The sequence below is a fragment of the Anguilla rostrata genome, chromosome 13 (assembly GCF_018555375.3).
Source record: "Anguilla rostrata isolate EN2019 chromosome 13, ASM1855537v3, whole genome shotgun sequence".
NCBI lineage: Eukaryota > Metazoa > Chordata > Actinopteri > Anguilliformes > Anguillidae > Anguilla > Anguilla rostrata.
In genome coordinates this window covers 20537847-20782239 of record NC_057945.1, presented here as the reverse complement: position 1 = coordinate 20782239, position 244393 = coordinate 20537847, and the positions used below count along the sequence as shown (strand labels likewise).

General features: G+C 42.6%; 9 protein-coding genes across 43 annotated transcripts in view; 6 read left to right on the top strand and 3 right to left on the bottom strand.

Annotated features, from left to right (window-relative positions):
* The first annotated feature begins 14029 nt into the window (after positions 1-14029).
* LOC135237655 (voltage-dependent L-type calcium channel subunit alpha-1D-like) lies at positions 14030-65422 on the top strand. Of its 3 annotated transcripts, XM_064304979.1 has the most exons (47): positions 14030-14250; positions 23243-23382; positions 23562-23731; positions 23977-24129; positions 24593-24789; positions 25638-25741; positions 27247-27413; positions 28691-28765; positions 29900-29981; positions 30573-30599; positions 31055-31215; positions 31376-31601; positions 32013-32220; positions 32793-32913; positions 33211-33325; positions 34019-34070; positions 34367-34415; positions 34517-34646; positions 35213-35342; positions 36953-37012; positions 38419-38525; positions 38810-38897; positions 39348-39455; positions 39718-39770; positions 40584-40730; positions 41019-41220; positions 41511-41669; positions 41959-42069; positions 45786-45869; positions 50775-50807; positions 51796-51924; positions 52228-52293; positions 52514-52605; positions 52769-52928; positions 53360-53487; positions 53657-53753; positions 53992-54094; positions 54436-54537; positions 56940-57073; positions 59570-59686; positions 60239-60603; positions 61764-61790; positions 62555-62686; positions 62961-63127; positions 63441-63562; positions 64015-64332; positions 64736-65422. In XM_064304979.1, the coding sequence occupies exons 1-47, from the start codon at positions 14188-14190 to the stop codon at positions 65021-65023; spliced, it is 6069 nt and encodes a 2022-aa protein (XP_064161049.1). In that variant the 5' UTR covers positions 14030-14187; the 3' UTR covers positions 65024-65422. The 3 variants fall into 3 exon arrangements, with proteins under 3 accessions (XP_064161049.1, XP_064161050.1, XP_064161051.1); XM_064304980.1 differs by lacking the exons at positions 28691-28765; positions 36953-37012 and adding an exon at positions 36811-36870 and having other exon boundaries at positions 14031-14250; XM_064304981.1 differs by lacking the exons at positions 36953-37012; positions 45786-45869; positions 50775-50807 and adding an exon at positions 36811-36870 and having other exon boundaries at positions 14031-14250.
* Positions 65423-70042: 4620 nt separating this feature from the next.
* LOC135238567 (voltage-dependent calcium channel subunit alpha-2/delta-3-like) lies at positions 70043-123372 on the top strand. Of its 7 annotated transcripts, none has more exons than XM_064306607.1 (38): positions 70045-70190; positions 79625-79706; positions 85058-85174; positions 88619-88678; positions 97310-97472; positions 98993-99124; positions 99576-99636; positions 99802-99952; positions 101710-101784; positions 102640-102729; positions 103795-103908; positions 105499-105577; positions 105940-106073; positions 108098-108115; positions 109881-109952; positions 110586-110666; positions 110883-110957; positions 111450-111533; positions 111924-111995; positions 113992-114053; positions 114727-114794; positions 115004-115049; positions 115204-115301; positions 115731-115824; positions 116359-116454; positions 117071-117192; positions 117482-117559; positions 117899-117960; positions 118207-118251; positions 118437-118499; positions 118616-118686; positions 119104-119179; positions 119564-119616; positions 120045-120100; positions 120421-120538; positions 121084-121194; positions 121848-121935; positions 122329-123372. In XM_064306607.1, exons 3-38 carry the CDS (start codon positions 85136-85138, stop codon positions 122419-122421), a joined length of 3000 nt encoding a protein of 999 aa, XP_064162677.1. In that variant the 5' UTR covers positions 70045-70190; positions 79625-79706; positions 85058-85135; the 3' UTR covers positions 122422-123372. The 7 variants fall into 7 exon arrangements, with proteins under 7 accessions (XP_064162680.1, XP_064162677.1, XP_064162678.1 ...); XM_064306608.1 differs by having other exon boundaries at positions 70132-70448; XM_064306606.1 differs by having other exon boundaries at positions 70132-70452.
* An 880-nt stretch (positions 123373-124252) lies between these two features.
* On the bottom strand, positions 124253-161527 carry LOC135238565 (ERC protein 2-like). Of its 8 annotated transcripts, none has more exons than XM_064306595.1 (20): positions 161402-161526; positions 156199-156989; positions 149709-149732; positions 147905-148324; positions 146884-146958; positions 144058-144213; positions 142535-142702; positions 141951-142118; positions 141291-141428; positions 140995-141135; positions 140112-140252; positions 139190-139225; positions 137583-137776; positions 136789-136899; positions 134059-134176; positions 132548-132708; positions 131861-132008; positions 130969-131676; positions 128517-128667; positions 124253-128362 (listed from the first exon to the last, which is right to left on the bottom strand). In XM_064306595.1, the coding sequence occupies exons 2-19, from the start codon at positions 156862-156864 to the stop codon at positions 128530-128532; spliced, it is 3711 nt and encodes a 1236-aa protein (XP_064162665.1). In that variant the 5' UTR covers positions 156865-156989; positions 161402-161526; the 3' UTR covers positions 124253-128362; positions 128517-128529. The 8 variants fall into 8 exon arrangements, with proteins under 8 accessions (XP_064162665.1, XP_064162667.1, XP_064162666.1 ...); XM_064306600.1 differs by lacking the exon at positions 124253-128362 and adding an exon at positions 128969-129036 and having other exon boundaries at positions 128528-128667; XM_064306597.1 differs by lacking the exon at positions 139190-139225 and having other exon boundaries at positions 161402-161527.
* On the top strand, positions 129597-172728 carry LOC135238568 (caspase recruitment domain-containing protein 19-like). 3 transcript variants are annotated; one of them, XM_064306612.1, is made up of 9 exons: positions 129598-129890; positions 164022-164041; positions 164396-164590; positions 167457-167534; positions 169355-169494; positions 169965-170124; positions 170376-170435; positions 170619-170684; positions 170883-172728. In XM_064306612.1, exons 3-9 carry the CDS (start codon positions 164566-164568, stop codon positions 170996-170998), a joined length of 645 nt encoding a protein of 214 aa, XP_064162682.1. In that variant the 5' UTR covers positions 129598-129890; positions 164022-164041; positions 164396-164565; the 3' UTR covers positions 170999-172728. The 3 variants fall into 3 exon arrangements, with proteins under 3 accessions (XP_064162681.1, XP_064162682.1, XP_064162683.1); XM_064306611.1 differs by lacking the exons at positions 164022-164041; positions 164396-164590 and having other exon boundaries at positions 129597-129890; XM_064306613.1 differs by lacking the exons at positions 164022-164041; positions 164396-164590 and having other exon boundaries at positions 129601-129890; positions 167426-167534.
* A 674-nt stretch (positions 172729-173402) lies between these two features.
* Positions 173403-181259, bottom strand: LOC135238569 (ninjurin-1-like). Of its 3 annotated transcripts, none has more exons than XR_010325148.1 (4): positions 181070-181259; positions 175754-175991; positions 174937-175123; positions 173403-173999 (listed from the first exon to the last, which is right to left on the bottom strand). XR_010325148.1 is itself a non-coding variant. In XM_064306614.1 (3 exons), exons 1-3 carry the CDS (start codon positions 178919-178921, stop codon positions 174990-174992), a joined length of 426 nt encoding a protein of 141 aa, XP_064162684.1. In that variant the 5' UTR covers positions 178922-179060; the 3' UTR covers positions 174771-174989. The 3 variants fall into 3 exon arrangements, 1 of the variants encoding a protein (XP_064162684.1); XR_010325147.1 differs by lacking the exon at positions 181070-181259 and adding an exon at positions 178868-179058; XM_064306614.1 differs by lacking the exons at positions 173403-173999; positions 181070-181259 and adding an exon at positions 178868-179060 and having other exon boundaries at positions 174771-175123.
* A 1639-nt stretch (positions 181260-182898) lies between these two features.
* LOC135237689 (serine/threonine-protein kinase WNK2-like) lies at positions 182899-212854 on the top strand. 12 transcript variants are annotated; one of them, XM_064305038.1, is made up of 29 exons: positions 183360-185786; positions 191253-191425; positions 191547-191767; positions 192215-192372; positions 192703-192791; positions 193038-193257; positions 195116-195443; positions 195742-196490; positions 196999-197130; positions 197349-197519; positions 197754-197861; positions 198099-198218; positions 198513-198647; positions 199034-199083; positions 199900-200062; positions 200675-200791; positions 201012-201167; positions 201550-201601; positions 201769-201867; positions 202036-202718; positions 203043-203100; positions 203594-203670; positions 203985-204577; positions 205088-205302; positions 205701-205883; positions 206226-206327; positions 206681-206725; positions 207839-208164; positions 208264-212854. In XM_064305038.1, the coding sequence occupies exons 1-29, from the start codon at positions 185118-185120 to the stop codon at positions 208555-208557; spliced, it is 6486 nt and encodes a 2161-aa protein (XP_064161108.1). In that variant the 5' UTR covers positions 183360-185117; the 3' UTR covers positions 208558-212854. The 12 variants fall into 12 exon arrangements, 11 of the variants coding, with proteins under 11 accessions (XP_064161113.1, XP_064161115.1, XP_064161114.1 ...); XM_064305043.1 differs by lacking the exon at positions 208264-212854 and adding an exon at positions 206999-207068 and having other exon boundaries at positions 182899-185786; positions 197754-198218; positions 207839-207980; XM_064305035.1 differs by having other exon boundaries at positions 182904-185786; positions 197754-198218.
* Positions 212855-220541: 7687 nt separating this feature from the next.
* Positions 220542-231832, top strand: hyal2b (hyaluronidase 2b). 4 transcript variants are annotated; one of them, XM_064305950.1, is made up of 4 exons: positions 220542-220700; positions 225443-226381; positions 228873-228962; positions 229461-231832. In XM_064305950.1, exons 2-4 carry the CDS (start codon positions 225449-225451, stop codon positions 229845-229847), a joined length of 1410 nt encoding a protein of 469 aa, XP_064162020.1. In that variant the 5' UTR covers positions 220542-220700; positions 225443-225448; the 3' UTR covers positions 229848-231832. The 4 variants fall into 4 exon arrangements, with proteins under 4 accessions (XP_064162020.1, XP_064162021.1, XP_064162019.1 ...); XM_064305951.1 differs by lacking the exon at positions 220542-220700 and adding an exon at positions 224266-224648; XM_064305949.1 differs by lacking the exon at positions 220542-220700 and adding an exon at positions 224268-224847.
* Positions 231833-232470: 638 nt separating this feature from the next.
* On the bottom strand, positions 232471-242726 carry LOC135238208 (zinc finger protein 721-like). Its single transcript, XM_064305947.1, has 3 exons — positions 242466-242726; positions 241113-241502; positions 232471-240398 (listed from the first exon to the last, which is right to left on the bottom strand). Exons 2-3 carry the CDS (start codon positions 241471-241473, stop codon positions 237586-237588), a joined length of 3174 nt encoding a protein of 1057 aa, XP_064162017.1. The 5' UTR covers positions 241474-241502; positions 242466-242726; the 3' UTR covers positions 232471-237585.
* Positions 242133-244393, top strand: part of abhd14a (abhydrolase domain containing 14A) — a 5680-nt gene continuing 3419 nt past the window's right edge. Inside the window, exons 1-3 of one of the 2 annotated variants that reach the window (XM_064305955.1) lie at positions 242133-242285; positions 243538-243818; positions 244267-244382. In XM_064305955.1, coding sequence (XP_064162025.1) covers positions 242283-242285; positions 243538-243818; positions 244267-244382 — 400 coding nt within the window. In that variant the 5' untranslated portion in view covers positions 242133-242282. Of the gene's footprint in view, positions 242286-242873; positions 243019-243537; positions 243819-244266; positions 244383-244393 lie in introns of those variants that run through there. The other variant, XM_064305956.1, reaches the window with a different exon arrangement.

The window sequence follows — 244393 nt, the reverse complement described above, 5'->3', positions numbered from 1 at the left end:
CGCGTCCATAAGACATAAGTGAAAACAAATACATCATTCTTGCTCAGGTGCAACTACATAAAATTCCAATGTGTATACATGTCTTGTGTTAGTTTGTGCCCCGATCTCCCATACACTACAACTTCATGCTGAGCTTCACGCCATGCTACATCTCCCTGATGCTGTGATAGTCAAACCCAGATAAGTATCATTTAGAGTCTGGTCTAAGGCAGTCCTGACTAGAAAGTACTGGAACCTGTTTCCCAGACATTTGGCCTTTTCTCTGAAGATTATTTTTGTCTTTTTTCTTTTCTTTATTTTCATAAAAATTTAAGAAAGATGTAACACTATTCACCAATTATATTCCATTGAGAAAACAAAGTAGCTAAAAGAAGCCTGAAGAAGGTCAAACAACGAAACATTGCTGCTACATCATTTGCTCGATAAAACATAATTTTGAAGTAGTGTTATGCCCTTTGTCTTTGATTTACATGTTATGCTGAGAGTTTTTGGAATTATCTCTCTTGAGCACCACATATAATTGTGTGGTGTGTAACAAGGATTGACAAACTATTTTCTATATTTTTACTGATTTTTCTTTCACCTCCTTACCCATGCCGGCACGCACATACACACTCACACCCAGAAACACACACACACACAAACACACACACACACACACACACACAGACCCACACAAGCTCACATGCGCACTGATAGCTTGAGCACAGTCTAGCAGTGATCTGAGCTTGGGTGAGTATGAATCACATAATTGCTGTTAAATATAAAGCTCTGTGTGTGTGGAGAGCTCAGCTACGCTCAAATCTGTGAACAGTCAAATCTGGGACATCGCTTACACACACTGCCCTCTAGATGGCACTGCGGGGATAACGAGAACTAACTGAACAAAAATGATTTGATCATAATCATAATAATAATCATAATAATAATAATTATTATTATTATAGCTGCTTTGCAACAATGGTTTTACAAATCATTATTCATTTCTATCTTGTTATTATTATTATGTTTTTATTATTAGTATTGTTGTTTTTGTTGTTGTAGTTAATAACAATGGTGATAATTCATTTTTATTAATAATTTTAAAACTACATAATTATTGTTATTACATGATTATTCTTAATGTTGTTATTATTATTATTATTATTATTATAATAATCCGTTAGAATCTTGGTGCCATGGGTCGCTCTGTGCTGATTCTCCCAGTGTTCTCTTGATTTTTAATGTATCTAAAATGACGAAGATGGTCATTGTATTAATGACATTTTCACTTTTGCCTGAAGTTGCAGCAGGAGATGCAGTCCTGCTTTATGATGAGCACATTCATCTTTAATCCCTGTACTACCCTGTACTAGACTTGGAGTGAGCCAAAGGAGTATAGCCATGTTGTACCAAATCTGTCTTATGATTGTGATCTCAATAAATGAATGCCTTCCATCTTAGTCATGTGCAGTCTGTGTCTGTAAGCAGGAGTGTTCCTTCTTCTCTCCCTCACTATACTACAGTGTCTTTTCATAGGGGGTAAAAAATAGCCTGTGCTTTTAAATAGATTTCATAATCTTCTGACACTTTGTTGCATAAAATATTGCCCATACACACACAGACACAGACACAAGCACACAAAAAATAATCATGCATGGTAACTTAGAGGCCTACATTTCATCTATGAAGCTGTCTGTCATATTTTGTCCCAGGCAAAAGACTCATTAAAAGATCAATTTTGAAAAGGATGAGATTGGTCCATCAGAGCTTTGACCTAAGACTAGAAAACTGCCATGTGTGAGGTTGCCTTCTCCTTAAAAATGTTAATGCACCCAGAGAGAGTCAGAAATGCTTGTGATCTGTAAGAGTCAGAATTTAAAAAAAGCTAAAACAGAACATAGACACATTGCTTCACTCCTCCTGGGAACTCTGTCAAACACTTCAGATATGTCTGCCATGCACTGCTTGTGATACATGTCCTCATGTTCTATACTCTAATCATTGTGATCCTACACTCCGACTGTGTTATCTTCCTGGTCCTACACTCTAACTGTTATCTTCCTAGTCCTACACTCTGACTGTGTTATCTTCCTGGTCCTACACTCTGACTGTGTTATCTTCCTAGTCCTACACTCCTACAGTGTTATCTTCCTGGTCCTACACTGTGACTGTGTTATCTTCGTAGTTTTACACTTTGACTGTGTTATCGTCCTGGTCCTACACTCTGACTGTGTTATCTTCCTGGTCCTACACTCTGCTAGTGTTTTTTCCCTGGTTCCTGACTCTGATTGAGTTGTTGTCCTGGTCCTAGACACTGCCATCCTCCAGAGTGATATGTCCTTGTGTTCCTATACTCTGACCAGAACAGCTTTGCCAAAGAGAGATGGTTTTTATTACTCTAATCAGTATGAATTTTATTACACTTTCATTCTTGATATATGATAGATACGCATTAATAGTAGCATAATAGAATTAGTATCTGTGAAAGTAATGCAATTTATTACATAAACCATAAACAATGGCATGTCATGTGATTCTTAAAAATCAAAAAATTATTCTGTGTGGTCACCATGACCATGTTTTTGGTTAAACCATGCTGACCACAAGCTCTATGTTCTGGCTATGACATCTTGACATCACAAAGTCTCCATCTTGAATGCTCCTTAACATACCCATTATGATGTCATTGCCACCCATTTCCAGAAAGTCCTCCAGCTCCTGAATGCTGTCAAAATGCTTATTCTTTATGATGACTGCCTGTGTGCCAGCCAATCACAGGCAGAGATGGGCACACCATCTGATATTTCAGAGCGAATCAAAGCAGTACACAGCCAATCCTCCCACTGGAGGGGGGGGGGGGGGTGGGTGATACACTGGAAGAGGAGCACAAACCCATGGACCCCAACAGCTTCAAGAGCAGAACAATTTCCTATAGAATAAACAAAACTAAAATTTGCTCTTTTATTAAAATTATTTGATTCTGAAAGCAGAGCATTCAAACATCATCAGCAGCAATGTGACCTACAATAAAACATTAATGTCAAACATTGATTTGCCACTAATAACATGGTTTTGTTATACATATTTTAATTTGAGGGGCAGATAAAGGGGCTGCTGTGTGGCAAGTGTTTACAGAAGTGTTGCAGAGTACATGCCTTACTATTGCAGTGCTGTTTCCTTCTTTCTCTCTCTCTCCTCTTACTTCCTCTCTTCCTCACTCCCTCTCTTCTTCTGTCTCCCCTTCTCGTTGTCACTCCTTCTGTTCCTTGATTCATTGCTTAATTGCTCCCTCTCCCCCTGGCTCCATCTTTCTCGATCTCTCCGTCTTTCACTCCCTCTCTCTCTCCCTCTCCCCCTCTACTTCACTGCCTCAATCCCTCCTTTCCCTGCTACTTCTGCCTCTCACTGTATGTGTGTGTCTGTGTGTGTGTGCGTGTCTGTCTTGTGTGTATGTAGCGTGTCTGTGTTATGTGTATGTAGCATGTTTGTGTGTGTGTGTGTGAGCATGTTTGTATGTGGGTATGTATCGTGTGTATGTGTATATGTGTGTGTGTGTGTGTGTATGTGGTGCCAAGTAAGGTTGCAGCAGGCCTGAGGTGCCCTGCCCCTCTCCAACCCCCCACCTTCCCAAACCTCCACACCCCCCTCCATACCGTCAACCAAAATCTCCAGTGACAGTCCTCCATTGGGACTGTGTGACACACAAAGGTCCTGAGCATCTGCTGGCACTGCAGCGGCTGGCAGGGAACAGATGCTAAGATGGCTGTGCTGTTTGGATCAGCAACACTTTCACACTTCAATGTAGAGATCTTCAGCTACTTCCACCTGGGGGCCAGATTCTTAGAATATGGTGCACACAAGATAGATATTTCCTAAGTACCATTCAGAAAAATGTATGAGAAAGATATTTTAATTTTCACAAAATATTAATTATCATTCTGGTACAGGTATACTGGTACAGTTGATGAAAACCTGGGCATTGTGACAGTTCTGTTGGTTTATCTCAATAATACATGTTTATTTCTTCTCAGCGATTATAAGGTCAAAAGTTTGGAGGACCATGCTTGGTCCCTGGGTCATCAGTTGAATAGCCCTGCATTCATGTAAGGATCAGCAATCTGTAAGGTATGTATAAACAACACTTACACCCTTTTGAATTTATTGGCAACCTGTTATATTTACTGCAGATCAGCAACACTCAAACTTTAATATTTGGATCAGCCATACTTGCAGCCTCTTTAATATATGAGCACCGCTAAATTTTTGATGTGTTTGTGTGTGTGTGTGTGTGTTCAATATCATTTCTCACTCTTTAAGCCTACATTACACTGCAACAAGAGCTAGATTCACCAAGAAATCCCTTGTCAGCAGGCTGAGGGAAAAGCAGGTCAGACATTTGAAGAGAAGATGAGAGAGAGAGGGAGAGAGAGAGAGAGAGCAGTACATTGCAGAAGAGGAATTGGGATATTAGGGAAAGTATGGGTTCGGTCCTATGCATGTTGACACCTGAACTTAAAACCAAACATCACTAAATCAAATGACACACAAGATTACCCCCCTGTGCCTGGAGCCTTGGAAGTATTGCTTTGGACTGAATTTTACTTGGTAAATGAATCACAAAAAAATTAAACATTTTTTTGAGTTTTAGTAAGAGATGACATTTGTCCCAAACATTATGATGCCCTGAAATGGGGGCACTATTTATAAAAAGTGATATAATTTTTACAATACAAGATGAAACCAAAATGTCTAAAAATTCCCTAGAATAAAAGCTGAGAATGTGCACCTTAACAACATGTAAATTGGTTGATTACAAATCTAATCTAGGGAGTAAGAGATGTGTCTCTGTTCAGTGATAGGAGTCAAAACAGCAGGACACTCAAAACCAAGGGACAGCAAGGGAAAAAAGCATGCTTCTCCCTACTCGGTTGTTATTGGACAAATCATGCACCATTCACCCTGTAGTAATTGGGTGAAATTTGTTCTTTTCTCTATTGTGATTGGCTGGAGCCCACAGCATCCTCTGTGTCCATTGGCTGAAATGGGGGAACCTGCTGCACCCCTGCTCAGCCTGTGAAACATTAGGACTATTAATAATTCAGGGACTGTCAGATGCAGACAGGTAACCCAATAACTCTGTACAGCTACAGCCTCAACCTGTAGTGCTGGTTTGCAGGCCAATATGTGAGCCAAATTCTCACCAGACTTTCAAATATCAAAACCTTTTATTTTAGTAAAGAAAATGAATATATACTTTCACATATTATGAGACAAACCTGGCCGGAACAGTTGCATAGTGTAGATACAGGTTCAGTTTGAAATGGCTGGACAGTGAAGCTAACATGTGTAAGCTTGAGCGCTACAGCCCCTGCTTCCTCTAAGCAGACTTAGAAAACTGTATAAATAAACAGCTTTTCATAACAAGCTTTTTAACCATGCGTGCATCTTTCTCACCTAGCATTCAGCACAAAGTTTCTCTGAAAAACTTTGCTGACTATGGAGCCTATTCTTATTTTAAAAAACAGGCTCTGGAAACAAACCTCAGGAAAAACAGGGTCATGAAATCATTTCTTTTTCCTTCAAGACTTCAGCCAATTTCAATTAACTTGTTACCATGCAGTAAGTAGGCCGTGTGACGTCAGTAAAGGTAATAACTGCGATCAACTTTATATATACAGAACCTAATGGGCATGGCTGCCTCTGACTGGATCACAGCAGGATCATGAATACTCTTGTGTGAAGTAGATTGTGATTGGAACAGAGGAGTAGATTCACTGAATAAAATTTTCTCTTTAACACAGAATAAGTTTTCAAATTCTGACAGAAAAGACAAATTGCTACAGCCATTGTCCATTTTTTAAAGAAAATAAGTTAGGTGCATGAGGGCAAAACCCATCTGCGTTAATGGAAATCTGCTGCTGAGTTTCACTTTTCAGGTTATAAAGCTATATTATTCAGTTAAAATACACAAAGTACTTAAACAAACAATACTTATTGTGTTGTTGCTTACAGAGTGGTTACAGGTTTAGCCGGCCAAGCGCAAATGTTAAAGCGGCAGAAGAAGATTCTAGTAGACAGCAGTAATGCGAGAGATGTCATCTGCGTGATACAAGATACCACTGATGGTGTTATATTACCCTGTGAACACCCTACACACGAACACACACACACACACACACACACACACACACGTGCACACGCACACACATTAAAAGCATTGGGCCTCTTATTCACTGTAACAATACTAAAAATATGAAAAATGTTCTGTCACAAGGAAGTGCAGCAGGTGGGCCACCCCTCAACTTCATCCACCAAGAAGGGTTCTGTGAGCGACATTTCTGAAGGAATGGTTCTATAAAAGGGCCGCAAAATTCATAAAGAGTGGAACAATAGCATAGAACATTTTTATTACCTTACTGAATAACGGAACCAAGTAAGATAGGAAAATCTGAAGCCTTGTAACATAAAATGTGAAATTATTGCCAATGTTGTCTTTTGCGGGTTGATTGTAAAATGAAGTACAAATACATGGACTAATTTATTGGTTTGCAATAATTCAAAGATGCTAATAATAATAATAATAATAATAATAATAATAATAATGTTATTATTGTTATTATTATTATTATCATAAGTAGATGTAATAAAATGTTATTTGAATGAATCTGGATTCTATTTTAGTCCCCATGAAATCTACACAGTAAAATGGCCTGTGTTGTCCACTCAGGAATGTGGGACCATTGTTAAGAGTTGAATTAACTCTATTAGAGTTGAATTAACACTGAATTTTTTAATTCGTATCCTCTGAAACACATCTGTGTGCTTAATGAAAGTCTCCGGCATAACAGTAGGACGTGTAAAGATATGTGGGGAAACACAACAACTAGATAATACGAAACAATGTGCGTTATTTTTATTTAAGCCATGTAATTTTAATGAGAACGTGGGATGCAGGGTGCATAGGTTGAGCCGGAAGGTAAATCGCAGTGATGTAGCAGCTGATCTCACTCTTCACTGGTCTCGTGATGCTGCCTGCGAACGAGGATGCTCCTGCGCGCGCTCTGCCTTTATGCGTTCAACATGGAAGGGTTTAATTAATGCATATGTGTCCCTCTCGCCCGCAAGCTAATGCATTTTAATTCGCAATTTGGGACTGAACGTGCGTTTTTTCGGTTGCAAAAGCAGCGGAATTTTCTCATTGAAATTTTGTTGATTAATTCGAGTCGTCTGCTGGACACTGAGTTTTCAGAAAAGGTATGCTTTATTTTATTTATTTATGTATTTTATTATTGGGGGGGGGGGGGGTTCGAAAGTACACGGCACGTGCTGTGTTTGCACCTAAACGAAACGTGATGAACGCCTAAATAAGGATGTAACTTCTGAATGGTATTATTGTGTTAACAGGATTCTGTCGATTACGTCCTACATATGTAAATGTATTAACCTTGTAGGATAATCAGTTGAATTCTAATTGTCATATTGAGGGTACGAGCGCTGTTTTTGAGGGTAGGAAGGGTCGTTTTTATTTAGGTGTTTTTGAGATGTCCTAACAAATTGGACAATGCGGGCACCAAAAACAGGACTCCTAAGATGAAGCCGGTGAGAATCCCTGTTGTAACCTAGCAAGAGCGCCTGCTGATTCTAAAGAGCGTCGGAAGGACAGCCTGACACGCTCCACACTGTTTCAACAATGGTCCCTGTATTCGAGTATCACCTTAAACATGTATTTGAAGTCTTTGTGAAACACAACACGTTCATTCGCGCAGCGGGACTGGTACATTAAACCAAGGACATTGTTCGTGGTGTACCGTAGCCTATGTGGAATCGTATGTGTGCTTCGTAGCATTGCGATGTGGTCGATTGATTTGGATGTTACTGCTGAAAAAAGAACAACAGTGACAGTGCGATAATTAAATGTATGGGCTATGATTTTTTTAAATCGTATGGACTAAACACTGCAGTAACTGTGTCATTCTAAAAATCACAACGAATGGTTCGGCTGTATTTTGACAAATGAATGTAGCCTAGATTCAACCATGCCATCGGTATTTTTTTTTCAGGAAACAGGAGATCTGTTGGAACAGGCGATATGACGCTCATTTTAGTTCCGTGTTTTCTCTGCGGGCCTAGCAGTTCAAGGACTTACACAACTGATTTGACCAAGTGATGGATGAGAATGACAGCCTTGAATTCGCGCAGCTTATCCGGGTGTGTTTGGCATGGGTCGCGTGTCATCTGCGACGATATTTGTATGTCTGTATGACAGGGTTATCGGTTATAACGAATTCAATAATGTTGATGAATAATGTCCTTGAGTGGCATGCATTATGTTTATAAAGGCTAGCCACTACGCTGCCTGATTGTTTTTCTGTCTTTTTTACCAAGTCTATTTGGAGGTAAGCGAGTTACATTTAATAATTTTCCCAAAGGCTTTAGCTTTGTCCCACTGTCTGATCTTCAGCCCAACAAAGCGTCCCTGCTCTGTTTAACGCTAAATAACTCAAAACCTTCTCTTCGGCGTTTTACCACACACACAACATCCGAGTAAAGCTTTGAAACGCCACTTTCAAGCTCATAGGACTTTTTACCCATGACACTAATACAAGAGGACACGCCCCCTCTGCTCTTTTATACTGAATGGATGTGAACGTGCTTTCTTAAGATGACTGGCATTGTCCATACACTTGGTTTTTGTCATTACAAATGTAGCGCTGTGTAATATGTTTATTTTATGTCAGCAAAGACCTTTGTAGCTAATTTGGTTGGTCTAAGTGTCTGCATTTTGTGTTGAACAATTGAACTGTGATCACCTCTATCCACTCTGAGTGAATGAGCCCATTTCCCAGACTAGACAAGTATTATTCTTGTGTTAGCTGTGCTGGTAGTAAAAGGGTGGTGTTGTTAATGCTGAAGGTAACAAGGTGGTGTTGGTAATGCTGAAGGTAACAGAGTGGTGTTGGTAATGTTGAAGGTAACAGGGTGGTGTTGGTAATTCTGACAGTAACAGGGTGGTGTTGGTAATCTTGACAGTAACAAGGTGGTGTTGGTAATGCTGACAGAAACAGGGTGGTGTTGGTAATGTTGAAGGTAACCGGGTGGTGTTGGTCATGCAGATGGAAACAGGGTGGTGTTGGTAATGTTGAAGGTAACAGGGTGGTGTTGGTAATTCTGACAGTAACGGGGTGGTGTTTTTTCCACTTGCAATATCTGGTTGGTCCCTTGTGGTCTGAAATTGTATGCATGCTATGTATGTCTTGTGTAAATGCTGTAGGTAAATGCTGTATAAAAGCTATAAATGATCTAAACAGGCCTTGTTTGGCTGTTGTCTTTTCCTGATGGTGTCATTTATACCACAGTGTTCTTCTGTTATGGGGTCACGATTTGAGTACTTCAGTGCTGCTTTATTTATGGGGCAAATATTCAATGGATTTTACTCATTTACAGTTCTCAGTGGTATCCAGTGAATTCTTCCATTTTTATATACATGCAGTCTGATTTCAGATGATCTGGCACTTCCCTTTCAAGCTCTATCAAAACAAATTCTCTTCTCAGTTTTGCCAGTGGAGTATATTGTTCATGACTTAAACTATTATTAATTAGCTCTGTGGAACTAGAATTTAAACTGGCAAGGTGCTCAATTTTGGAATTTAAACTGCCAAGGTGCTCAGTTTTGGGCTTAAGTTGACTTTGCGCAGTCATATCTTGAGTCTGAATAGACCCCATTGTCTGTAACGTTTACATTTATTCCAATATTTTATGCAAAAAAACAAAAAAAATATTGCGAATGTAAAGTGAAAATTGTGCACTGTAATACTAAAATTTATATATGCATACTTGTATGAAAGCAAAGCATTTTACACTCACCAGCACAGATATTCAGAGAACCACCCCCCCTCCAAACCGATATAGGGTATATAATCAATATAACCAACTTTATAGGGCATCTGAGCACTCTCAAATTACTGCCCTTAAAGTGAGTCTTTACATGATGGCAGCTGTGTGGTTCTCCGAGGCTCTTGTCCCTGTCTGCACAGTGAAACGTTCCGGCCCATATTAATGAAGCATTTTAGAGTTGGATGCTGATCTGGGATCAGTTTAGCGTTTCAGATCATAATGGACAAGGTTAGGTTGTGGATCAGGGAAAACTGATCTCATATCAACACTCCTACTCTGACAGGTTTAATGAATGTGGGCCTCAGTGTTAAATGAACTCTGGCAGAATTTATTTTACTCTGATAGGGTGCCTCTGATGGTAAGTGTTCTCATCTAAACAATCATACTTGGATTAACACTGTGTGTGATTTGTATTCCTATGGTAAGCATCCTGTGTGGCCTAAGTGTGGCTTAAGGATAAATGTTTTATTTGGATGTAGTATTTATTTAGATTTATTTCAACATTGCCTTACATTGCCTGACACTGGAATTTGGCAGACATACTTATCTAAAGTGGCTTGAAAAAACACAAGTGCCTAGATCAGAGATCAAAGTGGTTGCCCCATTTCAAATTGAATAAGGTGAGGTGTAAGGTGAACTTGGAGTCAATTAGACATTCATAAATGTGACAAAAGTAGTCACCAAGGTTCAGAAATGCATAGCTTTTACCAGTGGTTTAGTCTTACCTGTGTTTTTTTACAATAAGTGCCATTCATGTATTGTTGCAATCAGGCATCCACTCTACTTGTCCTCATCTCCACCTGACCCCACCCACCTGGCCCACTCCGCCTGGTCGCTCTCCTGGCTACACTCACCCAGCTCCATTCACCTGGCTCCATTCACCTGGCCTCATCCACCTGTTAGCTCACCTAGCCCCACCTAGTAAGATGAGAGCCTTCATAGTGATCCAGTTACATTGTCATGTGTTTATTCTGCTTGCCATTAGCAAAAAGCATAACGAAATGAAACCAAACAGAGAGGATTTATAAATCCTCTTTTAATGACACCGTTCTCAATTTGTCACTGTCCTGTGTCCCCAGTGTAGTTGCTCACACACTCACTCACTTACTTACAGAGAGTAGTCACTGACACATCCACACCAGTGCTCTCTTTCTTATTCCTGATGGTCCAAACAGTTGATTTTGGTAAACCTAAAGTTTGGCTTACTGTATGTATACGACTGTATTTTTTTCTCAGCCTCATAATGGCTTCCTTGACTTTCACTGGCACTTTCACTTTGGTCCTCATGTTGACAAAAGGCAACATAGCTCAGGAGGTAAGGGCGTTTGTCTGGCAGTCGGAGGGTTGCCGGTTCGATCCCCTGCCCTGGAAGTGTCCCTGAGCAAGACACCTAACTCCTAATTGCTCCCAACGAGCTGATTGGTACCTTGCATGGCAGCCTTTCACCGTTGGTGTGTGAATGTGTGCGTGAATAGGTGAATGAGAGGCATCAATTGTAAAGCGCTTTGGATAAAAGTGCTATATAAATGCAGTCCATTTATAATTTCAAGTGCAACACATCAGTCAGCCAAAAAGCAACACAGCTAATGCAACAAACATAAGAACATAAGAATACATAATGACAAGAAAGGGCTATTTACCCCACATAGGCTCACTAGAGCTTTCAGCATCTAGTCTTGATTCTAGACTTTCGATTGCATTTGGAGTCTGTTATTGGCTTTTGTAAATGGTAATGTAATTGGGACTTTATTTACTGTAAGACTCATCCATAATTTAATTGATCTTTTTTTGCATACTTATTACCAATGGAATCTGACCTAAATCTGGCCTGCATGCATTATTAGGTGTTATTCTTTCCTGTTGGTAAGTTTCTGAAAAATTCAGTTTCTAGTTTCGTTTGGATGCTTGTCTCATGTAGTGTTGTTTTTCTGACTAAGTGGAACCTCATTTCCTCATGTAGTGTTGTTTTTCTGACTAAGTGGAACCTCATTTCCATTGGGTGTACTGGGCCAGATTATGCTGTTGAGTGGCTTGGATTAGATTGTACTGTTGGAATACTCAATTTCTATTTTTTCATTCATATAGTGGTCTTTGAGATTTTTCTTTTAATGCATTTGCTGCCATGTGAAAGTTCAATGATCCAGACAGCTATTGTTAGGCCAAAGTAAATACAGCTCAGAGAGTGCTCCAGGGCAGTGCAGCCTGTAGGTAATTTGTATGTTTTCCCAAAACTGGGCTTCCTCTGGAAAATATTTTGTCTTTTTATATGTACTGCCAAGGCTGAGTTCTGACAGTATTTTTGTATCTCCCTCTCTGTCAAAATGATTGTTTCTAACACAATATGTTTATTATGCTATTTTTTCTAAAATAAAATAAGTATTTTAAAGGGCAATGCTCCGGTTATATTTAAAGAGATTTATAATTTGGAGGATGATTTTAAAAATAATAATTAAAAATGTTTTTTAGAGGAACTGAAGTCTTAAGCCAGCCTTTAGACTTAGACGTTACATTCAAATTAAGAAAGTACGTGCTGGTCGATCGAGCACTTGTAGTTTGCCTACTGAGCTGTATGATTCTCATGTCTGTACAAGCGTGACTTGTCTACTGCAGTGTGAAAAGAAGTAGTTGTGACATCACACACACACGCTCATGCAGTGCATGAGTATTTGGACAGTGACACAAATTGTTGTTTTGGGTCTATACTCCAGCACACTGGATTTTAAATAAAATAAGGAATATGAGGTTAAAGTTCAGGCTGTCAGCTTTGAGGGTATTCACATCCATATTGGGTGGTCTGTGTTGGAATTACAGCTCTTTTATTCATCATTCCCCCATTTCCAGGGAGTAATTGGACAATTGGCTGCTCAGCTGTTTCTTGGCCAGCTGTGTGTATGTTCATCATTGATTCATGCTAAAGAAAGCTAACAAGTCACCTTGCAGCAGGACAATGACCCCAACCATATTGGTAAAGCGACCAAGGAGTTTTTCGGCACCAGAAAGTGGACTGATCTTGGCTGGTTAAGTCAATCGCCCATCCTGAATCCATTTGAACATAAGTTTCTCTTGCTGAAGGACAAAACAGAAGGCAAAAAGCCCCAGAAACAAACAGAAACTAAAGACGGCTGCAGTAAAGGCCTGGCAGAGCATCAACAGGAGAAAATACCCAGCATCTGGTGATGTCTATGGGTCACAAACTTCAACACTCATTTGAATGCAAAGGATTTGCTACCAAGTACTTTATTTCATATTATGTTAATTTGTCCAATTATTTTTGCTCCCCTAACATGGGGTGACTATTTATAAAAAGCGCTGTAATTCCTGCATGGATCACCCAATATATGGATGTAATCACCCTCAAATTAAAACTGACAGTCTGCACTTTGACCTCATTTTATTGTTTCATTTCAAATTCAATGTGTTGGTGTATGGACCCATCAAAAATACAGAGCCAGAAGTAATAAAAAATCACTTTCTAAATAATAACATATAAAATAAATGATATTTTTAACATATGAAAATAAAGCACATCTCTCTCTCTTTCAGGGGCAAATTATGCCATCAGCAGCGGAGCCGCAGATCGCCGCTCAGACAGCTCAGCTCCGCCCCCTCCTCTCCCTCGGGTGGCTGCTCCGACCATGAGCACCAGCGGGCCCGCCCCTGCGGCCACGTCCACGCCCGCCCCCGTCGGATCGCTCGCCCAGAGGAAGCGGCAACAGTATGCCAAAAGCAAGAAGCAGGGCAGCAGTGCCAACAGTAGGCCGCCCCGCGCCCTCTTCTGTCTCAATCTCAACAACCCCCTCCGCAGAGCCTGCATCAGCCTGGTGGAGTGGAAATATCCTTCTGTGTGTGTGCGTGTACGTGTGTGTATGCGTATGTGTGTGTTTATACAGTATATATGGTATCGTGGTGTTTTCTCCTTTTACTGTTTGTATTCCTAGTGCGCTTTAAAAGAAAGGATGTTTTCTACTGAATGTATGGGCATTTTTATCAGACTCACCTGGTACGGCCATTTTTATTTGAAATGAGGGAAAAGGGATTCTCTCCAGCAAGCCCCAGAGATACACAAGTTCAAATTAATATTCAAATTCAATCTCTCTGTGAGGGCTATGTGAGGAGACTGTGTGAGAGACTGTTGTCGGGTGAATATGTCGATTCTCAGGTGAGGCTGGAAACATTTACTTTTTTGTGGCCTGATGGCATGTTTTGGCAATATATGAGTGTGAATTTTAAGTGAATGTGATTTTATTTTCCTTGACTGTGCGCTTCAGGCCATTTGATATCTTTATATTAATCGCTATTTTTGCCAACTGCATGGCCTTAGCAGTCTACATTCCCTTCCCTGAAGATGACTCCAACTCAACCAATCATGACCTGGTGAGTACAGGAGGGGGCGCTGCTGAGTGTAGGGTGCACTGTGCTGTGGCTGCGTCCGAATCACCGTACTTGCCTGCTATTAAGTATAGAAGTTGAGTTCCAGGATCAATGCCTCTAATGCGGCCATTATGTAAATGTGGTCAGTGTGTATCCCAGTGGACAGAAGCAACGATTAACACTTGAACCTTCGTTCAACAGCGTTGAATGTTGAAAATCTCATCTCTGGTTTTCTATGTGTAATTTTTTTATGTGCATATGCAGTATAGCTGTGAAGGAAACGTCACAGTGTGACAGAAACATGACATGTTAAGTAATTCAAAATTTCAAATCATGGCACCAATTGGCGTGGCACTTGGCGGTTCTAGTGTTGATGGTAATGTTGTTCCAGGAACAACAAGGGATGTTGATCCAGGAACATTTTCTACTTGGGTAAATCATGTTATCCTGCGCAAGACACAGGACGCAGTAGATAGGGGTCTGATTCAGACACAGCCAAGGTTTCAAGAAATCAGTAACTCATGGATTTTAATCAATCATGGCTTGTGGTGGATAGAAAAACTATTTTTAATTGTTTGGTATTATTCAGTGATTGACAGATCATGGTAGCTCCTTGCATTTTGGGGTTCATGAAATCTAAACTGTGGAGGTTGTGTTGAGCCTGTGGAGTTGTGCTGCACTCTGCATCTGTGAGATCATGTTTATCTCTCTTCTGTCATACTGTTTCAACCTGGGGGGAGGTGAGGTCATTCTGCTTCTGCCCCATCCCCAGTCTGAATGTGTCACTCCATACGCACACATGCACCCAAGCACGTGTGCATCTCACACTAATCAACATTCACTTTGCTCATGTCTCACATTTTCACTGAAATAGAATACCATAATGAATACGTTGAAGGCATGATGATGATTATGATGATGATCTTTTAAAATTTACCTTTTGAATGAGTTCAATGGATAGTAGCTACTTTTTATATTACTGTATTAGTTTTCGATCTGCCCATACAGTTTTTGTGTGCGATGAAGGAAATGTTTGTTCTTGTTCTCATAATCTGTCAGCTTCACAGTGGCAGGTATAGGTTTGTGGTTTAAAGCAGGAAAATATACTTCAACTATAAAGCAGCTTTGCACAGGGACATTATGCCTCCAGAGGTTGTATGTATGTATGTTAGATGCACAGTTCCTATCCTTACATCACAAACAGATGTAACTCTGACTGAAAGACGGCACTCAGAATGAGGTAATGCCTTTCTCATGAATTGTTCAGTATCACAAAGCAAAGATTCATTTCATGGTACTGGGGCAGCAATATAATCCACATTGAACATTGTAGTTTGTCTGAGCACATTTGTAAGGGCACGGATATGAAGCAGGGTGGTAATATCTTTTTTGTTATTTATTTTTGGAAGGAAGGATATCTTCATTCCAAACTGCAGCAATATTTAAAATATTTGCTTTTCTCTGTTGCTGCTATGGATTTGGTTGTATGTTTCTAATGCTGTTTGCATTCTGAAAGGTCACCAAATCAAGAGAATGCAAAAGAGGGGAAAATATCCCTACCTATATCCAAACAGGCAGAAGTGGTCCTGTTCTGCGGCCATGTTGTTACTGTTTTGTGTTTCTCCTGTTCCGGTTACTGTAGGGTGGCCCAGTTGTTACTGTAATGTAGTCTGGACCAAGACTATAGTGGATCTTACATTTCTTTCTCAGTTTATTTATAGAGAGAGAGAGAGAGAAAGAGGGGGGGGGTGTTGAGAGTGTGTAGAAGCTGGTTACCTGGGTCAGAGAACAGGCCTGCGGTTGGTACAGTGAAGTGCAAGAGAGTCTCACAGTGGAGAGCTGTGTTCTAGCAGGGAGGTTGCTGTTCGTGACATTTAAAAAGCAGAGCCATGCTGTGGAACAAACACAATATGGAGGCTGATACAAGTAGGCCTCACGGCCTCCTTTACTGAAGCTTCATTAAACTCTGCAGCTCATTATAAATTAAAAAACACTGTGGCTCTGGGCAGGAACGGGCCACTGGAGCATGTGACCTCAACCCTAAACAGCCATTGGCTACAGTGCATATTAAACCATCTGCAACAGTAATCACAAGCAACAGGTGGCCCAGGATGTCTGCATGAACATGCGCGCATCTGACAGCAGCTAGGCAGAGTATCTGCAGGAATGTCCATGCGTTAAATAGCAACTGTGTAGTGCCACTTCTGGAATTTGGCACCGGCGTGGTATTTACAGGAAAGTGCACGTATCTACAGCACCTTCTGTGTGTGAGAGATATTTCAGGTCTTCTGTTACGGACTGGTATAAGTGGCTAACCCCCTCACCCCCTTTTCTCCCATTGTTTGGAATTACCCATTGTGCATTGCTCTCAATTAAGGATTGTCCCACATGTCCTCATAGGGTCTGGGGTGGATTGCTCAGATGCAAACACTCATGAGCCCGTGGCCCTACAGTGCATTATAGAATGGGTACCAACCAAAGGAGAGGCTTATCCAAAGAATATCTGTCAGGAGAAGGACTTTTCCTTCACAATGTTTTGGCTTTTGCTTTAAAAAAAATGGTCGATTTGTATTATTTTCATGGTACTATTGCTATTGCTTAAATGATGGTGTATGACCATCCTGTTTCTGTGTCAGCTGTGACATAGACAGCGTCACCTTCTGGTGCATCATTGCCCCTGCAACCAAATTAGTCCTGACGCGGAGGAGTCCTTAAATATGATTATTTACTCGTACATAATGGTACTAAAAATATCAGCGTGTGAGAAAAGCAGAGATGACTGAATCCCCACAGCCTTCTCCCCAGCCCCCCTGCCCCCCCGCCCCTGCGACACACACCCCTGTCCCACAACTACACATAAAAATGTACCCTTCATTTGGTTCATTTTCAAAAACAATAAGTTGATATTAATTTGATAAAATTAAATTTAATTGTGCTCGAGGCTGGATTTTGAAGTGTCTTGCACTACTGCGCATGTGCGATAGGGTTTTATTTGCAGTGTAGGGCCATAGGGTTTACAATGTATATATGGTATATATTGGGCTATAGGGCTTATATGAACCCAGTGTGTGGGCAATGGGGTTTATATGAGCATTGTGTGGATCTTAGGGTTTATAATAATTTATACAACAGCTTGGCTGAATGCTCGATTCTGATTGGTTATTACTCATTCCAATGGTGTGTATTAATTTTCAGTAATGGGACACCTGGGCCTAATAGGAAGAATAGTTAAATTGCAGCTGATTAAGTCAATAAAAAAGCAGTAATGATAAAAGCAACTGTTATAAATAATAATTGTTGGTAACCGTTGTATAAGCAGAATAAATCACGACGGGATGCCCTGTTACTGGAAAATAATGTACTTCGGGAGTGATAAGCGACCTCAGCTTTGCATCAGCTGCATCACCACCCCCGTTGTACATTATTTTCCAATAACAGGACAGCTCATTGTGGTTTATTCCTTACATAGGGTTCTATTAGCACAGTATGTGGGCCATAGGGTTGCATTATCACAGTGAGTGTGCTATTACATTTAAATTTGAACAGTTATATTTTTTAAACAGTTTTTTCCATTACAAGGTAGGGATGCAGATATTTAAATCCCTGGAAAATTCCGTTTGTCCGGAATGATTCTGAAAATATATTTGAGTGTCATATGCTTAATATGTGCTGTGAATGATTGGTGCAGTAGCAAGTGTCAGTGCATTCTATCCTTGTTGTATAATAAGAGGAATAATGAAAACAGCACCAGGTGAACATAAAAGCACAAAGCAAGGGTACCGAGAGCAGCAATTGGATCACTAATGAGACAGACTAAAACGAAAAGACAGACAGTACACACAAAGCAAGTCTAAAACAAAGGAAATTTTTCAAAAGGCACTTAAAAATGGTGCCATTGTACTTTCTATACTTAGTAGGGATTGTGAGGAAACCCTTTTTGATAAACTGAGAATATTACTGGATTTGCAAGGCATCGGTAGGTCCATTGTGTGATCTGGGGCTATAACTGCATAGTGCCATGAAGGTGATCAGCAGTAAAATGTTAACATCTGTTCTGAAAGGCACTGATAGCTAACATAAGCAGGCCAGGACTGGGGCAATATGGGAATTCTTGTTCATGGAGCTGTGATAAGACCTGGCTATGTGCAGTTTAATACTGGGCATTACAGTAATGCAATATTGGGGAAATTAAAGTATGGATGGCTTTCCCTGAACCTCTGACATTTTCAAAATTAAATGATTGTAGATATCTATATTTTAGCTGCAAGTAGCACGCCTAGGAAGTCTTCATAATGTTACATTACATTACATTACAGGCATTTAGCAGACGCTCTTATCCAGAGCGACATACAACAAGTGCATCAGTTCAAGGTGCAGAGGTGCAAAAGAAACACACTAGAGTGAAGTAAAGATTGTAGTGCCAGAAGTGACCACATAGATCAAGACTCCAACCCTGTGGGATTTGAGATGCATTTCTCAAATCCCAAAGATCCATACCACGTTTTTTGTGTCCTGTTTTGCATTTTGGATTGGGGTACTCATGTTTAGAACCCTGGATCATGACTTGTGTTTCAGCCGTAATCAGTTACAAAGTCCTGGTTGTCCAGCATTTAATATCATTCAATTATGTTTTACTAGTGTCTGCATTACTGACTGACAAATACGTCTGTGTATCATCATTAAAAGGAGATGTTATTGTGAATGTAGTAGCAAACAACACATAAATGGAAAATGGTCCTAAGATAGACTCCTGAGGAACTCTACAGGTGATTGGAGCAGCAGAGAACACATGACCACCAAAACCAAAATCTTATGACTGCGAGATGCAACCTACAAGAAACTCATTTCCAATTCAGAGGGCTAGTTACATGGTTGTTTATAGGCTTTATTCTAAAGGTAGCAGTTGGTGTCTTATGTAATGGCACTCTGGAACACTCTTTCCTACAAGAAGTGTGTGCTCTCTTAGGTCCTTTAGGACAAGCTCCTTTCCTGATCAAGGAAGTCAATTGAGATCGAGCTACACACAAAAGCGCAGACAAAAATGCCCCCAACTGCATATTTGCATGTGCATTGTGCGCGCGCGCACACACACACACACGCGCACACACGCACACCCGTGTGGAGCCCAGGAGGTTTGTCCCCCAGCTGTTCACTGCACAGTTGGCAGGTGGAGCTGACCGTAATCCGAGCAGGTTCACCTGTCTGTTCAACTCTGAATGCCAGTCTGACTCAGGAAAAACAGCACCAGTGCAGAACATGTGTGTGTACGTGTGCATGCATGTGGATCATTGTCATTGTGTATGTGGGACATTATCAGTAGAACATTGTCATTTTTGTGTGGAACCTTATCACGAGAACATTGTCATTGTGTGGGATGTTAGAGGAACGTTGTCATCGTGGGTGTAGTGTGCTATCAGTGGAATGTTGTCGTTGTGTGTGGGGGATGTTGTGAGAGGAACATTTCCATTGTGTATAGGCTAACAGTGGTACGCCTATTGCATGTCTGTATAAACCATCTCTTGCAGAGGATGGTTGCTACTGCATGCAGATTGCACAAGACCAGTCCTACATTCTGCTGCTGAATGCTGAGTTGGTGGTGATTTCATGCCCATATGATGAAAAGACCAAATGACAACGCTGTTTGTTACAGTGTATGTTTCCAACACAGTTTATCACAGACTGTGTTTACTACAGTGATTATCGCAAATAGTATTTATCCCATGGAATGCTTAACACAGACAGTGATTAATCACAGTGTTTATCACATAGAATGTTCATCACAGTCAGTGCTTAATCACAGTTATGGTTAAAGGTTTATTTTGGGTTCCAGTTCTGGTTCTGGTTTCTGTTTCCTCTATCTGGACCAGTTATGTTCCTTGGCACTGCATTTCTTTCAACAACAGCAGTATTGGGTTTGGAGCAGTAGAAGTACTTGCTGTGTGGGTATTGGAGCTTGTGAAATCTGTGCAGGAGCAATTGGTAATGTTGAATATGCATGAGAGAACAGAACAGAACTCTGCTTCTCATTACACACGAACACGCACACATTCACATGTGTACATATATATACATCCAGATATACACACATGACTTTCTATGGGATAAGAAATGCAAAATCCATAAAGCCATTACTTTAATCTGGTGGTAAGGGAACACAGACTGACAGCACATTTCTCTGCCATCTCTTTTGTTTATATTTGTAGATAATTATGGGTTTACATTTGTTCTCTCTGCCTGTGTCTATGTGGCAGTACTGTCAACCTATTTGTCAGTGAGTAAGTTGAGAGAGTGTGTACATAGATATTTATGGGCTTGCAGTTGACGAGTTAGTGCATGTTTTTGTGTGTAGATAGATATGGATGCATTTGGCTAGTTTATGCTGTGTGTGTATGTATTTACAATTGAATGGCCATTTGTCGTGTGTGTATTTCATCTGTGTTTGGGGCTTTGGGACAGCAAAGAAGAAAGTGGGTGAGGGTGGGTGGGCCATTCATGGAGGTGAGCAGTGGGGGGAGGGGCAGATCCTCCAGAATGATGGCTCAGAGGATTCTGCAGAGCTATGTTTGAGTTTTGCTGCAGCAGAAACACTAGAACATTCCTGATGTGCGGTAAATGCTGTATAACTGAGTGGGGATGAACAGGCTTTATGTTCAGAATTGCATTGCAGGGTTGTGCTTAAATAAGAATAACGGCAGCTCTTTTATCAATTAACATCTGAGGACATGCCAAGATGTAAGTTAATCCTCTTGAGTGTTTCTCCTATTGGCCATGGCAGACTCTGGAATTTCTTTCCTATTGGCAGAGGACTGTAGAGCAAAACGTTCATGTGCTCACCCCACCCCCTCCTTACAGTTTAAGTGACAGCACGAATTACACTCAGTTACGCTAAACTTGTTCCCTTCCGTATTGATGGTCTGCCTCAGTGAGCAGTGGACACACATGAAGTCTGTACTGCATCTGCATTTTGCATGTGTGTGCCTGTAATGTGGGTTGCTGCATATGTTATTACATTTTATTTGGCAGATGCTTTTGTCCAAAGCGACGTACAATAAGTGGATACCGAAGGTCATTGGAACAACTACAGAACACTGGTCCGATAAAATACGCTCGTCATTAAGTATCTGTTATCCATAGTCATGAACATCAAGAATAGAAAAATGCTATAAAATCAAGGTACAAGGATACAAGGTATATAAGAGTGATTCAAGATTGGGAGTACCCCTGCAGAAGAGTAGTGTTAGAGTTTGAAGATTACAGACCAGGGCGGAAAATGGGCAGTGAACACATATTTGCTTTTTCAGGTGGGGCATCAATTTTTATTTTCATTGTTTTTGGAGGGGGCTAGTATTTACAGTGTATTTTTGGGGCATACTTTCTTTGTTTTTCAATGGTGCTGACTTTTGACACACCATCATAATAGAATAAAATGGGAAAAATCAGCTGTAGTAAATAGCCGGTCAGCAGGTGTGTAGTGTTCATTTCCAGATGTTAAGTCTCTAACTGAGCATCTGGTCAACTTAGTTAACTTTTTATGACATAGGCTTTCTGTAAGTGGTGGTGGTATCTGCCGCTTAATTTGGTTGCCTGAGGAGGCCCATCCCAGAAACTTAGTGGCCACCCCTCACCCTGGTTGTTCTTTTGAAAGTCCATAACATAAGCAGTTTATGAAGCGCTCATTTGACTCAGATCGAACTCAGGTCGACCAATTGCATCGTTTGTCAGCTTTATCACTCCTATTCACTCTGTCTGCTAAAATTGCACTTACAATTTAAGACATTCGTAAAGTGCAAGTTTTATGAAGGAATTATCCCTCTACAACACCTCCCTGAATGCTTCTAATCTCATTTATCCTAAACTCGTCCCGTGCCCCCCACCTCTCCTAAACTCCTCCCCCTCCCCCCACCCTCTCCTAAACTCCTCCCCCTCCCCCCACCCTCTCCTAAAATCCTCCCCCTCCCCCTCCCTCCTCCCTTCTCTAAACCCTTCGCCTCTGTGAGGCTTAGGCTCATGGCTTTAGTGGCTCAGCAGGTGTGATTTGTGAAAATGAAACAGCAGAAAGACTCTCTCATGTGGGTATAACTGTGCCATTGAATTTCTGGGAAAACTTGGCCTACGGCCCATGACCTCCACATTGTCTGCTACTGATGGAGCATAAAAGGACTGTGTCTGTCAGTCTGAATGAGGAAAGTGCTTGTATTCACAGAGTTAAAGGATGTGTGTCTAATGCTATCTGCATTGCACACACACACATGCATACAAACACACACACACATCTGAATAATGTTGGTGTGGCAGTGATTCACAAGAAACACAACAACAGTTCCTCAGGTGCTGTAGCCTTTGTGGAAAAAAGCTAGGGATGCGCAATTTGGGAATTTATGGGAAGATATCAATAACCAGTATTTGTCTGGCCATGTTGGCCAATGCCAATGCTGGCACCTCCCTCTTGTACATTACAGCAAAGATTCTAATTCTCAACCAAGATTCCACATTCTTGGAAGAAGTATATATATAAAGGAAGCATTAATACATTGAATTAAACATATGCGGAGACACGGAGTTCACTTGTTTTCTATTGGACCTGGAAGTAATATTACTTGCACTGTGAAGCTAGTGACAGTAAGGACTTTCGTGAGGGTCTGAAATTTTCCAAATAAAAGTCCCAATGATAAAACCACTATTGCGTTCAACATAATGGAATTAATTAAACTGTAGTCAAATCTGCCAAATTGAATCTTCTTCCATAAATGGACGGTCATATCATGATACTAACGTTACTGCTAGCTATCCAGCTTGCTACGTTATGTGGGGTAATCAGGGTAAGTGGACGGGGTTGAAGATGGAGAGGAGAGTTCTTAGGTCAAAGACCAACTCCTTACCCATTATACTACACCACACCACTGTTCTTGTGTGTGGACGGCGTTTTATAAATATGCTGGACAGAAGTGTCAGTCAGCAAATTATTTAAAAGATTTATATTCTCTCTCTCTTTCAGGAAACAGTTGAATATGCCTTCCTCATCATTTTTACAATTGAAACCTTTTTGAAGATTATAGCTTATGGATTAGTGATGCATCAGAACGCATATGTGAGAAATGGTTGGAACATGCTGGATTTTGTAATTGTAGTCATAGGGTAAGTAGACACTTCTGTTTTCTCTGTGTCCTTTATCTGTTATGTTCTCTCTCTTCTCTCTCTCCCTCTCTCCCTTTGAGTGTAACGGTATTGAATGTTTTGGAGGTTATTTAGCAGAACTGTTTTGTTTTTTGTTTTGTTGGAGGTTGAGCGTAGCTGTCTGGGACATTTTGTTGCAGGTTATTTAGTGTTGTCTTGGAATTTTTAACCAAAGACAAAGAACCAGAAACTACAGGGACCCACGCGGCGCAAGCGCACGGACACGGCGGGAAGTCGGGCGGTTTCGACGTGAAAGCGCTCAGAGCTTTCCGCGTGCTCCGTCCCCTCCGGCTGGTCTCAGGAGTGCCCAGTGAGTACCCCTCCACCTCTACTATACCCCTCCACCTCTAGTGTACCATTACACCTCTACTGTACTCTGGCCTGCTACATCCTTCTGCCTCTCTACTATTCCCCTCTAATCTTCCCCATCCCCTCTCTGCTTTGCCACTGCGGGTGGTTGTAGCTGCAGTTAACTGTAGCTATAAGTTGGTGTAGCTGCATGTTCTTGTAGCTGCGTGTGGTCATAGCTGTGCTGTGCTTTTTCTCATGTCCCAGGTCTACAGGTGGTGTTGAATTCCATTATAAAAGCCATGGTTCCCCTCCTGCACATTGCCCTCCTGGTTCTGTTTGTGATCATCATCTACGCCATCATAGGACTGGAACTTTTCATTGGGAAAATGCATGCTACCTGCTTTATTCCTGGTACAGGTAAGGCAAAATAGCGGTAAAAACGTGAACCAAATTAGACAGAATAATTGTTAGATTGTATTCAGATGAGGTTCAGGTAACATTGTGATTATTCTACATTACATCCGCTTAGCAAACACTCTTATCCACTGTTTTGCAGCTTACAAATGTCTCAGGATTGAAACACACCTAGCTAATTAGCAATTGAATACACTTTGCTACATCACTAATCGTGCCAGAAAAAATGCTAGCCAAAAGACTACTAGCCAAAAAACTGTGTTGAAAACCAAAATACTGACACTGATTAAAACAGACACATAGCCTTTTCAATGATGACAAATACAGCTCACACACAGCCTGCAATAATACACTGTTGGAGGTGGTTTGATGTGGGAGAACGGTGTGCATGCTTCGTTCATCATGGCGGTGTGTAAAATGGTGAAGCGGAGGCATGTGCCTCATAAACTCTGTGTTTCTGCTGCAGATATAATAGCAGAAGACGAACCTGCACCATGTGCAATCTCAGGTCACGGGCGCCAGTGCGCCATCAATGGCACCGTATGCAGAGAAGGCTGGCACGGCCCCAACGGGGGCATCACCAACTTCGATAACTTTGCCTTTGCCATGCTGACTGTGTTCCAGTGCATCACCATGGAGGGCTGGACTGACGTGCTGTACTGGGTGAGTCCCCACCCACCTAGCCTGACCCTACACGGTGATTAGTGGACATTCATGCCATACTGAGCGAGTCTCTGTTTCGGTCCCTACGTGCTGATTGGTGGATGCATATAATATACTGGATGAGTTACAGCTCACAGGCCCCAACCTTACATGCTGATTGGTGAATGCACATGATGGGCTGTTCCCCATCCCACCCTTGAATTCTGATGGGTGGACATGTATGCTGCACCTCAGCATTCTTATTGGAAGACACGCATGTTGTGTTAGGTGACTCCCAGGCCCCCTGCCACACATTTCTATTCCTATTCTGCTCACTCTTTCCTAGTTTTCATGGCAAATGCATACAAATGAACCTGTACTGAAGATTCTTTTTTTTGCATTTTAGATGAGCAGACATACATTGATATTGATGTGTAGACATTACTAGACAGGGACATGCAGACATACGTACAACAAATAAATATAATAGATTTGAGAGGAGAGAAACAGTTAATTATAAATCATGTCTCTCCTCTCATTATTCTAGACTTAAGTCCAATAGGCTGTTTATGTCTAATGTGATGCTTACAAACAGTGATATTTATTAGCAGCTCTGTGTGCTATCTCTCTGCAAGTTCCCATTGAACTCTGACTTCCCTGTAAGCTGATCAAAGAACTCATAAACTTGAGTGAGGTAGCACATCCATTGGAGTTTATGGGTTGTTTGATCAGTTAATGTATATTTGGGCTCAGCACTCCTCTTCATTGTGCTGGTTGATGCACACTTTTCTTCAAATTCCCTGTAAGCTCTCTCTGTGTTTAGCACTTGATGTTTTCTCACTGTCTCTCCACACCGGTTGTGCTTTCAGATGAACGACGCAATGGGCCTAGAGCTTCCTTGGGTTTACTTTGTCAGTCTTGTCATCTTTGGATCCTTCTTTGTTCTAAACCTTGTTCTTGGTGTGTTGAGCGGGTAAGCACTTCTTCTCTTCTTCCAGGCTCAGCCCCTCCCCCCTGTCTCTGGTAATGTCTCTCACACCAGCCCATCCCCTCAATGGGTGGGACCTGTCTGTGACATGGCTCCAGAATGAGAGAAGTGAGGTCTGTCAGGTAACCGGGTGGCCATACTAAGCACACTTCTTAGTATGGCCAACAGGGGGAGCCATGCACAGGACTGGGCTGGCGTGATAGTGGCTGATGCTGTGGTGGCAGGGTAGTGCCCTGTGCTCATGTGGTTAACCAGCTGATTTGAGTTCCTGCAGGTTAACAAGGTTAAGAAGCTGATCTGGCATCCCACAGGTTAAAGAGATTGATGAGCTGAATTGGGGTTCTGCAGGTTAACATGACTAACAGGCTGATCTGGGGTCCCACAGGTTAATGACTCCATTGGATGGGAAACGCCTTGGATTTACTTCGTTAGTCTGATCATTCTGGGATCCTTTTTCGTTCTCAACCTGGTTTTGGGTGTACTGAGTGGGTAAGGGCAGTGTGGAGTGCTGTGGGTTTGGGTGTAATGAGTGGGTAAGGGTAGTGTGGGGTGCTGTGGTTTTGGTTGTGCAGAGTAAGGGCAGTGTGGGGTGCTGTGGTTTTTGGTGTACAAGGTGAGTAAGGGCAGTGTGGGGTTCTGTAGTTTTTGCTGTACAAGGTAAGTAAAGGCAGTGTGCGGTCCTGTGGTTTTGGGTGTACTGAGTGGGTAAGGGTAGTGTGGGGTGCTATGGTTTTGGGTGTACTGAGTGGGTAAGGGTAGTGTGGGGTGCTATGGTTTTGGGTGTACTGAACGGGTAAGGGTAGTGTGGGGTGTTGTGGTTTTGGTTGTATAGAGTGAGTAAAGGCAGTGTGGAGTGCTGTGGTTTTGGGGGCATGGAGAGTATGAGGTAACCTTTCACTAACCCTTGCATGTCCCTACAAATATGACTTTTGTGTTCCTGATTGGGATAAAACGGAAACAGTAATATGGGATGAAATGTAATTCAAATAAAAATATGGTTTACTCACAGACTTAAAAATATTTGCATGCAGGTGCACTTTTTAAAACAGGTTAATTTAATGGTAGTTTCATATCTGGATATCCAGCCTTCTGTCTTCCTGTGTGGATTGGAGTGCAGTTTTAAAATGTACCTTTTCTTTTTGTCTCATTTTGGGAAGCTATTTTGTTATATTAGTGCACTCTTTTGAAAATAATTGTATGTTTATGACTGTGTAGGCTGTGTGAACGTGTGCACCCTGTGTTTTTGGTGTGTGTGTATGCATATGAGAGAGAGAGTGTGAGTGATTGTGTAGCTTTGTGCTTAGACTATATGCGCTGGGCATCATTAACCGTGTGACTATATCGTGTGCTGACTGTGTTCAGAGTGTGTGACTGTGTAGCTGAGTGTGTTAATACTGTGCTTAGACTGTGTTTCCGCGATGTTTAGACAGTGTGTGACAGTGTTTGTGCTGTTTAGATGGTGTGTGACTGTGTGTGACTCCTGCTCACAGAGAGTTCTCTAAAGAGCGAGAGAAGGCCAAAGCCCGTGGAGATTTCCAGAAGCTCAGAGAGAAGCAGCAGCTGGAGGAAGACCTGAAAGGATACTTAGACTGGATCACGCAGGCCGAGGACATCGACCCCGAAAATGAGGACGAGGCAGACGGAGAAAAGCGCAACCGTAAGTAGCCCCAAGCCCTTTGTAGTTCCACACCGTAAGTACCCCCAAACCCAGCTTACTTCCCTACTGTACTCTAAATACCCTCAAACCCTACTTAGCCTCCAACCATAAGTACCCAAAACCGTATGTACATTTGCAGCCTAATTGCCCAAAGGCCAAAGTACCACCCACGCTAAGTACCTTCAAAACCTACGTATTCCCAACTCTTAGTACACTGTCCTAAGTGCCCCAAAGGCAAATAACCCCCCTTCCCCAAGTACCCCTCACCCACTGTACATAGTCCCAGCCCTAATAGGGAAGTGAATCATTTGTTTCTGCAGACTTCAGTGAATGGGGATGGTGGTTTCATGCTTTGAGTTTACTGTGTAAAAGGCCCATTGGACAGTGTGAGGAAATAGAGGTGTGTTTGGGGAGCAGGTTTGGGGGGGCGGGGTGGAGGATGTGCCCCTCTTGAATGCCACTGGTCTGAAGAACCAAAAAGATAGATTATATTATTTCATCAGAAGTCTAACCCAAATCATCTTTATGTTAGCATCACATGACCCAGAGCCAACTGTGAGGAGTCAAGCAAAGGGGTTTGGAGGCACAGCCAGTCCCAAACACACATTCCGCATGTGTCCATAGTTTAAATACATCATGCCTGGGGGTGTGCACACATCACAGGGGGGAGACTGTAGGCATGGGCTTATAACCTCACAACTTAACTTTTAAAAATAAAGAGCCAAAGAGCGTTATCTGCCGAGGTGGTTGCTAAAAACTGACTAGAAATAGTGTAGTCCCTGTGTGCTCTGGACAGGCAGATATAGAGAGATGTGTCTGAATCACTGGCCTCAGGTCTAACCTGTACCATTCACCAACAAATTATTTTTTCTGAATGGAATACGTCACTGAGCCATGTGTGTAGGTGTGTGTTATAAGCATGTGTGTACGCATATGTATGTTATGTGTGTTTACATGAGTTTACATTGTGGTTTGTGTACAAGTGCACATTAATCATACTGCGTACTCACCCCTATATTGTAAATCATTTGTTCTACATGCTAATGTGCATACATCAGTTTTTCTTGTTGTGATTAATACTGTTCCATGATACTTGCTGTTTTTGTGTTGCGTTGCTGTCGATGCTTGCTTTGTTGTGCTGACAGTTGCATTGTTGCTGTTGTTGTGTGTTGGTTGCATTGTTGTGGTCCTCCTAACCCATCCTTATAGCCTCTCATTGTGTCCCATGTCCACTGTTGCACACCTCCTCCCATCCGCTGCATGCTTCTGTCACCCAGGGGTCACCCTGGCTGACCTAATGGAGAAGAAGAAAGGGAGGTTTAGGTTTTTCAGCCAGTCTTCTGACACACATGGTAAATTTTGGAACCTCCACTGTGTTTGTGTGTGTGTGTGTGTGTGTGTGTGCGTACGTGTATGCCTGTGTGTGTGTGTGTGTGTGTGTGTGTGCGTGCGTGCATGCATCCATACCCAATTATGGTGCTTGTAGCTTCACTGTCTGCTCCTCTGTTCATGTTAAGTTTTAGTTTTCACTCTTTCTTCGTGTTTCTATGGAAGCCACATATCAATAGCATCACTGAAATGCAGCTGTGTGAATGGCAGAAATGGCAAGGAATGGCTCTGGCAAAACAAAGTTCAGTTTCACTGTGGAATCACAGCACTAATAGTCTGACTCACAGGATATAGACTGTGGGTATAAGCCTGCCATTGACCGACTATTTCAGTTGGAATTCTCCTCCCCTTCCGCTATCTGCATGTTAATGTTTTTGCTAGGGCACCGTCGCTGCATCTTGGGCTTAGCGCCGCCCAAGACGATTGTGATTTAAAGAAATACAGACAAGCCAGATAGTCTTTTCCCCCTATACCGGAATGCTAATGAATTGAGCCAGGCCTTTCAACAGCGCTGGCACAGCACTGAAACGAAGTATGGAGATAGGTCTGGCTATGTGAGACTACAGCACTAATGACCTTGCTGACTACACAGCCTTAACCACACTGGGCTGGCAGCACAGACCTGAACACACAGCCTTAACCAAACTGTGCTGACAGCACAGACCAGACGACACAGTTGTGACCTCATGGTTATTCAATAACTGCAGACCAAAAAGAAATCATGACGGTAGACTCCTCTTGCTGTGAGAGACCCTGAACTGCCATCCTTTTCCTGCAGCAGGGAGTGTTTTCAGTTTCTTTTAATGAGAAAGAGAGGTCATTTAGGACACTTCATGGTTTCATTTGAAATGTAATTATGAATTTAAAAAAACTTTACAAAAACACCTGTTTTTCCTTTGATCTACCCAAGTGAATTTTAATGCATAATGTGAGTACGTTTGGAGGCCTTTCTGTGTTTCTCAGTGACACTGCTTACTTTGTTCAGTTTCTCACAGGTTCACTGTGTATTTTTATACCACGTTCTGAGTAGTCCTCTCATCGGTGTGTTTGGTATGTCTTTGGTGTGTGCGTGCCTGGTTTTTGGCTTGTCCGCACAGCGAGCATGCCTGCCAGTGAGACGGAGTCGGTGAACACGGAGAACGAGAAAGAAGAGAAGACGCCTTGCTGCGGGCCTCTCTGGTGAGTCTTACATGTCATGACATCCACCTCACGCCTCTACAGTACAGCTTAACTGCTCCTTTGTGCCACATCAGCCTTACGCAACAATGTCACGATATTAGCCTTGTCCTACAACATAGGCCTTACACAAAACAGTATTGCGATATCTCTGTCTCGCCATGTCATCATCATGTCTTTTCTTGCACTGCAATGCTGCAGTATATCTCGAGCACCACAACAGCACGCTTATGCTTATATGTTGCGATATCTCTTGCACCACAATGTCACACCTTCAACAGTCCAGTGTCATGATAGCTGCATTACCTCAACACATCTAGTTACATCAGCGTCACTTGACTTTCAGTCTTATGCGACTGTGTCTTGACACGCGCTTTACACTGCACATTTCTCCTCAAAATCACACTCTGTCCTCTCGTCATGGTGAACACATCCTGCTGATTCTGTGGAGGCGGACGTGGTCATGCTGGTGTGTGTTCACAGTTTGGCCTTCAAGTTTGGCAGCTCCATGCTAGTGCTTCTGTACCTGTTTGTCACTTGTGCACACCTGTCAGTGATTTTAACTGTTCTTTCATCACTCTCTCATCCTTACAGTCAAAAAATTTCAAAGTCAAAGTTCAGGTCAGTAAATGTGTTTTATTTTGTCATCAATGCCTATATCAATCATTTTTTAAGCTGTCGCATGGACCATCTCTTTTTTCTTCTAGAAGTAATTTGTTACCAGTTTCTGCTTTTTACTTAATAAGTTCCCTTCTCCTCCAACAGAGTGCTGATCTGACCAGTGCAGCTCTATGTGTGTGTGTGTGTGTGTTAGAGAGAGAGAGTACGTTCAGTGTGAGTGCAGTCAGTGCTGGTTGTTAGTATGTGAGTGCAGGTATAGCTGACAGTGTGCCAGAGCTGTGGTGTTGGAGAGAAGGGCTTTAAACAGGATCAGTCCTGCATGCCTCTCCACTATTGTTCACTTCTTGTCTCTCCCCAGTACAGGCATGTTTATAATAGAGGCTCCCATGCACTGCTCTCCCTGCTGACATCACAGCCAGTTCCAGAGACAATGTCAGGTTCCTTCTCTCTTGCAGTCGGCGCTGGCGTCGCTGGAACAGGTTCTGCCGCAGGAAGTGCAGGCTCGCCGTGAAATCGGTCACGTTCTACTGGCTGGTGATCGTCTTGGTGTTCCTCAACACTCTCACCATCTCCTCAGAGCACTACAACCAGCCCAACTGGCTCACTCAAGTGCAGGGTAAGGGACAGGGCCCAGGTGGTTGGGATGAGGTCAGTGTGTAGTGGTTTAATGGCTGTGATATTGTGGTGTATTGTGGTTTTATTGTTGTGGTAACTGTTTTGTGGTTGTGAAGATCTCTCTCTGTCTCCCTCCCTCCCTCCCTCTGTCTCCCCTTCAGATGTGGCCAATAAAGTGCTGTTGGCCCTATTCACGTGTGAGATGCTGGTGAAGATGTACAGCCTGGGGCTGCAGGCCTACTTTGTCTCGCTCTTCAACCGTTTTGACTGCTTTGTGGTGTGCGGGGGCATCACGGAGACCATCCTGGTGGAGCTGGAGATCATGTCTCCGCTGGGGATCTCCGTGTTCCGCTGCGTGCGTCTGCTGCGCATATTCAAAGTCACGCGGTGAGTCTGACGCCAGGAAAGTGCAGTCAGCATATCAGTGATTTTAACAGTTGCAGGAGAGACCTCGGTACAGATTTCTTGGCCAGATTTTTGGGTTAACCCTGGGTTAACCACCATAAGCATGTGTGGAAAAACTTCATACTGTATATTAATTGTAATTAAATTGTAGAATTATTATATTTTATTTTTTTATAATTCTTCTTTGTCATTAGTTAAATCAAATAATGAGTAAATACAAATACAGAATAAATACAAGCCCAGGCAGTCTGTGTGGTTGAGTGGTCTATGATTACATTTTAAAAATATGTATATACTGTTGCTTTAGCACTACAGTAAGAACTAAAGACAGCATTTGTGTGGTTGTGTTGCAAGCACTGTGGTTGAGCGTTTGTGTTTGTGGTTGTGTTGCAGGCACTGGGCATCTCTCAGTAACCTGGTGGCCTCTCTGCTTAACTCCATGAAGTCCATCGCCTCCCTGCTGCTGCTGCTGTTCCTCTTCATCATCATCTTCTCGCTACTGGGCATGCAGGTATTTGGCGGGAAGTTCAACTTTGACGAGACGCAGACCAAGAGGAGCACCTTCGACAACTTCCCCCAGGCCCTGCTCACTGTGTTCCAGGTGTGTCCAGCAGGGGCAGCATATAGCAGCAGTGCTCATGTTTTGCGCTGATACAGTTTCTTTATACAGTATATACACAATCAGGGTTCCCTCAGTCCCTGAAAATCCATAAAGGAAAGCCATGGTAAGTGTACAAATATCACGCCTCCATGAGAAATCTGGGGAAAATTGGAGGGGAAAAAACCCTTGCGGTAATAAAAACTATTTCTTAGCTTGATTTCATTTCCTAGAAAGTCCTACTGTCAAATTATGGGTTCATATTGGTGACAAATAGGAGTTCACTGGTTTGTATATTAATTCCACTACCAAAAGTCATTTGTCACTGTAGACTGAAAAAATATATTTAAGAAGAATGTCAAAATGTTTGTCCATCTCGCAAAAGAATCCATGATCATTGCATGTGTTGTGTAAGTCGCTCTGAATAAGAGCATCTGTTCAATGCCTTTAATATAATGTAATGAATGAAAACATCCCAGAGAATCATAAAAAAACTCATTTCCATATAAATCTGAAATATTTTTTGGGAACTGTGTGTAATACTGTGATTTTACATGCTGTGTGCTTGTGCTCAGATTCTGACAGGAGAGGACTGGAACGCGGTCATGTATGATGGGATCATGGCTTACGGTGGCCCGTCTTCTTCAGGAATGATTGTCTGCATTTACTTCATCATCCTCTTCATCTGTGGAAACTGTACCCTTCTCACTACCTCGCTCACTGTAACACTGTAATAGTATGCTCTACCTCACTGTAGCAGTACACCCTGCCTCAACAGTAATACTGTAACAATCCAATGTACTGCTTTGTAACACTGTAACAGTATACTGAATATCATAGTAACACTTTATTCCTGCACTCTGTCCTACAGTGAGACAGTGACAGTGCACTCTGCTACTCTGTACACCGCTCTGTACTGCCACTCTAACACTGTATCACTGTGTGAGGCTGTAGAAATGCTTGTGCTTCTCCTTAAGCTGCTGATGTAATCAGACATCCTACTGAATGTGTTCTTGGCCATTGCTGTGGACAACCTGGCTGATGCTGAGAGTCTGAACACTGCTCAACAGGAAGAGGCAGAAGAGAAGGAGAAGAAAAAGATTGCTAGGTGATCAAAAACTCATACTAGCATACTAATCCGAAGTCAATATACGTATCTGATCCGCGCTATTCTAGCTCACAATACACAATCAGTAATCAATAAAACTCATTAAAACCAGCAAGGTAGACCATACACAATTAGTGATCAATATCTCTGATCAACACCAACTGTGGACCATACATGATCATGTATCAATAACTGGAATAAATCATTTGCAACCCCTGTCCCTCTAGCCATTTTTCTTTATTTTTCTGAAATTACCTTTGGGATGGTAATATTATCGGTATTGTTGCATAAAGATAGGCTTGCTGTGTAGTGGTAATAATTTTTTTTTTACAACACAAATAATTGGTCTGTTTGGCTAGCTTTACTCATTGTGATTATAAATGGGCTTTCTGTGTGTTCTTGGTAATACCACACTTCTGTATTCCTGCGACTTATACTGATGTTTTACACTTTTGCTAAGTCGACCTGGATAATTATTGGATTGTAATGTAATGTATATAATTTAATGAACACTAATCAGGTGCACAGAATGGTCCTGATTAGTAACCAGGCCATTCAACAAGGCATTCATCCTGTTATGCTGTATGGGCTATTATGGAGTGATTGAACCATCACTGTGATAGATGTGATTTGATATATAATTTTAAATTTCATTTGAGATTTAAATGTGCCTGTTCTTCCTGGTCACGGCAGGACTGGGGGTGGAGATGGAAAGGAGGATGAGAAAGCAGAGGGGGACAGCAAGGTGAGTTTCTGCATCCTGTCCTCTCAGTGTCTGTCCATCCGTCAGTCTTAAAGTCAGAACATTTCATGAAAATTACCATTTCCAAACACACAGGCAGATGAAAGAATTGTATAGTAACATGATTTGTTGAAAATACTCACAGATCTGCAGGATTGTTTTCAGAGTTTACCAGCTTTTAAAGAGTTGAAGCACTTTGTAAACCTGCTTGAGCTTGGGCTTTGTCTTCATTGCCTGACGTGATTGTACAGGGAGAGTACAAGGTGTCGTGTGACTAATGCCACGTTCTCTGGATGCAGGTTCCTGTGGAAGAAGAAGAGGAGAAAGATCCCTACGCTGACACTGCAGGTAAAGAGGAGGGGAAACTCACCCACAGTGCAGGCAGGAGGGCGTCACCGCCGTCCTGCTGGAGATTGATTACCTGTATTATTGCTGTATTGTCTCTGTAGGGGATGAGGATGAAGAAGAACCAGAGGTCCCTGCCGGGCCCCGGCCAAAGGTATCTGAGCTGGTGAAGAAGGACAAGATTACACCTATTCCAGAAGGCAGTTCCTTCTTCATCTTCAGCAGCACCAATCCGTAAGTGTTGCCAAAGGCCTTCCCCGAAGCCATGACCACACCTGATAGAAATACCAAACATCTCCATCTCCAATTATAGCCAGCACCGAGCAATAGCCAACGGCTCCACCAACCATGTCCATAAACCTTTCATCATCTCCCAAAACATACCCAACATCCCCTGAAACAGTACTCTCCACATCTACCAATTATTTCCCTGAAACATTTTGAACACTTATATCATCATCTGCCCAAACCTTGTCCAACGCGCTTACCATAATCTCACCAAACTACTGTATGCCAAACATATCTATCAGTCCCCAAAACGTCACCAATACACATTACCTAACATATTTGCAAACCTCCTACAAAATTTCCTTCATCCCTGTTTTTGTATGATTTCCCCACACTTATCCAATATCTCCCAGTCTCCACCATGCTGTGATTTTTGCAGTTGATATCAAAGTAGTGGATATATCGTAAATACGTGCAGTAGATGATGTGAACAGTTTTTAGAATGTGCTCAAAGTTTTTTACATTTTTTTATTAATCTGTGTGTGTGGTGTGTATGTGCATTTCTGTTTCAGAATTCGGGTGGGATGTCACAAGCTGATCAACCATCACATCTTCACCAACCTCATCCTTGTCTTCATCATGCTGAGCAGTGTTTCCCTGGCCGCTGAAGATCCCATTCGTAACGTCTCTGCCCGCAACATTGTGAGTACAGAGCCTTCTGGATGTGGTCATGACATGGGGCTCTATTCAGACTTGATTACCAGATTTTACACCTTTGTCTTTGCATGAACTGTGCGTGGAGGAAAGGCGCTTAACTCCGAATGCACTTGGTTACACACCTTCAAAAACTGTATGTGCATGCACATATGTTGGGTCTGCATAGGCTCAGGCTACGTCTGTAAAACCTAAACATATATACAGTACGTACACACTTTTACTAGGGTTTGTTATATCTACATAATACACAGGCACCATATTATTTATTCGTGTGACATAATTTTGATGTTTGATTTGTAAAATAAGCCTCAACCTTAAATATTTTGACACACTCACATGCATGCATTCTCACCCATACTCATATGCGCACACATACACTACTGCCCCCAGGGATTTTTTTAGGATGTATAAGGTGTACTCTAAACACACATTGGGCTTTATTTTCTGGCTGGCGCGTGGCGTGTTGTGAGCTGTCACACCTGCAAACTGGTATTTTCGTGATGGATTTTGACGGGCCTGAGCCATTTGGTAATTTTGTTGCTTGCTTAGCTACTGGTTTAATGGGAAATTAGTAAATGTTTAGGTTGTGTTTTATTTGAATTCTGACGGAAGAAAATTTGAACAAATTAGAACAAATTTCTCTTATTTATGAGATTCGTTCACACTCAATTTTTGAAATCAGGGACAACCTAATTGCTCCTCCCACAAAAGAACGTCTCGTGAGAACCATCTGATTAGTATATCCTTATCCTCGCCTTCCATTGCAGTCATAGACTTTGGAAATACGCTCTGCCAGTATGCCCTACGCAATGCGCACAGCTCTTAAAGGGAATGAAAGGAGATCATTTGATTGCTATGAATAAATACAGCTACAACACACTAGCTGATTGTATATTCTAGCCCATTTTCTACATGGTCTGCACGCTTTGAGCTGTATGCTCCACACCTCTGGCCACAAAGTAAACCAACATTCACAAGCCACGCCCAGTGCACCCACATGCAGCGCCACTGACTGCGCCCATGCGCCGTGCCACATTGATTCCAGAAAATAAAGTCCATAGTGTTATTTGTAACCTTAGAAGGATCATTTGAACTGGAATGTGAAAATGAATGAGGAAAGATGATTGCTGTGTTTGCATATGTACTGTACTAACCAGCTTTCCTTTTTCTTTCTCAAAGCCAGTAATGTCTATTGTTCTTTCAGAGTAGAGCAAGAGGGAGTGTGTTCTGTCTGGACACTAGCTTATGTCACTATAGCTCCATGATACAGTACATTTGAATTGATGATGTGACTGAAAGTTGATCAAAACAACACTAGTATATGATGTTTCCATAAAAATGAGTACTGGGCTCTCCTTGTTTTTTCTTATTGTAAAAGCATTACATGAGCTGCTTTATTCCCTTTGGCTATGTGCTGTTGTGTTTTTGTTAAACATGTATGTTGCTTTTGCAGATACTTGGTTACTTTGACTATGCGTTCACGACAATCTTTACAGTTGAGATCCTGTTGAAGGTAAATGCTGAGCTCCGTGTCACTGTGCCGTAGCTGTTGGTGTGGTGCAGTAACACTGTGACCCGTCTTGTCACCTTTTCAGGTCCTAGGCTATGCAGATTATGTCTTCACTAGCATGTTCACATTTGAGATCGTGCTGAAGGTAACCTCTCTCTGGCTATCAGAGACTTGCTGCATCTCACTTCCTTTGTCACCTGCCACTTAATGGCAGCTGGCCTGTGTGTTTCCATGGCACCTCTTTTAAACCCAAACACTGGGCAGGGACTGTCTCTAGGTCCAGCATGCCCCCCTATCTGTATCTTTATTAGCAGAATAGAGAAGCAGCATGTCACGCATGGGGGTTGCTTATAAGAGAGCACTCCCTGTTGGGCTCGACCTAGACACAGCCATGCGGTAGTGTGACGCACAGCACAATACGGTTTTAGGACCCCCCCTTCCAAAAAATGTGCAAAATATGGCATTGGAACCTAGCCAAATCCACAAAACACCTTTTTTCTGGTTCAAACCAAACTTGATTGACAGTTGATGGCACATCCTAACTCCACCCCATTATGAAAGGGGGGGGCGGATTTTGTGAAGCCTCTCAGTGTGGCTGCTGCTGTGTGGCTGTCTTTACAGAGCTTAGCGATTATGAAGCGATTAAAAAAGAATAGTAATGAAGATTAAAAACACAGTTTGGGGATGCAAATCCTTTGTTAAAGTGCACATAGCTTTGTAACTGCAGCTGGGTCTCCATTGACATTCATATTTGGAAGGGAGCCCAGAACTGCAGCTGAATTTGCTTCGTTGCCACGTCAGTACTGGCTGGGTATTCAGATACAAAGTAAAAGAGGGGGCAAAAAGACCATGTCCTTTTTTCAGAGTGACATGGTTACTCTGCTTTCCCCTAACCAACTGGTAAGTGCATATAAATAAAGTCCTGCTGTTCAAGGTGTGGTGTCAGTAGAGTCTCTTTGATGCACTTGGCCCCACAATTCCCAGACTTAAAGAGCCTCTATCTGCCCACACCATTTACATGCACTTGGTACTGAATTCCTCTCTCATATTGCTATTTAAAGTACTTTTTTGCCTGTTTTTCTCATTTCTTCTCTGCCTGAGTTGGGGGGGGGGCTGTTGGGGAGTGTGCGTGTGTAGGGTTGGGGGTGGGTTGAGAGAGAAGGGTGTGATGTGGGGGGAGGGGACTATGATGGTTTGGCAGACATGAATGTTACTGTAAGACATTTGTTTTTTTCTTTTTTTTCTTGATTGCTATCGCTCCAGTGTTAACACTCAAGCTCGGCAACTAACTGCATGTTTTATTGCCGCAAGCTTGGCTTTCTAGCAGCATATTAAAATAAATATCTTACTCTGGCATTCATGCAAATCAGCCATGGTAGAGGGGTGGCTGAGTCCCACTCAGTGGTGACTTTCCCAGGACAAGGTACAGGTAATTGTGGGGGAGGTGTATTGAGCCAGAGTGTGTGTGTGGGGGGGGGGGGGGGGTAGGGTACAGATACTGTAACTGATGGGAGGGGCTTGTTGTAATGCCCCCTGTCCCCCTCCTCACAGATGACCACATATGGAGCGTTCCTGCACAAGGGTGCGTTCTGCAGAAACTATTTCAACCTGCTGGACCTGCTGGTGGTGGGTGTGTCCCTGGTGTCCTTTGGAATTCAGTGAGTATATGAGGGCCACACCCCCTTTCACATGCCCCGCCTCCCAGCAGATTGAATCAGCAGACGCAGTCCTTTCAGCTGAATCAATATAGAGACTGATGTGCTCCTCTGTGCCAATACAATACAGACAAATACGGACTGATGCACTAAGCACTAGCATTGTTTTCATAGCATTAGCTTGTAGTATGTAGTTCTGAGAATGTGTCGAGGAAGTTTCTCTGTCGATGTGTGTGTGTTTGTAATTTGTGCATGTGTGTGTTACTGACCTGGTGTTTGGTGTGCAGGTCTTCAGCGATCTCGGTGGTGAAGATTCTGAGAGTGTTGCGGGTGCTTCGGCCCCTGAGGGCCATCAACCGAGCCAAGGGCCTCAAGGTACCTTCTCTTCCCCACCCTTATTTTCCTCTACACTCGTCTTCCTCAACCCTCTTCATCTCCCTCCACTATCATTTTCCTGCACCCTTATCTTCCTGTTCCTCTTACTCATGTTCTTAATCAACTCCTACCCTCATATCCCTCTTCAACTCTCATCTTCCTGTTCAGCTTCTCCCCCAGACTGATCTTTTTGCAGCTCAGCGATTGAGGGCACTGTGTGAAACATGATCAAGTCCTACAAATCTAAAATAAACTGAATATGTGTAAATATCTGAATATTTCCACATATACAGTAGTGAATTATATGAAGTTATTTGTGCAACTATGCATCTAATAGAAATACAGATGCTGTTCAGAAAGTACAAGGCACAAGGGACCTTTTTTAAGTGAATATTCTGTTGAGATATCTATTTCCTCCTGAAGCCTGACCTTTGACCCCTGTCTCCACAGCACGTGGTTCAGTGCGTGTTTGTGGCCATCAGGACCATCGGAAATATCATGATTGTCACCACACTGCTGCAGTTCATGTTTGCCTGCATCGGAGTGCAACTCTTCAAGGTGTGTAACACATTTAAGCATTTAACAGATGTTCCTGTCCACTTGCTTACAGCTTACTTCCATAAAACTACAATGAAAGCTACAATAACTGAACCTGCAACCTTTGAGCTACTGGTCCAATTCCTTGACCAGTGTACCGCTGCCCCACACTACTGAGATAGTACATTACCACAATGAGGACAGCTGTGTATCAACTGACTTTGCATATTACAGTGTACTACGCTTTTGGTGATCTCAGTTTTTTTTTAATATTATATCCCAGGGGAAGTTCTACCGGTGCACAGATGAGGCCAAATCCAGTCCTGAGGAATGCAAGTGAGTTCATTTCTGTCCCTTTACACTAGGAGCCCTTACTGTAGTGACGATGTAAGAGATGTTACAATAGAGATCATGTAAGAATCATTACCGAAGTGATCATATGAGACTCGTTACTGTAGTGACGATGTAAGATTCTGTACTGTAGTGCCTATGTAGCTGTGATTGTGTAATAATCATTGCATTTGCAATTACGTAACTTGGCAGATGTTCTTATCCAGCGTGATTTACAAAGCTTTTTTCATTACAAGATAACTTTGCTTCCACATATTTAGCAAGTAGAAACTCTTGAGAAAAATAGCTACCGTCCACACAATTTGCACGGTACTTACCGGTTAGTGAAGGGAGAATTAGAGATGTTTTCATTTTACTGACGTTAAGTGAAGTGGGTGCTTAGTCCAGGTGTTCTCTGAAGAGATGGGTTTTGAGTGGTAGTAGATAATAATAATAATAATAACAATAATAATAATAATAATAGATTTATTTATATAGCACCTTTTTTACATTAACATTGCATTATTCTTTTATACATTACATCATTCAGTCGTGTACTTCCGTTTATCGTAGAGTGATACAAATTCCCTATCGAAAACTCTAGTGTAGTTCATGGCCACATGGACGATGGCGGTTTTTGCTGGATGTTTTGAGATTACAGTAGAAGCTCGTTGCGCAGCATCCAACACTTGTGTTCCAGGGAAGCAGACATCCACTGAAGCAGAACATGTAAGAGTCATTACTGTAGTGACTGTGTTGTTACTGTGGTGACTCTATGTGTGTAACCGTCATAGTGTCCGTGTGCGCTCCATCTCTCAGGGGGACCTACATCATGTATAAAGACGGAGACGTCAACCAGCCCGTTGTGCGGCAGAGATTCTGGCACAACAGCGACTTCAACTTCGACAACGTCCTCATGGCGATGATGGCCCTGTTCACTGTGTCCACCTTCGAGGGCTGGCCAGCGTAAGACCACCTCACTGACCACTCCCTGACCACACTGTCTTCTCACTGTCTACACTGACCTCACTCTACTCACTTCACTTATCATACTGACCACTCACCGACCATTCACTGACAACAAGGACCACTCCCTGACCATTACATTACATAAAGGTGTTACATGCATTATTGTTGTATAACAGAATGTTTACTGAAATGGACATTTCAAATAGAGAGAGAGTGTTAATATGGTACATTGGCCACACCCTGTTGCAGTTGTGTCATTGGCTCTGTCCCCTGCCCTTTTCTTAGGTTGCTCTACAAGGCAATCGACTCCAACCGTGAGAACCTGGGCCCCATCTATAACTACCGTGTGGAGATCTCCATCTTCTTCATCATCTACATCATCATCATTGCCTTCTTCATGATGAACATCTTTGTGGGTTTCGTCATCGTCACCTTTCAGGAGCAGGGCGAAAAGGAGTATAAGAACTGTGAACTAGACAAGAACCAGGTCAGAACCACACCACTGTGATTGCTTTCTACTCAACCAGTGGGTCTGTTTTTATCCCCGCGCTACTGCATCACCTACTGTGTGTGTGTGCATGTGTGTATGTGTGCATGAGTCCTGACTTGTGCACTTATTTCTTAGTACAAATGTGTGTGTGTGTGTGTTTGTGTGTGTTAGTCCTAACCTGTATGTTTTCTTGTGTGCCTGTGTTCGTGTGTGTGTGCGTGTGTGTTTTCATGCATGTGTCCTAACTGTTGTGTGAGCTAACCAACGTGTATGTGTGTGTTTTTTAGCGTCAGTGTGTGGAGTATGCTCTGAAGGCAAGGCCACAGCGTAGATACATCCCTAAGAACCCGTATCAGTACAAGTTCTGGTACGTGGTCAACTCCACAGGATTCGAATACATCATGTTTGTGCTCATCATGCTCAACACCGTCTGCCTGGCTGTGCAGGTAAGCTCTGCCTCTGCTACACAATCACAGCCCTCTATTAAAGAACCCCTAACAACAGTCTTTGCAACTTCACCCTGAACAGCACCGTGTAGCTCACTGAACTTACTAACATTGTGACTGTTAGTTCCGCCACTAATAACACTAAGCTTCAGCCTGTTTTTCCCCTGCCTGCTCTTTTACAAGCCCTACATTGCTGCATAATCTTTTAACAGGTAAAATTGTGTTTAAGAGCTTTATATTGTAGTAAATCTGTTGTGCTAATTCCTTCCCACTCCCTCTGCCTCTCCAGCATTATGGCCAGTCTCCTCTCTTTAACTATGTTATGGACATTCTCAACATGGTTTTCACCGCAGTCTTCACCGTGGAGATGGTCCTCAAGCTCATCGCCTTCAAACCCAGGGTATGTCTTCACCTGACCCAGGATCAGCTCACTGACTCCTGTCGTATACACACACACACGCCCACAGTGTATCCTCTCTTCCAGGATCCGCGCACTGAGGGCTACCCTTTAGTAATGCTCTCACCCTTGAGGTGCCTCCTGTGATCTCTGTGCATGACCACTCTATCACTTCAACTGTAGGGGTACAAAACCACCTTGAAAGCTTCTGTTTGCTCAGAGAGGTGACATTTTAGACAGATTTGACATTTTACCCCATTCCAGTCACATAAGAGTTGTTTGTAATATGAAGGAAAAGGTCGCACAGCCTCTTTCTGGTCTGTTTCCTACTGAGTACGAATCCTACAGCTCTATTTATCTCTGTATACTGCTTTCAGAATGATCTTATGAGAGAATGGTGTGTACAATCCCTGCTATCAGTTAGGGATACTGCAGACAAGCATGTGCTCCCCTCTGAAGCACGTCAGTCGCCATCCCTTTATAACATTGCAGTTCACAAGTCAGGTTAGCACAGACATGAGTCAGAGAGAGATGCTGCGTGTGTAGCTTAACAGATTTTTGGGCCCCTGATGGACCAGCAGGGGTGAATTGTCCACATTTTTTTTTTTTGTACTTTTTTTTTCCACACATGGAATAACAGTGATAATCTTGTTTTTATGGAATTGATCTCAGCTCATGGCTGCACTGTTGTTTTTTGACCAACTTCTTAACAAAGCAAACTATATACCACTAACACTAATGCCGCAATGGTCCAAAACAACCCATACATGTGATTACAGACTGATTTGTCCTTTGACTGATCCTCTGACCAATTCAATTCAATTCAAGATCTAGCCTTTTGATATCCCCAAACCAATACCATTACTTACACTGCCTAGCCAAAAAAAAAGTCGCACACTCTAATATTTCGTTGGACCGCCTTTAGCTTTGATTACGGCGCGCATTCGCCGTGGCATTGTTTCGACAACCTCATGCAACGTCACAACAGTTATTTCCATCCAGAATTGCATTCATTTTTGGCGAGATCTTGTATTGAGGACGGGAGAGTCGAACCACTCTGTAAAGTCTTCTCCAGCACATCCCAAAGACTTTCAATGGGGTTAAGGTCAGGACTCAGGTCAGGTGGTCAATTCATTTTCAAATGACGACTGAAGACCCACCTCTTCAGGCTGCACCTCTCCCCATCCCTCCCTTCCCCCCTGTTAATGACTAAAACTTAGGGTTGTAACTAGGCAGCTGTTTCATAGGTGACTTAGTTGATGCGCCTGTCTTAACGACTACTTGTATTTTTATTTATTTTTATTTTTCCATAGATTGCGTTGTTGCCGTTCTCGTTGTTAGTGTTAATCAGTTTAACCATCAGGGTCCAAGTTGAACTATGCGGTTGTTCCCTGTACTTGGACCGGTACTTCTCTCTAGGGGTTTCGTCATACTTGTTCCTGGTTATGGTTATACACTTTGTTGTACGTCGCTCTGGATAAGAGCGTCTGCCAAATGCCTGTAATGTAATGTAATGTGTGAAAATGATTCCTCATGCTCCCAGAACCACTCTTTCACAATTTGAGTCCGATGAATCTTAGCATTGTCGTCCTGGAATATGCACATTCCGTCAGGGAAGAAAAAATCAATTTATGGGATAACCTGGTCATTCATTACATTCTGGTACTCAGCTGACTTCATTTTATTTCCGCATAACATTGCTGAGCCTAGACCTGACCAATTGAAGCAACCCCAGATCATAACACTGCCTCCAGAGGCTTGTACAGTGGGCACTGTCCAAAAAAATCCAAACGGCGACTTTTTTTTGGCCAGGCAGTGTATATTCCTTTAGGAAGGTTTATGTAATATAATATATTATGGATTTAGGTTACATGAGTTGAGTTTCACTTTCATATTATGCTCTGGGAAGAGGATCTGCTTGAGCCCTAAATGTAATGTCAATGTAATATAAACGTAATGAGTTGGAATCTGTACCCTTATGGTGCATGGCTCCAGTAACTGAATGATGAGGTGTTGATGAGGCCCAGTGTATAACCAACCCATGTTATCTCAGCTCTGTGTGCAGAAGAAGGACCGGATGTTGGTAAGACCCTGTGTGGTGTGGAGTGATTTTCTGTGTGATATGTCCCCCTCATTCAAATCCGCAGTCCCCCTCCCCCCCCGGTAGATACTATATTTACATTTCTTTTCACATTCATACGCACATAGTGATCAAGCACACATGCATTGCATTAATTAAGCATCGCGTTTGGTGCACATAATGCATGAACAAATACATTTTCTATGATTGCGTAATTCTATGATTTTGTACACAAAAGAACTAAAAATGATAACCGAGGTGTCATAATACAGTTGCAAATCCAAAGTCAGTGTGACCAACTGCCAGTTCAGTCAGTTGCATAATAGGATGGTAAAACATTGATGTTTTCAGTAGTTTGGTAAAAGAAACCATGGCTCTTGACCTGGCATGCATACATCAGGGTCAGATCTATGACATTCTGGGCTCTACAGTGTGCTATTGGGTAGCCATGATCCCCTACACCAGTGGTGGCTAACGAGGGGCATATCAGTTTCTGAGTTTCTTGCCAACCTTTGCTCTTAATTATTTAATTAGCCCAAATCGTACTCATGATCTGACTGTTTAGTCAGTTGGTTACTTTACCACACATCCCTCTAAGGTAAGCATGTCTAGTGCTTTCAGCTTAGTAAGCCAAACCTTAACCTCTGGAACATAATATTTAATATTAAATTAAAATTTAATATTAAATTCACATTCTTATCAGTTTTTAAGAGGATCTTTTAAACAATTTATTTGCCCGTTTCACAGGCAAAGCTATGGTCCTTGGCAGGACAAATTCTTCCCTCGGGCTATGGGTTTGGCATCCCTGCTGTACTACAATGGGTGTTTACAGTGCAATACTGCACATTATTGCATTAAAAAGCCAATGACAGTGGGAAAGGGCTAAAGGGCTACCTTTGCAATTGAGTGCAGTGGAGAGTTTTTCAGTGTGTAGATGCCTCATTGGGTACAGGTCATTTGACCTGTGATTAGGTCACATGACCTGAATGTCATGTGACTGATGGACAGTCACATGACCTATATGTTGGAAATACAACCTGTGTCAAGGTCACATGGCATATCATGTGCCTGTATGTAAGTCACAACCAATATGTGGGCCATGTGTTGGTCATGTGGCCTCTTGTATGGGTCACATGACCAGATCATATACACATGCGTTTTTATTGTCATGCGCTGAGTTTGGCGTGCTAACAGCCCTCCCCTCACTGGGCCCTTGGCCCTTATGTAGGGATATTTTGGAGATGCCTGGAATGTTTTTGATGCGCTGGTGGTTATTGGCAGCATAGTAGACATCGTCCTCAGTGAGATAGACGTGAGTATGCCCCGTTCTTCCCCCAGCATTCGGACTCCTGGGTTTTCTGGAACTGCCATCACTATGCTCTCTTTAACTGAGTCCCTCTCTACTTCCTACAGACAGCCTGTGCTTTTCTCCCGCTGTGAGGCTGTACTATAAATCAGATCTTAATCTCTTTACCTCTCTTTCTCTTTGCTTTCCTTTCCCTCCTTCCCTGTCTTACCCTGTCTTTTTCCTTTTCCCACGCCCCCTCTTTCTGTTTCTCTCTCTCTGGTCCTCTGCCTCTCTTTCTGGCCTTCTCTTTTTTATTCCTCACTCCTGTTCCTGGCTGCTTGCATTAAAAAGCACTACTTCACTGATGCATGGAACACGTTTGATGCGTTAATAGTGGTTGGTAGCGTGGTGGACATTGCGATCACGGAAGTCAATGTAAGTACCAGCTATTCTACCACCTTTTTTCGGGTCTGAAATGGAAGTCTTGCAGTAAAGTTGTGCCTCAAACTCGAACCTCCTGACAGTTAGACTCCACCCCTATACTGAAATAGACACCCCTCATATCAAACATATCATCAAGACAACATCACATACTACTTACTACAGTATATAAATGCAATTTGGCCACTTGTTAAATCATTTTTGATATGTCTAATTTCTGAAATGGCACAGCTTTTACTGCAAGGCTAAGTTTTGACCATTATGTTTGTTTTATGTTCTGTGGAAAAGAATGATTGCGCACTGTAACAACAAATGTCTAATGCAATGTCAAGGATGTTTTTGTCTCACACGCAGACATGCACGCACACACACCTGGATGAGCAGATGGTCTGCCTAGTTTACTGTATAAGCCTCGTTATTTGCAATCTCTGGGGATAAGATACTCACATCTGAAACACATCATTTTATGTATATGTGACATATCATGTCTGTTAAATGTACAGGTTTTATTTGTAGTGGTAACACGTGATCTGGTGCATTGTGTGTGTGTAACTCACGCTTCTGTTCACTTTGTTTCCTAGAAACTTGTAGAGGCAAGTATAACAAACACCTCTTGAATTGCTTGGAACCTTCTTTACTATGTTTTCAACTCTTGATGAAAAATTTTTTCAGATAGTTTGGTCATCTGGAACTTAAAAATAATTATTTTTTAAATAATTATTTTTAATTAGTCAACACCAGTAAATAATTCAATACCAGTCTACTAAGAACAATGCACTTTCTTATAGATAAATTGTAAATTAGGTCCAAAACAAGTAATAGTTTTTTCCTTTGGGTTTCAGTTGTTTAATGTAGGCTACAGCTGAGATGCAGGCAGTTTGTAAAGATTGAGTAAAATGATGACTAATCTGACTCTAGCCACTGGCGTGCTAATGTCCTTTCAATATCTGCTCTGCACACTGTCTACACAACACACCCACCACACAACAGTACACACACACTGTTCACATATTGTGCGCACAGAAATTGCTAGCCACACAGTCGCTGTCACTTACTCACAGACGGTATTGTACACATGGATAAAGTGTACTATATGCACATACAGGGATTTTACACACATCTTAATGGTACTTTGACCAGACTCCAGTTCTGGGTTGAGGTAAAACAAACACAGTCATTACTGCATACTATGATGTTCTTTCAGGGTTTGCATCACAATGTTATGGAAACCGTGAGAGAACATTGTGTGACCGCTTAAAGGACGCTGATCCATCCATTGCTTTCTGAGCTGCACCACTGCTTCTGCTGCCGTTTCCTGTGTGTGTGTGTGTGTGTGTGTGTGTGTGCATGTTAGTGAGTGTGTGTGCATGTTTGTGAGTGTGTGTGTGTGTGTCTTTGTGAGTGTATGTGCATGTTTGTGAGTGTGTGAGTATGTGTGCATGTTTGTGAGTGTGTGCATGTTTGTGAGTGCGTGAGTGTTTGTGCATGTCTGTGAGCGTTTGAGTGTGCGTACATGTTTGTGAGTGTGTGAGTGTGTGTGCATGTTTCTGAGTGTGTGAGTGTGCGTGCATGTTTCTGAGTGTGTGTGCATGTTTGTGAGTGTGTGAGTGTGTGTGCATGTTTGTGAGTGTGTGAGTGTGTGTGCATGTTTGTGAGTGTGTGAGTGTGCGTGCATGTTTGTGAGTGTGTGAGTGTGCGTGCATGTTTGTGAGTGTGTGAGTGTAACTCTTACCACATGCCCTGCCCTGCATGCTGTATGTCTGCTGGTTTTAGCATAGATGTAGAATTACTATAGAAAACTGTCTTCTGTGATTGTTAATTCTTGCCCAATACTGCTGCTTTCTTTAGTGGATATGTCCAAGCAGGTCATCCTACATCTATGATTAAAGCAGCCCCAGTGGTTTGTCTCCTCTTTGTCACTCTTCTGTGTGCCCTGTACCGCCACATGCATGTATGTGTCTGTATGTGCATACAGTGCCTTCAGAAAGTATTCACCACCCCAGCAAGCTGGTTGATATTTTTCCTGTTATTATTTCCTGTTATATTAATGCATTTAAATATTTTTCCCCAGCATAATAAATCCAGGCAGGAATTTAACAGGAATTTTAGCACAATCTCCATCAATATGTTTGTGTGAGCTTTGTACATCTAGATTTTCAAAAATTACAATTCAATCAAAATCCAAGTTAAATGGACAACAATTTTTAGTTCATACCACTGATTTTCAATGAGATTCACGCCTGGGCTTTGCCTGGGTCATTCCAGAATTCTGACCTCATTCATTACCCTTCCTGTTGGACATTAATATTTGCTTGAATGCAGATTTTTTGCAGACAGAAGTAGGTCCTTTTCAAGACTTTGCCTGTATTTGGTTCCATCCACCTTGCCCTTGATGGCAACAATCTTTTCAGTCCCTTTGGCTGAAAAGCAACCCCACCACTATTTGCAATACTGCCACCACTATGTTTGACAGTATGGATAGTGTTACCTGGGTGATGAGCTGTATTTTGTTTTAAATAAAACATAGTACTTTGCTGTCTGGCCAACTTTAGTCCCGTCAGACCACACTCACACACTGGTTATGTGGCTTCTGACAAATTCTAGACAGGACGTAATGTGTACCTTCCACAGTGGTGGCTTTCATCTCGCCACTCTCCCTATGAGGCCAAATCTGTGAAGTGCTGAAGAGATTATTGATCTTTTGACAGTTTCTCCCTTCAGCAGTGAGCTCTGCCAACTTCCATTTAAAATATTCCATTTGATGAGAGCAAAATACTCAATAGTGAAAACCTTCTGAAGGCACTGTACCCGTGTGTCTGTGTGTGTGTGTGTGTGTGTGTGCATATGCACACCTCCTAACATCACCCCTCCTCCTAACATCACCCCTACCCTTCCCCTCCCCTCCTGCAGATGGCACTGGGGCACCCGCTCCACACTCCTCCGGTCAGTCCATACCCATCATCCTCACGTCTCCTCTGCCTCATTCTCTCTCCATAATCTGTTTTATATGACTGTCTGTCTTGCGCTTACTGAATGTTTAATTACATGCAGGGCAGTGGGCTGAAAATCCAGTCACACTCAGACTTGAATATTAAATCATGTAGAGGGCTGCTAGCTGAATATTTAATCACGTACTGGCTGAGTATCCAGTCACACACAAGGTTTAATATTAAATTTCACACAGCGCTGAATATCTAGTCATAAACTCAGCACAACAGGCTGAATATCCAATCACATGCACGGCTGGGTATCCAATCACACGCAGAGCAGCAGGGTGAATATTCAATCACACGCAGAGCAGCAAAACTAGTTGAGCTCATTTGTCTGGAGCAGAGAGCGTAACTGAGGCTGTGCACGGAGTCTCAGTCTCTCTCTCTTTCTCTGTCTCTCTCTCTCTCTCTCTCTCTCTCTCTGTCTCTCTCTGTCTTTTTCTCTCTCTCACTTTCTGTATCTGTATCTCTGTCTCTCTCTCTCTCTCTCGCTCTCTCTCTCTGAAGTCCCTCTGGTCTGTAACGCAGTTGCTTTTCCTGCTCTCATTTGAATGACTGTGTGCTCTCTGTCCTGTCTCCTGTAGTAAGCTCCTTTAGCAGAGAGGAGCTGGTGTGTAGGGAGCAGGTGTGTAAACTAAAGGCAGGTGCATGGCCCTCACTGGCTGCTTGCTCTCTCTCTCTCTGTCTATCTCTCTCTTTGTCTCTCCTTTGCGTGCTACCTCTCCTTTCTCTCTCCTCCTCTCTCAGTTCTGCATGGGTTGCTATAGTACAGAGTGAAAGAAGCTGGCTTATGGCTCAGGGTCTTGCGTGGAGCTCTTGTCTGAAGCATGTGTCATTATCGCTATGGCTAGACTCCCACAAAACAGGAACTTCTACATCCTTTTTCATTTCTGCTCATTTACACACAGTTGGGTTCTCAGGGGTGTTTGTATGTGTTGGTAAAGGTGACACTGCTGCACTGACCTGCAGCACTGAGGTCTGCTTGCTGTTCCAAACGCTCTGATTGGTTAGCCTCTTTTTCTGTTCTAAAGCTTTTTTTGTGGTATTGTGGGTAGTCCTGTGCTGGGCCCTACTGCCGTGAAGGGTCTGAGTGCACAGTTCCATGCTTTTAAGCTGGCTCCTATGCTGAGGGGTGGAGTAGGCCACTCCTGCTCTGTTTGGCAGATGAGTAGATCTGCATACGCGCAGGAACGCAGTGCTAGACTGCCCTATGGGGCGTGTCTCGCTAAGCTCGTTATGTCTCCAGTCTGTTGTGTGTCCTGTCCTCACATCACTGCAATGCTGTGCCCCTGCTTGGATGTGTTCTGTCATTCACGTTACAGAAACCTGATTAACAGCATTTTAGCAAGGCTCCCAGTGCATTACCCTTACAGAAATGCTGTGACAACACTGTTACTGATTTATCGCCGTGAATTGTGGAGGATTATTAATGGGGCATTTTGTTCACACTGAGGGCTGGGATGTACAGCTGGGATGTGGTTAAACTTACAAGTTCACTTTGCTGGCATTGTTTGTTGTTGCTAAATCAGAATCGTTGTAATAAGGTTTGTATGTTACCCTTAAATTTTATAGAGCCTTTCTGATAACGTGTGCTAGTCACTGAGCTCTATGATAAAGTTTGTGTGCCAGTCATGTATGACAGAGAAATGTTGTGATAAGGTTGTGTGTGAAGTATTAACATTAGAGAAACGTTGTGATAAGGTTGTGTGTGAAGTATTAACATTAGAGAAACGTTGTGATAAGGTTGTGTGTGAAGTATTTGCATTAGAGAATCGTTGCGATAAGGTTGTGTGTGAAGTATTAACATTAGAGAAACGTTGTGATAAGGTTGTGTGTAAAGTATTAATATTAGAGAAACGTTGTGATAAAGTTGTGTGTTAATTATTAACACAGCTCTTCAATTTTAAAGCCCACAGAGGCTCCCCAGGTGGATGAGTCTGGGGTAAGATGCTCCACCCACTGTTGGGCTCCACTCTGGCCCCACTCTGGCCCCACCCTGGCCCCGGCCCCAGCCCTGCCTTGACTTTGCTTTGGTTTATTTTCTTTTACTTGTTTGTTTGTTTCCATCTGGAACATGTGACCTGTTATATCCTGGCCTGTCTGGAGTTGAGTTTGATGTTTTGTTTGTTTTTGAGGTTTTCTTTTCTGTAGTGTGCTCTTGGGTTTTGGGAGGACAGTCGCGGAATCGTTGGTCTGTCCGGTGGCAGGGGGGTGGGGGCGTGTCTGACCCTCCGGTGCAGCTGCATGGCCATGAGCTGTGGAGGGTGGGCCACACCTGTACCTGCACCGCATGCAGACCCTCTCTGTCTCGGGACACGAACGGGAGCCATGCTTGTGCTGGCCCACGCAGTCAAGTATGGCCAGTCTTTCCAGCATGCCCCACCTCCCACTCCGCTGCCCCACCCACACCCCACGCCCCACAGCAGTGCTTTAAATCTCCTTCAAGTTTACTTGCACATGAACTAAAATCATTCTCTGCATGAGGGAGCACGAATGTTTGAATCATGCTAAAGATTCCCCAAGACTCTCACTGCCTTCTTACAGTGATACAGGGGGTTTAAGGTAACCCTGTAGTCACTGCTTAAATCACCATTCACCTGGTCCACATGGCACATTTCGGGTCTGTAAGTGGAGCTTATGGCAGAAGGGGTCTGTGAGATGCCCACTAAGGCTCAAACCCTAGCCAGTCAAAGCCAGGCAGTGTGAGAAATTTTGGGCGACATCAAAACTCCCTTTGATTCGTAGTTCATTTGTTTGATCATCAGAGAGCCCCCTTCCGTCCTGGGGGGTAAACTGAATGAGCATGTGAGAGCCCAGCTGGGGAGTGAGCTTACAAGCTCCCCCTGCTGGCCACTTACCATTAAAGCACTGCCACAGCTCTGAGCATGCTCTGTGGAGCCCTGCCCTTACCCTGCCTTCTCTTCATATAGAACACGGAGGACAGTGCCAGGATCTCCATCACCTTCTTCCGCCTGTTCAGAGTCATGCGATTGGTCAAGCTCCTGAGCAGAGGGGAGGGCATTCGCACCCTGCTGTGGACATTCATCAAATCTTTCCAGGTCACACATGCTTCCTTGTGACATCATAGAACACGAGAGCATTACACTGAGCACGATACAGTATATGTAAGACTGTTTTATGTCTAATGTGGTCTAGTGAATCCATAGTGATCACCGTAGACAGTAGCCTATATTGAGGCTAAAACAAGTTCTCAGGAGTAATCACCATTGAGAGTATGCTGAGGTTAAAAACAGTCTGTGGTGATTGCCAGAGTGTATGTTGACTGACCATGTTGAAACCGTGTTTTTGGGCTTGTTTGGGAGCATTATTTCTGATATATGTTTATTATTTTTGTCCCTTAGGCCTTGCCATATGTAGCTCTCCTGATAGCCATGCTGTTCTTCATCTATGCTGTTATTGGAATGCAGGTAAATTCACTATTGTTACAGGTGCTAACAACACTCTGTAGTGTAATAAAGGTGACATAGATATAATGTTGTGTATTACAGGTGTTAGGAAGCCTGAAGTAGTAAAACAAAGGTCTCATGAATTCTATGTGACAGGGGTTTTGGGACACTCTAGGGTAGTACAGTTCTATAGAGCAGTCTGGAGTATAACAGCGGTGTTATAGAGTGTTTGGTGTTACAGATGTTTGGGAAGGTGGCCATGGTAGATGGGTCTCAGATCAACAGAAACAACAACTTCCAGACCTTTCCACAGGCCGTCCTGCTGCTCTTCAGGTGAGTCATTGTCCCCCCTCCTCTCTGGCCAGTCCTCCCCTTCCTGCTGCACAGGGATTCACTGCACGTGTGCGACGGTGTGTGTGTGTGTGTGTGTGTGTGAGGTGTGTCGATTATCCAGCTCCCCAGTGTGTGTGAGGGTATGCTATGCTCCTTCTCTCAGGTGTGCCACAGGAGAGGCGTGGCAGGACATCATGCTGGCTTGTATGCCAGGTAAACTCTGCGATCCGGAGTCTGACTACAACCCTGGAGAGGAGTACACCTGCGGGAGCAGCTTTGCCATCATCTACTTCATCAGCTTCTACATGCTCTGTGCCTTCCTGGTACGCCATACGCAGACATACATACACAAACACACACACACACACACACACACACGCATACTTATACACATGCACACACACAAACGCACACACATACACACACACTTACGGACTCACGCTGACACACACGCATGCAAAAACACATACACACTCCCACAGAGGACTTACTCTCCTTTAGAGGGGAAAAGTGAGTGAGAAGGTTCCTGCTTTCTCACTTAAATTAACATTGCTACATTTTAACATTAATATATTAACAGAACACTTCATCACCTTGACAAATTAAACATTAACATTGACATTAACATACTGAACCATTATGGCATTAACATATTAACCTCAACACTAATATGAACACATTAACACATTAACATCATCAAAACATTAGCATTAACATTAACACATTAACATGACCTAATTTCTCTTCCCTTTAGATCATAAATTTGTTTGTTGCTGTCATTATGGACAACTTTGACTATCTGACACGTGATTGGTCAATTCTTGGCCCTCACCACTTGGATGAGTTCAAGCGGATCTGGTCTGAGTACGACCCAGAAGCCAAGTGAGTGTGGGTGTGTGTGTGTGTGGGTGTGGGTGCGTGTGTGTGTGTGTGTGTGTGTACGCACAGTGGTGTGTATGTGTGAGTATTTGTATTTGCTGTGTTCTGTATCACAGGAATGATCTATATCACCTTTATTACACTGTCTGTTGTTGTCTGTGTGTCCTCACAGGGGCAGAATTAAGCATCTGGATGTGGTCACCCTGCTCCGCCGGATCCAGCCCCCCCTGGGCTTTGGCAAGCTCTGTCCCCACAGAGTAGCCTGCAAGGTAACAAACACACACACACACACACACACACACACACACGCAAACACTTGCACGCATACACACATGCATGCACACGCATGCACACGCACACACACGCATTCACATACACATGTACACATGCACACAAGCACGTACACACACACACACACACACACACACACACGTACACACACACACACACACACACACACACACAAGCTGAGGTGAATGTAGATTTAATTGTGTTTTGCGGTTTCAGAGGCTGGTGGCCATGAACATGCCTCTGAACAGTGATGGCACGGTCATGTTCAATGCCACACTGTTTGCTCTGGTCAGGACCGCACTGAAGATCAAAACTGAAGGTGAGAGAAGATCACCGACCAGACTGACCCCCATGCCACTGACCAGCATCACTGACCAGCACTCCTGATCCGGCACCACAGAGATTCATGTCTCTGCATACCTCATATACGCTGCTACAGATGTCGCTGTAGTTATATTCATAGAGCAGAAGGGACAGTGAGTGCTTATGGGCTTTATCACCTACAGTAGGTGCACCAGGAGCAGTGCGCTCTCCTGTATGGCTGTACTGTTGCAGGGTGGCTCTTCACCAGTAGCTGACCTGTGTTGCACTGCAGCCAGAGGAATGGCGTAATGAGTCGTGCTGGATTGTTCAGGCCGTGTGTGTTTAACTGTTTCACAGGAAATCTGGAGCAGTCCAATGAGGAACTGAGGGCCGTTATAAAGAAGATCTGGAAACGAACCAGCATGAAGCTGCTGGACCAAGTGGTGCCCCCTGCTGGTGGTTAGTCACACCGCACCATCGGATGCGACAGCAGCTTCTCCCTATGCAGTACCTGTACACAGACACACACACATACATGCATGCAGACATACACATAAACACATCTCTTTCTCTCGCACACACACCCTCACACACACACTACTGATTTTTCCACCCGTCGTTGGGGTATTTCTCTGGTTTTATCCGCCTGTTTCTGCCTCTGTTGTTAAGCTTCGTTCGCGGTGTCCACAGTCGTTGGCTAACCTCTGTGTGCGTCTCTGCCTGCTGCAGATGCCAAAGCTTGCATGGCCTCTAGATGGCACTCGCAGGGCATGCTCTGTTTCCTACTAAACTCTCATCTGTGCTCAAGCTGGTCTGCAGCGTCTGCCCCTTCCAGAATGTTCTGAAGCAGTTCTGTTTCAGGCCGGTGGCATGGAACAAGGGTCACCTCTGACTGGCCTCTGTCCCCTACGCTGTTGCTATAGTGACACAGACCCCCTGCTGTGCTCATCCCCTTTAGCTGTGCCTGCTTGCTCTGTAGTTCTGTGATTCTATAAGCCTGTCACTGAGACCTTAACACTCCAACCTTAACCCTGTACATACAACACTTATACTGGACTGGGTCAGGGCCAAATATGACAATATTTGGGGAAAACTTAAGTCAGGAGTGGAGCATTTTATGCTCTCTATGGGTGATGGTTTTCAGAATTCACATGGAATAAGTTCATTCTTATATTCACTAAGTATTGTGAAACTAGAGTTTTAAGTGTACAATGTGTTCGTTTAATATTTGGTAGTTTGAGAGTGTGTATGAATTTAAGGGTATGCATGAATTCAGGGGAACATAGTTTGCAGAATATGAGAGTGAGGGAATATTTTGTTTCATGCGTTACCCTCCTCGCCCCTTGTGCCCCTCCCCTCCTGGATTTCACTGACATCTTCCTGCACAACAGTCCAACATAGCCACCAGTCAGTGAAACACTGCTCTACTTTAAGAACACAGCATTCTAAAGTTATACTACATTCTAATATAACATTCATCCATGCCAGGAATTTTAAAGCTCTAACGCTGCCTAGCATTCAAATATAACTTAACGTTCTAAAAAAAAGTATTACTACTTAACATTATTGCATAACAAAACATTGTGGCATAACAAAGTGGTCGAACATAACATTCTAAAAAAATTAGCAGCCTAACATATTGTAACATTTTAGCATAACAAAGCAGAATAACAAAACATTCTAGCATACCGATACATTACAACATAACTTATAACCTTGCTTTTATAAACTTTATAGTTTAACAAAGTAATCTAGCATTACATTAAATTCTAAGATTGAAATATGACCTTGAACATTCAACATATCCTAATATTTAAGTTAATGAATCATTGTGACGAAACATAATATTCTAATATCATGTTTAATTCTAATAACAGGATTCTAACATAATATAACAGGCCAATATAATATAATATAGTGTTCTAACATAATATGCAATGTGCAATATAACATGACCCAACATTATAACATACAGTAACCTAACATTTTAACATAAGTACAGATTTTTATATAACACTCCACTGTTATATATTATAAAGTTTCATTTAATTTATAGCTTCAAAATCTACATATCTTTAACTTTAACTTTAAAATATGTTTAAAAAATACATTCTAACAAAACTGAACAGCTTAGCTTAATGTTGCCATTTAACATTGAAATATAGGCTAATATTCTTACCTAATGTAGCATTGTAACAGAATCAAGCACTGTAACATAAGTAAAAGACCAAATGAAATAGCTTCTGCCCGTCATGGAGTATAAACTGCAGAGTTCCTACAGCTTCTCCGCTCAAGCAGTTCACCCAGTAATTTGTCCCTAAAACCCATCCAATCTAGCTGTATTTAACTATTTTGATGTAGAAAGGCTGTGTGTGTGAGAGAGAGAGATAGAGAGAGAGAGAGAGAGAGAGAGAGGGAGAGAGCGAGAGAGAGAGAGAGAGTCCTATGTTCGCAGAGAACGGTCATGTGTGTATATGACTGTACTAATGCAGAAAGACTGTGTGTGTGTGTGAGAGAGAGAGAGAGGGAGAGAGAGAGAGAGAGAGGAAAACTGTTGATGCAGGATGGCTGTGTGAGTAAGTGAGTGTGTGTATATGTGTGTGTTTGCGTGTGTATATGTATGTGTGCTTGCTTGTGTAGAGTATGTGTTGGTGCATGCATGTGTGCATGTGTATGTATGCGTGATTTCATGCTTGAGTGTGTATGTGTGTGTGTGTGCGTGCGTATGTGTGTTTGTATGAGTGTGTATGTGTGTGTGTGTGTGTGTGTGTGTATGTGTGTGTGTTTGTGTGAGTGTGTGTGTGGGAGAGAGTGTGTGAATGTGCTGACGCAGGAGGGTTATCTGTGGTCTGTTCACTCAGATGATGAGGTGACCGTGGGGAAGTTCTATGCCACCTTCCTGATACAGGACTACTTTAGGAAATTCAAGAAACGAAAAGAAGAAGGTCTAGTGGGAGTGCACTCATCGCAAAACAACACAACCATTGCCCTACAGGTGAGTGTACCCCAAAAAACAAGAAAACCATCGTCCAGCAGGTGAGAATACCAAATAAAAACAAACACCGACTGCCTTTCAGGTGAGTGTACCCCAAACAACACAGACATCGCCACTGTCTCAGTCTTTTCATATACAAACGTTTGCAGAAAAAACCTATTATTCTGAAGCGTCTTCATGGATTCCACATAAGCAAGAGTCTTGAGTCATATACAAATCCAGAGTATCTGAATTTATTTAAAATGAAATGGGGTTTGTGGGAAGGAAATGGGTCACATGACTGTGGACAGTAGTCACAAGAGTTTAATGTAAGGGCTATCAGACCAGTAGGCTGCTTATTACAGCCATTGTTATTACAGCCCAGACTGTTGGTTCCAAAGGATGTTTGGACCATAATTTATCTCTCCAGCCAAGATTTGGGTAAATAAATCAGTAAACCAACTGTGAAAGCACTTTCAAAGTTCTCTTGTGTGCTTTCATCTAAGTTCACTTTTTTAAGATCTTACCATTTAAATTGAACTTGAATTAATTAACACAAAACTTCAAGTTCTTTTGTTTAGCCCACTAGCCGCTATCAGCAGACCTCAGATCAGTTGGTGTCACAGTTCAGCTTCTCAAATGCACTCAGTCCCCATGCTTCGTACCTGTAGCAGAAGACCTCAGATTCTCTCAGGGAGTCCTATATACAGCTGTATATACAGATATACAGGTGTGAATGAGATCAACCTTGATGCTGCTGTTGCTCCTGAATGTTATTTGGTGCTTCAAAAATGTCCTTTTAAGTCACATTCCATCTGCCCAACATAAGCTCTCAAAACAGGGATAAAAATGGCTGCTTAAGTCCAAACATGTGCTTGTTATTCTCTAAAGTACCAATCTTTGTGTGAACCAAATGCGCTTGCATTCTGTATTGGCTCTTTACATTATCAAAATCGGGCCCATAGTCCTTTTGGAAACAGAAGATGAACCAATCACTCCAGGAGATTAACCTTCCCAATTGGTGTCTTTTTGTTCAAGCTAATTTCCAGTTGACCTTGAATGTATTCACTTTCATACCATACATATGTTTGGTGCACCAACATCACAAAGAATTAAGTATAGTTCCAAGCAGTCTGAGGCCACTCTTCAATAGTGATGTCTATTCAGTTACTTTATTACATTACATTGACATTAGAATTTTCACATAAAGCTCCACAGGGAAGGAAGCACACTTGCATTCAAATAAAATTCAAAGTAGCTGTGAAAGTGCCCTAGAACTCAGCTGTGTAGTTTAGCATGCTCTTGAGTAAACCCTATTGTGGTATTTTAATGATTGCATTTAACATTTCAGTTGCTTAATTTTTCATTGTTTTTACTGTAATCTCTGTACTGTATGTGTCCATTCACATTCGTCAGCCTTATATTTGCAAGGTTATGTATGTAAAATATGTTTCTCATGTTTTCTCTAAGTGTTTTTTTATTTTTCCTTATGTTTCATCATCATCATTCCTGTCACTATTTGTTCATCCCAGTGTCTCTCAGCCTCTCTCTTTGTGTCTGTCAGAGTTCCTTTGAATTGCCACTAGAAAGTTTGAGTATTCAGCTAATACACTGCACAAGCTCATACTGATTTACCCCAAAAGAGTCAGGCACACAAGTTAACAAATCTCAGGGGGCTTCTGTGAGTGCTACACGCATTACGCCTATGACTCCACGCATTACCAAATGTGCTACCATTAGGACAAATTAGGACTATGTGCTCTACCTGCATGCCTACATGCATTGCCAAGCTCATTACCAAATGCATTACCATTATTCCTATGTGCATTCCAGGCTCATTACTAAGTGCATTACCATGACTATGTGCATTACTAAGCAATTATTATTTTAATTAGGTACATTATAAAACTTTACATTATAAAACTGTGCCGTAGTCATATGCATTATTATTTATGCATATGACTATGGCACAGTACAAACATTGCCATGATGATTACATGCATTTCCAAAGGCCTTACTATTTTAACTAGCCACATTGCTTTACAAGCTAGATTTTTCTGGTCAGTCAAATGTTTGTGTTCACATGGTGACAGGGCAAATCAGTCCCATGACTGCTTGTTAACACTTTCCTCATTCAAGCTGTTTAGGGTAATATTTTTTATTTATATTATAGCTATCCTATATAGGGTTTGCATGAATTTTAAGTTTTTTAACAAAGATTTACAGAGAACAGAATCACTGCTTTAGGTTTGCATTTGACAGTAAAAAATAGTGATAAGACTGTACTGTATTTATACAGTTAAATCGAAACTGCTGTCTGAGCTGTGTCTCTGTGTTCAGTGTGGAACATGTTTTGTCTTTTTAAATGTTAAGTGTAATTTCTTCCATCGTCCACAGTCCTGTCTGTCCAGTCTGTTGTAGTGGATGAAGCAGGGTGTCTGTCGTTAAGGCCAGCGTAGCTCGTCTGTGATTGGGTGCGTGTGCCAGCTCTCAGCTGCTCTTCTGTCACTGTTTCAGGCCGGTCTCCGCACGCTGCATGACATCGGGCCTGAAATTCGCCGGGCGATATCATGTGACCTGCAGGACGAGGAGCTAGTAGACTTTATTCCTGAGGAGGACGAGGATATTTATAGGGTAATCAGTCGCAATCAGTCAATCACATCTGCAATTCTCTGTTGAGATAAGGAGTGACTCCTTGGGAGGTTTTCTAGATCAGCCTTGAAAATGATGCTGGATTCTCTCTAGACAGCAGGCAAAATGACGAGGCTAGGTGGAGCTGAATGCTTTTTACATTCTTCTGTTATTGTACCCTGTAGGACTAACCATCATCACAGGATCTGTAGAGTCAATGCAGGATACTTATCTTATGGATGCTTATATTATGGAATTTATAATGAAGTTAAAGGAAGGTGTAGGAGCAGAAGGGTGCCTCCCAGAGGAAGTGCAAGTCAGTGCAAGTGTGTCCTGCTGGACAGCCTGTGGCTTTTTTACCTCACTGAGTTTCAGGTTTATGCTGAGCTCAGGTAATGTTACTGTATCACATGATCAGGATCATTTGACATGCATCTACCATGGCCTTCATTGAACGTGCCTCAACCCATCTTTGACTTGTTTTTTATGGAGAATGTGGCTGCTCAGCATTGGAATGTCTAAGAGTTCTGACTGGGGTCATTTGGGTTTTTGCAGCGAAATGGTGGACTCTTCGGCAATCACGTCAACCACATGAATGGGGACAGCAGGGGCTCGGGCCACCGCACTAATGCCACACAGCGCCCCCTGCAGGTCCACGCTCCGCCTCACTATGTCCTCATGGAGCACCACGTGGGGCGGTTCGGACGGATGGCCAATGCCCTGCCCTACAACAACCACCACCACCACAACTCCTACTCCAAATCCACCAACGCCAACCTCAACAACGCCAACGTCTCCAGCCTGCCCAATGGGAGGCACAACCGCTTCTATGAGCACATCCCCGCCAATGGCTACCCCGGCCACCAGGGGCCCTACTACGCTGGAGACTACAACAGGTCCCGTTCCTCCCATATACAGAGGTGAGACACCACCCTCTGTGAACACTGTGATATTTCAGCCATTAGAGATGATCTATCTGATTTAAGTAGTGAAATTGGTTATCTCTTACTTCAGCCATTCAGTGAGGTAGCTTAAGTTTTAACTTATAATTTAATTAAATTACTTTAGTTATTAAATTAAGTTATTTATTTAACTTTGAGGCACATGGTTACATTACTCTGATTTAAATTACTCTATGAATTAATACTGGGACCAGTGATTGAATAATTTAACTCTTTAAGGTATAAGGTCACAAATACATGATTATAATATTCTTACATGAACATTCTAATGCTGATGTAACAACCACTACTGGTAATTGAAAGAAATGGAGTACTAGAACACTTAGAATTTTGGGAAAACATTCCAAAATACGTATTTCAAAGGGGTAACTCTGATTTCAGTAATTAAATGATTTCACTCTGGTTTAAGTGATTAACTGATTTAACAGATTTAACAGATTTAAATGGTTGAATGATTTAACTTGGTGATAAAATGAAGAGTAGCAGTCTGCAATGGTGAGGAGTGTGTGAGTATCCTCAGGTTCAGTCTGATACTGAAATCTAAACCGTCACCATTGAGACATACTGTAAATTGGTGCGACTCTCTTAGTCACCTGTTATAAGTATTGTAGAATTGGTTATATTTAAATTATAGGCGTATTTTAAACCTATATTCTAAATGTGGATATATTGTTAGCCATGTACAGACTTGGAATATATGTAAACATTTCTTCCCAATAACCTTGTGAATCAGTTTGCAGCTAGCCTCTTGGCATGCATGGCTGAACTGGTAAAAATAGGTATAATCTAATTCTGCAGTTGAACAGGAATTTACAGCTTTGCCTAAATGTATTAAGGTTATCCTCCCTCCCTCCAGCCTCCATTCACGTATATGATCTCTCTCCACCCAGACCTCCGACTTAATTTCCGACTGTACATCATCTCTCTCTTCCTTGGACCTGTCCTAAACATACATATATAAGAATGCCGTATATGTGTCATATACAGTGTGATATATGTGCAGTATATGCCTCATATGCAGTGTCATATATATGGTGCATTTTGCCTCTTCTTTCCCATTGTTTCCTGTTCCTAACAAAACTGCTCTTTCTTGACCATCTCTCTGCTGTCTGGGCCAGGACTCGCTACTATGAGACCTATATTAGGTAGGTCTGTCACAGCACCCCTTCATTTCTAATGATAAATCTTGTTTGTACACTCTCTGGCAAGCCAATACAAGCTCATGGTATAGCACAGGCTCTCAGACTGCATTCTGGGACCCTCTATGTGTGTGCTGGTTATTTATGACATAAACTGATCATCCTTTACTAGACCATAGAATTGTCCATTTGTGGACAATTAACAAATTACTAACAATTCAGCAGTTGGAAGAAATGCCAGCATACACATTGGGCCCTGAAGACCAAGTTTGAGAACCCCTGGCATAGTTACAGGGGTCTGTGTTTGGCTTCAGTCTGAAATGCAGATTGGGACAGGAGGTGCTGTTGAACTTTGGCGATTGGAACAGGGGGTGCTGTTGGGGTTCAGATGGGGGTGCTGTTGTGGTTGGGACAAATTGTGTTGTTGGGGGTTGGGACAGGGGGTGCTGTTAGGGGTTGGGACCGGGGCCCTGTTGGGGGTTGGGACAGATGACCCTTTTGGGGTTTGGGACAGGGGGTGCTGTTCGGTGTTGGGAGAGGGGCGCTGCTTGTTGGATGCACGTTTCTGTATGGCAGTGTTTACCCTGCAGCAGTAGCGCTTGCTCTCTCTGTGTCTGTTGGCGCTGTGTTTTGTTGCCTTGACGCCGCTGCCTGCAGACGGAAGGCTGCTTGTGCAACCCCTGGTGGTGTCCATGTGCATGCCGCTGCATGGCCTGCATTCCTCTGTTCCCGGCTGCAACTGTAACCGCCGACTCCGCCCCCCACTGCAGGTCCCACGCGGGGGACGACTCCCACCCCACCATCCGAAGAGAGGATGAGTATGGCGAGGAAGATCGCTACTCTGGGGAGTACTACAGCGGGGAGGAGTGCTACGAGGACGACAGCATGCTGTCTGGAGACAGGTAACCTAGCAGCAACCCTCCCACAGCTTAACAGAAAGGTTTCCATGACATTACACCAGAGAAAGGTATCTTCACAGCCGTGGTCCTGTGAAGTTCCCCTGATACGTCCTATGAGCCTTCACAAACCTCCATGGACCTCCCTGTATAAGTCCTGAGCGAGTGACCTCACTGCTGATGAGGCAGGGTTTCCCTGGAGATAAGCGGACTAGTCGCACAGTCCTGTTCTGATGGAGACTGGAATGTCTGTCTGAGCAGTGCTTTGTTTTACCTGCAGGAGGTCATATAAAGAGTACCTGGACAGGTATCCTAACAGTAATCCTGACTATGAAACTCAAAGGGGATACCATCACCCCGACAGCTACTATGACGATGACGAGCAGCCCCTCTACAACGACTCGCGGCGGTCGCCGAAGAGGAGGCTGCTCCCACCCACACCACAAGGTCAGGCCTTCCCAGCATGCATTGCTGTGGTCTAAGCACAGAGACCTGAAACTGAGCCTGTTGTTTTTCAGGCCATGTTACCTGACACCTCCTGGATCAATCTTGAAAACTGAAAAAGTGAAATATGCATTCTATTGAATGTCTAATTTATGATTTTGTTGAGGTTTTTCAGTCATAGTTGTACCTGTACAACAGTAAAGACAGTTCAATTTTAATTTTCATCCCAGTGTGTCATTACTGTGCTCTATATGAGTTTAAATACACATGTATATAGCCCAATTGTGCCGGAAACTGAAAGGCTCTTCTCTCTCAGCCAATAGACAGCCGTCTTTCAGTTTTGAGTGTCTGCGCAGACAGAGCAGTCAGGACGACCTGCCCCTCTCCCCTGGACTGCACCAGCGCACTGCGCTTCCTCTGCATCTGATGCAACACCAGGTACTCTGCTGTGCAGAGACCACACTATCTACATCTGCAGCTGTTCAACTAACAAGATTATCTGCATATAGTGTCTGTGTTTATAATGAAAAGCAGAAGTCGGTGTGGTTTTCACTGGAAGTTGTGTAAATGGGAGAAAATGCCTGTGTTCATAAGTTTGATGTCCAAACATCAAACTTATGATTTAGTACTGGCATGTCATTAAGCATGAAGTATAATAATAGATTATTTATTTTAAAAGCTGTATTATATATGAAAAACTAAACCTAGATGTTCTAAATGATTAGCCATTATATACAACCAATTTCTTTTTTGGTAGTAATCAAACAGTCACTGGAATCTGTGGAATTAAGCTGATGGATTTGTATGGTATTTCTGTCCTTCGAGTTGTATGTGTGTGTGTGCGTGTGTGTAATACTTGTGTGTGTAACATGCATGTGTTTGTGCTGCAGGTGATGGCTGTGGCTGGTCTGGACTCCAGCCGGGCGCAGAGACTTTCACCGACGCGCTCCACAAGATCCTGGGCCACGCCCCCCGCCACGCCAACCAATAAAGACTGGTCCCCCTATTACACCCCCATGATCCGAGTGGACCGGCCCAGCCACGACAGTATGAGCAGCAGTCAGTCATCTGTCAGGAAGAGCTCCTGGTACACAGAGGAGTCTGACCACGTCCATCGGACCTATACACCTGTGCACTTGCAGGTTCCTGCGGAGTTCAGGCAGCAGTATCTTCACAAGAGAGGCAGTGCCACCAGTTTAGTGGAGGCGGTGAGTCAGAGTCAAATCAGCTACACCCAAAATCCAATCAGCTACACTCAGAGTACAATCAGCTACACTCAAAGTACAATCAGCTACACTCAGAGTCAAATCAGCTACACTCAGAGTACAATCAGCTACACATAGTCTAAACAACTACCCCCAGAGTCTAATCAGCTACACACAGAGCCTAACCAACTACAACCCGTCTAATCAACCATACCCAGTCTAATTATCTGCACCCAGAGTCTGATCAGCTATACCCAGATTCAAGTCAGCAAAAAGTCAGTAGAGACTGCTGCTCTCCAGGACTGGAGTTTAACACCTGTGGTCTAGACTATGCAAAATTAAAGAAAGCCCATCCAAATGCCTGAGTTCTCTGTTTCCATCTCCCATCATGCTGTGTCTGGTGCAGGTGCTGATATCCGAAGGCCTAGGCAGGTATGCCAAGGACCCCAAGTTTGTGGCTGCCACCAAGCACGAGATCGCTGATGCGTGTGAGATGACGATTGATGAGATGGAGAGCGCGGCCAGTCACCTGCTGAACGGCGGCGTGCCGCCGGTCCTCCCCATCCTCAGCCAGCGCAGTTACGAGCTGCAGGACTTCCCCACGGGCTACAGCGACGAGGAGGCGGAGCCCGAGCCTCGCCCCAAATACGAGGAGGACCTCGCTGACGAGATGATATGCATTACCACTTTATAGCAAAACGCACTGACTTAAAAAATAAATAAATGAAGGCATCTATTGGCTCGTTCACAAGAGAAGTGCCTTTCTGCTGTGGAACATTAAAGGCACCAGCAGCAGGATCCCCAGCACCAGGAACCACAAGCCCCACCCAGAACCGCGTTGTCCTCCCAAACCCTGAGTGCAGGAGCCAACCTGCTGCTGGATGCTGCAGGACCTGGACACTGTTGGGTTGAATGGGCCAGTGTTTTGTTGATTGGTACAGTATAGTGATGGATTTGGGCAGTATAGTGTTGAATGGGGCAGTGTAGGGTTGGATGGGGCAGTATAGTGTTGGATAGGGTTGTGTAGGGTTGGATGGGGCAGTGTAGTGTTGGATAGGGTGGTGTAGGGTTGGATGGGGCAGTGTAGTATTGATAGGTGGGTAGGGTTGATAGGGTGGTAGTTGGATGGGGCAGTGTAGTATTGGATAGGGTGGTGTAGGGTTGGATGGGGCAGTGTAGTGTTAAATAGGGTGGTGTAGGGTTGGATGGGGCAGTGTAGTGTTGGATAGGGTGGTGTAGGGTTGGATGGGGCAGTGTAGTATTGGATAGGGTGGTGTAGGGTTGGATGGGGCAGTGTAGTGTTAAATAGGGTGGTGTAGGGTTGGATGGGGCAGTGTAGTATTGGATAGGATGGTGTAGGGTTGGATGGGGCAGTGTAGGGTTGAATGGTGCAGGCAGTCCTCTGCAGGGTTTGACAGGTTATGACAATCAGACTAAAGATGTCATTTTCCTGAGTCACTTTATGTTGTATCAGCATATCCAGATAGGCATATCCCCCATTAGGTTTCAAGTATGGATCGAACCTTCCTGTTGTTATTCAAGTCAGTTTACAAAAATATATCATGTCTGCTTTGTTGTATTATCAGACTAGAGATGATATGTTTCTGTGGTTGTCTCCACGGAAGATTTTGCCCATCCGTGAGCTGACACCAAGCTTATTTTTCAATAATAGCCGATTTAATATTTCGTAGTACATCTACTGTAAATGACTTGTAATATATTACAAAAGTAAACTTTGTAAAGAGATGTTCTATATTTTGTAATTATGTACCGTATAGAAAAACAGCAATATGGTTCCTAATTATGGTTCCTGTTATGATACTATAAAATAGATTGATGTTATTTTATTAGGAATATATACAAATGAAGTTTATTTACCTTTTTTTGCTCCAATGTATTTTTGATTTTTTTTCTGTGAAGTGGCAGTTTTTATGGGGTTAGGACAGTATGGATATACATTTGCACAAGATAGCACAGAGCAGTTGCTTTCTGCGGAGCATCTGAAGGCTGCAGAGAGCACGCCCTGGGGAGAGGGGCGTGCCAGTGCCCTGCTCGAGACGGGGGGGTGCGGGGTGGGAGAGTGCTGACTGGATGAGGTGGAGAAGGCTGTGGTTGCTCGTTAATGATGCTGCTTTAATTAGTTAATGAAATTGTAAGTGCTCCTTTGGGCTTGATTTGTTCCAGGTGAAATGCCCTCTGTCTTGAGCCAGTTACTGAAACTGAGCTGAATTCTGTGGGATTGAAAATGACAGTGGTAGATTCACTAGGGGATAATAGAGTACACCCACAGGTGAGTGAACATGGGAAGCAATATGTTCATCTGTAAAGGGAAGGAAGCTCTAAAAAGGTATATTCACATGCGGGAGTGACTTTCTGAAAGGGTATATGCACCTGTGGGAGTGATGTTCTGAAAGGGTATATTCACCTGTGAGAGGGATGTTCTGAAAGGGTATATTTATCTGTGGGAGTGAAGTTTTGAAAGAGTATATTCACCTGTGGGATTGAAGTTCTGAAAGGGTATATTCATCTGTGGAAGTGAAGGTCTGGAAGTTTAAATGTACATGGATACAAACCATGTCCATAGGAACTAAGAAGAACTGGAGAGTGGTTAAGCAATATTTTCCCCCATTCTTACCAAACCATCATCCTCTACATATACCTCCTATGGAACAACATATCAGTGTTTGAAAGGTTCCTGTGCTCATGCGTTTTTAACGTGAGTGTTCCTGTTTGTGTCACCATGGAGACAATTTGGCACAATCATTCTGTCACTTTAATCATACTCAATGCTATTAAAACAATGAATACTTAAAAAAACAAGTAATAATACTTTGAGCTTCAGGCCATTGTCTGAAAAAGGGTCTGTTTGGGGAAACATAAGATGCATAACTACTGGGATATTTGATTTGTCATCGTTTTGAGTGTTTACTGTGCTTTCAGCAAATCCAAACACCCCAGGGGGAAATCGTTCGGTTTTCCTCATGGCGTGTGTGCTATGAAAGGGCTCTTCCAATAGTTTGTGAGAGAAATGTGTTCTGGTCTCTTTTTTTTCTTCTTCTTTCTTTTTCTTTTTGGTAAAACTTCCAAGTCTAAACTCTTTACTGTGTGAGGGACCTTAAACACCCCAGCACATTGTACTGTACGTAGCAAATACTGATAATATACTTATAAATATGCATTCTTTTTAAAAACAAAAAAACTTGTGTAAAATGTGTTCAAATGAAGACTAAAACCAAGATACCTTTTACCTCAAATCAGGGATTCCTGAGTAAAAATTAAATAAATAAAAAATGAATTGGTTCCTTCTATGCCAATAGTATTTAATATTAGCACATAGCTGTCTGTCTTTACACACGTACATGTATAAGTGCTAGTGTTTATTTTTCAGTTCTCTAAATCTCAGATCTGTGTGTAAGGTGAGCTGATTTTGTATTTTTCTTGTGGTTGTGTGTATGGTTTAGTGAAATCTATCTTCCTCATTTATGTCACCTTCAAAATGCTGGGATTATGTACAATCTTTATTTATGAGGGTTATATGATATCTCAAAAGTAATAAACAATGGTTTACAAAAAGCCTGTTAACTGAATAATGTTAATCTTTCATCATCATTATTATTATTATTATTATTATAAGTGTATTCATATACTAAACTGTAAAATATGTACAATGATATGAGAAGATCTGTGGTAAGTGGTTAGTTTCCTTGGCATTTTTATTCATTTAAGATGATTCTCCTTCAGTAGCAAATTATTTATTACCCTTTAGGTTTTGTATCAATGACATTTTTTTTCAGATTTCTTTTTGGCCTTGGAATGATTTGAATCAGTGCTGATATTTTATTTTCTAATGATAATTACTGAATAAACTCACATTAAAAATCAACTGAAGGTGATTAAATGTAGTTTTATCAGCAAACATTGTGTGATTGGTACATTCATTACATCAGTCATCATCAAAAGCTCTTATTCTTACAAATAAAGTGAAAGCAAATCATTAGGCAAAAAAAGATTCAATGTTATGAATGTCACAGAGGGAGAGTTTAAATTGAAAGTTTGTGTTTCTTTCATAGTGGGTAGGGTGACGTAAAGAAGCTGAAACACTCCCACGGACATTCCAGTTCCAGTTCCCTGCGTAGTGGGGTCCCAGCATAGTCATACAGAGAGCTCAACGGTGTGGAACGGACGGGTAAAACATCTTGCTCACACAGATAATATCAAGGAAGCTATTACAGTAAGTATTACATTCAGAAGTAGAAAGTCCAGGGGTCAGAAAGTAAAAGTCTTGCCATGTGTTTCTTCTACCCATGAACTCAGCCAGCTTATTTCCACCTCCTGGCTGAAGAATTGTGCTCATTAGCCAATCCAGGTGGTTGTAACAAAAATAGTGGGGACAGGGGAGTACTCTGATTAAAGTGCTAGTTTACTGTCTGTTTTTTTTAAATGTATACTTTTTTATGTTTTAGTGCAGGGTATCGATTGGCCCAGGCAGCTTTAGTGTACACTGAAGGAAGTTATAGATATTCGCAAAACTGTCTGACAACATGTCAGCTTTACAAGATTGGGTATTGGAGTATGCACAGTTCCTGGTCTAAAAACACTTGAAGTAACTCAAATGCAGCTTGCACTGTCGCGTTATGTAATGCCCCAGAAATTGTATGCATGTAGGCTACTTGATATCTCAAAAAGTGATGTTTAATTTACTACACAGGTCATGTAGGAAGTAAATAACTTGTTCCAATCCTAACACTGTTTTTGAGCAAGAAATAAGATATGTCCATAATTGTGCATACATGTGACAATATCAGTTTCTTTACATGTACAGCCTCTGGAAACATAGCATTGCTGCACATAATGTTGTTGCAGTTACATGGATGTGTATTTACTTGCTTTAAATCACTGTGCCTGAATGCTTCTGCATCTGCTATTGCAGGGGTGCACAACTCCAGTCCTGCAGGGCTGATCTATGTGCTGAGTATTGTTCCAACGAATTATATTAGTTTTTTGTTTTTATCAGACCTCTATAAATTAGGCTGGTTCACTCCTGTACTGGAACACAATTAAATATTTAGGGTATATGTGCACTTTGTGGCTGTAGCTCATGCTTATACAAATGTCAGCCCAAGATATGATTGAGCTAATTAAATCATTCAGAGCAGAAGCTGGCACAAAATTTTGAAGATGAGTGGCCCATGTTGTGGACCCCTATAAAGCCAACCTGGTCATTAGACAGTTTTGTCAGTATCAAAAATATTTTTTGTTACACATAAAAACCATTGGGCCAATCAAAACAATTACTTCAGAACTAAAATAGTATCTAGAACTGAAATATTTGAAAAAGAAACAAACCTTTGAAGAAAATTTGGAAAAGAAATTTAGACATTTTTGAAATCATGCCTGTATATCCCTGAAAAAAACAGGGAAAATAACTGTGTTTGAAAAGCTATGATTGTGATGTTTTTATTAAAATGTATGTCATTCTAGTTTGATTTTGAATTCAAGTTTGATTTGTTCATAATACCAAGACCTATTATCAGGTGGCAGTGTTTCCCATAATTTTTCTATCAGTCGATGTATGAGTAATATGCACTACCGCTGGGTGACCACTAGATGCAGAAGTTGCCCACAGTACAAGTGAACACAGTAGCATTCATTCAGTTATGTATTTATTTTGGACAGTTGCATAAAATGTAATTGTAATATAAGCCTAATTATTTTGTAAATAGAAAATGGAAGCCGGACTCATTTAATTATCTATAGAAACTACCGTTGATCCTTTGCTTAAAACCTCACGTGATAAAGCAGGAATCAGCAAGCATTTTCAGAAAGGGAAACCTGGAGACTCACAGAGCTGAGTCGTAAAGGTTTGTGTGCTTTCTTAAAGCGCAGTGCCCGTGTGGTTTGTTCAATAAGCTTAATTTAAATATTCGTTTGGTTCTATGTTATTTAAACTTGCGAGATTGTTTACGTGCCAATTATTTTAAAAAATATGGGCACAAAATAGCACTTGACCCGAACGGAGTTCGCCTTAAAATTGTGACTGCTGAGCTCTGACGGCCAATAGAAGTTACCAAGGGCCCTCCAATTCCGGGATTGCAGCGAGAGAGAGAAAGAGAGATAGAGTGGGTGAGAGAAGAAGCTTATGTGCATTTGTTTGTTTCCTCAAAATGTTCATTCGTCTTTTATCATCTGCTTCACGACGTTATAGGAAACACACTGACAGTTTAGTCTGTTATGTTACGTTATTTAATCAGTTCTTTTATTTCCGTGTTTAATGTATTTACTATTCTACGCATAGGTCCAATTCATTATCTTCAGGCCGGTATGGACTTTGCAAAAAAAAAAAAATAACCCATGTCGATGCTGCAGGTTGCAGAACGTAAACCGAAAACAGCCTCAGCTTCACCGCATGGAAGTATCTACTGCAGGCTTTATCACAATATTTGTTCCAAGGACTTCTCTTGTGCTGCTCTCTGATTAATATGAACTGATAAGGCCTGTAATGGCGTAGGGGCGTGTGCTTTTGTATATTTTCTTTATAGTTCTGTGAATTGATGTGTAGTTTTAAAAGAACTTGTGATTTCATTTATTTCATTCGATACTTGATTTCTAATCACTTCGGGGGTAACATTTTGCTTAGGCACACATAATTGAATAATTGCTAACCGACCGCTGCAAGTTAACGCTCGAGTTCTGATTCTTCCATTGCTTATTGGTGTTCTTTTATTGCTTGCAGGTGGCATATATAAAACTCAGTGCTTTTCCCCTAACGATTAGTTGGACCTGGGCACAGCACTGGGGAGACGCAGATCGTGAATCTGAGTTACGTGTTTGTTTTGTGCATCGCAACAAAGTTTCAATTTAAATGCAAGCCCTCTGCTTAGCGTGTAGATCAGGGATGTCAAACGGTATAGGAGGGCCGTGGTGTCAACTAATTTTCGGGTGTTTCAGCACGCGTGATTTCATTGTAAGTCATTTTTTGGCTGAAGAGTCCACACACCTCGTTATCAAGACCTTAATTGGCTGCTGATTGAAAGGAAATCACAAATACCTACAGATATTGCGACGTTTTATTTCATTATTATTATTATTATTATTATTATTATTATTTGGAATACTGCCGTTAGCCCTAAAGAGAAATGCGTACATTTTATTAGGTTTTCAAGTAGCCTACCCGTGCTAAACGTAAATGTAATGCACCGCTATGTTTATTTGGCTTTCACTGGTTTGTATTTTACTGGGATTAACCTCAATTCCATAGTGTATTTGCTATTATATACCAATATTTAAGGATATAAAGAATACTGATAGCCATTGAATGGTGTCTCTATTGTCGGTGTTTATCCCATGTTGAGTTTTCTTGCTGCTTCTCATCCTTTTCATTGTGTCTTGTCATGGGTAGGCAATACAAACTCATTGGGTCAATTGTAGCGCGCTTAGCTGCAGTTTAAGATACAAAACCACATAACTGCATTACAACAACTAATCCTTATTTCACAGATTAGGAGGATCTAAACCCCAGGTTTCAACTCCAGCGAAAGACGCTGCAATTTTCCCAGTCAGTTTAATTCATTCTGAAACCTGCTATGCGTAAAACATCATTATTTATTTGGAGGATTCCCGCCTCGGTGTAGAACTCTAAATTACGTATTTAAAATTACTAAATGGCTTGTAAGGTGTTCAGACTTCGTTAAGATTTTCAGTAAATTGGTAAATCGTTAGCCGAGACTAATTTTCGTGCAAAAAAAAAAAACATAATGACCGCTTTGTGGTTGTTTATTTCTGAAAACGAGGCTGTCGAGTGTGAAATCCAGTACCTCGGACAGCATCCGAGCACCTGGGTTCAGGGTCGCCTCTAACGTTTCCCTTTCAAAAGTAGAGGCTAAACGACGTAAGGTTATTTGAGTATTTCAGACCAATTTTGAAGTGCGTTTACGCTGTAGCCTACTTCTCATGAAATGGGCTATAATTAGTTTAATTGTATCGTGCCTAACGGAACACCAGTTTTGTTTACTTCACGCCTTTATTGCCATTCATTTCCCATTTTGTAATTCCCAGCAGCACTATAGGCCCGCAATTTCGTAAATTAAATTCCCTATCGACCACAAACGTACACAGGTGCCCTCCGCAACGTATGTGGCCTGTAGGCTATGTCTGTTCCTGTACTCCGGTTGTTTAGCTGTATGTGCCATCTGGAAGCAAAAATTGTTTAAAGCATAAGTAGAGACATTGCCGTTTTGTGTTAGATGGATATCTTAACTGCTTCCCCAGTTACATGTATACAGTATTTTTACTCAAATTCGCAAAGACATTCTTGCCCGTTTCCCGGTGAAATGTATTTTTACTTAATATCTCTGTGAAAATATGTTTCCCTGTTAAGTTATTTTACCTCCTTGATAAACATTTGACCCAGTCAGTCGTCAAGCTGATTTAAATCCATCCGGATTCTATGCATTTCATTTGCTGAAGTGGAGACAGAAGACAGAAACTTCCAAAACAAAGGTCAGCTGAAAGCAGCTGCAGTGAATGCCTAGAAAAGCATTTCCAAAGAAAATGCCAAACTTTTATGATGGCAATGTTTTGTTGAATTGATACAGTTAGGCTATTGCTTTTAAGGGCTATACAACCAAACATTATTTAATTGCATTGATTAATCTTTAAGTTCATATGTAAACTTAATTTTGCACCGCTGAAAATGGGGAACTCAAAAAAACCGCTGTTTCTGTGGAAATACATATATGCATGCAAATACCATATAATATAAGCTGATTGTCTTTATTTTTGTCTCATTCATATTTTGATTTCGAATTCAAATGCCTTTATAGCAAAAATAACCGATTTTACCCTACAGTATCCTACTTTTGGAGGGCACTGTATATCCTTCATTGACCTTGTAATGCGGACGCCTGAAGTGACTGTCGCACGAGAGCGGAATAAAATAACTTGCAATAAAGCCGATGACGGACTTTCCCTTTAATATATTATTTGCCAATTGGAGACCTCTGGCCAGACATGGGTGTACATATTCACCTTTAACATGTAACCAAAAGCGTCAGGAATGCTGAAATTAAGCATTTAGCTCACTCGAATAGTAACTCTGTAAACACTGCTTTGGCATTAAGTACGTGATTGAATTCTCTAAGACCTAAATTTCTTGCCTTTTTAATAGGCCCTATCTCTTAATTTGGAGCAATTGCTTTAGTAGGTCATTCGAGCAAATAGCTTGTCTTTGATGGATGACATTAAAAATAAATTTTAATAAGATGCACTGAACCGCTGCATCGTAGTAAAGACAATGTCATCTAGTCCGTAAAAGAGATTGCACACCTATTAATTGATGGAATGGATCATTAAAGGAAAGGTCTCTTTCTGTAGAGGAGATTTCACTCCATGACAATTCAATCAAACCGTATTTAGTAGAGCGCTTTTAGTCTTTCAGTGCGTCGATTCAATTTCAATTGAAAAGCGAAAAATAAGAAGGTGTGATTGTAAGTGCGGTCTCACGTTGTCCGCACCATATTTCTTATAAAATCAATAAAAGGAAGATGCACAGAAGAGATAGCACTAAAGGAAACTCAGTGTAGAAGTTATTGACACAACTAGAGTCTAAGTGCCTTCAAGCGAGATGAAAATATTCTTGAATGAAACCGAGTGCTGGTTTTTTTTTTTTTGGGTGCAGCTAATAATTATTTTTATACAGTACAGTTAATGACGTGTCAGTTGTGCTTAATGAGTGATTCGTGTAGTATCTGTTGATTCGTGTAGCTGGCTATCCGCTGATTGTTTATGGTTGAAATATAACAATCAGCCAGTGCGAAATCTGACTGCTACTTCTTTCATGAACAGCACACACTCCATACTGTTTGTCTTGTCCTACGTTTCCCATAATATTTTGCTGTGTGGTCTGTTGTGTCTAAAGCAATTCACCGCCCTGTCGCTGAAATACGTCCGCTTCTTCGGACCCTAATCTGACCAGAATAAAATTGCCTACCACCAGAAAATGAATCAAGATGCATTTTGTTGTTAACGTGCTGCCACCCTGACCATTGTTGAACTACAGATAATGTCTTGGGATGTCCTTGTACTGGCCTGTCACTTGCAGTCAATAGATAATCAAGGGAAAGTCAGATCTCGGGGTTGTGTAGGAAAGTGCTGTGTGGAGTTTCATTTAATGAGTTTCCCCACTGCGCTTCTCATCAGAACATAACGGGTCTGCCTTGATATATGATGTCATTAGTGAGATAATCATTGAGTCCTACAGACATACGGAGGCTACAAGAGGAAATCTATCAAATCTATCAATCTTCTCACCCTGATGATATCATCATCTTCCACCAATCATAAGCTTGCACATTATGACATCACAACGTACTCCTAAATCCCCACAATTCACTGTTGCCTCCTGTAGGGAACTCTCTGGTCTTAATCTCATCAAGAACTATACTGTGCTGTACTTTTGTCATCCAAGACTATACTGTAGGCCTACTATGACAATCTTTTGTCATCCAAGACACTTGTAGTATGTATAAAAATGTAAATACTATAACTTTCTTTTCTGCCAGGTCTTAGGGGGATATTTCTTGGCTACAGGATTTGCAGGATGTTCAAGGTGAACAAGAGCAGGCTGTTCTGTGTGAATGGGGAGCGCCAGTAGAATATCATAGAATCTGTTCAGACTGAGGGTATTTGCAGTTTCATACGTTCCATTATATTAAATTTTTAACTAAATGAGGAAGAAGTTATTCGTCTTAAACTACAGTAAAGCTCAATAATATGCATTATAGGTTTTACATATCCCATTAATCTTAATACCCCCTGGGCCATGTGAGAGCAATCTACTGTCACCTGCTGAATTTGCTCTTTTCTCCTTTGTTGCGCACCGAAGGGATCCGACGGCCTTGCGGCTCTGTGCTGCATGCAGACATAGCCTACAGTGTCGGGCACTCTGAAAGCGCAACTTCGAGGCGCTTTCCAACTCATGATTCTTTTTCCCCCGATTGAATGTACTTCAGATTGCCCGAGGTCAAACTGCACACACAAACCGCAGGAGGTGGTCTTAAAGGCGGGCATGACTTAAAACACCCGCTGTGCACCTCCCGGATTGGAAACAAACTAGCCTATTTCCTGTAGATGTAGTCATAATGCTGCCACACACTGAATTAAATGTTACATTGTTGAATCCGATACGATTGTGAATTGACATGTAACAGCAATTATCTACACAGTATGTAACATTGGTATGAAGATTGGGGGGACACTATCCTACACTTTTCGGGCAGTTAAAAAAGAACTTTTATGACAAGGATTCATTCATTTTCGAGGGGACAACTGTGATTTCCTGGTTTTGCGTGGGAATTGCCCCTGCAAAATATGCTCCGTAACGTCGATGTACAATTAACTAAGCATACCTGCAAATAACTGTTTTTGAAAACCCTTTTGAAATGTCCATTTCAGGACATTCACTCGAGAAAACACTCTACTGTATTTTTGTAAGAGCAAAGGAAAACTTTTCGCCCGTAGGCCAGTCACCGGCTTTCAATAACTGCCTCGTTTGCAGATTAACGTAATCGCGTAGCTACTCCCAGTATGTATCAAATTGTGGCCGCCGCTTTTGGAGGTCAGAATACAAAACATACGGAAACATCTTTTAAAAATTCGATTCCCACAGATAAACTAATCAATTTAACTGGACAAAATCGGGAATACATTATGCGTCACAACAGCCCCATATGATCTTATATTGTAGGCCTATTATATTTTTAATTGCAGTATATTTACAAATAATAAAACAGGTTACTATGTAGAGAGTTGTAACCAAAGTTTGTTTCGCGCGTGGTCAAACATGTAGCCTAACATGCAGAAATTTGGTGTGATTTCAATAATGGTGATGATATTTACAAAAATGCACTAGAAATGAATTTAAGTAATGTTAAGTACCTTCGCGCTCTTCAACAGACACTAGGTTTCTTTTTAGCTGGAGACTGAAGAACAAGGGCCACTTACTCTGAGAGCCGTGTGTGTTGTTATCTGTATATTTATTTACCGCGTGTAACGTTTTGGTCAGTGTGAATGAAATATCTAGGCTTAATATTTCAATTTAGTTGTTTTAATTTAAACTGCAATTACGACGCATATAGGCTATGTCTCTTTGCTTCCATAAGGCAATTGTTCTGTCCACCGTTCTTCTTTTCATTTCAAGGACATCTTTCAATGAATCCAGTATACACACACACACACACAATAAATTCATGTTTTTAGTGTTATCTTGTGATCTCAATCCTGATTTCCACTGCCGCTCTCGCGCTGGTGAAGCTTGTATTCCAGATATAAAATCTCCTTACAAGATTTTCTCATTTTCTCTTGTTTTCCACTTAAGCGATACAGTAAATAACTTACCATCACATTTTTATAATGATTAATTGCCGCCAATATTTATTCATAACTTATTTATTTTTGCATATGTTATTCTTGGCAATGCTTTGCACGTATACCTTCTACCGTTATACTTGTACCTTTATATTACTGCAACTAGCCTCTGGAAATTATTATTATTATTATTATGAGTAGTAGTAGTAGTAGTAGTAGCAGCAGCAGTACTAAATGTTTGGGAAATATGATAAACTATGCATTTCTTAATGCCATTCTCTTATCCTAGTTTATGTAATAGAGATTAAAAAAAATATGTAATGGAGATAAAAGATAGCATTAGTCCCCCGTTTTTTGTGTAGACTACAAAATACAAGAATTCTAGGATGATAATAATAATAATAATAATAATAATAAATGAATACATACATTTCACGTTAATATGATATTATACGTTGGCTGTTGGAATTACTTTATTCATTCAATTTACGGCACCACGACATCTCTTTAGCAAAAAAAAAAAAAAAAAAGCCAAGGCATTCATCTTCATAAAAGGAGTAATGGATAATGTGATGGATTTTATATGCTTGGAAGACCTCTACAATGGGTGCGCAAGAAAGGAGGGCTGGGGGCCGTAAACTCGGCACGTGTACACGGTCTCTCTGATTTGGTCACCATTCCCGTCGCTACTCTCACGCTCCAGATGGCACGCTGAACATGTGACTTTTGCTGAGAAAACATTGCTAATCTTTAGACTTTAAAACATACATTCATTTTGTATCTTTTGAAGGACGGACTGAACACGCGTCATGTTATAAGTCGATAAGACAAAATTAAAGTGCTACGAAGTATTTTCATGGTGCGCTCTAACTAAATGGAACTGAAAGATAATTTCTTTAAAACACGACCAACCATTTGCACGTAGTCTTCACTTTCAAATTCCATAATTTAATTCCATATTTAGTGACAGTGTTTTTCATGTTAAAAGAACACGCACACACGCACGCACGCACACACACACACACACACACACACACACACACACATGTATTGTGTGTGTGTGTGTGTGTATATATATACAAATCAGCTACCTGTCGGCCTGTTTAGCCTTAGTCATCTCATTACTGATATATATGCCCGTCTACGTTTATGCGGAATTCTGCCGTGAAAATCACGTAGGCTACGAACCTGACGTTACCTGTTCTGTTACTTCATTACAACAATGTTTATTTTTTATTTCCTAAAGCTGGATTTCAATTATTTAAAACGAAAAAAGGCGTAACACGAAGTCGAACGAGGAGGACGATTTTGTTATTTATTTTTATATTGCTAGCGAATTTTTCGGGCATATACATACATTTCGAAGGAATGGCATTTGACCAGTCCCGATGAATTCCAATGCGCCAGTACTGCATCCATACCGTGGTTTCCCGTGTAGTAAGAAACGGACTCCGTAATTCCCTCCAGCGCCCGCATGACCCTGTCAGGCAATGAACCTTGCCTCTGGTGCGCTCTCGTCTTAGTGCGTTAAGATCTCTTCACTTAACCTTCTTATAGCTAAACGCTGCGTATTGCGTACATACTAGAGGCGGGTAATCTTTCATTTCTCACCATGCTCTTTTCCACGCGTTGTTTAGCTACTGTCTTTATCTGCGCCGTTTATCAGTATTTACAGAGCAATGGACAAATCACTTTTTTGTCACGATAGTTGAAAGTTGCTTATGAGAGAACAAAGAAGTAAATTGGCACAAACCGACACCCGCCCCCCCTCTCTCTCTCACACACACACACGCACACGCACGCACCCCCCCCCCCCCCCTCCTCCACACACACACACTTATCCCACCACTCAAATTCCCCCGCTTGTCTTTAGATCTTCAGTAGGTCGCTTTTATTCAAGACTTCGCTCACAGCAGGAGGTGCTGCCGGCTTAAACGCGCGCGGAAGCAGCTCTCAGAGGTGCAGCCGATGAAGTTCCATCGCGGACCCGCAGAATATGACCGGGGAATAGGAATAACCCTTAAATTAGTTAATTTTTCCCACAAGACGAAGCTTGTATCTACCCTTTAAACACGCTATTCGCGACAGGAACAAATATTTAACAATGCGATGGAACATGATACTCAGCCTTCCGTGCGCGTGTGGCGTTGGATTCTTTTTTCTTTGGATAACATTTGGCATGGCGGTCGTTGAAGGTGTTGCATCCCAACAGGAGCTACCTTTATCCGTGTAAGTGCTGCCGTCTTCACTGAGAAATTTCGAATGTTTTCTACACTAACGCTGTCTGGACCAGCCCCACTATTAACATTTTTATATTTTAATTTTAATTTTTTCCTATGAAAGCCATATTTACAACTGTCTCACTAAGTACCGTTCCGTATGCGTTGCAGAATTACTCTGCCATATTTTCATAATTCACACATTTTCTCATTTCCAGGGTGGCCTTGTACGTTCTTCATTGAACCAGATTTCCAAATTAATATTTATTCAATTCATTCATTGGGTAGCTCCAGCAGGCCACCCCACCCCAGAAGACAGAACCCAGATCAGCAGTGTTCAGACCTACGATCACTGCTCAACACAGCCACTCTGACCACTGTCCCACACTAATGATGTGACCGCAGCACCAAACCTCTGCTCTCACCATTACTCCATGCTGCCGTTCGAATCATCCAGCTCCTGCTTTGGCCACTGATCCATACTAATGCCCTAACCACTGTTCCATGCTGCTGCTCACACTCACGCTTCTGCTCTAACCACTACTTTACACTGCTGTCCATGATGAGAGTTTTAAACCTAGAATGAATAAACGCACTTGAGAACAGTGTGTAATATACAAGAGGGCAGTTGGTATAAGAGATCACTGTTGCAGTGTAAGCGATGGCGGTAGGGATCTCTGTCTCTAACCCCTCTCTGATCTCCCTTTTTTCAGAGTCAAGCTGTGGGCCTCTGCTTTTGGTGGAGAAATTAAATCAATTTCAGCCAAGTACTCAGGATCACAGCTGCTGCAGAAGGTATCACATGTTTCTGTACACTACCTACTGCTAAACACACAACTGTGATTCTATGGGCTATTGTGCTACTACTGTACTAATCCTGAAAGTAGCTGGCTCTTCAGCCCGGTCAGGCCTTCACTTTGCCTGAGACAAGCTGGCACTTGGACCCTGATAATCCAGTTCTTGGCCATAGCGTTCTCTAATGGAAAATTGCTTTTGGATTGACTTGCATCTGTGGCCTGAAATTTTGTTGCTACTTTTAAATTTTATTTCTGAATTTCTTTTGCTGTTGTTGTTTGTTTTCCTGAAGTGCTAATCTTAGTACAAATCCATAAAGATTAGAGTTCAGTGAGACAAGTAGGTTTAAACCCACAAAGCTCCTAAAATAAATTAAAATTAAGTAACAGAACAAGCGAGACAATGGCAGTTTCAAATATGATTGATGAATGTACAGTAGAAGCACAGCGGAGTTGTGGGTCCTGATGGGCTTGTGGTGAACCAGCACAGTGACGGTTGTGTGATAACCGCATTCCCATAATACCTTTATCCTCTCGCTGCCCCACCCCTACGCTGCAGTGCATTACATCACTCAGATAAAAGAAATGAGGGTGTGAAGGTGCTGGTTATCTCCCCTTCTCAGCAGCTGCAGAGCCTCTTGTAACTCTCCCCCCCCCCCCCCAAACATCATTACCCCCTCCCCTGCGGTTCTTGACTGTGTGAGTATCAGTCCTCTCCAAACTCACGTGTGAAATAAAATCACGTAATTTTGGTAAACAGGCCAACCAATCCTTTACAGGAGGGAATGTGGATTCAGAACATTGACTTAGTTATGGGATGTGTGGCCCATTACCTATTACACACACATTTTCGCTCACGCACTTGCTCCAGCGCACACAGGCTGTAAATGACCTGTGTGCTCCCAGGCTGCAGCTTCCCTGGCTTGGCATTAGGTGGCAGTAGCGATTTCTGCATTTCAGGCAGAGGTCAATGAAGCAGCACTACTTCAGTGCCACCATGTAGAACCAGCCATCTGTACTTTCAGCACCACAGCCATCCATTTAATATACCCCACCATGTAAAATTAAAGGTGATGGTAATGTCTTGTACATAACCTACTGAAGAAACTTCCCCCGGAAAATGAAGACTCTTTGATTGGTGGAAAGTGTAGTGCAGTGGTCAGAGTTAGGGCAGCCCCTTAGCTTTTGGTGGTCAAAGAATAGTTTTTCTTTCCATGATATTGTGATTGTGTAATAGGTGTGAGGAGATGAGGTGGGGGGGGAAGGTATTTTAGACAGTGGCTACAAGCTAAGAAGGGGCTATTGTTCGTAAGATTAACTGTGGCTTTTGTGAAATGGTAAATGTGGTGTAATGGTGCACAGCTGTGTTGACACACACAAATGTGTCTAAGAGATAAGCTTCAGCTGTGCTGTCTCCTGGCATCAGGTTCTCTTCTAAACCTTGCATGATGAATGACTCCACTTGACATCACTCCACTGCCGTTTATCATCACACAGCCTGGCATTACAGATAAGACACTGTGTTCCATACTCTCCCCTTCCACATTCTTATTGTTGTTATTATCTATATGTGTGTGTGGGAAGGGGGGAGAGCAGTGGAACAGCGCAGCAAATATCCTGGTAAGACTATTACTGTTGTTACAATCCTCATCTGAGATTTCAGAAAATATGTAAACCGAGATAACAAAGAGTAGGGGTTTCTTTAATGTTCTGACAAAATTGAGGCACAGAGAAACAAGTTCTGCTGCAGAAGTGCTCCTTCTGCACTTACGATATGTGTTGAGTGTTCTGACACAAAATGGCTGGTATTCATCACCCAGGTGGGTGCTATAAGTTGGTGGTGGTGGATATGTAATGGTCTTTGAGGCTGTGAAAGGCACAATATAAACGTAATCCATTATTAGGATATTATTGTCCCACTGAGACAGAGATGCAAACCAGATGTGGGTCAAACATTTATTTTAAATACTTATTTACTAAATATTTAATATTTACTTAAATAAATATGAACTGCACTTTTGTATGTCGCTTTGGATAAAAGCGTCTGCCAAATAAATGTAATGTAATGTAACATATTTTTCAGAAAAAAATCTTTGACTCAGTTCTGCTGCAGAAACGACTGATTTAGGCCTGTCTGTAGGGGGCGCTCCAGAGACAGGGCCTTCCTCCATAGGACCATGTCACTACAGAAGGTCTGATGTTTCTCTCATCACCATCAAGATCTCATGGCATGGGCCTCTGACCCCTCACAATACTACCTGAAAGTGTAATCAGATTGGCTGATTAGACAGAGAAAATACAATTATTTGTAGGGCCCCTAGCACTTTGCACTAGCATTTTGGCTTCTCTCATGTCAGCACTTTTTGGCCTGGGCCACAGAGCCTGCACTGCACCGAACTGGAAACTGTGGGTCAATGAGTCATTATTAAGAGGCTTATGTCTCGTAACACAGTGCGTACTGATGCAGCTCCACACGCATTGCGAAGCCTTGGCCGTATGGGCCACAACACAACACTGCAGGAGTCCGCGTTCTTGTCACCTGGCAGCCTCTTGGAAGACTGAGACCAGATCGTAATCAATACTGCTTTTGTGTTTACCTATGGATTTGTTTCATAGTCTCATTTTTACTGTTCTGTTGACTGTGTGGGAGAGGAGCGGGGTGGGGGGGGTGGGGGGTGCAGGGGGTATCTGGCTGGCACACGCGCACTCAGTGAGGCGGGGACGACAGGCGTGAAATTAACTGTTCCGCCTCATCGGAGGCCGATGTTCCTCTTCTGAAGGAGCAATTTGTCCTCTGGTGTATTGAGAGGGAGAGGGAGAGGGGGAAGGGAGGTTCTGCCCAGGACAAAGCAGCAGGATGAATCCAGATGGTCCTGTCTGTTGGGGTAGGCCTGCTCTGTGGAATTTAAGGGGTGCGTGAGATGACAGTCAGGTCAGAATGCAGTACAGAAGCCACGTTTATACAAAGCATACCTGACCATCGCTTAAGCATGCCTGAATATATCAACTTCTATATGCTCATATACATAATATTCAACTCTGTATATAAGCAAAATTTCATAATGAAATGAAATGTGCTTCACTATCCAAACCTTCTGAAAATAGTATTAAAATCATTGTGTTTTGATAAGCACTATCACTCTGAGCCGTACCTGGTCATGTGCCCATAGACTTCCACCATATCTACCATAGTCTGGTCTCTTATGCATTAAGTGGTTGGTGAGACAGAGGTGTTTTACTGCTTGATGCAGTGGTGTGTCCTCTCTGGTTTTGGCTGTGGCAGGAGGATCTAACACTACAGAGCTGTTAACTAAGAGCACAAACCTGAGCCTCTTTCAATTGCCTTCATTTCACACACCCTTAGGCATAATCTCCACACAATCTTAATCTTCACATCCTTAACATGACCATTAGGCTTAGATATACACACTTTGCCTTAAAGTCACCTAAGTGTTGGCTTAATTGAACACACTTACGGCATTGGGGGTGTGTCAAACAAGATTGAGCAGCGCATGGCAATTTTGGTGCAGCTCATTTCAATTTTTGCATCAGTCTAGTCTGTGATTTGGGCTCTTGTCCACCCGCCTACTCAGACCATGTCTACAGCACAAATCACAGCCCTATCTATGGCATATTGCTAATTTCGGGGCTTTCCCATTCCATGCATGCATGATTATAGCCTATTCAAAAAGCCAAAAATGTTTTTTTGTGGTTCATATCCTGTCCAATTTGACTTCGATAGAAATCCCACATGCAGGAAAAATGTATACTTTGCATTTACTGTTAATTTCTTTTTTTCTTTATTTGTAATTAATTCCAGTGTTTATTTCTGTTTTTAATATTTTATGGCTGTTGTTATACTACACTGGTCCTGGCGGCAGCCTACTGTGTTTCTTTCTTTTTCTTACACCCATCTATAATGAAAAGAATGGCAATAAATGCCACTTGAACATGAAAAATCTTTCCATTTTAATTAGATGACTAGTTAAAATGAATGTGTTTGCCATTTATTATCCCGTGCAGTGCTGCAAGAGGTCTGTGGGATAGTTGCGGCTTACATTGAAGGTAGCACAACAGTTTCTTGCGCACACCCTGTTGCACTCGAAGTGACAGCAGCCCTTCCAGAATACCACCAGCTTGGCCAGCGTGAGCCGTAGTGCTGTCAGCTCGGCTATTCAAATTTAGCATGTGAGCAAAACTTGTAGACTCTCTGATGACCATCCCGGCATTTAAATATCCTATATAGCCTAAAACAACCAGTCTAAAACACAATGAATGATTAACCATTCTTAGTTTGTGATTTCAGACTTTACCCTATGAAACACATGCATTATTATAGCGATAGTATACTTATTTTTAGCAATATCAATACAAAATAGATGTGTAGATGGCAGTAGTACACCACATAAATTGACCGTACCCCAGGGCACTTTTCACTCTGCTCTTAAAGGGAATGAAAAGAGGTCATTTGACTGGCTGTGAGTGAATCCAGCAGAGACACAAACACTGATAATACATTTGTCATTAACCCAGGCCATTTTCCACCTGCGCTGCATGCTCTGAGCTGTATGTTCCTCGCCTCTAGTCAGGGAAATACCTACATTCAGTAGCCACACCAAGTGCGCCAATGTGCCATTGATTCCAGAAAATAGAGCCCTTAGGTTTAAATTCATATGATCATAGGATTAAATGCCAATACTTTTATATTTTTAGACTTAAATTCACTTAAATGTAGACTTAAATACACACACTTTTAAATGCAGGTAAAAGTGTGTTTAAACACCTGTTCATCTGAACTTGCACAGATAACAGAATAACAGAAGAGTGAACTGTTAATGCGTATTTTTATAACTGAAATCATTTCTTTTTTTAAACAATTAGGAGGATTGATTGGTGATTGAGTTTTCCGAATAGATCACCTGTGTGTGTTTGGGGGGGGGGGGGGGGGGGGTTATGTGGGCCTTGAAGATGGATCTAAATGTATTTGGTGAGGTCTTTTCATTAACTTAACCTTTATTTTTATATACAGTATTTATTCATTTGACCAGTTAAGCAATTATCTGGGGACAAGTACCACAGTTACTGGGACCTCCTTCATTTGTTTTACTGTTACAATTGTTAGTGATAGTGTTCTTATTTCTAAATAATGATTTTTTTTTTAAATTAATTTGTTAAACCTCATTAAATTGACATGTTTTGTTCATGATGGCTAACATGTCAATCACCAAGATTACCGAGAAACCTATAAAAAATTATAATAAAAAGATAATAGTGGACAACATTGCTGTTTTATTTTTTCCACTTAAAAGATAAAAGTGATAACTAAGGTTCCCTGGATTTCCTCTCTCACAGAAATATAAAGAATATGAAAAGTCTGTTCGAGTTGAAGAAATCGATGGCCTGAAGCTGGTGAAACAGCTGTCAGAAAGTATGGAGGAGATGTTTCACAAGAAGGCGGAAGCCATGAGGGTATGGACTGCAAAATCATCAACAAACACACTACAGACAAACTCCTAATGTACAAACACACTACAGACAAAATCCTAATGTACAAACACACTACAGACAAACTCCTAATGTACAAACACACTACAGACAAAATCCTAATGTACAAACACACTACAGACAAACTCCTAATGTACAAACACACTACAGACAAAATCCTAATGTACAAACACACTACAGACAAACTCCTAATGTACAAACACACTGCAGACAAACTCCTAATGTACAAACACAGTCAGTACAGTATTCCTTATCTACACAAATACACAAAACCTTCTTATATATGTCCCACACGCTTCACATTAAAACTCCTTATTAATATCACACACACTTGACCCTAGAACTCCTTACCTATGTCCCACATGCAGCATAGGTTTTACACACAGCACCAAAGTAACTGAACTGCACTTATATTTGAATTAAGCAGTCAAAGCCAGATTTGGTGTGAAAATAGCCATTCAGGTACACAAATATAAAGTGTAATTGACTGCAAAACATAAGTAATTCAGACAGTAAAATCCTGAGTGTTAATTGTACGCTAACAGTTTATTTGCAGCCAAGATGGGTCAAGTGGGTTTTACTGTGTAACATTTTTGGAGAACAAAAACAAGATCTGTGCTGATTGTGTTCTGTTGTTTCAAAACGGTTTATCTTGGCTTTTTTAAATTTTATTTTATTTTTAAAGCAGACGAGTGGATTTGGTGGTGAAGTGTTTTTTGATAATGGCAGATGGTGATGATAGGTTTGTTTTGTAAATTGATATGAAATACAGTCTTTTCTAATGTAATGCATTTGAATTCCCGAATGTATTTCATTTTAGAATATCTGTTGAGTATTCAAATGTTGCATTTTCAATTACAGGTATGTGGCATGTTGACATAGGTAAAAACATGGCTTATGTTACAGAAATACATATTCTTCTTTCTGCTTCTTTCTACATATGAGAGATTCTTTTTTAAGAAGCTAATTTAGCCAAGCTAGCTTTTAAAAGCCTTTAAAATGTAATTGATGAAAGTCTTATATTGAAGTGTTTTTAAAGTATAACACATTTCCATGTTTTAAAACGTAAATCAAATATGTCTAAAAAATAAAATTTCAAAGGCAAATACAAATATTTTACATTGGTCTTGGCCAAGGCCCCCTGCAAAGACCTGCAAAGATTGTATTCTATTTTAGACATAAACCTATTGCAATGAGCTATTATATTACCTCCATGAATTTATAATAAACACAAGATACTTGTGCCATCATAACTCTTGATGTCATTGGTCATGACTTTAATATATTTTTTCAATGAACATATAATCCACTGAATGTCTAGAATTAGATAACCCTATGAGAAATTTGTTTCGATTATTAATTTATATATGATTCATTTTCCATGTTATTTTCTTATATGTATTTTATCAATTTTGAGGCAGGCAAGATTTGGAAAGAAAATACATAACAAATGAGTATCTGCACCCTGCTTTAGTCATTACGGTTTCGCATTTGAATTGAATTTACACATAATATGGAATAAAGAAAGGAGCAAATATGCCAGCAGTAACGTCTTTATGTTGGCTGCAGGATTAGCATTATTGAAAAAGGCTGATTATTAAAGTGAAGCGCCCTAAATTAATGAGGTAAAATTACATTTAAAATAAAATAAAAACAAATAAAACACACATATGAAATAATAAATTCAGTTCTGCTGTTATATCTGTGGATAGATATTGAAAGTATTATAATAGAACTGAAAACAGAAAATATAACGAATACCAAAATGGGAAATGTAAGTGTGTGTGCGTGCATGCATGCGTGAGTGCTTGCGCGCATGTATGTGTGTGTGATTGATTTTTCTATCTGATGTAAACTCCCCCCATTGTGCTATGATAATTAACTAAAGCATTACCAAGGGGATTACAGGCATCATTACAACTGCCAAACAAATACCGCAATAGAATACAGGTATTCAAAGGCCTCATTTACTATATGGAACAAAACATGAATACATTAAATTAAAATTTATATTTCAAGTTGACCTTCATTTGTGAATAAGGTGACCATTGCTCACTTCATCTTTTCATCCTGTAACAGACATGATGTAGTTTTTAAATCAAATTTTTTCACATTACATTTTAAAATGGATTTTCTCCTGTCGTGATTATTAAAGTGCTGACACGCAACTGATGGTTCATTTCCAGAAGCTACAAAAATAAATTGAAATGGTTTGCACAAAATTTTGATTTTGTTTATGTTGCAACTGTGGCAGTACGTGTCTGACAGTTATTAATAGCTGTTCCTGTATCCCAGTGATGACGGCAGCTTGTTTTCTCCGGGTACAGCTCTGGTCACCCCCAATGGAACGGGGAAGCATATTTCTGAGGTGTCGCTTTCGGGGAGAAAGGGGAAACACCCATAACCCTATGATTTCAAATGGTCTCAGGGGTTTTTTGAGGGAAGTTTAACAGGCATTATATATATATAAGTATGGAGTCAAAATGTACAGTAGATGTAGGAGTTTGGTTACAATTCTAATTTCTGAATTTGTTTTCCCTACATTTGTGTAATTTTGAAAAGTTATACAATGGGAAACGAACGAACCCAAGCTGAACTCATACCAAAAAACCCAAACAAATAATGTCACTTCTCAATTTAAAGGTTTTTTCTTTTATCGCAGATTTTACTGACCGAAGGGCTCCTCATATTTGAAGCTGTTTTAAATTATAATTTCCCTAACACAGATGCCCATAAGATTTTCATTCATTTCAGCTGAAATTCTGCCTATCCATCCATGCCTTGGTATATATGAAATCTGATTTCAATCATCTCAGAGAATCACACACATCACTTCCTCTTTAGACATTTACAACTGAGAATCACACTTATCACTTCCTCTTCAGAGACATTTACACCCAAAATTAGATGCATCTGTTTGCCTTTAGAGACATTGATGATCTCAAATATCACTTCCCGAGGTACACTATCTGTGAGCCAAATTAATGTCGTGTAGGAATGACACATTACAAATCTGAATCACAAAATAATTAATGTATGCTTATTGTCCTTTCTTAGGTTCTTGTGTATCTTTAAACATTGTATGTGCATCGTGTGACTGAGGTTTGAGGGTGTACTTTTTGGTAGATTTTTTAAATGGGTTGTTGTTCTATAGTATTGTTATTCAATATAGGTTGATGGCATTTTGTTTTATTCTTATCTAATATAATAAAAAATGTTTTCCTCTTTTCTCCTAAAACTTTAAAATATTAATGACTGGAACCTTTCTATTTTTCTGTCTGCATGCATGTGTGTGTGTCTGTGTGTGTGCGCACATACGTGCATATACGTGTATATGTATGTATGTATGTGTGTATGTGTATGTATATGTATGTGTGCGTGTGCGTGCATGCCTGCGTGTGCCTCCAGCGACTGGTGGAAGCAGCAGAGGAGGCTCATTTACAGCATGAGGAGGATCCAGACCTGCAGGTCAGCTGAGCTTCAGTATCAGTGTTATTACTGTTCATTATTCTCACTCATAATTACACACAGCACTCTCTTTTACACATAACATTCACTACTACTAGAGCCAAATGGATATTTTTTATAATATCATTATAATTACTTTCAGCTTTAAATTGTTTTTCCACTCTGTTTCACTCTACTCCATATGATTCACTGTAAATCAAATTTCAGAACCATGGACAGTCCCTTTAGAACAGCTGTAACTCATTCAGTGTCTCAGTACGAATCTCAACAAGCTTGAAGAATACCAGTATATATTATGTTTAGATATTGTTTAATGTGGGATTTTTATTTTCATCCTTTGTATTAGCAATGCACATGTGCATGGTGTTGTTCGACAGATAACCCCAACCTTTTTCCCAGCATGCACTTCCTCAATAGCAGAGCATGGCATGGCATGTGAGAGCCTGTGGACACCCCAGAGTGTTCCTGTCAGTACACGCACATGCACATGGACACGCACAAATGCACACGCAAACACACACTCACATACATACAAAAACTCACACACACATAATTTCATGCACAAGCACCTTTTATAAACATACGATGACAAGAACAGCAAAAACTTTGAGAACAGGTTTGATTCTGAGACAGAGACACAGATAAGGCTTCGGGATTATGAGCTTACGCACTTAAAGAAAAACAGCAGGAGAACAGCTCTCAGTGGAGGAGTCAGAGTCAAGGTGTGAGTGAGTAGTTGGAGGGAATCAGGATTGTGCTGACACACTAAAACTGGAAGGCTGAATAGTGGAAGGCTGTGAAGTGGAATTGTGCCTTAAAGAATGTGCTATAACATATGCAAGAGTCATATGCGAGCTCTATGTGTGCCGAATTCTAGGCACTCGTTAAACCTGAACAGAGACATCAGTATCACGTTAACTCACAGCTTAATCTACCATTTTTGCATAACTAGGAAGAATATTAAAGGCAATTCATGTTTATGAAAATACCATTATGCCAAGGTGTTTAGATACAGGTTTTTCCAACAATAGTAAGGAAGGTACTCTTTAATAGTCGGTTGAATGTGTGGGCAAAATGTAATGTCTGATGTTATGGCAATAATGTTGGTGGTGATTGTGGCTATTTTTGGTGATGTTACTAGGACCATTGGCCTGAAGAGGAAAAACATAAGAGCTGAGGAGGGGGCGGTAAATAAATGTAAAAGAAAGAAGGCCAGCAGACTTTCTCAAATCCTACAAAATTACATATATATAACACAGGCTCACACATCCATGCACATGTGCACATACACATACAGCATACACAGGCGTACTCAAGCATTCCCACATATCCTCACACAAAAGTACCCACCCCACACACACACACACACACACATATATTTTCACTGTGGTCCCCAGAGACATGCTACTATAGGCCTAACAGTGTTTTTGTCTTTTATTACCACCAGACTCAATTAAAATCAATCAATTCCTTTTCTCAGCTCCAGGCAACCCTTTCTACAGCCTTATCGCAGACCACACTGGGCCATCTGCTGGGGTGGTGGTGGGGTGGGGGTGGGGGTGGTGGGGACAGTAAATGTTCTCTTTAATAAGCCAAGTGATTGCAGTCTGTCTTTCCTGAACATTATGTTGATATATAAACACACAGTATCCATGTCAAGGAAGGAGACAAAGTGGATGTGGCCCTGCATAGACTGAGCGCTGTTGCTTTATGAAAAAATCATTTTTATATATGTCTACTTGAATTCTCTGATCTTATCTAACTGACTATAAGCCTGTACTATTTCTTTATTTCTTACTATTTCTGAACTATTTATTTAAAGAAGGCCTATTTAATCGTAATTTCCAATAAGACATTATTATCAGTTGAGGCTACAACTACACAACTTGAAAATGATGTGCAAGTGATTTCATGGATCCTAAAATGTATAAAAGGTACACATAATCTGTGGCATTATGAAAGGTTTTGATACAGCGCTTTAATCTTGGATGTGGGGTTATTTCATGATAAAGGCTCAGACTCATGACAATGGGGTCATTTTGTAAAAACCCGCCTCAGTAAAGGTGCTATTCCAGGCAACTAGTCTGGGGGATGGGATTTTTCTCCCACAGTCGCAGTGCAGAGTGCTTATTTATGGTCATGCCAGTTATCAAGGTTCTTTATCACTTTTATTTTTTTATTTTTTTTTGCACTGCGTGTTTTGTGTTCCGCTGGGCGCGTGAGGAGAGGGGATTTCAGGGACTCCGTCAGCGCCTCGCGCGGCTCGGTAGACAGTGATGAATGAGGTTCACTACTCTCTCCTTGCTCCACTTCCGCAGGCGTTTTCACAAGCGTCTCTGCTCGTGGAAAACACTTTAACGGGCATGAGCTGGTTTTATCGCACCATCGAACGCTGAGTTTAGTTTAGATCAAAAGTAATAATGTACGTAACAACGTAAACAATTGCTTTAATCATTTAATCAGTAACAAAAATTATGTATTTGGATATTTTGCACAGCGGTATGAATTCATTGTCCACAGCTCCCTCCTTAAAATACCTTTTACCCTTTGCAGATACATTTATTAGATTAAAAGTTTGTAGTTTATCAAATTATTGAATGGTGATTGTTACAAGGATGGTCGGTCGGAGGATTTTACAGTGAACTTTGGCGATGAGACTCAAACTTGTGCAATACAGGTAGGGTGTTTTATTAACAAAAGTGCCCCCAACTATATACAACATTTATATACAGATACAAGACAAAAAATCTGTGCATGCAATCACACCCACCTACTGCCAACCACCCTCCGTCTCCTACTGACTGCAAATGACCTACTTGTATACTCTACATTATCCAGACTATACCATTTGCATCCAATATTCAGTTATCTCACAGAAGAAATTACAGTATATTTTTACAAATAGAAATCATTATACATATATTATTAGTTGCTACTTTATATCTAATAATCACATATATAATTGAGTACGAGAAAATATTACCGACTACACTCTACGGTCTCCACCGTGTAAAATAGACAATTCTTCTTGTCCAGCGCTTCCAATGAAATTGCACAGAATTGTGACATTCGGGTTACATCATTCCAGTTTGAACATGGAACAAACCGAACAAACAACGGTTAATAGCAAATCCTAACATTGCGTTTATTGAACATGGTCTACTAAAATAAATCTATTTAATGTTTGAAAGCAGATGTGTATGTTTAAATTATTTGTAGTACATTATGGTGGTGAACAGATGTAGGCCTACAGTAGCGAATGTGTTTGAGTTGACAAACCGGCAAACATAAATGGTGCGCACTACAATTATGAAAGCGGCGTACTCGCGCCAAACAACTGCTACCATAAGCAGATAGCAGCTAAAACCCGATCGTTTTAGTGTCCTAGCAGGAACGGAGGGTTCGCTCCGTTACAGTGATATTTATCTTTGATTTAAATTCATGTGTTTTAGCCTGCTATATGCTGTCAGACATAATAATAATAATAATAATAATAATAATAATAATGAAAAAACATTCATACAGGAAAGGATGCATTAGAACGATATGTAATGCTAAGAAGTTTTACATTTCAAATTAAATGAAATCATACAGTTAGGAACAAAAACACTACGATATAGCCTACAACTATTTAAAATGAAATATTATGCACAATTTATCTGTGATTACATTATCCCTTGTGCTATGTTTACTTATTAGCACCTGTGAAACTTAGCCATGGTCAGATATACATAGGACATTGTTGGGATTTTAAAACAATACAGAAATTTAATTTCTTTAAAAATATTCAATATATTATCTATATGTTAATTCCAAACAATGTAACGATGTTATATGGTTACTGTTTGCCATTTTTAAATAAATGTCTAATTAAATAAATGCTACATCTGCTTTATCACATTTAAATGAAAATGTTTTACTTATTTTTGTTATAAAGATGTGATTTATAGAAATCCACTGTAATGAAGGCATGCAGGCAGAAGTCATGTTTATTTGTTAAAAATTAAAGTGAAACAAGGTTTTCGTGCAGGAGGTTACTGATATTTCTTGTTTTAACTGATATTCTCAATGATTTTTCATTAAAATCTTATTATATTCAGAGAAACCATATAGGCAAAAATACATAAAGTAAATATAGATGATGAACATCAAATAGAAATACAAGCCCAAAACTGAATTTACGCTGGTATAGCCACTGGTTTTGAAAGTCATTCCTCGTTTACTAAAAGTTTAAAATGGGTCAATTTGACCCCAGGGGAACACAAAGATTAATTGTAGTATTTAATGTTTTGATGTTTCTATATTAATTTTTTGAAAATGTAATTACAAAGTGAACTAAGAGATTACATGTAGAGTACATATTCCATACAGCATGAACTATATGACGTGTGCATGCACATCAAATACAGGCTATGGTTTCTATTTGATTCCATTTAAATTATTTTAATGTCACACTGATTAGCAGTGCGCAGACCTTGCAGCTGTAAAAGAAGTGTAATGGTGTGACACGTCAAGCTAATGTAAACTTTTGTTTTGCTGTAATCTTTGACCTTGAAAAATTGTATTGTTTTTTTTCTTGAAGCTTGTGATTATAGCAAACATTTACCAAGGTAATGGTTCCTTCTTAGGAACCATCAAGGGGATTTCTTGCATCAATCCTTGGTTTTGTTTGGCCTTGTTTTATCTGGAGCACTCCTGTAGAGGAAGACGTGAGATCATTTTTGAGAGCAGTGGCACAGGGGAATAGGAGAACTGAAAAGGGCTTACTTTCACTTATAACACACACACACACGCACATACACGCATACACACACACGCATACACACACTTGACATGATTGAAAGACTCATTTTAATTATTTGGTGGATGCCTCCACCCCCACCCCAGATACAGTTACACACTGTGTATATGTGCCATTAGGGCTGCTCCTTGGTCGGGTGGTCAGGGCTCATAAACAGCGGTGCGCGGGTCTTTCTGCAGCGGTAATGATCAGGCCCCTGCAGGACTGCAGTGGAGGTGGTCAGCAGTGCTGAGAGCCGCAGTTCTGTGCCTCAGCTGCTCACTCAGCTGTGATATTAACTGTCAGCAGCAGCTGCTTTATGGGGTGGGAGTGTGGGTAATGGCCACGTTTCAGCCCATCTGCATTCCGCGTCCTTCCACACTGTCCCGTCAGCCCCCGCGAGCCTGTACGCGCTGGTCCTCCCGCAGTCTTTCCCCCTATAGTCTGTCCCCCTGCAGTTCCTCCCCTTTCAGTTTCTCCCCCTGCAGTTCCTCCCCTTTCAGTTTCTCCCCCTGCAGTTCCTCCCCTTTCAGTTTCTCCTCCTGCAGTTCCTCCCCTTTCAGTTTCTCCTCCTGCAGTTACTCCCCTTTCAGTTTCTCCTCCTGCAGTTTCTCTTCCATAGCACAGTAATATCCGCCATTTACAGCAGCTCTTTCTGCTCTTATACTTTTATAAACTCTGCTGTTCAAGGTTTATGTGTGGGTAAACTGCACTGTGCTGCTGACTTTACGTGAGTGTGTAAACAGCACTGTGCTACAGATATTATGTGTGTAAACAGCACTGTGCTACAGGCATTATGTAACTGTTTAAATAATGTTATGTGATTTTGTAAAATGCATTGTGGTCTTCGCATGGAGCAAAGCCTTATACTGAAGTGATATGGGTTGTCTTTCTGCATCATAACATGTTGATATGAATACAGCTGAATGCACTGTGGTACGAATGAGGACTTCTGCTGTGATAAATCTGTAATAGTATTGTAATACATCCGTAATAAAGCTGTGATAGTACTGTATTATTGCTGTAATACTACTGTGACAGACCCCTGTGACTCCTCCATGCTGATCAGGATCCCTGATCTGGAAACGGGGTGTAAAACTTATGCCAGCTGCAGTGCTAGCTTCACTTTAGCAGTCCTTCCAGAAAATTAGACAGACAAGAAGAAAGATAAGTTCACCTGTCGAGTAACAACTACCTCTCCTACAGCAACACGAGAAAGTACAACTCGAACAGAACTGTGAAGTCCAGCTCTTGGCAGGGGATTTGAGAATGTCTTAGAATTGGTGTAAAGTGCATTTGTTGTTCTCTATTATTCAGTGAATGAAGTCAGGAGCTGCTTGTAAAGATCTGTCAGTCTGTTATAGTTACGAGTTCAGTGGACGTCCATGTCAGTGCTGTGCAGTTAGATGGAATATCCCCATCTTGAGGGATTTATTTCAGTGCGTATTTCAGATGCATTTCTTTCCTGTGAATTGGCAGCTCATCTACACTTATAAACACTGAAGGTATACCCCTCTAACTCTACACCTCAATACCTCAACCTCAGCCCATCTGGTTTGGTTAAATGAAACTGCTATAGTTTCAATGGAAGGAGAATGACTTCTCTCTGAATGTGAATGTGCTTTTTCCCCTCTCCCTTGTTGCTTTGTATTTCCCTGTCCCCTACTCTCTCTCTCCCTTTCACTTGCATTTTCTCTTTCACTCACTCTTTTCTTGCTCACATGCACACAAATGTGTTCTCAAGTGATAGCAGATCATTGTGATAGTTATAAGTAAGCCCATTCGTTATGCTAATGGCATCATTTCCCGTATTTCTGAATTAATGAGCATAATTAAAACTAAAGATCGGTGCACAGGCTGCAGGCTCAGTGAGACGCTAGTGATTATTACTGAGTGAGCAGTCCTGCTGTGGGAACAGGTTTGCTGTGGAACAAAACAGGCGTTGGGGTATAAGGGTGGCATAGAGATGTAGGGTTACTGAGGTATTGCTGTATAGGTTCAGGCTTGGTGATATACTGATACATCGATATAACAATGATTATCTAGTATTTTTTGAGTGCAGTAACGATAATTGCCACCATGTGATGTATTGCCTTTTAATCTTTTTCTCTTTAATTATACCTGATGCGGTAGTAAACATCTCAACTTCAGAGACCATGTGCAATGCTTCCAGGAGAAGAAAAAAAACACTGATATCTAATGGGTGTTGATAAGACAGTCCGTCATCAGCAAGGTCATACAGCTTCCATGTGATCATGTGGTGTGGTTTTGTCAATCACATAGAAGCTGCAAGGGCTTGCTGCTGATTGGCTATCTTGTCAGGAACCAATAGATATCAGTGGTGAGGTGTTTTTGCCTGTAAGCATTTAATGTGGCCTCTGAAGTTTGGATGTTTACTACTTATCAGGTATGATTAAAGAATATATTACCCTTAGAAAAGCATAATATGTAATTTGATAATCGTCAGTATTGCCCAGCCCTAGTATGGGGCTGTGGAGGTATAGTGGTATCGTTGTGTAAAGTTATAGCGTTGTGGAAGCATAGAAGTATTGAGGTATGGGGTGTAGAATTATAAGGGTGTAGATGTTCAGATGTGTAGAGATGTATTGGTGTGAAGGTGTAAGGGTGTAAAGGTGTATGGGAGGACACACAGACCTGACCCTTCAACTGACACAACCACAGACTGCATTATACCCTTCACCAGAAGGTTGCCAGTCAGTTATAAAAATCATGAGCAAATGGCCCTGTTTCTGACTGACCATCTCATTACAGTGATGTGCCAAAGGGGCGCCACCCTGGTGCTACTGTTAAGATTTAAAGTACAGTCATGTCTTCCCTTATGCAGGTGAAGAATGGAGAACTTTTATCTGGTGTGTCATTTAATATGGTGTTATCAGCAGTATTTCTGGCTATGAAACACAGTGTATCTGGGGTTTGTGCAGTAAGGTCACTCCTGATCTGTTCTCTCTGTGTGATGGTCACAGTGTCACGTTGCTTTGGATGTGGTGTCTGCCAAATGATTGTGATGTAAATGTAATGTGCTCCTCAGTGGTGTGCTAAAAATGGCTTTGGACTGCTTGGTTTTCCTCACTTCAATTTCATTTCAAGTTACAATAAGAAATGGAATTGTTATCAAATGCATATTTAAGTTGAGTAATGAATCCTCATGTAATTCTGAATTCAAGATAATTAAGTTTGGTATAATCTTGAAAAATGGTGTGTTCTGCTAAACTATTGAAGAGTAATGCAAGTGAAAATGTTTTGTAGCATTCGTTGGCTGCATTTTGTTGCATTATATTACTTGGTTGGCAACAGTCCCTGTTTACATGTTTGTTCTGTCCAATACCCTACAGTCCAATTGTCTGCATGTGCATCTATGAGTGTCCACATGTGTGCATGTTTGTGCATTACAACATTTTCTGCTTGTTTACTTGCATATGTAGTGCATGTTAACATGTAAATGTGTGTCCACATTTGTGCATACACGTGCATTACTGCATATATATGTGCGTGAATATCAGCATATGTGTGTATATCAGGGTGTTTGCACATGTGCGTGTGTATGAATATTAGCATATGTGCATGCATGTGCTTATTTTCATCATGTGTGTATTTGGGCAAATATGTCCATATCAGCGTTTGTACATGTGTTCATTTGTAGGCATGTTGATGTACTAACATGTGCCTGAATGTGCATAGTAGTATTTATGTGCATGGCAACAGTATTGTTATAGCAGATTTCAGCTTTTGATGTGCTTTTGTTGTGTCTGTATTGTGTGTGTGTGTGTGTTTGTATGTGCGTGTGTGTATGTGTGCGTGTGTGTGTGTGTATGCGTGTGTTCTCTCCTCAGTATGAATACTTCAATGCTGTGTTAATTAATGAAGCTGATGAGCAGGGGAACACAGTGGAGCTGGGAAAGGAGTTTATTCTGGAACCAAATGATCATTTTAATAACCTGTCAGTCAACCTCAGCCTCAGTGTCGTTCAAGTCCCAACCAACATGTACAATAAAGGTACGTGTGATGGCTAAGTGGTGCAGGTAAAGGAGGGGGTTCTTTCAGTGTGGAAAAGCATTTCATTCCGTGCAGCAAAATACGTATTTTAGGTGCGGAATCCCCTCTGAAACATCTATATACAATCTCTTCTGCTTCGGTTTGTATTTTCTGTGGTGTTGCTTAAAGTCAAATCATGGTTGTGTCTTTTCTGCCCTAGAGTGATTTTGTGGGGTTGTTATTATTTTATTCACAAAGTCTCCATCTGCATTTCCTACTTGCATTTTTTAATGAGAAACTTGTAACAACAAGCACTTTTGCCATGGATCACTGCTTTTGCCTGGATCGCTGTATTCCCCTGTGATCCAGGCGAAAGCCCTGATCCACGGCACAAGTACTTTTTGCTACAATTTTGTCCAATAAGCAATTACAAAGGACATAAGAACACATAATGAAAAGAACAGGCCATTCAGCCCATCTAACCTTGCTTACAAACTAGATACTGTAGTATCCAGCACTGCGTCAACCCTGGCTCTCATGGGGTGGGGGTGGGGGTGGGGGGGGGAGGGGGATCTGACAGAAGTCTCAGCCTGCCATTACCCACCCCTCTCTTAATGAACCCCTGACCTGTATTACCCCCTGAATCTCCTCACTTTACATTTAAGTGTGATGAAGATTATTCAGTAGCAGAAATATCAAGCAGTTCAGATATGACCACTATTTCATTCATTTCCACACCTCCTGAGTCAAGCTTTGTAAATGAATTTCGGGGCATTTCAATCATTTGGTGGAGTTTGTAAATGAAATATGGTGTTTGTGGACTAGAAATTGGAGCTTGTAAATGAGTAGGCTGGTTTTGTAGATGAGGAGGCGGGGTTTGTAAGTGAGAGATATTTCTGCAGAATGCACTGCAGTCCTGTGTTTCCTCTCTTGGCTGCCTTTGTCTCATTCTGTCTTCCTGAAATGTTGAATGGGTTTTCTGCAGTAGATATGATCAAGGAAACAGGCAGTGAATCCTGGCTCAGCAGTAAGAGTGACACTTTAATTCCAAGCCCAGGTGATGTCATGAGCCTCAGCCCAGAGAACAAAAGGACCATTCAATGAAAAGGACAAAGAAAATTGTTTTGTCCTGTATTTTTGTCCGGTACTTTAATGACTGAAATGGAAGTTGAACCATGTAAGCACGGACATGCCCCAGACCAAACCCGTAAATGTGCAGGAGGCTATCTGAAGTTAATGCATTTAAAGGTTGTATGCTCTCAAATTGTGAACAGCACTATGTTATGAATATAGCATGAAAGATAATAGTCATACATTTAGTGTATTTATTATTGCTAATTATAACTGTTATATATAATACTACCTTGTGAATTAATATTATTATTCAATTTGGTTATCAATTAGTCATGCCTGGTCACGGTCATGTTGTGTTTGAGTATCGATTAGTCTGATTCCTAATCAGTCATGGACTGGTTGCAGTAATGTTTGTGTTATCTTTTCAGCATTGACAGCAGTTTCTGTCCCCTCTCCCCTCCCCCCAGACTCTGCCATAGTGAATGGGGTGTATTGGTCAGAGGCCCTGAATAAGGTGTTTGTGGATAATTTTGAGAGAGACCCGACCCTCATATGGCAGTATTTCGGCAGTGCAAAGGGATTCTTCAGACAGTATCCAGGTGAGAGAGAGAGTGTGTGAAAGGTAGAGAAGGAGTGTGAAGAGGAAAGAAAGAAAGAGGAAGAGAGTTGAAAAAAAGAGGAGGGAGAATGTGAGTGTGAAAGAAAGTGAGGTAGAAGAGGGAAAATGACTGGAAGGAAGGAAAGAGATGAAAATAAGTTGCTATACTTTCCATTGTTATTGTAATGTAAATGTATATATTTTTTATTTGTAATTTAAGATAATGCTTGTGCATCAAAACAGAAATATATAAATGTCATGCCAGTACAGAAATTTAGAGTTTAGAGTCAAAACAGAGGTATTGACCTTTGTACAGCAAAGGAACATTGATAGTCCTTATGTTTTGATCACTTATCATTGTCCTGCGTATGATCCGCTGATTTTAACCAATGACCTTTGAATTGAGACATACCTGTAATGTTACTGGCACTTCGCTAAAATGTTACTCCTAGGTGTAAAGTGGCATTCAGATGAGCATGGAGTCATTGCCTTTGACTGCAGAAATCGCAAATGGTGAGCTTTGCAGCCGCTACATTTAGACTTATTACAGTCTGAATTGTATTTGTTATATATAAAAACTTAGTCACATGTAATTCTCCATAAAACATATTAGCATTGATAGGAATGTACGTGGCTGATGGGGCTTTTTGGGGGGACTTGCGGGGGTTTTTGACGCAGGTACATCCAGGCGGCGACCTCTCCAAAGGATGTGGTGATCCTGGTGGACGTGAGCGGTAGCATGAAGGGTCTGCGGCTCACCATCGCTCGACAGACTGTCTCTTCCATACTCGACACGCTCGGGGACGACGACTTCTTCAACATCATCGCCGTGAGTGTCACCTGTACTGCTGCCTGACCCTAGCTGGGCTGCCCGTGGGACCCAGTGCACTGATAACTCTGAGTGCTCTGAGTGTTCTGCAGGATTGGCCTGAACCCCTTTCTTGTCTGTTCATGGAGAACAGGCCAAAGATGTAGAGCCAGCTCTTTATATGTCCATTTCATGCCAATGGGGAGTAGCTAAAGGCCGGAAGGAAATGGTAATCAGAAGGAGCTAAAGATAGGGAAAGGGGGAGGAGCTAAAGGCTCATAGGAGGAGCAAGTATAAGGCAGGATGAAACAGGAAGTGGGCAGAGGTTAGGACAAGAGGAAGGAGCTGAAGGCAGGACAGAAACAGGAAGAGGAAGGCAGGAGAAAACAGGAAAAGAGCAGAGCTCATAGTAGGAGGGAGCGGGACAGAGCTGAACAGCTGTACATCTTGCTGTGGAGATGATGGCCTGTCATCACTGTGTTTCCACCCCTTCTTCTCTCCCTCTGGAGGAGACCTAAAGCATAATGTGCAGTGTCAAGGGGAGCAGAACTGCCTGGCCTCTTTTTATGTGTTTTGTTTTATTCAGTAGGGCAGAAAGAAGAGAGGGTAATGGATAGAGAAGGGACTGTAGCTGGGATAGGACTTGGCAAGGATCAAACCCCGAGTCATACAGGGGGAATTTGTTTTTTTTGGGAAAGTGTTGCGAATGCCTTAATGCAACGTACAGGTGCTGCCTGTCCAAATGAATACATGTGATTCTACATAGTCTATAACTAATATTTATCAGTTCTCCAGATTTGTGTAGAAGCACGTTTACTTTTTGCAACTGTATTTGTTGAAATTATTCCAGATGATGCTTTCTATTTTTAGTCAGGACAATGTTTTTTATTTCAACATTTCCTCTCCTTACATAGTATTAATTATGACTATATGCCTGTGAGAATGTTGGTGGCAGTGTTGATAAATATGTTTTCATAGTACAGCTGCACACATAGCATGCCCAGTTATAAAGCAATATATACTCCTGTCAGTGACACACATTATTATGATCATATGAATATTGATATGTCTTTGCTCAGCATGCTAGTGTAGACTTAAGAGTGGAGTCTGTAGCCACAGTGAACCACCCTGTCAGGAATGATGAATTGCCTGAGCAGCAGAAATGGGCTGAGACGTTCTTTAATGTCATTTGGAATGTAATCTGCAGCCATGCATTAAATGAACAATATTATCTGATGGAAGCAGGCTGTCATTCTGGTAAACTGCAGGGATTCCCTGACTCGTCATTCAGCATTACGGAAACCAGTGGCTACAATGAACAGACTGGGGGGGGGTCCTTTCTGTCTGTGTGTGTATGTGTACACGTGTGTGTGTGTGTGTGTGTGTGTGCACCTGTAATGGTGTGGGAATTGGGCTTGTGTCTCAGAGGGTTGATGCTTCATTCCCAGGTGGCCCGCCATCCATTTGCCCTTGGAGCTGAATTGCTTCAGTAAATATCTGGCTGTGTAAATGGGTTGTGTGTAAATATAGGTTGTGTATAGGTATATGAGCTCTGGACTAGAGTTTCTGCCAAAGGTCTAAAATGTAAATTTGTATGTATGTGTGTGCATGTATGCATGCATTTATATGTGTTTACCCGATTAACTTTCCTACATGCTATAAGAAGGGTATCATAAATAATTGTATCATAAAATGGTATAATAAAATTTGACAGAACTTCACTTGGTGTGTGTGTGTGCGTGCGTGCGTGCATGTGTGCGTGTGTATTTGTCTTGCAGTACAATGAGGAAATTCACTATGTTGAGCCATGTCTGAATGGAACACTGGTCCAAGCCGACAAAACCAACAAAGATGTGAGTAAATAGTGCCACTGCAATGCTACGGTGGCTAACATGATCAATTTAACTCTTTGCAGAGTAGGTTTTTGGGAATTTTTTTTTTTTCAAAATTATAAGTCAATGTTCCAGAACTCTTTTGCTTCCGATAACCATTAGTGATTGTTACATCAGCATTAGAAAGCTTAGTTAACAACATTCAAATCACATCTTTGTGATCTTACACCTTAAAGGGTTAAACCTCAATTCAGCAGCATTTTTGTAAAGGCTGGTATCACTTATAGAGACTGCATGTAAAACCACATGCACAAAATCATACTGTGTTTACTGTGTTTGACAGTTAGCACAGGCAGTAGGCCATAGGCTGCTAAGCACACAGTCCCTCCAAAAAACCTTCCACAGCCTGTGCATCTGCGCTGAGTTCAAACACATAAGTCTGACTTCGCCACCTGCTGGCTGCAGACCTGCATTACTTCCCCCTGGACTATCACTCTTCTCTCCCTGTCACATAATTATATGTCAAACTGCATAAAACCTCATGCTGAGAGCCAGCTTGTTTTCTCATTCACTTCCTCCTTTTTCCTTAATAACCTGCCAACTGTACTGTCTGGGATTTCATTTTTATTTTCTGCAAAATATGCTTTTCTAGGTGCATGGTTAAATCAAACTCTCTCTATCTCGCTCTCTCACACACATGTGCATACACACACACACACACCACACAGTATCATTTCCCATACGTGCCTGTATAGTACATGAAACAATTGCTGTTTTTGTCCTTCTGTGGTTATAATGTATAATGAATAACAATAAGCTGCACCTAATAAGAATGAATTTTGTGTGTGTAAAGTGCATCTCCTCATGTCCTTTCAGCATTTTAGAGAACACCTGGACAAGCTCTATGCGAAAGGAATGGGAATGCTGGGGAACGCTTTAACTGAAGCTTTTACTCTGCTGAATGATGTGAGTTTGAGTCTTTTCTCTGCTGAATGATGTGAGTTTGAGTCTTTACCCTGCTAAATGATGTGAGTTTGAGTCTTTACCCTGCTAAATGATGTGAGTTGAAGTCTTATGAGGCATTATGAAAATCAAAGAAGATATTTTTGCTGCATTTTGAAAAAATAAAGTTTCTGTGACACAAGCTAATACAAGCTTAATACAAAACGATTGTTTTAAATCCTGCCTGTATTACTCAGTGTTGAATGGACATGAAAGGCTTCCTTTGTTTTTGAGTATTAGCCCTGAAGCTATTCCCTAGTTTCGCTCTCAGAAATAGTCTGTGGAGCACAGAATTTGAAAACAGTAGGCATTCAGTTTTTCCTGTGCTGCGAGTAAATAAATCACTTAACGAGTGTAATTAATTAAGCTTATCTCGGATAGGCTTAATTTATAGAGAGCTGCTGCCATTAAAAGTGTTTATTAGAAAGCGATCAGACTCAGCATATGAATGTGAGATGATGACTCCTGGCCCCTGGAGAGCTCTTTAATTCTCCAACTCACGGCAGACTTCTGCATTAATTAACTGACTCCGTTCAAAGCCAGCACTGGATCAATGTCGCTGTTATCTCTCAATTCAGTGCTGTTGGAACTGCTTTTATTCCATGATTAAAACATTTCCAAATAAGTTTACTTGTGTGGGTGCTTGTGCTTGCGCATGTTCCTAGATGTGTGTGTGTGTGTGTGTGTGTGTGTGTGTGTGTATAACTACATGTTTTAATTATTTAGCACCTTTCATGCTCAGTGTGCTTGTACAATTAATAGTATTATAATTAATACAAATCAATAAAAATGACATAATGCATACAGCACAATTAGCAAAGATGGTAGTAGTTTACAGTGAATCCAAGATATTCTCTACATGCATCTGAATATGGTACGGCTGAGATATTACAGGTTCATTTGATCACAATTCCTTTTTTGAAAGGATCAATGGACTACTGTCAGTCCTCAGTACTGGTACAGATAAAATATATTTTAGTATTTCAGTACAGTAATACAGATGGAATACCTCCATGTTTCTTGTTACAGTTTAACCAGACTGGACGTGGGAGCATGTGCAGTCAGGCCATCATGCTGGTGACGGACGGGGCAACGCAAATGTACGACTCCGTCTTTGCCAAGTACAACTGGCCTCACAGGAAGGTGAGCCCCTCCCACTGACTTTACTGTGACCCTGGCCTGTGCGCGTGTGCGAGCGAGCGAGCGCGTGTGTGTGTATGTGTGTGTGTGTGTGTGCGTGCGTATTTGCATGTGTATGAACGCCTTTCTACAATTGATTAACATGTGGTTTCAATAAATCAGCCATTATTGGAGCAAGTATGGGGGTTTATTCTCTTCCCAGATTAGTGCTGTATCTGTGTGCAGCTATTGTGAGTCTGATGGATAGCGACATTACTGCCCCGCGACAGTCCTGGAAACGCTTCACACTGAATGGAGGGGAAACTTCTAAGAGCTTAGATAAGAGCTTAGATAAGATTTACAGACTGCAGGTACTGAAGGTCACCTGAATGCAAGTGTCATGGCCTTATATTGTTGTATAAGATATTATGTAGCAGATGGAGGGGCTGAGGAGCAGGAGGAGGGGATGAGAGTTGCGGGTGTGCAGGAGGAGCGTGTGGGGGTGCGGGAGGCGTGCGTGTGCACTGGGCTGTGGCGGAGGTCACGGCGTGTCAGGGCTGTGACTGATCACCGTTCGGGCCGTAAATGGCAGTGTGGAATGGAGCCGTTAATCAGGGGTTTATCCCTGTAATTACCTTTACTGCAGACACTGCCACTGTGAAGATCACTGCAGCTCCCGGCAGAACTCAGCCTGCAGAACAGAGTCCATTAGAACCCAGCCTGCAGATCAAAGTCCAATAGAACCCAGCCTGCAGATCAAAGTCCATTAGAACCCAGCCTGCAGATCAAAGTCCATTAGAACCCAGCCTGCAGATCAAAGTCCAATAGAACCCAGCCTGCAGATCAAAGCCCAATAGAACTCAGCCTGCAGACGCCAAACTGCTGAACAAAGTCAATCAGAACCCAGCCTACAGGACCCAACTTGCAGAACCAAGCCTATTACTCTTATGGATATTGTATATTGTGAAAATACATTGAAATAAAATAGAGTATTAAGATATTGCAACAATTCACAGAATATGGGCAAACAATGTTACTGCCTTTATGTATTTTATAAATATATGTAATTATAATAATTATATTTATTTTGATATTTTTTTACAAGCACACTTATTTGCAATATTCCGCTGTATAATTCAGTTTCCGTAAAGGTACAACATAGCCTGTACTACTACTAATTAATCACAGAAAACTACATTTTAAGTGAAATGTCTGCATTTGCTGAAAGCCTCAAAAGAGAGGAAATAGAATTGATCAGCTCTAACGCTAACGTCTGCCTGCTGTCTATCAAGGTGTACCAGCACAGATCTTTGACAGCTGCTACGGCCCTGTATATGTCTACTGTACTTCAAACAATATGTGCTCACCACTGCAGACATACACTGAGTGTAATAATAAAAATAACAATAACAAAAATAACTAATAATAATAATAATGTATTGGATTTGTATTGTGCATTTCATAATCTCAATATTCTATCCTCTTTAAGTAATTTCTCTGTAAGTAAAATCCGTGTGATGTTTGGTAAAATGTGCAGAGGAAAGGCTTTTTGGTTTGTTTCTCACTTTCAGAGGGAATCATGTGACATGCTTCTGTTTGTCTGTCACCATGCAGGTACGCATCTTCCCCTACCTGATTGGCCGAGAATCGGCCTTTGCTGATAATCTCAAATGGATGGCATGTGCAAATAAAGGTGTGCCATTTGCATCTATATCACATCACATCTCAGGACTGTGTGCGTGTGTGTACGTGTGTGCGTGTGCGTGTGCGTGCGTGCGTGCGTGCGTGCGCGTGTGTGTGTGCATTTGTGTGTGTGTGTGTGCGTGTGTGTGTGTGTGTGTGTGCGTGTGTGTGTGTGTGTGCGTGCGGGTGTGTCTGATTTGTGCATCCGCTTCTTCACTGGAAAATTAAAAAAAAAAACACATTCCATCCATCCATTCATCCATCCATCCATTATCTTTACCTGTTTATCCTGGGCAGGGTCGCAAGGGGTTCTGGAGCCTATGCCCACGTGCATTAGTCATGATTACTCATGTGTGTTGTCTATCTGGCCAGGGTACTTTTCTCAGATCTCCACCCTGGCTGATGTGCAGGAGAACGTGATGAGGTACCTGCATGTGCTGAGCAGGCCCAAGGTGATTGACCATGAGCATGACACCATATGGACCGAGGCCTACATGGATGACACGGTGAGTAAACCGTGAGCGGTTACGGACATTGGAGAATTTTTCATTCAGGTCATGGGAGGCGGGGGTCCTGCTATGCTTCGGTTAACATGGTGCAGTCGTCACCGTTCTTTATGTGCTGCAGTTCGGCCAGACTGTGACCACACATGGTTTTTGTGGAACTTACGGTTAGGGTTAGGAGGATTTAGGGTTATGGTTCGGGTTCGGAGGATTTTTTATTTGTATTGAAACTTGTTTACCTAGCATCTTTGTTCAACTAACACAGAATTCTAATTTATGATGGGTTTACTAGCACCTGTGCACCTATGCATATAAAACTATACCACCCTTTTGCTTATTAAAGCACTATATTCTCAATATCCCCCTTGCAGCTACTATGGCACTTAACTTTATATTGTAGGTTTATGCATTAATTACAACTTTCGGTTGTGACACTAATGGTTTGGCATCAGTTCCGCTCATTGCCTAAACCTTTATGCTTGCGCTTATGTGAATTTCTCTGGGAGCATCTGCTAATTTCCTAAATTTAAATGTTCATGTTTTCATTTAAGTTGTGAAGGGGTGTCCAGCTATGCTTCAGAAAACTTGGTGTGGTCATCACCATGATTCATGTGTTGCCGATTGACCTGACTGCGACCACACATGGTTCATATGTTCCATTTGACCAGGCTCTGACAGCATACGGTTAATTTGCTGCAGCTGTCATCAGATAAGACTGCAGTGACCGCTCCACTTTCCTGTGGCCTCTGTGCCCTTCTGAATGTGTTTTAATGGCAATCATAATGGCAATATACCTGTAGTCAGCTTCTTTCCCCTTCTTTCTCACATACAGTGGGACAGACATACATTGATACAGTAAAATAAAACAAACAATACGAACCATTGTAGCGCATGTCATTAATAACAGATCATTATAAAACGTACACAGGTATCATTATGAAACATACGTAGGTACCCATCTTAATTTCATTGACCCACATAATTTCACTGACCTGCCCATAGCCCATTATCACAATTATATTGAATTTCCCTAACAAAATGCACTTGCCCATGGCCTATCCTGAGCCCATGTTTTTGTTTAGTAACTAGACTGGACTGAGTAATTAGCTATGGATTTGTGGCCTTTCTTGGATTTGTGCTTTTAAAAATGTACCTCACTTGGTCAATAGTAATGTTAATCCTATCTGACTCTACAGGTGTAACTGAGTTATGAATATTCAAACTTTTGTCTGCAAACTTCAGTTCATTGTCTAACACTAGTGGTTTCTGGGTGGCTGACATCCCAGTCATGCCCTTCATAGTATCCCATAACTCTGTAAAATTATTAGTTTTGGAGGCATTTTATAGTTATTGCCTATGGACCTTCTTTGCCTCTCACAATTTCCCTCTTAGTTCTTTTCCTGCACGCCTTAATTCTCCTGTGCCCTTGTTCTTTACAACATTATGTTATTTTGCACAACCTGCATCTTGTTTTTCAGATTTATTGACAGAGCACTTTACTGTACCATGCAGAGGAGGCATAATCCAAATGACACTGTATTAAAGTTGCCACAAGCAGCTTCTTTGTTTCAAGATCAAACCTCTTAGTTCTGCGGTGTAGAATTTAGAGTTTCTTGTTATGTCCAATATGAGAAGATAAACACAGTTAAATTATATTTCTGGAGTGTAGACTCTTTAAAGGCTGTGTCCTTGCAGGTTAGACCATGCTTGACCTGTAATCCGTAGGGCTTTCACTCTCATTCTTAATTAGGTGATCCACCTCAACCTGTCTCCTCTCAGTAACACTGATGTCTGTGCTGAGAACAGTACATGCCCTCTCTGATGAAAGTTTGCTGGAAGCAGTTGGCTGGCCATGGATGTGTGACTTGTGTCTCATGAACAGTATATTGGAACGGTATACTGTACACACTGGACATCTTTATTCCTTGCAGAGCTTAAATAAATTGAGATTTTCAAATGAATTTACAGATTCATTTCACAGCCGTTTGATTTTCATTATTGCTCATAATTCTTTTATTTTTCTGCAGCTCCCTCATGCCCAGAAGGTAAATCTTTCATTTTAAATCTGGCAGAATCCAGTGTTGTCATGTGACAATGTATGCGGCTATTTCCTCTTTTATATATGGCTCTTTGATAACTGCCTGTGGCTATGTGAGTGTGACCACATCCATGACTGCGTTTTATTTATATTTGCGAGTTCTAGCGTGTATATACAGTACGAGCCTTTGTGATTTTTATGTTTGTGTGCATCTGCCCCCTGCTGGATGTTTAACGGACTGCACTCCTGAATGCATCTGAGCTATTCCTTTCCCAAACGGGATAATAAGATCATAAGATCAAGTGGAATGATATTTGAATTCAACATAGGGAATTTCAGTTTAATTACTTATTTATTGGAATGTCATGTACTGAAAAGTCATCATAATGATATTAATAATAATAATAATAATAATAATAATAATAATAATAATAATAATAATAATAATAATAATAATATTATTATTACATACATGTACAGGTGTATTTATGACTCCTGTGACTGATCACATTTGTACCTTGCAATGCCTATGCTGTCCCTTCTGTTTATAGCTGCAGTCTTTAGTGGACATTCTGTTCCACCTGCTCATAGCTGCAGTATTTATCAGTTGTTCTGTTCTTATGGCTCATAGCTGCAGTCTTTATCGGAAATCTGTTCCCTTGGCTCATGCCTTCAGTATTTATTAGACATTCTGTTCCACCTGCTCATAGCTGTGAATTTTATCAGACATTCTGTTCCCACAGTGTGTAGCTGCAGTATTTATCAGACATTCTGTTCCACCCGCTCATAGCTGCAGTATTTATCAGATGTGCTGTTCCACCCGCTCATAGCTGCAGTATTTATCAGATGTGCTGTTCCACCCACTCATAGCTGCAGTATTTATCAGATATGCTGTTCCACCCACTCATAGCTGCAGTATTTATCAGACATTCTGTTCCCCCTGATCATCTGGCTGTTGTTTCCTGGCCGCTCCTGAGGGAGATTTGAGGAGGAGGTGTATGTCCCCCTTCTCATCCTCAGTGTGTACATTTCCAAGTCAAGAGCTGGGAGGCTGCTCCCTCTGTGTGGGAATATGGCACTCACACCTGTGTCCCTGTTCCTCTGGGACACCCAGACCTACTTTCACCCTCTACCTCCATTTCAGTGCTCCACACCACACAAAACATAGCAGCCAACACAGAGCTATGGCCTTTCTTACTGTTTAATGCAGGGGTACTTTAATCTGCCCCTATAGGCTGCTGTTCCCCTCTAATCAGAGACTGTTGGATGGGCTCTCTGCTAAATAGATGACATCAATTAATTAATTTTGAATATCATGTGGTGAATGAAAGCCAGCAGTACTAGCATTGGCCTTGAATTTCTCTGGTAAATTTTTTGTGAAATCAGGCTGGGTTCCATTTTACTAAAATGCTGACTTATAAGGCAGCACTTTAAGGCAAATTTGCCCTCCTGAGTTTGTGATGACAAAGTGTATCTAGTAAGTCATATTTAACACAAATATTGAGTGCATCTTTGTTTCATTCGTGTTTGTTCAGTCATTGTTAAATGTTTGTTTGTGTTCATTTATGCTTTTTGGATTTTTATATTTAATGCTTGCTAGTAGGTGCAATTATTTTAGATGTTTGTTTAAGTAATGGCAGTTAATATTGATTAATTAGTTATAGTTTCAAGAGCATTTCGGTGTGTTTGGGTATTGCTCTATGTGAGATTTCCGATAAATACTTAGGTGGTATTTATTGAGTGATGTGAGTTTTTTTCTGGTGTTTTGGCAGATGGGGGAAAACAACAGTCCACTTTTAATGACCACTGTGGCCATGCCGGTGTTCAGCACCAAGAACCAAACGGTGAGAACTGTGGAGAATCTGCCTCAGTACTACTCAGCTCTGGTCCTGCAGTGCCACAGGGTACACAGGGTATGCTGGCATTTCTTCCTCCTCTCTATAATCACCACAGAGTTCAGTCCAAAGAAACCAGGTGAGGTGAGTTAACTGCAGGCGAGGTGAATCAACTGGTTTAATTTATCAATAAAGGACTGAGTAACAAAAAAGACCAAGAAGACCCTGCAGCCCTGCAGGACCAAGGTTGAATAGCCCTGATCTACCTGTTTATCCACAAGCTTTCTTAAAGGCCATCCAATCAAAGCAAATCATTTCGATCATGTGGAGTAAAGACAGTGTGTCTGTGAGGTGAAGAGTGAAGATGATGTGATTAAGACTATGTATCTATGAGGTGGGATAGAGTGTGTGTTGTGGAGTAAAGAGCATGTTTACCGTATATGAGGTGGAATAAAGAGTGTGCATCTGCAGTGTGGAGTGAAGAGTATGTATCTGTGAGGTGGAGTAAAGACTGGGTCCCTGTAAAGATGAGTAAAGAGTGTGATTATGTGGGAAGTGGTGGAGTTGAACTGATATATTTGTGATGTAGAGTAAAGTATATCTATTTGCGTTTGATGTGTTTTCGCTTCCGTCTCTCATAAGAAAAATCAGGGTATTCTTCTTGGTGTAGTCGGCACTGATATACCTGTCCAGGAGCTTTTGAAGATCATGCCAAAACACAAGGTGCAGTGTCATATTATGATATTACATTTTCTACGCTAACATGTTGTGAAATGTGTGTTGTAATTTCTGCGACCTTTTGTAATACCATTAGATATACAGTATTTTATTTTATGTTATTTAATTGAATATTGATGAATTAATGCCTGGATGTGATTTATGCATCTCTGATCTCAATATGGCTGATTGATCCGTGTTGATATTTCTATGTGATCGCAGCTTGGTATTCATGGGTACGCCTTTTCCATCACCAACAATGGCTACATACTGACGCACCCAGACCTGCGGCCACTGGTAACACACTGACGCACCCTTAATGATATAGCATCGTTGAATTGATACTCTACCCTCTGTTACACCATGAAGTTACACTATCACTCATCTGAAAGTACCATGGAATTACAATAACACTATAGACTTAATGACACCATCAGGTTACTGGAAACATTTTATATGTGACGTCACAAGAGTATCATGTATGTATTAATAGTATGGTGGATGATTATGATGTTTATGGTGATGATGGCAGTGGTGATGGTGAGAGTTACAATGATGATGATGATGAGGATGAGGGTAATGCTGGTGATGGTTATAGTGATGATGATGCTCATAATAATAATGATGATGAAGATGATCATAATGATTGTGATTCAGGGAGATGTTGGGTCTGGTGATTATGGTAAATAAACGATGATAGTAATTATGATAATGATGAAGATGTTGTTTCTAATTATTGTGGTAATGATGTTCAGTGATTATGAGGATGACAGTGCTCTTTTTTTGCAGTACCAGCAGGGTGGTAAAAGGAAGAAGCCAAACTACAGCAGTGTGGATCTGTCTGAGGTGGAGTGGGAAGACAGAGACCATGTAGTATGTTTACCGTGCTCTACCTCTGAATTAGTATAATGCTGCTGCACGTTATAGTTAATGCATTCATCAGCTGGGGTTTCCACTGAGTCACTCCTCTTACACTGTACACAGTGAAGACAACAGGGGTCAGGGATAATAGCAACAACTTTATTGGGGGTGTCTTTCTTTCCCCTTCTCCACATGCACTTAACAGCCTCTTTTTCTTCATCTCTCTCTCTTCCATCATCCAAGCTGTCTCCCCGGAACTTTATTAAGAGGCAAATAGTGAGCTAACTGCCACTCCAATGTTAGATAGCAGCCTAACCTAACTAGATTTCCCATGTATTTAAGATGCAGCCCATTAATGTGACTGTGTGTGTTTGTGTGTGTGCGCGCATGCACATTTTCTAGTTGCGCAATGCCATGGTGAACAGGAAGACCGGAACATTCTCCATGGAGGTGAAGAAGACTGTGGATAAAGGGGTAAGGGTCATTAAGATTCTTTTAATCTGTGGTCATATTCATATTGGGATCCTGCTGACCTGTGAACAGCAGCCGAAAGCATGGTGTCCCTGAGAGGGATAATGAAACTAAGCCTGGACATCGTGTCTAATATGAACCAACAAGCAAAATGGCTGCTGATTAGAATGTTTTCTGTTTTCCCTCCTTTCACACAATATTTATAACACAGACCAAAATTTGTTTCTGTGCTCTGCAAGTGATGGCTTTTCAATCTGCCAAAAAAAGGATATGGTTAAATGCAAAAGTATTGGGTCAGTTGAGTCAAATTGGTTGTTTTTCCTCTGTACGAATCAAATTTGTATTTCAATTCAAACAATAACAATGAGGCAAAATTCACAAGGTCTGTACTCATTTCAGGTATTTTTTTTTTTTTTTAGACATTGAATTATATTGCAACTATTTAATTCAATGAGCCAGGTGCCTCTATTGAATGCCAGCATAAATATTGGGACAAATGACTGTCAGCTGTTTTAAATTTCACAGGTTTACCATATTACTATTATAAATGGAAAGCTGTGAATGTCAGGAGATCATATCCTTTGGAAGCGTTTGTAGAATCTGCTTTATAAGCAAAAAGATAGAGGACAAGAAATCTGCAAATGAGGGCCAGAATACTTGAATATGACAATCATGAAAGCTTTGAGGATATAAGAAAAGAAAATATCAATTTGAGCTATTGAGCAGAATGTTTGTGTATTCCAAAGACTTAGGAATCACCAGCAATCAGGCCATTTGTGAAAGACATCAGAAAGTGATGACAGGATGATTATAAGAGCTGTGAACAAAATCCTAAATTGTCAGCTGGAGTGATTGCTAATGATCTCCATGCATTGGGATGACACTGTGCAGAAGACTGAGAGGGGAAAATTAGAGGCTACACTCCCAGATGTAAGCCTCTCATCAACACCAAGAATAGAAAGGCAAGATTGGAATTTGCAAATAAATAAATAAATACAAAGTGAACCTAATGAGTTTTGGAAACAAGTTTTATGGCCAGATGAGATGAAATCTTTAATAGAGTGATGGACAGGTGAAAGTGGGGAGAGACAGGAACTGCACCGGACCCTCAGCATACTACATTATCTGCCAAGCATGTTGGAGTCAGAGTGATGGCTTGGGCCTGTATGGCTGCATCAGGAACCGGTTAAATTGGCTTTACTGGTGATGTAACCAGTGATTGCAGCAACAGAATGACAGCAGAAGTGACAGAAACTATTGTCCATCAATATTCAGACAAATAGGACAAAAATCATTGGACATACAGTAAACTTAGTCAAGCAGCTTTTCAGGAGAAAAGGTGGAAGTGTTTGATGTGGTCTGGTCAGTCACCAGATTCACCAGATTTGAACCCCATTGAACATGCTTTTCACTTGCTTAAAAGGACACAGAAGCTCAAAGCCCCAGCAAACACACAGCAACTGAAAGAGGCAGTGGTAAAAGCTTGGTAGAGCATCTCAAAGGATCACATCATGAACCTAGTGATGTCCATGAGTCTCGAAGTCTCAAATGTGAGGGGTATGCAACAAAATATTGACCTCGCAATTAATTAAATTTGTCAAAATTTACTTTGTTGCAATATTTATGTTGACTTGAAATAGAGGGACGACTCATTGAATGCTATTGCATTTAACTGCATTTTAATTTGGCATTTAACTGTAGGTGATATCCTGGCTGAAACAACAATGTCCACACTTGGACACTATATATTCTATTGTGCAGCTGGACATTGTGTCAAATGTCTAATGTCTGAAAATGTATATTATTTTAATGACGTTTAATTGAATTAAAATGTGTGATCATATATAAATGGTATATGCAAAGGCTTCTAATACTATAATTGTGCGAATTCTCTGTTTAAATCAGGAGTGTGTTCTTCAGGGTTAGATTGTGTGTTTCTCAGTTTAGAGATGTTGTCTGAGTTTCTCAGCTTTATAGATTTTTTGTTTATCTCTTGCAGAAGCGTGTCCTCTCCATGCATATTGACTACTACTATACTGACATCAGAGGAACCCCATTCAGGTAGTGTCATCTCAAAGGTTACACTTTCTACGAAGCAAACGCATATTATGCCTTATGATGCACTTACAATGCAGAATGTAAGCACTTGAAACAACACGTATGCAATTATAACAGCCTTTATAATGTTATATAAATCATTGCTATAACAAACTATCAGACCAAAGGGTATAACATATTATACACCTACTTGTTAGCAAACTGTATGCTTAAATGCAGCTATAAGGCATTATATGTGTCTCCTTTATAGAAAGTGTTCCCAATAAAGCTTATACTGAGTGCAGTCTGCAATAGATGATCAAACAGTGTGTAAGAGAGGTTTACATGTAGTGTGACTAAGCTATATGTGTGCAATGCGTAAGAAGTATGAGAGAGAAGCTTGTAAGAGGTGTGTGTGTGTGTTTGTGGGTTTGTGGGTTTATGGGTTTGTGTGTGTGAGGTGGGTGGCAGTGTAGTGCAATGGGTGAGGAGCTGGTCTTGTAACCTAAAGGTCACAGTTTCAATTCCAAAATAGGACACTGCTTTTGTACCCTTGAGCAAAGTACTTAACCTGCACTGCTTCAGTAATATCCAGCTGTATAAATGAATGCAATGTAAACGCTATGTTAAAAACTTGTGTAAGTCGTTCTGGATAAGCGCAAGGTAATGTGTAACCCTTCTGTGTTTGTCTGTTCAGTCTGGGCGTGGCTCTGTCCAGGGGACATGGGAAATACTTCTTCAAAGGAAACGTGTCTATAGAGGCAGGTAGGGCTGTTCCCCATGCCTGGAGCCTGTTTTTTTATCTGAGTGGTGAGACCTTATGTATGACCAACAGGTAAAATATGTAAAAATGAATAAAACAGCAATGTTGGTCAGTCAGTGGAGGTTAGTGGTGAGAGTAAATGCTATGTGTGGTGATGCAGATGGCTCTTTCCACTTGGTGATTCAGGTTCTGATGTGATTTTGTGCTGCAGGGCTCCATGACCTGGAACACCCAGATGTGGCCCTGGCAGATGAATGGTGAACATTAAACTGCATTACACTTTGTTCATATTACATGTGTGTGTGTGTGTGTGTGTGTGTGTGTGTGTGTGTATGTGAGTGCAGTTATGACAATCAGAATTAGCATGCAACCGTACTAACTGACTTCCTCTCTCTCTCTCTCTCTCTAAAGGATCTATTGCAACACTGAAGAACACCATGAGCACAAATATCTGTCCCAAAAACAGGCCATCAAACTGTACCTGACAGGACGCAAGCCACACCTCAAGTGTGAGTCACCTGAGCCAGAATCTGGGGCCTTAACCAGACAACAGCTACATTTCAGTTCATTTAATTAACCCCTTCCTCTAATAGGATGCCATCATTTATTTCTGTAGATTTCTACATTAGCCCCCTAACCAAAAGCATACATGTCCCAGTCATTGTTCAGTACTCATTATCAGTTTAATAGGTATATACTGTATATTGTTGCTGGCATGGTGATTTGGGTCATGCCTGATTCTGTTCAGGGTACCTCTGCTCTGCATCAAATCCTGAACAACCAAACATCTTCCTCTCCCTACAATCAGAGCATATGAATAAAAATATGCAATCTTGTAAAACATAGTGATGAAGGGGGCTGCTGATGGTATCATGTGGTTGGATGCTGTGTGGATTTTGGGGTGTAAAGAGTGTGGATGTTTTGCTGTCCCACTGCAGGTGACAAAGAGCTCATCCAGGAGGTTCTGTTTGACGCTGTGGTAACAGCTCCACTGGAGGCATACTGGACCCGGCTGGCATTAAACAAGTCTGAGTATGTCTGTAATCACAGTGTAATCAGTCTCACTCCTCATTCTGTCTGTTATCACAGTGTAATCAGTCTCACTCCTCATTCTGTCTCATCACAGTTTGAATGGTCTCACTCCTCATTCTGTCTGTAATCACAGCATACTCAGTCTCACTCCTCATTCTGTCTGTAATCACAGCGTACTCAGTCTCACTCCTCATTCTGTCTGTAATCCCAGTGTAATCAGTCTCACTCCTCATTCTGTCTGTAATCACAGTGTGAATACACCCACTCCTTGGTGTCTGTTACATTTGTGAAATATGTATTGTTTCACGCATTTGGCAGGGTGCAGGTGAACTGTAATAGCTCACACAAAGCAGAGTTCTATGTTATTTAAGCAGTGTGTGGTTTCATGATTATTCCAAAATGAAGTCCTGATTACAAATCACACTTGAACAAGTGTAGTCGCTAACAATGGAATTCAATCAATCCCTTATTTACTTCATTGTAGAATAAGTGGATAATAATGCAGTTTAAACATGCATCCATTTTTATTGGAAGGAATCCAGATAAGGGGGTGGAGATTGCTTTCTTGGGCACGAGGACCGGGCTCTCCAGAACCAATATGTTTGTGGTCCGAGAGCAGCTGAACAATCAGTAAGTATGATACACTCACATTGACATCATAGTGTTAGAGCGCTTTTGCATTCCCACCCTGGGATCTTTAGCATAAATTAGATTTCATAATCTCAAAACAAAGATTCCAAAATAATACAACCCAATAATAACAACAAAATATTAGTTCTGGTTTTAGCAATCGCCTGTTTATTTAGGGACATTGCTGTTATTGCTATAGAAACACCTTAGTATGAAGCTGCTGAAATGGCTATGTGTGCTTTTTATAGATTTGTTGACAGATCTCAAATGTGGCTCATTGTCTACTTGAGTACTGAGTTTATTTGCCACGGATTTGTTGGATGGAGCGTGTCCAGGAGAAGGCTACAGTTTGAAAACCACTGCTTTCAGGGTTCTAGCACTCTCATTCTGCCAGAAAACAAATGGTGATCAGAATCCTGATTGCATATGTGACAGCGCTCCATGTAAAATAATCTCATACCCAGTACAGATGCGATTCGGGTGTGTAGATGTTATTCAGGTGTGATTCTGTGTGTAAGTGTGTCTCAGGTGTGGTTCAGGTGTGTAGGTGTTATGCAGGTTTGATTCAGGTGTGTACTGTAGGTGTATCTCAGGTGTATCTCTTGTCTGTTTACAGGGACTTTCTCACGGCTGATGATAAGGAAGGGGTGTTCAATGCTGACCACTTCCCTCTCTGGTACAAGAGAGCAGCAGAGCAGGTTCCTGGGACCTTTGTCTACTCCCTCCCCTTCAGCTCAGGTAATGCTCAGCTTCATCACCTCCAACACACACTCACCTTACCTCAGTCTGCATCTCAGTCTGTATTTCAGTCACATCTCAGTCTGTATCTGTCACTCATTCCCCTGTCCATCAGTCATGAGTTTCTTTAAATTGCATAAACTACCTACGGAGGCCAGGTGCACTCGGAGAGAGCACTCAGTGTCCTCCTTTCATAATCGCTTTTTCAAGATGAACTTAAGCTGTGATTTTCAAATGAAACTGGTTTTCAAATATAATAACATTGGGTTGTATTTTCTGTTTCTAACAGGGATCGATAATAAAAGTGTGGTATTAGCCAGCACAGCTATCCAGCTCCTGGATGACAGGAAGTCCCCTATCGTGGCTGGTGAGTCATGCAAGCCGGACGGTTCGACCGCTCTCCAGTTTGCTCAGACACATTTACACAGCTTTTACATCCTAAGTTCCTAACCCAGTGCTTTCAAAACTTTCTAAATCCACCACCCACTAACCAAGCATATACCTTTTCTGTGCCCCACTGCTTATTAACGTGTTGCCTGACCTATGTCTAAATATAGCGTTCATATTTTTGTTTACTGCAGAATACTGTCTTAACGGGAATGTCACTGTTTCTCATGCACTGTGTAACGACCTGTAATGTAGTCTGATGTAACGTAATGTAATGCTGGCTATTCTGAGTGTCTGATTATATGTTTCTCTGATCCAGCGGTGGGGATCCAGATGAAGCTGGAATTCTTCCAGAGAAAGTTTTGGACAGCGAGCCGCCAGGTGAGGAGGAGTAAATGGAAGAGCTGTGGGGGTGGCGATGGGGCAGACAGGTGTCATTTAAAGCCTTGCCCCCACCCCCCATGCTCTTGTGTATACCTCCCTGTGTGTGTGTGTGTGAAAGCGAGAGCGAGAGAGAGAGAGAGAGAGAGAGAGAGAGAGAGAGAGAGAGAGAGAGAGATAGTGATAGAATGTGTCTGTGAGGACACTGTGTCAAAGCTGGCTTGTTGACTGACCTGTTTGTTTCAGTGCGCTGCTCTTGATGGGAAGTGTGGACTCAGCTGTGATAGTGAGGCAAGTACTGGAAATGAACACCTGGTTTTAATTCCTGTTTGTCCTATACTGTTGTGTATGTATTTCCTGTTTGTCCGGTATGGTTGTGTATGTACTTCCTGTTTGTTCCATACAGTTGTGTACTGTATGTATGTTCTGTTACTGTGAAAGTCATCCCCTCTCACTGATAATTCCTCTTTCCAAAGAACATCAACTGTTACCTCATTGACAATAATGGATTCATCCTGGTTGCCAAGGATTCATCTCAGGTAACACATCACCTATTGTTGACTGTGTGGGTCCATATGCTGTAGGGTCATATTGAGCCTCAGCGCTCTTTCATTCTCTCTCTCTCTCTCTCTCTCTCTCTCTCTGTCTGTCTCAGACGGGGATATTTTTTGGGGAGGTAGAAGGGGCTGTAATGAACAAGCTGCTTCTCATGGGGTCATTTAAGAGGTGAGTAGTTGCAATGAAAATTTCTGAGTGATCATGCGGGATCAAGCCTACCATGGTGAAAAGCACAGCTGAGGACTTTTAATAAAAGTGTTATGATGTGCATTTTGTTTGAATCATGGTAGTGGTGTGTTTTTTTTTTTTTTTGGATAACGGTTGTATTGATGTATGTTTTAATTGGCTTGAAGTGATAATGAAATGTGCTTTGATTGAATTAAGTGTTGATGGTATATTTTTGAGAGGGATGGGGCTTGGTGGTTTATGGGTTGGGCTTGTTTCAGAGGGGCAGGGCTTGGTGGTGTAGGGGTTGGGCTTATCTCAGAGGGGCAGGGCTTAGTGGTGTAGGGGTTGGGCTTATCTCAGAGGGGTGGGGCTTGGTGGTGTAGGGGCTTGGTAAAGGCTGATTGTGTCTCTCCCCAGGGTGACTCTGTATGATTACCAGGCCTCCTGCATTGTGTTTGTGGAGCGCAGTAGTAGCCCTCAAAGCTTATTAGATGTAAGTGTTTAAAAGTCTGAGTATCAACTTATTACTAACATTATAACTGTTATTATAGAAGTACATCTGATAAACTGTTCCCTTTTCATTTGAGACATTATTTCTTTTTATCATACATTTCTCTGTTATTCTGTTTGCGTATCTAATTATTGTTTTCCACTCTACTAGTGCATGTCACTTTACCTCATTTCCCAATCACAAAACGCCCATCCACATAATTCTAAAGATGTGTTGTGATAACTGTATCGGCTATTTTACTTTTGAATACAACCAGTGGTACATACTTCTGGTACTCATTTCCTGAGCCATAATGTTGCAGCAGATACTTATCTCATTCTCTGCAGTGGTATTCACAGAGATTTGAATTGTGTTCTTCCTCTGCAGCCTTACCTGGCTGCCATTGCTGCCGTTAAATGGCTCATCTCTGAACTCCTCATGTAAGGACAAGTTCAGCCTCCAGCATCTGCCTTTTGCTAGGAGTTTTCTCTTCCTGTGCAGGGATGATGTTACTACGGGCTGTCCAGCAACATTACTGTTCTAGCATTTTAGTGTGCTGTTGCAATAAGTAGTTAGCATGTTATCATATTAATATGTTTGTGTTTTTGCATGTAAATAAACAAGCTTTTTGTTTAAGTTTTCTTGTGAGTTAATGTAATGTGTGTGTGTGGTTGTGTTTTTACATTTAGTGGCTGCTGCATTAGCGGGTTAGCTTGTGTGAGCTTATTGCCTGTGAGCCTTGGAGATGAAGTCATAGTCCAGACTAGTTTCAAAATGGATGTATTTGAAACACTTTAGGACAAGTCTCTCTTCTATTTCTGAAGGATACTTTGTGATAGGCCTTTTTCTTTCTTTTTATGTTCTTCAGATTTATGCTGGAGTTCAACCTGTACAGCTGGTGGCACTCAGACGTCACAGCCAAAGGTCAGTTTTCTGCTTCCTGTCACCTGAGGGTACTGATATACTGTCACCATCTTTTTTGTCTGGGTGGAGAGGAGACAGGATGTGAAAAGCACAACAGAAGCTGTGGTTACCTCGGCTGGAGAAAATTCTGAATAAATCTACACCTTCTATATTTGACTACAAGCACAATGCAGTCTATAAACTGGATGGTTTCACTTTTGTGCCTAAATTTGCTTATGTTGTGAATGTTGGGTTAAATATGTACTGAAGTCGGCGGCCCACTCTCAACCCATTTATAAGTATATGTTATACATGTGTGTTAAATGTCTGTTTATATGCAGCTCAGAGGTTAAAGGGGAAGACAATGCTGGTTCCTTGTGACACAGAGTACCCAGCCTTTGTCTCCGAGCGCACAATTAAGGAAACCACCGGCAACATCGACTGTGACGGATGTGTCAGGTACCCGACTGGTTGTCAAACTACATTTCATTTACTCTTAAGGAACATAAGGAACTTAAAGCAACATCGAGACTCCATAAGTTGTACTTGTGTATGTTACCTGGCTGGAACTATTTCCTGTGAAAAGATAAAGCATTACATTCATGACTAAAAATGAATCTGTAAGGTATTCATATTCATGGGACCATTGCTGTGCTAGCGCTGTTAGAAGACCGCACAAATAAAGCATTAAGCTATTATTGTGTTTTAGATGCTTCCTCAAGCTATGTTCAAACAAATGAAATAGTCAGATAAGTTGCTGTAAGCCACTATATAAGGCTATTTGATGTTACTCACTAGGTGGAGTCACAAAGCTTCAATAAAAATTTCAATAACTGAAGCCCCTGGTTTGTAGTCAGGAACTGTTGCATCCCCAGGTGGAAAAATGATGCCTACAGGGCCATGCCATATTTTTTACATTGACTGTGCAAAAATATGTTGAACAGAAGCATCAGACATGTGAGAACAGATAATATGACCTTTGACCTTTACCTGTGTTCCTGCAGATCATTTGTGATCCAACAGATTCCCAGCAGCAACCTCTTCATGGTGGTCGTGGACAACAAGTGTGACTGTAGTTCCGCCCCTCCTGTTACCATGGAACCCATAGAACTCATGTATATCCTGCTCAGAGTCACAATTACAGACACTGCAGTCTGCTTCACTTAACCTTGAAGTGGTTCACATACATGGACCACACAAGAGTCTTTGAATATGCATGTAGCATTATATTGGCAGTTGTGAGAGTATCTTTTCAACCGATTCAAATGCAGGGTGGATATTTCGTGGTCTTTTACTCTTGTTGCTTTGGACAATTTCATTTAAAATGATAAATAAGCTGGCCATTCATTCATTAAAATGCTTTCTCCCTCTGTTGACTTCAGAGTGCTGGAGGTCATAAGCAGAGCAAAGCCAAGTACTTATTTAAAATAATTTACCCATTTATATTCTGGTAATTTTTAAAAAGCTTCATTCTGAATGTTAGTGATTAAATTCTATTTTCACTGTTTGTTTCTATTAAACATCAATAATCTGCAGTACTTTTTCTGTCATCAGAAGGGTTAAAGTATTTCAGTGAATAAGATCCAGGTCTGGTTTTGAGCGATGTTGAGAATTTCAGGGTGTCTGTTTTCATGGGTGACACAGAAATCACAAACAAACTCTTACTTGTTCACGATTCAGGAAGTTCATTTTGTTCGTAAAAGAGCTTTGACAGGATGGGTGTCAGGGGAATTTCCTTCATACACCAGCCAAGTTTCTTTAACTGCAGTGAACACAACGAGTCTCTGAAATGTGAGCGCCTGAAGTTGCAGAAGGACAGGAAACGGCCAGACTCCTGCCATCCCTTTCACGCAGAGGTACGAAAACACCTGCTCCTACTGCTCTTCTGTATGTGTGTGCACGTGCGCGTGCGTGTGTGTATGTGTGCACGTGTGCGTGCGTGCGTGTGCGTGTGTGCTCGTGCGTGTGTGTATGTGTGTGCATGTGTGTGCATGCGTGTGTGCGTGTGCATGGGCGTGTGTTTGTTTGTGCATGCACGTGAATTTGCATATGTATGTGTATTTATCCCTTTCTTCTCAGGACTGTATAGGCAGGACTGTATACAGTGTGGTGAACCAATACAATAAATTGTAAAACCAAAAAATCTTTTCTATAAACGTAATTCTCCAAATACATGATGTGCATAGGACTATGTTCAGGGCTGTGTTTAAGTCTGTCATGTTGAGCCAGTGTTGTGTTGTGTGACACAGGAGAATGCTATGGAGTGCGGAGGAGCACTAGGCCTCAACCCCCAGCCCCTGGTGACCCTGCTGGCCCTGCTCTGTGCTCTGCTCGCCAGGTGACCAGGGCTCACCTTGCTTGGATGCCACACAGGCCTAATAAATGGCCCTCCCGCCTCTCACTTCGTCCACACACTGGACCAGCAGCTGGAATCATGCTATGTTTGTGAGCATGTGTCTGCAAGCAAAAAAAAAAACCCCACATATTTTTACAAATAGTCATAATTATCATTTGTAAATGGTAGAGTTCCGGACAGGGAGGCCCCAGCTTACAGGCCTGGGTGACTTTTGCTTTGAGCTGCAAATCAATGCTGTTTTTGAAGGTCTTAAAGGCCTGATGATATGCAGAGCAGAGTGGTGTAGGTAGGCTAGCTTTTTGCCCTTGCAGCATCATTCAATGGATGCATGAGAGAAAATATATATATTCAATGTAAAACTTCAACTTTAATTTCCACCTGTAGAAAATTTGCATTTCATTAAAACTGGAAATACATTCAGTAGTGATGTAATTCTCTAAGAATGTTCCTACTGTACAGTGACTCTACAGCTTAATGTTTGGAGAGCTGGGAACTGGCTAAATAAAAGCAGATTTTTTTTCTATCATCCAAGTTGAGCTGTTGTGTGTCCCGCTGATGAAGGCCTCCCGCTCTTGGTGATGTGGAGCTGCTGACCATAGAGAGCACTGGCATGGCCAAGGGCCTTGGGACTTTGTGAAGCCCCTGTACACTGAGAACAAGTCCCACCCAACAGCCTCTTTTCATTTTTGACTGATGGTAGTTCTTTAGCCATAGGTGAACTATTAAACGGATCCCAGAAGTAATTTCATTGTTCATTAATCTGAACGTTTATTCTACAAAAATTATATTTATAAAATCTGTGCAATTACATTTAAAGTTGTCCCCAGTGTATGGTTTGGCTTTGATAAGGAAAATAAATGAATTGTTTATGAACAATGTAAAACTAGTCAACAACCTGAAAATATTAAAGGGCTAGTTCACTATCTGAAATGTTTAATTACTTCTGTTTGTGTATTTCATTGGCCCAGGTTTTGTGTGCGATAAAAAAATATTTTAGAACCTGAGAAAGGTTTGAGTGCCGGTTGCAATGGCTGGTATTAGGGTTTTCAGGTTTTGGGGCAAAGCACCTTGTACAGGAATGTTGTTTCCAGAGGCAGAACATATAAACCGATTCCTTTTATGGAATTTATTCACAATATACACATAAACAGTTTTTATATTGTGCCAGTAGGCCTTCTTTCCTTCTCAGTTTACAAGCAGCACAAGCTCTTCTTCACTGCAATGACTAGTGCAGTAATATTGATAGAGGAATGCTCAACCAGTTTCTTTGAACACAGGTTGTATGGCCTCAGGAAACAGTTCCTATTGGAAAATAAGACTGAACATAATGTTTAAGAATGATAGGGTTAATAAACACACACATAACCTCTGGAACCGTAATGTCTCTGTACAGCTATCCCTCAATAATGATCCTTTAGACAGAGAGTCTGGGCTGTGCTAAAGCTGGATATGGAGTTGTTGCGATAGATTTACTGATTTAATTATTGTAGCTCAGTGTTGTGTAATGGATGCTGCGTACATTATCTATACACTTCTGATCACTATTCTTCATTTTCACTGTAATATCACAGTACTAACCTGACATGCGTTGGTACTCAACTCCTTATTAAACAAGAGTACCCATTACGTTTTTCACAGAAATAAGTTGTTGATGCAGCAATTGTCCACAAATCAAAACCTACAAAATCAAACAAACCAAAAGATTTTTAGTATAATAAATATTAATCTGTCAAAAAAATGGAGGATGATTTGTCAAGCTGAAATTGCACTTTGAGAAAGAATAAAGATATTGGACAGAAAAGCACACCCTGTCCCTCTTCAGAAAGAAAATCCTTTATTGAGACAAGCTGGCCGGCACTCGGTGGTCCCCACACAGATCAAGCAGTACAGGAGCAGTGCTGGGGAAACCAAACATTACGGCACACTGATAACACGTCACTCTCATGTCATGCTGGACATGTGGAACCTGTACGACCAAATTCGACATCACGGGTCAGAACATGCTACTCGCACACGGTGAGACACTCAAACAGCACTTCCCACAGTCAAACCACAGACAGGCTTTACCAGGCCTAAAACCTGTTTCCAGTTGGGTCACACTGCGGCCATGAAGACATCATACACATTACACATTTTATATTTTTATATATCATTACTGTACAGCATAAAACATACACAACATACAAACCATAAAATCCAAAATGGAAGGACTTTATCTGTGTAAATAATACAAAGAAAAACGAGACTTTGTAAAAAATAAAATAAAGGCATAACAGAACACAGAATTCTATTTCCCCCATTTTTTGTGTTTTTTTTTGTCACAGTGTTCATTTAACCCCAGAGGTCTGCAGGTTTTTTTTTTTTTTACTTCTATTTTTTTTAAAAAGGATATCTACATGAAAAGAAACATAAAATATTTCATTTTTCAGTTGTTTATGGCTGCCTTTGTGAGCCCCTGTGACAGAATCAGTCCTCTCTTGTGCTTAGAGATGGAGATTCAGGCAGGACGACCCTCAGGATTGGCACATTAGAGACACACAGAGAAACGGGCTACAATAGGCTGTTTCAGCACACCCCGTAAGACTACCCTATTCAAGTATCAGAAGAACCAATAAGGACCCAGAAGGTAAAACCAGTGCATCTGGATCCTTAAGTCAGTGCCTGCAATTATAATCATTACTGACTTGCTTTGTGTGCACACACTTAAGAACCATAATGATAACTACAAACCTCACAAACACACAGAATCACACAGATAACTATAAACCACACAAATACACTACGCCATGATAACTATAATCCACATAAACACACTAAAGCGACAATGGTAGCTATAAACCATACAGTCACACTGAACCATACTGATAACTATAAACCCCACAAACACGCCGAGAACCATGATGGTAAATAAGACCGCAACCACACCTGAGAACGTTGAGTAAATGTTTAGTCAACATTTATTTAATTCTCCACACTGTAAATCAATTATTTTTTCTGTTCAAGTTCTCTCATTCTTGTTATAAGGTGATTTTAATTATCACCATTGCGCTGTGACCTGCCTATCTCATCTGACCTGGACTGACGGTGATGTTTTTTTCTGCTTACAGCGTTAGTTGTGGTTGTAATTCTCAGAGTATTGCTGTGGATGTCAAGTTGAGACGTGAGTCTCCTGTAGAGGCACTGAGGCACAGAGACACAGTCCTCCCCCTCTTCCCGCCACTCAAACCTGTGATAATGCAGGACATACACACACACACACACACACACACACACACACACATATGCACACACACAATCAGTCATAGAGGTGTGGGGGGAAGGCAGGGGTTAGCTGCAACAGTCTGAAATCCTGTTTCCTGTGAGTAGAGACACACATTTCCTACTCTAAAACATCCAATCACCACAGTCGGCACAAACACCACCACTGCATGAGACTCTTAGACAATGACAACAAGGAGAAAAGTGCGACCAATGCCTCTGTAACCTGCACAATTACAGTATTATTCTAATAACAACTTTCCTTTTCAAATGTGTGACTGTGGTCAGTTGTGCTGTGTGAGCTGACAAGTTATTTTTTTTAAATGATAATTGCCAATGGGCCAGGCCCAGGAGAAAGCAGTCATTCTGACATGATTTGGGCACGTAATAATTTTCATCAATTACATACTATATGCCAAATATTCTCAATTACAGTCAGAGTTGCATATGTCCAATACTGTCATTTTAAACATGCTCAGTATTGTCACCTTATTGTATGTGTTGGCAGACTGTTATCCTAATGGGTTTGTGCATAGCAGCAGAACTTTGAGACAGGTTGAGATCACACATCACAGACTGGCCAATCACATGACAGATAAAGTCACAACTGAAGCTTGACTGAGGATTATTAACTGAACAACCAGGTGTTCACAACTCTTAGACTTCTCTGCGGGGGATTGTCTTCTGATCAACTCACTTTTTTTCCATTTCATTTTTCGTCATGCCCATTATAAGAAAAACATATATTCTATTAAATTTTTCTTCTGTACATTTGTTTACCACATTTATACAAACACAGTACAGTATTTAGATATTGTATTTTTTATTCTTTTTTTGCTAGGCACCTGCCATTTTGTTCTGAGGGGTTTAATGAGTCACTGGCACTGAGACTCTTTCTAAGAGAGACACAAAGAAGCAGTCTGCAGTCACGGCCCATTCAGATAAGAAGAAAGAATGAAAGAGAGAAAGGGAGAGAGAGCCTTCAGAAATGACCTCTGACTGGGAATGCTGTGTGAGCAGAGACGGCGTGTGAAGAGGAACGCCATGCATTCAGGAATGCTGTGTGATGAGACATGTGCGCGATGAGGAATCCCATGCAATGCGGAATGCCACATGACCAGGTACACTGTTCACTGAGAAACGGCATGTGTGTGAGTAGGTATGCTGTTTGTTTGATGATGTAGGTAGCTGCGCGAGCAGGCCTGCCGTGTGATGAAGGATTATGTGCTAGTAGAGGTGTTGTGCAAGCAGGCACCACTGCCTCGGCAGCTAAGATTGTTCGATCACTGAATTTCACTCCATTACTCAGCACCATTAGGGAGAGGACACAAAACAGACAGCACAGTTCTGATTGGTCATCTGAAAAATAAACCCTGTCTATTGGTGCATGTTCTGAGCAATAACAGTGGGGTCAGGTCATGGAAACTTATCCCATCCAGGACACTGAGCTGTTGTATTGACTGTTCATTTAAAATCTCAGGACTGGCCATTGCTGCAATGTGTGCATAGATTGGATCCAAGCAGCTTCTGATGGCAGACAGCCAGACGAGGTTATGGGGCAGAGCAAGGGGCATCTTTGTGCCCCCAGCTCCATTAAGGCAGGCCACACCCATCCTCTGAGATTGAGCTCCACGCTGAACCAGGAAACATTTACAGCACCAGTGTGAGGCAGTGATCCCCTTCTCCCATACCACAGAGAAGAGGTATAGAGCTGCACAGCACCCTCACACACACCTGAGACACCTGACACACCTGAAACACCAGCCCTTAGGGCAGTACACACAAAACAACCCCCGATTGTCACAAATAATATAACAGAGTAAAGTAAAGGGCTGCGGAGTCAATAGGGGGCGGTGTGCGGCCGGGACTGAACCTCTGTCTCTCTTTCTCTCTCTCTGTATCCGTCCCCCACTCTCTCCCTCATTTGCTCTCTTCTGGCTTCAGTCTCAGTCAAGATGAGGTCAATCCAGGTTAATATCACATCACTCTTAAGGTATATTTAGTCAGGTGGTAATCTCTGTTGATGTTTTTTTATACTGGAAGGGCTTTACACTGCAAGTGCATCTCATTGGAATGACATCTCACTGGTTGGGTGATTCGCTGGAAGGGTGTCATTGTGGAAGATCATCTCTCTGGATTGGCATCTCACTGGAAAGGTGTATCACTGGAGGGTATCTCAACAGAAAGGCATCTCACTGGATGAGCACAGCACATCAATGGCATTTGACTGGAAGGGTGTTATTGTGGAAGGGCATCTCACTGGATGTACATCTAAAGGGAAGGGCATATTACTGGAAGGGTGTCTCTCTGGAAGAGCGTGTCACAGCAAGAGCATTTCACTGGAATGGTGTCACTGTGGAAGGGCGTCTCACTGAATCTGTATCTCACTGAAATGGCAAATTACTGGAAGGGTATCTCACTGGAAAAGCATCTCATTGGAAGGGCATATCACTGAAAGGGCATCTCACTGGAAGGGCATATCACCACAAGGGCATTTCACTAGAAGGGTGTCATTATGGAAGGACGCCTCACTGGATAGTGATTGCACTGGGAGGATGTCTCACTGGAAGGGAATATCACTGGAAAGGCGTTTTACTGGATGGGCGTCTGTACCATGGAGGCCATAGGGAGGAGTGGGACAGCCAAGGTCTCGTTCACCTGCAGAGACACTACCATTCACAGAACAAAAACACCTAGATCAACCAGTGTTCACACACACAGAGGCCAAACACACTATCACTTACTGAGAGTACAGGGGTCTGTATTAGTTAATGGTAATCATTATTATTCTGTTACAATTATAGGATGTTGACCTGGTCTTACCGGCTGAGTCCATTCATCTCCTCCCTCTGGCCTCCAACTCGCACACACCCTCCTCCTCCTCAGAGCTCAGTATAGATGAAGAGTGAAATATGATAGGTGATGGTCTCAGCTTGGGTCCAGAGTGATGTTTCTCCAACAGTGACTGGATCATCTGAGAGAAGATACACACATATGGCCATCAGCCATCATCTACCAGCATCACCCCTGACCTCCAGATCCTTATAGAAATGGAATATACTGCAATATATTGAAATTTATCAAAATCAGAATTTTTTTTTGCAACACATCACAATATACTGGTCTGATAATAAAATATATTTTTTAAAGTAACTTTTAAGTCAACTCAAAATATTTACAATATGTTGCAGCATATCATTTTCATAAGGTGAGACAGACAGGACAGAAATCATTTCAGATGAAAGAGAAGAACAGAAAGAGACCAGAGATCTCACCGCTCAGAACAACACTGGAACTTTGGTTCTGATGGAAACTGTTATGCCCAAATGCCCTCCTCGTCATCCTATTGGTCAAACGTTTGAAACAGCAAGGTGTCAGCATGAAGGTAAGAGAAGAGAGAGGGTTAGGAAATGAACCCCACTGTCATGCCCTAGAGTCTGGGTTTGCAACAGGGGGTCCGCAGACCCCTGGAGGTTCTTGAAGGTACAGTAGGGGGTCCCTGGCTGAGCTCAATATGCAATGACTACATATATTTAGGAAAATATTTCAGAATATAAAACGCCTTTTAAACTTCTGATAGAGGTGCCTTTGAGTCTGGGTGGGAGGCCCTGGATCAGAAAAATGCGGAAAAACCCCTGATCTACATCGCCAAACTGCCACCGGCTCACAGCACTGTAATTTACTTTGTGTTGCTTAATGACTTGGGTATCTTACTAATAGCCTACTTCATATAGTAGTACCACAACAGGCAAATAATCTTTCTTCAGAATATTCTATAATTAAATTAATTTTCATCATTCAATTATAAATTTTAAAAATACTATTGGATTTGATCGATGACGTGTTGATTGATGACGTGTTTTCACCTGCTGTGTGCTCTGGCTAGCTAATTGTTCAAATGTTTTTTTAAAAATGTAATGGTAGCTAACATGCACAGGAAGTAGGCCTACTATTTGCAAGCGGTAAAACAAGAACCAAGAGAATATGGAAAGTTTAGTACATCTGGTCCCCTAACTGCTACTCCTCCTTATACTTCAAGACAACCGTCACGGCATTGAAAATACGAGTGTTGCTGCTAGCTGGCGCAGAATATCGTTTATTCACCGTTTGGATTATTATTTTGTTCAATGGGTCATTGTGGAATTAACATCAAATTACAGCAATTAGAAATATCTACTGAGCAGAGACGACAGCTTGGTGAGTGAAACTTCCGTAATTCGTCTTTATTTCTTTCAAATTTGCTATACTGGGAAGGTTAGATTAAAAATTAACAGCTTGGTCGGGATAAATGGTAGACCGGAGGCAGAAGGAAGGTGCACCGTGCTCCCGCAACAGTTTTTGCTCTCACTATGGCATACCGTGTTAACAGGAAGACTGCACATTTTTAAGACGAATAGAATGAATGTTTTAAAATGTGACGCGTACATTTTTGTCTTATTAAAATTTGACGTGTTGAAGTCATTAAGATGCATGGAAAGCCAAGTTTAGTTTAGGTTAAGGGGCGCGTCACAGACATACGAGGGGAGGGGGGCAGTGTGCTGTGCTGTGTGCTGTGCTGCCCGTGCTGAGACATTATTCCGCTCCGAACAGCGAACTACAGTGAATGCATGTTCACCAGCTATAACTTAAAATCTTTGTTTATTTTGAACAACCTACAGTACATAGCTATATAATGATACTGTATTACGGCTGATGTATAATAAATAGCAGGTGCATGTATAATGATACTGTAGAGCAGTACTTTGATACTTTTTTTTTTTTACAAATGTTTTTGCACACACATTTCTGTTATTTTTATACGACTACTACCGCTACTATTGCTATTACTACCGCTACTATTACTACCATTTTACTTAGTAATAGTAATGTGCTCTTAAACTAACCACTTGAGCCATCAGAAAGAACAGTTTCTTCTGGAAATCAATGTCTAGTTGAAAATTATCATTCATTCAGTAAATGGAAAATGTTTCAGCTACCATAACTACACGGACATGCATGGGGATAAGAAAAAAATGCCAAATGTATTTTTTCTGTTGCACGTGCAAAGGAGGGCAAAATGAAGAATCATTTTCACAGTTGCCGTATGTGTGTTTTTAGATCTACTGATGTCAACAACGACATGGGTACATTCATATGCATATTTTGAGAACCAGTGAGTTTTGGTTTAGTATATACATTAAAATGCTGATTAAAAAGACTGCTTCACATGTGAAACTGGGGAATAAGTACATATTTGACATTCATATAAATTTCCCATGCAATCTAAAGCACTGACCTGATCAGGGGAGGGCCAGTGGCTGGAACGAGGGGCCCCACGGGAAGGGCCACGGTGGTGGGGTGGGGGTGGGGGTGTTGAGGTTGGTGGTGTTGAGGAGGTGGGTGGTGTTGAGGTGGTCCATGGTGTTGGGGTGGGGGTGCTGAGGAGGTTGGTGGTGCTGAGGTGGGTGGGGGTGTTGGGGTTGGTGGTGTTGAGGTGGTTGATGGTGTTGCGGAGGTGGGTGATGTTGTGGGGGTGGGGGTGTTGGGTTTGAGGGTGTAGAGGTGGTTGATGGTGTTGTAGAGGTGGGTGGTGCTGTGGGGGGTGGGGGTGTTGGGATTGAGGGTGTTGAGGGGGTGGGTGGTGCTGTGAGGGGTGGGGATGTTGGGGTTGGTGGTGTTGAGGAGGTGGGTGGTGCTGCGGCGGTTGGGGGTGTTGTGGGGTGTGGGGGTGTTGCGGCTGGGGGAGTTGAGCAGGGTGTGGGGGTTGGGGGTGGGAGGGGTATGGATATGGTGGTTGGGGGTGTTGAGGATGCTGTGGATGCGGTTGCTGAGGTATTGAGTGTTGAGGGTGGGGGTGTTGGGGATGTTGGGGGTGCTGAGGCTGGGAATGTTGAGGGTGGGGGTGTTGAGGGTGGAGATGTTGGCTGTGCGGTGGCTGCGGATGAAGGGAATGTTCATGGTCATCATCATAGTTGTCAGCAATTAGCTTCATCCGGCTCTGTGTCTGTGGGAGAAATGTGACGTTTAAATTCCTTTATATGTAAAAATATAAAACTTATTTCTACAGCTGAGAAATGTTTGAGATGAGAATGTTCTGGCATGCCTCTTACTCGCTGTTTGAACTGAAAGTGTTTTGGAAAAGCACTTGCTTACTGTTTGAGCTAAGAATGTTCTGAAAGAGCCCTTACCTGCTGTTTGAGCTGGTGCATCAGTCTGTCTTTCTCCCTCTTCAGGACCAGCACCTCCTCTTGTGTTTTCTTCCTGTTGGAAGCAGACAGCTCCAGCAGGGCAATGTTGGCATCCTTCTCACTGATGGCAGCCAGTAGGGCCTGCTGCCTGTGGGAGAGGTGGAGATACACACGTTCAGCAGGGGGCAGGGCATGTTAGCATTGCAAGAGCTGGACGACGCAGCCCAAGCACACAGAAGAGCTCGAATGACATGCAGTATACTGTAGCACAGCTGTGGACTTTCTCAGGGAAATCCTCCAAAGTAGATACATTTTTATTCTATACTAGTAATCTTTTTTATAACTTGTTGATAATTTAAAAGTCAAAGATTATTTACTTCCCTAACTGCGCTATGGTTTTCATGTGTAACAACATTATTGTTACACAAAGCTAACCTTGTTAATTTTGGCAATGCACTGTTTTAAACTACATTGGGGTTGGGTTGGACATCAAAACTCAGAAAGCCATTGCTGCTTGGGTAGGGTCATGTAGACTAATGTTTCATTTCATGTAGGATTCGGTTTCTTGCTCAAATTTTGTCTGAACTGCACTCCAATCGAGTTCCATGTGAGGGTCACGTGATTGAACTCAGTGGTTTCCTGTTTCCTATGACGGACATACTAAACCCATTCAGAGCAGGGACTCACTTCATCTCCAGGATCTCTTCCAGCTGTTTCCGCCGCTCCTGCCGCAGGTTGGTCAGGTGACCATCCCGCTCAGCCAGGGACTGCTGGGTGGAGGAGAGACGTTGCTTGGTGGCCTCCAGCTCCTGCCTGGTTTTCTCCAGAGTGGTCATTAGCTCCTCCAGCTGGGGGCGTCAAAAGCACACACTTAAACCCTAACTGACATATTTAATGGGCTTGCTTTGGCATATTTATTGGCATATTTATTATCTGTACTTTCTGGCCAATTTTTCTAGCTCTAACTAGTCCTACAGTTTTTACACTACATTCAAACTTTTTACACCAAAATGACCAACTAGTTCCAGACATTGTTGCTTGTATTCAGATTTTGGAAATATTCAAAACTTTTGAAGTATTAAAGTTTTTGTGTGCAGTTTTTGTGGTCACTCCATAGAGGGTCACTCATGGACATTTAGTGGGACGTTTAGTAGGACACAATGCGCAAGTGGTCACTCACTCACTCATGGACAAATAGTAGGACGCACTTCCAACGGCACGAGATTATTAAGCACAGCTTTATCGCCTAACGTTCCTTTAGCTAACCCTAACATGTTAGCGCTTCGCCTACTTTAGTTAACCTAGTTAGCACGTATGGATACTATCCTGCACGCATGAGTAGGAGCAAATGACACACAGCTACAATCACCGATACAGATGTATGGACACACGGATGCTACAACCACCTATACAGATGTATGGACACACGGAGGATAACAAATAGGCTAATGTTACAGAGGTGAGGACGTGCCATAGCTAGCTAGCTATATAGTTAGCCAAGTTTTACTCATGACACTTTTAGGATATGACTAATCTCTGGAACATAATCTCTACTTGCTGATCCCCGGCTGTATATGTAACGCTACGGTGCGCCCTGGGTCTGGACAGTTTCGTGCTTCTTCAGATGCGCCCTTATTGAAATGCATTGAGGCTTGAGGACAGTGCCAGTTGGAATTTGAAGCAAGTCCACACAATTCGTTCAGGAATTTTAACCTTTCTAGTTTGGTTTGGTGTCTTATAATGCGTTTGTGGTTTTAACCCACTCAGACTGCCTTTTAACTCTAACACTGGCAGGCTGTGCTATTTCTAGTGCTCACATATATGAATATGGGGCAGACAAGATTATGCAAGGCTTTTAGATGGACTTACTAACTTTTGTTTCCTTTGCAAAGTATTTGTTTTCATTCTGTTCTTCATATCTGAAAGCAGTGCAGCATTTTTAGTAGTACCCAAACGTATATTACTCCGTTTAAGCCACCCTCTCTTAAAAGTACACTCTGAAGCCATGAAGTTACCACACCGTGAGTTACCACTAGAGTGTGACAATTGTGCCTTGATGGCAAAAGTAGGGCCCTGAAACCCTAGCAAACCTACGTACACTTGAACCCTAACACACATGCACAGACACTTAAACCCTAATACACGCTTGTACTCACACACACACACACACACACACAGGCAGTCAAACCCTAACACACCTTGTGCTGGGAGCTGTCTGTCAGGTTGTCCTTGCGACCCTCCTGGGAGCCGCTCTTCTTGTCCCCCTGCAGGCCGAGTTTGAGGTTTGGGCCCTTCTTGTTCTGGTCCTTACCCTGTCTGCACACACACAGGAAACAGGCATGTGCAACTGTCAGCCTGCTGTAGCTTATGTACTCAGGAGGCCTGTTGCATGGAGCACATTGGGAGCTGTGTGTTTTTGTGTCACAGGGCTTTATGATCGCAACCTTTATTACGTAAGATCATATAAGGAACAGCCTCTACTACCTGGTGAGATTTTGTAAGGAATAGTTTCTAATGTTTGGAAAGATTTTGTAAGGAACAGCCTCTACTACTTGGTGAGATTTTGTAAGGAATAGTTTCTAATGTTTGGAAAGATTTTGTAAGGAACAGCCTCTACTACCTGGTGAGATTTTGTAAGGAACAGCTTCTAATGTTTGGTGAGATTTTGTAAGGAATAACTTCTAATGCGTGGTAAGATTATATAGGAAAACAGCCTCTAATGTCTGATTAGTGTGCACCTTCCAGATAGAGGTTGCCTCACTGAGTGCTGACAAATATAGTTGTGTATACCAAATTGGGGAGAAACGAGGGGGGGGGGGGGCATAACCAGTGCTGATGCGTGAATGCAGAGTGATCAGCCATTATGAATAAGGAATGATCAGCTATAGGAATGTAAATGAGGAATGATCAGCTGTAACAAGTGAATTAAGAATGATCAGTTGTAATGAGTGATCAGCTATAAAATGCGAATGGGGAGTACTCATCTGTAATGAGTGAATGGAGAGTGATCAGCTCTAATGCGTGAATGGCTAGTGGTCAGCCATAATTAGTTATTGGGGAGTGATCAATCATAGTGAGTAAATAATGAACAAATTAGTAATTGAGGCATGATCAGCTCCAATGAGTAAAAGGGAGTGGTCAGATCTAATAATTAAAAGGGGAGTGGTCAGCTCTTATGAGTGAAAGGGGATTGGTCAGCTCTGAGTGAAAGGGGATTGGTCAGCTCTTATGAGTGAAAGGGGATTGGTCAGCTCTTATGAGTGAAAGGGGAGTGGTCAGCTCTAATGAGTGAAAGGGGATTGGTCAGCTCTTATGAGTGAAAGGAGAGTGGTCAGCTCTAATGAGTGAAAGGAGAGTGGTCAGCTCTTATGAGTGAAAGGAGAGTGGTCAGCTCTGAGTGAGTGAAAGGGGATTGGTCAGCTCTTATGAGTGAAAGGGGAGTGGTCAGCTCTAATGAGTGAAAGAGAGTGGTCAGTCTGAGAGTGAAGGATGTCAGCTCTTATGAGTGAAAGGGAGTGGTCAGCTCTAATGAGTGAAAGGATTGGTCAGCTCTGAGTGAGTGAAAGGGGAGTGGTCAGCTCTTATGAGTGAAAGGGGAGTGGTCAGCTCTAATGAGTGAAAGGGGAGTGGTCAGCTCTTATGAGTGAAAGGGGAGTGGTCAGCTCTTATGAGTGAAAGGGGAGTGGTCAGCTCTTATGAGTGAAAGGGGAGTGGTCAGCTCTTATGAGTGAAAGGGGAGTGGTCAGCTCTTATGAGTGAAAGGGGAGTGGATCAGCCCACACAGGGGAATATTTGCCCTTACTCACCTGGGAGCCAGGCTGCGGTCGGAGAAGAGGAGAGGAAGGAGGGAGGGAGGGAGGGAGGGAGGGAGGAGCAGTTCCAGGAACACAGGAGGGAGGAGCAGTAGTGAAGGAAGAGGCAGGAGGAGGGAAAGTAAAGGGGTACATTAACACAGACTGCACCTGGAGACAGTGTGAACACAAGCAGAGAGAGAGGCGGAGCAGGGGAGGAGCCGGGCCTCACGCGGCAGGCCACACAGAAGCGTGCACACGCTCCCGCACCCTGCCCATTACCCCAAATCTCTGTGGGGCGTCAGGGTGAGCGGGGGGGGCCAAACAGGCGGGCAGAGCCGAGTGAGCGGGCGGGGCTGCAGGTCTGGGGAGGAGAGGTGAGCAAACGCGTGTGCAGGAGCAGAGGAGAGGCCAGCGCAGGGGTGAGTTGGATGGGTGGGGGGGTTGGTGGTGGTGGTGGTGGTGGGGGTAGGTCACTGTAACGAAATGCAGAAGCATGCCCATCCTTAAGCAGGCCCACACCCACAGTCACATGCGAACACATGTAAATATAGAACGTGGTTACATGCACATGCTAGCACAGATGCAGTCACATGCACAGATGTGAGTACAGATACAGTCACCTGTGCAGATGTGAGTATAGATAGTCATGTGTGCAGAACAGCACAGATGTGAGTATAGATACAGTCACGTTCGCAGATCGGCGCAGATGAGAGTATAGATACAGTCACATGCGCAGAACAGCGTAGATGTGAGTACAGATATTCACGTGCGCAGAACAGCGCAGATGTGAGTACAGCTGTGGCCACGTGCGCAGACACACAGATGTGAGTACAGATATTCACGTATGCAGAACAGCGCAGATGTGAGTACAGATATTCATGTGCGCAGATGTGAGTACAGCTGCAGTCAAGTGCGCAGAACAGCGCAGATGTGATTAAACCAGTAGTAACGTGTGCAGAACAGCGCAGATATGCGTACAGATATTCATGTGCGCAGATGTGAGTACAGCTGTAGTAACGTGTGCAGAACAGCGCACGTATGTGTACAGATATTCATGTGCGCAGATTAGCGCAGATGTGAGTACAGCTGCAGTCACATGCGCAGACGCACAGAGGGCCAGGGCAGAGCACTCACTTTCCCAGAAAATCCCACATCAGCCCCCCAATTTGCTGCGGGGTGGCAGACGCTGAGAGAGGCTGATCAGGGGGTGCTCTGCCGCTGGGGTGGGGCGCAGGACGTGGGGGGCTGGGGGGTGGGCCGGGGGCAGGGGGCGGGGAACACAGAAACACACACAACACAGGTCGTTAACACTCACGGATAATCACTTCACGAGTATGAGAAATGAAAAACACTGAAAGCTCTGGAGAGAGACATGAGGGTGAGATGGTCCCAGAGTAGAGCTGAGGAGATGTGTCACTCCTCAGACACGAGCTCTCGCAGAATCACGAGACACCATTTGCTCACTGTTAATTCATCTGCAAACCGATAAACATGTTTACCAACACTACCGTTTGTGGCGTTGGAGCAAAGCTTGTGCGCATAAACAACCTCACCCAGCAGACTCAGGAACACGCTAAACTCAGGAACACGCTAAACTCGGGCTAACACATTCGCCGGGGTCTCCACACGCAGGCATGAACAGTTTCAAGAGATTAAGGGACGAGATCAGCTGAGGGGTTATTACTTAGAGGGGGGGCACTGCAGAAACGAGATATCAGAGAAGGGTCTTATAGAGGGGTAATGTAGAAAGGGGATTTCATTGAGGGTGTGTGTGTGTGTGTGTGTGTGTTTGTGTGCATGTATGCGTGGACACACATCAACTTGAAATTTCTGTAATATCAGATTGAACCCTGGAGGTCAGTTCTCTGTCTTGTTTAGTTTCTGAATGGTCTGCTCTCTGCTAGTCTTGTTTCTGATTGGCCCGTTACCTCTCCAGCTCTGTGATCCTCTTGTCCTTGTCATTCTTCTCAGTCTCCACCTCTCTCAGGATGTCAAGCAGGCGGTCCACTTCAGCATGGGCCTTCCCAGACTCCTCCTTAAAATATGCCACCTCCTTCTCCAGCATCTTCACACGATCCACAAACTCCTGAGGGCCCCTGGGGGCCTGCTCCACCTCATGGGCCTGCTCACACAGAGTAGCATTGCAGGAGAAACACATTCAGATCCTCGTTCTCTCACCAGTCTGCTCATATACAGCGTGGCATTTTGTAGGAAAAACAAACACCAGAGACAAAGTATACTACCCTGTATTACATGTGAAGATAAGGAGCCGATGACTACACAAGATCATTAATCACTGTTTTACTCAGCTGTTCATAATTAGACACAACACAGGAGAGCATAATAGGACCATACGGAACTTTAGTTGAGCATGCATAAAAGGTGTGAAAGGGAATTTGCTTAGTACGGTGTATAAGAGTACAGTTTGTGAAAGGGCTTTTACTACAGTATGTGAGGGGGCCATAAGTAAAGTGTGTGAGGGGGGCCTTTAGTACAGTGTGTGAGAGGGGCCTTCAGTACAGTGTGTGAGGGGGGCCTTTAGTACAGTGTGTGAGGGGGGCCTTTAGTACAGTGTGTGAGGGGGCCTTTAGTACAGTGTGTGAGGGGGGCCTTTAGTACAGTGTGTGAGAGGGGCCTTTAGTACAGTGTGTGAGAGGGGCTTAAGTACAGTGTGTGAGAGGGGCTTAAGTACAGTGTGTGAGAGGGCTTAAGTACAGTGTGTGAGGGGGCCTTTAGTACAGTGTGTAAGAGGGCTTAAGTACAGTGTGTGAGAGGGGCTTAAGTACAGTGTGTGAGAGGGGCCTTTAGTACAGTGTGTGAGGGGGGCCTTTAGTACAGTGTGTGAGGGGGGCCTTTAGTACAGTGTGGTGAGGGGGGCCTTTAGTACAGTGTGTAAGAGGGGCTTAAGTACAGTGTGTGAGAGGGGCTTAAGTACAGTGAGAGGGGCTTCAGTACAGTGTGTGAGGGGACCGTACGTACAGTGTGTGAGAGGGGCTTCAGTACAGTGTGTGAGAGGGGCTTAAGTACAGTGTGTGAGAGGGGCTTCAGTACAGTGTGTGAGAGGGGCTTAAGTACAGTGTGTGAGGGGGTGTTTAGAACAGTGTGTGAGAGGGGCTTAAGTACAGTGTGTGAGAGGGGCTTAAGTACAGTGAGAGGGGCTTCAGTACAGTGTGTGAGGGGACCGTACGTACAGTGTGTGAGAGGGGCTTCAGTACAGTGTGTGAGAGGGGCTTAAGTACAGTGTGTGAGAGGGGCTTCAGTACAGTGTGTGAGAGGGGCTTAAGTACAGTGTGTGAGGGGGGCTTAAGTACAGTGTGTGAGGGGGTGTTTAGAACAGTGTGTGAGAGGGGCTTAAGTACAGTGTGTGAGAGGGGCTTAAGTACAGTGTGTGAGGGGGCCGTACGTACAGTGTGTGAGGGGGTGTTTAGAACAGTATGTGAGAGGGGCTTTTGTATAGTGTGGCAGGGGCTTTGGTTTTTGGTCAGTTGTTCTTCATGCTGTCAGGATGTGGAAGAATCTTCCAGAAGGGACTTACAGGGTTTTGTGCCTGAATGAGAAGCTGTTCTGCTTGCTGAGTGTTGACAAGGGAGCAAGGACAGACGGGAGAACAGCAATGAGCATTAAACAACTGTCCACACAGACTGTAATATTATACACCTACACAACATGCACACAGACCCAAACATTACACACCTACACAATGTGCACTTTGACTCAAACATTACACTTAAACAAACTACACACAGAACCTACTACACACAGGTAATACCAATCTACCCACAGAATGTAGAGTGTTCATGTAAAGTGACGGTTTTAAGAAGGTTTTAAGCTTTATGACTGATGTGGTTGTGAATAAACGGACTGCAGCCTCATTAAAATGTTGTTATTCAGGGGTCAAAGAACCTGTCTGTTCCCCACACACACAACACAACAGGGGCACTGTGCTCAGAATGACTAAGCAAAAATACTGAGGACTGATTGTCAGACAGCTCATTTTCTCTGGCTCGTCCCAATTATCCCAAACACCACTTGCAGCCAGTAATTCAGAGTTTTACCTTCAGAATACCGCCTGTTTACATTTAGGCCTACATGCAGCCATTTTGTAGACTCTCTTCTATACATATTCAATATTTCGATCAATACTCTGGCATAAATAACTTTCATCAATAGCTTTCTCTGGTCACAATAGTAGTCTACTCATTGTAATTTATCTGTTTATATGGCATCTGTTGAGCTGTCCATGGTTCTGATATTGCAAGATTTATATTTCAAAGGTTTGTTATTTAAATATATAAATACATGGTAAATATTTAATGTGTGAGTGTGTGTGAATTACAGCACAATCAAGGGAGTTTTGTTGCTCTGACTTCCAAGAGAATTCCCATTGGAATAGCTGAGGCTGAAGGGCTTTGATTGGAAGTGTATGGGTGTGGGTGCATCGACGTCACAGGACACACCTTCTGTAGCTGTGTTTCCAGTTTATTACACTCCTCTTTCTTCTGCTCAATAGCGATCTCCAGGGACTTGAGCTTGGAGTCTTTTTTCAGGCCGGAGGAGGCTAAAGACGAGGCGTGCTCCTTCAGGTCGATTAGACTGGCCTGAGAGGAGACGAGAATGGCAAATGCTCAGAGTGCCTTTCAGAGGCTGGCAGCGTGGCACAGAAAAAAACAACACATTTCTGGAATGTCTGGGAGGGAGATTATAGGAGTCTGGGAGTGGATAGAATGACAGAGAGATGGATGCAGGGAGAGGGAAACCGATGCACAGATAATGTGTTGTATTCAGATATTTTTTTCTTCCAGTGTTCCATACTCTCACATACATACACAGCAGGATACAATTTCTCTCTGCCGAAGCTTGTGCTTTATCAGGCTTAGTTGCAGATTGCCTGATTATTTGATTGCCACTAAAAACATTTTGTGTATTTCCTACCTCACTAATACCTGCTCTGTTCTCATTATCATCATGCTAGCTGGATCATTACCTGGTCTTACAATCACAAGGACTAGCTAGTATAAGTAGCGAGCAAAAATACAGTTTTTGAAATCAGTTCTTAGTCACCTGATTTTATGATAATATCTAGTTAGCTAACGGCAAAGCTGGTGTTAGTGAGACGGCAAACAAGTAATGATTTCAGAACGCTTCCAGTTTTCTATCCAAATTTAGACATTGGTAGATCTGTTAGGTGAACAGATAAAAATAGTCACATCTCTGCACACCTGTAGTAGACAGGTGGATAGGTACAGGGAGAGAGAGAGGAGTGCAGGTAAGAGGAAATTCAGTGTTCTGCAAAAGTACATGTATCCCTGCCCCCCTTCAGACAGACAGACACAGACAGACCTCCTTCTCTGTGAGTTCGGCCTGCAGGGCAGTGACCCTCTCCTTCAGGTCCTTATTCTCACGTTTGTAAGACTCCGCCTCCTCCAGCCGTTCCCGGTCCTCCCGCTCACGTTGCTCTTTCAGTCGTTCGATAATTCTCTCCTGCAATAAAGCCATGAAACACCAGCACCACACTGTCATTCACTAGTACAATAAAGCCATAAGATAGCAGTACAACTACCGATAGCTTAAATTCTTATTGACCAGAATAGTTTAAATTCAGCCATGGGATGGTTCACCCTGTAGGACAGCTGTACCTTCTCAGATAGTGCCTCCTCCAGAGTGGCCAATGCGGTGTCCGTGTTGCTGGAGTCCGTCTGCAGAGACTTCACCCTGTCCTTCAGATTGCTCAGCTGTTTGTCTTTATCCCGAAGCTGCTCTTGCAGATTCTCTATCTGCACCGGGGGAATGCAGTCAGAGAAATAAACCACCATAAAAAAATGAACAGTCAAAGACATGAACACAATTGGAGAAAACAGGGTGACTGTAGAGACTGCAGTCAGTAAACGTTTTGGTGAACAAGAAGAATGTGATTGTCATTAAACTGTACTGTAGATAGAATTCATACCAGCAGGGCGAGACGTTATGAAATCATGTAGTACGTTCAGATGGGAGTAGGCTAAATCCAAAAGGAGCAGATCCACTATCAGCTGCCAGAAAGCAAACTTATTCAATTGATTGCATGCAGCTGATGTATACAGTAATGCACTGATGGGGAGAGGCCTTTAGGTGTAGTAGTTGCACCCAGTGTCTGCATAGATTGTGCTTTTACATGAATGATTGGCAGGTCCATGCTGAATTAAGATGATTATGGCTGATAAAGGCGATGTTTTATCCATAGGCTGTGCTTGTTGATAAATGATTGGCGCAGAAGATGGTCTGTGTTGGATAGCGATGGGCTGTGAGAAGAGGTGCACCTTCTTCTGCAGGACGTTGACCTTGCGCTCCTTGACCTCCAGCATGTCCTTCATGTCGTGGATCTCCCCGGCGAGTGTGCCCTTCTCCTCCGTCAGCTCCTGCAGCTGCTTACTCTTCTTATTCAGGAACGACTCCTTCTCCTCCAGCCGCAGCCTCAGAGCATCCACCTGAGAGAGCGGCCACAACACACTCATAGAGATCAGCCACACCACACTCAGAGAGCAGCCACAATACACTAAGAGAGCAGCCACAACACACACAACACACTCAGAGAGACCAGCCACAAAACACACAACACACTCAGAGAGACCAGCCACATCACACACAGAAACTGGCCACAACACACTCAGAGAGATCAGCTACTGTACAACAAACACAGAGACCAGCTACAAGACTCTCAAAGAGACCAGCCACAACAGTCAGAGAGACCAGCCACAACACACTCAGAAACCAGCTACAACACACTCAGCCATGACACACTCAGATAAACCAGCTATGACACACTCTCCAAGAATACACCCGTCACCTGCACTTTGAGTGACAACTAGTTGTGTGTGTGCTGCGTGGACTGTGTGAGTCTCACCTCTGTCTGCAGAATAGCTGCTCTCTGCTCTTTGGCAGTGAGGGACTCCTTCAGCACCTCAATGTGTTGCTTACAGTCTGAGTTCTGATTGTTCAGGGTCTCCAGCTTGGTCTGTAGGCCCAGCAGCTCAGACTCTTTCTTTGACAGCTCCTGCTTCAACTGGTCAATCTGCACAGGACAGGGAGACAAAATCACTGTTACAAAGCCAATTTTTTAAAATTCCCCTATTTAAAAAGCAGGTTTTACAGGATGACATAATTTCCCATATCTGAAGCCCCTGGTTCCCATATCTAAAGCCCCCAAAGCAGGTGCTCAGGACAAACATCAGGAGGACATCATGAAACAGAACAACTTCCTCTCCCATTCTGGCTCCTTCCTGTGAGGCTTACATATCAACACACATAAATGCATGTATGACTGCAGGTAAATGTGAAATGCACTGTTGTGAGTCGCTTTGGATAAAACCGTCTGCTAAATGACTAAACTGCAAATTATGAAGGCATAAAAACAAAAAAATGCACTGGAAACATTTTCATTTGGAATAAAATATGATTGATTACAAAGTGATACGTAATAAGTGCATTAGCCAGCTGTTTTATGTACAGCCATTTGGTTACAATCAGTTAGCTTCAAATTAATTGGATTTTCATCTGCAGTATCCCCTTTCAGTTATACACAATGAATGCAGTGCATTCATACTAAATGCTCCAAACAATTTGTGTGCGTGTGCATGTGTGTGTTTCTGTGTGTTTGCATGTGCTTTGTGTGCACCCACGCACATGCACACACATGCATGCACACACACAAACTGTTTGCATACAGTACATATAAGTGCACATGTTTCAGAGAGATGAGGGTAGGATGATGTAATGACTCTGTGAAGGCAGGATGGTGGAGCCATAAGCTTATTAATAATGCATTAATACGAATCCTCATATGTGTTCTGCCAATTTCTGCCATACTGTCAGCATATGGCCTTCATATAGCATAAACAGTAAATTAATAAATATGGAAATCTGAAATCACATTTCAATCAAATAAACAAAATATTTAGCATGAACAACTATTTGAAGATTACCCCTACAACATTTGTAATTAAATCAACATAAACATAAAGCAATATGTTATTGTCAGTGAACATGCTAAAGGCACATGAAAATAGTGCAAAGTTATGTTGATATTTTAGTAGTTCGAGCCTGTGATTCACTGACTGATGCCACACAGTGTGTCTGATGGTTCAAGATGTGAACAAGCAGAGTAGTATCAGCCACCACGCCTTGTGTTTGAATTGAACTTCTGACTGAAATACAGCCATCTGTGAACTATTCAAAATTTGAGAATTTCATCAGTCAGCTGGGGCAAGAATCTATGGTGAAATATTTGCAAGGAAGCCTGTGTGTGCGCGTTTGTGTGTGCGCATATGTGAGAGAGTGTGTGTTTGTGCACACGTGCGTGTGCGTTTGTGACAGTACGAGTGCACATTAATGCGAAACAGGAATATTATTTCCACTGAGGGGCTTTACCTTGCTTTTCATGAACTTGGAATGGTTCTTATAGACCTCCATCTGTTTGAGCTCTTCTTCCCTTTCCTCGGTGTTCAGCAGCCCATTGGTCTTCAGCATTTGGAGCTCGTCCTCCAGGTCGCGGATGTTCCTCTCCAGAGAGGCGATCTTAGTGTCCTGCGAGAGGGAAAACGGAGGGAAAAAACACGCTTCAGAAAGACGCGATCCCCATCGAAACCGGTCCCAGCCCCGCGTTATCCAGCACAGTGCAGCGAAACATGGCGCTACGCTACACGGTCATCTTTTCCCTCAAAATGTGAAACCGTCAGATCTGAGCCGACGAACGGCATCACACTTAACGCTCGTGAGTCGCTCTGGCGAATCTCCTCAAAGTTCTAAAATCCTGATGCGTGTACATATTCACCATGAGCGTGTGCGTGGCGGGCCGTTGTTTCCTGGCGGTGAAGCTGGTGTTTGCAGAGAGCGTTTGGGACGATTTTTCCTCTGACGCTCGTCGGCATCGCTCTGCCCCACTCGCTGCTTTTTAAATAAATAATACAACGTCTCTCCGATTACACACGCTCCATCTCCCCGTTCTCCCCCACCGCCGAGAGTGCGGAGAACAAACGGCAGCGCCCGCGCCGGCGGGTCACCGAGGGCGGAATGGCGGCAGGCTTGTAATTACCGGGAGCATCGCGGTTACACATACTGTTACTGCTGGGGAGGCAGGTGCAGAGCACACAGCAGGTTAGCAGGGACGCTCAGTGTCAGGCACTCGCTGTACATGCCGTATTCTCTCATATGATAAGCTGTATCTGTAGATAAGCTGTGTGGATTATCTCCAATGGCAGGCCAGGGGGATGCGAAAAACCTGGAAAAAGTTGGCTACCTCTGCTGAGAGGCAGAGCACACAGAAACAGACCAGCACATATAACAACCCGCTCAAAAACAGGGCACTGCATAAAATGGCTTTCTTCGCTTTTCTGCCTGATCAGACAATGTCAAATCTGTTGTGGCGCGGCTAGGCCCAGTTAAACTTGCTTAGGCATGTTTAGTCCTTGTTAGGTACATTTTTAACACTGGTTCATCTGGGTATTGTCTGATTTGGCACGGTTCAGCCTATTTATTCCTGGTTTGGACTGGTTAGGCCCAGTAGAGCAGAGGTATGCCAGGCACTGCTGTTGCCATGGTGATGGGGTGGAAAGGTGTGTTTCATATTTTGGGACAATAGGAGTCCGTCTCCCTCCTCTCTGTGTACAGGACAGGCTAGCTGGCTAGCTGTTAAAATGTTAAAGATTCTGCAGTGCTCAGTTTGAGAGAGAGAGCAGTGTGCCAGGGAGAGCTCAAGAGACAGCAAGAGAGGAGAGGGAGAGAGGTGGTATAGTTACAGCATTAATAATTCAGCGGATTGGGGCCTTGAACCTGTCAAAGACAGAGCAGTAGATTGGAGGGAGAAGATTCCCCAGAGCCAATTAGCAGAGGTCTGCGAGGGGGCGTTCCTTCACACCACATGAACTCATACTTTTATTTTCAGTCAACAGTGTAATCAGTGTGCCAACACACAAGAGTGATCACAACCTAAAAATAAGTGTGTTGTATCAGTCACATGATTTACAGTGTGTGAAACAGTGGGAAGAAATCCACAGCTAAATCAGCTTCAGTTGTCGGCCATTCACATCTGTATTAATCTGTGCAGTGGTTTTGTGCACCTGGTTTGAAAAATGAGAACATCACATTATTGGTTTGCATTTTATAATTTGCAATGCAAAATCAAGCCAGGATAAATACTGAATGAATTCCATTCATTTCCAAAAATGATAGAATCACTGCATACCAGCAAACTGACGTACACAAAAAAGTTGATAGTTCAGTATTTAAATTAACACCGTGTGGAAGCCTGTGTCATTATCAGAAAAAGAGGTCTATTGGTTTGTCATAGCATACCTATTCACAGTGAGGTCCATAATGTTTGGGACACGACATAATTTTTCCTTGATTTGGCTCTGTACCCCACATTTTTAAATTTATAAGAATTCACATGCGGTTAAAAGTGCAGTACATTTTGGATTCACCATGTAGAAATTACAGCACTTTTTATACATAGCCTCCTTATTTCCACGAATTAGGCACTAGACTCTCAATTACCAGTCTGTCAATTGGTTCAAAATGTGATGTGCAGAATAATAACATCATTAAAAATTTTGAAAAATATTCTCCATATACAATACACAATTTGGTTTGTTCAGTGAAAGTTAGTAAATGTAGGTAAAGCAAAACAAGGTCATAGCGTGAATGCGACAAAAGTATAAGTTACATAAACATTTCCCGTGCCCTCAATAGTTCATTATATTGCATTATACGTATAATGGCAAATATGAGAGTCATATGATACTTTCAAAATATAATTCATATTTTATGTGTGGACATTAGTTTTATGTGTGTTCTAATTTGGATTTGTTTGTATAGCATAAAATCCCGTACACAGTTCATTCCGTATCAAATTGCACCTCCCTGTTTATCAGATTTTTAAATCTTCTGCCTAATGCACTGACAAATTCACATTGATATAGATATTTAACAGTACTGGGCCCAAACTGCAGCCTCTAACCTTGAGTCCTTAAGCAAAGAAGCCTTTAAAAAAAATCTTCAGTCTGCATGTAGGCCATTCCTTTTGTGCATACTTTCAATTATGCTGTAGATGTTATCACCAGCTTCCAGGAGTCTGTAGAACAGTCCTGCATGATGACATTTTTTTTGAAATTCTAAAGCTGGCGAATATCTTCTTTTTTGTTCATATAATAATGTCAAATAGTGTTTCTTTCTGTGTCCCTTGGTATTGGTGCTTACCTTCATCTCTATCACAGTCTGCAAGGCCTTGGTCTTGCTGGGGTCCTGATGGAGCTGGGTTCTGCGGTGCAGCTCCTGTGGAGAAGTCACACAGGGGTCACGCACAGGCATTTTTGAAACCAGTTTTTATTTTCTGACTAAGTTCTCCCAGTTCCGCTGCTCTCTAGGCCAAAGTGTTAACATTTTACCTTTTTATCATTTTTTTTCAAGTTTGAGTTCGAATGTTGATTATAGCACCACTTTTTGACCAATCATAGTCTTATGAAATAGTTTGGCATTGAGTCATGCCTGTTGGTTGTATGAGGAGTTTCATCATGCTAGCTTTAACAAGCTAATCGGAACTGGGAAAACAAATGCAATTGGGCTGGTTTGTAGTACATTTGTGTATCTCAATCTCCTGAAGCTGTATACCAACTTTCACATAAAAAGAACCAATAATTTTTTTTAAAAGCCTTATGGAAAAAATCTGTTTTACATATAAAACAAAATGGCTGTAAATAACAATGTCATACATGAGTAATCCAAACAGCATTTCCCTGTAAAAGTAGTTTAATTTTTATAAATCTGCCAGCAGGGTTTTGATGATGGCAGTCAAGAGAACTATTCAATTTTCATTTATTAACTTGTAAATCTTTCAGGCTGTTGTCTGTTGCAACATCTTTCTGTTTTCCTCAATTTGAGTGCTTAGTCATATTAATAGGCCAATTTCACTGTGACACTGTCTTCTGTGAGGAGAGCACAAACCAGCACCTTAAGGAATTATGTGCAGCAAAACCATTTCAGTCCATGAGCTGTGTGACAGCGACACTATTATTCCTGTACAACGAAACAGAGGAAAAACCCACCAACTGAAAAGGCGATGAGGGTTACGAAGCATTCTCACAAAATACAGTGATTATGTACCACTAAAAGGGTGTAGTTGTGTTAAAGCAAACTATTAAAGGGAAGTATTAAAGGAGAGCAGCTATATTAAAGGAAAGTAGCTGCATGAAAGGGGAGTACAGCGATGGCTCTGATGTACCTCTCTCAGGTGAAGGTTCTCCTTCTCCTTCTGGTCCAGGATGAGCTCCAGGTGGCTGACCTGCGACTCGACCTGGGCAATCCTGCGGGCCCGTTCGTTCTCCTCCTCCAGGGAGCGGCCCGAGGGCAGGCCTTTGCTCTGTAGCATCTCCAGCAGCTTCTTGATGGACTCGTCGCGGGCGTTCAGCGTCTGCTTCTGCGTCTCGATGCGCAGCTCCATCTCCTCCAGGGTCTTCCTCAGGAGGAAGAGCTCCTTGGCCTGGCGCTCATGCTCGGCCTGCAGCCGGCGGAAGTTCTCCTCGGTGAGCTCGATGGTGAAGTGCTCGGCACCGCGGTTGCTGCTCTCCTGCTGCAGCAGGTGGTTAAGGTCACGCTGCGTGCGCAGCTCGTCCTGCAGGGCCTGGATGGTCAGCTGCAGGTGCTGCGGTGGTCAGACAGGGAGGTGTTAGGTCCCCCCACACTCAACCCCAGGCTGAGCTCCAGGCACAGTGTTTCCCTCTGTGACGAACAGAGCGGCACGCCCCTGCTACTCAATTACACACCGTCTAAACCCCTCTGCTACACACTTAAAAACTGTCTACACCCCTTCTGCTACAAACCTACACACTGACTACACCCCTCTGCTACACAATCACTGTCCACACCTCGTTCTCCACACACCTAAACGCTGACTTCATCTGTGCAAATAATGCACACAGGAAGCTCTCCAGATAGCGCCGTTGCCCTGACTCTGAATGAGATGGCGCTCTGTTTGTCACTGAGGGAACAGTTACCAGGAAACGCCTCCTTACTGAGCAAGAACAAGCTCAGAGACAAACACAGCGGTGGTGAACACAGGGTGGCGACAGAGAGCACTGAGACAAACTGAGCCGCTCCAGGAACCTGAGGATAACAAAGCCAGAACACAGCATGCTGAAACACACACGCGCACGCACACACATACACACGCACATACGCGCACACACACGTGCACACACATACCTACATATGCTAACCATACACACATGCATACTCTTGCACGTACACACAAACACACTCCTCATACACACACATACATAAACACACACATGCATGCAGGCACGCACACATACATACACTCACTATACACACAGATGCACACTTGTACATACACTCGCCACACACACACACATACTTTCAGCATACACATATCCACATACATACAAGCACACACAGATACACACAGTTGAAGTATTCTTTGCCTTTCTGGAAACTGCAGAGGAAACCAGCAGCTAGGCAAGAGGACTGAGGACCTTTTATTGTGCAGTTAAGTGTACTGTGCTTGTACAGGTAAATTAATCCTAACTGTAATACTGATCATAAGCATCCAGAAAATACAGAGAAACAAACTATAAGCAAGAAATAGAGGTGTGATGAGGTAAAAGAAAAGCTCAGAGCGTCTATCTTCAGCTACAGATCAATGAACTTCCGGTGTTCTACCTTTAATATCTGCAGCAGCAGCAATATGCCTAACACCACTGAATAAGCCCCATAAAACCTGCTGCATTATTAATAATTTTTATCTGCACCAATCAAACAGTGTGGAGCAGTGGTTAGTGCACTGGACTCTGGAACTGAGAGTAGCATTGCAGAATAGTGGTTGTGAGTGGAGTGGGGAGGGGGTGGTGCTGGAACACGGTACAGATTTGTTCAGTGTACAGTACAGTGTTTATGATCTCCTGGAAAATACTTGTTCCTGCGTTTGTGTGAAAGAATACTTCAGTTTGTCATCTGGAAACACATGTCACTGGAACAGGGTGAGGTGAGGTTCCGCACACAGGACAAACCTTAGTTCTTCTCGCATCCAGAGGCTGCACAGCATGGCGAATGGAAACAAAATGCACTGAGATCACACAGAGAGCGAAAAGCAGCCAGCAACACAAACACAACGGACGCATGAGGAGATAACTGACCTCAGATCAGATACACAAGAAGATAACTGACCTCAGGTCAGTGTCAGAGACACCTGCAGTGCTATAATGGGTTTATCACACCCTACCCATTGCAGGAGCCATCATTTTGTATTCAATCCACTCGACCAAATAACACATCATAAAATTAATCTGAATTCTGCTGCACTCACACACGAATCCCATTGGAAAATGGACACATGGTCATGTGATGCAGGAATGACAACATCCATTCATATTGTAACATTGTCCACCCATACATTGACATAATTTGTTCAAAATCAAAACAGCATATCACAGTAACTATTTAGTTGGCATTGGGAATATTTTATTTTATAGAATCGAACTTACCTGATATTTTATTTGGTAAGTGAGAGATTTTTTGCATAGTTTTTTTCACAGACAGTACACAGCAAAAGGTTTTAAATCAACTCTGCTAAATTAGTGTTAAATCAACAACTCAATTGTCAGAGTACATTTTACTCTGATGGAATTACTCTTTCACTGTAAAATTGTGGACATTCTATCATCACTGTACAATAGAACAGGACTGGCAGCCATGTCCTGCTCTACAAGGCAAAAACAATTACAGGCAGCAGCTGAAGAAAGGAAAGCAAATCAGAAGAACAGCAAAGGGAGGGGGAAAAGATGAAAGAAAATCAATAAGAATTGAATCTTTCTATGTCTCTATGTTAAGGAAGCTCACATCACACATTACACAGATCAGCGTCGCTTTTGGGTGATTTCAACAGACCGCTGTCAGTCCACATGCAGGTGTGTGCCGTGTGCAGCCGCCACTGTGCACACTGGGAGACTAATCTGTCCTGAACATCCAGGAGGTCCTGATTCCACTCTGTCAGCGGCCATCGCGGTCGTTATCAGTTCTGCCACACGCAGGAGCGCGAGACCACAGCTTGTACTCATAAAACAGGACACAGCTCCCAAGCCTAAAGGCTCAGTCGGGAATCACCAATGTGTGCTCATGTGCTTTAAACCTGTTGTGTTTATCATCAAAAAGAAGGCTTACATGCTCAGAATACTGCATCTGATATTTCAGAAGGCATGCTGCCTCCATTACAGTGGGATGCATCAGTACTGTGTGCTGCAGTGGCGGCCATTGCTCAGGGGAGGGCGATAGGATGCATCACAGAGCCTCTGCTTATGTAAGGCTCTCCTCCGGCTCAGCAAGCACGTTATTACGCTTCAGCATCTATCATACGACACCCGGCATTAAACACACATCTGCACAGAAATACGGCAATACAGTAATGTAATATAAATAAGGCACCGGAATGGGGATTGTAGTGAAAGGCTACAACAAAGGGGTTTTAGGAGATATGTGAGATGACATGAAGGGGGTTGTGGGAGATCTGCGTGGAAGACTACAGGAAGTGGGTTATGGGAGATTAGGGAGACTATGGGAAGGGGATTGTGGGATATCTGTGAGACTACAGGTAAGGGATTGTACGATACTGTGTGAGAGACAAAGGGAAGGGGATTTTGGGATATCTGGGAGAGTAAAGTAAGGGAATTGTGGAAGATTGAGTGAGTGAATACAGGAGGTTGATGGTGGGAAATTGTATGAGACTACAGGAAGAGCATTGTGGGAGATTTTAATTTACTCTGCGGTGTCCATTTTTCTTCAGGACTGTTGTACTTTACTGTTGTGACCAGCACTTAATTTTTTAAGTGATGTAATTGAATGATTAGCAGTTTAACATAAACCATTTAGTGGCTATAAGATATTACACTAACCCATCTAATGTAGGAAAGGCATACCATATTATAGTGTAGGTCATTTCCTTTCTTAAAATACTGATTCTAATATAATGTAATATTATATTATAAAGTATATTATAAAAGCTACTGTTTGTTGATTCGTTATGACAGCCTTTCAAAAGAAAACACCTGCTCTCTTTCTCCCTCCCCTGCCCCCTCCTCTGCTCTCTTTCTCTCTCTTTCTCACTCCCCCACTCTCTTTCTGTCTCTCCTCTCATCAATAGTCTGGCTAACTGAAAATCAATGTAAGGAACCTTGATGCACTTAATAAGAGGCACAGTTACATCTGCAGAGTTGCATGATCCCAGTTTTCCATTGCTCCAAACTCACCCCCACTGCCATTTTAAACCACTCTAAACTCACCCCCGCTGCCATTTTACACTGCTCCAAACTCACCCCCGCTGCCATTTTACACTGCTCCAAACTCACCCCCGCTGCCATTTTACACCGCTCCAAACTCACCCCCACTGCCATTTTACACTGCTCCAAACTCACCCCCACTGCCATTTTACGCTGCTCCAAACTGACTCCCACTGCCGTTTTACACTGCTCTGAACTCACTCCCACTGCCATTTTACACCGCTCCAAACTCACCCCCACTGCCATTTTACACCGCTCCAAACTCACCCCCGCTGCCATTTTACACTGCTCCAAACTCACCCCCGCTGCCATTTTACACTGCTCCACACTCATCCCCACTGTAACTGTGACTTAAACAGACATGACTGTGACACAGCTGCATCAGAGATGGCTTGCAGTATGAGATGAGACAAAGAGTCATGGAATGGACAGGACAGGAGAGGAGAGGAGAGGCAGAAAGGGAATTTAGGCTGAAATGTGCAGAGAATGAGACTCTGACTGAGTTAAGACTTATTCAAGCTCCCTTTCATGGTTCAAACTGAAGCATCCTGTTTTCCCCACATTTCTCCCTACCCTCTCTTTCCCTCTCCTCTCCTTGTCTTGCCTCTCCTCTTTCCTTCTGTCTCAGCTCATATGGCTAGTCTTCTCTGTAGCAGCTGACTGCAGCATAACAGGCATCCTGCCCCAGAAAGGGGGGGGGGGGGCAAGGAAGCTGCCCCTTCCCTGGGGGGCCAAAGCAGTCCAGAGCTTCCCCCCCCAGGATAGAATATTACCATGTACAGTACCTACATTTTACACACATATGTACTGCTGCACATTACTTTATCCACTTTCAGCATCCATCGATGAAGCACTTTGGGGAAATAGCTAGAATAGCACAGCCACTGCCACTAAATGGATTCTCTTCTGAACAATCTACCTGCTGCCAAATGCATTCTCTTCTCTGACAAACTATTTTATCAGCAATCAGCATCCATTTTACTCAAAGTTGATGAACGCACTGAAAAATAATGAATCAGACAGACCCAAATAAACTGTTCAGTTTCGTCTCAAAGGGCCAGATGTCTCAATTAAGATTATTCAATTATTTAAAAAAGGAATCGAAGGAGTGATCAATTAAAAAATGAATCAATAGTCGCAGCCCTGCTTTCTTGTTTAAATCCAATGTGTTTGAAATGTACACCACACATTTTCAAATACACTGGCTTCCAGAAGAGTTTAGGATTACAAAGCAACAACCTATGTATGATGGAAAAGTAAGGTTTTCCATGGCCTGGCTTCTTGATATAATTTTGAACTATTAAAATGCCTCATATCCCCAAGAGAAATCTCTATTTTGCTGACCTGGGTCATTAAACCGTCCAGTGCACTAAGACTCCCAACTGCAGTGACAGAGGCTACTCTAGCTATGAATCACAGCTTTGAAATGACTTGAGTAAGAATATATCTGAGATAGTGAAATTTTCTCTAGTTTAAAAGCTACGCCTAGGACACATTTTTACTGAATATCATTTAACTCTTCAAATGTTCAGTGCTCTCTTAGTGCTCGTATTGCTGGCATGTTCTTTCACAAATTACTGCTTAGTGCTATTATATTTAATGTTGAATGTAGTGTACGTGCGCAGTGCTCTAAGATGTACTGTTCCTGAATGACATCTTCCAGTATGATGATAATGAAGCCACTGGCGATGATGATGATTATTATTGCTGTGGTTACTGTTGTTATTATTACTACTATTGTGTCCAGCCAAACCATACCACTGAATGCAATCTGACGCTGGCCCGCCTGAAACGCCTGTGGATGATGTGATTTAATCAGATGTGCTGTTACTGTGGCTACTACAACTGACTACAACAGACAGACAGTGAACACACACATACACATACACTAAGAACAAATGTCAGAGCAATGATAACACAAAATTAGGATACAACTTCCATCAGCCTGGTTCCATGTCTACAGTGGTAAAGAGGTATGATGAACCAGCCTGGTTCCAGGTCTACAGTGGCAGTGGGAAAGAGGTATAATGAGCCAGCCTGGTGCCAGGTCTACAGTGGCAGTGGGAAAGAGGTATAATGAGCCAGCCTGGTGCCAGGTCTACAGTGGGAAAGAGGTATTATGAGCAAGCCTGGTTCCAGCTCTACAGTAGGAAAGATGTAAGAGAACCCAGCCTGGTTCCAGGTCTATAGCTCTCTATAGAAGGGTATAACTCTGTCGCCCATCCCATTCTAATTTATAATTCAAGCTGCAAGCTCAGTTTCCAAAACCAGGTATGGCTGGCTGTGTTCTGCAGAGGCTGATAACAGTGGCAGTGAGGAAAGACTCTGGACTCTCAGTGCTGGAGATAGAGACAGCTCTGCTCCGCACCCCCCGCACCCCCCCCCCCCCCCCCACTCTTTCAGGCTCTGCGGGAACAGTGCACTCTGTGTTTGGTGCATTATAACTGTCTCTCCCACTAAGTGTGGACTCTGTGTTTGGTGCATTATAACTGTTTCTCACACTAAGTGTGCACTGTGTTTGGTGCATTATAACTGTTTCTCACACTAAGTGTGCACTGTGTTTGGTGCATTATAACTGTCTCTCCCACTAAGTGTGCACTCTGTGTTTGGTGCATTATAACTGTCTCTCACACTAAGTGTGCACTCTGTGTTTGGGAGAGTGGGGTTGGCCAAGATTAGGATGAGGCACGTGTGGAATTTCCAGGGATGGACAGAACCTCCAGTCCCTGTGCTACACAAGAGGGTGACCAGCGCTTCATTGAGCTGGGTGATCTAGGGGCAGCCAATGAGAGAGAGACTCCGCCTACACATCCCTGGCAGGGAGAAGATCCAAATGAGCTCTGTGTAGTCTAGACTGTGACCTTACCCAGAGCACTGCTGTACCCCACATACAGCACAACTATACCTCACATTCAGCACAGCTCTACCTTACCTCACACACGGCACAAGTAATTTTGGGCTTTTTACAAAATGGAATAAAGCACTTGCAAAAAGAAAAAAAGATCCTGTCCACATTGCGACAATCGTGACTGAATCAGTCTTTCCTCATGTGAACCGCCTGACTCTGCACTTCACTGTGGACTGTAAACAAATGGAGAGTGAGTGGCTGCCAGCACCATCTGGCTGGAATACTCAAGCACTTAATGGTGCTTCTGAGACAGAGCCAAAGCAAGCTGGCATGTGACACATATGTTAAATCGTAACTGCTGTAACGTACTGAAGGTTTATGAGAGGAAAGCCGCGGATGTGGTTCCAGGATCACATGGATAAAACCTCACTACCAAAATCACATCTCCGACCTTCCCTGTGGAACAGCTCACTGACAGACCTGGGTCACAGCTGAGACACTTAATTTGATCATTAAAAATAAAAAACATCCAAACGTCCGTATGGGGCAGTCCAGGAGGCGGAGGACCAAAATATGAGTTTGAAGAGAGAAACGAAGCCTGCATGCACCCCTTGCAGCGATTCCTTTCATTTTTTTTGAAAAAGCTAGAATTAAAAATGCAGTGCTGCACCATCACTTTTGTGTGTAATAGTAAACTGGCTTGTGTGCCCTGATGTGAGCAGTGTCATTTGCATTTCCTCTCCTCTCGAATGTGAATGAATCAGCAGCTTTCGGACCCGCCCGCCTGTCTTACTCACGCTCTTACTCTCATACTCTCAAGCTTTAAATCTCTCTCTCATCCCAGTCATCCCTATCGCACCTTTACAGTAGGCTGTTTTTCAGTGGTATCTACAGAGGGAAAATAAACATTAGAGTAGGCTTGCCTGTGGCTCCCAGGCGTCTGCAGTGTACTCCATTTCTGCCTGTCATCGCTAATGTTTACTTCGTCTTTGTCTTTAGTGTCTTTGAGTTCGGTGGACAAGTCCATTTCCCTTTGGAGATTAATAAAGTGTATCTCATCTCATAATTGTAATTAATTGTTATTACAACAGTAAACTGATAACTGCGTTTTCCCCATCCTGTCCATTTATCCGTTTAAGATAGCTAACGGTATCACATTTCCACGGTCCCAAATTTGAATCCTCAAAATTACAAGTCATAATATTACCTGGTTCCTGAATACCCGAAGGTTGAAACAGAAAATATATTTTGCTTTCCTAGAGAGGTTCTCAAAAACACATACTACTACTGACCAACAGTCAGCCGACAGTAAATGAAGTCAGTGATTGGTCTGGGAGGAGCAGAGAGGTGGGGTTAAAACCTCGCCTGCAGCCTGCCTACCTGGTTCTCCTCGTGAGTGACCCTCATCTGCTCCTTGAGGACGGACATGCGGGTGGCCTCCTCGCGCCGCATCACGCGTTCCTTCTTCAGCTCGGGGCTCCAGAAAGTCTTGATGCTGTTGGTGGAGGAGCCCAGCTTGCTGTCCTTCAGCTCCAGCTCCCGCCGAAGAAGCTCGTTCTCACGCTGCATATCCTTCATCTGCGACTGCATGTCCAGCAGGGCGCTGTCCCGCGCCTGCTGCCGCAGCCCCGACGGCACCCCCTGCTGGTGGTGGTGGTGGTGGTGGTGCAGCATGGAGAAGGAGCCGTGGTCTCCATAGGAGAGGAGCTCGGCGTGGGGGAGCCCCACGGAGGCAATGTTAGGGCTGCTGCCCATGGCGGTGACGCGACCGCCGTACATGGCCCGACTGGTGGCCCGGCCCAGCGTCATGGTGCCCTTGGGATAGGTGGTGGAGGCCACGCCGTCATGGTCGCTCAGGTACATGGGCCCAGAGGTGGCATAGGCAGCGTTCAGCGACTGGATGTTCTCCATGGAGAGGGTCTTCCCAGCCCCGCCCCCGCTCCCGCTGTTGGCACGGCGATGGCCCAGCCGGGGGGACCTGGGCAGGCGCGGGGAGCGTGCGGGGCTGCCCTCCAGGTGCCCCACTGCCCTGGTGCTCCCATACATGGCTCCTTGCAGTACGCTGTGGAGTGTGGCGAACTGTGGACCTTTGTGTCCGCCCTGCTGCCCCTACGCACGGCCCACTCACTGCATCCCAGCGCCAGGAAATATGGACAGCCAGGAGTGTAAGTCTAGAAGGCAGGTTACAAAACAAGAGAGAAAGAGACAGGCAACTGAGTTTTAACTTTAGAAGCAAACACCACACGGCATTACTATCTACCACTCCTCAACCACATCACCTTCCAGCATCCTCACTGTCCAAGTGAGGCTAATAGAAACAGAAGAACATAGGCTACAGAGCTCATGCATATGCACTTGAGAAAGACTTTATTTTAAAAGTACAGGGCTAAAAATCAGATTTGGGATTGAGTGGTTCGTTTACAGGAGAGTTTTGTGACTGAACAGTCAGTTAACTTGTACGAAAGATTTAGGCATGTACCAAAAAATTTAAAACACCACCATGTAAAGTCACTGTGCTAAGGTGCAGGGACACCAATGTTATTAAACTGGCTGCCCTACCCCCACGTTGAAATTTGCATTCCGCTGATCTCCAGTTGTTCGTCCGTTTTGCACTGGATGTCAAATTAATGGACTTTACAATCCTGGAGTATGGGTTTCTGCCCAATGTTGCCCTTTGCTGATGATGTCTTTCCCTTAAAGCACCATGCTGACATCACTTTAGACAGAGTTTCTCACGAACCATCAGCAATTTGGGCTGTCTTGGCCACAGATGATCCTACAAACATGTATAATCATCCCTCTTTCAACGTAACTGAGGTCTCCTTCATCAGCCATGTTACCCATCGCCCACCAGCCACTCTTTGACACTTTTAAATATGGCCCAATCTATACTGGGACTTTGGTATGTGCTTTGTTATCAGATGAGTGGCAAGCACGTGTGAGCCTCTGCGGCATGTATACTTGTCTCTCATTTATTCCCGTTTCCACTCCCTACCGGCATATGAGTGAACAGTAAATTTACACAGAGGGTTGTGTGACTGTGTGGTGACTTCACAGTACGAATCGCTGACACGCTCTGTCTTTTCCGGAATAAATGAAAATGGGGATCCTCCGGGATTCTTGGTGACTCACAGGACCATGGCTGCCAGGAATTAGAGCTGGCACTCCAGTTTAAACCTACACCAGCAGGGGGCCACAGGCTACATATTGAATTCCTGTTGAAGGGATTTTTAGAAAAACACTAGAGTCAAAAGGTTGCATTTTAGCTTTGATTCAACATTTTCTAGGTATTAAAGGCAATCTTGTTAAATTTGTAAAACTGAAGCATCAATCGGGTGTTTCGTTTAAGTGAAAAACCCCTTTTCAGGTGTGGGAGTAGGTGATGTCATCGCTTCCACTTTCCCCACTGACTTGAATTAAGAGTTTGAGTTATCCTCATGCGACTCAGAGCACCAGTGCCCCGTGACCTCAGCTAACCTCATACATCCGTGATGTTGAATCAGACTGCTGCATGCACAAAAAGATGTGGTCTTAAATCAGTCTACCATTTGTGAATATGTATTTGGAGGATTTCTATTAGTAGGACCACTCTCTCTGCACTCGGAGGTGCGACAGTGTGTCTGTGTATCTCCTGTGTCTTTGCTGCCTGGATTGTACCACCTCTTACCCCACATCGGGCTCTGTCGCATTCACACACTTACTCTGTCAAAACACAATCACACACACACACACTCTGTGCAATCACATGCATTCACTCATGCAGCAAGCACAGGCACCATGTTGGGCTGTTAGGAGACAACCCTGTGCCTGTCATTAACTGTAAAAAACTCATCCTTTGTGATGTCTCACTCTTTGACATGCCTGGTCTCCCTGGTAACAGTGACTGCCCTGAGGAAGAACAGAAGTTCTTTGCACGAGGCTTTGTTACGTCATGAGTCACATTACCTCCTGTGGTGATGGACAGACCTGCTCCTGAACTCCAGCATTTCTAGAATCCTCTCTGCCACCATGGTCTGAACCTTTTTTTCATGAGAGTCTGTCCTCCTTTATTATTAATTGCTTTATTCATCAGACAGGGAGAAATCAGAGAGGATAACAGATGGAGAAAGTGCTATGGTAGGGGATCAAACTCCTAACTGAACACGAGGACTCGTATATGACTTATGAGCCAGCTGCACTATGGAATGTGCCACACATCTTGCCAACAGCCCAGTTTTCATCTGTCTTCCAGTATCAAAATTGAACAGCAGAAACACAGACAATTTCTTTGACGCTGGTTGAAGGTTAAGCTGTGGGACTTCCTCAATGTGCAATACCACAAGTTTCCCCTGGTCTTCTCTGTGAACTCCACCAGGACCAGACTATGACCTCACAAACCACCGTATGTGAGGCTACGCTCTGGGTGCAAGGGGTCGGGGGTTTTAGACTCAGGTGCCCTGAAAGGGGTATTAGACCAAGGACCAGTGAGAACTCTGACTGGAGGGCACATTCAAAATGCTTGTTTCTAAACTGCACGTTGATACTTTGAGCCCAAGTCACACTCTGTTTGTGCAATGAGTTTGGTGGTCAACAGCTGCAGGCTCCTGCAGCAACAGCATCATAAAGGCCTTTGGCCAGAGGAGCACCCAGCAGAAGATGAATCAATGCACTTAACCACTCATGTGCAAAACATCCTACCCAAAACATTCAGAGCAACCTCACAAAAAACCTAACCACAAGCAAACAGTCTAAATCATGAAAACAACCACAACAACATTAATTTAATATAAAACAAGCAAATGTGAGAACGAACAAAGCAATAAACATCTTATTGGATTTTTACAGAAGATATTTCATTTGCTAATTTCTTTCAATTATTATTTGTCGTCAATTTATTTTTTCACCTAAATGTGACAAAACAATGAAAATCTCCCTCCATCACAATGCCCTAAAATCCCCTAATTCAATGGGTCTCATGAGCCACTGGTTCGTTTCCGGCGCAAGACTGCCCGACGAGCAGCACGAGCCGCGTGCAGCTGGGTTTCTGAAAGCGTGTGGTGGATGCAAAGCTCCACATGAGATGGAGCAAGTGGGAAATAGCAAAGGAATTTGAGAATTGCGAGAATGAAGTTCCCTTATTAAAGATTTCTTTCATAGAGTAATAAAAACAAAATCTCCTGCTTGTGACATTCAGTGACTCTTCGCTGTCATATCTTAAAGCGGCGTCTTAAAGTGTCCTACAATTATCTTTGCCAAAATGCCCAATGTCGTGTGATGGTTCATAATTGCACACGAACCATCGTCGATTTAATGTTACATGCTTTATATTTTTAACGACGTTCTGTATAGAGCACCAAGGAATTACCGGTAATCACAGATTGTAAATCAATAACATACACCAAAACCTTCCGTACATATAGCCTACATTTTATTCAACACGGCTTAATGGTTTTTTATTCCCTTTTTTTTCTAAATGAAGGTGCATTTTACCGCCTAAAAGCAGCAGTACTACATATATTTAACACTTCAATGATGGCCGGCTCAATGTCTCAGCCTAAAAGACACCTTCAACATCGCTGTAGCCCACGCATCGGTGTTAAAATTGTATGTACCCCCCGCACGCGAAAGCAAGCGACGCGGTCGCATTGAAGTTCTGGTGCTATATGTCATCGGTCTGGTTTTAACAATCGAGTATGGAGGGCATCCAACCCCAAGTCTAAAACCCCTCCTGTAGACAAAAATGATTGGTTGCTGAGATCAGAGGAGAAAAAATTATGTTTTACGAATGGCCTACCCATATGTCAGTCAAAAGAAATGTCAATTCCGAAGACAATTAGTATGACAGGGACACATGTAGCTACAATAGCCTACATTTAGTATGATAACGTTTTATTGTATATTTGGGGTTAGGATTTTTTAATAAAACTATTTATTTTGATGCATAGTCGCTGAAGTAATACAGTAATGTTTGCTTTTGATTTACAATGCCATATAATACTGAAGGGCTAAGCATCAACTGAAAATTACCATATAGCCTATCATATGGTAAACACAACCCGATGGTCACATACACTGTATGGATAGAATGGCGTGTGTGTGTGTGCGTGCGCGCGCAAGTGTGTATTGCGATGTTTTATCTGCAGGATGCAGTTTTGTACGTTTTACATCCGTGATGCCCACAGCAGCCTCCACACATAGACAGGCAGTTTCTTAATTCTCCGCTGTAGCTGCTGAAATACGAAGTGTCCTTACCGTGTAGTGAAATGTGATCGTTTACAATCCAATTTGCAAAATGACGTTCTAATGCAACAAATTGCTTTTTTCTGATCGGAATTAGACGTCAACATTTCTTTTCATCCCGGAGCTTTCAGATCAATCCGAAACAGCATTGATTTGTAGATGCAAGGGGAGCAATTCTGCTCTATTTGCTCATACGTGCTTCTCCTGTACAACTACATGACCACTGACACGGAGATGATTTCCGCGTGAACACATATTCTGACTTCCCATGTCTGCATCAGAATAAATTCTAGTGCATTTTTTTAACGTTTCAAATCACCGAGGTTTAGGTGAAGCACATAGTGAAAATAAATATGCCTCCTACCTTAGTAAGGCTACTTCCCCTCCATCAGCGCGCCGCTCGCCCCCCAGGCTGCTGCTCCCTCACCATTCCCAGCATTCTCCTCCCCTGACACGCGCTCCGCCAGCACTGACACAATTAAAGGGGCAGCTGGAATAAAAGCAGGTGCGCGCGACACCCCGAGCATCACGGCACCCGAGTACGAGCGGGCGAGACCCGTCTTTACCTCTCAGAGCCCTCCATCACCCCTGACCAACTGGCTTGTACAGTGTTGCTGATGTTGGCGTGTGCTGCGGGGTTCTGGGTGGGTTAGCCTCATAATCACGTTTGTGTCGATCATGTCAGGGAATTATTAATTTATTTCTGTTCATAATTATCAACGCTTTCAGAAGCCTGAAAGGGAAAAATGTAAGTTTCTTATTCTATCAAATCCACACATGGCATTGTACTAGATATAATATAGTGGTGGTGTTTGTGCATTCCGAGCTGGTCGTGAAAAACCTGTTACAGGCAACATCTGGTAGCCTGCAATTAGCCTGTCTGTGTGTGCGTTCGCGTGCTACGTGCTGGAGCTCTGCGGAGTTTTATTTCACATTTCGTTCCTTTAACAATTCTTATTATTACAACAATCCCCACAGAAACACTCTCAATACATAGCAGAGCCCAATTTAATACCTGTCCTTAAACAACTTGCAGTGTGGCCATACTAACATTCTTAGCCATGAAATGACTCATTGGCTATGGAGAATGGGTATTGTCATATTCCATAGATTCCTCTCTTTTTCTCCATCCAACACACAGGTCTTATTACATATCTCATCTTGTCTGAATTACATATTGTGCTTAATGGCAGACCATTACCTAAAGCTCAGCCCAGCGAAAATTGTAATGCTTTTAATTCCTTCCAGGTCCCCACTACTGCAAGAACTCTCCCTCAGTCTTGATGCTGGATAGTTCCCTCAAGGCATTTTTAGCCTAGGGGTAACCCAATATAGACTGTACCAGGGCTATGTAAAGTATGTGTGGAAATGGCTGATTCTTGGGATGTTGTGTAGAAAGAATCTCTCCCTTTCATGCCACCTAGTCTACACAGCACTGGTAGTCTCTTGCTTGTACTATTGCAAATCCCTTCTTGTCAGTCTCCATGCATGTGCCACTAAACCAATGCAGCTGTATATTTTAGGCATTTATCAGATGCTTATAAGATTATCTTAAGTTTGATGTCTGAGATTGTGTGTGAGCTTCACAGAGTGGGTGACTGTGTGTGTGAGCTTTGGAGTGAGAGTGAGTGTCTTTGAGGTTTGGAGTGAGTGAGTGAATGTGTGTAGTTAGTGTGTGAAGTTTGATAAGCTGTAGGTGTAGTGTCTCTCATCTGTACAAAACTGGATGTCTTGTCTGAGGACTTGGTTGCCCCCGTCTTTTCCTGGGGCCCGTGGAACAAATTTGGTGGGAGTCGTACTGTGAGCAATCAGGCAAAGCTTCACTGCACACCATGCATCATTAGAGGCCACGGTAACTGTTCACTTCAACCAGGAGTACAGCAGGCAGGCACATCTTCTCACAATCATATATACACCAGGCAGGGTGCACTGAACACATCAGCAGCTCACTTCACACAAGCCAACAATACATCTCAGCCTGCAAACCACCTGCAAACCTTGAGAGAAACTGAGCGATGGCAAGTGCAGCAAGAGAAAGGGACTGCAACAGAGAAGTGAATGTAATCTAGACTCATTTTCCCATGCACTTCAATCTTGCCTCAACATAATATTATATCCTGTGCATAACACTGTCCATGCATTTCAAAATAAAACTCAGCTTGGGCTATGAGAGTACATTAAATTTTATCTAAAAAGTAATTGCTATGTCACATTTAGCATTTTTTTAGATGCTAATGCTATAAACTGTTCATACTTTTCTTGTCAGTACATGTGTAGATTGTTCAAATGAACAGTTAGTTCAAAATTGTGAACTCTGTATACATTGCATTTATTTGGCAGACATTTTTATCCAAAGCGATGTAGAATTATCCCAAAATACATTTAGCATTTGGTGTTAAGCTTGGGTTGGGAGCAGACCTAAGGGTGGAAGTGTTTGTTGATGGTCCGATATGAACATGAGTGACAGGAGGTTGGTTAAGTGTTTAATATAAAAACTCTCAGACTGTCTTTATAGGGCAAATGATGACATTAAAAGCCTTTATCATCAGCGTTTAATGTCACAGTTTTAATCCAAATGAAAGACTGCAAGACTGAACAAATTATGCCAACGTTTAAATTTGACATTTTTAAATTAATCCCCTGCATAAATACTATAGTAATTTCAGCTTAATTTTTTTCAAAGGGAGAGAGTTGTTTTATGTGATCTGTCTGTAGACTTCAGCTTTGTCCAGACTGACTTTCACCCGCTTTGTGCAGACTCACCGTCTCATCTGACCATAACACGTGGGTCAAATGGACATTCCAGTGCTCTACTTTGCATGGAACTGGGTGTTATGCTCCGATGAGACCAAAATTTAACTTTTTGGCCACACAGCAGCAGTGGTTTTAGTGCTAGAAGGATGATGCTTATGTTGAAAATAATGTCACACCTACGGTGAAATACGGTCTGAATCCCTGATGTTATGCGGTTTTTTCATCTACAGGTCCTGGGGCTCCTGTTCTGGTCAGTAGAATCAGAAATCTAGAAAGTACTAAGTTATTTTGCCCAAAAACCTGGTATTCCCTGCCAGAAAGCTCAAACATGGCCAACAATTGATCTTTTAGTAATAAAATGGTCCCAAGCATACCTTAAAGTCAACCATCCAAGTATTTGCAGTAAAGAAAGATGAAGGTTTTGGAATGACTGCCACAGTCCCTGGACTTGAATATTACTGAAAATCTGTGGGGAGATTTCAAACATGCATGCAATGGCACCTCAGAATATTCCTGAGGTAGAACAGTTCGGGAGGAAAGAGTGGGGAAAAATCCAAAAACAAGTATTGAAAGACTTAGCGACTGTGAACTCTTTCTTAAACAGAAACAATTCAGCACTGAGCATCCAGTCGAAGATCCCTGCTACTAAGGCTGATGACTCGGCAACTGCATACAGTGAAACATTGATTCTTAAATGTGTCACTCACTGCTGCTGGTTACAGCCCTGCTCACACACCAAAACAGAAGCAAGCACATCTCAAAGATCACTGCAAAATGTTGAAACCTATTCAGAGTGAAGGTAGGGCTCAAGGCAAACCCTCACAAAACAGGAAAACAGTTTTCATCCTACAAGAACCCTTGTTTTAACCAGTGAAATATTTACTGCTCATTTCTAATCAACAAAGTAATCTGGCACCTTCTGCTGCCCAAGAGCTCAATCAATGCTTCAAGCTCCCTTAGAGTGCACACGGCTGCATATTTCAACAGGCAGAGCAAACAACCCTCTTTTTAATTATCAAATGCGGTGGGTACCATTCTTAATTAGTTTAATTACACTGAAGAATTTTGTGGCAAACATAACAGTACTGTGAGTGACAGGTGGTCAATATAAGTCTCAGATAACATTTTTTCCTGATCTTTTTGCTGTTTGCTGCTTTGTAGTAACAGTATGTGTTCCTTTCGTCAGGAACAGATTCCATAGTGTATAGTGCATGTCTCTGCCCTCTGCTGGTCATTCTTATGAATGGATAATATTTATTGCAAAATATTCATTGCTTGGATATGCTAACCACCAACTGATTCAAACCAACACAAGCACACACGTTCATTTTAGTTATCTAGCAGATGCTCTTATTCAGAAGAATGTATGCAACTTATATTCTTCTAGATAAAATCAATTTATACAGCTGGATTTTTACTGAAGCAATTCAGTTTTAAGTACCTTGCTCAAGGTACAGCAGCAGTGCCTGAGTAGGGAATTCACTACACGACCTCTGAGATAGAAGCCCAGTCCTGGGGGGTAAACGCCGAAGGAAGCTTAACATAGCTGGGTTTACAAAACCTAACAACCGCAATCGAGCTTAACCGGTATTGCGAAAGTGGCTATCAATTATCTTGGTGCACACGGGGTTTGTCAGTCATGCTCTGTGCGCGTTCACATAAAAGTAGCGGTGTATGCAAAAATGAGCCTATAGCAGTAGAGCATGGACCGTATTCGAGCAGCGCATTTCTCCTGAGGATAAAACACTGAATATTTACTGATGAGTATTATTCCAGATAATAATCATAATTGGAGACCTAGCTACGTTTATATGCATTTTTATATGTTTTTGTTCCTGTCCCCTTTTAGAGACAATTGCAATATAACTTTTGCGGCAAGGCTATACAGTATTTTAATGTGTTAAAATAAAAATAAAAATGTGCATTACATTTCACAAATTAAATGAACAAAAACTTCATTTAAAGAGACATGATAATGTAAGTCTGAGGTTGGTTTTTTTTTCCAGTCAGAAAAAACCATGTTAAAAGCTTCTAACAACCAAGTATTCTTTGTTAAGCTTATAAAACTTAAAACCATATCTCTTTGCATTTGTGCCTCGACTAAAGATTTTGAAAATGTCCACCAGACAGAGGCATATATTTTCTTCCACTGTCACAGATCTTGGAGGGTGAAAGTGATTTAGATGAGGATATGTCTGAGACTGAGGATAATGTTGAGGAGGACCCTGATTACGTGGCATCCTCCTCTGATGAAAAGAATGAAGCTTTTGAGATACCTCATTCTGACCCTCCTGTTGTTTCTCAACCACTAATAAACTGTCCTGTCATCTCTCAACCACCAAAATACCCTCCTGTCATCTCTCAACCACCAAGAAACCCTCCTGTCATCTCTCAACCCCCAAGAAACCCCCCCCTGTCATCTCTCAACCACCAAGAAACCTTCCTGTCACCTCTCAAACACCAAGAACTGACATGTTCACTTCCAAAAATGGAAAACTACTATGGCCCAGATCCCCAGTTGAAAGACAGGGTAGACTTAATGCTGCTAATGTCATCAAAATGGTTCCAGGCCCCAACAGATATGCTATCAGTCATGTACAAGACATAAAGGCTGCATTTGAACTCTTCATAACACCATCAATGCAAAAGGATATTCTTGAGATGACAAACTTAGAGGGGAGGTGTGTGTATGGTGACAATTGGAAAGAGCTGGATGTGACCCACTAGCAATCCTATATTAGGTTGCTTATTTTGGCAGGAGTGTACAAGTCAAAAGGTGAAGCAACAGCAAGCCTTTGGAATGCTGACTCTGGTAGGGCAATTTTTCCAGCCACAATGTCTCTGGAGGCATTACATGTTTTCTCCCGTATTATACGCTTTGATGACAGGGAAAAGGCAGGGTCGACAGGAGTGTGACAAACTTGCACCAATCTCGTCTGAATGAAGAATTGATACCCACGGGTACCTAGTTGAGCTGTTATGTTCATTTTTTTAATCAAAACTCAATCCTGGTGTCTAATTTACTTTTTATTGGTGTTTCTTCATTATTGAATAACTGTTATGTGTTACTTATTGCTGTTCTGAAGTGTTTTCTGAACCTAAACATTTGAAATGTTTGACATTTTTTACATTTTTTCCTGGGGTCAGATTGACCCAGAACATAAAATGTTACTATGCTTGATAATAAAAGGCGTGTTTCTTTCCAAATGTTATTTTTCTTTTTTAATGAGCACTTAATACCAACATAAAGCCCTGCAAACACCAAAACATACTTTGTTTTCCATTTTAGGTCAATGAATGAGATTGTACAGTGATTTGCATATTTCGCAATAGTCATATAAAATCAATACTTGATGTATAAGGGGAGGATGGGGAAAGTCATGTTTTATTTACTGGGCTATTAAGATGGTCAGTAGAAAGGCCTAAAGTAGCTGAGAGAGAAACCTGGGTAACACTTTCAGTTACAGTTATTTTCTGCAGTCAAATTGCTGCGGTCAAATTGACCCCAAACATAAAAGTTGTTAGTTAATTTGAACATAATAGGAGGGTTAAAATATGCTTATTGGTTATAATTCAAAAATGTTTCCGTTTCTTTTGGCATGCTGGATGGTTATGAATCTTATTTGCCACCAAGCGGCGCCGTTGGGCCGATGTTTCCTCGACAGGAGGACCTGACAGTGAGGAAGTGGCGGCGTGGAGTGGCAGCACCGAAGGAGAAGTACAAAGACTCTTCACAATGGGAGGTTTGTGAACCCTGTTTCCATATACTGATGTAGGAATGTTCCTGCTGGCATGCATTTCGACCACAGCGTTACACATTTACATGAAACACAATTGCATTATAGCAAGAAAACATGCTTTTTCCAAATTTAAGTTTGCATCTAGCGCGTTAAATCAGTCGGATAATAGGCTAACCACTACGGAAACATTACAGTACCCACCCATAGAAAAACTGAGCCGGAACAATGTCCACGTTGGTCATATGATTTACGTTAGCTAGTAATACTAATGTTACTTACAATTGTAGTGCGCGGCTAACATGCTAGATTGTAAAATGATCAACCCCAATTTACTTAATGTAATGTAATCTCTATTTTAAGCAACCCGCTGAACCTGTTGGTGTATGCCCTCCATTGTTAGCTATCGCTAGTTAGCAACCGTATAGACTTTTTCACAAAAGTTTTACATTTAGCTGGAATTATATATGTATGTTCTTGGCTATATCAGTGATATGTAGCTCAAGAGCTATAACTCGTGTTTGGGTAGGTTACGAATAGTTTTTCCATTTTTTTGGCAGTTTGGTTAATATTGTAAACCGGCGACTTCAGTCCATATTTAAGCATATAGCCAATCGGCTAGCCGGCTAGATTTCAGTCATGCATGGGCGTGCCCGTCTCAAATGGAATGTATCTGAATTGATAGACTGATTGAAGTTCCGAGCTCAACGTGTTCAACGCGGCATGGTACTTTTTCCAGAGTTAACTATTTACCTTTCCTGGTCCTATGTGAAAGTGTTCCGGTCTTGGAGTTCATCTTTAACAGTCTGGGTAATTGGATTAGCCTATACAATGAGCGGGTGCAAATCCCGGATTGTAATTCTCTAATCTCGGAAAAGACACTTAACCCGGGTTGCCTCAGTTATTACACCTATCTGGACAAATATATATAAAATATGCCAAGCGTTTATTTCCTAGGCAAATATGCATTATTTTTATTCATGTTAATTGTATTGTTATTCTTGCTTTAATACTACAACTTCTCATACCAAAAAAAGTTTTGCCTCAGAGGGTAAGCAGTGGTGACGTGAAGAGAAGAGGTGTAGTATTCATATGGTATAGCCCATACCTGACCCTGTGAAAACATGACCACACTGCCAGTATTACATTGCACTCATTTATTCAATGGTTGAATATAAGATTATGGAGATTTGAATCTGAGGTTTTATTTACCTTTTCTCTGATGTTTGCTGTGTATGTGCTTGCGAGTACTAACTTTGTACACAAGATGAATCATCTCTCTAATCAGGCTCTCTAGTCAGCATCTTGCTCAGGAAGTTGCTCTGGTGGCTTGTTTTGCCTGATAATAATGCCGTAACGTGGGAGTGGGCCATAGAAGAGGCTCAGCATGTTGACTGTGTGTCTACAGTGTATGCTTCGCTTCTCCTGCATGCACTTTCTCCACTGTGTTCTCCAATCGGCTACATCTGTTAAAGTTGTTCTTTTCGTGTTCATAAATTATTATATTTTATCATTAAATTATATGTATTATTGAAAGACTAGCATTTTAAAAAGTTACCTTCAAACAACCTTGTAGGTGTTCTAGCACCTTTTTCCAGCACATTTTGAATTCTGCTGCACATTGGTAGTTAAAATTTTCAGCTGCTGTCTCACTCTCCCTTCTCCCATTAAGGCCATTGTTGGGCCTTTCTGGGGCTTTTTGACATTATTTCAGTATTAGTGTATGCTTTCTGTTGGCCCATACAGTTTTTGTGTGCAATCCCTGTAAGAGGTGTTAGCAGGGGACTGGTTAGGCATAATAGCAGTACTGTGCATTTGTTCTGCAGACAGTTTCCATGAGCAGCTGCAGGTGGACTCTCGGTTCCTCCGGTCCGACAAGCGGCTGGACACTGAACTGGTGGACAAACTCATCCTGCAGCTAAACCGGATTTACCCACAGATCCTGACTGATAAGGAGGCCCACAGAGTAAGAGCAACCCATCCACAGGGGGGTTCTGTCAGCAGAGCTGTTACTTAAGGCTTAACCACTGGGTTTGCACAGCTGGGGTTGACCTGACCCCCAGCTGTGTTCCAAAAAGCATAGGCTACTTGCACACTGTATGTGCATTTGGTAGTACATCCTGCCAAGCGTTCTGTGTTGGTGGATTGTAGTACTACTGCTATTTTGTCCTTCTCATTGTGCAGGAATGAGGAATTGCTATGCATTCTTGCTCTCTCATACTTGAGTTAAGCTGCTGTACTGCATTGCTTTCTAGGTAGGATGTTAGTATACATTTTGGAACATGGCCCTGTGTTTAGGATCATTCCCATAATGCCTCTGAATTAATTAGGCAGACCCAGTCAGAAACTACTGATCTCATCATAGTGCCCCAGTTAATTTGGGTGATCCAGGCAGACCCAGTCACGGCGTGTCACTCATCTGTGTTTGGGTTCTAGTTCAGGAATCTGGACGTGCCCACCTGCATCCGATTGGCCGAGCTCTTGACGCACTTGCAGGAGAAAGGGGAGGAGGCGTGTTATGAGTTCTACAGGGCGCTGCACCTCCACGTGGAGGAGGTGTACTTCAGCCTCCCCACACGAGTCAGCCGGAGAGGCGGTAAGTCTCTGCCAGTTCACCTCAGCTGAAGTTATACTGCTTCAACGGGTGTAACTGCTGTTATATTCACAATTTTAACCAGTTCTGATGTCACCAATTTATATTATGTTATTATTATTTTATTCTTAAACATTAGATTTAATTTTGACTGAATCTATAGCATTGTTTATCATTCAGTAGTATACTGGCCATAGCACACTGCTTGTGAAATGGCTTCCTGTCTTGTGACTGCACTTCTGTGTTCTCTTCAGAACCCAATGGATTCCCCCGCATGCCCCCCCTTAAGGAGAGATTTGTGATGAATGACAGGAGTAAGTGAACGTCCTTGCCTGTGTAAAGCACACATCCGAGTTGCACTTCAACAGCTGAGATCAGACTTGATTGCTCTCAACAGTATGTGCTTATATCCTGTAGAGCAGTGAACTTTAGTGGCAACACTGGTGTTGTTCAGTGGTAAGTAGTGGTCTGTAGTGGTCACTCTCTACTCCTTGCAGGTCCCTGGTTCTTTCTGGGCTGTTTCAGCATTGCGGTGGGGCTGGCACTGCTGTATTACTGTGGAGGTGAGTTACAGAATGCAATACCACTATAATTCCGCCCCTAATACTCCTTGCACTCCATCCTACAGTTCTACCTCAGTACCCCTCACAGTACTGCATCCAGTACCACCAGAGTACTGTCCCCTTTACTGTTAACAATACCATGTGTGTGCATGCATGCATTGACTGGTGACAGTGTCATTCTCTCCCATCTGACCACAGACAGGGAGGTGCTGGGGGACCCCAGGAAGATGTTGGGGGTCACATCTCTGGGCCTAGGCCACAAAGCCAAAGAGCTCCTTATCTCCTACACAGAGGATGGTAACAGGAAGCCGTAGTTCCCACGGCAAACCTGCTGTCCAACAGGGCTAGCAGCTGGCAGCGGGGGAACACCAAAATCCCAACAGCAGCTGCAGTGGCCTGGATGGGACTTTTTAAATGCATGTATAAACTGTACACATATGTTTGTTATTTGTAGTGTATTGTACGTGTTGAATATTGTTTTGGGGCTGTGTCAATGTACAAGTCTTCCGCTGTTAGCTTCCACTTCTCAGCAGGAGTTTCTTGGCCTCAAACATACTCGCACGCAACAGCCAATCAGTGCCTCCAATTTCGTCCAACCAAATTAGTGGGCCAAACATTTTGAATTGTTCAAAAAGTTATTGTTGAATGTAAGTAGGTGGCAGTCGCTTGTGGTGGTGGAGGATATCAGATTACAGAGTCAGTTCTTGGCCTAGGGCAGCATCTGCCTGGATGGGCACCAAATGAAGGGATGTACAGACCCCACAGACACACAAACCTGCACCCCCCCTCCCCCTCACCCTGGGCTGCCAAATCACCTAGGGTGGCCGAAAGGCTGGAGCCATGTCTGCTCTGTTGTAAAAGAGAGTGGGATTTATGTTTCAACCTACTCAGTGCAGGTTTCACTTCCAGCAGCAGTTCCACTCAGGTTATCTCAGGGCATCACTCACAGGAGTCTTCAGGTTTCACAAGAAAAAACAATGAATCGCCACAACAAACAATGCCGTCACTGCATCACTGCGCAAGACGTCACCACCACAGTTAATCATGTCACCGTCACAGTCAATGACGTCACCATCACAGTAATGACATTACCCTCACTAGCTCCACACTAGACTGGCTCCTGGATGAGCCTCAAGTTTGCACTGTCTCTCACTCTTCCTGCACTGAGCGGGTGGTTCCTGTCTCTGCCTGTCGTCACTGTCACCGTCACAACCATTTGCCTTTTATTACTATTGCTGTCGTTATGGTTACTGGCAGATGCCTATTGAGTTTGGGCCTTTTTTAGTCTTTTTATGCAAATGATGTAAATATTTTTCTATTGAACAGCAGTGTATTACCTGGGCCTCAAACTGTAACCTTCAGGTCTGTAATGTGGTGATCTGGGCCCTACACTATGAAATGCACAGGAATTGGTTACACTACAATTATAAAGGTTAGTACTTCAAAAAGGCAGTATTATAGGCGAACTGACATCCTTTTCATATTGCCCTAGCATTAGCAAAGCTGCATTTCTGTATTATAAGGCACATACAGTGCAGTCAGTGCAGGTACCTATCTATCTGATATAGCACTGTGTGCTGTGGTCTGAAAGTCATAGTAGATGATTTCAACATTAGATTTGGTGATGGGTAATTTGCATATATCCTGATGTTATATAATAATGTAATTTGTCACATTGATGCTATGTTCCCAAAGTTTATGAGCCCACAGCCCACTTCTGTGACCTCACTCTTTTTAAGGTACAGTGTAATGTATGTCCAAACAACACCATAAGTTTGTTTTTTTAACAAAAGTCAGAACTGCATTCATATTGTAATGTGCAAGTGTATAACAATGTGTATATCTTTGGAAAGTGGCTAATATTAGGGTAAATCCCCCACTTAAAGCCTGATGTGATTGTCTTTAGGGGTTTAGATTGCAGGTCAGAGTTTTTAGCCTCGTGATTGTCTATGAGCATGCTGGGACTTCTCAACTTCTGTGTCTCTGATTGAGCCTTTGGGTGCCTTTCATCATAATATCATAATAAAACCAGCTACCAATCAGTGATCAGTCTCGCAGTTAATCGTTAAAGATATAATTAATTACTCAACTGGAATTTAAACATCAGCAGTTATTTCCACGATGCCTGTGACCCCCCCCCCCCCCCCCCAAAACACCACACACAGACAGACGTGTTGCATCCTCCAGAATTGATCTGAGCCTGTTCTGCCCAGGATGACTTTTTGGCAGCGCACTTCCCAGACCCCCACTGTGACCATGTCCTTAACCTGGGAGAAACCAACAACAGCGTGCAGGGATTCTTGGAGGATGAATACCAGCCAGCGGAAACTATGGAGCTGGAACCCGTGGCCATTGACAGGTAAGAGCCGGTGAAGGTTTGAGTCCTGATCGTTGCATTAGCGACTCCTACTGGTTGGTCGGGGCACCTGTTCAGCAGGGAGGGGATCTGGGGGAGATAGTGTGAACCTCTGCACGTGTTGCGCTCTCCCAGTGAAACTCCTCGCTGTCAGGTGAAAAGAAGCGGCTGCCGACTCCACATGTATCGGAGGAAGCATGTGGTAGTCTACACCCTCCCCAGACCGACAGGATAGCGCATCGACCAGGACCGTGATACACACGGGAAATTGGTATAACGACTAAATTGGGGAGAAAATGGGAGAAAAATGGCAAAAATAAAAATAAAAAATTCAAACCCTTTTACAATAGAATAAAAATTGAAATGGAATTGGTCCCAGCACTGTTTGTTCATCCCTCTGGCAACTTGTACTCACCATTTCAATATTGCAGAAGGCAGTGATTCAACAATTCAAGTCAAGAAAGTTTTTAAAAAACTTTATTATAAAACAATTCTCATTTTAAAAAGTGGTTGTTATGATTGAGGTATATACCAATCCTAAATATAACTTTGTGTGCATGGTCTATAACATTACTGTATAACATAACTGTATAAGGTTTAATACACAGGAAACAGACAGAACAGATAATGGAAGTTGTTTCCATTTCCACATTTAAGATACAGCAAAAAGGAAATGAGATGACCGTACACAAGTGTATTCAAGTTCAAATACGTTTATACTGGAATAATCTATTGCTCCAAGTTTTCAGTTTAAGTTGTATTTCTCCCCCAAGCACAGTGTGAAACCTGATCTTTCCACGCAAATAATGACTCATTACTGAAAGACGTGCACTTCCAATATCTGCATTGGCTTTCAGGTAGGAATATGATGATAATAGTGGTTATGCTCTGCAGGGTTTTCTGGGTCTCCACCATCAATATTTATGAGACAAAATACAGCCTTGGGTTTTTCTTCATGTCTTGGAAGAAAGAAAACAGACAAGGTAAATCCATCTCTGATCTCATGGTTGAATGTCCATCTTGCCCCCCGTCAGTAACAAGACTGCAGACCAGACTAATCAATCTATGATCAATACTGCATTACGCTTGTCAGATCAGATAGGAATGTGATCTATGTGGAATGCTCTGTGAGTCCTCTGTGTCACATGAAACTTTGACGATTACATATCAGAGCAGCCAGGCTCACTGCACAGGTGTGCAAGTTAAATTACATGCACTCCAACCAAAACTTGAACTTGCAAACTTGTAATGCTTTTTTAAGACACTTTATGGTAAATTAAGGGTACATGGTACATTGTTTTAGACTACGATACGTTAATATCGGCTAAGCCAAACTTTTTCAACAGTTTAATGCACATAAGTAATAACACAACAAGGTAATCATCTTCCTCACGTTGGATGTTCAACTTGCTCCCGTACAGCGTGGCTTAGCTTAGAATGCTGCATCTGTCTTAATAATATATTCAATGAATGTCAACATGGTGTTCCAATAGATTGTTAGGTCAGACATGGGCTCTGTGAGTCACTTTGCACCTGAAACGTTCTGTTCTGTTCATTCAAAAGTAACCAGAAAGAGGGACGTAGCTTGTACACAGGGGGTCTCATGTTGATCAAGTGCAAAAGTGCTTGTGATTTTACAGATTCAGTTGCTATTTGTAGCTTAGAGGCACACTGCTAAGTTGCACTGTTGTAGTTGTGCCTCATTTTTAGAACTTTTAAGACATTTAACATTTAAGAACTTTTTCAAGTCCCTTCAACACTAAAGAGCAAATTCTATGATCTGATTCACTGATGAAACAGGATTCATGGCAAGACCTACAGAACTGTGAAATGAGGAAAAAATGGGAAATGGGTATAATGACCCATACACAGAACACACACACTCTTAATATATACCTGTGTGACTGCTAGACAGCATGTTTTTCATTTCTGTCCTGTTGCGAGGTATTTTAGTGGGTCTGCTGTACACCAAAGGCTGTGATGAAGACATTTACAACCACGATGACGAAGATCATTCCAGTGGTGATATTCTCCAACACATTGAGTTGGAACTGCTTGCTCAGGTCGTTCAGATTCCACTTAACTGTAAGAGGAAGAGGCACAGGGCTCAACGCTCTAAAAATAACCCAGGTTACAGACACTCCTGCACCAGGCAGCCTGTCCTAGGCCCCTTGCTGATCATTTCATTTCTGTTCAATTTGAATTTTAAATGAGTTTGCATTTTTCAAAAGGTGTGTAACTGCAAAAAGAAAAGAAAAACATTGTCTTAAGACTTTCAATCACATTCCTTAATGAAATGAAATTCTATTCCATTATACACGGCACAATATCTCCCACAATGTGGCAAGCTTCATTTAACTTTTCCCAGCCTCCTTCAGTGCATTCTATGACCATTCCTGACTTCCCATCACTTGTATCTGGAGTCATTATTGACCCTCAGTTCAAAGTGAAATATTTTCCATACACTGCTTCATATAATTGGTCATAGCATCATAGCATAGAGAAGGATTTCAGTAGTCAGGATGTGGATGTCCCATTGTGTACTAGGGGACCCCCTTTTGGCAACTGGACCAATCAGGCCCAGAAAAGAGGTTGCAGAAATGACAACACAGACACATTGGTTGTTTTAAATAGGGAGAAAATGGGTAAAAATCTACGAAAGAAAAAGTGTATAACAGAAATTTTGACAGTGAGGTACATCTATTTTCCTCACCTATGAATATGAGAAGGACCCCCACAATGACCTGCAGGATGAGGGAGATGCTAATGAGAATGATGAGGGGGATGTAGAGGTTTAATTCAGAGCCCTGCTCCAGCACAGCCTTCAGTTGGGAGGCATTGGCCATGAGCAGAGCCACATCCAGCATGCTCTCTGCAGCACTCTTCTTACTGGCATAGTGGTTCATGTTCAGTGGCTCTCTCCTGTGCCCCCTACGCCTGGCCAGAGGAACCTGAACATACAGACACACATTAGCACAGGCACAGTAATCATTAACATCAGCACCGAGGGACACAATAACACTAGCTCAGTGCTCATTAACACCAGCACCGACACACATCGTAACACTGGTGCAGTGCTGATTTACACCAGCACAGACATTTATCCCAACACAGCGATGTTCATTACATGTGCTGTTGGGCTGGGAAAGCGGTTTGGCTACTGAGAGATATTCCACAGCGATTATGTCAGGTTTACACACTAAAGACGGTCGCTACACACACAATCTCACAATTAAAATGAGGGCCATGGCAGGGCTTGAATTACATGGTGGTCATACAGACATTGCTGTAAGTGCCATGCTTTTCGGCCTTAATGCCCCTTTAAAAATAACTCTACAGTCATTTGTGAATTGTCTTATAGTCTCTATGGCTGTGGTCAGTGCCCTCTGGAGGAGAACAGAAAGTTGCTTTTGTGGAAATAATTTTGTCAAAATGTTCAGCGGTGTTTTCGATGATATTTCTATCACCCAGACTCAGAGGATGCCAGCCTTTCCCCATCTCTCTGCTCTTTTATGTTACAATCTCTGCTATGCGTCTGCTGTGTACAGCTGCAGGAGAGTGTCCAAATAAAGAAATCCATGAGGTAAGCTTTCCAAGTCCTGTTGTGAAATCAGTTTTAAATGTTTTAATTGGCTAGCTACATACCTGTGTTCAGTAATACTGAGAAAAAACTGTTTACTCAAAGAAGTAACTATCTGAGCACTTTCCAGCACCTGCCAGGTTTTCATACTTTCGTTTTATGGTGTAAGTAAACAGTTTCATTATAAACGGTTTTACAGTTGTATGCTCTTTTCTCTAGTGACTTTTCACAATAGTCCAATTTGAGTTCATCTTAACTGTCTTCTAATTTGGCCTTGGTACCAGATTAAATTTTGGTTTTGCCAAAGGCCAAAGTGGCTTTGTGCTAAACATGAGCCTACCATGGGCTTAACATGTAGACTGCTGTAATCAGAATCAATGGCACCCCTATCACTTCTGTTACAGCAGTCTGCCTGCCTGCAGTGTGGCAGTCCTCTCTGATCTCAGTGTCAACATCACATCAGGCAGGTCAGGCAGGTCCAGTCCACTAAATTACCTAGCCCCTATCTCACTTTCTCCACCAAATGAATGAGTACCCTGACCATGTCTTAAACATTTTAGTCATGCTGCTAGAATTAAGACAAAGAGCAAACTCAAGCTCCAGAGTCCCTTTATCTCCTACCACCATAGGGAAATAAGTCGATCTTCATTTCCTGTTCCCTCTCTCAAAGAACTTAAAATGTGTCACGGTGTACTGTGTTTTCAGTCATATCAGTTTCCTTTAGCTTGGTTCCAGCTAAACAATATGAACGGGGTATAATGAGCCGGCCTAGAGTTACTTGTAAGTAAGCATGTCAAGCACAGTTCATTTGTTATTTCAGTGAAAGTCCTGAGGTTCTGGAAATCTGTTGTTGATAGCTTGATCTCTACTTAATGATAATACAACTTAATTTGTTTTTATAAACCACCACTCTATGTTTGCAAATTTATGATAGATTGTAAGCTACATTTATGGCAGATTTAATACTTTCCCCAAATAATTCTTATTAATACTTTGGTTGTAATTGTTATAGATATTATGATGATAATATTAGTTGTTGTTTTTTTGTTGTTGTTTTTTTTTATTTTATTTTTTAGCTTTTTTTTTTTTACAAACAGAAACTGACTAGATCACGATTCGCGGCTCATTCTGACATAAGTACTCAAATGAATCGATCCACTAAAACGAATCGTATTTGACAGCACCGTCCTGACTGATGATATGTTACGTCATCCTGTGAATGAACAGTAAGAACAACATGTGCGACCCCTCGGGTGGAGCGCTGCTAGTAGAAAATGCAGAAATCACTCGCTCCAAAACCCAGAAATAGCCTATTACCAGATTAGCCAATATTTCATAGAAATTTGCTTAGCATGGAAACTGCAGGTAATCTTGTCGCTATGAGTGGTGAGAATTGAAGTAGCCTTTGAGGTCCTTGCTCGCTCGGTGTAATCAGAACAACAGCTCAAAGGTGCATTATGCAATGGGCGGTCATTCCTTGGTGAAACCCAACGCGTTATGATCTCATACCTTCGACTCACCAGGTGGCTTTTACCCTTTAAAATAAGCACATACTTAGTTATATAAAACAACGAGTTTCATAGCCGTTGGAATATAGCTATCGTTTAATCGTTTATTCTGCCGATTTCAAATGAGCGTGAATGAGATTTCTCAAATGGTCATTAAAAATTAAGACGCCTAAAGTTTAAATGCGATAGAGCGCCGCTTCTGTTTTCCCCGCCTTTAAAACGCGGCTATTTAATGTTCGACATTGTTCCCTAACTTAAGGATCTGGTATATTATTATAAGCATACTTGTTTTCAAGGTCTGTGAAGTAAAAGTAGGCTACCCTAGCAGTAAAAACAAGTTTTGTCTCTACAGAAAATCGCTACTGAAAAATAACTGACACTATGACAACTCGTGTTCCCATCCGGCTGCTCTACAATGACAAATCCTAACAATAAAACAAGGTTCATGTTAGAAGTTTTAATTTAAGGACGGAATGGCAGAACTATAGTATACAGCCTTCGCTTCATGCTACAGCAGGGTAGAAACTATAAATTAGCATAGGCTATATCGCTTCTAGGCCATAGAAGAAAGGGCATATATTAAGGGACACTAATTCGAAATGCTTCGTGATAACTATAAAACAACATAAAATAGGCAATTCCTGTGGCCTGATAGCAAATGGGCTAAGTCTCGGCTGCTCCGATGTCGATGAATGAGGTTTCGCCTCCAGGCTCGTTTGTACTGCAACGGGCGTCTTACCTCTTCTCTGTTTGTGTCAGCATCTCCGTTCAATTCCATGTGTTCCGGAGTCATAGATATCCGTCAAAAGTGACACTCCTTTATTTCAAGTGTTACAAGTGACTATCGCCGTGGCATGAGCTCGCTGTGCTGAGGGGCATTTGTACATTGAGTTTTCCGACTAGCGGCGTACAGCGCACCGATGAGGGATGGTCACTTTGAAAACGAAAATAACTTCATGATTTCATCGCATTTCGCGCTGAGGATTTCTGCCAAGACAATTAATAATTGATTTATTACGTGAAATAAATGCGAACATTAATTTCACGGAAATATTAAATGTAATTACATTTGCAGTCTATATTTTCATATAATAATGGACATATTTTATTTACCATAATGTTTCCATTTGTGAAGTGACTGCTTTCTTATTTTTCGAAAATGTACAGACAACTGTAAAAAATATAGCAGGCTGATGCAGATACTAGTTGCTGTCTTTCCGTTTCAGTGAAGTAAAACTAAAAACTATCGTTTCATCCTCCTAAACAGGTGATTCCAAATGTATGTAATGAAAGGAATGTGAAGTGGATTTAAAGTCCAACAAAACATTTTCAGTTCACATATCAGTTTCCTTTAGCTTGGTTCCAGCTAAACAATATGAACGGGGTATAATGAGCCGGCCTAGAGTTACTTGTAAGTAAGCATGTCAAGCACACTTCATTTGTTATTTCAGTGAAAGTCCTGTGGTTCTGGAAATCTGTTGTTGATAGCTTGATCTCTACTTAATGATAATACAACTTAATTTGTTTTTATAAACCACCACTCTATGTTTGCAAATTTATGATAGATTGTAAGCTACATTTATGGCAGATTTAATACTTTCCCCAAATAATTCTTATTAATACTTTGGTTGAGTTTTAAATTGTTATAGATATTATGATGATAATATTAGTTGTTGTTTTTTTGTTGTTGTTGTTGTTTTTTTTTTTTTTTTTAGCTTTTTTTAGGCCTCATGTTCAGAAGAACCATACCGCCTTGTCTATGTTACTGCAGGAGCCGGTGAGCTCCGATTACAGACAGAAACTGACTAGATCACGATTCGCGGCTCATTCTGACATAAGTACTCAAATGAATCGATCCACTAAAACGAATCGTATTTGACAGCACCGTCCTGACTGGTGATATGTTACGTCATCCTGTGAATGAACAGTAAGAACAACATGTGCGACCCCTCGGGTGGAGCGCTGCTAGTAGAAAATGCAGAAATCACTCGCTCCAAAACCCAGAAATAGCCTATTACCAGATTAGCCAATATTTAATAGAAATTTGCTTAGCATGGAAACTGCAGGTAATCTTGTCGCTATGAGTGGTGAGAACTGAAGTAGCCTTTGAGGTCCTTGCTCGTTCGGGGTAATCAGAACAACAGCTCAAAGGTGCATTATGCAATGGGCGGTCATTCCTTGGTGAAACCCAACGCGTTATGATGTCATACCTTTGACTCACCAGGTGGCTTTTAACCTTTAAAATAAGCACATACTTAGTTATATAAAACAACGAGTTTCATAGTCATTGGAATATAGCTATCGTTTATTCTGCCGATTTCAAATGAGCGTGAATGAGATTTCTCAAATGGTCATTAAAAATTAAGACGCCTAAAGTTTAAATGCGATAGAGCGCCCGCTTCTGTTTTCCCCGCCTTTAAAACGCAGGCTATTTAATGTTTGACATTGTTCCCTAACTTAAGGATTTGGTATATTATTATAAGCATACTTGTTTTCAAGGTCTGTGAAGTAAAAGTACCCTAGCAGTAAAAACAAGTTTTGTCTCTACGGAAAATCGCAACTGAAAAATAACTGACACTATGACAACTCGTGTTCCCATCCGGCTGCTCTACAATGACAAATCCTAACAATAAAACAAGGTTCATGTTAGAAGTTTTAATTTAAGGACGGTAGGAATGGCAGAACTATAGTATACAGCCTTCGCTTCATGCTACAGCAGGGTAGAAACTATAAATTAGCATAGGCTATATCGCTTCTAGGCCATAGAAGAAAGGGCATATATTAAGGGACACTAATTCCAAATGCTTCGTGATAACTATAAAACAACAGAAGATAGGCAATTCCTGTGGCCTGATAGCAAATGGGCTAAGTCTCGGCTGCTCCGATGTCGATGAATGAGGTTTCGCCTCCAGGCTCGTTTGTACTGCAACGGGCGTCTTACCTCTTCTCTGTTTGTGTCAGCATCTCCGTTCAATTCCATGTGTTCCGGAGTCATAGATATCCGTCAAAAGTGACACTAGTTTATTTCAAGTGTTACAAGTGACTATTGCCGTGGCATGAGCTCGCTGTGCCGAGGGGCATTTGTACATTGAGTTTTCCGACTAGCGGCGTACAGCGCACCGATGAGGGATGGTCACTTTGAAAACGAAAGTAACTTCATGATTTCATCGCATTTCGCTCTGAGGATTTCTGCCAAGACAATTAATAGTTGATTTATTACGTGAAATAAATGCGAACATTAATTTCACGGAAATATTAAATGTAATTACATTTGCAGTCTATATTTTCATATAATAATGGACATATTTTATTTACCATAATGTTTCCATTTGTGAAGTGACTGCTTTCTTATTTTTCGAAAATGTACAGACAACTGTAAAAAATATAGCAGGCTGATGCAGATACTAGTTGCTGTCTTTCCGTTTCAGTGAAGTAAAACTAAAAACTATCGTTTCATCCTCCTAAACAGGTGATTCCAAATGTATGTAATGAAAGGAATGTGAAGTGGATTTAAAGTCCAACAAAACATTTTGAGTGACTGTCTGGGTGCAACAGTACCCTCTTAAATTGAAACCATTCAAAATTAGATTGGGCAGTGGGTATTCTGCTGCACTGTACCATTCCCAGTATATACATTTTCACACCAAATACTGCTGTGCTGCACAGCTGTGTTAGTTGGTGTACAGTGGTTTAGGGGTGCCACTCAAGTTGTCCATAGAACATGGAAAAAGTCTGTTTGATGTGATCCGATCTTCTGAGACTAGAGAAATCAGAATACACAAACACACAAAGTTGAATAATGAAAATCAATGCAACTATCCAATAGGCACTCAGCACACTCAAAGCAGTAATTATTCAAAATATTGCATAGAAGCCATAATGACACTATTCAACAACTCATTTGACTACAGTCAAATTTAATAACAAAGTATCAATCTTGAATTTAAATTTAATTTGAGTTAATCTATTTTAGCCATTCATTTGTAGGCCTGCACAATTGCAAGTTATATCATTGTCATGAATAGTTTTGCGTAATTTTTTAGTAGGTTATATAATTGCACTTTTTATGTGTTGACCTATTTTCTAGTGCTTAGAAAAAGGGTTACTATAACATACATAAAAATATGTATGATTTATATCTGCCTCCAAATTAGGCTAGAAAGAATCTCTGGAGTCTGAACCTCAATAATTTTTTCTTTTCAAAACTATATGGCCACCATATGCAAATCAGAAGTTATGTGTGTGGCCATTTTTACACTCCTTCAGATGAACAACTTTGCCTCAAATAATAATATCGGCCACCATTTTGCTTTTCCAACATTTTGAAATTTGACAAAATATAATTTCACAAACTTGTCCTGGGCTGTTAAACTGAGTGTCATCAAATTAGGCTTGAAATAATCTGTGAAATTTAATAATTATCAAAAAAACTATGGCTGGCATATGCAAATCAGCAGATGTCCATGTGGTAATTTTTTTCTAAAACAGCTGTAACTCTTGAATGCTTTGTCTGATCATCATAAAACATGGTAGACAAATGCAATGATTGCCTTTGAAGCAGTAGGCTACCCAAGTCAGCTATTTCACTAATAGTTGGCACTGTAACAGGAAATTAAATAAAAACTCCAAGTAGAATATTTGCATGCTATGTCTTTGGGTCATTCTGCAATTAGATGTACAATGATAGTCATAACTGAAAAAAATATGCCATCCACCAGTCAGTTGTCAAAGGGCATGTGAGAATGAGAAAGGTAATACTCAGAATTACTTTGTTTTGATTTGCAGTGACCCTTCCCTCTAAGGGGACAAGTGGACCCAGACCTTTTCCGGAAAATGCCCCCATAGGATAACAGAGCCACCGGACCCCCTCACTGTAGGGGTAAAGCATTCAGGCCTGTACCGTTCTCTTGGTGTACACCACACACGCACTCACCCACTTGTTGAGAATATTGTGAAGGATGACTCATCTGATCATATCACTTTTCCACATCTCTGCAGAACAGTGTGTATGGTTTTTGCACCACTGAACTCTAAAATGTGCGTTTTTCATTGTAATGAGGGGTTTATGCCCCCTTCTATAATACCCCTCTCTATGTAGTTGTCTACGGAAGGAAGGGAAGGAAGAGTTTGCTCTTCTGTTTTTCCTTACATACTGCACTAATGCATGAGCATCATGGTCATCAAATGTTAGCTTTTGTCCCCAATTCCCTCCCTATTTATGGCTGTCTTTCCTATAGATCTAAATGCAGATATCACTTTTGTCACTGTTCCTATTGAAACACTAGCAAGTCGAGGAGTCTTTGTGACTGAAGCTCCTGCCATCCATGCCCCGATAATGAACCATTTTTCAAAGTCACATATCTTTTCCTCTGGCCACCTTGAACCAAAATCTGAATAAATGAGTGTAGGAATTATTTTTCCCAAACAATTTGACAAAAAGCGATGAAACTTGTGTCCACAGATACTCCTTAGGGCAGTCCTAAAGCATTAACCAGATTAAACCACTCGGTGGCGCTATGGAGCAGAACAAAAATTTACAAAAACCACAGGTTCTTTGTAGACATTTGAAACTTGCTCAGCTGACCAAGCACCTCGTTAGGAATATGCCTCAATATGTTTTTTTGTATTTGCATATGTATTTGCGTGTGCTTGGTCTCCTTAATTTCTGCTTGCAGCTATATTTTAGTTTTATATTTGTTTTTGGGATCAGCCAAATAATTACGTGAAAAATGCGTGAAATTGACTTCTGAAATCAAGCCTAGTGGACAGCACGTTGTGAACGTACAATTAGGAAGTAAATTTCAGATATTTTTGAACTGTTTGGTCTTCCACGTACAAACCGCTACTTCAGCATCGCGGGAGTTGTAGGCTAACGCAAATACATGACAAAGAGGTTGGAGACGCGTCCTGAAAACTTGCGCTTTTATTGGATACGCGTGGTTGCTATGGGCGTGGAATTCATTCGTAGAATGGTACAGCGCTCCGGATGGAATGTGGATGATTGAACTGCAAGGATGCTCTACTCTTACCGTCTTAGTATTTTTATTTCAGGACCGGTGACAACGCATTGCACCGCAAAATTTCGCACAGCCGAAGCCTCGATATAACCACGGCCGTCCTTGGCGCTCCGGAGCTTGCAAACCTTTTGGAGCAGAGTTGTTTTGACGTGTTCAGTTTAAAATTTCGCAAATATATGGTCGCGAGGAGGGTATACAGCTACTGCGTATCTTTCGTTTTCTCTGTATGAGTCGAACATGCGTTTCATTTGGCTGACAGCTCGAGTCCAAAGCCTGATGACGGAGAGAATAGATTAAAACACTTGCTCGCTTTGCAGTTTTGTGTTGGGTCTGTTTTTAGATTTGCTGTAGGTAGGCTACCCAAGTCAGCTATTTCGATCAGTAATTAATATAAGCCAAGTATATACCCTATAGCCTACACGGCAAGTTGTGTGCGTGTCTGCGCGCATCATCATTTTGTATTTAAATATTTAACGATATATGGACTGTTACGAGGCTGTGATGTAACTGCAAAGGACATGTAAGGTCCCTCGTTGACAGTTTTATGTATGGAGGGTAGTGTACTGTGACGCTTCTAACTTACAACCATGCGTTTGCAGACGGTGCTAGGCTATTTTGTATTTCAGGCGTACAGTATTTCACTTGCCAAATGACACTTGCTTATTTCTGTAAATAATAACGATTGGAATTTGTGTTGACACCCAATGCATATGATTAGCATCGAATTTGGAATTTCACGTGGGTGGAGGCAAAAACATCTTTGTCATCGTTATTTTATTTTTTATTTTTTTAGTTTGGTTGTCAACGTAGTCCGTAGCTAGCCTACAGTGCTATCGATGACACCGAACTGCGTCAGCGAGGGCTTCAGTTGCAGGTAGCTACTGTATGCGCTCAGCCACTACTGCTGGCCTAAAACCATGCTAAAAGCAGTCTCGGGGTCGTCCATGATAAATATTTAATCACTACGCTAAGATGGAATCAGGGGACGAATTCAATGCGAATCCTCCACTGGGATACACGTATTCATCTGCCCCAAAATCAGAATGTGAACTTAGCATTAAATCCTTCATGTATGGAGCCACCAGTGACACTAACATCAGCAACATGGACACTGCAGTACCGCCGAGAGGAGGTAGCGACCCCAGCATGTACCCTTCATCTGGTAAGAAGTCACAGGTCCGTCCAAGGTTCATCAGGAGAACTTTGTGGTTTGCTGATTCTGAGGAGCAAACGTTTGAGGCAACGGAATGCGAGAGCCACTCCAATGTCCGGAATATAAACCTCCCAGAAGCGACACACGGGAGAACGGGAGCTTGCGTAGGCTTTCTGGTACCCGAGGGGTCCGGCACCGATAGTCTTGCCCAAACGGGCAGCGCTTTAGAAAGCCCCAGTCCAGACGTGGGTAAGGAGAAAGATGACACGGAGCAGAAACCCGGGGATAACTCTGCGATAAATGTGCAGAGCAATGGAAAAGCGCAGAGTGACGAGAATGAAGAGGAAGCCGAGATGAAAGCGGTCTCTACGTCCCCGGGTGGTAGATTTCTTAAGTTTGACATTGAGCTCGGAAGAGGCTCCTTCAAAACGGTCTACAAAGGTCTGGACACCGACACTTGGGTCGAGGTTGCCTGGTGTGAACTTCAGGTAATTGATTTTTATTTGAAAATGAAATAATAATATACACAAAACTGAGGCAACTTATAATATAACTAACATACATCGCCTACTGTAAATCTACGCTTATATTTTATTAAAAATAAATTACCACTATAGCCTACATATGGACATTGTAAGTTTGGGCCTAATACAATAGGTTTGGGTAGAAATACTTGTGTGTGTCAGTTGACATTGAACATTTTCACTTACACACTGTTTTTTCGGCCCTGTAAAGATGACAAATAGCCTTTCATGTATAGTGAAAAAATAGGCACGTGGCTTGTAGAAGTTGTCTAACTAAAGCACAAAAACGCTGCAAGATCACTATTCTTGCCTTGACCTCTGTATGGTTTTCCATTAGTATGACAAATTCTAGAGACTAATGATAGCTCAGACGCTGGAGCCCTTGTAAGAGTAGCCTACAAAAATGGTCTCAGGTCGTTGTGATATGTTACTGTCTGTGTGGTTGTATGTATTTATTCAGGAATAGTTACAATAACATCAGAAAATGATGGTAAGATCAACAACAGTTACATACAAGCCGTCTTTTAGACAAGTGAATGTTTAGCTGAGAATTACAATTAGCGACAGATGACGCTTTTTAATTATTTGCATTCAATAATTTTTTGCGTTCCATAATTTTGGTGCATAAAAAGAAGACACTTAAGCATTCTCTCATGCAAAAATTAGATGGTTTCAAACTGTTTGGTTACATTGTCGGAATTATAAAACAAAGTTAGTGGTGTGTCAAAAGATATTCCACAATCTGTTGATTCTGGGTTTATCTACATGGCAGTTGTATTCTTGTGACATAGCAAGTCCATCAACCTTTTCTGTTGTTTTAATGCTTTCCAAAAAGTGGAAAGCATTAAAATAATAGACAAGGTTGATGTCACATTGCAGAAATTTTATTCATTTAGTTTTGCCTTCATTGTTAGTCTGATTTTGTTAAAAGGAGCTTGGTCGTTCATAACAAAAACATGAGCAGCATATCACACTGGCTTGCTGACGTGTTTTTTTGTTTATTTGTTTGTTTGTTTTTGCCTTCATGAACGATGAGCAAAGAGAGGAGTATCAGAGTTTTAACTCATTCCAAGACAGGAATGCAAGGAGTGGGGTTACTCCCTGAACAGTCAGTTGGCCTCCTTACTTATTTTTTTCACTTTATTCAGACAGAGAGGGTTACAGATGGTATAGAAAGTGCCATGCTGATGAATCAAGCCCCTGTCCACACAGGAGGGTTCGCATATGGGCTGAGAGTAGGCCTTCTTATGTGCTGCACCATATGTTGTCCCTAACTTATGGACATAGTGTAGTGGAGCTGCTACCTTTCTTAAAGGTCTCATATTTTACGTCAGAGTTTACCTAATTTTGGCATCGATTTTGCAGTGTGGCGTGATGCATATGTGCTGGTAAAATAGAAATCGGTTCTACTTCATATTTTTTGATGATGTATAAGAATAAAAATCACCAGGTTAAACAGAACATTCAGAACACAGACTTTAAAAAAGTATGTACATCATCACTGTGATGTCACCCATTGACTTTTCATGGGCTTGCAAAAAGCTTTTTGAAGTTGCAAAAGTGCACTTTTTTGGCACCATGTTGTACAAACGGGAGCCAGAGACTATGCAGAAGGGAGGGGGGGAGGAGGCTTGGTCATGAAGTCTGGGCTGAGTTTTCCACTAGGCACATGAGATACCACCCACCAGAGTGACCTACAGTGACTAGGCAGTGTTCTGATTGGTCCACAAAATATTTAAATATTGTCCAAATGAAACAATAACCCAAACTGGCATATGGGAAGACATTGGTCAAAGAAAAAACACCTATTGCAACTACATGTTCTCGTGGGAAAAATTATTGACTTCATATTTTGACCACATTAGTACCATTGGCTTTCACTGAAACCGGTGGTTGAATGACCTTCACTGGAGCCAACTGCGCTGGAAATACAGAGCAACGTCTCATCAGGAGCAGGAAGTGAGCTTTAAAAATAAATCCTGGTCTTGCCCCCTATGTTCAGAATTGGCTCCAATTATTACGTCGCAGCTGTGCTCCTGTGAAAACAGCCAATCATTTTTAACTATGTCTTTGCATAAACCTGCCCTTGGTCAGCCTCTTTTAAATATGAGATGACGTCCACCTTTTTGTGATTTAGCAACTACGACCGCAGATTATAATTACGAATGAATGAGCCAGTGAGTTTTCTAACATGCGCAGCCAAGCTGGCCACATACAGTGTGCTGTGTCATGATATTTATAGTCTTTAGTGCTACTATTATAATCAACTACAATGGTAAGACCTTGGACATAAGCGGTCAGTGCTCTTTATAGCTTTCTACCTAAGTCTAGGTTTGCAATTGGTAAATTATAGTTTGCAATTAGACAAAAAGCTTACCATTTGGTATCCAACTCTGGCTCAAACAAGTATGGTGGAATGGTTGATTTATGGACACCATACTTGTTTGTTTGCTTTTCTGGAGCAAGGTCTGGCCAGGAGATGGAAGGGACGCTCATCTTATTCCAGGTCAGTTAACTAATCAATGCAGAGCATGTGAAAAAACATGCAACGGTCACCCAAGATGGCCTGTTCAGCTCGAAGCGTACGAAACTCACTGCATTTATATTTTTTAAAATGTACTGCGATACTTTTTTGCCTTAAAAAACCATGCTAGACCTTGTGGAATAATATATGATTGCCGAAAAATAGTAAAATAGGGGATGTTTAAGGTTTGACAGAGCTTGAATGGAAATGTATATGACATACACTACATGGCCAAAAGTATGTGGTCACCTGACATCCAACGTCTCATCCAAAGTTATAGGTATTAATATGGAGTTGGTCTACCCTTTGCTGCTATAACAACATCCACTCTTCTGGGAGGGCTTTATACTAGATGTTGGAGCATTGCTACAGGGATTTGCTTCCATTCAGCCAGAAGAGAATTAGTGAGGTTGGGCACTGATAGGCGATTAGGCCTGGCTTGCAGTTGGCTTTCCAATTGATCCCAAAGGTGTTCAGCACTCTGCAGGTCAGTCACTTCCACACCATTCTCAACAAAACCCTGTCTATATGTACCTTGTTGTGTGCCGGGGGCATTGCCATGCGGAAACAGGAAAGGGCCTTCCCCAAACTATTGGAAAAGCACAGAATTGTCTAAAATGTGATTGTATGTTGTAGCATTAAAAATGCCTTCACTAGAGGCCTAGCCCACACAAGGACAAACAGCCCCAGACCTGGGAATGTCCAGATACTTTTGGTCATTTAGTGTATCTTAATATTTTAATGCTGCAGAAGAGTCTTGTGGTGCTTATTTAAAATAACCAAAATAATAGTTTAAGCAGGGCGCAGGCCTAAAAGTGTGATTTGGTACTCCAAATTTTGAGTATAAAGACCAGTCCAAGTTCAGTCAGTCTATCCTGTGTAATGACTGGCCCTGATTGGTCCATTAAAATGAACTGGTATACAGTAATGGCCAGTATATTTGCTGTACTTTCACAGGCTGTGGGTCTGTGCAGAGCAGGAAGAGGCTGCTGCTAAGGTCTTACAGGGACTGCTGCAATGTATACTGGCAGGGTCAGCTGAGGACAGCAGGCTCTGTGGAGGGTAGTTCATGGTGTGAGAAAACCCCAGAGATTCGCAATCTGGCCTCTGCTGACTCACAGAACACTATAAGATGTACAGTGAATGAACTAACCCTGCCAACTACTGAGGTCTAGTTAAACCTGGCCACCATAGAAGCCAGTTTACCCATGCCAACTACAGAAGCCGGTGTCACCCTAGCCGCAGTTTACACCCTACTATTTAGCCATTTGGCAGGCATTTGATCCTAGCGACTTACAGAAGGTGCATCTTATATGAAAACTGCCTCTAGAGCTGGAGATAAGAAGCTCACAGCAGATGTCCGTCTCGCCCCTGCCGCTTTAGAGGCCTGCTTAATCCCTCCCACTAAAGAAGCCTGTTTAGTGACGCCCACTGCAGAGGCTTGTTTAACCACACCCGCATCAAAAGCACTGCCCACTCCGACTCTGAAACCACCCCAGAATTCATTTTAGCCCTGAATGGTGTCCTGCCATCTACTGTTGCTGGGAGAGATAGTGTATGGTTTATAGTTGTACTGGGTATGGGAATTAAAAATTAAGAGATTGTGTTTATTTATCATTTTGGGAGATATCCATGGTAAGGTATTTTGGCCACTGTTCCTATGAAAACACTGGAATAAGGAGATATTACACATATATATGATTAACAAACATGTATTTCCTGGGCAATTTACTGAGCATAAAGGTTTAATTATCATCCATTAATTCATGTGGATGTGTACTGAAGCTTATGAGTACAAAAGACTCCCATCAGGATTTCAGTCCCTTGTCAGGAGACCAGTTCTCTGACCACTACACCACACTGCCACAGTTGCACAAGACTCAAAGCCTTATCAATGATTTCCTGACGTGTGAAGTGAAGTGTGCTGTTTTAGGAGGGGGGGTGAATTGTGCTGTTTAAGGATGGGGGATGAATTGTGCTGTTTTAGGAGGGGGGGGGTGAAGTGTGCTGTTTTAGGAGGGGGTAAAGTGTGCTGTTTTAGGAGTGGGGTGAATTGTGCTGTTTTAGGAGGGGGGGGGTGAAGTGTGCTGTTTTAGGAGGGGGTAAAGTGTGCTGTTTTAGGAGTGGGGTGAATTGTGCTGTTTTGGGAGGTGGGATTGGTGATAAAGGGTGAATTTTTGGAAAGGAGGGTCAATGAATGCTCTGCGAGAGCGCAGAACAGAATTGAACAGCAGTTTTCACAGAGCGATGAGTCATCCTGAGACAGTGCCACCAGCTCCAGGCTTTGAGGGTAAAGCACATTATGCACCTGCACTGGAGAATTACATTGCCATGACAGAGCAGTATGCATCCCCTCCAGAGAGCATCAAACACCTCCAGAGAGTTACACATGTGTACGCACGCGCACACACGCATGCACACACGCATGCACACACACATGCACACACACACACACACACACGCTCACACACACAGTTACATACACATTTAAACATGTGCACTTATACACACACCACACTCACATGGTACACTGAGAATTCTAGTAAAATAGAATTGGGCATTGACAGGAATGCTTCTAGAATGACGTGTATTTAATAGGATTTCAGTTTGAGATCCTTAGCCCAAGATGGGAAGAGAGTGCTACTTATCCATAGTATTAATTATTTGTAGAACTTCTAAATACTTAAATAAAAAAATAATACAGATATAAATATCTTCCTGATGCCTGTCCATTATGACTGTGACTGGGGGAAAAAATAATAACCTACTTAATGTTCTGTGGGTAAATAAATATAAAACACGTTATTGTGATTGTACAGTTTGCTGTGCTGATAGCTTTCTAACTCTCATTTCCCTCTCTCCCCCACCTCTCTCTGTCTCTTTATTTCCCTTTGTCCCTCTCTCAGGATCGTAAGCTGTCCAAAGCAGAGAGGCAGAGGTTTAAGGAGGAGGCGGAGATGTTGAAAGGGTTACAGCACCCCAACATTGTGCGCTTCTATGACTTCTGGGAGTCACTGCTGAAAGGGAAGAAGTGCATAGTGCTGGTCACAGAGCTTATGACATCGGGGACCCTAAAAACGTGAGTGCCCCCTCCCCCGCCCCCTCCCCATGGGTGGTATTGGATATCTGAAACAGCTGATCCTTACCTGCAGGTAACATATGTGATATTAAGCTTCTGAAACAGCTGTTCCTTGCGGCAGATATCTGAAGCGGTTTAAGGTGATGAAGCCCAAAGTTCTGCGCAGCTGGTGCAGGCAGATCCTGAAGGGCCTGCATTTCCTGCATACCAGAGCCCCGCCCATCATTCACCGTGACCTCAAATGTGACAACATCTTCATCACGGGTCCCACTGGCTCCGTCAAGATTGGGGATCTGGGGCTCGCCACCCTGAAGAGGACCTCCTTTGCTAAGAGTGTCATCGGTAAAGAGCTCTGTCTGTGCCATTTAGGGTCACACGGACTCACCTTAACTGCACTTGTTATCGATTCCCCATTTGGCAATGTTATCAGTCGTTCAGGATTGATTTTCTGAAATGTAATATGCCCAAAATACGGTCAAGATCCTGAACCAATTGTCTGAGTCATATTTCCCTGGGCTCCTTGGGAAAGTAGAGAGGGGAGAGTGCATTGGGTTTATGTCCCTGTGTAACCTACTCCAGTATGGACTATGCCAGAGAACAGCTTCTTTGACTGTCGTGTGTGGCTTCAGAACTCTCGTGGGCAGGGTTTAAGGAGCTAGTGGGCAGGGCTATAGCACTTTGAGTGGTCCGGGCTTCAGTGACCACTGGGTTGAACTTAAGTAACTCCACTGGGCTGGACTCTCTTGGGTGGGGCTGCAGTAACTGGCTGTTTTCCGATTTCCTGCTCAGGGACTCCGGAGTTCATGGCCCCAGAGATGTATGAGGAGCACTACAACGAGCTGGTGGATGTGTACGCCTTCGGAATGTGCATGTTGGAGATGGCCACTTCCGAGTACCCCTACTCTGAGTGCCAGAACGCTGCACAGATTTACCGCAAAGTCACCAGTGTATGTTTTCCCACCGCACAACACTAATATAATTATACATTAACCATCAGTGTTCTGTGTAAACCAATTACAAGCTTACATTCACCATAAAAGTTCCCTCTGAACTAATCATATGTTTACATTCAGCATCAGTGTTCCCCTTACACCAGTCTTAACCAAATGTGAACTGTCAGTGTCTAAACCAACCGCAAAAATGCATTTGCTTTCAGTGTTCCCTGTAATCTAATCAGAAGAGTATGTTTAGCCTCAGTCCTAACTGGAAGAGGCACTGGTGCACCATGATTTGATGAGGAGTTTCCTCTGAACTTGTTGTCTTTTCTTTTTTACCAGGGCGTGAAACCAGCCAGTTACAACAAGATCACAGATCCTGAAATTAAGGAGATTATAGGAGAGTGTATCTGCTACAAAAAAGAAGAGAGGTTAGTGCGTCTGTTGCTAGCTGTAGTGTACTCTCTAATCAACTCTTTTCCAGGTGTGAATACTTTTCAGGGATGCGCAGTGGTTTGGAAATGAGAAATCAGAGTGAAGAATGTGTAGTGTGATAGTGTGCAGTTCTGATTAGCTGGACTGTGGTACTTGCATAATGCAGTGATATATTGATTTGAGTGTATTGCAGTGAGGCACAGTGCTTTGTATGTAATGCAATGATGGCTCTGTTTTGGCAGGTACTCCATACGGGACCTCATGGACCATGCCTTTTTCGCAGAGGACACAGGGGTGAGGGTGGAACTCGCAGAGGATGATGATGGAAAGAAGACTTCAATCGCCCTGAAACTGTGGGTGGAGGACCCCAAAAAACTGAAGGGCAAATACAAAGACAGTGGAGCGGTTGAGTTTACCTTTGACCTGGAGAAGGAGGTCCCAGAGGATGTGGCTCAAGAAATGGTCAGTCTATAGCACTGAGGCCTGCTCAATGTGAAATACATGCACCATGTGAATAAACATCTCCATGCTTAAGACGTCAGCCATGTGAATGGCTAACACCATGCTAAATCCATTTGGCATGTGATTGGCCATCACCGGTATGGCAATGGTCATTCACGTGGCATGTGATCATTGCCGTATTAAATGCATTCACCATTTTAATCACAATAAACATGTGAGTGTTCAACATCACACTAAACACATTGAGAACAGTTTAGCCATGTGTTTAACACTGGGCATGAAAATATGCTCCTGAGACCCGGCAGGAAAAAAATGTGGGTTCTATTAGCTGAAAAATTAAAGTTTTTAAAACACAATTAAAGTTTTTTTTTTTGTTTTCCATGATTTTCAGTAACTTTTCCATGACTGCTCTGTGACTTCAACCTATATTTTTTGTGACAAACATCCAGCCTTAATGATTATACACACCTGCTCACACACATGCACACACACCTACACTCACAGTTATCCTTGGTTTCATAGTCCTCTCTTCCCTCTTTCTTTATGTGATTGCTGCAGATGGTGAGGCAATTTGGTGCAGCACTGCAGAAAAGCTCATTTTAATCCTGTTTATTCATAAACTGCTTCTCTTGGCAGGCTCCTAATCTCTGTGTCCAGAGTTGGTCCAAATTTAGCCGCTTTAAGACTGTGATCGACTGCATTCCAGCCACACTGGGGTTTTAGGTTCCTTCTCTATCTTTATTTGAGTAGAATGGCTGCACCTGCTTGCATTTATTTGCATGTTTTATAAAATTGTGCTCTACTTAATTACAGATTACTGTGGTGTTGTCTTCCAGTGGTTGTCAGTGACACCAGGTTGTGTACCTGCAGCAGCACCTGTCAGGGTTGTAACCTTATGGGTTGCAAGTTTATGCTTTTCTAAGGAATCAATAGTTAGTCACTTCTAAGAAATCACAACCTTGTGTACTTTGGGCTTCATTTGGAGACGGCGAATTAACAGGCTCAACCATTGACCTGTAACATATTGCTTAATCTGATGGTAGCAAATTCTCACAATCTGTAACCTCCTTCTCCAGATTGACAGAGAGAGAGAGAGTGTCTGAGTGCATTTCTGATGACAGTGCTAATTCTCAGGGCTGCAGGGTGTGTGTCTGTGATGTCAGGGTAGGGGAAGCAGTCTGGGTACAGAGCTGGATTTGGATCTGAAAGTGACATATGATTTTATTGCCTTTTTTACTGCAAACTAAACACAATGTTACTTTTTAAGGTCTTTGCACCTGATAAGCAGGGATCAGTTCCACTAATTCAGTTCATGTTCAGAATGTTTATATTTCTCCAATTCAAAATGTCTCCATTCCCATCCAGTTCAGATGTCATCGCTTAAAGATTCTTGTAATTCAGCAGTACACAACTCCAGTCCTAGATTTTGCAGTGTCTGCAGGTTGTTGTGATTTTCTTTTCGGTCAGAAGCCAATTCAGGCTTTGGGCACCGTGTGTGTAGACTCCTCAGGCAATAAATTTAGATTGCAACTGAGATTTTGCACTTAAGTTCTGCAACACGCAAGAAAACAGTACACACTGACCATCCAGGACTGAAGTTGTGCGCCCCTGCTATAATTAAATTTTATGATTCTCTTCACAATAATTTTTTTAAATTAGCATGAACATATTTATGTGCAATTAAGAAAGTATGAAAGCATGCCTCCCGCACTTCAGTCTCATGAATAATAATGGGGTGCATTTAAGTGGAGTCTTTCATGATGTCATAGTGCTTTACAGTGAGCAGGAGAACTCACCACTACCACCATTTAGAATTGTTCAGCCAATTAAACTCATTGTGAATGAAAATTATTGACAGGTGGAGTCAGGCCTCTTCCAGGAAAATGACGTAAAGATTGTGGGGAAGTCCATACGAGACCGGGTTGCCCTGATCCAGTGGAAGCGGGTGAGGAGGGTGAAGGGGGTCCCAGCATGTGACAGAGAAGAACAAGGAGACCAGGACCGGGTGCAGGGGGTGCATGAGGTGCAAGAGCCAGAGCCCCCAAAAGTGCAGCTTGCCCCTCCGCTGCAGGTCCCTGCTGTTAAGTCCCAAAGCTGCCAGCTGTCTCAGCTCGAGCCAGAGGACCCGGTGTCTGACCACAGCGCTCCAATCATCAACCTGCCCGGCAGCGCCACCTCTGACCAATGTGAGACATTGCAGCCTTGTGTGGGAATTATGTGCATGTACTCTTCCTGCACGTACACATACCACATGCACACACACACACACACACACATACACACACACGTCATCCAGGTACTCACACTCACACACAGACACACACATAGACATGCTGAACAATGCTGAAATAAAGCCAGTGTTATGCTCCAGTTGCTAAGTATGCTGTATATGTATATATGTGTGTGTCATTTGTTGTATCATACATTCAGATAATTAAAAGGTGAGAATTGTTTTTCATGTGAAGGTGTGTTTCCTTTCTGCAGCAAACGGAACCTTTGACAGTGGCTTGAGCTCTGCAGTATACTCTGACAGCCAGCACAGCAACCCCTACCAATACCAACAGGAGCCCTTTCCCATTATCTCCTCATCTACACAGCAGGTGTGTAGCCCTCCAGCAGAGCCCTCATGCTCCCTGCCCCAGGGGGCCTATCAATCTTCAGCACAGCTGTATCAGGGGGCCCACCCCCAGGCCTCAGACCACCTGAATCAGGAGACCTATCCCCAATCTTCAGCACAGCTGTATCAGGGGGCCCACCCCCAGGCCTCAGACCACCTGCACCAGGAGGCCTATCCCCAATTTTCAGCACAGCTGTATCAGGGGGGCCACCCCCAGGCCTCAGACCACCTGAATCAGGAGGCCTATCCCCAATCTTCAGCACAGTTGTATCAGGGGGCCCACCCCCAGGCCTCAGACCACCTGCACCAGGAGGCCTATCCCCAATCTTCAGCACAGCTGTATCAGGGGGCCCACCCCCAGGCCTCAGACCACCTGCACCAGGAGGCCTATCCCCAATCTTCAGCACAGCTGTATCAGGGGGCCCACCTCCAGGCCTCAGACCACCTGCACCAGGAGGCCTATCCCAAGCCCTCAATGCAGTTGCTACAGGGTGCTTATCCCCAGTCTGCAACACAGCAACCCCAGGAAGCCTATGTCCAGCCCTCAGTCCAGCTGCTCCAGGGGGCCTATTCCCAGCCTTCAGCCCAGCTGCATCCAGGAGATTACCATCAACCAGTGAGTTTCATCACCAGAAATGTCCTGTTGACTGCAAGCAAACTGAAAAACTGTCAACATTATCTATGCTTAGACAAAGCTATAAAGCTAATGCATTGGAAATTGTGTCTACAATATGGGAATACAATTTGTAAGACGGTGTGTATCTTCAGTGGCGTAGGTTTTGTTTGAACATTTGGGGGGACACATTAAGCGGGGGGTTTGGGGGTTCTCCCCCAGGAAATTTTGAGTGTTAAACACCTCATTTCCTGCATTCTGGTGAATTTTTCTGCACCAATTTGTGCCTTTTCTGCATCAATTTATGGTGGAAATAAAAGTCCTCTGCTTCGTTTTTATGGGGGGGACAAATGCACGTGTTCTAAATATTGATGGGGACATATCCACTGCGCCCCGCCCGAAATATACGCCTATGTGTATCTTTGTGCTACATAACTCGGCTGGCTATTTTACTCTTGTCACATGTATAGCTTTATCCGCAGCAAAAAATAGTTTTTATTCATTCCAATAGACTGCGCAAAGCTTCCAACAGGCTGCTCAGCCATGCCAGCCCACAGAACAGAGCTTCCAGCAGTCTGGACAGCCCTGCCAACAGTCTATGCAGACCTTTCCAGCTGCATTGTCCCCTCCAGCAGCCCAGCAGGTGAGTGTGCTGCGCACTACAGGCCTGTACTTTTTACTCACCGCCACAAACTCAGGATAGCTGTGGCTCTGCACCACACACCACTTATCCCTCTCCTCCCCTGCTCATCTCCTCTCTCTCCCTGCTTTCCCACTATCTCCCTTTTCTCTCCTTTTCTTGCTCCAACTCTCTTCGCTCTCTCTCTCTCTCTCTCTCTCTCTCTCTCCCTCCCTCTCCAGGACTGTCTCTCAGAGGGCCCCTCCCAACCAGGCCATGACAGACAGCCCCACCTGCAGCAACTCCACCAAGTCCCACCTACTGAGCCAGGCCACACCACTCATACTGTGGTTCTGCCCGTCCAAACCTCTCCCCAGTTCCAGATCTCCACAACCTCACCACCCTCTGCACAGGTAGCCCCACATCTGCCAAACGTCCCCTGGCTCATCGGAGGATTGAAGGGAATAATTAAGTTGTTATGTGTTGTTCATTAGTGTTTGTCCCCACAAAGACTAATAAATCTGACTAACTAGACGATCTTTCATTTTACAGGGATGCCCTATGTTATAGACAGTGCAGTGCTGTAGCAGATTTCTCTTGTGTCCTCTAAACCTTTTTTATTTGGTCTCTTCTTTGGCATTTCGCAGTTCTCTCTGCCATATCCTGTCATTCCAGCAGGAGGCAGCCTTGCTGAATGTGTTTCCTTCCCGGTTACCCTCGTCCCCCCCACCTCAAGCTTTCCCACTACCAGCATGGTGAGCCCAGCCATGCCCACCCCCATCCCCACAGCCAGCCCCGCCTCCGTCATGCAGTCCTTGCCTCAGCAGTGCACGGGTGTGGTGCCCTCCACCTCTCTGCATCCCACGGCTGTGCCCACATTGCCCCAGCACCAGGGTGCACTCACAGATCCCCCAACCACACAGCCTGCTCGTATCCCAGAGTTCCCTGCAGTACAGCCAGCCCCACCCCACAGTGCCCCTTCTTTTCCACAGCCAGCCCTGCCCTGCCAACCAACCCTGGGCCACACTCTGCCTGATCCAACCCCGCCCCCTGAAATACCCCCACCCTCTCTGCCTGAACAAGCCCTGCCTTTTCTTCAGTCAGTGGTCCAGGTAAACAATCCTGTTTCACCTGGATTCTGCCTTACTTCCGAATTGCGGGATTAATATAAGAATATTATGTGCAGGTTTTAGGTAAAGTTTACAATGTTTATTATTAAGTTAAAGCATACGGTCTGTTGTTATTAAAGAGTTATATTTATTTATTTATTTGCTTTTTTGTTATTTAAATAATTTGTCTTTTATTTGGACTTGCTATTTCGTTCTTATTATTACTGTTATTACAGAGTATCATTAGATTCAGTGTGCTATCATTATAGTGCAGCTGTACTTTAATTCTGAAAGCAGGACCCAGCTCCAATCCTGCAGCCAGCTGGTGCCCTGATGGCCACGCCTTCTACCAATGTCAGCCAACCCGTGAGTCAGTACAGCCTTGTTACCATGGAAATTCCATCCCTGCCACCTGCAGAGCCAAACATCATGGTACTGACCACACAAACACGCGCACACACACACACACACACACACACTCACTCACTCACTCATTCACTCATTACACCCCCCCACTCTCACATGCACATTCACATGCACTCACTCACACACACTTGCACCCACCCACACACACACCCACACACACATACACTCACTCATGCAGTCTTGCACCCTTCCACATGCACACACAGGTTTACTGGTATGTTGGTGTATCTGTTTGTTGGAGACTTAGAATGTTGCAGTGTTGGTGTTGGTGTTTTAGTGTGTTGGTGTATTGGAGAGTTTGAGGGTCTGTGGGGTAGATTCAGTGATTGTGTGAAAATTACCTACTAAGAATGTGTGTGTTCATGCTGACATCTTTTTTGTTTTAATTGCAGGACTCCAGAGCAGAAAAACCATTATTATATCAAAACTACGCCTATGACAGGTATGCACCTACTCTGACCCTGAATCAGACCTGTCTCAGGTTGAATCTACACTGACTGTGACAGGTTATATCTGTACTGACCCTGGATCAGACCTGTCGCAGGTTGAATCTACACTGACTGTGACAGGTTATATCTGTTCATGCTGACACTTTGGATCAGACTCAGGCAGGCTTGAATATCACACTGACTGTGACAGGTATGCACTACTGTCTGACCCTGGATCAGACCTGTGTCAGGTTGAATCTACACTGACTGTGACAGGTTATATCTGTACTGACCCTGGATCAGACCTGTGCAGGTTGAATCTACACTGACTGTGACAGGTTATATCTGTACTGACCCTGGATCAGACCTGTCGCAGGTTGAATCTACACTGACTGTGACAGGTTATATCTGTACTGACCCTGGATCAGACCTGTCGCAGGTTGAATCTACACTGACTGTGACAGGTTATATCTGTACTGACCCTGGATCAGACCTGTCGCAGGTTGCATCTACACTGACTGTGACAGGTTATATCTGTACTGACCCTGGATCAGACCTGTGGCAGATGTGCTCTGTGTCTGAGTGGTGCCACACAAACATATCACAATCTGAAATATCTGCTAAAAAGACAGTAAATGGATGTACAGCATACATAATTTTTCTTGTTTATTAGATTAATTGTGAAATGATTAAGGTAATGATCTGTGTAGGGTTCTTATCTGAGGATTATTGCGTATTCGTTTTTGATTCTTTTATTTAGTGTATCCTTCATTACCTATGTTCTATTCTGAAATTCTGGGGGGGGGGGGGGGGGCGACTCTGTGTTGCAGTGTGAACTCGGACACGGCCTCGGGCAGGGAGATGAGTGACAGCGCAGAAGGGACGACCGGCAGCGGGAAGGCGGAGGGGAAACCACGGAAACACCACCGAAAGTCTGCCCGCACCCGCTCCCGCCAGGAGAAGTCCAGCAAGCCCAAACTGAGCATGCTCAATGTGAGTCCGACCAACAAGTTCAGTGAAAGTCTGATCCCAGGTTCTTTAAACGTAACAGCTTTGTATTTTTGACACTGTAAGTGCCACGTCCTTGCTGATGCCATTTTTCCATGTTTCTCCCTAATCTGGAGTGCATAATTTCTTTTTAATCAGCACTCATTGCCTCTGTCTCACCTATCCATTTGGTAGAGCGTTCTGCTCCAAAAAACATATGGTCTCAGTCTGCACTTTTCACACCACAGTCTATGAGCCAGGCTCACAAGCCGGGCTCTCACAGGCACGAGTTGGAGGAAGGTACTTCACACATTATGTGCAGATTAACAATTCCTCTTCAGCCTGTGGGGGTCACTTGTACGATTCTGTCATCCCTGCAAACTTAGACTCAACTGTGAATCACCCTTTGGGGCTGCTTGTAAGGTCAGGATTCAATACCGGACTATGGGGTCCATCCATGCACTAAAATAGTGCCTTAACAAATTAAGCCCCCAGCAGCCTGGTTTATTATAAGGCTGTACTGATCATTTTAGCCTAATGAAATTGGGGAAGCATGTGATGAGTTCTGATCTGGTGTGATTATCCCATATCTCTGACTGGTGAAACCGGCTCTTTCAGGTCTGTGACACAGGAGACAAGATGGTGCAGTGCCAGCTAGAGACTCACAACCACAAAATGGTGACATTCAAGTTTGACCTGGACGGCGACGCTCCTGAGGAAATCGCCACTTACATGGTAGGTCAAAGGTCATGAAATGTGAATCAGACTCTCCTTTCTCAAGTCTGATTCAGTACATCAGGCATCAATATTTTATGTGCATGTAACATTCCTGCAATGTTGGTAGCAATTGACACTTCAATTTCTGTGGTGTTGAGAGTGAACACTCATCCAGCTTTGGCAGAATGAATACTCCTGCAGTGTCTCTGCGATTGATTTTTCTGGCCTGTGGTCGCAGGTGGAGAATAACTTCATCCTGCTGGTGGAGAGGGAGATGTTCATTGAGCAGCTGAAGGACATAGTGGATAAAGCTGAGGACATGCTGAATGAGGAGCTGGAGGGAGGGAGGAGCTCAGATCAGGGCACCAGCCCTGAGCAAGGAAACGCAGAGCAGGTGAGGAGCCATCAGCCAAACGTGGGGCTCCCAAACCACAGGACACGCCCACTCAGTCATATGACATGCCCACTTTCCTACTTTCTGCACATGTTCAGACCACATACTGACAGGCCCACTCACACAAAAGGGACTCAAAAGTCACAAATACACACACATGCGCACAGTCATGCATGCACACATAGCACTCCCAAATGTGGTAAAACAGATATTCAGGGTTGGAGTCAGCTGAATTTCAGTTGAATCAGTTCAGTTAACTAATACAAAAATACCCACAATGTTCTGTGATTTTTAAAGAAATTAGCTGCATTTCATATACTTGCCTGAGTTGGAATGTAACTGACCCCAAATGTGCTGGTGTTCTTCTGTATCTGTGTTCCAGAATGTGAGGACACTGCTGCCTGATACGGAACAGCCTGTTTACCAGCAGAATGGTAACACCCACCTCTGCACTGCATCCCTCTCTGTTTAACTGCTGCTTCTAACACCCATGCCTAACATACCGCTATGCGACAGAGCGAAAGACTGAATGATGTGAAAGAATAAATAGAAAACATAACAGGTGGAGGTTTGGGTGTCATGTTTACCTCCGTCCTTACAGTGCTCCATACTGGAAAACGGTGGTTCATCATCTGCCCTGTAGCTGAAACCTCCACCCAGGAAGAGGAGGAGGAGTCACCTAAACAGCACAGCAACACAGGTAACATCACCCCACCTGAACACAGCTACACAGATAACATCACCCCACCTGAGCAGAGCTACACAGGTAACATCACCTCACCTGAGCTCAGCTACACAGGTTACATCACCTAACCTGAACACAGCTACACAGGTAGCATCACCTCACCCTTCTGTCTCTTTCCCTCAGATCCGCTGGCCAGTCAGTGGCCTGAGGGTGTGGTCAGATCACGAGGCTCCGCCTCCTCACCCTCAGCTACGGCTCCACAATTCTATGGCCCTGTGGCTCCAGCCCAGTCAGAGGGCGTGGCACGTACTGCTCTCCGTGGTTCCGTCTCACCTGTCCAGGTGGCTGAGCTAGCCGAGGAGGTGCCTTGCTGCCCCCTGGTGCCAGCTCTGACCTCTGACCTGACTGGTGACCTGACTGCCATGCCACTGCTCCCGCCCGCCCACAGCAGCCCCGCCCCCGGCCCTCCCCCCCAGCCCGGGCCTGTCCTGCAGCAGCCCTGCGCCACGCCCATCCTGCAGTCATCAGTGGGTGGGATCAAGCAGTCCTCACTACCCCAAAGCCCTGCCCAAGTGTCACAGATCTCCACTCCTGGCCCCGCCCCCATGCATCAGGCAGGGCTGGGCGAGTCAGATGGGGAGGGGCCTCCCAGGGCGGGGCTGGTGGACAGCACCATCAAGACGCTGGACGAGAAACTGCGGAATTTGCTGTACCAGGAGTATGTGCCCCTGTACCCGACCGGCAGCACTGCAGGGACCCCCGGAGAGTATGTCTACTCCCCTGGCCCGGGTGGAGCAGCAGGCGGGTCTGAACGACAGGCTCACGTCCCGTCAGGGGATGGGTTCTCCAGGAAAGGCGACCAATTGGTAAAGTCATTACTGTCTCTGTCCAACAGTGTAATCTGAATAATATCAATCTGCCTGTCTGCAAACAAAACAAATGAACAAAAACTTTTATTCTCAGATCAAGCAATTAGAAATTTACATTAACCTGGCAATAAGGATTTATAATTAAATTATGTTTTCTTATTCCTAACAATAACAACATTATATTTGTATTCCTACTCCAACTATGTTTGAGTTTGATCACACCCTTTTCACCCACCCTCTTGCTTTCCCCCCTCTCTCTCTCTCTCTCTGTATCTTTCTCCCTCTCCCTCTCCCTCTCTTTGCTCTGTCACTCTTTCTCAGCCTCAGATCCCAGAGAGACAAGGCAGTCTCAGCTCGCTCAGTGACTCTGTTATCAGTGGTATGTTCTTCATGTTTTGTGCATTTCATGCCACAAACAGAGGCATTTCACTTGACTTCCATGTTGAATTCTCACCAAAACCCAGACTTTGATGTTTGAACAGAGCATTTATTTTGGGGTGTTATCTGATTGTTTGAGAATCCATTGAAACTCTTTCAGCATAAAACCTAACAAAAATGTAAAAAGTGATTTGGCGGAATGTCTTAAGAGTGAAAAAGCAGGAGTGACAAACTTCTGCCAATCAAAGTAGTTTCTAAGTGTGGCAGTAAGTTCAAGCTTTGCAAGAAGCAGTGTGCAGACATTTTTTAATTTATTTTAAGGAATGATCCTCTGTGTGCACTTGTGTCTGAATTTTCCAGCTGTGCAAACATTCTAAAATGTTGATTGTTTGCTGAATATGGGTCATCAACAGGTTCCCTTCAGTTTGTGGGATAAATGTGTTTACCTGAAGGATGCTGTCACACAAAAAAGATTTGTCATCTTTTTTCAACAGCTTCAGGAAGGGGAGGAGCCAAGAGTCACACAATTTCACATTCTACTTCCTGCTCTGGGGCCAGGAGCCGGTTTAAGGTACTTATTGTGGCATTATTCCGGAAGCAGCAGCTGCAGTAAGTGTGTGTATTTGTAGTATAAATAGTGTTATTGGTGTGTATAGGCCATTTATGACATGATTATTGGAATGCAGTTAGCAATAGGGGTGATTATTGGGCTGAAATTTTAAAGTGGTGATGATTGGAGTACACTGCTAAAAAGGTGATTACTGGGGTGCAATGCTGTATGGGTGAGTACTAGGGCACAGTTTTAAAGTGGGGATTTTTGGAGTTGAGTGTGTTATGGGGTGGTTATTGCAGTGCAGTGTTATAAAAGTGTACCTTTTTATACAGTTTATCATGGGCCCTCAGGACCTCAGTTGGAGTCAGGAGCAGAAGCTGAGGAGCTGGAGTGCCTCTGGCTCTCCAGCACCCTCCGGTGGCTCAGGCTGGGATAGCAAGGCCCCCAGCGCCACCCCTGGCCGGTTCTCTGTGGTCATCGGCAGAGACGAAGCGACTGTGAGGACTCGCAGGAACACCTTCTCCACGACCCAGGACTTCTGCCTCGGCGCACCCCCCTCAGCCCCCAGAATCCCCCCTGTCCCGCGCGCGTACACCTGCAGCCCTTTGGACCGGTCCAGGCACCCCCGCCGCCTCTCCACCGACTCGGGGGAGGAGAGCAGCCCGGCAAAGGTGCCACCTGCTCCGCCTGGCCACGCCCACGGACTCCCCCGGCGCAGGAGCAGGGACCTGATGAAGAAGGCGGTGGCCTTCCTGCGGCGGTCTGGCCGCAGCAGCAGCGTGCAGAGCTCTGATTCGCCCAGCCGGCTGGACGCCACACCCGCCCACCTCTCCCTGCAGTCCTACTACTCCTACGCCAGCAGCGACAACGAGTCTGAGCTCGAGGACACAGACATGAGGAAGGAGTTACAGAGACTCAGGGAGAAGTACGCTGTGTGTGTGTGTGTGTGTGTGTGTGCGCGTGCGCGTGTGGGTGTGAGCGTGAGCATGTGGTGGAGAGTATGTGTATCTGTCAGACTATATGTGTATTTTTATCTGTGAATAGGCACATGGGAACATTTTTTTCAAGGAGGGTCGTGGGAGCAGTGGTGCAGCCAAGAATTTATTTGGGGACGGGTGGGGGCCCAAGTTCCCGCGACTGTCTGTCAGTGTTTGTAGGTTTTTGTGTGTTTTCTGTCTGTCTGCGTGTTGGCTATTGTGTTGAGTGAGTGTTTTTCAGATAAATTTAGTGTGTTTATTGAATGTTTTTTTGTTAGATTTTAATGTTGAGTGATTATTTTGAGATTTAGGTTATTGTGTTGGGTGGGTGTTATGAGGAAAAGAGACTGGTTATTGAGTTAAGTCAGTGTCTTACAAGTAGAGTTTGGTTATACCATTGAATGAATGTTGAGTGGAGAGGCCAGTTAGTCATAGATGCTGTGTTTTGCTATTCTCAGGCACTTGCAGGAGATCTCAGAGTTGCAGGCCTATCACAGAAGAGAGGTTGAGGCACTGTATAACAAACTGGGAAAGGCCTTCCCTCCCACTCTGGGAATGTCCCACACAGCGCCCCCCATTGGCCGCAGGCGGAAAGCAAACAAGCACAGACTGAAGGCCGGAAAGCTCTTCAGCCCTTTGGTCCAACAGCTGAAGAGCGCAACCACTAAAAGCAGTAAGTCTGAGAAACAGCCATGACCACCAGTGATTAGCATCACATGCTACAGGGGAGAGCCTGTGCTTATTTAACGTTCCTGAATTACTGGCAAATGTTGTAGCTGTTCCAAATTGGGGGATAAGGGGGAAAAACTGTTAAAAAAACAATGAGTCTGACTGCTGTACCATGATCACTATAAATACATGACCAAAAGTATGTGGACACCTGACACCCAACATCTCATTCAAAATTATGGGCATTAATATGAAGTCGGTCCATCCTTGGTCCATCCAAGGGGTGTCCAGATAATTTTGGTCACATAATGTAGCTTGTCTAAATGGGGTTAGAGATGAAAACGTGTGGGTAGATGAGCAGTTATGAAGGTGCACAAACCATGTTGTGTTTTTCCTCTGGAGGTGAGCCTACGAAAGTGACTGATTCACCATTAAAAGATGTGGGCGTGGCAGATGGCTCCGCCCCCTATGCTACTGCCACTCTGCCCTCCTCGGTACCAGAACCGGTCCAAACACAGCCCTGCTCACTTAAGAGCTCACTTTCCTCTGACAACATCTACACTGGGACCCAGAGCCAGGGCCAAGGTAACACACACATTCTGTATACACACAGGTACACACACGCAAACACACACACATGCATCCATGCATACTATTTATACAAACTTTATACTTTGATTGTTGTCAAGAATAAAATAATTATTATCTAGATGCATCAAAAAAATTTCCAGGTTTTATGAAGGAATAAACTATGTTCACAAGCGTACAATATGTAGTATTCATTCATAATTTTACAAACAGTGGGAAATATTTGGCCTGTAAGTATTTTTAAGAAGAGTCTGCACCCTGTCTGGACCAGTCCTGAACCCACTGGTGTAAAACCTAAAACACTACACCATTTCTTCCTCTCTCTGCTACCACCTGCAGGTTGGAGGCAGCAGCAGCAGCCGGCCGCAGAGAGGGTCACCTACAAGCCAAGCGGCAAAGCGCGGGCTCGATTCCTGGGCGGGCCCGTCTCTCTCTCCATCTGTTTGTATTTTTTCTTCTCCTTCATTTCATCCCTTCTTAGTACTGAAGGCTCTCTGATCAGTTTTAATTATGTTTGGACTACGTTCATCCTCCTCTTCTCACAGTGAAGCAAACTGTCTTTAGAACCTGAGGGGCAGTGAGATGGTTCCAGAATGTTCAGAGCCTTAGGTGTTCTGTCCTGTTTGATTTATGAGTAAAAAAAACACCTCCACCTTCTGAGATAATCTTTTTTTCTCAGTGTGTTGAATGTGATCTGACTGTGGGTTTTGACTGTGTCCTAACTGTGCTGACAGTGGGTTCTGACTGTGGGTCTTCAGTGCGCTGAAAATGTTCTGACTGTGCTTGCCTTATAGGGTCCACTCTGCGGCGCTTGTGCGTGGGTAAAGATCGTGGAAACAGTAACTATCTTTTAACTCTCCCTCTCTGCCAGCATGCGCATGCTCTGGGTTTACCTGGTATGGGGCTTCCAGACCAGCTGCATGTGTGTCCTCCAGCATGCAGCTACGCTTATTTCTCGAGCACGGCCTGTTGAGAGCATTAGAGTATACGACAAGGTAGCAGACTCCAGTCCTGCAAAGCTGCAGTGTCTACTGGTTTGTGGTGTCTCTCAGCACATAAGTGAAACATGTAAGTCAATGATGGGCTGAAGAGTCTGCACACCTTGTTTTCAGGGTCTAGACTGGTTGCCATTTGAAAGGAAACTGCAAAAACCTGCCGACACTGGAGCCCTCCAGGACGCAAGTAAGGATGTGCCTTGGTGCCTTGTGTCTATCTGTGCACCTTTTCGGTTTGTGTTTAAAATGTTTGCGATTGACTAAAGAAGCTGGTTGGCCATTCGCTACTTCTTTTGAAGAGTTATTTTGCTATGCGAATGCTGCATGTTTGGATGTGTGTTTCCTGCTGTATGTTTATGTAGAACAGTCTTGAGATACAGTAGACACAGGTGCTCAAGCCTGAGGACTGTGTGTTTTGGCCTGGCCCTTAGACTGCAATATGCGCATGTGGTCCGTCAGTGCTCCCAAACGGTCCAGGACTCCAGGTGTAACACAATGTCTCTGCTGAGTCGCTTACTGTCTTTTGACTCAACAAAACACTTTTTCACACTGCACCTCGGCTCCTATTGCCTTGATTCTCTTCTCTGTTAAAAGCTACTGTAAAGCTACTGTGCCGTAAAGCATAACTACTAGCTTGACTCCTCAAGCCCAGGCTCCAGAACTTAGGAGTTGTTATTGTGCAATAAAAAATTACAAAACTGCACAGCATTTCTCCACATAAAGCAAATTACCATTTCACATAACACATAGTTCAGTTGCTTTGTCTTCTGGTGTACTGATTTCTCTACTCCACCCTCTTCTTCCTGCAGGTGAGTTCAGGTATTTATCCCTTTTGTTAAGAACTGCCTGTGCAGTCATGCCACAGCATGTGCTCAGAAAAAAATGAAGCGTGTTTTTGTGTGCATGTGTGTATGAGACCTGTTAGACCCTAATCTGTGACATTGTGTCGTGTTGTAGGGTCATCCACTAGCAGCACAATGGCCACAGCAGCATCCAATCAGCAGCAGTCTGCAATGTCTTCATCTCCTCATCATCAGCAAATCACAGGGTTTGCCCAGGCCCAAGCGAATAATAGCAACAACAAGAGGGGCTCCTTCGCAGACGACCTACACAAGCTGGTGGATGACTGGGCTCGAGAGACACTGGAGGCTACGCTGGCAAGGCCTGCTCCCAGCCCAGATAGCTCCACCTCCAGCTCAAACAGGTCCACCCCTTCCCTGAGACGCCCCACCCCCAACCATGCTGGACTGCAATGGCTGTGGAATGAGATTAGTGCCACCGAGGTGAGGGAGGGGGGCCTTTAAGAGGAGTAGGGTAGCAGTGTTGAGTAGTGGTCAGAGCACTGGCCTTTATACTGAATGGCTCTTTCTCTCCCTCTCCAGGTGAATTTAGGCAGCCCCCCTCTGCCCCTCTCCTGTCCACCATTGGCTGTGTGTGACCCTGCCCTGCCCCCTGCCGTGAGCTGCACCCCTGAGGCGGGGGTCCTGCCCGGCTGCCTGACGCCCACACGCCCCCTAGGACGGGCAATGTCTGTGCCCCTGTATGCAGCACTGTGGCCAGGTGGGATCAATTCAGGGGTCACCTCAGGGGCTGTGGTGTGCCCCTTCATAAAGGGCCCAGTGCCCCAGGCCACATTGCTCCAAGATCCTGTCATAGGGATCATAGACACCACCTAGCTGGGGTTAACTGAATGCAGCATGCCTCAAAACCCTGTGCATATGTATAAAAGGTGTGAATATATGCGTAACGTGTACAGTATATTCCCAGTGCGCATGTGTGTGTAGATACCGTGGATGCTTGTGGGTATGCTGTGTGGGTGTAGATATCCAGTTTGGGTGTAGACATCCTCTGGGGGTGTAGATATCCTGTGTGCGTGCTGTTAGCGTGTGAGTGTGTATATACTCTGTATGCTTTACAGCCATACTGTATAATGTTGTCATGCAGTCACTGTGAAACAGTTCCACTCATATTTAATATTGACATTAGTTTTGGGACTGATATTTTCAACCTAAGACACATTATTAAGTTATATGCTCCTATTTAGAGAATAAAAGAGAAAATGCTGTGATGCTTGGAAATGTGTCTAACCGAAGTTGAACAGGCAGTTTAGGTGAACATCCCTGAAAGTACAGAAGTGCCTTGAACAGTGCTTTCCAGTGGATCCAAGGGTGTCCGAAAGATTTGATTCTGTATTGGTTGCCATAAGGTTCTACTTTTTACTGATCTGAAAATGCATTTGGTTCCTGAATCCTTCCGTGCCCAGAGCTAACAATTTTTGATTCTCAGAACATTTCCAGCGTGTAGATTTGTTTCCGGTTTCCTGGATGTCCCATGAACATTGTTTGTAAAGTCAGTCACAAGGAACATTGACAAAAAAACCATTGAGGGATGTTGCAAGTAAATTTGTGTGCAACATCCCTGGAATGCTTTTTTCTGTGACTTGTTTGGAATGTTTGAGAAACACGCTCATTGTAATGTTGCTTCAGAACTAAATGGGATCTGCCAAATCAACCAAATCTAACCAGAATCTTCCCCAAAGTTTTGGAAATGTTAGCTGGGGCAGCACTCAGTGTGGACTGTGCATTTCAGGGGGCTGGCCTGTGATGTAGTCTAGGGCAGGGCTTCACGGAGAAGGGTTAGGATTTGTCATTGGAGGTCTTTTGTGTGCATCTGTTTCTCGCTGCATTGGGGGCTACTCTGCTGTCAATCCAGTATATAGCTTGGGGAGTGGTGTCTGAGCTGCGGCATTGACTCTGGGACAGAGCTTTTCAGTGTAAAATAATCAGTGCAATTTCAGTGATGCACAATGCTTGTAAATGCTGAAAAATTGAGTTTCAGATTATGATATGCATTCAGGCAAGGAGCCTTAATAAGTGTTCACTAGGCTTCTCTAGACTTTTAGTGCTGTGCTCAACAGCCGTAGACTGCATATGCGCTTACATTAGCATCTTAGTTAGGTCCTTTTTTATGTTTGTTTCATTAACGTATTATGACCTTTTTTGGGGAGGGAAGGCATTATTATCATTTATAATTTATTTACAATGAATATAATTGCCATTATGAAAGGTTCACACATGCAGTATGTACTGTATCAAAAGTTGGTGACATCTCAGAGAGTAGGCTGTCTGGGATAACAGTTTTTGTTTTACTTGGACCAATTTCCAAACTTTCCACCATGTAGACCAGTAATGATAAAAATTCTGCCACATCTTTATTTGCAGAGCTTCAGTCTTCCTGAGAACTGCTCCAGTCTGCTTTGCCAGGCAGTCTAATGGGGCTATGCAAACGAGCTTTGAAATGCCCATAAAATACCCTCCCTCAAAATGATAACTGAATGGCCTGAAGGGGGCATTCATTGTCCAACAGTCCATTACCAGGCATTTGGAATTTAAGCTGACAGACTACTTTATTTAGCGGAAGCATACATTGTTCTCGGTGAGAACTACGACAAGCAGAGAAGGAAATTGCTGTAGTGAACAACTCTACCAACACACCCCCCTGTGCAAATGAATACAGCCTGCCACAGTGCAAGTAAGCAAGTGTTTCTGCAGTGCACAAAAGTATTGATAATGAACATTATTATTACAGTCTGGAGCAATAACCACTCACAGTTATCTATTTAATACAGGTGTATATGTTAATCAAGCTTTAATTTGGTGGAAAACCACATTTAGAATGCATTTGTTTGCATGAAAAGCAGCGTGGAACAGTTGTTCGGGAGACCAAAGCTCCACAAAGGTTTATGTGACAAAGTTATTATCATTGCTGATCAGTATGGTGGAATTAATTCGGAAAATGGGTCCAATTAAAAAAAAAAAAACAAAGTTAACCTTTCAGCCTGACTTGGGAACAGCTGTGTGATAAGAAATAGTGGCCGACTCATGTGCTTCAGAGGAAAGCATGTGCTTGTCTGCATTGTCCTGAATCAGCAGCAGAGGTTGCAGCAACGAGCAACCATATACAACTGGCCGTTGAAATTTTTGGCCAGGCTTTGGGAAAGAGAAGCAAGGGCTCTCGCAGCTGTACTCTTAATTTGGATAGTCTTATTTACACACCAAAATCTGATATGTTTGTGTAGAAACAAGTTACTGGGCTTCTAGTATTTTTCTGTGTTTTGGATTTTCCATATTTAAGGTTAACCCAATTTAAAAAAGAACTTTGTTGTGGATTGTGTCACAATATTATTGTGTATTAATTATTACATTTATAATGTACACCTGGAAACAAAACATTGTATGACACCTGCAAGAGTATCAGTAATTGGAACTTGAAAACTGACCGTGTAAAACCTTGCAAATAAATAGAAATATCCCTGACTGTATTGAACTTTGCTAACAAACATAAATGCTTATGTGCCCAGTGAAACTGTGAAACAGAGGCTCAGCATTCTTTGTTGTCTGCAATGATGTTTGCTGACACATGCCAACAGGCAGTGGTGCTGCTCATTCGGGTCTTCAATAAATAATATAAGTGACTTTAGTTCCTGTCCTTCCTCAAATGTACAGTATATTATTCCATCAATTCAATTTGAATTGAAATTTTATAAATAGTATGCAGAATCCTCTGCTTTAGCAAAATACTTCCAGTTCAAGGAGGCCTCTCTTATCTTGTATCTACTATGGTACACCTGAGTCTGTATGTCCATCTGTCCCTCTGTCAGTCTGAACACATGACTTTGTCTATCTGTCCCTCTGTATGCCTGAGTCTGTATGTCCATTTGTACGCATGGTTTTTCCTGGCTCAAAATAGGGCTGAGGTGGTGATTTTGCATGACAGCGACAGCTGACCAGCCTAACTGCCACTGTCAACTCAATGTGTTGTCTCCCTATATTTAAATACAATTATAAAGTTCTGTATGAGTCTTTAAGAGACCACCACAATGCATTGGGATGTAAGCTATAAGAAAATGAAACACATAGCTAAAATGAAAAATTGGAACAAGTGAAAAACGTATTGGGGGTTACACATTTGTAAGTGCCAGAATTGCCCTGAAATGCATTTCATATCAATCACTCAAAACTTGCAATATTAACCTTTTATCTTAAAGAATCTAGACAAATGGCACCTTAATATATTTCAATTATTTTTATACATGCACTCAAAGAATGCTTGCACTACCATTTTTGTCACTGGTGTACATTTTAACAACAGAAAAGGTTTTTCTGAATTTTACTTCTCATTTCAATCACTGTAGGTTACTGATAATACAGTAGAGTCCACTTAATTGCACAACTGGATAATTACATAATTCAGGTATTTGCAGAGAATTGCCAAATCCCAAACCATTTCCCATTCGTTCCACAGATGCCTCATAAATAAACTGACAATTCCCTGGAAAGACACAAAAATCGCCCAAATTTGCAAAGGTAGGTGGTTTTTGTATAAAATCATGTCTGTAGCTGATGCCTATGCATCTGTTGTCGGCACTCATTATTTCATGCGATTAAGCGGACTGTACTGAGGGTAATATAGCGGTCATTGTAAACTTAGGCTACATTGTAAACTTGAAAGCAATCAAAACTAAAAAAAATAAATAAATAAAAAAAACTTTAAATGCAGTCTATTATTTTAATCTATTATATAAATAATTCACATTCACCAAATTGTGCCAATACATGCACGGACCATTTCTATTTGTTTGCATTTTTTGCACGATTTCTCCTATAGGTGGCTTGAAAAAAAATACTGCAGGAAAAACCCTGTGTATGCCTAAATCTGTGCGTACAGCCAAGATTGTATGTTCATCTACACTCCTGAGTCTGTCTGCGTGCTCTTCTGTATGTATGAGTCTGTTTGAATAATGAGTAATCATGAAAGCAGTGGCCAGGGAATCGGATGCGTGCTCTGCAGCTCTGTGTACAGTTACTTCTGCGTCTTCTCCTCCTGGTCACTTATATCTCCTGACCTGGTCAATAGCCCTTAACCACAATGGCTGTACATGCTTAAAGTCAAATAAACTTATTTTGAGCTTGATCGTGTGTCCTGTGTAAGTTACTGTGGTGGTGTATGCAATTATTTATTGTATTATGAATTACAACTTCTTAATCCCCATGCATTACATATGAATAAGTTACATTTATAATTATTGGATTAATTTTATGGATGGTAAAAATATTATTATATACTATTTATTGCACTGAAATAATTCTGAATTAAAGATTTAAATTTAAATGGATCATACCACCAATAAATTGTCTTAAGTAAGTTATGTATGTTTTTTAAAAGTTTTTATGCAGTGTAGGTTGAAAGAAAATGAATTAGCTAGTTAATGTCATATTCTTCATACCACTCTCCCCATTTCATTTATGGTGTCTTTCCAGCTGCCATACCTTGTCAGTCACCTTGCTGACAGTTCAAATACTAATTAAACAAGTGCCGTCGCTGAAGCCAATATTCAGATGATATTAAGGGATTTACAATGCAATGCTGCACTCATGGATAAGATGATTGGTTAAGCCACATCTCCTCAAAAATGCCACAGTTATTAAACTGTTATCTACTTTAGGCTTGTTAGCTCTCCTTATCATGATGTGCGTGGTTCAGACAGACAGTACATTCACTACATGGTCAGGTCATATCTTTCGAATTTACATTTGTCACTAACAACATATCCAAGATTCCGGGCCATATTGGTGGTACTGGTAAATACTGTATATTCAATGATGCATTTAATAGTCATTAGCATGCTGACCAAATCCCTCTCCCTGGGTGATGGTCTTTCCTCTTCAGTGCTGATATTTTTAAGTCCTGGCCATTTGTTTTAGACTGCTATTGCACATCACTGCACCGATGGTTAGTATACAATACACCACCCTGGAGGCAGCCCTTTCATTGCCTACCTGAATTTTAAATGGTCAAAGCTCATTGGCTTATTTAATTGAAAACTGACAGTTGATTTAAACTAATGTGTTAAACATTCTGACATCTTGACATACACATCCTTTATTGCTTCTCAATTGCTGTTTTGTCTGTTCCTGATGTTTTCCTGTTGCTGTTGTCTGTTGTGTTTTGAAATAACATGACTTGCTCTTCTACGACTAGGATGGTGATCTGGCCCACAAGTACCAAGTGAAGATGGTTGAGGTGAAAAATGTGTGCAAACGAGGTGCTTGCTCAGCTGAGGAGAGTTCAGAAGAGCACTGATTCCACAGGTGAGCCATCATGCGCCCACTCTAGTGCCCTCTGGAGTTCAGCGACTGGCACAGCACATCTTGTATCTAGTGGTTGATACTGACAAATCAATTAGGAAGAAGTTCAAAGGTTAGAGAGAGAGCTTTTTGTTTTTGTTTTCACCTTAAATTTGACAACCTGTTCAGACCCAGGAAACCAGGTGGGGTGAGTTCACTGCCACAGTGTTGTGGAGGCACAATGGGTGAAATGGATCTTTACATTTAATGCATAACATGCCATGTTATGCTGCAGTTACAAATTCTACATTTCAGGACTGAGCAGAGCAGGATATGTTTGATGATGTGTATTCAACTCTGCAGCACTCAGTATTAAGAATATTGTATATTTTTGGCAAGATTCTGCTGTTATCACATGAATAATGACATATGATCTTTTCCCATTGACTAAGCCTGTTGTGGTAGCCAGTCCTATCTTCAGCAACTGTGTGCAGATTTATGCAGTACTAGGAAGTTGTGGGTCAAGTTCTCTCCCCTGTTGTGGCTCACACTATCTGAGCACTGTCACCAGCACAGGTTGAGTGTGCTTTGGTGATGTGGTGCACCAATGTACCACAGGGTGGCAGAAGCAAGCAGGGTTGGGTGGTTCCTGCCGCAGTTGAATAATTCCAGAGGTTGAGCCAGTGCCAAAGCGCCGGCAAGGTGATTTTCTGTCTGAAAGATCTCCATTATTGTGAGTGTGAATTCAAAACAAAATGCTACCTCTTGTGGATGTTTTCAAACCTTTTCACAAATGTGCTATTTTTGTACAGAATAAATAAGTAATATTTAAAATATATATATAAGTAATTCCTAGGTGGTTAAAAAATATAATGCAAACATGACAATACATTTAGAGAAATTTCAATTATATGATGTGCCATACTACATGTTTCTTCATTTATCTTTATCGAGTAGGTTTATGAATTATTTGTTTGGGAAGTTATTGTAAATGTGATCATGCAGACAGACTTTGATACACAGTTAACAAATAGATATGCTTTTGCCATAGCTCTTATGATCTGTCATGCAAGTTAGTGGAGATGCAGGCAGCATTCTCCATTGACTTGAATTACAACATGACCATCCTGCCATATCCTGCACCATCTTTGCTATTTCCTGAGCAGAATGTAGGAACTGTTGTCCTTTGACCTCCAGAGTGCAGTGGCTGACCCTGTAGCTTCCTCTGCTGACTTGGTTGCTATTGTTCTGGACAGCCATTCAGAGCCCCTCTGGAAAGGGACACTGCTCCCCCAAGGGAGCATGTCCTGGAGCAAATAATGTGCAGTTTCACTTGCACAGCTTTTCATCAGCATTTTTTAAACCCAACTCACCACAACACAGAACAACGTGTGCTTCAGTTTTGTTGAGTGCTCTGTGTGACCTTTTTAAATTCCGATGAATTATGGGAAATCTCGCCCCCCCCCATTCCATTTCCTCTTCTGTTGTGGCTGCTCCACACTGTGCCCTGGCTATGAAAAAGGTCACACTTCCAGAGGGGGTGGCACAAAATCCTATTCAGCATTCCGTTTTGTGACTGTGTGAATGCACTTGCACTTATTGAACGAGTATGTGTGTAGTGTACGTGTGTACGTATGCGTGTGTGAACTTGTATGTGTGGGTGTAACTTCAGGCCCGAAGAAAAGGCCCCAGTGTTACTTAGTCTGTGTCATAGTTCAGAGCTGTGGCTCCATTTTGGTTTTGCATTGCTCTAAAGCAGCAACTTATAAAATGGCCAATATCCATCCTGCCTTAACAGCGAGCAGTGTAATCCAGAGACATAAAGGCTCAGCTGTGTCTAACATTCACAAACAATAGCATGATTCCAACAATATTAAACTGGTGAATGAATTCTGTAGTCCACCACAGGTGGTGGATCATCAGAATATTGCAATATAAAGTTTTGAGCTTTATATGCTAATATAATAGAACTTAATCCAGACCTGTCCCGAGGTTGCTCCATCATTCATTTACTCTGTGTTTTTCTTGAACATCCTGGCTTCTTACAGCTGATCTGTGAACCCTATTTTCCCCTCTGACCTTCTCCAGTGTATCCAGGTTTGGAGGGATGTGGTGGTTGTGAGAGTCACTGGGTTGTCAGTCTGTGTTACACAGGTTGGCTTATCTCTTTGCAGGGCATGTTCTGCAGCAGCGTCACACCTTTCCTCACCCACTGCTCTCCTGACAGGTGAAAGGCAGCGCCACACCCTTATGGATAGTTTCTCATTGGAACATGAGGTTAAGGTTCAGTGTCTGGTGTAATATTCAGTGTACCTAAGTATTAGGCCTGTGTTATTTCAGTGACACAATAGCTGCATGGACTTTGAAATAGCTGGGAATCTCCCAGGTTGATGGCAAAGCTTGGCCATTTGACTATGCTCCTAAAGACAATGGCCAGTGTGAATGCCACACCCCTTTTGAGACCACGCCCAATGAGGCTTTTGCGCACTGAGTCACTGCTTTTTGGTGCGATGGAGGTTAAAAACATGGATAAACAGTTGTTGTTGGACGTGAAACTCTTTAGTGCCGAGAAGCTTGATGTAAATGATGATGTCTGTTTAGCTGTGGACAACCCCGGATGACCCTATGTTCCTACAGTTACAGTGCAAAGGGTGCAGGACTAACGTCTTTGAACTAATGTGTCATAATAATACAACAATAAGTGTTGGGGCTGCATCTGTATGCTGGTTTTTGTTCCCGACCAGTTACCGTATAGTTTTTTTCTGACAGCTCTATTATATGCTAATACACTCATGTACTTGAGCACATTAAAATTTTGAGGACACATTTGCAGTCTGTGGCTGTAACTCATGCTTCTACAGATGTCAGATCAAGATATGATTGAGCTAAATCATTCAGAGCAGGAGAGCACAAAGTCCTGAAACATATCGGCCCTTATTGTGCACCCTTGGTGTGCAGTGAGAAATTGATTCTTAAAAGCATCATTTGCTACTGCTTGATAAAAGCCTGGCACACTCACCAAAACAGGAGCAAACACATCTCAAAAATTGTGCACTGTTTAGGATAAACATAGGCAGGAACATGGCCAAATGGTTTTCTTCCAGGAAGCGCTCCAGTTAATATTGTGTTTTGGCTCCAGGATTGGTTCAATTCAGCAAGCATTGCCTCCTGATTGGTTCTCTGTCTTGTTAGGATGAATTGCAGGGCGGGGATGGTGGGGTCAGAGGGAAACTTGCTGCAGCTGCTTCTTCTTCACCTACAGGAGGTCTCTCCATATTTGGAAACTGGGTTAAAGGTTGATGTCCTTAAGCACCTTGATGTCCTACACTAGTTAACCGTACAGTAACATCCTTTTCCACGTGACCTTCTTCTGCACAGATTTCATTACAGTCCTGACCTGAGAAGACACAAGTTATTTATAGGAAGCAAATGCTTAATTTCGACTCTGTCACTCAAGGTCTCTGAGCTTCAAGAGTCATGTGTCATGAGTTAGGGCAAAAAATGAAAATGTGGAATATCATATTTTTCCCTCCCAATAATGCATATGCAGCTCATTTAGAGGGCGTATGCATCAATAAGGTTGTAAAATGTGCAAACAAACCAGCAAGCAGGTGGCATTGGTACAGTACAGAAAGTCTGAGTGTAGAAAGTGCATTCTGTGAGACTGCTGTTTTTAGCGTCACTTCACAGTCCACTGTGTGTCCATGTCTCTGCGTGTGTCATTTTCCAGCTGTGATTATATTTTTTCATATTTGCATAAGACAAAACATTTTTTGCTTAAGTATGTTTTGTGGTTATGAGACATGTGGCATGGTCCATAGGGCAGCTGACCCTTAGGCCATATTTGAATGACCTGTATGGCTGCATGTCCAATCTGTGCTGCGGTCCCTTCTCTGTCTGTTACCCTTACTGCTTTCCCCTTATCAGAATAATGAAAAAAAACAAACAAAAAAAAAAACAAGCAAGGCTGCCTGTCCACTCCTTTTTTTGTAAAAAAATGTTTCTTTTGGTGGTTCTCTCATTTAATTTAGATAGCGCAACAAGTAAACTGCATGTGTGTGTCCCCTTCCCATCAGACATGTCGTCTGTATAATATTTTACAACCAGTACAAATAAAGGCACGTGTTTTAAACCGGAATACCGTCAGAGCGAAAGTCATTCTTGATGCACTTTATTAGACCTGTTTGTCATTTTTTTTGGGAAGTCAGCTGAGCATGACTGTGTCCTTGACCAAATGCTTTGCATTACATCTGAGCGTCACCTTTTGTACCATGTAGCCCTCTCTGCATCAGTGATGTTCCGGACTTTTCTTTGCCTTTTCCTGTCCCCCAGTGTCCTGGCTCTCACCCTGTGACTGCAGGAAGCATGTGTGCGTATGTGTGTGTGAGAGAGTGCGCATTTGAGGGAGAGAGTGTGAGAAAGAGAAAACTTTCCAATAAGGCCAAGCATTCTGTTGTACTGCTCAGCGGATTTGGCAGCTGAAGGTCAGGAATTATTTCACATAATGATTTTTTTGTGTGTGTTTATGTTCCGTGTTGTTTGTAATTACGCACCCCTAAGGTGCACAGTGGGAGGGAGTGCAATCTAAAGCAAAGCCTTTTATCTATGTGAGCCGCTCAGTCTGAGCTCCAGCTTTCCTGTGGTGAAGTGGTGAGGGCCAGAGTTGCTGCTAGGGTGAGGTAGGAAAGGTCAGGGTCACTGCTATGATGAGGTGATGAAGGCTGTGGTCATTACTATGGTGAGGTAGTGAACGATGGAGTTTTTGATATTCTTTTGCAGTCTACAATGTGAGAGGAACAGGAAGCTCAGGAATGATGTTTTTGATGTGGAGTTTAATTGTTTTTACATTTAAGCAAACAGCAGAGCAAGCACGCCTGACTGAGAAACACAGGAACTTTTCAATGAAGGAAAGAAAGGCCAGGCCAAGTTTCAAAGAAAAGAGAAACCTGTCATGTTTTCTTGAAAACTTCCCTTCAGATCTTTCTGTTCCACTGGCAGGAGGCAGCGTGTATCTTTCTGCCATTGAAGTAGAGGAGAGTGGGGGCAGGGGGTTAAAGGTCAGGGCTGGCCATATGTTTGATCTTCCATTTTCTTCCACTGTTTCCTGTTCCCTCCTAGTCATCTCTATTACACTGTCTGTCTGGGGCAGCTGGTTCATCATGAAACACACACTTTTGCCACCTGACATGCACCCTGTATTCTGTTTGGGCAGTTGTCCCTCAATCATTCTTTGTAATTCAGTTAATCTGTCAATCATTTTCTTTTATAATATTCTATCTCTCAGTTCTTGTATCAACAAGCTGTCACTCAATCCCCTCACCATATAATGCAACAATATACCTTTGGATCCACAAGGAGAAAGTACCAGGGTTAATTCATATGGATACCTGTGAGAATAGAACATTTGCCCCTAAGCTTGGGCTGGGAGCATAATTAATGCATTTGGGGACACTCATCTTCTTTTAATCCTCTCTACTTCTGATCTGTTGGTGGTTATGGTTGGTAACAGCAGCTTCTAGTGCTATATTACGATACATAATCCATCGCCGCTGTACTGTACTTGGTCACACTACTTAGTGAATTTTCAGAAGCTCTGTAAAATTGGAATGTTTTGGCTTCAGCAGTTGGGAGATGGAGCTTTGTAGAGTGTAGAGAATCCTGAGCTCAGGATCTGCCACAGACATTAGATATGTATGGTGCAGACCTGGGCCAAATACGTATTTTTTTTTCTTTTCTACGGTTTACTGATTTTGTCTGGTGTATTGAAACCAATACTTTCAAAAAGTAAAAACCCTGCCTTCTGGTCATTGGCAGGCTCAATGACATCAGACAAAATCAATAGAGCACAGAAAAGTATTTGAATCTGAAACAAATATGTATTTGACTCAGGTGTGGTAAGGTGTGTCATTACTGAACACAAGTAACCTAAAATGTCTATTGTATGTCATCCCTGACCACTGGCATATTCGATATCTATGGGTTGGGAGGACATATCAGGTTAGTGGCCTTCCTGAAGAGGCATCTGGCTAGTTGATAGCTTGGCTCCTTGCCTGACCCGAGCAAAAGTTGAGGCATGGGCTGTCCATCCTGGAAATTTCTGCAAGTCCGCTGCATATGTAAGGAATTCTGAGAGTCAGAGCAGGAAAAAAACAGCTGTTGGCTTTGACACTACACATATGTAATCCACCCAAGGTCAGTCGGTGTGCTGAAGCACTAGACTACAACACCTCTCCTTATGGACCCCAGATGATCTGGTAGATGAAGTTATTTCCATACCACTGAAAATGGTGCCACTGCAAAAGTAGCTTTGTGTTCACTGATCTTGCCACTCTGACATCATATGAACCCCGTCCATCTGTGAGGCTCTGTAAGTGTTGAACCCTGTCAGTCTGAGTATGCGAGGCTCAGGTCTGTGTACCAGGTGGGATCAGGTTCACTCTAGTCACGCCCCTAAAGTTATGACTCCAGTTTTGGGGCCGACAGAGGAGGTGGAGCCTTTCAAAAAGGCTGGACACAAATAGCAGCGCATTTCATAGCAAAGGAATGAACTGGTATCTGCGTGGCTCTGATCAGAGCTCTGTCTGTCATACACAGGAAGGTAACCCTGAATCTGTGCTAGGCCATTTCTCTGTAACCGAACAAAAGCACCAGCCAAAGAGGCAACAGGAAAAGGAGAATTTGGCTTCAACCTGGTGAGTTTTCATTTGTAGGGGGAGGGGCAAGGGGTGTTGAAACTTGTGCGTGTAGAGAGAAAAAGCCTTTTTCTTTTTTATAAGGTGCAACCTGCTGTCTTGCAAATTTGACATTTTGGTTCACAGGTTTTGCATAGTCAGTTAGAATACTCTTTTATGCATATAAATAATTTCAAGAAGGCATGATGGAATATCTGGCTGATAATCATATAGACCAGGTGTGGGGTTGATTCCCCATTTAAATTCAGTCAATTAGGCGAATTAACTGGAATTTATTAATGAATTGAAAAATGCCAATGTTCTAAGAGGACTTTACAGTTGATCTCAATCCACTGACTGTATTGAAATGGAATTGCCCCCAGTCCTGGTAAAGACTGCAAAACGACTTAAAACATTTCCAGGATTTTCATGTTCAGGTATTACAGATGTCTTAAACTGTAATTGTCTTAAACCGCCTTACTAAATGAAGAAATAGCCCTTCTCCTTGTTCTTGTTCTGCTGGACTGTGTTGCATTAGTGTATTAACTGGAAGGGCAGGACCTGTCTCCTGTAGCAGTGTCAGTCAGTACACATGGGAGGGGGGATAGGGAGAGATGGAAGTTAGTGGCTGCCTTACACCACAGAACAAGCCCGTTCAACCTACAGCTTTTGCTGTTTTCATGACAACGTGACAAACTGCACGCACATGCTCGCACACACACACACATTCTCTCTCTCTCAAACATGTGCATTCACATCTTACACACAGCGTGTTTAATACTTTCCAGAAAGGGTGGTGTCATCTTTGTGGCCCCTCCACTTTGAAGACTCCTGTTTGCTCCCTGCTGCCCTGCTCCCTTTAATGGGAATGGGGAGGAGGAGGAGGTGATGGGGGCAGGAGGCTGAGAACTGGACATAGTTTGGGACTTGCGCAACATGAGTTCAAATCATTCTGCACTTCAAAGGCTAAGCTTGGCTGGCAATCGTGGGTGGCACTTCCGCCATCTCCATGCAACACTCCTCCAGTTGTCTGACATAAGCATTACCATGGCAACAGCTGTAGACTACTGGTAGCCATGGAGCACAGTGGTCGTGCGGCTCCACAAAAGAAGAGCCAAAGTTCACAGAGCTAAATGTGCAGCCTGCAGTTATTCTGGTTTTTGGTGTATTTCAGCACGTAAGTGATTCATAAGTGGGGACACATTGTACCTGCGGCATGCATTGACTGCTAATGGAAAGGAAACCACAGAAATATTCAGACATTGCAGCACTCCAGGACTTGAGTTTGACACCCCTGAGAGACCAGTGCAGCTGGAATGACAGCTTAATACATCTGCCACATACAATTGGTAATCAATGATGAACAAGGCTGGTCATACATGCGTCACTTCATTTACCACTATTATTAAGAAACTAACACACCCTCCTGAAACCAACTCTGTGGCACCCCCACCCACATCCTTCACAGGGTGAGATGTTTTCTAAAACAACACAGCAAAACATCCATCATTTATTTTTCAGAAACTGGGCCTGAGGTAAGTGGTGTTGTAATCTTCCATTTGATTTTTCAGTTCTTCACTATCCACCTGAACCTTGTGAAACCTGTTCCTCCATAAGTCCACATAATGGCTTTGTTTATGTTTACATCCCTTCATTTGCTTTCATCTACATTAAAGTTCTCAGTAAGCACTTTACAAGGTAAATGACAACTTTATTTAAATATTATTGATGTTTACACATGCCGTTGGTGTTAACCTCACAGTAAAAGATCTAAGGTACAAGACACTTTGATGTGACAAAAAAGTTTGAATGACCACATTCTCTTCAGATGGTAAGATGAAAAAAACAGTTACATGAAATAATTTAGGAAACATTGGGTAGCATTGCTTTGGAATAGAGCTTGTTTAATTTGAAATTGAGCTTGTTTAATTTTAATTTGATAAAGATAATCAATATTGTTTGTTGTAACTTGGTCTCATTTTGATATCAATACTTTCAACGGCAGGTCTACATTTATCAAGTTTTAATGAATGACTTATAGACAGGACCCTGTATCTGTGAGTAACTTGATATTTTTGTACATTGAAAATGTGTTTTTGAGATATCATTTCTTTTTGTACTGTTTATGAGTAACTTATTATAATAATGTATATAATATACATTTATGAAACATAGAATAATTCAATTTAGAGAGAGACATGCATACACATAGATACATGAAAACGCACATACATTCTTGCTCAAAGAAAGTGTGGATGTAGTCATTTTTCCTTTACCATGAATTAGAAATAAATGACAGTGTCATATTTCTAAATGGATTACGGTGTGTTTTTAATGGGTTATTGTATACATGATAGACCTACTTGTTTGTTTTTTGGTAGATGATCTATAGCCTAGGCCTTGCTGACATTAATTAAAAAGCATGCCATTTGCAAGGTATCAACCAATCAATCAGTCATCCTTCATTTATATAGCACATTGCATACACCTTAGTGCAACATATATATTCCAGTGTTAATTTTGCCTAGGTAATCTGAGTATTCTGCAGTTGACTACTTTCATCAGACTACTTAGATCAGGTGTTGTTATCAGATTTAGCTAAATGTTCAATGGGGAGAATTACTGGTTGAGGGCCTGGAGCATTTATGATGATGAAATCGGCAGGGAAAAAAACGGAGAAATATGCAAATTAACCCAAATTTGGTTCTTTATTGTGTGGACGTGTGAAGTTGTATCTGAATTCTGTGTGTTCACTGTTCACATGAGGCCAGAAGGTACAGACGTTGTGTTCTTAAGGGCTGAGCGCCTGTGGTCATTGTGGTTATTTCTGTAGGAAACCCTGAAAAGTGACAAGCTCTTGGTGCTGTATAGACATGGGACATGCCCCACCCAGCCGTAACATGGCAGATGGCATATCTGCCATCCACGTCAGTGAGTCACCCCACGGCCAGGCTTGGGTGCGGCTAAACCAATATTCATAAATGTAAATGCCATGATAAACACTAAGATTTGAATACCGAAGGCTTACTTGCATTTTGGTATATCTATTGCCTTCACAAATATGTGAAGATAGTGTGTGCATGTTTTCTTAAAATACGTACAACTGTAATCTGTTTTCGCTTTCGGGTCTGCGTGGACAAATATTTCGGCAACCCAATAACGCAAAGTCAGCATTTTTTAAAACCCACCAGCTCGTATTATTCATATAAATGCCATTCTGTAAGTTAATGCGTGCAGAAAGCTGTCGAAGTATTATTCACACTTGTAAAAGAAAATTCCAAATGAAAACGCATACCATTTAAACTGTTCCAATGAAGAAATCCCTATCCTGTCTACTAGGTTGGCGGCTGCACAAACGCGGTAGTCGTCTCTGAACTGTATTCCAAGCGGAAAATATTTGGACTGAACCACTTATACTTTACGTGGGGGTATGCGGAAAGCTGGTTTTAATCGGTGCGAAAAACAGCAGTCTGACATATCTATTATAGCAAAACTATATATAAAACGGCTATATAAAATAGCAAACTATTATAAAACGGCAAAGTAGCTACACAGAATTGAAGCCGCGATCCTCCTAAATACGCATGTCCATAAATCCCCCATGGCTATGAACCATGGCTAAGGTGTAGCGTTCCATTCAGCGCCGATATAACCATAGAATAACTAGATGGTGGACTCTCAAGTTACTTACTACCGCTTTTACTTTCTTGCTTTTTTTGACGACAGGAGGCTTTTATTAGTAACAGGATTTTCTGTACTGTATTTTAAGATGACAAGTTTGTCATCGTGATTTTTAAACTAGTTCCCGTTCCTTTAACCGTATCGGGAACGAGTACTTTCAATGTTACGAATAAGGAATCGACTATCTGGTTGGTGTGCTGTTATCCCTGTGCTTTCAGCAGCGCATTCGATAACTGTTACCTCTTCGAAAGCAGGAGTCGGACCCAAAGAGCTGTGACTTCTTCAGAGGCAAGGATGTGGCCAGAAGTGGCGTGGATTCTAGGAATTAAACGGCACAACAACGGCAGAACAAAATGGACAGTTAAAATTACCACTTATGTTTGAACAGTAAAGTCGGGCAAGGAAAAAAAAAACCCGATGTCTTATGGAATGTAGCTAGCGTTGGCTAACGATTTTCATTGAGTGCCTGATCTTGTCACTTTTCTTGGTAATGACCGGATTCACTCTTTCAGCTTTCCCCTTGTTCACTCAACCAAAGCAGCTAACTTGCTGCCTTCAATTAGTCGCTAACGAAGTCCGTTGTTAATATGACGTTGACTAACCTACCTGCCTTGCTTCTGTAATTCTCTTGCATTCTGTATATGCACGTATTTGTGCAAATAACATTGAAAACATCTTGCTTTTAATTATTATCCCACTAGCTATATATGTCTTATTGGTAGATACTTTGGTTAACAACTTTGCAACGAAGTTCAACAGTTGCCAAATCAGACTGTGGCTGGCTAGGTCTCTAGTCTGACACAAGAGCTATGGATGTGCTTGGGGTATTAACTGCGATTATTTAATTGGTAGACATTTCATGGATTCTCTTGAAAAAGCCTGTTTGTACGTCATAGCATTAGGTTTCCTACAGTATATGCTTATAATAAACTACTTGACGAAATGACCGCCCGTCATTGTATATTTGCGGCATTCTAAGGAAAAAAAAATTGGACTGGTTTCACACTCATACGTATAGGCTGGATGATTAATTTCCTATTGTCTGTACTGCGGAAATGACTGCCTGATTGCTTCTTCTGCAGAGGACGATGTGTGCATTTCCCTGGACCGCGGTGGTACGGAGGTCCTGCCTGCTTTTGCTGCTGGTGTGCGATGTGATCCGGGCCCAGGATCTGAAGCCAACTCGATGGCCTCTGTTTTCCCAGAAGCCTGTTTTGCTGGCCTGGAACGCGCCCACAGAGGACTGTGGCCCACGCCATGGTGTCAACTTCAAGCTGAGCCAGTTTGAGATTGTGGCCTCACCCAATGAAGGCTTTGTCAAGCAGAATCTCACAATCTTTTATAAGGACCGTTTGGGTCTGTACCCATACTACGAAAGGGATGTGGCGTTTAATGGTGGGATCCCCCAGTCCGCTAGCCTTACTGCACACCTGGAGAGGATGCCAGATGGTGTGAGTAAGTACATCCGTGAACTTGGTGCCAGGGGGCTTGCCGTCATCGATTGGGAGGAGTGGCGGCCCCTGTGGGTCCGCAACTGGGACACCAAGGACATTTACCGTGAGCAGTCACGGCTCCTTGTCGCCAAAAAGAACCCAGACTGGTCTACAGACGTTGTAAACAGGGTGGCCCAGCAGGAGTTTGAGATCTCCGCCAAAAAGTTCATGCTGGAGACACTGAGGTATGCCAAGAGCCTGCGTCCCAACCAGCTGTGGGGCTTCTACCTGTTCCCCGACTGCTACAACCATAACTACAAGTCCAGCCTGGAGAACTACACGGGTCGATGCCCGGACGTGGAGATGGTGCGGAACGATCAGCTGACCTGGCTGTGGACAGAGAGCACCGCCCTCTTCCCATCCATCTACTTGGCCCCCAAGCTGAACTCCACCTCCATGGGCCGCCAGTTTGTCCGGAACCGCGTGCTGGAGGGAATGAGGCTGGCGTCAACTGGTGAAGGTGTCACACGGCCCGTCTTTGTCTACACGCGGCCTACTTATGCCAACCAACTGACCCTGCTGACTGAGGTGAGGACACAAACTCACTATCTTTCACTGATTCACTCATCCACTCACTCAGTCTCTCATTCATTAACTCACTAATTCACTCTCGCTGTCAGTGATTATCTTAGCAATTCGCTCTCTTTTGCTCACTCTGTCACTGATTCACTCACTTGCTGGTTCACTCTCACTCACTGATTCGCCAACTCACCCACTCACTGACTCACCCACTCCCTTATTTACAGTGTTTGTAATCTCTGGTGCAGGGAGTCTGGTCTTTACCTGCAGTAAATTGCAAAGGAGAACGGCTGCACTCTACAGCTGCTGTGTGTTAAATTTAAATTGGGTACATCAAAACAGCCGAATTGCAACATGCTCCATTATTTCAACATTCATGAGAAAATGCCCTTGGGCTTCATGGAGCAAACACAGAAATGCCCTTGCTGTAAATGCCTATATATCTTGCCTCCTTTCACAGGCCTAGACACTGAACCAGGCAGACGAACAGAAAGCCTGGGCCAAATGGTTCTTACTGAGGAAGTCTTTCAGTAGTGTGATTCGTTTTTTAAAAAGGGAGTTGAAGATTATGATCTTATCTTCAACCAATCAATCAGTTATTTTATAATGCACTACCCATCAAGGTGCCCAATGTTGCTGAATAGTTGAAGAACAGGTTACAAAATGTAAAGCGATCCAAAACCTGGTCCCGTTACAAAAATGGTGTGGTACTATTTTAATGTGATTTTAATATTAACAACTTAAAAGTGTTGGCATTTTATTTTAATTGTATGTTTTTATGTATCCTTGAGGGTCAAGGGACTAAGTGTCATGATGCTGGATTGCCCCACTCCTTGCAGGATGTTGGTCACAGCAGGTCTCAATGGACCAGAATGAAAATCACAAACTTGCATTAAAGTTTTGCCTTTCTTTGCGATCACCAAAGTTTGCAGATTACCTCATTTAAGTCTTTGGGTTTCCCTTTGCTATAAATCCAATGTTCTGCCACACTGCAGTTGTCATTTTTTTTTTTTTTTGGCAACAAAATCTTAGGCCTCCATCTTGTCTGTTTCCTCCTGTCTAATCCACTACCCAAGAGGATCATTTGTAATTTATTAGTAATTTGATCCCACACTATTGCTTGTGAAAAATGTCCTCTTGGTAGACGTGGTTTAAAAATAGAAGGTGTTTAAAGAAATGCTTATTAATGCATGCTCTCAAAAAATGTTGCACTCACGATTTTGGATAGTATCAAAATTACACCGCCTGTATTGCTACCACAGTGTGCACTATTACTGGATACGGCCCAGCTCCTAATAATAGCACAATAAAGAAGAAATATCTTCAGTTTGTTTTCAGAAATAGCCAGTGTTGGAGCATTTCTGATCTTAGCTGGAAGAGTTCTACATCTGGGCACAATAGTATACAAGTCCAGCGGACTGGAAAGATGGATCAGATACAAGTTAATTTGTAAAGATCTGGGAATTTGGCTCATTGAACTGAATAAGCCAGTCCAGCTGTTTAACCTGGTGAATTTGTGCGGCACCAGGCATGTCCCTTTGGGCTGCCGTTAATGGTTAATTGACACCGCTAGCATCACTGTTTTAAATATTTCCTCAGATTGCCTCCAAACTGTTCGGGGAGCTGAGTCTGAGGGAGTGTACATTTCTCAATGTTCCAATTCTAGAAGCAGGTCTCTGAAATGTTTTTCCTAGCAGTGAGCGGACTGGCGGAGCAAACCGCATTAAACTGAGGAGACATGCTGGGACAGGCCTGCTGCTTGCTAAATATAGAGGGTCCATCATGGGAACAATCCAGGCTGTGTTCCCCTACCGGCCCGAAGCGTGCCTCCACATTTCTGCTCTCAGCAGAGTTACACCGAATGACACAACCTCCCAGAAGCCCCATAGGCCTTTTTAATGGCATCCGCTGGCCCACTGCCCACTGGTCTACTGGGAACAATACATCCAGAAAGCAAAAAAGGAATTCAGTTTCCAATATGAGATCTGGTGTTCTGCACAACCTGTGGTGACACCGTATGGTGCATCTTACGCCTACCACACCTGTGCCTGCTGTGTTTCTCAAAGTGTGGTCTGTATGATTGTCTGTTCTCCTGAGCAAACGCAGTGCAGTGTGTTTCCCCCCAGGGGTGGGGGTGCAGTGTAATTTGGTGGGCTGGACGGTGATGTCTGTGGGATTGTGTGTGGCAGTAACTAGAGGATTGGCTAGAGTAGACGACCCTGCAGCAGCACTGCCAGTGGGACCAGCCTCTGGGACTCACCCTCTCCAAGAGGAGGACTGGGATGAGAAACACTGTTAAAGGGAGTGTCTGTGTGTCTGTGAGTGAGAGTGAGCTTCTGCTCAGAGGGCATGCGTGAGAGAGTCATAGTGAGAGAGGGAGGCGCAGGGCGAGTCACAGCTGCAGGAAGTCTGAAACTGTGCCCTGGGAGAGATGCACAGAGCAGAGTTCTACAAAGGCTGGCTCAGTGTTATAATGCTGTCTGTCTGTCTGTGTCTGTAGACAGACCTGGTGTTCACCATTGGGGAGAGTGTGGCGCTGGGAGCAGCAGGTGTAATTCTGTGGGGAGACGCTGCCTACGCCAGCAGCAGTGTAAGTGCTAGCCTTTATCCATATATAATTATACACCGTATACATATCTGTGTATCCTATACACCTGTATATCCTGTACATACCTCTGTATCATATGCATATCTGCGTACTGTATATACATCTGTGTACCATGTACATGCATATCATGTAGGCTATACCCGTATCCCTTGTGCATGCCTGTATATCATATGCATACTTATGTGCATACACTTGTAGAGAGGCAGCCATGTAGTATAATGATTAGGGAACAGGGCTTGTATAGCTCAGATTGCAGGTCTGATTCACAGGTGTAGGACTTCAAGCTCAGCTCATGTAAGAAGTTTATTTCTGTTACATTGTTCATTGTAAGTGGTGTTCAGTTCTGTGTGGAGTTTGCGCGTTTGTATGTTCATGTCTGTCTCTGCATGCATGCTTTCGTGTGCATGGGAGTTTAATATGTGTATAATGCGTGTGTATAATGTGTATGTGTGTATGATGTACGTGTGACTCTCTATGCAGGCCAACTGTCGCAGTTTGAATGATTACCTGCTGGGTCCGCTTGGCCGGTACCTGCTCAACGTTTCCACGGCAGCAGAGCAGTGCAGCAGGGCCCTGTGCTCCTCCCGCGGCCGCTGCCTCCGGCGTCGCGCAAACGACAACGCTTACCTGCACCTGAGCCCGCACAGCCAGCCAATCGTGAGTGAGGGCGGCAAGCTGATGGTGAGTGGCCAGCCCAGCGCCGAGGAGACGGAGCAGCTGAACGCAAACTTCCGCTGTCAGTGCTACAGCGGCTACCAAGGGGAGGGGTGCGCGCAACCTGGGCCCGGCCTTCCCGGCGCCTCCCCCAGCCTGCGGCTCTACCTGCCTGGCCTGCTGCCCCTACTGCTGCACATACTCCTTCACTGAGCCAGGTCACCCTGCCCCCTGGTGGCAGGGAGGATTTCTGCAGGCACCGAAGGCAGGACCCACGGGCTAATCTGTACTGATGGTGACAAAGGAGTTACTTTGGGGCAGTGATGGCTGGAACCATTACTATGATCGTGAACCCTGAACCACAGGCCTCCCCAGCCCTGGCTTGTTGGGACAGTTGGACTCCTAAGGTCCTTATGGACTCCAGCTGGTCCTTATGGACTCCAACCTGTGGTAGGGGCTTAGGCTTCTGGACACCTGTCCAAAATCTTAGTTGAGGTCTGAGCAAAATCAATAATAATCACGCACACATTTTCACCATAAGTTGTCTTTAGATTTTTCTGAAATTCTTAGATGGGATGGTGCAATTGTAAAGCCTAAACCAATAGGATGTTTAGTTGCCTTTTTTCCAGGTTTTCAGCTGAAATGGTCTCATCCACAGATTTTGTATATCCAAAGGTGTGTCTTACAGTGAGGAATTTCTGGGTCATTATCCACATGCATTTTTGAGCTCCTCAGTCCCTTAACTTAGGTGTGCGGCCCACTTGCAGGTGTGTATGTGTGCATGTGCATAGGCATGATGGTTCTGGATGTGACTGACGCAGACTGGGTGGTTCTGACTGTTACATGTGACTGTCAGTCCACCAGCCTCTAATCTGAAGGGCAGAGCGGAACACATTAGGACAGGGAAGCATATTCAGACAGTGTGTGTGTGTGTGTGGGTCAGATATTTGCTTAATGCCTTATTTCTTAAAGCTTCCTCTCAACCATGAAAAGAAGTCTCAAGAGGAGCTATAAAATAAAATTTTTATCAAGGAATATGTATTTTTTTGAACATATCTATTTTTTATTGCTTTGTTAAATCTTTTTTTGATACTTTCAGTGTTAGAAAATCTGGAATACTGACAGACTAGTACTAATGCGTATTATTATGGTTCCCTCATATGGCTTTTCTGGGGGGGGGGGGGGGGGACAGAGGGCTTTACCTAATGGGGTTACAGAAACTCTTGCGTGCCCTCACGTTCTAGTAGAAATTCCTTGAAACCCTCAGGGCTTTCTGAAATGTTAAGGTAAATGGATACATATTATAATGCAGAAACACTGGGATCTGGCTGCCCATCCCACCCCCACAGCTTGACACACTGAAAACCACAGCACTATGCAGCTCCTGAACTTTCCAGGAAGACCTCAAATTCACAGCTGCTGAGGCATAAGCTACGGCTGTTTCCAAGGAGAAGAGTATTTCTGCTTTCCACACCTAGAATGCAATTCGGCTTGCAATGTGTGCCACCCACATCCGCCTCAGAACAGTCATTTAAAAGGATTTCAGTTCCTGGAAAGCTTCTGAGTTGCATATCCATGCCATTTTTAAGAAGGGTTCTGCTTCACATTTATTTTCCCTCACAGTATATTATCCCGAGTAAGTGCTAGTCAAGAGGTTCAATGGTATTATTTTGTGTGTGAATCTGGAATTCCGTGGAACTTTGTCTGAATTCAAACTGGAATAGACCCCCCTCCCCCCCCTGCACCTGCCATACTCTGACTTCCTAGAGGCTTGCACTGTTTCTGTTCCTTTCACATCATGTCTAAGTGCTAAAATGTATTATATAGCCTATATTTCACATTCACATTGGGTGTATAGGTGTTCTGTAAGTAAGTATGGACAATTGCTATTATAGTTTTAATTTAATTGGTTAATCATGAATTTTTTGTGGCTGATGCAGGGTTGAGTTCACTGAAGGCCCTGGGAAAATAAAGGAATGACATGTGCTAATCCATGCCTTTTCTATATGCTGTGCATATGGAACTGTACGCCTTGAAAGTGAAGTTTATATTTCAGTCATTTTTAGCTATGTTTGTAACTTTGTGAATAGAAGGTTTGCCTTCTAGGTGAAATTATTCAGGTATTAATTGCTGAACACTTTGTTTTGACCTCCAAACAAACAAAATTGAAAACAAAAATAAAAAAGGAACCAAACTGATCTATTGCTATTTTAGATGTATGGGTAACTGAAGCAGGGCCCTGTTTCATGAAGCAGGATTTAGGAGTTCCCTAACTGCACTGGATACAACTCAAGACTGTATCAAATCTGGAACGTGGACTGAAGTAAAAAGAGCTGTTCCAGGTTTTACTTAAGGCAGTTATCCAGCTAACTCCGCAATCCTGCTTTGTGAAATACCCCTCAGCTTTGCATGAATCAATTTGACAGAATGTGTGAGGTGATGTCATCAGATTATATTTGCAGACATGCCTTGTGGGGGCCCATATTTATTAACTATCATCAGATGGGTTTCCCCTCTGTCTCTCTCTCCCTTTCTTTTCACCCTTTACTAACTTTTCTAGTGGGAGCAGTTGTCTTCTTTTGGGATTCACTTCATTTAAAAAGGGAAAATCGCTGTGCCAAAACCAATATTATTGGACTGGAGGTACAGAGAAAGTCTTGTTTCCTAATTTAAACCAGACCTAAATGCTGCAATTTGAGTGATACCTTGCAGCACTGTGTTGCACTCGTCCCGACAACACATGCGCTACCCTCAGAGAATGTGCAGGTGCTCCCTGGCTTGTTCGTTTAATAAGTGAGTCCTTTCAATTGCAAAAATAGTATTGTACAGCTTGTGGTTTCAATACAGGATATTTTAGAAACCGAAAGTCATGTACTGAGGTACGTTTCATAGCTTTATGGAAACACCCACATTGGGAGAAAAAGTGAGGATAAAAGTTAAATAATTTTATTGAGGATACATCTGAAACGTGGCATGTACGACCTTTTAATGGAAATGTGAGCAAATATGGCTTCCATGGACTAATCATGGTCAAACCATATGAAATAATTTATTTTTAATATCTTGTTGTATAAATCTTCCCAAAATGTCTCACAAAAATATCACTATAATGGATTATGAAATGAAGCCATCACACTGAGCCAGCATGTCTTATATTTATGACACAAGACATGACTGTGGCCACTTTGAGCTTGGACCTTCCTTGCAGCTACAAATAATAACTTGTATATACAGTGAGTTACATAATATTTGGGATAATAAATTTTGGGATAAATTTGGGATTTTTTTATTGATTTTGGCTCTGTACTCCACAATTTTACTCCACATGTGGTTAATGTGTAGATTCTTATTCATGGGTATTTTATACACTTTGGTCTCACCATGTAGAGGTACAACATAATTAATGAAGATGAAAAGAAACCTGAGTTGCCATCAGGAACATTATTAAAACAATTTCTGTAAAGGAACTTTTGTTTACTTGGTTCAGCTGTGCATTGGTCCCCATGCTATGGCCTACTGGCCATGGAAGACTTTGGGGAAAGAGTGCCCACTGGTGGCCCAGGCATGCTTATGCAGCTGCATGCCTCTGTAGTCCTAGTGGGGCTTGGTTTGCAGGAGGTCTCTTCCTTGTTTAACTGCCAAGAATTTGAGCAGCTGGTGGTAGGTCTCATATGCCTGCATGTCGGTTTTAGAGGAAGGGGAGACAGAATGAACTGCTTATCTGAGACTGCTTTGATTGCACCTGGTAGGATTTAAAAATATGCAACACAATACCATGTCAATACCATTGATATCTGCAAATTACTTGTACTTCCAACTTGGTCCCATCTGGGTCAGGTGACCTCAAATGCAGCTCAATGTCCAAGACTATAAGTTCCATTCATGCCCCTTGACCACATTAAATATATATAATTTAATCTTAACTTCACAAGCAAAAACATCAGAACCTTCATCTTGTGGAGAAGGATCATGTTCATGTAGGTCAGAAGACCCACATCTAAATACACATCCCCCACCTAACCTACACTTACAGACTCAGTGGTAGCAGTAGCCTCTTCACTAGGAGTATGAGGAATGCAGAAAGCTTCCCGTGTGATGTGGCAACCTCATCAAACTGTGCAGGACTCATTTCCAACTGCTAGTTTGAAAAATGGTGCACTATGAACAAAGAATCTGCCAACCTAGGAAACATTGGCCCTGATAAGTGTTATGCTCTTTTACAGTACACTTTCGCCTATACCAGCATTAAGGATTCGCATCAAAAATAAAGTATTTGTGTAATGTAAAATTGTTTACATATAAGTGAATGATAATATAATTTTAATAACAATACCAGTCACTTTGATTAAACACCTGACATTTTATTGTCTGTAATTTTTACAGACATTACAGTGACATTATAGGTGACACTGAACAGTTAACAGTATGGTTACCTTGACATTACATACCATTTTAACATTGACGGTCACCTTAAACACTGACTGTCATTGCTGCGCTGGGTGTCACTTTAACAATGACTCATTTTATCATTGACGTCACCTATTCGACATTGGCTGTCACTTGGCCCCACTGTGACAGCAAACAACATTGTCACTTGTTGTCACCTTGGGTCTACAAACAGCTAATGATAGGCTACCGGTTGGGCATTTCCCAACCCGGGATGGGCATGAAACTCTTTGCTGAATCATCAACTGAAAAAATTAACAATAGCGTGAAAATTTTAGATTCATTGAAAAAAGGGAGGAGTAGAAGACTGTACATAATTGTAGAAGGTATAAACACTACCGGTCCCAAAGAGCATTGCATTAGGAATCATCCAGTCACAGAGCTCAATTTTCTGTAGGTCCGCCATTTTGTCGAGGTAAAGTTAGTTGGACTAGACAACAAGGATGCTACCTACACTGTGTCTGAATTAGCCTCCTATCTACTGTGTCCACAATGTATAAACTATCTACTACTCCATACACAGGAGGCAAAAAGTAGTGTCGTACAACATTACACCCTTGCATGTCATTGTTGAAGAAAAACGTCAGCGAACCTGTGCCTCATATTTAATGTGAAACTGAGCATCAAATTTATGGTAACAAATGGATGTTTACTTCCTGAAAACTATGCTCCTGAATATACTAATCGAAACCCCAAAAATAAGTAAATCATCCTTCAATTTTAAGTACACTTCATTAAGTGAAAATTTACCCTACTTCTCATTCAGTGTACTGAACAACTATACTCAACAGTAGGCAGGCGGACTGATTTGGACACAGCCTAGATTCCTTTCATTCCAAAGTCTCTGGCCCAAGCTATCACCATAGTAACAGGCTCAGTGGCTCATAGGTACAGCAGTATTTGAAATACTCCCCGGATTCTCTGTTGCGTAATACTGTGGTTATTGCTCAATCAAATCTATGATCTGAAGAATCTATATATAAAACTTCTGGAAACCTTAGCCCTGCACAAATTTCCACTCAATACTAGATGGGTACACCATGGGCTGTGTGACTACTTGATTCTGATTAGGTGGAAAGCATGTGTTAAAAACTGATAAGCACACATGGCAAGTATTTCCAGACAAACAGTCTGATTTGCATTCTAAATGTGGCAGGTAGCTTAAAAAATCAACATCACATTGTGATTTCAGAGGCTGAAATGTATTCCAGAGAACATTTTTTTGCATCAAATATCTTAGTTTCATCTACACTGAGCTAGCTAAGCAGGTTTGTGTATATATGTGCAAAATTTATTTTCACAGAGTATGTTGTGCTATGTTGTTAGGCTATGCTCCAGCACATCACATCATCGTTGGTGCTCAGTTGAATGAAGACAGCATTGCAATAAATTTGCCAAGACAGTTTAGTTGCAGTTTTGAAGGAAATAGAGTAGATGGCTAGCTAGCTATCCATGGTATAAAAAAATACTGTGAGACCATTGTGACCCAAGATCAAACTTAATTTTAATACAAAGTTACGCAAATGACAGGAACCTAGCATAATGACTAGAAATACTTGACTAGAACAAGACAAACTAGAAGGAGTGTCTGGTTGCTAGTTCATATCTACGGTTTGGGCTATGTGCCCGAATTGTGAAGCATTTCCACTGCTATGTAAACTTGTGTATTATGGGACGGCATAATCAGATATTAATCTGATTCTCATGTGTTGCCAGGGAAATGGTACCTCTCTTGCTTAATAACTTATCATTTTGAATGCAAAAACATCCAAGAAAATAAGTGAATGCACTTGTTTAAATGTTTTGGCAAGTGACTATGGTATAAATGGGATAATCCTCTCTAAGGTGTGCAGAACGACCCTCCGCTTCATGTTGATTGGGTCTTTGCCTTCACATCATGAATTAAAATCATATAACCGAACACCTCATGGTGGATTTTCCCTTATTTCAAGCCTATTCATATTACTGAGTTGTAAGGTGTACAGTGATGGAGTTGACCAAAAAACAGGCGTGGGTCAAACTGGGCCAGACCTGGACCTTGTGTCCTTTGTGGTGGGTTGAAAGACCCAATGGACCTATTACTGGATACATTGTAGGGCACACCTAGGGTACGTCTCCTAAGTTGCTCTGGTTACTGCCACACTGATATGTCTGAAGGTCCAAGTGTCTGTGTGTCCGTGTGTCCCTTTTTCTTTGTAGCAGTCTTTGAAGTGTGTTTGCCGCAGCTGCTACATTTAAGGGGTCCCAATGTTCTATCCGCTACATGCCTACAGGATCCCCTGACGTCAGAATGCTTTCTGGGTGTGCCCTCTGCAACAGTTAGCTTCTCTTGCCTCTCTTTTTGTGGATTTGGTGGTGTTCTCATAGTGCTGGTGCTCACACATGCAGAGCTTCTCATGCTGCTGCAGGTGCTCACATCAGCCAAAGCCACACAGAAATGCTCATTGTTTTGAGTGTGTCAGCTGGTACTTCCAAAGGACCTGTATTTTATGGTAGGTCTTCTTGCATGCACTGTAGCCTAACTTGTCCTGCCCCAAATGGGACCCCTCACGGTGCATGTGCAGGTCTCCAGCCGGCCCAAATTTCTGCTCACAGCAGCTGTAGCCATACATTGCCCACTCTGAGTGCAGCTTATGGTGGCTCCTCAGCTGGCCAGGATCATGAAAACGCTGGCCACAGACCTTGCAGGTGAAAAAGGGGTCTCTAGCGTGCACATACTGGTGTTGTATGAGGTGCTTTAGGCAGCTGAAGTCCCTGTCACATGCTGTGCAGTCCTACAGTTTGGCTATTCTCGTGTGGGAATCCTGCTGTCTCCTCAAATTATGATGCCTCCTGAAACATTCCCCATAGTCACTGCAGGGAAGCAGTCTTTCTGTCATGTTATATTTTCTCCCACTGGACCTGACTGAATCTGACCCTGCACTACCACCTGCTGATGTTTCTGTCCCACACCCATCCATCTAGTCTGTGCACAGCTCTCCTTGTCTATTTTCTTCTGTCTTTAAAAGCTTATCTCCAAGTCAACATTTCGCTCTGGCGGCCTTCTTGTACAGGGTGTTCAGGGTGGGTAACTTTGACGTGAAGTTCAAACTCCAGCCCTTCAGGAAGCAGCCACGTGCAGAGCTGAAAATGAAAGAAATGCACTCCCTTGCTCTTCCTCCCCAATGCATTGAAAGCACTGGTGTCTATAGAAATGTGTCTATAGTCTCTGTGGTGCTAAAGTGTCGATCACATTCGCAGCACCTCAGGAGTCTCATGGCAGGTTGACCATAGCCCCCCTGAAGAGCTGCCATTTGGTCATGGAGGTAAAGCTTCAGGTGTCTGTCTAATATTTTGCATACCTTGAATCACCTACCATATTTATGGAATTAATATAGAGGGCCTAATGCTCCAGATTTTAGCTCCTCTGTGATGGTTGCTACACTGTCTGAGCTACTAGTGTCACCAGTCTGTGCAGATTTGTCTCCAACTTTGGATTTCATCTATTATTTCCAACTCCAGATTCTCACCTTTTTGTGGACGTTCCATCTGAACATTTGTTTCTGGCAGCTTTCTTGTACTGTTCAGGATGGGTAACTTTGACATGAAGCTCAAATTTCAGTCCTTCAGTGAACTGCAGTGTACAGAGTTGACAGTGGAAGAAATTCACTCCCTTGCTCTTCCTCCCTGATGCATTGAAAGCTCTAAGCTGCTTACGGAGATGAAAGCACTGGTGTCTATGGAAGGACTCTGTGGTGCTAAAGTGTCGATCACATTCACAGCACCTCAGGAGGCTCACGGTAGGGTGACTGCGGCTCCTGCGAAGGACCGCTGATTGGTCTCTGTGGTAAATCCGCTGGTGTTTGTCCAGCATCTTGCGCACCTTGAATATTCTGCCACACTCACCGCATTGATGTAGAAGGTCTGATGTTCCAGATCCTCGCTCCTCTATGTTGGTGGCTACACTGCATGAGCCTCCCATGTCACCAGTCTGTGCACATTTGTCTTCAACCTCGGATTTCACTCTGGTAATTTTGACATGTGCTTTTGCAACACTGATTGGTTTGCTATAGGTCTTTCCATTATTTCCATCTCCGGATTCTCCTGTTTTTGTGGTCGTTCCAGCTGAACATCTGGTTCTAGCAGCCTTCTTGTACTGTTCAGGATGGGTAACTCTGACATGAAGCTCAAATTTTAGTCCTTCAGTGAACTGCAGTGTACAGAGCTGACAGTGGAAGAAATTCACTCCCTTACTCTTCCGCCCTGATGCACTGAAAGCTCTAAGCTGCTTGCGGAGATGAAAGCACTGGTGTCTATGGAAGGACTCTGTGGTGCTAAAGTGTCGATCACATTCACAGCACCTCAGGAGGCTCACGGTAGGGTGACTGCGGCTCCTGCGAAGGACCGTTGATTGGTCTCGGTGGTAAATCCGCTGGTGTTTGTCCAGCATCTTGCGCACCTGGAATATTCTGCCACACTTACTGCATTGATGTAGAAGGTCTGATGTTCCAGATCCTTGCTCCTCTGTGTTGGCTGCTACACTGCATGAGCCTCTAGTGTCACCAGTCTGTGCACATTTGTCTTCAACCTCGGATTTCACTCTGGTAGTTAAGGCTTTTTTTTTGTGATGCATCTGCTTGTGCTTTTCCAGCATCCTTCTTGTCCGGAAGGTCTTCTCACACTTGGTGCACTTATGATGGGCATAACTGTTGTTACCGTTATGCAACCTTGTCTCAGCTTTAATGTGGTACATTTTCTGGTGCCTATTGAGCAATGCTTGCATATGGAACGATTTCCCACATTCAGGGCAGGGATATGACAACTGCACAGGCTCAGAATCTTGCTGTTCTGTGATAGCTGGTATTTCATCTGGGTCAGCAGTCTGTGGGGGGAACCCAGCTTCAGCACCTTCCAGGCTGACAGTCTTGTCTCTGTGATTTAAAGCTCGAGATCTCTTACTCCTGGTCATTCCAGCTGAAAATATCCTTCTGGTAGCCTTCCTGTACTGTTCAGGGTGGGTAACTTTGATGTGGTGCTCAAACTCCAGGCCCCCAGTGAATGGAATTGCACAGAGCTGACAATGATAGAAATTCACTCCATGGCTCTTCCTCCCTGATGCATTGAAAGCTCTCAGCTGCTTGCGGAGGTGAAAGCACTTGTGTTTATAGAAGGTCTCTGCTGCACCAAAGCATCGTCTGCACTCGCAGCATGTTAAGTCCTTTTTTTTGCGATGCATCCACTTGTGCTTTTGTAGCATCCTTCTTGTCCGGAAGGTCTTCTCACACTTTGGGCACTTATGATGGGCATAACTGTTGTTACCGTTATGCAACCTTGTCTCAGCTTTAATGTGGTACATTTTCTGGTGCCTATTGAGCAATGCTTGCATATGGAACGATTTCCCACATTCAGGGCAGGGATATGACAACTGCACAGGCTCAGAATCTTGCTGGTCTGTGATAGCTGGTATTTCATCTGGGTCAGCAGTCTGTGGGGGGAACCCAGCTTCAGCATTTTCCAGGCTGACAGTCTTGTCTCTGTGTTTTAACGCTTGAGATCTCTTACTCCTGGTCATTCCAGCTGAAAATATCCTTCTGGTAGCCTTCCTGTACTGTTCAGGGTGGGTAACTTTGATGTGGTGCTCAAACTCCAGGCCCCCAGTGAATGGAAGTGCACAGAGCTGACAATGATAGAAATTCACTCCATGGCTCTTCCTCCCTGATGCATTGAAAGCTCTCAGCTGCTTGCGGAGGTGAAAGCACTGGTGTTTATAGAAGGTCTCTTTGGTGCCAAAGTGTCGATCACACTCACAGCACCTCAGGGGGCTCACATTTTTTAGCAGGTCAGGATGATGGCGGCCCCTGTGAAGGACCACTGTCTGGTTGTGATGGTAAATCCGTCGATGTCTGTCTAGCATTTTGCGCTCCTTGAATGTCCTCCCACACTTAGGACAAGGATTTTGAGTCACTGTTGTCACAGGCTGTTGCTTCTCATCTGATACACTATTACTGGGACCCTGCCTCCATGTGTGATACCACATGTGTCTTTGAAGGCATTTTAGCTGCTTGAAAGTCCTCCCACAAACCACACATTGCAGAGGGGGGGATTGAGTCTTCCTCATGGGCACTTTAGGCTGTGAGAGACCCAGACCAAATGGCGGCGTCTGTCCTGGTGCACCACCCTCCTTGCATATGAGGCTTGGAGCCTTTCCTCTCAGTTCATTCCTCTTGGCCCCACTTATGAAATGGGAATCACTCACATGTCTTTCAAGCTCTTGCTCATCTGTGAAAGAGGCCTCACAGATGTCACATGGGTAGAACTGAAGCTCCAGATTTCCAAAACCTTAAACGGAGGGAAGCAGAAAAATAAAGACCCAGACATAGACTATTCCAGCTTCTAACACGTAATATATGCAAACCTGACATGCACCATTTTGCTGGTTTTAGCTTCATGGTTAACCAATAAACTGAAAGATGGCTACCTCACTAATAGTTAGCTCCAGCCTTTTTTGCTCATCTTTATCAGGAGTGCCAATAATTCTGGACCTGATTGTATGTGTGGGTTTAGATCTTAGTTCCATCTCAATTCAGTCTCTGATATCTGAGTTAGTCTCCATTTACTCTAAAGCAGGGGTCCTCAGTCTTATCCAGAATGGGCCAGTGTGGGTGCAGGCTTTCATTCCAACCAAGCAGTTGCACACCTGATTCTACTAATCAGCCACTAGTCTTTGCTAAGGACCTTGATTAGTAAAATCAGGTGTGTAATTGCTTGGTTGGAACAAAAGCCTGCACCCACACCGGCCCTTTCTGGACAAGATTGAGGACCCCTGCTATAAAGTAACCTTTCATGAATTATATTAACATTTATATTAACATTTCGGTTGGCAAATTTCAGCAAGTGCAGTGATTGGATCTTGTTATTTCAAGTGTATTTTACATTCTATATCTCTTGGTTTGATTTCCCATCAGTTCCTCCTGTGAAACTCAACATCATTGCCCCCATTACACACAGGCCCCAGTGCCAAATAATAATAACTGAATAGAATAATTGTCTTACAGGTCTCTGGAATGGTGTATGTTGCGTACATCTCCTCAGCCACGCTGTTAACAGTCATTCCGCAGTACTCTCCGATCTGTCCGTCGGTCAGACTTTGTACTGGGGTGGCCCCAGGGGGCCTCCATTGGGTGCTGTAGTCGTCCCTCTGCATAGCCTCCCAAATGAACACGGGACCTTGTTCCCCACCATCTCCATCATCTCTGTACGCTTCCACTCCACACCCTTCCGGAGTGTCCTCCTTTAGCTGAAGCACCACCAAGTCGGGGGACACCTCAGTGATTTCCAGGGCAATTATATCATCAAGCCCATCAGGCAAGGGCTGGTAAGGGGGGGCCTCAGGCAAGGTGCAGCCTGGTTCCATTCTCTCACCTGGCCAGTAAAGTGAGGTTCCTTACATGAGTGGGAATAAAAGCAGTTCTCAGGAGTATGTGGAATATTATGTATTTGCCTTATACCTTATGCATTGCCTGAGTGACCTTTTAGGAGCGCAGTGTAAAACTGTACCTTGAACTTGAATATGATGTAGATTAGGTTATAATATTTAAAAAAATGAACAAATAAATAAATAAAGAAAGACTACAAAATGTATAGCAACTGATACAGCTAACCAGGGCATTTCATTCATGCTCCAGTTTGTATGAGCTGGTTTGATATAAACTACTTAAGCTGCTTAGCATAAATATTTACTTAGTTTAGATCTCCCTGCCTTAGAGGGGACATGTTCTTACATTGGTCTACAATCATAATAGGCTATTTCACTGGTAAATCCAAGGCACAGCTACTGTCATAAAACACAATTTCTACATCGATAATAACTGGCAATAGATGTTAACCCTCAGTTATGATTTTACTCACAATCTCACAACCCTAGTGGTTGTGATATTTTAACCAAAACTGCATTTTTAGGTTCATCAAAAAAAGTCAAAATTCCAGTTGAAATTACAGTCATACAAATCTGTTGGAATACCATTTAGATCGTATTTCTCAATATAATTCCGCCGCCGTGGTAACGTTTCTATGCTTGGGTCAGGCAAGCACTCTTCACGGCAAAAGGAAATTTTATGACAGCGCTTCCTGCATTGCTTGGGTCGACAGTGTTGCGACGGTAACAGCGATAAATTCGCTTAGCAGTCACATCTGTCCAGAATGTAAAGAAGTCAGGGATTATCCATGGTAAGAAATGTTTTTATCACATTATTCGTTAGCGTTAGAATGTACAGAAGGAAATGGAGGAAATGACACTCTCAAGTCGTAATAGCACCCTAGTCTCATATCATTCATTTTACCAAGGCCTCAGTTGTATTCAATAAATGGGGCATTACATTAAAATGTGGAAACTCTAATATTACTCACCAGTTTGCGGGACTGTAACGTAGACAGGAGTACGGACAGAAGCTTCTTGTTGAGCAAAGGCTGTGATCCCCCAAAAAGTATCCCCAAATATGAGCCGTCTGTTGGTACAGGGTGTTTGAGTCTGAGTTTGATTTATGTTTAACAGTTAGTTTTATGTTACATCCTGGATCAGCAATGATAACCCTGGTTTGTTCTTAGGATTCAATGAAAGTGTGCATCTGAAAAAGACGTGTTGACAGAAACATGAAACCATCGTTTTTTGTGTGCGCGCGGTTGATAATTCATCAGCACATTCATTGCGTATTTGCTGAAATGTTGTCATTATACCTCAATTTAGATTACTTCCTACGTCATGGTACCTCGCGTAATTTTATCATTTTGAGTTTTTAAAAAAAACTTGCGGAACCCATTACGTATTACCGGAAAGGTTCCTTTACGGTCCGGTTATACAAAACTCCAGTACAGTAGGTAGCTAGCTAGCTAACAAGATAGCTTTGGGCTAACTGACAGCTGCGCAGGGTTGTACATACAGTGGAGGATTTCTCCCAGTACGGTAAATAGTTTTGGGTGGCATTATTTACATTTCCAGAATAACGTGATATCCCTTGTATATGATGTCATTGCGATTGCTTGCATGTAGATAAATTTATGTCCGGTTAGTACGATGGCTAACGTAAACAAATGCATCCAGCTAGCTGGCTAAAGCTAGCGGGTGTAAAGGTATGCAGTGAAATGCTGTCGTAACTTGGCTAGTCTATCTCCGCGGCTGTGGCAATCGAGGCTCCACCGGGCAATTATATTTGTGAATGTTGCACTAGAGATGCATAACGCTAGTTGCCTAGCGATATATTTCTCCGTGAACATGTTTGACTAAACATGTAACTGTTGTTAGCTCATTCCAAGTAACTGACGTTAGACATTAATTCGTTACATTAGCTAGATAGATTGTTAATCATTCTCACATATTTGGTTTTATTTGTGCCTCATACTGGTTTCAGTTCGCAGCGCGAGGTGCCAACATTCCCGTGGGATACCATGGTCTGACATTTCTCCCTCCCCGTCCTTCCTATAGGTGAAACAGCTCCGTAAAATGAACTTTTTGCGTAATCGTCTGGTCGTATTGGGCCTGGTGTTGTTAGCTACTTTGCTGCTGTACCTGCTGCTACCGGCCATTCGTCAGGGCAGCATGGAGCCGTCTCTGGAGGTTCAAAGGATGGGGCTATCAGTGGCCTCACCTCCACCTCCTCCGACCATTAACGTCACAGTCCGTACCGGACAGCTCCCCGGAGATCCGCCTCTGTTTTTCAGGGAGGCCCTGCCTATCGATGGTGCAGGGAGGCAGATACTACCCAGGTAAGACATACGAATGAGCTGTTATGGTATGGTTTGCACCACTTAATTGCTTTGTGGCTTAAAATTTGCCACAGTTTTTTTTTGCCAACCATGGCATGCCTCCTTTGTAACTTAAAGTTCCAGGGTGACCCAAGGGGGTGAGGGGGAAAAATGGCATTTTTGGGAAGTGTCCTCCAGCAGGCATGTGTCAGTCATTGGAACAGTTTCCTTTCCATTACATCTTCAAGGACAGAGCTAAAAATGATATAACCCCCATGTCAATGCATAGGAATTAGTATCTCTCACAGGCAGCGTTTTTCTTTTGCAAGTAACTGCTTTCTGTGGATTAATTTATTTCCAGGCCTACCCAAACTATTAATATCTATTTGCACACATTGTTAGAGAGGGTGGTTGGTAGAGATGCAGTACAGTGACCCATGGTGATCTGCCTGTGCTCCCGTCCCTCTAGACTGCAGGTGGTTCTTCTGCATGGCCAGGCGTTCACCTCTAAAACCTGGGAGGACCTCGGGACTCTGGCTCTGCTGGCCACCAACGGATACCAGGCCCTTGCACTGGACCTGCCAGGTGCGAGCCTG

Coding starts and splice junctions, on each gene's coding strand:
- LOC135237655 (XM_064304979.1), top strand. CDS start 14,188: ATGGCCTTAGCAGTCTACATTCCCTTCCCTGAAGATGACTCCAACTCA. Junction 32,221..32,792: donor CCCTGCTCACTGTGTTCCAG/GTGTGTCCAGCA, acceptor GCTTGTGCTCAG/ATTCTGACAGGAGAGGACTG. Junction 57,074..59,569: donor ACACAACCATTGCCCTACAG/GTGAGTGTACCC, acceptor TCACTGTTTCAG/GCCGGTCTCCGCACGCTGCA.
- LOC135238567 (XM_064306603.1), top strand. CDS start 78,797: ATGCGATGGAACATGATACTCAGCCTTCCGTGCGCGTGTGGCGTTGGA. Junction 111,996..113,991: donor AGAAGACTGTGGATAAAGGG/GTAAGGGTCATT, acceptor TATCTCTTGCAG/AAGCGTGTCCTCTCCATGCA. Junction 120,101..120,420: donor CTCAGACGTCACAGCCAAAG/GTCAGTTTTCTG, acceptor GTTTATATGCAG/CTCAGAGGTTAAAGGGGAAG.
- LOC135238568 (XM_064306611.1), top strand. CDS start 129,821: ATGGGTCATTGTGGAATTAACATCAAATTACAGCAATTAGAAATATCT. Junction 169,495..169,964: donor CTGATAAGGAGGCCCACAGA/GTAAGAGCAACC, acceptor TTTGGGTTCTAG/TTCAGGAATCTGGACGTGCC. Junction 170,125..170,375: donor ACGAGTCAGCCGGAGAGGCG/GTAAGTCTCTGC, acceptor TGTTCTCTTCAG/AACCCAATGGATTCCCCCGC.
- LOC135238565 (XM_064306595.1), bottom strand. CDS start 156,864: ATGTATGGGAGCACCAGGGCAGTGGGGCACCTGGAGGGCAGCCCCGCA. Junction 148,325..149,708: donor TGGATGCGAGAAGAACTAAG/GTTTGTCCTGTG, acceptor TGACCACCGCAG/CACCTGCAGCTGACCATCCA. Junction 131,677..131,860: donor TGCACCAGCTCAAACAGCAG/GTAAGGGCTCTT, acceptor TTTCTCCCACAG/ACACAGAGCCGGATGAAGCT.
- LOC135238569 (XM_064306614.1), bottom strand. CDS start 178,921: ATGACTCCGGAACACATGGAATTGAACGGAGATGCTGACACAAACAGA. Junction 175,992..178,867: donor CTGACACAAACAGAGAAGAG/GTAAGACGCCCG, acceptor CTGTATGTTCAG/GTTCCTCTGGCCAGGCGTAG. Junction 175,124..175,753: donor GGTCCTTCTCATATTCATAG/GTGAGGAAAATA, acceptor TTCCTCTTACAG/TTAAGTGGAATCTGAACGAC.
- LOC135237689 (XM_064305035.1), top strand. CDS start 185,118: ATGGAATCAGGGGACGAATTCAATGCGAATCCTCCACTGGGATACACG. Junction 196,491..196,998: donor CAGGAGATTACCATCAACCA/GTGAGTTTCATC, acceptor TCATTCCAATAG/ACTGCGCAAAGCTTCCAACA. Junction 198,219..198,512: donor TTCTTCAGTCAGTGGTCCAG/GTAAACAATCCT, acceptor TTCTGAAAGCAG/GACCCAGCTCCAATCCTGCA.
- hyal2b (XM_064305948.1), top strand. Junction 226,382..228,872: donor AACTGACCCTGCTGACTGAG/GTGAGGACACAA, acceptor CTGTGTCTGTAG/ACAGACCTGGTGTTCACCAT. Junction 228,963..229,460: donor CTGCCTACGCCAGCAGCAGT/GTAAGTGCTAGC, acceptor CTCTCTATGCAG/GCCAACTGTCGCAGTTTGAA.
- LOC135238208 (XM_064305947.1), bottom strand. CDS start 241,473: ATGGAACCAGGCTGCACCTTGCCTGAGGCCCCCCCTTACCAGCCCTTG. Junction 240,399..241,112: donor ATACACCATTCCAGAGACCT/GTAAGACAATTA, acceptor CCTCCGTTTAAG/GTTTTGGAAATCTGGAGCTT.